At 45.7% G+C, this 283352-nt stretch overlaps 12 protein-coding genes and 1 pseudogene across 44 annotated transcripts; 4 read left to right on the top strand and 9 right to left on the bottom strand.

The window, feature by feature from the left end:
• Window positions 1–20514: 20514 nt before the first annotated feature.
• CD209 (CD209 molecule) lies at window positions 20515–35127 on the bottom strand. 5 transcript variants are annotated; one of them, XM_072600892.1, is made up of 10 exons: window positions 34971–35110; window positions 34604–34684; window positions 33555–33641; window positions 32341–32430; window positions 32041–32130; window positions 31645–31707; window positions 31346–31497; window positions 27466–27575; window positions 25157–25329; window positions 24694–24867 (listed from the first exon to the last, which is right to left on the bottom strand). In XM_072600892.1, exons 1-9 carry the CDS (start codon window positions 35014–35016, stop codon window positions 25188–25190), a joined length of 861 nt encoding a protein of 286 aa, XP_072456993.1. In that variant the 5' UTR covers window positions 35017–35110; the 3' UTR covers window positions 24694–24867; window positions 25157–25187. The 5 variants fall into 5 exon arrangements, with proteins under 5 accessions (XP_072456995.1, XP_072456993.1, XP_072456997.1 ...); XM_072600896.1 differs by lacking the exon at window positions 25157–25329 and having other exon boundaries at window positions 34971–35113; XM_072600891.1 differs by having other exon boundaries at window positions 24694–25329.
• Window positions 35128–82802: 47675 nt separating this feature from the next.
• On the top strand, window positions 82803–95494 carry FCER2 (Fc epsilon receptor II). 2 transcript variants are annotated; one of them, XM_072600887.1, is made up of 11 exons: window positions 82803–82911; window positions 86053–86169; window positions 86384–86440; window positions 86955–87017; window positions 88054–88116; window positions 88828–88890; window positions 89057–89146; window positions 89587–89691; window positions 90737–90888; window positions 91258–91364; window positions 91497–91782. In XM_072600887.1, exons 1-11 carry the CDS (start codon window positions 82839–82841, stop codon window positions 91636–91638), a joined length of 1032 nt encoding a protein of 343 aa, XP_072456988.1. In that variant the 5' UTR covers window positions 82803–82838; the 3' UTR covers window positions 91639–91782. The 2 variants fall into 2 exon arrangements, with proteins under 2 accessions (XP_072456988.1, XP_072456989.1); XM_072600888.1 differs by lacking the exon at window positions 89587–89691 and having other exon boundaries at window positions 91497–95494.
• A 1013-nt stretch (window positions 95495–96507) lies between these two features.
• TRAPPC5 (trafficking protein particle complex subunit 5) lies at window positions 96508–100455 on the bottom strand. 2 transcript variants are annotated; one of them, XM_072600889.1, is made up of 2 exons: window positions 100319–100455; window positions 96508–98065 (listed from the first exon to the last, which is right to left on the bottom strand). In XM_072600889.1, exon 2 carries the CDS (start codon window positions 98042–98044, stop codon window positions 97478–97480), a length of 567 nt encoding a protein of 188 aa, XP_072456990.1. In that variant the 5' UTR covers window positions 98045–98065; window positions 100319–100455; the 3' UTR covers window positions 96508–97477. The 2 variants fall into 2 exon arrangements, with proteins under 2 accessions (XP_072456990.1, XP_072456991.1); XM_072600890.1 differs by lacking the exon at window positions 100319–100455 and adding an exon at window positions 100050–100185.
• A 2665-nt stretch (window positions 100456–103120) lies between these two features.
• Window positions 103121–103732, top strand: LOC140498096 (vesicle-associated membrane protein 4 pseudogene; annotated as a pseudogene).
• A 15022-nt stretch (window positions 103733–118754) lies between these two features.
• MCEMP1 (mast cell expressed membrane protein 1) lies at window positions 118755–126179 on the bottom strand. Of its 2 annotated transcripts, XM_072600885.1 has the most exons (7): window positions 126088–126179; window positions 125034–125141; window positions 121725–121856; window positions 121201–121251; window positions 120555–120668; window positions 120212–120286; window positions 118755–120104 (listed from the first exon to the last, which is right to left on the bottom strand). In XM_072600885.1, the coding sequence occupies exons 1-7, from the start codon at window positions 126164–126166 to the stop codon at window positions 120076–120078; spliced, it is 588 nt and encodes a 195-aa protein (XP_072456986.1). In that variant the 5' UTR covers window positions 126167–126179; the 3' UTR covers window positions 118755–120075. The 2 variants fall into 2 exon arrangements, with proteins under 2 accessions (XP_072456986.1, XP_072456987.1); XM_072600886.1 differs by lacking the exon at window positions 120555–120668.
• Window positions 126180–141243: 15064 nt separating this feature from the next.
• RETN (resistin) lies at window positions 141244–143066 on the bottom strand. 3 transcript variants are annotated; one of them, XM_072600883.1, is made up of 4 exons: window positions 142836–143066; window positions 142140–142280; window positions 141711–141788; window positions 141244–141483 (listed from the first exon to the last, which is right to left on the bottom strand). In XM_072600883.1, exons 1-4 carry the CDS (start codon window positions 142864–142866, stop codon window positions 141350–141352), a joined length of 384 nt encoding a protein of 127 aa, XP_072456984.1. In that variant the 5' UTR covers window positions 142867–143066; the 3' UTR covers window positions 141244–141349. The 3 variants fall into 3 exon arrangements, with proteins under 3 accessions (XP_072456984.1, XP_072456983.1, XP_072456982.1); XM_072600882.1 differs by having other exon boundaries at window positions 142629–143014; XM_072600881.1 differs by lacking the exon at window positions 142836–143066 and adding an exon at window positions 142474–142588.
• Window positions 143067–153960: 10894 nt separating this feature from the next.
• STXBP2 (syntaxin binding protein 2) lies at window positions 153961–162534 on the bottom strand. Of its 2 annotated transcripts, none has more exons than XM_072600873.1 (19): window positions 162267–162534; window positions 160799–160848; window positions 160180–160261; window positions 159841–159917; window positions 159667–159745; window positions 159453–159556; window positions 159127–159275; window positions 158181–158265; window positions 157956–158086; window positions 157735–157842; window positions 157338–157395; window positions 156774–156839; window positions 156132–156212; window positions 155715–155853; window positions 155482–155591; window positions 155015–155110; window positions 154633–154718; window positions 154347–154507; window positions 153961–154124 (listed from the first exon to the last, which is right to left on the bottom strand). In XM_072600873.1, the coding sequence occupies exons 1-19, from the start codon at window positions 162301–162303 to the stop codon at window positions 154039–154041; spliced, it is 1785 nt and encodes a 594-aa protein (XP_072456974.1). In that variant the 5' UTR covers window positions 162304–162534; the 3' UTR covers window positions 153961–154038. The 2 variants fall into 2 exon arrangements, with proteins under 2 accessions (XP_072456974.1, XP_072456975.1); XM_072600874.1 differs by having other exon boundaries at window positions 160119–160261; window positions 162267–162359.
• Window positions 162535–163301: 767 nt separating this feature from the next.
• On the top strand, window positions 163302–167983 carry PCP2 (Purkinje cell protein 2). Of its 4 annotated transcripts, none has more exons than XM_072600876.1 (4): window positions 163302–164788; window positions 166560–166674; window positions 167005–167153; window positions 167790–167983. In XM_072600876.1, the coding sequence occupies exons 1-4, from the start codon at window positions 164567–164569 to the stop codon at window positions 167907–167909; spliced, it is 606 nt and encodes a 201-aa protein (XP_072456977.1). In that variant the 5' UTR covers window positions 163302–164566; the 3' UTR covers window positions 167910–167983. The 4 variants fall into 4 exon arrangements, with proteins under 4 accessions (XP_072456977.1, XP_072456980.1, XP_072456979.1 ...); XM_072600879.1 differs by having other exon boundaries at window positions 164744–164851; XM_072600878.1 differs by lacking the exon at window positions 163302–164788 and adding an exon at window positions 165167–165321.
• PET100 (PET100 cytochrome c oxidase chaperone) lies at window positions 167981–176232 on the bottom strand. Its single transcript, XM_072600880.1, has 4 exons — window positions 175973–176232; window positions 169274–169360; window positions 168769–168801; window positions 167981–168334 (listed from the first exon to the last, which is right to left on the bottom strand). The coding sequence occupies exons 1-4, from the start codon at window positions 176081–176083 to the stop codon at window positions 168257–168259; spliced, it is 309 nt and encodes a 102-aa protein (XP_072456981.1). The 5' UTR covers window positions 176084–176232; the 3' UTR covers window positions 167981–168256.
• A 55-nt stretch (window positions 176233–176287) lies between these two features.
• Window positions 176288–186656, top strand: XAB2 (XPA binding protein 2). Its single transcript, XM_072600867.1, has 19 exons — window positions 176288–176389; window positions 178753–178901; window positions 179044–179167; window positions 179267–179464; window positions 179655–179789; window positions 180215–180379; window positions 181512–181656; window positions 181778–181929; window positions 182148–182267; window positions 182366–182497; window positions 182621–182752; window positions 183396–183509; window positions 184395–184557; window positions 184705–184895; window positions 185642–185764; window positions 185863–186034; window positions 186130–186259; window positions 186361–186470; window positions 186560–186656. The coding sequence occupies exons 1-19, from the start codon at window positions 176315–176317 to the stop codon at window positions 186619–186621; spliced, it is 2592 nt and encodes an 863-aa protein (XP_072456968.1). The 5' UTR covers window positions 176288–176314; the 3' UTR covers window positions 186622–186656.
• Window positions 186657–188133: 1477 nt separating this feature from the next.
• Window positions 188134–207836, bottom strand: CAMSAP3 (calmodulin regulated spectrin associated protein family member 3). Of its 4 annotated transcripts, XM_072600862.1 has the most exons (19): window positions 207582–207836; window positions 199702–199955; window positions 199463–199585; window positions 199195–199281; window positions 198959–198991; window positions 198265–198312; window positions 197826–197964; window positions 197010–197149; window positions 196343–196436; window positions 195886–195940; window positions 195593–195666; window positions 195402–195471; window positions 193191–194757; window positions 192973–193112; window positions 191132–191388; window positions 190937–191036; window positions 189739–189851; window positions 189242–189360; window positions 188134–189075 (listed from the first exon to the last, which is right to left on the bottom strand). In XM_072600862.1, exons 1-19 carry the CDS (start codon window positions 207727–207729, stop codon window positions 188773–188775), a joined length of 3864 nt encoding a protein of 1287 aa, XP_072456963.1. In that variant the 5' UTR covers window positions 207730–207836; the 3' UTR covers window positions 188134–188772. The 4 variants fall into 4 exon arrangements, with proteins under 4 accessions (XP_072456963.1, XP_072456965.1, XP_072456964.1 ...); XM_072600864.1 differs by lacking the exon at window positions 198265–198312; XM_072600863.1 differs by lacking the exon at window positions 198959–198991.
• A 12724-nt stretch (window positions 207837–220560) lies between these two features.
• Window positions 220561–259101, bottom strand: PNPLA6 (patatin like domain 6, lysophospholipase). 13 transcript variants are annotated; one of them, XM_072600858.1, is made up of 37 exons: window positions 258932–259101; window positions 253397–253666; window positions 253186–253254; window positions 252352–252439; window positions 252063–252145; window positions 251822–251919; window positions 251581–251721; window positions 251339–251498; window positions 251041–251121; window positions 250829–250957; window positions 250620–250700; window positions 250355–250517; window positions 249930–250016; window positions 249735–249844; window positions 249377–249544; window positions 249210–249287; window positions 241228–241433; window positions 240986–241117; window positions 240520–240643; window positions 240167–240280; window positions 239850–239925; window positions 228667–228807; window positions 228463–228526; window positions 228202–228370; window positions 227937–228119; window positions 227692–227810; window positions 227441–227597; window positions 227004–227120; window positions 224167–224236; window positions 223048–223164; window positions 222837–222953; window positions 221939–222087; window positions 221700–221852; window positions 221449–221568; window positions 221260–221356; window positions 221039–221148; window positions 220561–220874 (listed from the first exon to the last, which is right to left on the bottom strand). In XM_072600858.1, exons 2-37 carry the CDS (start codon window positions 253571–253573, stop codon window positions 220803–220805), a joined length of 4320 nt encoding a protein of 1439 aa, XP_072456959.1. In that variant the 5' UTR covers window positions 253574–253666; window positions 258932–259101; the 3' UTR covers window positions 220561–220802. The 13 variants fall into 13 exon arrangements, 12 of the variants coding, with proteins under 12 accessions (XP_072456959.1, XP_072456955.1, XP_072456958.1 ...); XM_072600854.1 differs by having other exon boundaries at window positions 253397–253493; window positions 258932–259021; XM_072600857.1 differs by having other exon boundaries at window positions 249377–249532; window positions 253397–253493; window positions 258932–259021.
• Window positions 259102–259264: 163 nt separating this feature from the next.
• MCOLN1 (mucolipin TRP cation channel 1) lies at window positions 259265–278903 on the bottom strand. 5 transcript variants are annotated; one of them, XM_072600871.1, is made up of 15 exons: window positions 278775–278903; window positions 277331–277460; window positions 266123–266322; window positions 265587–265754; window positions 265300–265465; window positions 264383–264494; window positions 263921–264017; window positions 262109–262208; window positions 261841–261947; window positions 261499–261648; window positions 260623–260724; window positions 260150–260272; window positions 259841–260047; window positions 259630–259766; window positions 259265–259555 (listed from the first exon to the last, which is right to left on the bottom strand). In XM_072600871.1, exons 2-15 carry the CDS (start codon window positions 277422–277424, stop codon window positions 259519–259521), a joined length of 1800 nt encoding a protein of 599 aa, XP_072456972.1. In that variant the 5' UTR covers window positions 277425–277460; window positions 278775–278903; the 3' UTR covers window positions 259265–259518. The 5 variants fall into 5 exon arrangements, with proteins under 5 accessions (XP_072456972.1, XP_072456973.1, XP_072456971.1 ...); XM_072600872.1 differs by lacking the exons at window positions 277331–277460; window positions 278775–278903 and adding an exon at window positions 273340–273557; XM_072600870.1 differs by lacking the exons at window positions 277331–277460; window positions 278775–278903 and adding an exon at window positions 273340–273497 and having other exon boundaries at window positions 259390–259766.
• Between the last annotated feature and the right edge of the window lie 4449 nt (window positions 278904–283352).

The following is a 283352-nucleotide window of genomic DNA, read 5'->3' as shown; positions in this document are numbered from 1 at the left end:
TTTGGGCATAGTTCCAAATTGCTCTCTAGAATGATTGGATCAGTTAACAACTCCACCAACAATGTATTACAGTGCTTTAGTCTTGTCTCTGTGCCAAGGTCTTGTCCCAGTGCTTTCAGCTCAGACTTCAGTTGTCACCTGAAGCAACAGTAAATAGTGACCAGCAACAGCCACATGCCCACTCCTTCTCCCCTCCACAATTCTTCCTTTCTGTTCCCAGAATCTGAATCAAATGGCTAACCTGAGATCTTTCTCAAGGGCAAAGGAAGGAAAAAGCCAAGGGGAAGAACTTACCTGCACATCCATATTTAAAGCCCCAACACAAACCCCCCAATCTCTCATGCACTTTTCCTTCTGTCCCAACTATATTCAGGCAGTCCCTCTTCCAATGCCTCATTAACTCAGTTTCCCCTTTTGAAACACTTGAGGTCCCTCAGGCTTTCACAGAGATGAAATACATCTCAGATACCTGCTATATGCCATCAAGGAAAGTCATTAATTTATCAGCTGCTTTGCTTTTCATAGAGTTAGCTCTTTACCAGATGAATGAATAGTTAAAAGCTCTCATCACCATACTTCATATGTCAATGTCAGGTTCATGATCTATTTCCCTGAGCTCCTCTAATTCCTCCCTCTGTCCAGACAATCTATAGTATACAACTCAGACCCCATAATATCACCTTTGGTTTTCCCTCTTGATCTTTTCATCAAGCTTCCCCATCTAGTTCCCATTTCAGATCACTGGATGCCCTCATATACTTGTGTGTGTATGCACATACTTATTTTTTTAAAAAATATACAATTCTGTTTCTTTTGAATGGCATGCCCTTTTAGGACCATATTTCAGTAACAAGTTCCCACCAAGTCTCAGAGATTTCTATGAGATCAAGTTGTCTCCTTGCATAAAGATCTCTAATTCATCTAGTTTATCACCCATGTCCTTGGTGCATTTCTATACAGAACACCTGAAGCTATGGGCTTTATTGTGGGCTCTCCTCAGACAGGCAACTGGTACTTATTAAGCATTTACTGTATACCAGGCACTGTGCCAGATCTGGGGTTTCAAAGAAAGACAAAAACAACCCCTTCTCTCAAGGAGTTGACTTGATCGGATTTACAAGACTTCAGGCAAAATAATTCCTAGTATTTCCCTGATCACTTGGCTATATGACCCTGTGAGATGGTCCAATGGAAAAACTATTGGGCTTGAAATTCAAATCCTGGTTCCCTCACTTACTAGCTGAAAGACCTTAGGCAAGTCACCTAACTCACAGAATATCAGATTTTGCATGAATCATGGAGGTCATTCAATCCAACCCAAAATCTCTTCTATAAAATTCCCTATAAATCACCCAAACTCTGTTTGAAAACTTCCACTCACAGGAAAAATGAAAATGAAGATGAAGATATTAATATTTGCACTATCTATTTCTCAGGATTGTTATGAAGAAGGTGCTTTGTAAACCTTGAAACTCCATGGAAATGTTCAGTGTCAGAGTGGGTGGGGTACAGACCAGCTGTACAGCCCATAATGGAGAGGAAGTGAGAAAGGAAGAAAGAGGGAAGTTGGCGTGTGGTTGCCCACAAAACATCCTACAAGTTAGTCCTAGGGGAGGCAGGACCACAGGTTTGTAACAGAGTTCAGGGCTGTACAAGATTCAAGTCTTATCTGGAAGGGACTTCTCAAAAAAGTCATAAGTGACCCTTCTTTTCTTAAGCTTAAGCCTAAAAAGATGATGGAAAGAAGGAATTAAATATAATTCAGAACACTTTTATTTAAGGATGTAAAGAAGACACTATGCTGGGGGTACAAAGATGAAACCCAAACTTTAATTATCCTCAAGGAGTTGGTGGATATTCTAGAAGAGGCAGATTCAGCATGTACTCAGATAATAAGATGGGAGTGTATTTAGGTGATTTGGGGACTAATTGAAGACTTTGTGGTTCTGCCAAGGTTATGCTCATCCACACTAGGCTCATTTCCCTACTTTCAGCAAACAGAAAAGCTGGCTATCACTTAACTAATTAAGGAGTACAGATTATATTTTGGACACCAAGTGGTGCTACCATAATTCTACAATTCCATTGGCTTCATTAAGGAGTATTTGGTGTCCATGGATTGGCTGTCCCAATGGCTGCACTATCTCCACTCATCACCAGAGAGTGCTTGTCTACAAACTTTTAGACTACTTCTCTAAAGTTTTTTAGGTTGGGTGGGGTGGAGGATTAGGGCATTGCTGGTAGACCTCATCCAATTTTGATCTGGAGGAATGAAAATAGAATACCATTATGAAATGTTAAAATGATGGAAGCTTTGCTTTGCCTCATCTTGACCTCTTGTCCAGGAGATTATCTTCAATTTAACCAACTCAATATTTCATATCATTTCACAGTCAATTCACACTGTATCCACACACATTTTTATTGTACAATGAAGATGAATAAGGTCCTTGTTAAGAGATATTCCACAAAGTGCTTAATCAAATCATCAGTCACCTCTACCTATCCTGCCAGTCCTTCCAATCATTTTCTGAAGTTTGATTCCTTCTCCCAATCCCCATCCCTTTTCTATAGGTGGTTAAAGGGTTGAGGCAAGATTCTTGGATTTTTCAGAGGTTGGGGATTTCAATCAACCCTGCAGACAAATGTTGTGGGAAGGGAGAATTAATCCTCCCTCATTCTCACCAGTTGATATCCCACTGAGAGCTTCATCCAGGTCTCCCAGAATCTGTCTAGACTCTGTCTCAGATCTTCCTCTGTCCCACTGAAGGCTTTATCAGTGGTGCCTAGACAGATCAGTGGGAGGACAGGGATCACTCACTTTGTGTAGGAATCGTAGCCCACAGAACATACACCTCTAACTAGAGGGTCCTTACAAGTAGAGATTATTTCCTTTTTTTGTATCCCAGTACCTTGTCACAGTGTCTTACATATAATAAATATTTGTTGATTGATTTCTCTTCCTGTACCCTAAAAGCCATGGAAGAAAATCTTTTCAAGGGCAAAGAAAATGGGGTAAATATAAGAAAATGAGTAAATATTTAAAAAATGAGTAAATTTAAGCCCCTACACATTCCCTATTTTTCCTAGGGTCTCACTGATCTCTAAACCCCAGTCATGGCATGAGGAATGCTCCATCCTCCCCACCCACACCCACCTCCACACACACACACCTGAATGCTGTGCAAATATTGGATTAAGCCTCCCAAAGAAGAGATGAGAAAATGTAGCTCCCTTCTTTTTCTGTAGAGATGAGAGACTATGAGTATGAACAACACATATACTATCAGACTGGGTTCATACGTTGGTTAGTTTTCCTGAACTATTTTTTTCTTTTGTTTTAAAAAATTCCTTGTTCTAAGAGGAGGCACTTTAATGGAGGAAGGATGTTTTGGACATGAAGGCAATGAAAAAAGATTAATTAAAATTTGAAAAAAATTGTTCCGAAGCAAAAGAAAGATATAGGCAAAAATCTCCCAGGATATCTGAGAAAAGAGTGTTAATGGGAAATCAAGGAAGGCTTCGTAGAGGAGACAATGGTATCTGAGATGAATCTGGAAAGAAAATTAGGCAGAAAGGAGAAGGGAATGCATGGGGAGCAGTTTGCACAAATGAAGAGAGATAGGCGATAGGATGCTGAGATAGAAGGTGTGGACAGCCCCATTGAGAGCTCTCTTAATTTTACCAAGTTAAAAGATCAGGCTTTGGTTCTGCCTTTAAAGAGAGATGTAGCTAGAATTTTTTTAATTTAATTTTTTTTTACAGTTAACAAGTATTTATTTTCTCTTTGTCCTGCCTCTTCCCCAATTTGGGGGAAAAATTCTAGTAACAAATATGCATAGTCAAGCAAAGCAAATCCCCACATTGGCCATGTAGATCTCGCTCCATATCATGGGTCCCTCACATTTCTGCTAGAGGATAGGTAGTAGAATAACTAAAATGAAATTGTTTTACATGATTGCATGTGTATAACATAACTGATTGCTTACCATCTCAAGGAGGGGGGAGGCAATAGAAGGAGGGATAGAATTTAGAACTTAAAAACTTAAAAAAAATAATGTTTAAAATTGTTTTTTACATGTAATTGGAGGATAATAAAATATTTATTTTTAATTATTTTATTTGTTTTCAGTTTTCTACAATCACTTCCATGTATCTTAGATTTTTCCCCTTCTTTCCCCCTCCTTTCTCCCTCCCTCCCCACTCTCTCTCCAAGAGGGAGTGCAATCTTATATAGGTTCTACACGTGTGTTTGTCCTTCGTTGCCAAAGAAGACCATGCCAGCAGAGAAATGATGACATGACTTGTACTTGACTTTGTGTTGAGTGAGGGAGGGCTGTGCAGGTCACCAGCCTCACTTCTCCAGAGCCATCTGAATCCAGTGACCAGATATTCATCAGGATGACTGGAGATGACCCAGGATGAGGCAATTGGGTTTAAGTGACTTGCCCAAGGTCACACAGCTAGTGAGTGTCAAGTGTCTGAGGTGAGATTTGAACTCAGGTCCTCCTGACTCCTGCACTGGTGCTCTATCCACTGCACCACCTAACTGCCGCAGGTTCTACACATACACTCCTATTAAATACATTTTCACCTTAGTCATGGTGCATAGAAGAGTTAAAATGAATGGGCGAAACTCTAAAACAAAACAAAACATAACACAACACAAGAGAAAATGATCTGCTTCATTCTGCAATCCAGTTCCATAGCTCTTTCTCTGGATGTAGAAGGTGTTTTGCCTCAAGAGTCCATTGGGAATTTTTTTTTTTTCATTTTTAACACAGTTCATATCACATAACACAATTCCAACTTTTGGTCAGGTGACATTTCTTTTAAAGCATTTACAATATAGACCACAAACATATTTTTTTAATGTTAACCAACTGAGACACAAATAATAACTGTGTATGCTAACTTCATAAGCCCTTGACCTAATTGTCTCCACACTATTACTAAGAATTAAAGGACCCTAACTTATTGTTATTGGTCTAAAGTCCTAAGCCTAATAGCTTAATTTTACACTTGACCTCGGATGTTCCCCTACCATCAATCTATAATTTAATAGATCTGGTATTAAGCTTACTAACCTTACAAACCTGACTATAGAAAATTGTTACTAAGAATAGGGACATTGCATGGAAACAATATCTCCCCATCTTCATGTCAGTTCCAGGCAGGAGTAGATTGTCAACTTGCGTTCAGTGAGGTTTAGAGACTGCCAGGTGTCAGTGGAGAAATTCAGTCAGGAGAATCCTACCTCAGCCCAGGCTGAACAGCTGCTCTCCCACCGTTCCCATGAGATCACCTTTTTCAGTTCATACCAGCATCTCACAGGTTTACTGGCATCATGGATTGGAGGCTTAGACCGCCTCTGTTGCTATCCATACCTGGAGTTAGACTCAGAAGAACAGTCACTTAATAGTCCCATAGCATTTTAAAATAGCAAGTTCCAATAGCCAGCTTTCAGATATGACTATAATTTCATATTGGCTAAGGAACATCTTTTGAGGCAAGTCGTAAGTGGCTTACATGCCTTTCTATACCTGTTCTAGTTCCTGCTTAAATAACAATAGTAAAATCAAATTTACCATTAAAACCTTAACTTTTCTATCAATGTCAAATTTTACCCAAAGTTACCTGCCTCTAGGAGATTTAGACTAAAATTCACTTTCCCTAACTAAAGATATTTCTGATTTATACTCAGTAATTAATTCAGTCAATTGTTTTAATACTAATTGCTTTTACATCACATTGTAACATGTCCAATTTTTCTCCCCATCTCTCCTCTCCCCCACCTCCTAATAACCTTGCATTCTGATTACCCCTTCCCTCAATGAGCCCTCCCTTCTATCACACCCCACCCTTCCCTTATCCCCATCTTCTCTCTTTTCTTGTAGGGCAAGATAAATTTCTATACCCCCCACCTGTGTTTCTTATTTCCTGGTTATATGCAATAATAATTCTCAACATTTGTTTCTAATACTTTGAATTCCACCTTCTTTCCCTCCCTCCTTCCCTACCCATCGCCACTGAGAAGGCAAGCAATTCAATGCAGCCTAAATATATGTTGTTTTGCAAAAGATTTCCATAATAATCATGTTGTATAATACTAACTATATTACCCTCTATCCTACTCTATCTCCCCCTATTTTTTTATTCCCTCATTTGACTTTGTCCCTTCCCAAAAGTGTTTATTTCTAGTTACTCCCTTCTCCCATTTGCCCTCTCTTCTATCATTCCCCTCATCCCACTTGTCACCTCCTTCCCTACTTTCCTATAGTATAAGATAAATTTTCATACCAAATTTAGTGAGCATGTTATTCCCTTCGTACACCATATGTGGAGAGAGTAGTTTCACTTTTCCCCTCTCCCCTTCTCCCTTTTCTCCTCCATTGAACAAGATTTTTCTTTGTCTCTTTTATGAGTTATAGCCTGCCCCATTCCATTTCTCCCTTTCTCCTCCCAGTATTTTCATCCCTCATCCTTCAATTTTTATTTTATGTATTTTTTTTGTGGATATCATCTCTTCTGATTCAACACAGCCTGTACTCTTTGTCTATGTGTGTGTGTGTGTGTGCATGTGTGTGTGTGTATGTACAATCCCTCCACCTACCCAAATACTGAGAAAAGTCTCAAGAGTTATAAATATTTTTTTTCCGTGTAGGAATATAAACAGTTCAGCTTTAGAAAGTCTTTTATGATTTCTCTTTCCTGTTTACCTTTTGAAGCTTCTCTTGATTCTTGTGTTTGAAAGTCAAATTTTCTATACAGTTCTGGTCTTTTCAACATGAATGCTTGAAAGTCTTCTATATCATTGAATGACTATTTATTCCCTTGAAGTATTATACTCAGTTGTGCTGGGTAGGTGATTCTTGGTTTTAATCCCAGTTTCTTTGACTTCTGGAATGTCCTATTCCAAGCCCTTCGATCCCTTAATGTAGAAGCTGCCAGATCCTGTATTATCCTGATTGCATTTCCACAGTCCTCAAATTGTTTCTTTCTACCTGCTTGTAGCATTTTCTCCTTGACCTTGGAACTCTGAAATTTGGCCATAATATTCCTAAGACTTTCTCTTTTCAGGTCTCTTTCAGGAGGTGATCAGTGGATTCTTTCAACATTTATTTTGCCCTCTGGTTCTAGAATATCAGGACAGTTTTCCTCAATAATTTCATGGAAGATAATGTCTAGGCTCTTTTTTTGATTATGGCTTTCAGGTAGTCCCATAATTTTTAAATTGTCTCTCCTGCATCTATTTTCCTGGTCAGTTGTTTTTCCAATGAGATGTTTCATATTATCTTCTATTTTTTCAAACTTTTGGTTTTGTTTTTTAACTGCTTGGTTTATCTCATAGTCATTTATTTCCCTGAACTCAATTCTCTCTTTCAGAGAACTATTTTGTTCAGTGAGCTTTTAAACTTTCTCCTCCATTTGGCTAATTCTGCTTTTTAATGCCTCCTTCTCCTCATTGCCCTTTTGGATCTCTTTTTCCGATTGAGTTAGCCTCTTTTTAAAGGTGTTATTTTCCTCAGCATTTTTTTGGTTCTCCTTCAGCAAGCTGCTAACTCGCTTTTCAAGCTCTTCTATTGCCTGAGCTCAGTTTAAGTTCATTTTGGAGGCCCTGGAGGCAGGGGTCTTAACTTCCTGTGACAGTGAGCCTTGTTCTTCCTCATCTGAAAGGATGGGAGGAGACACCTATTCACCAAGAAAGTAACCTTCTATTGTCTTATTTTTTTCCCTTTTTTGAGCATTTTGCCAGCCAGTTACTTGACTTCTGAATCCTTTGTCAAGAGATTAGACTCAGTTGCTCAGTTCCCCTGGGCTTTGGGTGGGTGTGGGCAGTCACTCAGGTCTGGGGTTTAGATCACCTACTCCCTACCACCAGAAGCTTTAAGTTGAGCTGTCTGAACAATGGATCCAGGTTGCTTCCTGGCCTCCTAGCTGCCTACAGTCTGCTGCCTCGGCCTCTACCATCACCTGGGGCTATTGCTGGAGAAACCCCATTCCCTCTCACCCAGCTGGGAAAACCCTCCCCCATTGACCTTTGGAGCTTTCTTTGTTGCTTGTGGGTTGAGGTATCTGGGACCTTCCCTGCTAGGAACTCTGCCAGGAGGTCTGTTCAGGTCTTGTTCCTCCCAGGGCCACATGGCCAGGGCTGTACTCTGCTCTGCTCAGCGTCCCGTGAGACAGACCTTTCCTGTTGGCCTTCTGGGTTACCTTTGGCTGGAAATCTCTTTTGCTCTGTTGTTCTGTGGTTTCTGCTGCTCTAGACTTTGTTGAGAGTCATTTTTACAGGTAGTTTGTGGGCTGTGGGGGAAGTTCTAGAGTATATGCATCTTTCTACTCTGCCATATTGGATCTGCCCCCTGGGAATTTTTTAGATCCTTGCATTGCTGTGAAAGACTAAGTCTACCAGAAAAATTCCTCACACGCTGTGGTTGTTGCTGTGTAAAAAGTTCTCCTGGTTTTGCTCCTTTCACTCAGCATCAGTTCATATAAATCCTTTCAGACCTCTCTGAAGTTTTCCTGTTCACCATTTCTTATAGCACAATAGTATTCCATTACATTCATATACCACAACTCCTCAATTGATGGGCATTCCCTTGATTTCCAGTTTTTGGCCACCACAAAGAGAGTTGTTATAAATATTTTTGTACATATGGGACCATTTCTTATTTTTATGATCTCTTTGGGATACAGCCCTAGAAGTGATATTGCTGGGTTAAAAGGTGTGCACATTTTTGTAACCCTTTGGTCATAGTTCCAAATTGCTCTTCAGAATGGTTGAATCAGGGGGCAAAAAAATACCTGTAAAGAAAGACTCTAAACAAATTCTAGAGCAACAAAAGCCACAGAATGACAGTGGAGGATATTTCCAGCCCAGGGTGACTTGGAAGGCTGACAGGAAAGGTCTGTTGCACAGGACGTAGAGCAGAGCCCAGCCCAGCCTTGGCTGTGTGGTGCCAGGAGAAGCAGGACCTGAGCAGACCAGGACAAAATCCCCACCACCAACAGCAGTAGTTCACAGATCCCTTAACCCACAGGCACCAAAGGTCAGTGAGAGGGCTTTTTCAACCAGAGCAAGAAGGGAGCAGGGTCCTCCCCTAGCTCCAACCCCAGGTGATGAAGGCGGCTACAGTGGTAGCCAGGGTCCAGTGTTGGAGTGGCTCAACATAAAGTCCCTGGGGCAACTGAGCAAATGATCTGAACCTCAGCCCTGAGTGGCTGCCCCACCCCTGCCTAAAGCCCCTGGAGGAATTGAGCAGTTGATCTGAATCTCAACCAGGATCCAGGCCAGGGAGTAAACACCTCTCCCTTGATTGTGCCACCTTGGAGGAACTGAGATCTTACAGGTTCCCAGAACATACCCTACTCTTGACAAAGAACCAAAAGTCAAGTAAGTGGTTGGGAAAATGCCCAAAAAAGGGGAAAAAATAAGACTATAGAAGGTCACTTTCTTGGTGAACAGGTATTCTCTCCCATTCTTTTGGATGAGGAAGAACAATGTTTATCATCAGGGGAAGACATAAAAGTCAAGGCTTCTGTATCCAAAACCTCCAAATTAAATATGCGATGGTCCCAGGCCATGGAAGAACTCAAAAAGGACTTTGAAAATCAAGTAAGAGAGGTGGAGGAAAAATTGGGAAGAGCAATGAGGGTGATACAAGAAAATCATGAAAAATGAGTCAACAGCTTGCTAAAGGAGACCCAAAAAAATGCTGAAGAAAATAACACCTTTAAAAATAGACTAACTTAATTGGCAAAAGAAGTCCAAAAAGCCAATGAGGAAAAGAATGCTTTAAAAAGCAGAATTAGCCAAATGGAAAAGGAGGTTCAAAAGTTCACTGAAGAAAATAGTTCTTTAAAAATTAGAATGGAACAGATTTTATGACTATTGACTTTATCAGAATGGTTGGATCAGCTCACAGTTCCACCAACACTGAATTAGTGTTCCAATTCTCCCACATCTTTTCCAACATTTATCATCTTCCTGTTTTGTCATGTTAGCCAATTTGATAGGTGTGATGTGGTATCTTAGAGTTGTTTTGATTTGCATCTCTCTAATCAATAGTGATTTAGAACATTTTTTCATATAACTATAGATAGGTTTAATTTCTTTCTCTGAAAACTGCCTGTTCATATCCTTTGACCATTTATCAATTGGGAAATAATTTGTATTCTTGTAAATTTGACTCGGTTCTCTATACATTTTAGAAATGAGACCTTTTTCACAATGAGGCCTTTTTTTAAAAAAAGATAGGTAGCATGCTTCAACATTGGTTCTCTGAAATTGTGGTTGGTCATCATGTTGATCAGAGTTCTTAAATCTTTCAAAGTTGTTTGTCTTCACAATGCTGTTTTAGTATAAATTGTTCTGCTGGTTCTGTTCATTTCCCTCTGAATCAGTTTATATAAGTTTTCCCAGGTTTCTCTGAAGCCATCTCTTTTGAAATTTCTTGCAGTATATTACATTACATTACATTATATTATTATATTACATTACATTATATTATTATATTATATTACATTATATTATTACATTACATTACATATATTATTACATATCATTACATATCATTTGTTCAGTCATTCCCCAATTGAGGAGCATCCCTCATTTGCTATTCCTTTGCCAATTAAAAAAAGCTGCTATAATTTCTTTACCTTTGATCTCTTTGAAGTATAGTCCTAACATTAGAACAGCTGGAATCAGGGGCATTCACTGTATTATTGGGGCAAAGAATGCTACAAAGTATTTACCAAGTTCACTTCTGAACGCAGTATGGTCAATGGACAGTCACTCCCTTGTAAGTAAGATCCAGGGATCTTGATTTTAGGGTCAATCTAATACTAGGCTGTGTCCCAATTGCTTCCCGGGGCTTCTCCAAGGGATGTACTGGAAGACTAGGCCTGATTATCTGCAGACTATGGCATGGTCTCCAGTTCTTTTTATTATCATTATTATTATTATATTTTATTTTGGACTCCAGCTCTTGGACTTCTAGTGGATCCCTTAACCTTTAGAGACTATTCTATTCCATTTCCAATACTGCTTCTCCTAAGGCAGGAAAACAGAAATTGGATCAACATGAAGCCATATGTTCACTGACCATATGTTGACCCAGAGAGTAAACTATTAGCACTCTCTCTCTCTCTCTCTCTCAGAAAAGAGGGAGAGATCCTCACTTTGGCTGGTTGGTATGTTTGAATGCAAACCCAGTTCTGGCTCATCAGTCTTTCAAAAACCCATTTCTACACTGGATGATTAGCTAATCTGAAACAGTCATAGAATGCCTATGCATTCTCTGAATTAGAGATCAGGGTTCCTCCATTCTACATCATCAAGTACTTCTAGAGGCAGACTCAGACTCCCCAAAGATATATGTTCCCAGGGCTAATCTCTCACTGGTCAGCCCCTGTTACAATATTTTAAAAATTGATTAGTCTTTCATTTTCTAGGCCAGTAGTTTCTAATCTTTTTTGCTCTGTAAATCCCTTTCAATAACAAAAAATGTGTTATGAATTCCTACAATAATTTAATATGCTATTAGTGATGTATTTTGATTTATTCATTAAATGCTTACAATAATTACAATAATCACTTTTGCTAGAAAAAACTACAAATTAAAATTTATATTTTATGTTTATAAAATATTAAATTTTGCTTTACCCACAGTTATGAAAATTAAACATAAAATTAATTATAAAATTGGCAGCTAAGTGGCACAGTGTATAGAACACTGGACCTGGAGTCAGGAAGATCTGATGTCAAATAAAGCCTCGGACACTTATTAGCTGTGTGACCTCGGGCAAGTCACTTAACCCTGTTTCCAGGGTTTCAGTTCCCTCATCTATAAAATGAGCTGGAGAAGGAAATGGTAAACCACTCCAGTATCTTTGCCAAAAAAACCCCAGATGGGGTCACAAAGAGTTGGATATGACTGAAATGATTGAACAACAATAATAAAAATATTATAAAATAATTACAAATATTTTATATGGGACATACTATAGGAATTAAAAGAAGTAATCTAGGAAGACCTCATATACAAATCATTATCTGGAAGACTTCATATTGAATTCTTTATTTTATATATTTTGTTGACTATAATAACATTTTAATTAAATAAGTTAAAAACTTAGAAAATGTTCAGCATCACCTAATAGTTCTATACATACCTAATTTTGATGTTGAATTTATTTTTAACAAAAGCTTACCATATATAACTCAACAAAGAAACAGTTTTAAATCAGATTCCCCGCTGAATTTGTTTCTGTATTTTGATTTAAAACAAGAAAAATTAAAATGCTTGTTCATATAAATATGTGATAAAAGATGGTAGAATTTTATAAACTCTCTTGCTGAGAGATAAAAGTTCATTTTTCATTGTTAGCCAATTAACCAGTGAAAAAGAATGGCTAATTATGATGTAAATCATTTACTTTTCTAATGACTAATGTCAAGTGCTGTATTAAATGATAAATGTACTTAAAGTTCAATTGCATATATTGTTTCATTTTTTAACAATGTTTATATATAGCCTAATCTTTGTAAGAAAAGGATCTCTTCAGATATGATTCATTATCTTTCTCCCTAAACCATCCACACTTTCTACCTTCCCTATTACTGCAGAGGGCAGCACCATCCTCCTAGTCCCCAGGGGCCCCAACCTAAGAGGTATCCTGTATTCCTCACTATCTCTCACCCTCTAAGATGTTGCCAAGGTTTGTCAATTTCACCTTTTCAACGTCTCTCAGAAATGCCCTCTTCTTTCTTCTGATACTGCCTCCCACTCCTGGTGTAGGCTCTCGTCACCTGACACCTGGACTATTGGCTCCTGTTGGAGGAAGCCTGTATGCCTCAAGTCTTTCCCCACTCCAATGCATTCTCCATTCAGCCATCAAAGAGATTTACCTAAAGCACAGGTCCAACCACGTCACTGAGTTCAACCAAGACTGTCCAACTCAACAAACTCCAGTGACTTCCTATCATCTCCAGGATCAAATCTAAAATACTCTGTTTGGCATTCAGAGCTTTTCATAACTTAATCCCCTCCTACCTTTCCAATCTTCTCACATCTTACCCTCTGCCACACACTCTTTTATCCAATGACCCTAGCCTCCTTGCTGTTCCACAAACAAAATACTCCATCTGTGAGCTCTGGGTATTGTCTTTGGCAATCTCCTCTGCCTGGAATGCTCTCCCTCCTTATCTCCACCTACCAACCTCCCTGGCTTCCTTTAAGTCCCAACTAAAATCCCATCTTCCACAAGAAACCTTTCCCTAATTCAACTGCCTTCCCTGTTTTCATTATCTCCTATTTATCCTGTATGAAGCTTGTTTGGGCAGCTAGGTGGTACAATGGATAGAGGACCAGATCTGGAAATCAGGAAGACTCATCTTCCTGAATTCAAATCCAGCCTCAGACACTTACTAGCTATGTGACCCTGTACAAGTCACTTAACCCTGTTTGCCTCAGTTTCCTCATCTATAAAGTGAGCTAAAGAAGGAAATCTCAAACCACTCCGGTATCTTGGCCAAGAAAACCCCAAATGGGATCACAGAGAATTGAACAGGACTGAAACGACTGAATTACACCAAAAGCCAAATAACTGGTTTGTATATATTTGTTAGTTTGTGGTCTCCCCCAACAGACTGTAAACTCCTTGAGGACAGGGACTGTCTTCTGCTTTTTTTTGTATCTCAGCACTTTAGCATAGTGCCTAGAACAAAGTAGACACTTAATAAATGTCTGTTGACTGACTCTCTCCTCTTCTACCATTAGCACACCAGCTATACTTTCACAAAAATCTCTAAAGAATGACTAACTAGTATTACCAGTGCATTTGAAAATCAGCCAGATAAAAGAATAGTAATATAAGCAAAAGATCATGTTTTCTTAATTTTTTATCATTTATTTTTAACATTCTTTTCAGATTTTGAGTTCCAAATTCTCTCCCTTCCTCTCATCCCTCCTCTACCCACTGAGAAGGCACACAATGTGTCAATTACATATGTGAAATCATGTAAAATATATTTTCATATGAGCCATGTCGCAAAAAGACAAAAAAATAAGAAAGTGAGAAAACCATACTTCAATCTGCACTCAGAGTTCACTAGTTCTCTTTCTAGAGGTGAATACTATTTTTTAATAATGACTCTTTCGGAATTGTCTTGAATCATTGTATTGATCAGAGGAGCCAAGTCTTTCACAGCTGATTATCATTACAACATTGCTGTTACTATGCACAGTGATTTTCTGCTTCTGCTCACTTCTCTTTGCATCAGTTCATACAAGTCTTTCCAGACTTGAGAAATACAAATTAAAACAACTCTGAGATATGACATCACACCTATCAGAATTGACAAATGCTGAAGGGGATGAAGGTAAATAGGTAGTAGAGTTGTGAACTGGTCTAATCATTCTGCAGAACAATTTGGCACTATACCCAAAGCACTATAAAACTGTCCTGTGGGACTCAAGACAAAAACATGCTATTCACATCCAGAGAAAGAATTGTTGGAGTCGGAATGAAGATCAAAGCTTACTATTTTCACTTTCTTGTGTATTTGTTCTTTTAGTCAATTTCTTCTTTCACAACCTGATATGGAAATATGTTTTACATGATTGCACATATATAACCTATCTAAAATTTCTTACCATCTTAAGGAGGAGGGAGGTGAGGGAAGGAGGGAGAAAATTTAGAACCTCAAAAAATTTTTAAATGCATGTTAAAATGTCTTTAGGTGTAATTTGAAAAAATACTATTAAAATAATTTGCATTTCTCTAATTAATAATGATTTAACCCATTTTTTCATATGACTATAGATAGTTTTGATATCTTCTTCTGAAAACTACCTGTTCATAACTTTTGAACACTTATCATTTGGGGGATGGTTCTTGATTTTGTAAGTTTGACTCAGTGCCTATATATTGAAGAAATGAGCCTTTTATTAGAGAAATTTATCCTTAAATTTTTTAATGTTAATGGTTGCTGTGAATTTCCCTCTAGCCTATTTTATTCTTTTTATACTTCTTTCTTTTTTTACCCTGTCCCTAAGTCTATTTTGCTTTTGACTACTGCCTCCCTTGATCCACCTCCTTTTTATCATTTTCCCCATCGTGTTGATTTCTATATCTAGCTGAGTGTGTATATATATATCCTTCTTTCTTTGAACCAATTCCGATGAGCATAAGGTTCAAACATTGCCCACCTCCTTTTTTCCCTTCCACAATAAAAGTTCTTTCTTCTACATTTCTTTTACGTAAGAAAAATTTTCCCCTTTCTACCTCTCCCTTCCTTCTTTTCCCTGCACATCCTTCTTCTTCACCAAGGGATGACAGGTTCATGACAATGCAATTGCCACTGACAGGAAAGTGCCATGCCAACATCATCAGTGTATGTGCTCCCACCCTGACGAACTTTGATGGGGTCAAAGAAAAATTTTATGAAGACTTGGAGACCTTCATCATCAATGTGCCTAGAGAGGGCTAGCTTCTAATTCTGGGTAACTTTAATGACAGAGTAAGCACAGACTATCAGAAATGGCAGGGAGTCCTTGGGAGGAATGGATTAAGAAACAGAAACAATCATTTACTACTAAAGACTTGGGCATCTCATGATGTTCTCATTACCAACACTGTCTTCTGTTTACTGGAATTCAATAAAACTTCATAGATGAATCCTCAGAGCAAATATTGGCATTTAATAGAATATGTCATTGTAAGAAGAGACAAACAGAATGTAAAAGTGATGAAGGGGATATGTAGTCCAGAGTGCTGGACCGATCATAGACTTATTATCTCCAAGCTAATCCTTCACATTCAACAAAAGCAGCAGCTTCATAGCAAGATGATTATCAGAAGAATTAATGTCAACAAAGTGCTTCTTTTAACAGTTCATTGCTAACTTGGAGGGAAAGCTGCATGGTTGGCAACAGTGGACCAGAAAAGGAGAGGATAATTTTCAGAGATTTGATGTAGACCACCACATTTACTTGCCTGGGTCAGAATACTCACAAACATCAAGACTGGTACATCAAGGTCAGCTACCACAACTGTTGGTAAATTATTTAACTTGAAAAGGCTACAAGCCAAGATTAAAGTGGAAGGAGGAAGAAAGAAAAAAAAGAGAAAATTCTATCTGTATTCAGACTCTATAGTTCTTTCTCTGGATGTGGATAGCATTTTCCATCATGAGTCTTTTAGAATTGTCTTAGATCATTCTATTGCTGAGAAGAGCTAAGTCTATCAAAGTTGGTCATTGCACAGTATTGCTGTTACTGTGTACAATATTCTCCTGGCTTTGCTCACTTCACTCAGCATCAGTTCATATAAGTGTTTCCAGGTTTTTCTGAAGTCCACCTGCTCATCATTTCTTATAGTACAATAGCATTCTATTACATTCACATACCACAATTTGTTCAGTCATTTCCCAATTGATGGGCATCCCCTCAATTTCCATTCTTTGCCACCACAAAAAGAGTTGCTATAAATATTTCTGTACATGTGGATCCCTTTTCCCTTTTTAATGATTTCTTTGGGATACAGACTTAATAGTGGTATTGCTGGATCAAAGGGTATGCACAGTTTTATAGCCCTTTGGGCATAGTTCCAAATTGCTCTCCAGAATGGTTGGATCAGTTCACAACTCCACCAACAATTCACATTCATTTTAAACTGAGTTAAGTGAATTGCTCAGGTTCACACAACCAGTAAGTGTCTAAAGCCAGATTAGAACTCAAGGAGATGAGTCTTCTTGACTCTAGACCTGGTTTTCTATCCACTGCACCACCTATCTATGTAGACTCCTTCTAACTGCTCTATTAATAATAAAGTTCTTAGGAATTACATGTATCTTCTTTCAAAATAGGAATGTAAATATTTGGCTTTATTGAGTCTCTTATGATTACTCTTTCATGTTTACCTTTTTATGCTCCTCTTGAGACTTATGTTTGAATGTCAAATTTTCCATTCAGTTCTGGTTTTTTCATCAGAAATGCTTGAAAGTCCTCTATTTATTAAATATCCATTCTTCCCCTCCCCCCTAAAGGTTTAAACTCAGTTTTGCTGGATACATTATTGGTTATAATCCTAGTTCCTTAGCCTTCTGAAATATCATAAATCAAGTCCTCACTCCTTTAACACAGAAGGCACTAAATTGTGTGTGATCCTGAATGTAGCCCCACAGTATTTGAAATGTTTCATTCAGGCTCCTTGAAGTATTTTCTCCTTATCCTAGGAGCTCTAGAATTTGGTCATAGTACTCCTGGCAGTTTTCATTTTTGGATCTCTTTCAGGAGGTAATTGGTGGATTCTTTCAGTTCCTATTTTTCCATCTTGATCTAAGATACTGGGGAAGTTTTCCTTGATAATTTCTTGAAATATGATGTCTAAGCTCATATACATACATACATGCATACATACATACATACATACATATATAGATAGATAAATAGATAGATAGATGGCTTTTAGGTAGTGTAATAATTCTTAAATTAGCTCCCCTAGACCTTTCCAGGACAGTTATTTTTCCAATGCAATATTTCACATTTTTTTCTACTTTTTTTTCATTCTTTTGACTTTGTTTTGCTGTTTCTTGCTGTCTCTTGGAGTCATTAGCTTCTAGTTGCCCAATTCTAATTTTTAAGGAATTCTCTTTTTCAGTGAGCTTTTGTACTTCTTTTTCAATTTAGCCAACTTTTAAGTTTAGCCTGCTTTTTAAGGTGCTTTTTTCTTTAGTGAATTGCTTATGTCTCTTTTACCATTAGACCAATTCTATTTTTAAGGTTTTTTTTTATTTTGTCCCTCTTTTGATGAGCTATTAATTCTCTTTTCATCATTTGTGTTACTCTCACTTTTTTCCAACTTTTCCTCTATCATTTATATTACTTTCTTTAACTCTTCCAGGAATTCTTGTTGGGCTTGGATACAATTGGCATTTTTCTTTGAGGCTTTGCTTGTAGTTGTTTCCACACTGTTGTCTTCTGAGTTTGTATCTTGATTTCTGTTACAATAGTAGCTTTTACGGTCAAATTTTTTTGTTGTCATCTGATCTCTTTTTTTGGTCTATTTCTTCAGTTTGAACATTATATTGACATTAGTTTCTGCTCCCCTGGGGTGAGCTTCAGGCTTTTTCATGCTTCTGTTTTTAGAGCTAGTTCTAGGGATCTGTGAATTTCTGGTGCTTCCAAGGTAGTATGAACCAGGATGCTACTTTCCTGGTCTGCATTCTGTTCCCCTGAAGCCACAAGTGCTAGCACTCCTCTTGGCCCTGGAACTGTGACCAGCTTCCCTGATCTTCTGTAGCTACAAGTCTAGTGCTCTTCTCTGCCTTGGAACTGGGATCAGGGCCCCTACTTGTGATCAACCACCAGTGCTCCTCTCCACCCTAGAAGAGCAATCCAGAAATGCATATGAGCAATAGAGTTGTCAATTGGCATCAGCAGCACCCAGTGCCATCAAAGAGTTACCTGTAATCTGTTTCTGACCAATTGTCTGACTCCCTTACATCTCTTGGCTGAGAGATTTTGAAGCTTCCATTGTTGTCATAGCCATCTCCAAGACCCATGCATGGCTAGTGCTGCTGCCACCCTCTGTGCTGACTCCCATGATTCCCATCCTATTGCTACAAACTCTCCTGTCAACCTCCTAAGTTGTGTTAGGCTGACCTTTTGTTGGTTCTGCCACTCCAAAATTCAATTTGAGGAGTTATTTGTAAAGTTCTTTGGAAGCGAATGTTGGGAGAATTCAGCTGGGTGACTGCCTCTAATCCACCATCTTGACTCCCCAAAGGACAATTTTTAAATCAGAAAACAGCCTTTCTCCAATCATACAGTGCCTCTCTTATTTCCCATGAACTTTCAAACATATTTGAAATATATTTGAGATACTTGAGAGTGGCTCAGCAATCCCAGCTGCCAGTTTTTTCAGGACCCAAGGATGCAGTTCATCTTGGCCAGTTGACTTGAACTCATCAAGGGCAACCAGTTGCCTTCTTACTATCTTCTCATTTATCTAGGATATCAACTCTCAATTTGCCCCTTTTTCTACTATCCCAGAAAAAAATATATATATATTTGTAATATACTTGGCTTCTCCTTTGTCTTCCTTAATCAGTTACCATCCATGTCTTACCCCCTAAGAATAGGTGTAACCCATAGCTCTGTCCTGAGTCATCTTCTCTGTGCATACCTTCTGTTTTGGTGATCTTATCATCTTCCATAGGATCAACTATAATTTCTATGTCGAAGACATATAGACGTATATACATATATATGTGTATATATACATATATAATATGTGTATATTCATAGATATATATTGACACATATACATGAGTGTATAAACAGGCACATGGTATACAATTATATGTGTATATACATATACACACACAAATATGTAGACACAAATGGATGTAAAAACACATTATGTATATATCTCCAACCCTCATCTGTATCCAGAACTCTAGTCCTGCTGGACATCACTTGGATTCCTATCAGTGTCTCAAACTCAACTTGCCCAAAATCTTCTCCCCAGATTCACCTCTCTTCCTTTCTCATTGCTGAAAAGGGCACTGCCATTCTTCCACTTAGCCGGGTTCTCAGCTTCTGTATCATCCTGGACTCTTCATTCTCTTTGAAGCCCCATGTCAAAGCATTTGCCAATTTTTGTTGACTTTATCTTCACAACAATTCTAAAAACTGCTCCTTTCGATCCAATCACAATGTGTCCTAGTTCATGCCCTCATCACCACTTGCCTCCACTATTACAAAAGTCTTCCTGTTTCCAGTCTCTTACTTCTCCAATCTATCCTCCCACAGAGCTACCACTGATATTCCTAAAGCACAGGTCTAAATGTGTCATTCCTCCACCCAAGAAACTTTTGTGGCTCCCATTTGCTTCTAGGATAAAATACTGATTCCTTTGTCACTGAAAACTCTTCACAATCTTGCTACTTTTCTAGTGGGATACTTTTTACCTTCTTGTATGCACTTTTCAGTTTAGCTAAAGTAGACTGTTTTCTGTTCCCCATGGATGACATTTCATCACTGATCTTTGTGCCTTTGCACAGACTGTCCCTCATACCAGTATTGTGTTTGTCCTTCGTTGCCAAAGACCATGCCATCAAACAAATGATGACATGACTTGCACTTGACTTTGTTTTGAGTGAGGGAGGGCTGTGCAGGTCACCAGCCTCACTTCTCCTCCAGAGCCATCTGAATCCAGGGACCAGATATTCATCAGGCTGTATATGGAGCCTTTTCTCAACTCACATTCATTCTAACAAATTGAGTTCTCAGAGGTTGGCTACGTCTCCCTCTCAGGGTTCATATGCTTGAATGAGTGGGGATGGTTTTCTAAACCCATTAACTCAAATTCTCATTCTGGTGTGCCCCCTGCAATATCAAGATCAGTAATTAGTGTCCCAATATTATTTAACCCGTTAACTGGTTAGCTTTTAGAAAGAAATATTTTACTGTAAAGCTATAGCAAAAAGGATAGTACAAATACATCACTGAGCTAGGGACATATTCTGTAGCCTCTGCCCCCTCAGGCCCTGGGGAGAAGGGGCTCAAGTGGTTTTTACAAAGCATTCACTCCACTTCCAAATTTGGCAAAACCAGTAGATGCAGTCGTTCCCTTGCATGCTGGACATAGCTTGTCCATAACTATAACGTTGTGACGGTGGGTCAAGCAGGGAGTTCGAGGACTCAAAAGGACACTGGACTAGGATGTAAGCAACTCTGGTATGGACTCGGAATTCTGATGGCTCACAAGATTGTTGTCCTTTCTGAAACCCCTTCATCTAAGAGAAGAAAAGAACAGATACAACAGAGATGAAAGTGGCGTAAGGGCTGCCCCAACCAAAGGCTTACAGAATTTCTTCCTATTTACTCAAACTACCAAATTGTATAAGAGGCAATCTGACCATGTGGCATCTTTGCACGTATACTCAATTCTAGCTCAGCAGCCAACCAAAAAGCTTTTCTTTATCACACAGAAGTGGACAGAACAGAATCATTGAGTACCCATGCTTACTCTGGAGGGAAGAACCCGACCCATCCGTTCTGCCTCATATACTTCCACAAGCCAGTCCAACAGATATCTCTAAGAGTCCTGTGAACACACTCGTAGGACTGTGCTTTCATTGTCCAGAGCCTCATGACACCTGCTAGCAATTAACCAACTGATTGTCAGGTAATCAATTAACCCTAATGAACTTTTACAAAGTCATATTTTCTGTGAAGATGTAGCAAAAACAGAAGTTGCAAACTTGGGACCATACTCTCCTCTAGCTCCCTTTTCTCACCCACACCTCTTAAAATCCTTTGCTTCTTTCTAAGTTCAGTTCAAATGCCTCCTCCTTCAGGAAGCCCACTTTAATCCACACTTGCTAGTGTCTTCTCCCACAGAATTTCTTTATTTGCACATTTTATTACTTCTCTGTATGCATGTTATTCCTTCAATAGAATGTAAGCTCCTTTAGGGCAGGGACTATTTTGTATCTGTATCCTCAAAGCCTAACCTGGGGTCTAGCACATAGGAGTTGCTTAACAAATAATGGCTTGCATGTATATAGCACTTTGTTTAATGTTTAAAAAATGCTACACATGTATTTGTCTCATTTGATCCTCCCAATGACCCTGTGAAACAGGTTCTGTTGCTCCTATTTTACAGATGATATATCTGAGACTGAGAGGTGAAGCCTCACAACTAATGTGTTTGAGATGAATCTGTACTCAGGTCATCCTGATTTCAAGTCCAGCAATCTTACCTACCATACCACCTCGCTGCTGCCCTTACCAATGTTTATTGAATTGAACTCTACCATTCCTCAGGTCATAACTCAACAAAACTTTACAGAGCGCAGCCTGAGCCCCAGCATAGGCCAGTACAGGCACAATTCAGCATTCAGTACATAAATCTGAGTACTTCAATGAGAAGTGTCTCCTTAATACTGGTCTACCTCCATCTGGAGTCTCCTTGCTGTTCTATTTTTACTTCTGCTCCTGTGAGTGCCCTAGGTGCCCCCAAGTATGTGATCTCCCATAGTCACAGATCAGCTGGGTAATTTCTCACTCCATTTAACCGTCTAGAGTTCATCTCCCACTCTCCCCCTTCTCAGACCTTTAATTGGAACATCCAGTTCTCAGGGTGACTTTATCATGAGGCTCCTCTTGTAAGGCCTACCTTCTCCTCCAAGTCACTCCCTGCAATCAATTGATGGTCATATGATGGATCTTCAGTGCAGCCACTTCCTTAACTAGTGTGTTTTACAACACCTCTATGCCTTAATAAATCCTTTTTGGAAGTTACAGTCGTCCAATATAAAGGTTTACTATATAGCCACTCCAGTGGGCTGGGCTGGTCCTCAGAAGACATAGTCCTTTGTTGATGGAGTCCATATGAGATTTTGTGACTACAGAGCCCAGCGTCCTGGCCTAATGGAAAATCTTGAGGGACCCAACCCCAAATGAGCTAAGTGTGGACTCATCCATATGGGGACTCATCTAGGAGTGCTGCCATATTTGGAAATGAACATGGTGGAATGAATGCTATGTAGAGACCATGCTAACTCTGAGCTGGCTCTTCCTAGACGATGAGGTGATCTACAGGAGAGGGTGGTCCCAAATTTGTAACTTCTGTTCTTGCTATATCTTCACAGCAAATATTATTTTATAAAGTTCATTGATGTTAATTGACTAATCGGTAATTAATTGGTTAATTACTAGCAGCTAATACGTTAGCACAGGGACTCTATTCAATACCATTAGAGAAAACCACAGCACTTTTTCTTAGAGGTACCTCCTAGAACCCTGAGGGGGAGATGGGACCAGTCTTTCTCTGGAAGAGTAAGGCTAGAGTATTACTACATGTAGAGCCTCACTGGGAGAAAATTAGGTCCTTCACATTTGTGAGAATTCCACTGGAGAGATTCTTCACCTGGGATGTTGTTAATTACTAGATATGCTCGTTTTCAGGATCCATCCGAGAAAAAGAGTCACATGTTTTTAATCTTTTTTTTAAGCTGTCACTCTACAAGTCATTTTTTTCTTTTTGGTGTGTTTCCTTTAAAAGTCAGTTCTTTTTGAGATAATTTTTGTAAACTTTCGTATTTGTTGATTCATTTCATGCTTAATGACTGATATCAATTTGCCGTATTACTGAATCCTGGATAAGTATTCATATTTACACTAATACATGACTTTGTGCCACTAAAATGCTGGTGCCTCGTTGATAAATTCTTTTGCATTTAAACAGACTGTTAGCCTTCCTGTGACGTTCTTATGATCAAGGCCATAGTGTAAGGTTTAGCCACTAGCCTAGAAAATCCTGAGGGATCAGCTCTTAGTGGTTAATCCTTCTTCTTGTGAATCTCATCCTTGTTCAAGGCTTGTTTGACCTTATTTTCCATTGTCTCAAATTGCACCTGTCTTCTCATTGAATGGGTTTGGAAATCTAGTAGGAGTGTCCTTGTAATGTCAAGGATCCATTAGGAGAAATTTGGGGTGCCCTTTGGAATAGAGACCCAGAGGAAATTTGCCTGGGCCTCAAAAGGACTGCCTATAGCACAGGGACTCACTGAGAAATTTTGGCATTCCCCACTTAGAAATTCTTGTCCAGATCCCAGTAAAGTGACTTTATTCACTGAGGCAATCATGGAAGAATTTTTGCCCCCCAAATAGTCCGGTTTTTCACCTAAGAGTGAAAGGTAAGGGGGTGACTTCCAGTCAGTTTCAGGTTTTTAATCTCTGTGGAGTTTCATGTTGTGGTAGAATCAATATCCTAACCATCCTTCCATGAAGTTTGGGCTAGTTTTTCCTTAAAAAGCTATTGAGACCTTCTACCAGACTTGGTTGGTTCAGGGTTCCAATGGCTTAGACTATTGACATCACTTCCTTATCATCCAAGTACAAAGTGGCTACAAGATCACATGGAAGCTTGGCTGGTGGATTTGGATGGGCCAGGGAGCTTCACTCAGCTGAATTAACTCAAGGAATCCTCAATGCCTGTACATTAGATTGTGAACTATTCAAAGGCTCCTTGTTAATCCCCAAGATTTAGCAGTGTCTGATACATAATAGAAGCTTAATAAATATTTATTGACTGATCAGCTGATGGATTATTAAATGTCTTTTCTTGCTATGGCTAAGTAAATCTCTTTTTGTTAACTGTTGAATGACCTGTAAGGAGCACCTTTTGTTCCATTATTGAACCTAAACTACCAAGAGACTGACTCAGCCCAGAATGTATGTGCTCTGGGATTGCTATAGGGACGAAGTACTCCTTCTGAGATGGGAAGTTTGTTTTTCTTTATATTTTCCTTTCCTTTATTATCTTTGGGTTAGGGAAGGCTGTTGAGAATACCATGGTGGCCCTTGCTGAGTACCACGTATTAAGCTTTTGGCTCTACCATTCCTTCTAACTCCATTAGAGAAGGCCAAGACCTTGTGAGGTTCAAAAGATTAGAAAGGAGAACCACCAGGAAAATGTTTTCCTTACAACCAAACTGCAAAGGTAGATAATGCAAGTATTATTATCTCCATTTTACACATGAGGAAACTGAGGCCCATAGAGATGAAGTTAGTTGCCCAGTATCATACATCTACTATCAGATCCTGGATTCAAACATAGGCTCCTGACTCCAAATCCAATGCTCTTCCCATTCTATGTCATCCCCATCACAATGAATCAATCAACAAGTATTTATTAGGCACCAATCATGTGCCAGACATTGTACATGCAGGAAATCTTTACAAAAAATATGCATAAGATGGGGAAGGAGTTGTTTATTAGAGTGAAACAGAACCTCCAGGCAGGAATGGATGGTCATCCCCACACAGACAGATGCCCAGAGTTCAGAACCTAAGGGAGCAAACATGCAAGAGATGTCAATGTGGGAATCAGCTAGATAAAGGTGACAGCCAAAGCCATGGAGATTAGTATAGGAGATAGTAGAAGGGAAAAGTTTATTTGGGGATTCTCAGGGAACTTTGGCCAGGATTCACAAAAGGATAAGGGCCAGGATTCACAAAAGAATAAACTGAGATACAAGAGTGGGGAAAGGCAGAATAGCTTGAGTTCAGATCCAGGAGTCCTGGCCCCCAACCCCACCTACTCTTCTTTCCTATCCAGATGCAGTAACCACCATTACCAACTCCCATGCCACCAATCCCTGTAGCTCCTCAGAGGTTGGCACAAGGGGAAGCTTCCTTCTCACAGATCCAATAGTTCTCCTTGCTGCAGGGTGCATCATTCCACCCTTGAGAGATCATCTCACAGCAATCCTCATCACCAGCATTGTTGGGTTCTCCTTCATTCCAAAAGCTGTGAACATTAGCTTTTTAGGGAATAGTCCTCCCCTTTCCCACACTGGAACAGATACTCAGCCCTAGTGGTTGGTCCCTTGTCCCCAGCTCCACCATTCTTTCTGCCTAGACAAAAACTGGTCTGTGTCTCAGATGAAGCACCAAGCCCCTCCACTCATTCCTTCTGATTCTCCCTACCACCACAACACACACACACACACACACACACACATTCACTCATACACAATCTACACACACACTTATAATCTTGGAAGAAGACCATCTAAATCTGGGGAGAAGTCCCTCTACTCCCCCTCCCACTCTTGCTTTCTGCCACCCCTGCCTCTGTCTCAAATAGGCCTTCTCTGGGAAGTCCCAGAAGTTTAGTGTGTCTGGACCCCAAAGATCCCCAAACTTCCCAGGCATATAGAGGTCTGAACAGCAGAGAAGAGTTGAAGAAATACTTATTTGGATTCATAGATAGGTTTGAGGAAGAAGGAGAGGACAGCTTCTTTCAAGGTTTCAGGGCATCCCCAGACTAAAGGTCCTCAAGGATCCAATGTGAGTTCCCCACTACCTCCCAAAGGGGCAACTGGGTTTTCCCATATGACAAAGTTCTGAGTTTTAGAGTTTCCAAGGCATTGTTCCCTTCTGAAGGGTCAGGAAGTCAGTAGAATCCTATGATCATAAATCCAGAGTTGTAAGGCAGAGCTCATCTAATCCAAATATCCTCTTTTACAGATGTAACCCTGATTTTAGACTTATGCACTTTGCATAAGACTCTTCTAATTGGAGGAGAGAATGATGACATGACCCTGCATAACTGAAAAAGGCAGAAATGATGCTAAGGCTTTAGAGAGTCAAGACCTTTTTCTATACTGTTTGGAGAGACACATGTGATTCCAGACTGTCTTTAGGATCAACTTCAAGGAGCGAAAAAATACTTTGAAAGTGGTCAATATGCAGGGGATGCCAGCACATCAATATATCCCTTATTTGCAGCCTGATACCCTAGAGATTTCAAGAATTTCCCTTTGACTAAGATTGGAGCCTTTTGCTTGGTTGAGTGAGATCTCAGCTTACTCCTATCCAAGAGCTTCTTTGCTCTTGCATATTTTCTGGTGTAGTTAAATCTGTAGAACCCGGATTTCTTTTTGTTATCTACTTAGATAAATGGGAATACTCACTATTCGCTATTTGTGTAACTAGCATTTGGTGGGAAAGAGTCAACCCAATGGGTGTAAGCTTGGGGCACCTTCCCCTTTTAAGGGATAGTGACCAAGGAAGCTAGTGGCTTTGTGGCTTATGAATCTAAAAAAAAAACCATGTTGGGCATCTAAACCAGCAATATTGGGGATGGAGGTGCCAAAGAGATAAAACTCTAGTCTGGTACCTCCTTTCAGAGAACAAAGAAGCCATCCTCATGGCGCTTTCTCCTGTATCTCTCCAGGCTGGAATCTAAATCTCCCTTAAAGAGTGGTGGGCAAGATTCCAGGATTATCTATCAGTGCCTTCCCATGAGCCACATTTAGACAATTCACGTGAACATATTCATCTTGACCAGGCAACACGCACATTACACAGAAAAGCAAGTTGAGGTTGAGAGAAATAAAATGACTTGCCCAGGGTCTACACAAAGTCTAAGGTAGTAAGTCAATGTTAGTGTTAGTCAATGTTCTTCTCAACGAACAGTGAGGGATCAAGATTCTAAACAAGTTTGGGAGGAGAGCACTGATCTTGGAGAGAGATGCTGATGGATATGGGAGGAGGAAATACTGCTGAGGGAAGATACTGGCTGGGGAAAACACTGATTCTGGGGGCTGAGCACTGACCGGGGGGGTAAGGAAAGATGTTGACTGCAGTGGGGACTGACTGAGGAGGGAATGATTGCGGTAGAGAAAAGAAGATGGTGGAGACACTGAGTGAAAAGGGTTTGATTGGAAGGAGAACCATGACCCTCACAGTCAAAGAGAAAGGAGCGGGGGGACTTGGTTGTGACTTCCCTTGATTCCCAAAACAATGAAACTGGGGGCCATTGGCTTCTGGTGCCTGAACTCAGTTCTGATGCTGCAGTTTGGGGCATCAGCTGGAAAGGGATGGTGTTGTCCTGTTGTGCCCTCCCTCCTGGGTCTCTGGACTGCTGTCAGTGACTTACGCCTGTGTCAGAGTCGTTCCATCCACCCAGTGCCAGGTTCCTTCTTTCTTCTTGTCACTGAGTCCCACCCACCACCGCTGGTTGGAGCTGGTTTTCTGCTTCAGGTATTTCTGGGAAGCAGAGAGTGCAGTGGATGTTGGAAGTCTTATCCCTCACTCCCAGGCTTGGGCCACTATTAAAGCATTTCCTTCATTACTTTGCCCCTATACTGAAAGGATTCTTCTCTCCTGAGAGACCCAGCCTTCTAACCACTCAGTCTAATATCTGAGGGCACTCACTGAAAGAAAATTCTTCCTTGTGCCAAACTATTGGAGAGACAGCACCATCAGCAAAAACAGTTAGCGTTTATACAGTGCTTTCAGGTTTGTAAAGTACTTCCCATGTTACCTCATTTATACAAGCAATGTAGGTAATCCTACAAGGCAGATCCTATCAGTATCCTCATTTTATAAAGAACCAATTTGAGAGAGTTTAAATGACTTTGCCAGCACCACAGAGCTCAGGATGTGTCTGAGAGGGCTCTGAAGCCATTGCTCCTTCCAGGTGCACTACCTGCCTCTCTGAGTTACAGCACCTGGCTTCAGATCTTAGCTCTTCTAGCTACTGCACCTGTGATCTTGGGGAACTCTTTTCTCTTCTCTGGCCCTGGGTATCCTCAAATGTAAAATGAGAAGACTGGCCTAGCTCATCTCTAAGCTGTTTTTCAGCTCTGATCTCTGCAGACTACAACCATTTACTTTCTCCTGAGGAGACAGTCTAATTTCTGGCACCCATGTGTGACTTCCTGTTGGTGCCATGAGGCTACGTCCCACACATGTGTTCTGTGACTCTGATTCTCAGGCTCCTTGGAGCTCACCTACCACACATCATGAGCTAACCAAAATAAGTGTGTCTAGGGTGAGCATGATAATGACTTGTGCTGTGTACAGATACTGTACACCTGCAGTACAGGTCCTGAATGTGACTTTACAGCTTCTTCTCATGGCTGGGGTGGGGGGCAGTATAGATCATGGAGGTGGCATCAGGAAGAGGAGAGAGTCAGGGAGAGAGCCTTTCACACCCCACGAGTGCTTTGTCAGTCTCTTTTTGTCTGTGTGGTTTCTGTTTCCATTTGGGGTTTTGGTTTTTAAATAAAACAAAGATTTATGTATTTGTGAAAGTGACAAAAAAAACTGGAGTGGTTTTCAATTTCCTTCTCTAGAAAGGATAACCTAAGGGCCATAGCTTCAGAGTTAAAAGGGTCCTTGGAGGCCAAGGCCAACCCCTTGTGATTGTCCAAAGTCACCAGGGTAGCAAGTGGCCCAGCCAGAATTCAAACCCAGCTGCCTTGATTTCAAATCCAGCACTGCCCACCAAACACCCCAGGTTCCTTCTTTTGTCTGGTTCCCACGATTTCTCTTTTACTCCAAACCAATCACAGAATCCCAGTTGGAAAGGATCTTGGAGACCATCCCATTTCACCTAACCCTAAATAATTGCTCTGAAATATCAGGACTAATGTTCATGTAATCATGGACAGAGCATCAGAAGGGTCATTTGTGACGTCTTGTCCAACCTCCTCATTTTATAGATGAGAAAACTCCTTCACCAGCAAGGTGAAAACATCCAGAGTCACAGAGGTGGTAAACAGCCTTTTCTCAAAGATGTCCAATGAGGGAGAACCCACCACCTCTCAAGGCAGTCCATTCTACTTTTCAGTAACTCATTCTTAGGGAGTTTTTCCATGGTATCAAACCTAAATTTATGTCTTCGAAGTTCCACCTGTTGCTTCTAGCTTTGGCCTTTGGGATCAGGTACAAGGCTGACAGACCTGTCTTTCATTTGCCAGACTTTCTAGTATTTGAAGACAGCAGCCATGTCCTTCCCTAGCTAAACAGCCCTAGTTCCTATAGAGATCATTTGAAGGAGAATCTCCTCCTTGGCCTGTCATCCAACAGCATTCTCAGCCAAAGCTCATCACCTCTTTATTCCCTAGTCTCAATCTCGATGCCCCATTCCTGCCTCCCCACCCACAACACTCATTCCTTTTCCCCTCCTGGCCCTCTGCAACTTCCAAACTTGGTGCACAACACCCTTTCCCGGCAGCTTTCTCTACTTAACTGTACCTGGCTACTCATTCCTTTGGCCTAGGTGCCTCTAGCCCTCTCTAGACTCATTAAGGTTCATTTCTAAACATCCTTTATCCACTTAGCCCCTGTCTCCTAAAATGAACTCTGAGCTCCCCAGGGGCCAGCATCCTAGCTTTTACTCCCTTGTTGGCAACAGGGCTTTGAAGAATGGATGTGAGCCCCTTCCTAATCTCTTGAATATAAACTTTTAGGTTATTTTTTAGGAGAGAAGGACAGAATTTCCTGAAGAATCCTAGGGGATGACTAGACCAAAGTCATCCATTTTATAGCATCACCCTCCCACCATGATCTTACACACAAGGAAACTGAGATCTAAAGGGCATAAAGACCTTGTCCAAACAGGTGAATAGCAGAGGAAGGAAAGACTTGAACCCAGGTCCTCTGATTTCAAATACAGTCCCTTTTCTTCTATACTCCTTCCACTTGGAGGAGAGAATTGTCAAGGTTTAGCTACAAGTGATTGGGCATAATCTAAGGGTCACAGTCAGAAGGGGGAAAGGGAGACAAAGGGAAAATAATAAGAAAAAAATCTGAGGAAACTTTCCAGCTAATTGCCCAGTCCAACCCTCTACAATCTCTACAATCCCATACACTTACCTTGTCAATATTCTTTGCCCTCAACACTCCACTGGTCATGTCTGTGCCTTCATACTGTGTCTCCATGCCTGAACAGCCCTCCTGTCTTGCCTCCATCCCATTGGGGTGCTGAGTGTTCTTCAAAACTCGGCTCAAGCACCATCTACTACAGGAAGCCTGACCCAGGGCCCCATCTAGTAGGGCCCTCCTTCCTCAAATCAGCCTGCATCTATTTGGTGTACCTGTTCTAGCTGGTTAGTATTTAAGCTTCTTGAGGGCAGGAAATTGTTTCTCTTTTCCCTTATCACCAGTGCTTAACACAATGCCTGGCTCAAACCAGGGCTTTAAAAAGCATTGTTGAGTGTTGATTGAGATTGAATGTTCTGCTCAGTGATTTGAGAAATGGAGACTGAAAAGTGTGAGGAGGAAAGGAAGGGACAGAATGGAGGCCTCACTTCTATTGGGTCTAAAAGCTCTGAGGGATGGGAGTAGCAAAGAGACTCAGGTTCATAGGATTCAGAACCAGCATTGATCTTAGTGCTCATCTCACCCCTGCCTGTCGTTTTGTAGCTGTAGGCAATGAAGCCCAGAGCAGTTGGGGGCTCACTCCAAGTCACACAGCACACAGAGCAAAGATTCTGGAACCAGGTGGTCCTCTGACCCCAAATCCAAATCTCATTTCAGTCTACCAACCAGTACATTCACATGGGGGATCTGAGAGCTGGGAGGGACCCTAGAGGTCAGCTAGTCCTTCACTCCTCATGGAAGATACAACATCCCTGACATGGGGTCTCCTAGGCCCTCTGGATGCTCCCAGGAGCTCACTGTTTTCATGAAACAGCTGCTTTCATGGTTACATAGGTCAGATTGTGAACAAGTTTTATCTTGTAGCTGGCCAAAAATGATTTCCCTCAACTTAATTTCCATCCCTATTTCATCTGGTCTTGCTCTGTTTTCTGGAGTTTTGTGAAAGAAACAAGATCTAACCCCTTTTATGTTTATATATGACATAAATCTAGAGTAAAAAAGGCATTTTAGAGCCAATCCAATCCAACCCCCTCAACTTACAGGTGAGAAAACAGATGAGGCCCAAGGAAGGAACATGATTTAGCTAAGGTCACATAGATAGGAGGGATCTTGGGCTCTGGGAATTTGGACCTGGAAAAACAACTCACCTGCTCCTCAGAAGAGTTGATGATAACCAGGTTGGAATCCTCTGCCTCACACATCTCTTTGGCTACTTCCCATGACTTTCGGTTCACAGAAAAGTGGTAACAGCTGTCTTTATAGAACTTCCAGTCACAGGGACATGGACGGCAAAGGCTGCCTATGGGTAATGAGTAGGACTAGGCAAGGGGCCCAGGGTCCTGGCTCCCTCTTCTGACCACTGAACTCAGACCTTTTAGATATCCACCAGTATTATCCCTGCTCTCTTTAGTTCCCCAATCTTCCCCAGGAGCCCGTATGTCCTTACTCAGGGTTTTATTCAGTTGCTCCATGAGCTGTGAGACTTCAAGTTGCCCTTTGCCCTTCAGGTCTAGGGAGAGAGAAATAGAGAAGTCAGGAGGATGAACACCTTTGAACTCTGAAGAGCCTAGATATCCTGCCCCTCTGAACTGAATCTTGCTCCTTGGAGTCTCCCCTTCCTTGGAGTTGTCCTGCTGCCCCTCTGTCCTCTGGATCCCCAGAGACTCAGAGTTGTGAGGCATTTCAAGGGCCATGTGGTCCAAGTCACACCTCAAGAATCCCTTCCCTAGAGAACCCCGGTATCTTTCCTGTGCCCTTCCCTGCAGCAAATCTGTGAGCCTTCCACTTGGTGAGACTCTCTTCCTACTGACCCCAGGTATATTCCCCCAATTCTTGGCCTCACCTCCATCATCTTTCAGCTGGGCAGAAAGCTGGTTCAGTTTCTTCAGGATTGCTTCATACTCCAAGTTATACTGACTTTGATTCTGGGAGACTGGAAGGCAAAGCAATGAGTCTGGGTCAATAGGAGTGGTACCCATCCAATGGAGATCTAGGGAGCTGAGGAGGTAAGGAGGAAGAGAACCCCAGTATTTTTCCTGTGCCCCTCCCTGTGGCAAATCTCTGAGCCCTCCACCTGATGATATACTTTTCCCACTAGCCCCAGGTATCTTACTCCCATTTCTCACCTCCTCCATGGCCTCACCTCTATCATTTGTCAGCTGGGCAGGGAGCTGGTTCAGTTTCTTCCGGATTTCTTCATGATCCAAGTTATACTGACGTTGATTCTGGAAGACTGGAAGGCAAAGAAATGAGTCTGGGGCCATAGGAGTGGTCCCCATCCAGTGGAGGTCTGGGGAGTCAGGAAGGGAGGGAGGAAGAGATCCCAATTTTAAATAAGCTTCCCTTTCTGTGGAACCAATGGCAGGATGGGCACCTCACCCATAATCTCTTTGATGTTGCCCTCTCTACAGTATAGTAACCCAGGACATAGGGCTCAGACCTAGCCCCCCAACTCAGTCTGACTTCAGGGACCCAGTCCTCCTTCCACTCTTGCACAGTAGTCCCAGATACCCAGCAGCCCAGCTCCCTAAATTAGTACAGTCCATAAAACTACCTTCAAGATCATGTAATCCAACTGCCTCATTTTAAAAATAGGGAAACTGATGAACAAGAAGACTTCAGAGAGGCCTGGAAGGACTTCTATGACCTGATGCTGAGTGAAAGGAGCAGAACCAGGAGAACTTTGTGCACAGCAACAACCACAGTGTGCGAGAGTTTTTTCTGGTAGACTTGGAATTTCGTAATAACGCAAGAACTTATTAAAAAAAAATCCTAATGGTGGTTTTCTAAGGCAAAATGCCTTCCACACTCAGAGAAAGAAATATGGAAGTCATTCGCAAAATGTAGCAGATCATGTTTGAGTGTGTTTGTGTGGTTTTGTGTATCATGTTTTGATTTGTTATTTGATTTCTTCCATTTATTTTAGTTTGACTACATAGCATGACTATAGTGAAAACGTACTCAATAGGAAAGTATATGTAGAACCTATACAGAATTGTATGCTGTCATGGGGAGGGAGGGGGGTAACAAGGGGTAGGTGTGGGGGGGGATAAAATCTTGATTTTATGGCAGTGATTGTAAAACATTAAAAAAAATAATAAAATTAAATTTAAAAAAATTTAAAAAAATAAAAATAGGGAAACTGAGAACCAGAGAATGGAAGAGACTAGCTCCAGGTCACACAGCTAGTACATAGCAGTAGCGAGGCTAGAACTCAGATTCTCTTATTCCAGTTACAATGCTCTTCACATTATATTAAACTATCTCCCTCTTCCCCATCTCTTGATTCCCATGACAGACCAGAGATAGAACCTCTCCTTTCCCCAGCCCATTCTTAGCCCTGGGCCTGGGCCTTACCTTTGGACAAGATAACAATGCTGAGGATGAAGGAAAGGGCAAAGAAGACTGTCTTCATCAGGAAGCCCAGGCGACTCAGCCAGGGAGCTGCAAGGATGGAGTGTTGGGGGAAGCCCAGGCCTCCTGGCCCCCAGACCCAACTCCCTTTAGGAAGCCTTCCCTAAGCTTATCCATCATGTTACCCAGATCCAGAATAGGGCTCATCACATTTTGGAACTAGAAAGAACTTTCGAGATCCAGTAGCTCAGAAGCAGCTAGATGTTCCAGCAGATAGAGTACCTAACCTCCATTCAAATCTAGCCACAGACACTTATTAGTTAGCTATGGAACCCTGAGCAAGTCACTTTACCTCCCCTGGATTCCATTTCCTCATCTGTAAAATGGGGATAATATTAACACCTACCTCCCTAGGTTGTTGTGAGAATCAAACCAGGCAACGTACGTAAGGCTCCACACACATTACAATACTATGGTGGGGCTAGTCATAATTACGATCATTATTACCTTGGACATCCCCCTCATCTCTAGCCTGTCTCCCAGGACACTTCCACTCACCAGGAGCTGGCCCCCTCCCCCACCAGTGTATATACATGTGTATATGTACCTGCACATGTATCCATATGTGTGTTCATATACACATGTGTATATGTATTAATATAGGTACATCTATGTGCACGTACACATGGGCACATGTAGTACATATGTACATATATACATATGTATATATTATATAATACATATACACACACATATATACATAGTTGTATGTATTGTTGTGAATAGATAGATAGACAGACAGACAGACAGATAGATAGATATGAAGGTGGCATTTGAGCTAAGCTTTGAAGGACATTAGAAATTGAAAAAGGGGAATGCATTTGAGCTGAACTGAATTGAATTACTTTCCTGTGGAGGAACCCTGGGAGTCCAGCTTGTAGCCCCCTACCATCTATGCCCCTCTCCGAGGCCTAGAAAGTCCTGCTCTTAGTCCTGCCCCAGGCTGCTGTGCCCCAGCAGGCCTCTCTTCCCTCCTCACTGTCCCTATATACCTGGAAAGCTCCTCAGGCTCTGACTTCTTTGGCTTCCGAGGTTAAAGTGGTTCCATCCAGAGGGCATCAGCATATCCTCATCTAAATAAAATGATCAGACACCATTCCCTCCACCCCCTCTCAATATGAGAGGTACTGAAGGTAGGCAGTGGGCCGATGAGTCCCTGGTCCCCCTGGTCCAGGGACAGTCTTGATCACTCAAGTCTCTAACTTTCATGCCACATCTGGACTCCCCCTTGCCTATCATGAGGAGAACCCTGGTACTCTGGACTGGAACCTGAAAATCCTCCCCACCACCCCATCCACCTCCTCTGGGGCCCTGGCTCCTAGGTCACCCACTAGCACCCTTGGCCTTATGTCTACCTACCCAATCCTGCCAGCTCAGGGGACTTCGGATCCTCAGTGTCACACATCTCTGTTGTCCCTTCCAAAGGTTCCTTCTGTTCTGCTTAGGGATCACATCCTCTTTTCTACAACTAAGCAGCTTTTCTTCCTTTCTCGAAAATATCCTCCCAGACTCCCACCCTCCAGCTGAACGAAATATGAAAGGGAAGGAAAATGAACTTGCCCTGCTCCCCCATTGGCTAAAACAGAATGGGGGGGGATATAAAGGAATGGGATAAAAGACAAAGTGGAGGGCAGCCCAGAGAGGAATGGGCCAGGATAGTAATGAGATACAGAAGAACCACAGAAGTATACGTGTGTGTGTGTGTGTGTGTGTTTGCTTAAACATCTCTCACATTACAATGTAAGCTCTTGGGGACAGAGAATGCTCTTTTGTCTTTCTTTCAGTAGCATAGCGCCTAGCACATGGCAAAGGCATAAGACAGTCAATCCCCAAATATTTTGGGGGGAGGAAAGGGTAACATTTCTAGAAGATGGTGCAAAGGTAAAAAATGTGAATGCTTATACACTGAACCTGTGGAAAATAAAGGGTTAGGTTCCTGCAACCAACAAAAACTGGAATCTTTCACTAAAGATTGTTGAAAACATATTTTTCTACATACAATTCTTTATAATAGAATGTTCATTTTGATAATAGGCACTTTTCCTAACGCAGTAGCCATGAAATAACTCATATAATGCAGTACACAAAATAAAACTGGTAACATGCAAAACATTTGTGTCACTAGTGACTTCTTAGAATTCTGTGACCTTTTGTGCTACCATCTCAATACTTTAAAAAACCATGTTGATTTCAGACAATATTCACTTTTTGTAACACATGAAATCTATAGTACCATAAATACTATAGAACAAACACAATTCTTAAAATTAAAACATTTTTAACCTTAATATTACCTTTTGCTGCGTCAGATGGCAGTATGAGGGCATTATACTACAGATTAAATTGTCATTTTGAAAAGTTTGATTTGACATTAAAGTCATCTCATTTATACTGGAAAAACTTGCCTTGCCTATGTAATAGCATGAATAATAAATAATAATAGCTAAAATTGCAAATTGTTAGCATTAAAGATTCTTGGTTTATCTCAATGGTTAGGTTAAGTTGTAGCTCATTTGTAAACAAGATTTTTATATGGTAGTGATATTTTGATACTTATCAAAATCAATCAATATGCATTTGTTAAAAGGTGTAGTCAAGATGGTAGAGTAGCAGAAAGAAATACAATGGTCTCCTTCCTCTCCATAACTCTTCCAAACCGATCTAGAAAACATAACAGACTAAATTTTAATTAAGAAATTCAAGAAATAAATCGTAGTAAATATTTTTCCAGTCCAGGTCAGCAGAGACAGACAAAAAGGTCTGCAGACAGTGGAGATAGAGACTGGACAGTATGAAGAGTATTCCAGTGGAGAGATAGGTTGTGCACCAGAACAAGGGGTCCCAAGTATAGCACAGGGGGTCTGAAGTTGAATAAGGTGCAGGAATAAGCGCCAACTAGTGGCTCTGTCCAGGGCATACCAACTGTTCAGGCCCTAAGGGCAACACTCCAGGGTGAGGAGCAGTCAGGGACCATATGCTATGTACCAAGCAAGCACAAAGTTCAGAAACAAGTAGCTGCCATGTTGCTTGAATCCTAGGAGCTGAGCAAGTCTCAGCTAAAGCTTTAAACCCAATCTAAAGCTTACAGAGGAATAGCCAGAGCAGGAATCTCAGACCAGAGGTAAGTCCACTATTCTGATACTTGAAACAGAAGTTTTCCAGCTGGTTGATAGTGGCAGAGTCCAACACAATCTACTGAAACTACAAATGAACAAGTTCCACAAGTCTGTTCTTCAGACCCAAACCTAGGTTAGGAACTTGCAGAGCTCAGGCCAGGAAGGCAGGAATTAGATCCAAAAAGGAGCTTAGATTTCACATTTCAAGAAATTACTACATTACAACATGAGAGGGTACATAGAAAGGAGGGGGAAACAGGGGGATAGGAAAGAGCGAGTGATGCACCAAGGTCAAGTCAAGGACTAGTAATGAGAGGAAGGTGACCTCTCTAGTCTCAGGAAAAGATGGGCAATGGGTGAGAAGAAGGTAGGATACACTAAAAAGAGGGAGAAAAGAAGGAGGTCTTACTTTGGAGCTGGAAGGGAGCTTCATGAATAAATATTCCCATGGGTGAAGGGAAATGGTTGATGAAAGTGTGCAAACTTAGTCTAAGGGACTCGTTTTAACCTTGCTTGACTTTTGTATACAAGTGTGGTCAGTCTGCAAAGGATAGCAATCTGGAAATACCCTTGTACATGCATGTTTAGACACTGGGAAAAAGCTGAAGAGGCATAAAAACCTATCTGTTTATCAGATGTGTTCTGATCAGCACTTTCTTGTCCTTACATGGAAGTCATTTACTCTTATCTATAAAAACTGAAAATCCGCACCAGCTGTGCTCTGACTGCTTGCTGCCTTGGTATGCGAATAAAATACCTTTGCTTTTTTTTTTTTCTTCTGAGTCTGACTTACTGATCAGGGCAAGGCATGAACCAAGATTTTTAACTTTTGGCAACCATGAAGGGAGGCTTCACCTGAATAACTGTCTCTGAAAGAGCCCATTGTCCAGTTCCACAGAACTCTGACTCATAACTCTACATGGAAGGATATTGATGAGTTATTAGATGCCCTTCTCGCAAAGGATGAGAAGGCAAAAATCCTGTCCTGTTCTGTAAAGTAGAGGATGAACCTTACAGGACCACATGGCCCTGAACAGCTCCCAGTTGGAACTATAATAATGAAGGGGACTGGGAGAAATTCAGTGATGCAGAAATGACCCTCTATGATGCTCTAGAGCAGGCATCACAACAAAAAATAGATTGAGAAAAAATCCATAATACTATACAAAATGTAGATGAATATTTTCATGCTTTCTATATTCATTTATGTGCTGCCACCCAGAAATTTGCTCAGTTGGATCCAGAAAAATGTACGTGATCTAAAAGCAATTGCTCAGCTTAGGTTAATAAGTAGGCAGTAGACATTTGCAATTACTTTCTTAAATTTTGCCCCAGCTGGCGTGGAAAAGCTGTCAGCGAACTCAGGAGAATTGTGACATATGTATTTGAAGGGTGGAAGGAAAAGGGACTTAGGAGGAGAAAAAAAGATAAAGGAAGTGAAGATTTTGGCAGCCATTATGAAGGGGGTGAAGACGCTCTTGAGACCCCTCCCCAACACTTGCAGGGGGTTTCTTGGAGGAGGCTGCCCCAGGGTTATTGTCAATGTTCCACTCTATTCACACAAATGCTTGTCAAAGTCCTATGCAGTGCACAGCCCCAAGAGTCTGCGTTGATTCAATATGTTGATAGACTTTATGTCTAATCTTGAATTTTTTAAGGTGGCCCCCTTAGGATACCACTACCTGTGGCATCTACCACACTATCTGTGTGCTGGTAAGGCCTATCATTGGCTCCTCTCAAATGAGACTGGCCAATTAGGCCTAGGAAAAGTTATCCCTACCCTCCCGGTGATTTTCCATCTTCAGAGCTCCAGTCCTTCTTGAAATAAGAGGGCTACCCACTCTGCTACCTTGCCCCCTTTGGTTAGCAATGTGAAAGGCTTCTGGGCCGTCAGGCTCCCCATGTATGAAATGGATGCAGCCTTTCCCTCCTTCCCTAATTCCAACTGAAGTTGTTTCTTGCACATCTTTGTAAGTAAAAATATAGATGCCATTGAGGAGATCATCACTGAGGTGCTTGCCTCATGACTGCTGCCTTGCAAAAGAGACTTGCCCTTGGTTTCTTACTTGCCAAAAGGTAGGAGTCTGTACTTTTATAGGTCGGATATACTGCAGGTGGGTCCTGGACTCAGCAGGCACAGTGTACATACACATGTCCTCCATTAACCAGGCCTGACAGGAGTTCCAAAAGACAGTAAGAGCCCCACAGACCCCTGAGTCTGCATGGGAGTGACTAACAACATGGTGACCCAGTTTTTTACAGCTGAAGTATTTGTTTGTGGGTTTTTTAATTGGTCTTCCTTGTAGGGACCATTTGCTGCATGTGTTTGCAATGTCTCTCTGGTGTGAGAAACTACTCCCAAGACCTACCCCCACATTAAAACCAGCTGGAATTAAGTTATTACAGTTGAGGTTAGAGGAATAACATAGATCCAATTATGTTGCTGCACCATAGGGGCAGCAAGGTGGTCCAGTGGATAGAGTCTTGGACCTGGAGTCAGGAAGACTCATCTTCCTGAATTCAAATCTGGCCTAAGACATTTATTAGCTGGGTAACCCTGGGCAAATCACTTAACCCTGTTTGCCTCAGTTTCCTCAGCTATAAAATGAGCTGGAGAAGGCAATGCAAACTATTCTACTATCTCTGCCAAGAAAAGCCCAAATGGGGTCAAGAAGAGTCAGACATGACCTAAATGACACAACCGTGGGTATGGTTAACATCAAAGGGGAAATTGTACAAAGTTAGCCTAACTTGATTGATCTTCGGATCCATGTGCAACCAGACTGCAGCGAATGGTGGTCTAGAGATAGCCTTGGGCATGCACATTGAGACTTTGGGGAAAAGCTGAGGTGGCACAAAACTTCTGTCCTCATCATATGTGTACTAATCATCACTTTCTTCTCCTTATATTTTCTCATCCATATGAGAAAATTACTCCTATCTATAAAGACTGCACGGGATTTGAAAATCAGGACCAGCCGCAACCCAACATCTTGATACTCTGGTGTGCTAATAAAAGACTTTTGCCTTTCTCCCTCTGAGTTTGCCTCGTTGATCAGAGTGAGGTCCAGACCAAGATTTCTTTTAACAAAGGGAGATGCAGACCTTATACTAATTTAGACCTGAGGGATGTGGTGCTTGAAAAGTCTACTTGTCCTGGGGGAATTGAGGGAGGAAGGAAGGTAGTTGAAGCCCGTGGGGACAACTGAGACCTGAAGGAATGAGAGAGCATGGACACAGGGAGGAGATTTCCAGGCAAGCATAGATAAAAAGGTCCACAAGAAAGGGTATAAATAGTAGTGGCCTGCATAATCAGGGATATGATGGGGAGGGGCCCAACCATAGATCATTGTACTCTCAGACACTTGCAATAATTGGCATTGTTCTGGGAGTGAGGTACAGTGGAAAAGGGGAATCCATGGAATAAGCTCTACAAGGCAGCGGCAGAAAGTGCCTAGAAGGGAGAGCTTAGAATGTAGACCATGAAAGATTTGATTGCATGAAAAATCCAAAGGAAAGAAAGAGACCAGATAATGAATCTTGAGTAAACAGAAAGAAACGATGTATAATGAAGAAGGTGAAAGAAATCTTTTTTTTTGGAAAGGGGTGCAAAAAATGAAATTTTAAAAACCTAGTGAATAGGATTAGCTAAAGAAGAGAAGAGAAGGGGTAATCTACTTGACTAACTGAAAGGAAACAAGAATGAGAAGAAATAGATAATCAGATAAAAGCTGAGGAGATAAGGGAACTGATCAAACCCTAAGGGGAAAGGGAAAACAAACAAGAAAAGAAGGTTGGAAGTGAGGGGAGGAGAGCCAGTGGGAGTAAAAGTACCACAAAGGAAGTAACTGAAGAAAAAAAAATACTGTATTTACAGTAGAATTGGGAGAATTGTAACTTAAAAAAAATTTAAAGATAGATGGAAGAAAATACAAACCCAACTCCTAACTTTATTTTTATAATAATTACACTTTACTTTAACATTTATTTTTAAAAATTTTGAGTTTCAAATTATCTCCCTCCCTCCAACCCCTCTCTTACCCACTGAGAAGGCAAGCAATATATCAGTTATACATGTGAAGTCATGCAAAACATATTTCCACATTAGACATGTTGCCAAAAAAGCGAGAAAAATAAAGTTAACTATAAGAATGTATTCTCTAATTTACACTTAGAACTCATCAGTACTTTCTCTGGAGATGGGTAGCATTTTTTCATCCTGAGTCCTTCAAAACTGTCTGTGATCACTGTACTGATTATAGTAGCTAAGTCTTTCACAATTGATCATCTTACAATATTACTGTTTCTGTGTACAGTGTTCCCCTGGTTCTGCTCACTTCACTTTGCATCAGTTCATACAAGTCTTCCCAGGTTTTTGTGAAACCATTTTCCATTCCATCATAATCATATGCCACAACTTGTTCGGTTGTCTACTGCCCTCAGAGCATCCTGTCTCTTTGAATCAAGTCTGAGATTTCAAGGAACAGAGATACAGACACACATTCCCTGCAATCTAACTACCGGGGTTGTTGATAAAATATGAACCCCCTTGTCAAACACTTATTCATACCAAAAGATAGAATGAGACACATTTCTGGGCTTGTCTGACACTAATGAGTCTAAGTCTTCATCTCCGACTAGAAAGTGAAACCAAAATGAAAATAGATCACTACTGGTTACAATATTGACTTAGAAAACCAGAAGTTATCACTGTCTATGTTGTATTGTATCTTTCTTTCTTTTCTTTATTTCTTTATTATATTTCTTTGTTTTCTTTATTTTTTATTCTTTATTTCCTAATTACAGTACATTAATCTGGTTCTACCACAGAGGTTTTGCAGGCCATGACAAAGAGTTTGACACCTCTGATTTAAACTCGAACCTCTCTGACTTAGGTTAAATCTACCTTTTAAACTAAATTTCTCTCCTACTGCTTAGACCCTATCCGACTAGGATCTGATTGTGTCAGGGTCAGAAAATTTCTTTCAGCTATTAGGCTACCTCTGATTATTAGCCTGGGACTTCACAAATCAGCCCAGGAATTCCACTTAACAAAAATGGAAAAGAACTGGTTGAAACTGTGATGAGGAGATTCCTTCCATCTCCCACCATGCTCCTGATCACTGTTATGGGGAACACACAACCGCAGCAAACAGATCACCATTCACTGTATATTTTCTAACAATTAGACAGTGGGAAGGCAGCAGTATACAAAGGAAATAACACTGAATTTGAAGTCAAAGGACTTGGGTTCAAGACTTAGCTCTGTCTCTTAATACCTGAATCACTCTGAACAACAAGACAAGCATTTATTAAGCACCAGCTGTGTGCTGGGCCCTGTGATAAGTGTTTTGACAAATATTATCTCATTGAACATCATAATAACTCTGGGAAGTAAGTGCTATTATTTTCCCTATTTTATAGTTGAGGAAACTGAGGCAGGCAGACAAGTCACTTAACTTTTCTAAGTCTTGGTTTCCTCATCTGTAAATTAAAGTAGCTGGGATTCAATGACTTCCAATGTATTTTTTAAGCTCTTAAGTCTAAGGTTCTATGATGTTAAGTCAAAGGACTAGAGTCCAAATTGGAGCTCTGCTACTAACTGCCTGGATCAGCTGGTAACCTGAGCCAGGAAGAGGCAATCACTTGGTCATTTCAAGAGGTCAAAGTCTCCCCATCCCTCTCTCTTCCTCTCTTTTAAATGTATATCTTGGGAATCCACCAGTTTTCCCTTGGACTTTCCAAAGGAGAAACGTCCTTTTTCCCTCCCTAGCAGCAACTACGGCGACTACATACTCTCAATTTTGAAATGGATGCTTCAATTAACCCAGACCACCTAATGAGCTTGGGAGGTCTGAAGCTCCAGATTCTGGGTGCTGGCTCGAATCTGCTGGTGCTTTGTTACACTACATCACTGCTTGGAAAAGGAGGTGACCACCAACAGCATCCTTCTGGAACGTCAAAGTCCAAGCTATCACCTGGACTGGTCCGAAAACCTGGACCCAGCTTTGCTGCTCCGTCAGAAAAATGGCATCTGCTCCACATTCCTACAAGGCTCCCAGGAGGCTTTACTTCCCCAAAGAAATGAGGAGAAGAGATGGGGAATGTGTACTTGTGTAGCTGTTCATGGGTTCCCATGAGGCCTCTGAGATGTTGTTAAGTATTTATCAATGAGTATTTGGGAGTCTTTCATGTCTTCAACATTTCTTTTGGAGTGAAAGAAGCAACTGCCCTTTATTTGATATGCACAACTTTGTATACCGAATAACTCTTCTAGAAGAGATACTCTTTATCTAAAGAAAGGTAGTAGATAGAGCAGAGTGGATAATGGATAGTGTACTGGACTTGGAGACAGAAAGACCTGAGTTCAAATCCTGCCTCAGACATTTACTAACTATGTGACCTAAGCAAGTCATTTTACCCCTTCCTGCTTCAGTTTACCCAAATGTAAAATTAGGATAATAACAGCACTTACTTCCCAGGGTAATTGTGAGAATCAAGTGAAATTATGTTTGTAAAGTGCTTAACACAGCACTGGGCATAGAGTACGTGCTTAATAAATGGTCATTTCCCTTCCATCTTTTGGGGAAGATCCTACACATAAGTGATATCCAAATTTTTTTATGAGGTTTTCCTGGAATGACTCCATGTAAGGGGCAAAATGAGCCAGAGAAATCCTGCTTAGTCAGTATCCCCCGGAACTGTTCTTGATTTACTGGTTCCAGAATCGTGGTTTCTTTCTGGAAAGAGCATACGCACACACACACACATACACACATACACCATCTGTGACACATTCAACTCATTCAGCAAACAAATGTTTCAGCCCTAATACTCAGGGTCTTGTGGAGTACAGTCATGAGAAAAGATCATCCCTTGTCCTCAGAGCAGCCTGTTTCTTCAAATCAAGTAGGAGATTTCCAGGAACAGAGATGCAGCCACACATACCGTCCAAACTAACTACTCAGTTTGTCGATAGAATATGAACCCCTCCCCCCCCCTTGTCAAACATTCATGCCTATCAAAAGATAGAATGAGACACATTTCTGGGCTTCCCTGACACTAATGAGTCTAAATCTTCATCTCCAACTAGAAAGTGAAACTGCACAGCTAATGCTCAAAGGAAATCAGCTCTATTCAGATACATGATGATTCTAAATGGCCCCCATATGTTAGGGACTAGTTTTGTGATTTTAAACTGGAGTGACAAAGAGCCCCGGAGTTTTTTATAAGTGAGCTTATCTAGGGTAAGCAGACATCAAGCAGAAATCATGTGTCAGATAAGGATAAATCCAGGGCATGATAGAATTCCTTAGGTATCAGGGACTGCATTTATGGACTCATTAGTTGTTCCAAGGAAGCAGCAAGGCATAGTGAAGAAAAGATAAGAAACAGTACACGCCATGCAAAACAAATCACTGTCACCCACATCTTTCTCAGACTCTGATAAAGACAGCCTAGGACCCTGAAAGAATTAATATTATATTATATAGTATGTATACATATATGCGTATATACATATTATATGGTTATTAATAACTGAGCATTAATTATGACCCACACCTTTTTTTCTATACTTTCTGTAAAAAGTCCAAATCCTGTTAAGGTCTCTGAAGGGCATGACTAATTGATGAGTTGATCCTAGCCCTCAAAGAACATGCTCATCGATTTGTAGTAGGACCCTATCCAACTAGGTGACCTCATTTCCATTTAGAGTGAAAACAGAACTCAGTCTGGGCTAGTCCTTACCCTAAGGAAAGGAACTCTCATCCTTGGTCCCCTCCTTTAGAGTTCAGGGTGGCCTAGTTCATGAAAGAGAAAACTAACCAGAAAGATCTGGGTGGAGATGGCTTCCCCTCACCCATACCACTTGGGTGTTGCTGAGTCTCGTGATCTAGCCACATTCTTAGAAGGAGAAGCTGAAGGCTTTTAATCCATCTCATTAAATGTCTAGCAATCAAGACTGATTTTCTCCTGTCAAGGAAATTCCTTTTCATAAATATTTAAGGCATCTAGGAGTCTCCTTTGGCATCTTTGGTTACCTAGTAAAAGCACTGATCATCAATTTATTGATTACTGGCTAGTCTTCTCTTGGAGTTTTCATTCATCTCAATCCTGAGATCAGGAGACAAGGGAATAGCACTGCCTTCCAAGACCACTAGCACTATTTAAAGTCTGATCCTCGAACTGATCATCAAGGGGAGTGACCCCTATGAAAACTGAACTGCCTCCCCATCCTCACCACCATAAATACTAACTGGCAATAAATTTCTATCAGTGGGCAGATGAAGGAAATAGCACTATTCCCAAGGCAACTTGCCCTGCTTCTAGCCTAACCCCAAGAACCATTCTCTAGGGAAGCTTTATGGGGCTAATAGACCCCACCAATTGCCACCCATGGGGCAAGCAAGTCCATCCACAGAGCACAAGGCACCCTAAGGAGAAACATGAGGCAGCCTGTGCCAGACAAGTCACACTACCGCCACTACATTGACCACCATCTCCTCTCAGACTCTGAAGGTGAAAGCCCAGGACTCTGAGTTCAAGAATACATCAGACTACTGGCCCTGCTTCCATCCCAGTCCCCAAAACCATCATCCAGAGAATTAGTCATTATGGACACTTGATCTAGTTACTACTTCTACTGGTGGTGTCTCCTCACTGGCCACATTAGACCTAGAAAAGAAAGTTCTTAGCATCAAAGTTCTTGGCATCATCAAGTGGACTAACTTCAGAAATTGCTATGGTGATTCCAGATGACCAGTGACCAGTTAAAAAATTTGCTTTGTTTAACTGTATATGCGTTGTAAAAGTTTTATTTTTCTTTTCCCCAGGGGAAAGAGAAGGTGGGAGGAAGGAAATAAATGCTTGTTTATTGAAGAAAAAAAGGAACATATAGTTTCATCAGTATAAATGATAATAAAAAAATGTATTGTGATCTGCTTTGCCACTGAACCCCAAGGACAATGGACTTTTCCATTAGCTCTGCAGGTAAGTATTCATATATTTACTTGTTGTCTCTTCCATTAGAGGGTAAGCTTCTTGAAAGCAGGGGCTGTCTTAAATTTCTAAAAATTTATTCCAACTCATTTTTTATGCCTCTCCCTCTCCCTCTCCCCCCTCCCTTTTCCTCCTCTCCCTCTCTCTTTTCTCTTTCTTTGTCTTAACATTGTCTATTAAAATGAAGGAGATGGCAAGGGATAACTAATATAAGGCAGGACATGAATGAGATGTAAAAGTGGGATGAGGGGAGGAAGATTAAATGAGGGGAGGTCCAGAATAGGGAGAGATGACTTCCAACTGAGAATGGAGTGATCAAGAAAAAGGATTCCTAGAGGAGGTAGCACTGGAGCTGGACCTTTGAGCTAGTGAAAATGGAGACAGGGATAGGGTATGAAAACTCCCGTGCTCATTGAAGGAGTGACTGGAACTTGAGTCTGCATGTTGGGGAGTCATGGTTCAGGCCAGGGACTTTCAGAGTGTGAATTCACCTTCATAGCTGCCTGCCCTACCCTGTTTCAGGGATCTTCAGGACCCCACCCAGTTTTCTGATTTGAATCTAGTTACCAAATATACTCTATGCCCTCATGGTACCATGAATTAAATGGTAGCTTTCAGAGAAAAGGCTTTCAGAGATTCTCTACTCAGAGAATCTTACAATCGCGGAATTACTGAGCTGGAAGAAATCTCAGAAATCATCTCATCCAGGTCCAGTCCCAACCCTGACATTAAGTTTCACAAAATGCTTTATAAATGTCATCTCATTTGATCCTTGTGACAACTCTGGGTGGTAGGTACTATTATTATCCCCATTTTGCAAATGAGGAAACAGACTGAGAGAGGTTAAGTGACTTGCCCAAGGTCACAGAGCTAGGAAGTATCTAAAACAGAATTTGAATTCAAGTCTTCCTGACTCCAAGTGTTCTATCCATAGCACCACCTAAGCCCACTATGATTTATGTGGGCATAGGACCCATGTCTTCAGACTTCCAATCTGGGTCTGTTTCCACTGCACCACAGTACCTTAGGGATTCTCCAAAGAAAATGACAGAAAAATCTCTAACAAAGCCCTTCTGCCTTCATTTCCCTATAAAGATGCTGGGAAGATGATTACATCAATGAGTATTTTTCCAGTGATAGAAGATATGATAAAAGGGCAAGATGTCATAGAGGAAAGTATCACTAAGATGGGGGTAAGGTATCCATGGCGAGGACAACAGAAAAGTGGGACTAAATTGAGGGGAGTGAAGAAAGGAGTCCTAGAATAATTAGAAATAAGTGACGGATTGCTCAATCAGCAGGAAACCCAAAAGTTTCACCTTGGACTGAGTTTCCAGAGTCAAAGAAGGGAGGAAGTAGGGACAGAGTCTGGTGGAGGAGGCAAGAGTTCTTTGGATGAGCTGAGCATTGATGAACCCAAGAGGATGAATCTCTCTTCCATATGACCGTCCTTTGAGTAGATGGAGACAACTATCATGGTCTTCCAAAGTCTTCTTTTCTCCAGGCTAACCATCCCCATCTCCTTTAACCGATTCTTATTCCAGTCTCCTTAACAGACTGGTCACAATCTTCTACACATGCTCCATCTTGTCAATATCCTTCCTAAGTCTGACCCTGAAATTGGATAAGATGCTTTAGATGTGATCTGACCCAGGCAGAGAAATCTGGAACTATCACAAACCTTGCTATGGACTCTAGGTTTCTATTCATGTGGATCACCCAGAACACTCCTTTCCTCTCACATGTTGGATCCCCAGAAGATCTACTTCAGAGTTATAGTACTCTGTGGGTCTGCATCCACGTGGAAGCACAGCTCATGAGCATCCTCCCAATGTGTTTTCTTTTACTGGTCAGCAAGAGGGAATAGCTAGTTGGAAGCAAAAGCATTTAATAAAAGGGCAGAGTAAGAAAAGGAGTAGTGGAAAGTTATTATCTATAATGGAAATTCTCTCTATAAACCTGGAACGCACTCCCTCACAAATACACCCACCATCAGTAGAAAAGTAGACATACGTAACAATCACAGATGGGAGCACACTTAAGGAACACATATGGCCAGAAAACACAAATGAAGAAGCAACTCATATCTTCGATACTACAGAGTATCTTTATTTTTAATAGCATTTATTCCAATTATATGTAAAGACAGATTTTAGCATTCATTTTTACAAGACTTTGAGTTCCAAATTTTTCTTCCTCCCTTTCTTCCCCTCTTCCTAAAATGGTGAGCAATTCAATATAGATTGTATATGTGCAATCATGTAAAATATAATTCCATATTAGTCACAGTTGTGAACCAGTATCTTTAAATGGGTCATTAAGCTCTTTCTCGATCTGATCCCTGCTGAGCCTCCACCTAGGTCATCACCTCAAGTCTCACTGCTTCCTACTGACCATCACATCTCTAATGATTCCCGTCTCCCTCATTTTATTGGGTTCTCTGCTGGACATCCCACTGGTTTCATGGTTGCTGCTAGATATCACCCTTGATATAAGCCTCTGGGCTTCATCTCTTTAGGGCAATCTATTGGCCATCTCAGCTACAATTTGCATGGATGTAGGGACAAAAAAATCTTTTCACAGAAAGGACAAGCTAACAGATCTTTAGTTATAGCTAAAGGTTGTGAACCCCCTCACCCAAGCTTAAAGAAGTTAGGCAGAGTGCTCCCTGGCTAAAATTAAGTATTTTTCAATCAAACCCTGTGCTTCAGGCTAGACAGTTCTTTTTAACAGACAACCCTCTGATTTAAGATTAGCTATTTCCAAGAGTCTCTCTGAGTTGAAATGAATTTGAGCCAAAACAAAAGGCTAAAAAAGGTCATTTTTTAACACAGTCAGAATTCTTGACTTTATTATATATGTGTAATACATTTCATATGCATATAACTCATACATATAGATATATCCATACCTACATGAATATCTTCAGCTTTGATGCTATATTTTGGCCAATAAAAAGCCTTGCTATCTCCCTAGCCAATGTAGATCTGTAAAATATTTGTTAGTCTGCCTTCCTGTAATTGTACCAGGTTCCAGGATGTTGTCCTAGGTTTGTATCCCAGGCCTGGGACAATCTAAACCTGGGATCATTAACATTCACAACACATAAACAAAGCCTTAGACATCCATCTTTACAAGTTCCCTTAGCTTTTTGTTTGTTTGTTTTTTGGCTGCCCCATTTCATTTGCAAATCTGATACATACTCTGGGTTTGCAAGCACTGAAGTCCCAAGGTCCTCTTCCTATTGAATTGTCTTTCATCTGACCAGATGTCTCCAGGCTCATGTGATATTGGGCACTACTTCCTCAAAGAGTATGGAAGTCATCATTCTCCCATGGGCAACATATTTCCCTTTTATATCCTAACGTGAGACCTTCTGCAGTATAGATTCTCCTTAGCACTGACAAGATATTCATCTTTACAACTTCAAAGGCCATTTATCCTAGACTTCAAATGCATGTGACTCATTCCTATCTCCTATTCTGCTCAATACACAGGATACTCTCCATGAAGGCTTGACAATGATGACAATTATAGGTTAAAACTGAAAGAGATCTTAGAGATTATTTAGTTCAACCTCTCATTTCATAAATGAGAAAGCTAATGCCCAATATTAAGTAATTTGCTCAAGGTGCTTTTTAGCAGAATTATAAGTCATATTAGCAGAGTTGGACTTTGAACCTAGGTCTTTTAAATTCAAATCCAGAATATTTTCCATTCCACTTTACAATTGATGATGCCAATAGTGACTTTGACAGTACAACATGTATTACCAAGGAAATGCTCCTAAGACTTCACTTTCTGTGATACTTGGGGTTCAGAAAGCATCTCTCATTGAGAGAAATTTCTTATATTCCATTCCCTGGGAGGCTTTATGACAGTCCACAGAGTGATGGTGTCAACAGGCAAGGACTGAGAGCTTAGGGTCTTCTGGGTGACAGAAAGTTTAGGAGAGCAAAGTTTCCAGGTTCATCAATCAAGATAAGGACAGGCAAGTTGGAGGCTATGGGAAAAAATGAGGAGACAAAATATGAGAATGACAATATTGCCATGGTGTTCCCAAGCCCAAGAATCTGAGCAGAAGCCTGACAACCCCAACCAAAGCCAAGACAAGATATTTAAGTCTTACCTGGGAGAGGAATCCTTAGATTACCATGAGGTAGATTGCACTGAACTCTAAGCTTTTATTTTATGGCTGTGAGCTTGAAGACAACTATGCCCCACCCTATCATACTAAGAAGATTTGTGAAAACTGAATGAGGGGAGTGGGGAGATTGGATTGGAATCTTAGAACATGTAAAGATTTGCACATGTGCATACAGGGAGCTGAGAATGTTCTATTGTTCCATTATTTCACCTTGTTATTTACTTTGTTACTGTCATAATGAAATGACTCATGGGTTCTTCCTGGTGTGCACTAGGATGAGGACTCAAGTCGTAATCTGCATAATTATGATTATGCAAATTATTTCATACTGTAACTGGGAAATCTAGGCATTCTATAATGAATGGGACCCAAGCTACCACAGTGATTTTTATGGAGGAGATAATGATGATAATGGTGGTGCTAGTGATGATCTTGGGTGTAAGGGAGCTTAAAAGTCAACCCCTTAGGAGTTGATGCCTCACTTTAAAGATCAGGAAGCTGAGACTCAGGAAGATTAAGTTATTTGTTTAAGGACAAAGAAGTAGTCAGTAACAGAGCCAGAGTATAAACCCAGTTCATCTCTTTCCAAATCCAGTGTTCTCAACATTATACCATAGCCTAACTTCAGACAATTCATTAGGGTTGTAATGGTTATAACAATGATGATTATGGTGGCTCACAATCTCTCTGTATTCCATGATTCCTTGTCTTCACCCCTGTTGACTCCAAGATTAATGTTGATAACCTTTCTGACTCTGGTTTCCCAGTTCCTCAAGTGAGCTCTTTAACCCCCATGACCTCTGGCTCCACTCTGTCTCCCTTATCAAAAAAAGAGGACATACACTAGATCTCTCCATTAACTAAAGTATCCACTTCCAAGGTCCTGAACTCTGAAATTCCCCTTTCCAATCACAAACTCCTATTCTTCTACCGCTCTTGTTGCTTTACTTCTGTCAGACCTCTCCAACAACTTCACATCTCTCATTCCCTCCCTGCTCCTTTAGTCAATAACTCTCTTCTAGCTTCATTGCTGCCCCTCCCTTCCCTTTTTGTCCTCTTGTTCTTGTTCTGCTAATCTTTAACCTTCGGTCACCTCCACCATCTTCTTTCTCTGCCTCTATTCTCTGCTGCTGGCCATTCCTTCCCCCACTTTAGTAATTCTGAACTCCCCAGAAGACATCATTCAAATCTGGTTCCTTCTCATCCACTGACTGATTCCCATTCCCCTCAACCCACCCCTCTCCAATATCTCACCACAAAGCTATCCATATTGTGCCTTCTGGAATGCCTGTTCCATAAGCAACACAATTGCTTGCACTTTATATCTTTTTCTTTCCCATTCCTTCAATCTTCTGATTCTCACTGAGACCTGGCTTACTCCTGACAACACAGTTTCCCTGGCCTCCCTTTCCAGTGCTAGCTATTTTTTTATTCATTCTCTTCAACTAAATGGTTGGAGGGAGATTTGGAATAGTCCTTGCTCCCCACTGTCACTTCCAGACTCTCCTTCTACCTCCATTACTAAGTATCCTCCATTCCTTTGTGGTTTTCTGTCTACTACCCACTCAAAATTCTGGTACTTAATTGTCTACTCACCTCCAGGACACTCCCCTTCTTTCCTCAATGAGTTAAATGCCTTTACCAAGAAATTACAAAACAAAACCAAAGAATGATAAAATAGAAGATAATGTGAAATATCTCATTGGAAAAACAACTGACCTGGAAAATAGATCCAGGAGAGACAATTTAAAAATTATGGGGCTACTTGAAAGCCATGATCAAAAAAAGAACCTACACATCATCTTTCATGAAATTATCAAGAAAAACTGCCCTGATATTCCAGAACCAGAGTTTTACTGTCCTCCTCAACTCCTACCCTCATACTGGAAGACACCAATCTAATCTCCTTAGTTCCTCAACCTTCTATTTCCCATGACCTACTGTTCCAGCTCACCTCACACACAAAGATGGTCATATCCTTGATCTTGTCATCACCCACAAATGCACCACTTCTACATTCATGAAGTTTGAAATTTCTACATCTGTTGGCAATCTATTTCCATTCTATCTCCCCCTCAAAGTTCCACACCATATTCATCATTTATATCATGACCTCCAATCCTTCTACATTGCAGTTATTTTCCAGGTCATCACCCTTATACTAGCTACACTTTCCTCCCTCTCCATCTTGACCCTTTGATAAACTAGTAAAACTCTACTCTGTCCTCTTCTTCCAAATCCTTTACTCCTTTATACCATCAAAATTGCCCTGCCAATTCTCAATCTTGGATCATTCCCACCATCTGCTGCCTTTCACTCCTATACATGCACTGCTTAAAAAAAAAAAGATGGAAAAAATCATGAAACCATGCTGATGAGGTTCACTATGAATATATGTTGTATAAGGTCAACTGTACCTTCCCTGCTGAAAGACAATCCTTTTATACCTCCCTAATGAACTCACTATTCTACTCAACACAGTGGCTCTTCCAGACCTTTTCATGTCTGTTCAAATTTTCTATGGTTCCCCTACACCTAGCCCTTTCAGCTGAGAATTTTGCTTATTATTTCACTAAAAAAAAACTGAGGTCATTCACCATGAACTCTTTCTTCTACTCATCTCACATCACTCCAGATACCTTCTGCCAATATCTCCTCCTTCACTCCTGTCTCATATAACCAAGTGACTCTCCTTGACTAGGCCAACTCCTCTATATACACAAATGATCCTATGCCATCCAATAGTGTCCAGCAATTTGTCCTATTATCCCACCCTCTCATTTATCTTCAATCTTTCCCTGTTTACTGGCAACTTCCCTACTGCTTACATACATGTCTTTGTCACTCTCATCCTCAGTTGATCCATCCAACCCCAATAACCATCTTCCCATATCTTTCCTGTCTTTTGTGGCTAAAATCCTTGAAAAAACTGTCTACAATAAGTGCCTCTACATCCTTTCCTCTCACTTATTTTTTTAATGTTTATTTATTTATTTTTAGTTTTCAACATTCATTTCCACAAAATTTTGAGTTTCAAATTTTCTCCTCATCATTCCCCTCCCCCATTCCATAACACCCTGCATTCTGATTACCCCTTCCCTCAATATGCCCTCCCTTCTATCAAACCCTTCCCTTATCCCTATCTTCTCTCTTTTCTTAAAGAGCAAGATAGATTTCTATACCCCATTACCTGTATTTCTTATTTCCCAGTTGTATGCAAAACAATTCTCAACATTCACTTCTAATACTTTGAATTCCAACTTCTCTTCCTTCCTCCCTCCCCACACATCCCCACTGAGAAGGCAAACAATTCAATATAGGTTATATATGTGTAGTTTTGCAAAAGACTTCCATAATAGTCATGTTGTGTAAGACTAACTATATTTTCCTCCATCCTATCCTGTCGCCCTTTTATTCTATTCTCTCTTTTGACCTTGTCCCTCCTCAAAAGTGTTTACTTCTAATTACTCCCTCCTCCCATTTTTCCTCCCTTCTATCATCCCCTCACCCCACTTGTCCCCTTCTCCCCTACTTTCCTGTAGTGTAAGATAGATTTCCATACCAAATTTAGTGAGCATGTTATTCCCTCCTTAAGCCATATGTGAAGAGAGTAAACTTCACTTTTCTCCTCTCATCTCCTCCCTTTTCTCCTCCATTGAAAAAGATTTTTCTTACCTCTTTTATGAGGGATAATTTGTCCCATTCCATTTCTCCCTTTCTCCTTCCATTATATTCCTCTCTCAGCCCTTAATTTTATTTTTTTAGATATCATTCCTTCTTACTCAACTCAACCTGTGCTGTGTGTGTGTGTGTGTGTGTGTGTGTGTGTGTGTGTATGATCCCTCCAACTACCCAAATACTGAGAAAAGTATCAAGAGTTACAAATATTATCTTTCCATGTAGGAATGTAGACAGTTCAACTTTAGTAAGTCCCTTATGATTTCTCTTTCCTTTTTCATGCTTCTCGTGATTCTTGTGTTTGAAAGTCAAATTTTCTATTCAGTTCTGGTCTTTTCATCAAGAATGCTTGAAAGTCCTCTATATCATTGAATGACCATTTTTTCCCTTGAAGTATTATACTCCGTTTTGCTGGGTAGATGATTCTTGGTTTTAATACCAGTTCCTTTGACTTAATCATATTCTAAGCCTTTCAATCCCTTAATGTAGAAGCTGCCAGATCCTGTGTTATCTTGATTGTATTTTCACAATGCTCGAATTGTTTCATTCTAACTGCTTGTAATATTTTCTCCTCGACCTGGGAACTCTGGAATTTGGCTACAATATTCCTAGGAGTTTCTCTTTTTGGGTGTCTTTCAGGAGGTGATCAGTGAATTCTTTCAATATTTATTTTGCCCTCTGGTTCTGGAATATCAGGGCAGTTTTTCTTGATAATTTCATGAAAGATGATGTGTAGGTTCTTTTTTTGATCATGGCTTTCAAGTAGTCCCATAATTTTTAAATTGTCTCTCCTGGATCTATTTTCCAGGTCAGTTGTTTTTCCAATGAGATATTTCACATTATCTTCTATTTTATCATTCTTTGGTTTTGTTTTGTAATTTCTTGGTAAAGTAATTAGCTTCCATCTACTCCATTCTCATTTTTAAAGAACTATTTTCTTCAGTAGTTTTTGAACCTCCTTTTCCATTTGGCTAATTCTGCCTTTTAAAGCATTTTTCTCCTCATTGGCTTTTTGGACCTCTTTTTCCAATTGAGTTAGCCTATTTTTAAAGGTGTTATTTTCTTCAGCATTTTTGGGGTCTCTTTTAGCAAACTGTTGACTCACTTTTCAAGCTCTTCTATGGCCTGAGCCCATGTCATATTTATTTTGGAGGTACTAGATGCAGAAACCTTGACTTCCTCTGACAGTATGCATTGTTCTTCCTCATCTGAAAGGATGGAAGAAAATACCTGTTCACCAGGTTCTTATTTTTTTCCCCTTTTTGGGCATTTTCCCAGCCAGTTACTTGACTTTTGAGTCCTTTGTCAAGGGGAGGAGGGGGTAATACTCTGGGGACCTGTCAGTTCTCAGTTCCTCCAAGGCAGCACAATCAAGGGAGAGGAGTTCACTCCTCTTCTGGCCTGCACACTGGTCTGAGAGCAACCAAAAACTTTTCTGCCCAGAATCTGTGAGTAGCAGAATTCCCTCTCCATAACCACCTCCAGCTCCGCCACATCAGCCTAGCACTCCTCCTCACCCCAGGACCATGCTCAGGGCTGAGAATCAGATCAGCTGCTCAATTCCCCCAGGGGCTTTACACTGAGTGCTCCTCAAATGAACACTGCAGCTGTTGCCTCCACTGCTGCCACCACCACCACTGCCACTGCCACTGTTGCAGCCTAGGGCTAGGGCTAAGGCTGCTCCCTTCTTGCTCAGTTGGAAAAGCCCTCTCACTGAACTTTGAAGATTTATTTGCTGCTTGTGGGTTGAGGGGGCTGAGAACTTCTTCTACTACTGGGAATTCTGTTCTGAGGCCTGTTCCAGTCCTGTTCCTCCAGGTACCATGCAACCAAGGCTGGGCTGCACTCTGCTCCACGCTCTGTGTGATACACCTTTCCTATCTCCAATCTTTCAGGTTATCTTTGACTGGAAATCTCTTTCACTCTGTCATTCTGTGGCTTTTGTTGCTCTAGAATTTGTTGAGAGTCATTTTCTACAGGTATTTTATGGGCTATGGGGGAAGAGCTAGAGTATGTGTGTCTTTTTACTCTGCCATCTTGGCTCCACCCCCAATAATTCCCTCTCACTCCCTTCTTAACCCTACAGCTGGTTTCTGATCTCATATCACAGAACTGAGAGTGCTCTCTCCAAAGTTCCTAGTGACCTCTTAATGGCCAAAGTCAATGGCCTTTTCTCAATCTTCATCCTTCTTGACCTCTCTTCAGCCTTTGATACTGTTGGCCAATATTTTCTCCTTGATATTCTCTTCTCTTAAGTTTTCATGACATTAAACTATTCTGGCTCTCCTCTTATTCTCCTCCTACCTATCTAACCACTCCTCAGTATCCTTAGTAGATCTCAATGCTGGTCATACCTGCTAACCATGAGTGTCCCATAAGATTCTGTTCTGGGCCCTCTTCTCTTGTCCCTCTGTACTACTTGGTGATCTTATCAGTTCCTATGAATTCAATGATCACCTGTATGCTGATGATTCTCAAATCTACTTATCCAGTCTTCCACACTCATTTCCAACTGCTTCATATCACAGAACTGAAAGTGCTCTCTCCAAAATTGCCAAGGATCTCTTAATTGCCAAATTTCATGGTCTTTTCTCAATTCTCATATCTTCTTGGCCTCTCTGTAATCCTTGACATTGTCAATCAACCTTATCTCCTTGATATTCTCAAACTGGACATCCTCAACTAGACATCTAAAACTGGATGTCTCATAGATATCTTAAATTCAATAGGTTCAAAACTAAATCCATTCTATTTCCCTATAAATCCTCCCCTTTTCTCAATTGTTCTATTACTGTAGAGAGTACCACCATCCTCTCAGTTACCCAGGCTCCAGGTCATCATCAGTTCCTCACTCTCACTCCCCATAATCAATCTGTTGCCAAGGTCTGTCGATTTTACCTTTATGACACCTCTTATATATGCCCTTTTCTCTCCTCTAATGTGTTACTGATCTCATGCAGGCCCTCATCAATTCGTGGCTGGACTATTACAATAGCCTGCTCTTTGTTCTCCTAGCCTCAAGTTTTCCACCACTCCAGCCCATCCTCCATTCAGCTGTCAAATTAATCTTCCTAAAAGCTCAAGATTTACCATTTCACCCTTCTATTAAATAAATTCCAATGATTCCCTATCACCTTTAATATCCAATATAAAGTCTACCATTTGGCATTCAAAGCTCTTCATAACCTGACACCCCTCCTACCTATCCAGTCTTCCTACAATGCATCTCTCTACCCCCATATACCCTTCTATCCAGTGACACTGGTCCCTGGTTGCTCCTCAAACAGGATCCTCTCTTTCCTAACTGGACATTTTCACTGGCTGTCTCTCATGTCTGGAATGCCTCCTCATCTCTGCCTCTGGGATTTTCTGGCTCCTTTCAAATCCCTGTTAAATCCTACTTTCTCCAGGAAACCTCTTAATTCTGATCCCTCTTAATTCTCATGCCTACTTTGTATTGATTATTTCCAATTCATCCTGTATGTAAAGCTTGTTTGTACCTCTCCCCCATTAAACTCCTTAAGAGCAGAGGCTACCTTTTTTTGTTATCTCTAACACTTAGCATAGTGCCTGGAATGTACTAGTCTCTTCATAAATGATCAATGGACTACCTACTGCCTACAAATATGCCCACATCTAATCTAATCTAAAAAGAATGCTTCCCTTTATCCTGCCATCCTTCATGCAATTATCCTATATTTTGTCTGAGAGGCAACTAGGTGGCACAGTGGATAGAGTACTGGACCCAGAGTTAGGAAGACCTGACTTCAAATTCAGTCTCAAACACTTACTAGTTGTGTGACCTTGGGCAAGTCATTTAGTGACTGTCTGCCTCAGTTTCCTCAATGGTAAAATGAGGGTAATAAAATCACCTACCTCACAAGTTGTTGTGAAGATGAAATATGTGTAAAGCCTTTACTTAACTCAGTGCTTGGCACATAGTATGCACTTAATAAATGCTTATTCTCTTCACCACTAAACCTCTAGAAAGAGTTGTCTATAGCCACTTCCTTCACTTCCTCATCCCCAGTCTCTCCTTGCAATCCAGATTCTTCACCCAACACCGAGTGAAACTTCTCTCTCTGTGGTCTTTAGTGACCCTTTAATTGCTCAGTCCAATGACCTCTTCTTGTTCTCATCCTTCTTGATGTTTCTGTAAATAATGTTTCTGACTCTTTTGACCACTCCTTCTTCCTTCTTTCTCTCCTTGACTTTTGCGACACTGCTTTCTTGGTATTCCTCCTAATTCTCTGATGGTTCTTCCTCGATCTGTAGTTCTGCTTCCTCCTACCACTTCCTAAATATGAGTAGTCCCCAAGGCTCTGTTCTCAGCCTTTTTTCTCCTCTTCTCTCTTTCTTAACTACCACCTCTATTGCCTAATGATTCTCAAAACTGTTATCAATAGTCCTGAGCGCTCGCCTGAACTCCAGATCTTCATCTCCTCATGGCTACAAGACATCCCCACCAGCACATCCAACACTCAACTCCCCATCTTTCCCACTAAATTCATTTCTCCTCCTAACGTTCTTGTTATTTCTATTGATCTAAGTCACTCAGGCTTAAAACCTTGGATCCATCTTTGACTTTTCCCTCTCCCTCATCCCACACATCCAATCAATTACCCAGTCTTAGGGATTCTGTTTTTTAAAACCATTCCCCTTCTCTTCAAACACAGAACCAACACTATAATCTAGGTCCTCATCACTTCTAATCTGGACTTCTGTCTCTCATCTCTCCAAGTCATTTTTCACATGGGTGCCAAAACAGTTACCCAAGACACAAAGCCTAGTCATGTCCTATCATTCCCCTACTCAAAGACCCCTAGCATCTCTCTATTGTCTAGCACATAAAATAGAAACTTCATCTGGCATACAAACTCCCCCACAATCACTCACAAACTAACATCTCCACCTTTATTTCATATGTACCATTTAGGTAATTAGGGTCCAGTGAGCAGAGATCAGCACGCTCAGCTGATGAAATCTCCCCTATGGAAGAGTTAGGGGAGCCTACTTTCAGAGAAGCATGATTATATGTTATGGGAATACCTTGGAGTAGGAAATGTTACGGAAATACTGGAGAAGGAAATGGCAAACACTCCAGTATCTTTGCCAAGAAAACCCCAGATGGAGTCTCAAAGAGTTGGACATGACTGAAATGACCAAACACAAAACCAAAACAAAACTAGAGTTAAAATATTTATTACTGTGGGTTAAGACTTAATGCTACATAGTGTTGGTGGTCTTCTGTGACGGGTTCCAGGCAGCTAGGTGGCACAGTGAATAGAGCACAGGGATTGGGGTCATGAAGACCTGAGTTCAAATCCTGCCTTTGCCATTTACTAGCTATATGATCCTGGGCAAGTCACTTGATTTCTGTATGCTTCAATTTCTTCAACTGTAAATTGGGATAATAACAGTACCTACCTCCCAACATTGTTGTGAGGATCAATAAGATAATATTTGCAAGAGCATTGCCTGACACATACTAGATGTTTAACAAATGTTTGTCCCATTCCTACCAGCCTGTTACCTCCTGCCATTTTGGTTGGTTGCATAGTAGAAACTGGAAAGCCTTCAAAAGGACCTAGTCATCCAGACTAATCTTGATCTGACTTCTTCCTGCCTGGCTATATCCCAATGAGAGAACAGAGACAATGCTCTAAAGGAAGAGATCTCAAGCTCTTCCCATCATAGGCCAACATGTGGCTCATTCTTTCCTCTTTCAGATGAAAATGAAAATGATATGACCCTGTGAGTTTTTGAAAAATAAAGGAGAGTATACCATCAAGAGGTCCTGGAGCAAAGTCCAGGTCAGATTTGGAACCAGCCATTCTCCAATCAAGTCAGGAGCAATCTTTAGGACTATGCCCTGTAGCACCTAAGAGGAGGACTCACAGCACCAATGCCACATTTGGACACAAACTTAGTGGGACCAACACTATGTTGCACTAAGTCTGAACTCACAGTAATGTATATTTTAACTCTGGTTTTGTTTGGGTTTCGTTTTTGGTCATTTCAGTCATGTCCAACTCTTTGTGACTCCATCTGGGGTTTTCTTGGCAAAGATACTGGAGTGTTGGCCATTTCCTTCTCCAGTTCACTTTACAGATGAGGAGACTGCAGCAAACAGGGTGAAGTGACCTGCATCAGGGTCAGATTTGAAATCAGGAAGATGAGTCTTCCTGACTTCAGGCTCAGCACTCTATCCATTGTACCACCTAGCTGCCCTGGGGTTGAAATTATATAAGGGGGAGTGGTAAATGTTTGTTTTTCTATTCTTGTTATTTATTCAAAGTAAACATCCCTTTGTAAAAATTGGTGTTTGTAAATAATTGGTGTTAATAAGTACTTAGGGCAGTAACTGGAACATAGAAGATGTTTAATAAACGATTATTTCCTTCCTTCTGCCTTTCCTTCCTTCCTTTCCTATCAACTTCATACATCCTCATAGAACCATACTCCTGAAACACATGACCTCTTTGTCTGGGATAAAATACAAACTCTTCTCTTTAGTATTTTAAACCATTCTTGGTTAGGCCACCCCCTAATTTTCCAGGCTTTTTGCATTTACTGTGGAAGCTTTTGGAGCAAGGGGAGTCCCATGATCAGACTGGGCTTTAGGACTATGAATTTGGTAACTATGCAGAGGTTGAGTCAGAGAGGGGAGGGACTTGATGTAAGGATCCCACTCCAGGGTCTACTGTAATAGGAAAGGCAAGATTTCATAAGAAGATGGACTGGGATAATTGCAGTGTAAATGAAGAGAAGGGGGCAGATAAAAGGAGAGTCATGCTAGAACCAGTCAGAATAGGCTCACAAGACCCAATTATTCAATTTTTCATGTAAATATTTGTACCTCAGTAAATCAGCCAACACCAGAAATCAAACCTTGGTATATTGTTTTGTTAATTGTCTAGGTTTTTTTAATTGATAGAAAAAGTGTTATTAACATAGTTAAAACTTAAAGGTGTGTGATATGTTTGTTTTTTTCAGAGGATCAGTTGTTAAACATTTACCAGAACATTGTTGGATACAAGAAGTATTGAGGATGTGGAAATGACAAAACTTGACAAATGACTGGTTATTGGTATGAGAGAGAATGGAGGATTGCCAGGTTTCAAACCTGATTAACTGGAAGGATGGCAGTGTCCTCAGTGGAAGTAGGGAAATTAGGAAGAAGATTGGGTCTGAGGAACAGATTCATCCTGAGTATTCAATAGATACTTGGCAGAATGGGAATGCAGAGAGACTGGGGTTGAATTTATAGATCTGGGAAATTCATCTGCATAGAGATGATAATTCAACTTATAGGAGCTAATAAGATCACTGAGAGAGGCTACAGATAAGAAAGAAAAGAGAGCCCAGAACAGGTCCTTGGGATCTACTCATATTTAGAGAATAAGATATGGCTAGTAAAGGCAACTGAGAATGACCAGATAAGCAGAAGAACAATAAGGCAGGATTGAACTGTTAACAGAAGATCCATGGGCCTAAAAAGAAAGTCCAATCACAGATTACAAACACATTTATAGTCTGAAAAGAAGAACTTGCGAGGGAGCAGAGAGAGTCAGAGCCAGAGAGAGAGAGTTCTTAGCTGTCAAAGAGGAGTGGAAAAAGTGTGAGATAATATAGTTGCTACAGGCTTTTGAGCAGGGAGCAGGGAGTTAAGGAAGAAAACATCTGTTGACACAATAAGCCAGGCAACTGGAGGTTTAGAAAGCCCTGAGCAAGGTCTCCAGGCTGCAACTGCTGTTAAAGGTTGCCCTTGAGCTGGTCAAGGCTGGTTCTGAAGTTTCTGGTACCTCCAGGCATCTCCAGATTCAGCTAGAGTTCACTTGCAAAGGACCACTGGTATGTCAAGTGTCTCTGAGCCTCAGAAATCCTTCTAATTGACTGGTTGTTGTGTAACTCCATTGTCCTGCTCCCCTGTGAAGAAGAGAAGTTCTAATAGAGTATAATCTTTACAGAGCACATATTAACAGACCAACGAAGAGACCATCGCTAAGTCTGGAGGAGGCAGTTTCAGTTAAAAGATGAGGCTGGAAGCAAATTGCTAAGAGTTGAGAAGTGAGCAAGAGACAAGAAGCTGAAATGACAAACGTATATTTTTTCCCCTAGAAGTTTGGCTATAAAAAGAAGGAAAGATATAGGATAAGAGCAAGTGAAAGCCATTGCTTATTTTTATTATAATACATATTTGTAGGCAGCAAGGAAGGTACTCATAGGTAGGCAGATGTCTGCAGAAAGAGCCCAGTGGATCAAACTATCCATCAGAGACACTATACCCTGAAAAGAACCCAGAAGCAAAGAAAACCATCTGCCCAGTCTACCAGTAACAGCCCAGCAGCCTGTCACTATCCAGTGGAAGCTGCCCAGGGATGGAGATGTCTACCTTGCTCCATCAAGAATACCAGAACTGCTCTCACTGACCAGCAGGAGAGCAGCCTGTCTAACCCAGTCCAGCAGCAGCCAAGCTCTTTGAGGACCTAGCACACCACTGAGAGACCTACTTGACCCAGCCCCCCAGTGAATTGGCCCATCTTACATATGATGCGATACACTTTTGAAGAGTCAGTCAGATGAATGGCAAAGTGAGTCATCCATGACCAACCCATGCTCTGCAGCAAACAATACAAGAACCCTCCAGAGAGAAAAAGGACATCAATCTCTGAATTTCAGAGTTATGAGTTGCTCCCTACACATATGCCTCGTTACCACTGTACTTTAAGTTCATATGCATTCTCCTTCCCACAGACTCTCTGTGTAGTCATGGGAAAGTGTACCCCTGATGCTGGGGAATATGCTTTCTAACTACATCTCTTGGTATTCCATTGGAGTAAATGCTTATCTGATGGTACTGGCTGATTTTTAAGGAGGACATTGGTGGGGGCTCATGAACTAGTTTTAAGAGGATAGCTACCCACAGAGAAACTCCTAAAACTCTGAAAATAGTATTAACTGTCCATCTTGGGACCCAACAAACCAGTGAGTTGGGCAAGTGACCTGGAGAGGTATGTTACATATAAACAAACATACATACACAACACACATGCTACTGATATCATTCATACATCATTGGAAATTAAAAATACAATTGGCTATAGTAATACAACAAACATACCATCCACATTTCATCAAAAAGCTATAGAGAGATCTGTCACATGATTTCAAAAAGCTCACCTGATACTGAAGACACCACTCATAGTTAGCTTCATTCCTGTGAAGATTTCTCTGAACTCTAGTCTACCTGTTTCTAAAGATCCATTGGATTCAAGGTCAGGTATCACACAAGTCCATGACCACTGGCTGAATGGCCAGTTATGAAAATAACTGGACACCATGACCACACCTTTTCGAGCCCTGTGCTTTATCCATTTGTCGACACTATTGATGTCAAGTAATCTTTACTGGTGAAAAACTGATAAATTATCTGCAGGAACTCCCAATAAGTCCCAATCAAACAAAATGAGAGAAAGATGCTTGGATCAGATTCCCCTACTGATCAAATTAACTATTTAAATGTTACATGAAGAGCAAAACCTGAGTCTGTGTTGTGCTGAATATATTATTACAAAGCCAGTTTCAGGTTAACTGTTCCCTTAAAGGGTATCTTATGGTGATGTGAGATGCTGCAGCAGTGGAGCAGCCCACACTGACTTACATACTGCCCTCCTGCCTTTAGTCACAGAACATCACCTTATTAATTAACCAACAGAATGCAACATATAAGCTGCCCACAAGATGGCACTATATTAAAACATCACTCTTGATGGTCTCTGAAGCATGTGCAGCAAAACCCCTAAGGCAAACTGGAGCAAACCACCAAGATGCACACATGTAAATAGCTGGACTAGAAAGAAAACTGCAGAAAATGAGTTCTGAATTCTAGCAGGATGGGATAGGGGAGAAAGGGATGGTAAATATTACTCCAAAATAAACAAAAAATCTTTGCATCAAATACGTTGAGTAGGGTGTGATTAAGTGAATGAATGGATGATAAAGAATTTATTAAGCATCAATTATTATGTGCCAGATACTCTGCTAAGTGCTAGAAATACAAAAGGACTCAAGAAAACCATGGATTTGGAAGGGGTGGGCATCCACCGCGTAATTAGGCAATAAAATGGAAAAACCTGGTTCCAGGTGAGATCAGGTGAAAGCTCGCCTATGTGGAAAAAAAAATCTGCACTCTGTGTTTTAGGCACTAGCCTTCCAGAAACTATTTTATCACTTTATATTATATTTATATATCTGCATAGAAAGGTTTAAAGATAGATAGAATTTCCCTCATGCCTGTCAGAATCTAACACAAGCCATTCTGAAGTTGAAGTTTATAATGTTCTTAAACAATAGCCAAGATTAAGTCACACACCCCCCCCAACTGGGGGAGGGGGGCGTTGAGGAGGAAGCAAGGTTGCTTCCACGCCTATCAGAGCCCAGAGCTCGAACAAATAGACAAGACCAAAAGCCATTCCCCAATAGAGTTGGTCAAGCCATATGAACAAATAGGTCTCAAAAAGAGTATTGCAAACTATTGACATCCATAAGAAACAATGCTCCAAATCACTAATCATAATATACATACACATCAAAACAAGATTGAGGTTTCCTCTTAGATCCAATGAATTGGCAAAGATGACAAAAGATGGGAACAGTAGATATTAGAAGGGTTGTAGAAAAAAAAGGTAACTAATGTATTTGTGATGGAGTCGTGAATTAATACAACCATTCTAGAAAGCAATTTAAAATGAAGAAATGAATAGAGTGAAGCTTGGGAAAAACTGACATAAACTAAGCAAAGGAAGTAAACAGAACCAAGAAACAAGACACATGACTACAACAAGGTAAACAGAAAAAAACAATTACTCCAAAACAACTGAAAATGAATGTTTCAAAATTTTAAAGAATGTATTTGACTCCCCAAAAAAGGTAGGAGGAAACAGTTCCCCATCCTGATCCTTTGCCCAGGTGAGATCATGGATGATGCAGCATACAATGCCCATTTTTCCCACTTCTTTTTATTTTTTATTTCTTTTAAATTCTTTGAGTTATAAGGAATGACTTTCTGGGAGGGAGAGAAGAGGAAGAGAAATCTGGACAATGTAAAATAAAAAGATGCAAAAAATTATTTTAAGATAAGTAAAAAACTTCAAGCTATTAACAATTATATGAAAGACTGCCCATATAATTAATAATATGAGAAATATGAATCCAGCTAACTGTAGCATTTCAGCTCACACTCTATATTTGACAAAGATGACAAAAATGGCATACTCAGTGTTGGAAGAGTTTTGGAAAGAAAGGCAGACAATACATTGTTGATGGAGCTATGAACTGGTCCGGCCATCTGGAGAAGCATTTTGGAATTATGCTAAGAAAGTGATTACAATGTCCTTTGATCCAGAGATCTCATTGCCAGGAATATGCTTCTAGGAGGCCAATGATAAAAAGAAATGCCCCTTATATGCCAAAATATTTATATTAGCACTTTTTTGTAGTAGCAACAAACTTGTTGTTTGTCCTTCGTTCTCAAAGAGGACCATGACATTAGAACCTAGAAACAAAGTGGATGCCCCATGACTGGAGGATGGTGTAACAAACAGTGGTACATGAACGGAATGCAATATTCATGTTTCATAAGGAATGGAGAATATGAAGAATACAGAGCAGCAAGAGAAGATTTGTACAAACTGTTGTAAAGTGAAATAAGCAGGTCCAGGAAAACAATATACACAATGATGACAACAACAACGTAAATGAAAAGAACAGTAAAAGATATGAAATTGAATGCTATGAAATTATGACCAAGCTTGGCCTCACCAAAAAAAAGATATGAGAATATACCTCCTATCCCATTTTGGAAAGGTAGGGGTAGAGAGAGTCAGTGAATATGGAACATTGCATATAATGTCCATTTATTAGGCAATAAAATGGAAACCTGGTTATGGCTGATGGCTTTGGTTGGTTTTGCTAAATTTTTCCCCCCTTTTTTATTCTTTGGTATAAGAGATAGCTTTCTGGGAGACAGAGACAGAAGGGATATATCATGAAATAACACTGATATAAGAGCAAAAGATACAAGAACATCTGTGAAATGGGTAGATAGATACACAGGTAGATGGATGGATGGATGGATGGATACACAGATAGGTGGATAGATGGATAGATAGATAGACAGAGAGAGGGATAGATAGACAGACAGATGATAGATAGATAGATAGATAGATAGATAGATAGATAGATAGATAGATAGATAGATAGATAGACAGACAGGTAGACAAGTAGACAGATGGATAGATACACAGACAGATAGATGATAGATAGGCCCTTCCTTATGCCTGAAATTACTAGTGCCTTCTCTCCCTAATGATGCTATATTTAACTATCTTATATGTATTCTCTTTTATAGGTGGTCCAGGATACAGAGAGCTAGACTTGGAGTTAGGAAGACCTGAGTTCAAATATAGCCTTAGAAGCTTAATAGTTGTGTGACTCTGGGCAAGTTACTTAACTTCTCTCTGCCTCAGTTTCTTCATCTGAAAAATGGGGATAAATAGTAGTTCTTACTTCCCTGGGTTGTTGTGAGGATCAAATGAGATATTTGTAAATTGATTTGCAAATGCTAAAATACAATACCAATATTAGTTACTTTTATATTTATTCTGCATATTCTTATATATGTTGTTATCTCTTCCATTTGAATGTAAATTCCTTGAGAGTAGAAATGGTTTCATTTCTTTGCATTTGTATTTCCAGTGCATGTCACACTGTCTGACACACAGTAGGTGCTTAATAAATGTTTGTTGATTGCTCGATTGATTGTGAGGCAGCACAATGTGTTGAATAGGACCCTGGAATTGGAGACAAGACAATCTGGGATCTCTCCTCTGACACTCATTCCAGGGGGGAGTCAGTAGTCTTCTCTGAGCACCAGTTTCCATATTTGTAAAATGGAAATGGTAGCAGTACCGACCTGGTGAGGATCAAGTGAGATTGGGTACACAAAGCTTGCAGGAATTTGAAAGAACTATATAAATGTTGGTTTTTATAACCAGTGTCAGACTCAGGACACCTCTGAATACGTCAGGCAGGATTAGGGGTTTTTTTCCCCATAGCTGGAGGTATGCAGTGTTGGAATCTCAAGACTTTCTGGAGAATAGCCAAGGCTCCTGAAAGTTTACCAGGATGGCAGGGCCTTAGCTTGTGAGGAGCTTGGTAGTACTGTCTCCTTGGGAGGAAAGGATTGAATGAATGAAAAATTACTTGTTAAGTGCTTACTGCTAAACACTAGAGGTACAAATATAAAAATCAAGACAGTCTCTACCCTCAAGAAACTTACATTCTAATAATGTCCTTGCAAATAGATATGTTTATTTTGCATCTATCTATCCATCCATCTATTTACCTATCTGTGTATCTATCTACCTATCATCTACCTGTCTATCTATCTGTGTATCTATCTATCTACCTGTGTATCTATCTATCTATCCATCTATCTACCTATCTGTATATCTATCTATCTATCCATTGGTCTATCTATCTATCTATCTATCTATCCCTCTCTCTGTCTATCTATCCATCTATCTACCTATCTGTGTATCCATACATACATACATACATCTATCCATCTATCTACCTATCTGTGTATCTATCTACCCATTTCACAGATGTTCTTGTATCTTTGATAGGAAGTTATTAGAGTTTATTGACGTGACTGTCAGTTAAGCACTTAAGGAACTTTACTGTATGAGGGATGGATTGGAGAGGTGAGGGACCTGAAGAAGGAAAACCAATTAGGAAACCATTGCAATAATGACATGGGCCTAAACTTGGATGGGTGGCTGGGTGATTAGAGAGAATGGATCAAATACAGTGGATATCTTGATGACAGAAATAGTAACTGATTGGTTATGTGAGATGAGTGAGACTGATGAATCAAAAATAATGCCAAGGATATATACCTGGGAGACCAGAAGAATGGTGGTCCCTCTGGCAGAAATAGAAAGTTGAAAGAAGAGGGTTTGAGGGAAGGATAACAGGTTTCTGTTTTGGACATATAGAATTTGAGATACCTCCAGGACATCCCAGTTTGAAATATCCAATAAGCTGTTGATAATGTAGAACAGAAGCTCAGTGAAGAAACTGGGGCTGGATACATACGTCTGTGAGTTGTCTGTATAGAGGTGATAATTAAACCCAAAGGAGCTGATAAGCTCACCAAAAGGAAAATGAGAAAATGGCCCAGAACAGAGCCTTGAGAAATAGAAATAGCCACTGGGGGCTGAAGAGAGTAGGCAAGATATCAATGATGAATCCAAAAAAGTCAGATAGGTAAGAGGAGAGCCAGGAAAGAGGGATGGCACAGAAACTCAGAGAGGAAAGAGTATCCAAGAGAAGAGGGTGACCAGCAGGTGTTAAGCGCATCAGAGAGATGGAAAAGGATGAAGACCTAGTACAGGGGATCAGATTTAGCAATGGGGAGATCACTGGTAACTTTGAGAGCAACATTTCAGTTGAAGCATAAGACTGGAAAACAGACTTCAGAGAGCTCTGGAGGGAGTGAGAGACAGTCATTTGTATGAGCTTCTAGCACAGTGCCTGGCACCTAGCAGGTGCTCAATAAATTTGTGTTGATTGGAAGCAGTGGATGTAGCCAGCTTTTCCTAAGATTTTACCTGAAAAAAGGAGGGATATAGGATGCTAGTTTGAGGGGATTGTAGGGTCTAGTGAAGGTTTTTGGTTTCTAAGATGGGGGAAGGTCAAGCATGTTTTTGAAGACAGGAGGAAATGAACCAGTAGATAGAAGAATTCAAAGATTAGAAATGGGGGTATGACTGAGAGGGCAGTCTGCTAGAGAAGACAGGATGCTGGGATCAATCACACGTATAGAGAGGCTGGCAACTGCAAGTCATGTCATCATTTCTCTGATGTCATGGTCCTCCTCAAAAGTGAAGGACAAACACAACAACCTTGACAAGGACTCATTATCAGACAATGGGGAAAATGAGAATACAGTAACAGAGAATGTCAAGGGATTTTTACATGAAAAGGAAGCTCCCAGAAAATGAGCTCAGTTTTCTCAAAAAAAGTAAGAGTCAAGATCCTTAGCTAAGAGGGTGGAGAGAAGAAAAAGTGTGAAGGTCAGAGAAGGTTTGGAATTGCTTCTATGGGGCCCGATATAGGAACCCAATTAGGAAGAAATAAAAGGATGGTCTTGCTGCAGTGAGGGCCCATATCAGATTCGCTAAAAAAATATATTGATAATATACCCATTCTGCACAGTTGTGTGATTTCCTCCACCTCTATTCAGTAGCATGCAAGTAGGAAATGAGGAGTTAGATTGTGGAAGTAACTCCAGGGCTGTGGTTTGAGAAGTGATGATAGGACTAGGGAGTCCTGTCCTAGATTTGGGATGAAAGGTCAGTGTGAAATTGAAATGGTTAGCTACAGGATCAAGATTAGGAAGGAAGTGAAGTTTGAGCAGGGATAATGACTAGAGATAGTCTTGAGGGAAGAAGAGATAAAAGGTCTCAATGAAAGAAAAGAACAAGTTTAGGAGGGGCGAGGCATTGAGAGAGATGCAGTGATAGGAGGTTTTATGGTAGAGAGGAACATCAAATTTTCAATCAAGGAAGTGAAACATCTGTGGGATCTAAGATGACACCATGGAGCCATCACTGTGCATGACTGAGGTGGAGAGGAAGGAGTAAGTCATGAAATTTCAGGAAATGGAGGAGGTTGGGAAGTTAGGGTGAGAGAGACAGAAAAAGAGAGAGACAGAGACAGAGACAGAGACACAGAGAGAGAGGCAGAAAGAGAGAGAGAGAGAGAGAGACAGACAGACAGAGAGAGAGAGAGAGAGAGAGAGAGAGAGAGAAGGTATGTCGAGAGAGGATTAATATGTTATGTTACAGCCCCTGGTATTAGGGCAGGAGTTGGGTAGGACAGGAAGACTAAGCCAGGCACTGCTCTACCTTCCCCAAGTGAACACAGAAAAAGTCAGACAGGAAGAGGTATCTGGGGCACGGTCAGGGAACATAAAGCAGAGGCTTCCTCCTGGAAAGACCAGGGGTCCCGCTGAGGGGCTGGGCATCCAGCCAGGCTAATACCTCCTCAGTCTCATCATGGTTCAAGATCTGTGCACAGTGAATCTGGGAGCTGGGACTTTGTGGTTTTGGTGGGTCATATTTGGTGGTCCTCATCTGGACCCTTGGAGGCACTGGATGGGAAAGGTCTGAGATGGCCATAGAACTGCCACTGAGACAGGGAGAGGAGAAAGGCTGCTGCAGGTTTAGGATTAAGCTGGATTAATTCCTTCCCAAGAGGAGAACGTTATGGGGGTCCCAGAAAAGGGAGAGTCTTATGCTTTACTTGGAGTCCACAACCTGGGACTTCTTCCCAGATCTGGGGAAGATGAGGAAAGTAGGGATGGTGAGTATATGGCAAACATATCCCTGCTTCCCTTGAATCCTGCCCGTTCTGGAAATTCTGGGGAATCACAGAAGGGAATTACCAGGATCTCCCAAGCCAAAACTCAGGACTCTCTAGATTAGTCCAGCTGGTGATCCATTGCCCTCTGGGAAAATTCCATGAAAGTCTGAGCCATAGTCACAGGGTTCCTATGGAGATGAGGCAGAAAGCTAGCTAACATGACTTCTCAGGTAAGATCTGACCACACCTCCAGTCTCATCCAGTCCTAGTTTCAGAATAAGGCTGCCTTAGTCACTGCCTTTTCCACTCACCACCTGCCTTCCTGGCTGGGCCCTGCTGAACCTTACCCCCATGTCCCCTCAGCCTTAAGTCACTGCCACCCCCAGGCCCTACTTTGCACTTAGTGTCCAGACCCAAAGGCTACAGGAAACTCAAATTGCAGAACTAGCTCCCTTACACCTCCTGACCATCCCTGTTTCCTGTTTATCTGCTAAAACAGAGGAGGGTAGACTCTGCCTTCTCCCTAGCCCTGAACTCTCATTCCTTCCCTGCCTGCTATGCCTCCCAAATTCGATCCTAAGTAAGTCAGGGGACTTAAGATCCAGTCCTGGCTGCCTCTATGACTTGTGACCTTCAGCAGGACTCTTCCCCTTATTGACTTAGTTTCTCCATCTGTAAAAATGACAGGTTTGAACATAGCAATCTAAAGTCTCCTCCAGCTCTGACCTTTTCTGTTCTATTGAAAATCCTTTGCCATATACTCAACATCACTTATGGTTTTTGTCTTCTATTATATTTCTTTGCAAACATGTCATTTTCGCCCTCTTAGACTAGAAGCCTCTGGATGGCAAGGATTGTGTTGTTTTTCACCTTTATATACATGGGGCAATACACATTTAGTGAATGTTGGTTGAATTGAATTGAAAAACAGCTACACTTCTAGTATTTACACCTATGAGAAGGTACTGCAAGAGGCCTTACTAACTACAAGCTCTGGCACCCCAGGACAAGATCCATAAAATACACCTTCCCCCTCCCCAAGGTGTCAATGAAAAAGACATCTTCAAATCCTTATTCTTTCTTTTTGTTATAGTTCAGTCATTTTCAGTCATGTCTGACTCTTCATGACCCCATTTAGACTTTTCTTGGCAAAGGTACTGCAGTGGTTTGCATTTACTTCTTCAATTCATTTTACAGATGAGGAAACTGAGGCAAACAGGGTTAAGGGACTTGCCAAGGATCACACAGCTAGTCAGTGTCTAAGGCCAGATTTGAACTCATGAAGATGTCTCCAAGACCAGCGATCTATCCACTATGCCACCCAGCTTCCCATTATTTTTGCTAAGTAAGAACTAATGAAAGTCGTTTCTATCTCCTGTCATCCTATAAGTGCACTGACCTCTAAAATGTAGTGCCCCCCACATAGGCAAAACCCTGGTCACCTCACCTCAATGATAGTTCTTGCATAGGGGCCATTTTCCCATTCTCCCCATTTCACAGATGAGGAAACTGACGTGCAACTTGAGTAAGGGACACACAGTAAGTCAATGGTACAATTAGGACCCAGACCTAGGTCTCCAATCTCCTAGCACAGAGTTTTTTTTTCTAGTCTAGCACCAGCCTCCTGAGGTTTACCATGTTGTAAGTGACCAATGGAAATGATTGGAGCTATCAGAGACTTCATAAATTGAATCCAATTCCCTCATTTTATAGATGGGGAAAATGAAGTCCAGAGAGGTTCACTGACTTGACCAAAGTTACACAAGAAGTCAGGGGCAGAGTGAGAAATGGAACCCAGGTCTTCTGTGCCCAAATCCAGATGGAATAGAAGCTTCTTCAGACAGGAACTGCTTCATTTTTGTGTTTGTATCCCAGCACCTGGCACATAGTAGGTGCTTCATAAATTCTTATTGATCTTTCATTACAAAAGCCTCCTAACTGATCTCCTTCAGGTCTCTCCACACTACAATCCACCCTACATGCTGCTGCCAAAGTGACTTTCCTTAAAGACTGACCCGGTCATGTGACTTCCCTATTCAATCAATTTCAGTGGTTTCCTGTTGCCACTAAGATAAAATAGAAAGTCTTCTGTTTAGATGTTAAAATCCTATGCAACTTGTCCCCAGCCTTCTTGCTAGCCTCAACGGACATTGCTCCCCTGTCTACCCTCAGCAATCCAGCCAAACTCTCTCTCTCTTGCTCACACGCCAGACATTCCATTTCTTGACTCCATGATATTGTATTGATCATTCCCTCTGCTCAGAGTGGGCCAACTCCTTATCTCTGTGGTCAGTCCCTCCCTTCTTTTAAGATATGACTCAAGCCACATCTTCTGCACAAAGCTACTCTCCCATGTTATCTTGGATTCATCTCCTTTGTATGTATTTGTATTTATTAATTTTATGTTTATGCTGCATATATGTGTGTATGGCTACATACATATATTTTAATATGTACTTGTGTTCCCGTTTAAAATATAAGCTCACTGAGAGTAGTGATGGGTTTGTTATTTTGTTGATTGATCTCCACTACAACAGACTACAGATAAGAAAATTTAATGATATGGGGGAAGGGAGACAGTAAAAGAGATGAAGAGAGGGGGAAAAAGCAGACAAGAGGGGAAGAAACTGACACACAAGAGGAAATGAGGAAGGAGAGAAAGGGAGAGGGAGAGGTGCAGATGGATCAACACTGAGAAAGAATGGTTTTTATGGAGTAATATCCCCATTTTATGGTCTGTCTAAGAGGTTCAATGAGGATCTGAAAGCTATGTTTCATTTTGGTAGCTCCAGGCACAAATAAGGAGGCCACCACTAATTCCTGGACCCAAAAGGCAACATGAGGAAGCAGGATTATCTGCAGTGGGGCTTCCTTCTCCCCCATGGGATTCTCTCTTAGACACTACCCAGTTGACAGGAATGGAATCATGAAGACACAGAATCATGAGACCTTAAGGGTTCTTAAACTTTTGGAGGTAGGGGGGTCCAGAACCCCTTTGGCAGTCAGTCTCATGAAGCCTATGGACCCCCTTCTCAGAATAAGACTGTTAAGAGCATAAAACAAAACACATAGGATTATAAAGGAAACCAATTATATGGAAATATGATTATCAAAATACTAAAGCATACACACAAGTTCACAGACCCCAAGTAAACTCCCAATATCTTCATTTTAGGGCAAGGAACTGAAGGATGGGATTGTAAAGGTCCTAAGTATCAGAATTTCAGGCCAAGGTCCTTTGACTTAAGACCTTCCCACCATCCCACACTGTCCTGCCTTAACAGGGCAAGAGATAGCCATTATTCTTCTAGTGCCTTAAGACTTACTAAGTACCTTTCTCAAAACAATCCTGTGAGGTGAACAGGATGAATGTTGTGTTGTTATTGAGTCACTGTGTCCAACTTTTTATGACCCTATTTGGGGTTTTCTTGGCAAAGATAGTGCAGTATTTTACCATTTCCTTCTCCAGCTCATTTTACAGTTGAGGAAACTGAGACAAACCGGGTTAAGTAACTTGCCTACATAACTACTAAGTTTTTGAGACCAAATCTGAACTCAGATTTAAGTTCAATTTGAATTCCAGGGCCAGAACTCTATCCTCTGAACCATTTAGCTGCCCCCATGAGGTTAAGCAGGCAGCAAAGACAGTAACCCCAACCCCTGGGCTTGGGGTGTCTCTATGTCTTTTCCCACCCACTCATTTACATTAAATAAAAATAAAGAGAAGGTCTGAAATTTGGGGAACTCTGAACCCCAAAAGCTTTTTAGTAGCTACTGGGCAAATAATCACTATCTGGATTATAGTTTAGCTTTCAGAAATTAAAATTGGGGAGGTTTATTAAATGCTTATCATAAATGAAGCACTCAAGAACCTGGACCAGGAAGAGCAGTCCATTGAAAATTTTTTAAAAAGGTCTAAATCTATGGGCATTTGTTAACAGAGAGGACCCTGCTTTTCATTCTAAAGAGTTTGGTACCCAAACCCCAGAACTTCTTGCTGGAAAGGTGAACAGCCCCAAGAATCATGAATGAGGAAGACTCATACCAAGTCAAGGCTTTTGCTGGTTCCCAGGCAAGGATTTCTGCTTTTTCTAAAAAAGCCAGAAAATGTCTATAGGCTTTTGGCTATAAAAGTATCACAGCACCCACCCTTCCCTGAGGAAGAGACAACCAAAGATTTCAACTGAGCTAGAAGCTGGAGGTGGTTGAGACTATAATGGAGAATCTTCTAGCAAAGACATCTCTGGAGGAGACTGAGACCAGACCATTGCAGCAGGTCCAGCAGAAGAAGGGCAATGCCGTGTAGAAGACAAAGCCATCAAATAAAGACAACTGCAACTTTAGAGGCATGAGTTATTTATTCCTCCATGCATATACTTACCTATGTGTCTCTTCACACCCATTCCCTACATATCCACTCTTCTGATGGACTTTTATGGAGGAGAGAGACACTTTAAGGGGGAAAGTGATTTGTTGCTACTTAAGGAGATAGCATGATAAGATGATGCTATCTCATTAAATGTCTGTTTTCAAACCAGCTGTATTAACAGGATATTAAAGATAAAAACACAGGTGGAGGGTTATGAGAGATGGTTTTAGGGGTTGCAGACAAAATATCTAAAAAGTGGAGTAGCTATCCCCTGGAGGACCAGCCCAGTGAGTAAAGAGGATTCCTCCAGGTACTACATGTAAAATGGGGATAAAAATATCTGGAGTAACCACTTCAAAAGGCCCATCTTCACCATTCCCCTCTTCTGTCCCATGTGGACACAGAACTCATTTATTTTCATGCATATTTTCATGTTCATACGCATTAAATTCTTGAATAAGAAGTGATGTCCCTATGCCCTAGAATGAGAATGAAGAGAGGACTGTGGAGAAAACAGAAGATCCGTCTCCTGGACTCTGTCTGAGCCTCAAGTGTCAGAGACATCTGGGCCCTACATAGAAGAGGGGAACCAGGCAAAAAGGAGCCCAGGAATAGATTCTAATGTTCCAAGAAAGGGATGGAGTGGGAGTGACTTCTCCTTTCTTCAGATCACTCTGAGGGGCAAAGTATTTCACAAGACGATTAGCAAGGGGGAGGGGAAAGAAAGGGAAAGGCTTTCAGACTTTAGATGAGTCTTAGGGCAGCCACCTAAGTAGTGGTAGTTCTAAGGAATTCCTCTTCCTCTTTCACCAGAGGAAATTGGGAATGTTGTTCATCCTTTGCTCTCAAAGAGGACCATGACATCAGGAAGGTGATTCCATGGCATGCAAGTGAGTTGGATTTCAGCGAGGGAGAGCTGGGCAGAGTTACTGGCCTCATTTTCTCCTCTGGAGTCATCTGGGTTCAGTGGCAAGATACAGATCAGGACAACTGGAGATGGCCCTGGATGCTGTGGGAAATCTTGGCCTTTTTAAACTAAGGTCTTTTCCAGGTCTCAGTTTGACTAAGGCAACACCCATTCAGTAATTATGGCTAGCTAAGAAATGAGGCAGAGAAAGACCCCTTTTACCTAGTCAAAAAAAAGAAAAAAAAATCAATCTGGGAGGGGAAGACCCTCAGAGTTTTTGGCCAAAACAGAAACATTTGCTATTTACATTCACTCTAAGACAATCAGGGCCCAAGTTAACCAACTGGGGCAATTGGGATTGGGAGAAGAGGGAAGGGATTTCCCGTTTCTGAACCTCCTGGCCTTGCCAAAGTTACCCCTACCCCCACCCCTTGGGCTGCTGGCTCAGACCCTAAGGTTGCTTAAGCTTCAGTTACTAATCCTTGAACTTGGAGAGAAAAGAAGCAGCATGGGAGAATGCAAGGGAGCCTAAAGTATCAAGGCCAAGGAAAGGATTTAGAGATGAGGCAACCTAAGAAGAGGCCCATAGATACACTTTCTAGTAACTTTTAGGATTCAGGGAAGTGATATTGAGAAGGAATGGGGCAGCTAGGTGGTGCAGTGGATAGAGCACCAGTGCAGGAGGACCTGAGTTCAAATCTCACCTCAGACACTTGACACTCACTAGCTGTACGACCTTGGGCAAGTCATTTAACCCCAATTGCCTTATCCTGGATCTTCTCCAGTCATCCTGATGAATGTCTGGTCACTGGATTCAGATGGCTCCGGAGGAGAAGTGAGGCTGGTGACCTGCACAGCCCTCCCTCACTCAAAACAAAGTCAAGTGCAAGTCATGGCACCATTTCTCTGATGGCATGGTCTTCTTTGGCAACGAAGGACGAACACACACATTGAGAAGGGAGGGAGATGTTCATTCAGTGCTTCCATAGCAGCAGGATGGATTTAGATGACTGGATGGAACTCGCCCTCCCAATCCCATACTGGCACTATCAGGAGAAAAGGGACTTAGAGTCTAAAAGACCTGAGTTTGAGCCACCTCCGACAAGGCAAGGAAAAATGGAGGATGGGGTTGTAGCTGTGTGACTTTGGGCAACTCACTTAACCTCTCTGTCTCAGTTTTTCCATTTGTAAAATAGTACCAGGCAGCCAAGTAGCACGGGGCAAAAAGTACCAGGTCTGAAGTCAGGAAGATTCATCTTTCCTGAGTTAGAATCTGGCCTTACACACTTACTAGCTCTGCAACCCTAAGCAAGTTACTTAATCTTTGCCTCAGTTTCTTAATCTGTAAAATGGAAATAAACAATAGCACCCACTTCCCTAGGTTGTCCTGGGGATCAAATAAGATCACAACTGTAAAGCTCTTTATCACAGTGCCTGGCACATAGTAAGTGCCATATCAATGTTAGTTATTCTTATTGTTAGCATTCACCCCAAGCCGCCTTCCGATATTCTTTTTGGACCTCCCTCTTTTCCCCATTATAACTTACCAAAAAACCCCAACCACTCCTTTCCTGCTCTGCCTCTGAAACCATCTTCTATCTACTCTGCATCTTATATGTTCATAGATATTTACATATTGAATCCCTTCCCTCTCACTCCTCTCCCCACCCCACCTTAGAGAGTCAGCTCCTTGAGGACAGGCCTTCTTTTTTCTCTGTGTCTCCAGCCCTTGGGACACAGTAAGTGTTTACTAAATGGTTTTAACAGATTGAACTCATTCTGAGCTATGTCATTTCTGACATTATGTATGACATTCTTGTATTCCCTTATAAAATGAACAGTTACCTGCCCTGGCTTCTATCTTACATATGTCTTTTTAAAAATCCAAGTTCCTCAAGCATCTGCATTATTCTTGAGTGAACTCTTTTGTCCTCCTCATTCAAACTGTTTGTCCCAGGAGAACACTGTACGCAGTAAGAGTAACACTGTGCAAGGAATAACTTTGATGGACTCAGCTCTTCTCAGCAATGCAAGGATCCGAGGCAGCTCCGAAAGACTCATGAAGGAAAACGGCATCCACATCCAGAGAGAGAACTTTGGAGTCTGAACGCAGAGAGAAGCAGACCATTTGTTCTTTCTCGTGGGTTTTCCCTTTTGTTCTGATTCTTCTTTCCAACATGACTAATGTAGAAATAAGTTTAATATGATTGTACATGTATAGCTTATGTATGACATCCTGGGGAGTGGGGAGCAGAGCAAAGGGAGGAAATTTAGAACTCAAAAATCTTATAGAAGTGTATGTTGAAAACTAAAAATAAATAAATTTTAAAAAACAAAAACAAAAAAGAGAAATGTTCCTCATTCTTTATGTTTTTAGAATTTCATTCTTGAGAGTTTTCAATCCCTTCTAGTCTCCAGATTCCTTAATAGACTCTTAGGCCATGGGATTCTACCTATCTTTTCTCTGATTTCTTTGAAACATGTTTTCTTCCTAAGTTTCCTCTTCTTCTCCTCCTCCTTCTTCTTATCCTTCTCCTTTTTCTTCTTCTCCTTCTTCTTCTCCTTCTCCTTCTTCTCCTTCTCCCCTTTCTCCTTCTCCTTCTTCTTCTTCTCCTCCTCCTTCTTCTCCTTCTCCTCCTCCTTCTTCTCCTTCTCCTTTTCCTTCTCCTTCTTCTTCTCCTCCTCCTTCTTCTCATTCTTCTTCTTCTCCTCCTCTTCCTTTTTCTTCTTTATTAAACACAAATTCTAAGATGGAGTGGTTACTTCCTTTCAAGGTTCCCATCATTTCCACCCCAGCAGTCAATTATGTGCTTCTTGGTGAGCAGGGCCAGAATAGATGTTACCCTCTATTTTTGAAGGATTGAATTTTCATTAAGGTAAGTCCGAAAATCATTAACCCTCTCCTTTTGGGGGAGAGATACAGACAGACAGAGACAAGCACACAGAGAGAGGAGAGAGGAGAGAGAGAGAGAATAGAGAGGGAACAGAGAGAGAGAATGAGTTCCAGCTATGTTCAGAGAACTCATGTTCCCCACTATGATCGTCTCAGGCCTCTGTGCTAGGTTTCTGATTTATTCCCTGAATGCCTTAGTTAGCCTTTCCTTCCAGTCAGTCTGTGGTATCCTGTGTCTGCTTCCCTTGATCTTTACTCAAGTGCTCTTCACCATGCTTTATTGTTTCCTGAATTGCATCACATGAATATATCTTCTGAACATAAAATGTTAGAGACAGAGCTAGGGACCATACAAATGCCCTGATTTTCAAAAAGGGGAAGAGAACAGTCTTAAAACTATAGGTCATTGAGCATGACTTTGATTCTTTGGAAAATCTAAGAAGAAATAATTAAAGAGATAATTGGAGAACATCTAGAAAGTAGAAATTACAAAGAACCAGCCTGGCCTCACCAAAAACAGGTCTTCAAGCAGAGGCTGGAGGACCTCTGTGAGGCCCTTTGGACACTAGTTGGAGTAGATGGCTGCTGAGGTCCTTTCCAATTCTCAAAGTCTATGATTTTTTTAGGAAAAAAACCAAGAACATTCCATTCTCAGGACAGTCAACCATATATCAGAAAGCAGAACCAGATCTCTACATCTGGCTATGGTTTCCTGTTTTTCTGCTGAAAGAATGGGAACCTCTTGGAGAAGTCAAGGTAACCCTGTGAAAACAGTACTTCCAGTTCTAGAACTGAAAGCTGATGACTCCTGGGGTCAAAATCTAGTCCTGAGTCCTCCCCAGGAACAACCTTCCCTCACTAAGGGAGAAAAGGAAAAGCTGTGCCCTGACTCCACTACAAAACCCTGGGGTTGTCAGGGCCCTAATCTGAGTGTGGACCATTTGGAACAGAAAATCCTGGGTTCCACTCTAGCATTCTAGTCTATTGTGAAGTTGACCCATCAAGAATAAGGAACCAAAAGAAAACCCAGCTTCTTTTCCAGGACTCAAGCTACCCAATGTTACCTATACCCATGGCCAGTTTTTTCTTTACAACTGGGACAAAGGAAAAAACCAAGATTATTAACTTATACAATAAATCTTACAATAATTTTAACCTTTAAAAATCTTCTTATATGTGATACATCTTCCTTCTGCTGCAATCACTTGTTTTACATGATCTGGCATTGATTTCACAAGATTCTGGTCCCTATTATTTCTTAATTTGACATCACGAAGCCATACTTTGATCCCACAGAATATTCAAAGCACACATTTAACGAACAGTTCACTTTCCACATCTAGCCTTGATTAGGGCAGATAGGTATTCCCTTTCTCCACTTTTATTGCTATTTTTTAATTAATCTATCCCTCACATTACCCCCTGCCTTGAGGAAATAAAAACAAACAAAAAATTAAGTCCTCTATCTATAGCTGCATAGTGCAGCATAACAAATTCCCATATTGCCTGTGTTTAAAAAACTGTCTCTCTCTGTATTTTACGTTCATCACCTGTCTGTCGAAAGGTGAGTGGCACATGTATCGTTTCCAGTATCTTGGACTCATGGTTTTTCATTGATCAGATCAGAGTTCTAAAATCTTTCAAAGTACTTTTCCTATAAAACATTTATCATTATAAAAATCATTCTCCTGGTTCTGTTCACTTTGCTCTGTATCACTTCAGAGGTCATTTATTATGGCAAAATAGCATTCCATCCTAGTCATGTTCCACATTTTATTCAGCCACTCCCTCGGAGGAGAACAGCCAATTTTTCCCTACCAAGAAAAAAGCTGATTTATTTTTGTTCATATCAATTCTTTGCCCTCCTTATAGTGGTTACATGTGGTTACATAGTGGTTACAACATGTGCCTTTGACTCAGCTTTCCCATCATTTCCCCCTTCCACCCTCCCCTCCTCAACCCATCAGTGCAACTCAGCAAAACAACAGCAGGAGAGGTGTCAGACTCTCCCTTTCCTTTTAAACCAAAATCCCTAACAACTTCCCCTCTCCAGCAATAACCAGGAAATTTGGACTATGCCCAGGTAAACAGCATCCTGTCAGGGAGCTTGGGGATCAAGGAGAAGGTGGGATGGATACCAACCCCCACTATCCAATTCTATTTGGGGTCCCCTCCTTCTACTCAAATACCCATGCTCTTGCTTGGCCAACTGGGGAAAACTGGAGAGACCTGGGAGACACCATAGGAGCCCCAGAATGGATGAATCTACCCCAAATATTATTGGATGGAGAGAAGATCAGGTCCCAGAAAGCTCAATACTAACCTTTAATCTGACCCTAAACACTGACACCAAACATTATTCTCTCACTCTAAACTTAAAGCTAACCTTCAATGTCAACCTAAACTCTAAACCCTGACCTGGTCTTACACATAGTAGGTACTTTATAGATGATAAACTATTTTTGTTAAGGACATCCTTAACATCCTTAACCTATTTGGTCACCCAGGTTCAAAATCTTGGGAGTCATACTTCACTTTTCCTTCTCTCTCACTTACCATTGCCAAATCCTCCCAGTTCGGTCTCCACAATATATCTTATCATGTGCCCCTTTCCTCTTTACCCACACAGCCCCCACCCTAGAAGGCCCTCATTAGTTCTCACTGAGACAACTTCAATAGCCTCCCCACTGTTTCTCATCATTCCCTCTCCCATAGATACTCCACACAGCTGCCAAACTGTTCTTTTTATACTACAGATCTGACCATGTTATTCCCGTATTCAAGAATCTTTAGGAGCTCCCTTTAGTCTTTAGAATTACAGCTAGGTGCAATTGTAAAATTCCTGGAGTCAGAAAAACAAGTTCAAATTCCGCCTTAGACATTAGCTATGTCACCCTGGGCAAGTCACTTCAATTGTCTACCTCAAGTTTCCTCATTTGTAAAATGGAAATAAAAATGGCCCCTACCTCCCAGGGCTTCTATGAAGAGCAAATAAGGTAACCTAGGTAAAGCACTTTGAACTCCAAATAAATGTTCTCAATCATTATTATTTAGAATAAAACACAAAGTCATCAGCCTGACATTTAAAGTTCTCCACAATCTGACTCCAGCCTGCTTTTCCCATCTCATTTCATTTTATTCCTCTCCTATGCCCTCTCTTCTGGTCAGGCTCACTTGATAGCTTTGCACAAGATTCCATCCCTAATTCTGTGCCTTGGCACAAGTGGTTCCTCATGCCTAGAATGCTGCCACTCTGGACCCCTGTCTCATCTTCAAGTCCCCAGTTTCTTCAGGTGCCACCTCCTCCAACATGAGGCTTTTCCCAATTCTCTCTCCTCCCCCAATTGTGGATGCTCTCTCCCTCTTGTGAAATGACTTTTTGTATGTTTGTTGTGCTTACTGAATCTATGTACCTATTGGATTGCCTTAGAAAAATAGCAGCTCTCTGAGGGCTGGGTCATTTCCCTTTCTGTTCTTTGCCTCCTCATGCTTAGCATATTGCCTGACACCTAGTAGGTGCTTAAGAAATGTCAGTTAATCGTCAACAAGCATTTAATAAGCCCCTACTGTGTGCCAAGTAGCTAAATGCTGGGAATTCGAAAAAAGGCAAAAAATAGTTCCTGCTTCCCAAAAGCTCACAGTCTAATGCAAATGACACCATGCAAATGACTACGTACAAACAATATATAAGCATGGCAAATCGAAGATAATCAGCTGGAGGAAGGGACTAGAATTAGAAGAGATAAGGAAAGGCTTCTTCTAGCTGAGACTTGAAGGAAGCTGGAGAAACTGGGAGGCAGAGATTAAGAGAGGGAGAGAGAGGTCCAGGCATGAGGCCCAGCATGTGGAACTCCCTGGAGTCAGGAGATGGAGTGCCTAGTGCTAAGACAGCAAGGAGACCTTTGTCATTGCATCACCGAGTATATGGAAAAGGAAAGAATAAGAATTCTGTAAAGTTAAGAAAGGGGGGGGTTATGAAAAGCCAGACTTTATGTTTGATCCTGGACAACACACACAGCCAGAGGAGTCAATTGAATTTGGGTAGAGGGGAAGAGGGTGGCACATGCTCAGACTTGGTGCTTTTAGGAGGCCTTTATCACAGTTGTTTTGCTGGAATGAACTAAATTGTTGACTTCTGACCTTTACTCAAACCCTCCCTCTAACTTAACCCTTCTACTCTGAACCAAAGACTTGACCTTTACTCACGATGGAACGATTGCCAAAGCAGGCTCTTTGGCAGATGCTAGAGGACTCCTATCAGGAAAGAAAGCTAAGCAAGATCACTACCACCTCTGCAAGACCCTCACACTGACTGGTGTCTCTAGTACCCTTGATCCAACAGCAACAGACACAGAAGAAGAACTGAGAAGGATCAGCTTGGGAGGAGGAGGAGGAGGAGAGGACCCATGTGCATTTTTTATGCTTGGCCCAAATTCGTTTAGGACTCACTCTCCCATGCCTGAGCATGATGGAGGGCAGAGGAGCAGGGAGATCGCTCAGAGCACACTGAGCTTTCTCCTCTTTCCTAATCCTGGGGATTTCTAGGAAAGTTTAAATGCAAGAAAAAGAGGAGGAGAAGGAAGAAGAAAGCCTTATGGTGGCTTTCCGGGCAAAGGCCCCGCCCTCCCTCTTTTTAGTCATTCTTCCCCACTACAAAACCAGGCTGTAGCCTCTAGACCTCTGATGGAGCCAGAGGCCAAGTGGAACGGCAGCACAGAGCAAGTGGAATTCAGCAGGATGTCCCCAAGAAGCCAGGGTGAGGGCATATGTATGGAGTGGGGCAGGGATGGGGTAGGAGACAGGGGGTGCTGGGAGTATTGGAGATGACTAAAAGCTGGCTGTGCTGTACCTCCTGCCTTCCTCTCTCCCTCCAGTGAACTCCAGGCTCTTGGCATTCAGTGGGCTTTCTAGGGTCTGATGGCTGCCAGAGGATGAGGTGACTGAGCCCCATAAGATGGCATCCTTCCAAGGCTCATGTTCCCTGACCAGGCTATCTGGGCCTAGGTCAGACCTTCCCCAGGCACCCCATCTTCTGATTCTTGGGTAGATCAAAGGATCATAGATTTATAGTTGGAAAAGTCCCTAGAGGTCATAGATTCCAACCTCCTTCACTTTACAGATGAGGAAACTGAGGCACAGGGAAGTTAAGTGATTTGCCCAAGGTCATAGAGCTAGAATCTGAGGCAAAATTCAAAACCAGGTCTTTCTGACTGTTTATCTCTCTGTTATAATGCTAGTGATTAGAGAGGGTGCAGGAGAAGAGAGGAGAGGATAAAGAATCCCATCTCTTCTCTGGACCTCAGTTTACTCATACATAAAATGAAAGGTTCTTACAAGGATAATCTCTAAGATTCTAGTCCCTAGGATCCTATGACAAAATCAAAGACACTCTAGACATAGGGAGTTAAGGGGAGAGAGGAGAATTTAGGATGTGTTAATGGAGAGAGAGGGAAGTATGCTCTTAGAGAACAGGGTTTGGAATATGGAAAGACAGGGAAATGAGGTCACAGGATCACAGATTCAGGGCTGAAAGGAACCTCAGAGGTCATCTAGTCCAACCAATTCATTTTATAAATGAGTAATTTGAGACTCATAGAGGCTGTCTTAGTAGTAAACATCTAAATAGTTCGTTGAGATTTGCCAAGCACTTTATAAATATTATCTCATTTGATCCTCACAACAACCTTGTGAGACAGGTGCTGTTATTATCCTCCTTTTACAGATTAAAAACCTGAAGTAGACAAAGGTAAAGTGACTAGCCCAGGATCACACCTATGAAAGATGGAAGGGTAGGATTTGAACTCAGAACTTCCTCTTAGTCTGTCATTCTATCCACTAAGTCACCTAACTAATGCAAGGTCACACAGGTAATAAGTAGCAGCATAGACACCACAGATAGGCACATGGGATAATGGAGAGACAATATTAAGGGACTTTAAAGACAAGAATATGAAAGGAAGCAGAACATGAGAATGCAGCTGAGCATGTATATCTCAGAGTATGAGAATGGTGCATGCTTGTAATCCTTGCTACCAAGGAGGGTGAGGATAGTGAATAGCTTGAACTTAGGAGTTCTGAGCTACAGGGTCTAGACCAGGGGTGGAGAACCTGCAGCCTTGAGGCCATATGCAGTCCTCTAGGTCCTCATGTGCAACCCTTTGACTGAATCCAAACTTCACAGAACAAATCCCTTAATAAAAGGATTTGTTCTATAAAACTTGGACTCATCAAAAGGCTGCACCCAGGGACCTAGAAAGTCACATGTGGCCTCAAAGCCACAGGTTCCCCATCCCTGGCTCTAGACTAAGTCCTGTACCAGTGATAAGCCCCCGGTAGCAAGAGACCACCAGGCTGCCCAAGGAGGGTGAAACAGGCTAAAATTGGAAAAAGAGTAGGTCAAAGCTCCTGTGTCAATCAGTAATGGGGTTAGAATCATGAGTGGCCACTGCACTTCCAGTCTGAGTGAAGTCAGGAGAGCCAGTTTCCCTACCCACTAAGAAAAACCCTACACACACATACACATACACATCTATGTCTGTATATCTATAGATATCCATATATATGTGTACATACATGCTCACACACACATACTCCTATCTATAAGAATGGGGAAATAGATACAAATGATTAAATAGACAGATGTGGAAATGGTATAGATATAGATAATACAGAAATAAACAGATAAGAATGGGGAGATTCAGGTATGGGAGATAGAGGCAAGGATGGATCCAGGAGTTGGAGAACAGAGGACTAGACATTCTTCTATGGAATAGGTGACCCCTTCCCTGGAGGTCTCCAAGCAGAAGTAGTAGAGGACCTAACACCTAGTTACTAGTGTCTAGTATATAATAGCAGAAATCCTTATCTGAGTGTGTGTTGCACTAGACGGCCTCTGTGATCCCTTCCAATTCTAACATTCTGTGGTTGCATGATTCTAAAGGTAGTAGTGGGTTCAAGGAGGGAAACAGTTAATGAAAATAGAATCAGAATCGCAGGCAATGGGGAAGAAGTGGGGAGAGGAGAATCATCAGGGGGTTTAGGGAACTAGGGCTGAACCAGACTCAGGGAAGTTGGAAGGACCAAAGATTGGGGCTCCAGTGATGGGGACAGAAAAGGGCATGAAGGTATGTGGCTGCTCCAGTCCTTTACCCCAAACCCCTGAGTTTCTTCCTGCCCTGAGCCAATAATTAAGGGAACGGTCTAACAATGGGCATCTCTGCCACTCAAGGGCATGGAACCACATGGCCAAGCTGACAGGGTCATACAATAGAGTCTGGTATTTGATGTCAGAGGTTGTTGTGCAGTCATATCCGACTCTGTAACCATGTGGACCACAGCATGCCAGACCTTTCTATCCACTGTCTCTCAAAGTCTGTCCAAGCTCATGTTCATTGTTTCCATGACACTATCTAGCCATCTCATTCTCTGACATCCCCTTTTCCTTTTGCCTTCAGTCTTTCTCACCACCAGCATGTTTTCCAGTGGAGTCAGAGTATTTGAGTTCAAATCTTACCCTGAGAGACATTTAACACTTACGTTACCTTGAACAAATCACTTTCTTCATCTGTAAACCATATTTGTATTTTTGTTTCTATATCCTCAAGGTCTAGCATAGTTCTTGAGACAAGGTAGGAGCTTAGCAAATGCTGGCTGAACTGAATTCTATCCTGAAGGAATCCTTCTATTGGGCCCCCCCCCTGGCCAACTGACCTCACTCAGGATCCCATCACCTGCCTAAGGAACCCTGAGTCTTAGACTCGAGGAAAGAGGCTAAAGTCAGGCCTTCCATGGCCAAGATAAAGGCCCAATGCCAGACTAAGACAAGAGAAGAACAGAGCCTTACTTCCCCAAACCCATCCTTCACCTCTTCCTCCTTTCTTCTTCCCCTGGTTCCCAGGATTCACCAAGCTGCCTGGCCAGAAGACCTGCGAGAAGAGCGTACTTCTCTTTACCTTTGTGCTGCTGATCTCTGTGGTCCTATGGGGAACACTCTTATTCTTGTTCCTAACTCGGTGTAAGAATCTCCCCACCCTATACTTCCATTCAGGACCCTCTGGCCCCTGCTTCTTACTCCAGGACCCATTCTTCAAACCATTAACCTGAAAACCCAATGAAAAGGGCTCAAAGGCTGTGGGGGTGAAGGTGGGATGGGGGTGAGGAAGAAAGTTTGGCCAGGGAAAGGGGCATGTACAAAAGGTGAGCACTCATATTGCCTTGATTTCCTCTAGTCAAAAAAATAGCTCAGGACGTGGAGAAGCTTCAGGAGTCCTGTGTGTATCACAACGGTATGTATATCACCCAATGAGACCTTAAGATGTTGTATTCCCCTCCTAAGACCCAAAGATCCCAATTGCCTCTCAGCTTCACCCCATAATTATTTTTTATTTTCCAATTCCACCGCCCCCTCCCACATCTCCCAGAATCACAGAGTACACAACCAATACAGTTTGCAGATGAGGAACCTTGGGTCTCTGGAAAGGAACGTGACTCATCCAAGGTCACAAGGGAACTAGGGCTGAACCAGACTGGTCTAGAACTCAAGTCTCTAGACTCTTCAGCTCTGCCTGCTTTTCACATTCCTCTTCCCTAGGCTTGTAGAACCCAAAATGACTCTGTGCCCTTCTAAGGAATGACCTATTAATCCTGAAATAATCCCTGATCCATAAAAATCACACCCCCACCCCCAGACCACAAAATGGCTTCTTAGATAGATGGTCTCTTAGAATGTCACGCCACTTCTTATCTTCTGGAATGACTCTTCTGGCCCAAGCCCTGACTTTTTCCTCTCTCTTCTTTCAGACTCTGGGATTGTGACTATCATCAGGAGGCTACAGGTGGATCAATGGGACCTCAAAAATGATGGTAAATCTCAGACTAGGTGTTATCTAGGGTCATGCTGGAGGAATGGGTCTCAGTCAGTTTGTGGGACAACAGGAGAGCCAGGTCCATGTCAACATGAAGGCCAGGATTGGGGGAGGAGGTGGTGTAGAGAAACTGTGTGACCTTGAGGAAGTCCCATCCCCTCTCTGAACCCATAGGACAAAGACAGGTCATTTTGCCTTACCGGTCCCTGGGACATATCATGGGATATGGGTTGACACATGGGATATGACTTCACCAATCTCCTTACCATACCACCAAGACCTGTGAGGAGAGTCCTGACTCCCTCCTTTTCTTCAAAAAAAAAAAACAAAAACAAAAACCTGGAGATTTAGTGGAGTATGGATCAACAGTGTGATATGACAGCCAAAACAATGAACATGTTCTTAAGCTGCATTGAGAGAGCTCTAGTGTCCAGGGTTGGTGGTGGTGGTAGTGGTAAACGCAATGTTCCATTGAGTTATCCTGGTCAGACCTCATCAGTATCATGTTCCAATACAGGTATCACCACTTAGGAAAGACACTGATTGTCTTTCTGGAAACTGTCTCAGAGAGCAGCAAAGATAGTGAAGGACCTTGTTTCATGCCCATGAGGTTTAGTTGAAGCAAGTAGGGATGTCTAATGTGGTAAAGAGAAAAGGAAAATGAAGGGCTGTCTTCAAGCATCTGCAGAGTTGTCAAAAAGAGAGAGAAGAGACTTATTCTGCTTGACCCCAGAAGACAGAACCAGTAATGGAAGCTAGAAATTATAGGGGCAAATTTACACTTGATATAAGGAAAAGTCTCTTAACAAATATGGTTGTCCCAAATTGAAATGGACTACCCTTAGAAGCCCTTCAGACGTCTACCATCAGAAATGGGATGATCATTTATTGGAAATAGAGTTGGCAGAGTAAAGAGATGGACTATAAGATCCCTTCCAAATCTCTGGCCCTGGGTGGAAACTAGGACTACAAACCCTCTGTTCTGGAGGCAGCATCCATCCCCAAATCAACTTTGTTCTCACTTTCCTTTGAAGTCCCTCAGCTCTCCAAGGCTGTGAACAAACTCCAGGAAGACCAAACAACCCTGAAATCTAAAGGTGAGAAAGTTCCATGATGGCAGGATGGCTTTTTGCTGAGGACAAAGTATGAGGAATCTTTGCCTTCCTTGCTAGCAAAGACAAACACCTGAACTTTCCCCAAGACTCCTGGATCATGACTTTATGCCTTTGGGCCCCAAAGCCTGGCACCAGCCTCTGAGCTGGTTCAGTCTCTCAATGGGGTGGGGCAAAGGCGTAGAATAGCAGAGGCCCAGAGGCATCAGCCCTGGAAAAGGAAGGAACCGTGAATCAATCCAGAGAAATGAGTTTAGGAGTTCACCTGTGGTGGCCTCTAGGCTCCAGAGAGGATCATAGGACAAGGAACTGAGGACAGGGAAACTCCAAGACTTTCTGCCCAGAAGGGAAAGTTTGCCCCCACAAACCAACCCTGTTCTTCAAAAGTCAGTTTCCCAGAACCCTGAAGGAACCTCCAGCTAAACAGATAGCCTTAAGATCTCAGGGCTTAGAGACATGCGGGATGTCAAATAGGCAAATGGATAATATAGTGGCTGGGGGAATACAGATGAGGAACAACAGAGATGGGAACTAAGGACCCTAAGGAACATAAGGCATATGGGAGGGAGCCCTGGGAGAGGGAGACTATGAGGGGAAGTTGTCCTGAGGGATATGAGGGACAGAGGTCCTAAGAGGATGATGGTTTACTCCTTTGCCTAAGATGAACTGTTCTCCCCTCTTCCCTCCCCACCCCAGCCTCTCAGATATCTCAACAAGTGGACAGACTTCAAGAAGACGGAACAACCTTCAGGTCCCAGGGTGAGCAGATGGGGATAGAGGAGGAGGCTTATGGGAACACAGAACCAAGCCCTGAAGGAAGGGGACAGAAAAGGGTGAAGGAGGAGTGGAGAGATGAACTTGGTCCCAGAAAGACATCAATACTAAAATCTCCTCTCCCACCCCCAATGTGCCCAAATTTCCACAGTGCTGAATGAGAAAAACACTGCTACTCAAGCTTTGGAAAAACTGCAAGAAGAGATTGAGAAGCTTTGGACCGAATTCCAAAGGGCAAATGGTGAGGGTGGGATCTTCCCTTCCAAGCTTCCCCAACTCGGTTCCCTTTTACTCCTCCACGTAGCCCTTTCCTCAAAACTGAATAATCTGACCCAACAGACTCCCCAGACCCTGGGAAGTGGGGTCAAAACTTCATCTCCACCTTTCAGCCTTTCTGGATTCATCAATAGAGTTTCTGTGTTACCATCTCTATCTTCCTTTCTCATTTCTCAGCCTGCTCTCCTCCCCACTCATACAGCCCAGTCTCAGACCCCAAGGGTAGAGCCTTCCACTGTTTCCAATCCAAATTCCCTCTCAGGACAGGGATCACTTCTACAGCTTCCCCAACAAGGGTTGTCTAGCCACTGTCCAAACCAAGTCCTCCACACTTAATACTTAGTAACGACGGTGGTAGTTGGTGGTGGTGATGGTGATAATGATGGTGATGGCTCCTCTGTCTAGGATGGACAGTTCTCCCCTCTTCCCCTTCCCCACACTCCACTGCTTCTCAGCCCTCCCAAGGACTGGACAGGCTTGAAGAAGACCACACAGCCATGCCAACCCAGGGTGAGAAACTGAGAACACAGATTGATGATGTTGGTAGAATTCATGGTCATGATGATTCCGGTGACGATGTTTATGGTGGTGATGTTCATAGGGACAACAGATCATGGTACGGTAGAGAAGCGCTAGTGAGGCTGTTGATTGTGATGGTGATGGTGATGGTGACATTGACGATGGTAAAGAGACTGAAAGGATGGTGGTGGTGCTGTTACTGAAAACAGCGGTGAAGATGATGAAGCTAATGGCTGTGATGTTGGTGATGATGGAACTGGTGGTGGTGAGGATGGTGACACCTTTGGTGATGCTGACAATGAGAGTGGTGGTGATAATGGCAGTTATAATGATGATGGCATCAGCGAGGTTAATAGTGGTTTTAGATAACAGTGCATAGTAGTGGTGGTGATTGTTAGTGATGGTGGAAATGGAAAAGGGAACAAGCATTTACTTGCACACATACTATGTGCCAGGCACTCTCCTAAGCCCTTTATAAATTTTATCTCATCTGATTCTCATAACAATCCTGGGAGGTAGGTCCTATCATCCCCATTTCACAGTTGAGGCAGAGTGACTTGCCCAAGGTCACACAGCTAGTAAAGCGTCTGAGGCTGGATTTGAACTCAAGTCTTTCTGACTCTAGATCCAGCTCTCTATCCACTGCACCACCTAGCCACCTGGTGGAAGTGGTGGGAGTGATGGTAATAAAGACAATGATGATGGTGGCAGTGAGAGAAGTTGGCAATGACAGTGATGGTGGTGGTGATATTAATAGTGACTATTGTAATGGTGGAGATGATGATGGTAATAATGGTGATGGTGAGCGTGATAATGACAGTGGAGGTGAGGATGTTAATAGCTATCCACAGAAGTGATGGGAGTGATATGATGATGGTGATGACCTCCAACATCCTTTCCAATGATAAGATTCTGTGCTTCTTTCCTTATCTTAGGCTCCATTTGCTTATAAGAAAAAACCTGAAGGTGGCCATGAGGGGTGGCTGGAAGCTTCTTTATTCCTGACCCCTTTGTTTGACTCTTTCTCTTGTTATAGGCTCTGTCTGCAAAAATTGCCCAAAAGACTGGCAACTGTTCCAGAAAAAATGCTATTTTTTTGGGAATGAGCCCAAGACATGGCCCCAGGCCAAGTTTGCCTGCATCAACCTTCAAGGCCGGCTCGTCAGCATCAAAAACAAAGAGGAGCAGGTAGGACATCTCAGGGTCTGAGATCCAAGGGGGTTTCAGATGAACTCAGTTGAAAAAGGGAAGCTGAGTGACCAGAGTAGGCTCCAGGCAAGGTCCCTAGGTAGAGCCCTCTTAGAATGTAGAGGGTTTTAATAGGGATTAAGGGCCCAGCCCTGGGAAGCTCTAGGGATGCTTTCCTCCCTTTTCAGAGGGGTAGACTGATGGGGCTAGGATGAAATAGCTCTACTTAGGGGAAAGATAGAGGGGCTCTGTAAAAATGATGTCTGATGCGCCATGAGGTGATGGGTCCTAAGGTAGGCAAGCCTGGGGACCCAGACATCCTGGCCCTTACCTTTGGGGGCTGTAATCAATTGTTTGACCTTTCTTCAGGCCTTCCTAACCCAGAAGGCCAACAAGAAGGGCTCCTGGATTGGCCTCCGAGACCTGGACATGGAAGGAGAATTCATATGGATGGATGGGAGTCCCCTGAACTACAGGTGAGTTGGAGGAAGATCCGAGGAAGTGGGATGGAGCGAAAGCTCCCAGCCAGGGCTGTAGAGCAATCACAGTCTCTGTCTCTGTCTCTCTTCCTCCATCCCTCTCTCTTTCTGGAAATTATCTGCTTTCAGCAACTGGAGCCCAGGGGAGCCCAACAACCAGGGTCAGGGGGAGGACTGTGTGGCAATGCGCGCCAACAACGGCCGTTGGAATGATGCCTTCTGCCGGGGGCAACAGGAGGGCTGGATCTGTGAGAAGCTGGCCACATGCTGACCACTGACCGTGGCCCAAGACCTATGACCCGAGGCTGGCACCCAGTTTTATCCCTGGCATGGCAGGGTCAAAAGGTTTCTTATTTCTCATCGAGAAGGAACAGGAAGGAATTTCCCTCCTAAGCCCAGACCAGAAACCTTATGTCCCTGATCCTGCACCCTGTCCCAGCTTCTGGCCTTCCTATTCCCTTGGCTCCCTGCCCTACTCCAGGCCTTCCTATCCCTAGACTATGACTCAAACCTCAAACCCCCAGGCTCTAGTCCCTTCCCTGACCTGGGAAGGAATAACAACCTTCCTCCAGCACCCACTTTCCCTGAGGTTGAAGGAAAGGCCAGACTTCCATTTCCAACCTTCCCTAAACTCTCAGTCTTCCCTCCCAAGCTGTCCAGATGCTCACATCCTTACCTACTTCCTCACCGACCAAAGACTCTTGGATAGCTTCCAAGGTATGCTGGGGAAGGCCAACTGTGTCCTGACTCTTCCCATTCTCCCACTCTGCCCCAGTGGGTCAAAGAATGAGGTCAACTTTACACTGTTCTCTCAAGAGAGGAATTGTGTTCAAAGGCCAGGTCAACAGCAGCCCACCTGGGAGGCTGGAGGCTTTTTTTCTGTTCTTTTGCAACCAGAAGCCTCTTGAGTTTCCCTCACCATCTCTGGTCCTGCACATGACCCAGGCTCTGACCTAAGTTCAAAAGCAGCACCCCATTTATAGATGGGAACACTAAGGCTTCAGCCCAGTCCATGGCACACTAAAAGTCTAGGACTGCACACCCACCCGAGCCACAGCCAAATCTAGCTCTCTGATAGTGATGTTCCAAGTTCTCCACCTGTTCCCAACCCCAGTCCCACCAGACCTCATTCCCCAAGTCTCACTTTTGCTCTCCGTCCCTCAGCTCCACTCCTAGACACACAAGAGGCTGAAGTTTTTGGGAGGGGTATCATGAAATCCTGGTCCCCGGTGTCTCCAGAAAGCTTGAAAGAACAAATGTATATAGATAGAAAAGGCAATTATCTCCCTCCCATAGGATTTGGAGATGGATGAGCCCCTAAAGATCAATTAGTTCAATCTCCTCATCTTACATTTGGGGAAAACATGGCCCAGAGATAAGTGATCCACTCAGGATCAGTAGGCATAACTAAATGGCAGAGCTGAGATTGGAGCCCAGTTCTTCTGACTCCAGATCCAAGACTTTCTCCCCAAAGCCTGTACAGATCCCCTTTCCATCAGTCTGGCCCAGGTCCTGTCAGTCCATGTCCTTCCTCCCCCAACAATGCCTGAGGTTCAGAAGCTCACAAACCCTTCAGCTTGCTAGCCAGGACAGCCTGCCAGTGTCCACCGGAGCCTTGCTGGACAAGTTTCTCTTCTTCTCTAACCCTGTTTCCTCTTGTATAAAAATGAAGTTGGCCAGAAGGCTTTTAAAGGCCCCTTCGGGTTCTAAATCCTATTATGCAGCACTTTCTATGGGATCTTCTTGTTGTGAAAGTGGAGTCTGAGTCTAGACTAACTCATTAACAAACCACCACCCTTGTGCCTCCCTCATTACTTAAAGAATTAGTGACAGCTTCTCTGGGAATTCTTCCAGAACTGATCATAGAAGAGCTGCTTTGTCATTGCCCTGGCCCCCCACTCCCCACCCCAGCCAGCTCTTGAACTCCCATGACTACTTTCCCAAGCTTGTTTTCACCCAAATGAAGTGCTGACCCTTTCTCCTGACACTCTCTCCTCCCAGTCACAGAATGTAGCACATTCCCAGTACAAACTATGGTCTTATTTCTGCATCTATTGACCACAAAAGCCTCCTGTTGTTTTATCCTGAGTTCTCCTCAGCTCATTGATTCAACAAACGTTCATCCAGGACATCCAGTGTTTCTCTAATGAGAAACTCAGGTCTGGGATTTCATTAACAGGGCTTGGCTCCCTCGCTCCCCATGCCCCCAGCTGCCCAGAGATATTCAGAGAATAAGGGCTGTCAGAAAGGACCACAATCTGACTGAACTACTCACTGGGGAGCTTTCCAAGCTACCTATGTTCATGCTGATGCAGGGAGGCCTCCCCCACAGGCACATAAGGGCCAAATCCTTAGCTTGGAAGTTCTATTCACTCTCCTATTTCCCATTCAGTCTTTAAGGTGGCTCACTGGCATAAGGCATAAGGAGGTGCAAGAGTCCTTGGACTCTATCAGCAAGGGGTACTCCCCTAGGCTGAGGGAGAACTAACCATGAGTAACTTGCTTGGGGCAAACAAAAGCCTTGGGCCAAACAAAAGCCTTGGGCCATTCAAACATGCCCATGGAAATAAAGGCAGTAACTAGTGTCAGAGTCACAGAAACTAACACTAGAAGGGGCTTAGACATCAGCAAATCCAAACTCTTCATTTTGTAAAGAGGGAAAATAAGGCCTCCGAAGGCCCCAGGCCACAAAGTAGGTGACAGAGTCAAGATTTGACAGCCCAGGTCTAACCAATATATTGCCAACTGACTTGCTTTCTCTCTCTGGGGTTGTTTCGCATGTGAGAGTTGGACTAGATGGTCTCAGAGGAAAAGGTCCTAAATATATAAAAGTATTTAATCACAGGGGTAATTTTTATGGCAGCAAAATTCTGGAAAAAGTAGGTGCCCATCAACTAAGATACGGTTGAACAAACCTATGGTATGTGAATGCAGCTGAATATTTTTGTGCTGTAAGAGATGAAAATGAAGAATTTGGAGAAATCTGAGAAGACTTGTATGAGATGATGCAGTAAGAAGGGAGAACCAAGAAAATAAAACTGTAAATAACTAAGTAAAGGAAAAATAATCAAAGGCATCAGAACTCGGTATCTCAGGGATCTGTCCTTGCCTCAATCACCCTCTTCTTTCTCAGTACCCACTATTCTATTATCTACATGCACATGGCTCCCAAATCTAACTATTAAATTCTCACCTATCTCCTGTGCTCCAATCCTAACCAAAGACTCGCAGGGTATCCCCCAATCTTAATGACCCATCACAATCTCAAACTCAGTAGATCCTACACCAAATTCATCTTTCCCCTTAAGCCCACCCACACCTTCTTCTAATTCCCCTCCTTCTGTCCAGGGACACCACCAAAATTCCAAGCATACAAACTCACAAATGGAAATCCTTCTCCATTCTCTACGCTCCCTCACACCTCACATTTAATCGATTACCAAGTCTTGTTGATCCTACTTAAGTACCATTCTTTACATTCGATCCCTTCCCCCGACTCAAAGCCACCACCCTAACTCAGACCTTTGCCATCTCTCTCCTAAACCACTCCAATCACCTCCATATTGGTGCCCCTGCTTCAAGTCTATTGTTGCTCTAATACATCTTCCAAAGGGCAGCAAACAGAATAAACCCTAAAGCACAGATCTGACCATGTCACTGCCTGCTCAGAAAGCCTCAGTGGCTGCCTACTGCTTCTAGTGTCCCATACAGACCCTTCACAATCTACCTCCAGCCTCTTTTCAGACTGAGTTCTCATTACACCCTCTCATGAACTAGACTCCTGTAAAGCAGCCTTTTCCTTACCTTTTCAAAGGTGGCATACAACACATTCTCCACATATCCATCTCTTACAATCACCAGATCCCTTCAAGGTTTTGCTCCTGTAAGAGGTTTTCCCAGATTCGCTCAGTTATTTGGGTCCCCCTGCCCCCAAAAAAAATTGTCTTGTACTTTTGTATTTATTTTGTATTTAATTATCTGTACACGTGTTGTTCCCACCACTCCATACCTCCCCCCACCCCAAGCTCACTGTAAGCTCCTTGAGGGCAAAAGTTATTCCTTGTTTGTCTGCACCAAGCTTATCACAGTGCCTGGCACAACGGTTTTTAATAAAGGTTTAATAAATACTTATTGGACTGAACTGAATTGAATTGAATCACCTTGACAAACCAGGAAATATAGACTCCAAAGGACTAATAATGAAACATCTCTCCTTCCTCTGGCAGAGAGACGGGGGAGTATAGGTAGAAAATGAGACATAAATTTGTCAGACACAGTCCATGTGTTGACTTGTTTTGATAAATTACATTTCTTTGTTACAAGGACAACTTTTATTGTGGGGTGGAGAGGGTTCCTTGGGAAACTACAGTTTTGGAGTTTTTTTAAATGGAGGTGTCATTTCAAGTCCCTTCCAGTTCCGAGTGACACCTAGAGTCTTTCATCCAGGCCTGTCCTTTTCACTAAATACACAATTAGTCTGGGAAATTAAGCATAAACAGAATGATAATAAGCCATAGGATTTAAAGTTGGACAGGATCTCAGAGATCATCTAGTTCAATCCCTTCATTTTACTGAATAAAAGGAGGGCCAAAGAGGGAAAAGGATTTGTTCAAAGTCACAAAGATAGAAAAGCGCAGAGCAACGATTTAAACTTAGCTCCTCCAACTCATGAGCTCAGCAGACTGCTTCCTGACTACAATATAGATAGCAGAAGCCTCTATGTCCTCTGTCTACTTCTGCAGTCGATGAACTTCCAGCCTAAATGGCTCTCCCCAAATAGTGCTAAACTCGACATCATCCAAAAAAGGTTTTGTAAAATGAAGATGGCAGGGCCTGCCCTCAACTTCTTGGCCAAGTTCACATCCCTAACCATCTACTCACCAAGGCAAACTCAACTACAGCACCCAGAGCTGTGGAGATAACAAGCACAAGAGATGGTTAAGCCCCTTTTCCCACCCACATGGCTCATGACCACTAGGAATGTGGGCTGGAACTCCAACCCTGAGCTCTCAGGCTCAAAGCTCAGGAAAAAGTATCCAAAAATACAGAAAAGGGCAGGAAGAAGAGAAGACAGGAGCCCTGGTAGGCACAGGAAGCTCTGCTCTGGGTGAGGTGACCAAAGAAAGAAAAGGACAACAGATTTATCTCTAGGAACACTTAGCTTTAATGTATATCACACTGTTCTAGCAGCAATTCACTGTCCTCAGAGAAAAATATCCAAAAGATATTATGAGGACTGAACTATCATCCAAGACTCAGATGGACAAGGGGGAAAGGAACTGAGAAAAGGCAGAGGAATCCTGGGGTGAGACAGGGATTAAGCATCTGACTATACTCCTTCCCTAGAACTAAAAAGACCAGGTTTGGGGCTGATCAAGGGAACTATCCCCTACTCAAACAGGAGTAGGAACCACTAGAACAGCTCAATTTCTGGTCCCTAGCCAGTGTGTCATGGGATAGAACTGTGTGGGACCCTCCTTCCCCCAACCCCGCACCCCAGGAAGCAGATATAAAGTCATGGGGTCCTCTAAATAGATACTCCCTAGAGGGTCTGGGCAAGAGGACTGCAAAATTTCTTCAAGGAAAACTGCCTGTCTTCCCTGGCTAGACTTACTGCCTGATTCTTCTTCAACTGACAATATACAAAAGCCCCTACACTGAGCTACCCAAGAAAGCAGGCAGAGAAGAGTCACAGATTAAGAAAACCCAGGTAACAAAAACTGGACCCTCCCCTCTTTCCATCCCCACTCATCCCTATACCATCCAGAAGATGATATATGAAAAATAAAAATAAAAATAAAAAAATAAAAACAGGCCAAACCCAGACTGTGGAGGTTAGCCTGATCAAACCTAGAAGAATCTGAGCCTTGTATCCCTGAGCATGCCAGGGAATATGCTCCCTGATACCAAAAACTACACACAGACAATGTCTGGTGACTGAATGCAGAGAGTCAAGAGCCAGGGAAAATGATGAGGATTCACATCATGGTAGGTTGGGGGCAGGGGCAGAGGGTAGGTGTAGGGGAGAAGACTGCTCATCTGCCAATGGGAACAGTCCAGGGGTACGAAGGACCATCATTCAAAAATGCATTCCCTAGCCTGTCCTCTGTTCAGCGGCCATCCAGGGCTCGGTCCCGGGCAATGACAGCCTCGTCGAACTTGATCATAAGTGTGGTACCCTTGTGCCAGTGGGCGGTGACCTTGGCAGGGAAGCCACTGTGGGTGAGTACAGCTTCAACCACACCTGCTGTGAAGCTGGCACAGTTGAGTGTGCTGTTCTCCTTGGGCACGGAGATGTAGGTGTTGATCAGTGGTTCACGCTCGATGATGTAGTAGGTCTTGTCATCGTCATTGGCTTGTTCCAGCTTGTCTGCCTCCTTGCCAAAGAGTGCCCGCCACACTGCACCCTTGACAAAGAGCAATGCGCCCAGTACCCGAGTCTCGCGTCGGCCGCCCTTCTCCCGAGTGGCCAGGCCATCCAGCACTCGGGCGCCTACCTGCTGACCCAGTTCTGCCAGCCGTGCCTGCAGCTCTGCCACGGAGTACACACGATTCTGGCAATACTGAACCAGCTCCGAGAATAGCAGGGAGAAGGCACTCAGGCTCACCTCTGTCTTGGGCCTCACTAGTGATCGCTCCAGGATGGCCGACTTTCCCCTTGTGAATCGTGCATCCATGGCCTCTGGGCAGTGGACAACCTTGGGGGAAGAAGCAATAGTATAAGATCTAAATCAGCCTCTCTGAGACTTCCACCCCATTTTCCTCATTGTCCTCTAGGGCCAAAAAGACCAAACTTAATCCCTTTCTCATATGACACAAATTCACAAAAGATCAGTTCAACTGAGCAACATTACCAAAGTGCCTCCACCAATTCAGACTGCTGCCCCAGCCAGCCTTGGACTTAGTAGTAAGGCACACAAAGAGGAGATGACTTACCCAGAATCACACAGCTAGTGCTGAAGGTCAGATCTGAACAAAGCTGTCTCCTTGGATTTATTCCAGCTCTCCACCCACCATCTCATGCTATCTCTTTATATGCTCAAAGTCAGGCATTCCACCAAACCCGTCTTCTGTTTTCCAGGTCAAATATACCTAGCTCCTTCCTCTACTTTCCCCACTGCCATGGTCACTTCCTCTGGACATGCTCGCACTTGTTACAAGTATCTGTAATTGTATCAGTGTGAGGTACTTAAGAATGCTAGGAATATGATCAAATAGTGTCACCTTAGCTTTGGTAAACCTGCCAATATCTTTTCTAAAAAGTGATCCCAAAATATTGGGAACCACAAAAAATTGAGTACTACCAATATTGACCAATTAGAGCAGGAATATATCCTCTTTTGTCTTTGTTTCTCCAGCCTCTAGCATACAGCAGGTGTTTAAAAAATGCTTATTGCGTGGATCTGAATTGAACTGAATTCTGGACACTAGACCTCTCAATGAACTCACTTCTAGTTGTCAAATCAGACCATTGCCTCACAGAGAGCTTTCAGTTCACTTAAATTCCCATACAAACCAGTATCTAACCACATAAGTCTTTCTGGGTCTCAGTTTCATTCTCTGTAAAATGAAGATAGTAATGTGTACACTACCTGTAGGTGATACAGATGAAACGTCAGGAAGATTTCAAATCCTGCCTCAAACACTTACTACTCATGTGAACCAAGAGTTAAAAACTTAACTCTCTTTGTTTCAATTTCCTCACCTGTAAAATAGGGAAAATAACAGCACCTACTTCCCAGGGTGGTTGTAAGAATCAACTGAGATACCATTTATAATGGGCTTTGTAAAATTCCATCAATGCTAGCTATTACGTTATTACCTACTTCCCAAGATTATTGTAAAGAAAGAGCTTTATAAGCTGCAGTTATGTGAACTGACCATCATCGCATGGAGATGTCTCTGAGCTCTCAAAAGCTATGCCAATAAAACATGCAAGCTCTGGCAAGTGCTCCCTGGCTGAACAGGCTTGTACGGTGGGGCTAGGGATGGATGGATTGTCACCTAGCTAAACACGAAGGCTCTGAGACAACGAGAATGACTCTTCTTCCAGCCTCATGGCTGCTCAAGATCCTCTCCCCAAAGACCTGATCTCTGGGACCAGTCAGACCAGTTCAAGGTCAATCACAAATCCTTGAAGGCCCAATAAACAAGGATAGGAAGCATGTAAGGTTTGCACAGGGCTTTACAAAATAGTTATCTCCTCACAACCTGCGCAGGAGGGAGGGGGGCGCTACACCTATCCTCAGTTTACAGATGAGGAAACTGAGTCACAAACCCTTTAAGTGACTTGCTCAGTCTCACAGCAAGCAAATGTCAGAGGCAGGATGGGAACTCTCGGGAGGTTGATGGGGAGGACTGGGGCTTTTATTGGCTGAAAGTCATTGATTTTCAGGGTCTGGGGTCTGAGAGCCTTTGTAAGCCCCCCCCCCCCCCAAGGCCAAGGCTCCCCAGTCCGGGCCTAGATCTCCCATACATCCCCAGTCGTGGAATTCCCTGGGAATGACCCTTCCAACCCCTCTCCCCCATGGAGGTCCCAGACTCAAATCTCAACCCCGCCACTTCCTTCCTGTGGGACCTTGGGTAAGTCCCTTAACCTTCCTGGGCCTCGGTTTCTTCATCTGTAAAAGAAGGGGAGGTGGGCTCTGGGAGGTCGCTTCCGGCTCTAAATCGAACGCTGACCTCTCTAGGGCCGCTGGGCCCAGCGATGGCCTCTAGACGCCGGACAGGCCCCCACCCGCAGTCCCAGCCCCGGGCCCGGGAGGCGGCCGCTCGGAGATCGCCGCGTTAGGCGGAGGCCCAGAGACGGGCAGCGGCCGGCCCGGGCAGCACAGCACAGGCCGGGCGCGGGCCCCGAGGCCTCGGTCTTCCGAGACTCCGGCTCCCGGGCCGGGGAAACCCCGCGCGTTTTCTTCACATGGGGACGAGGCCCGGGGGCCGAGGAGACTCACCAGGCCCTTCGAAGCCGCGGCCGAAGGCAGAGCCTCTTTACGGCGGCCGTAAAAGACCAGGGCGGGCGCAGGCGCAGACAGAGCTGTCAGCTCGAGCCGAGACCCGCCCAGATCCGAGGGAGGGGGCGGGTCTCGGCAGGAATAACCCAGACTAGAGAGCGCAGGCGCAGAAAGGAGGCGGGAGCTGCCCTGACTAGAGAGCGCAGGCGCAGAAAGGAGGAGGGAGCTGCTCTGACTAGAGAGCGCAGGCGCAGAAAGGAGGAGGGCGCTGCCCTGACCGGAGAGCGCAGGCGTGAGGGGGCGGGGCGGGTGCCGGCGACGTTCTCTTCCTAATCTAGTTCTCCTACGAGGAGCCCCCTGCGCAGTGGTCTAGGAAACTGAGGCGCAAAAAACGCGGAAGAACCGCGATTGTAAAGCTGCCTGCTGGGCCTCAGTTTCCCCCTCTGAAAAAATCTTAATCATAAAACTTACGTTACCTACGTCCCGGGGTTGTTGTGAAGAAAGCGCTTCATAAAAATGCATGTCGTCTTTGAAGTACGAACTGATTATTGTGGTCATACCTAAAGATCAGAGGCCATCTAGTCCTACACACACACAACACACACAACACACATTCACACAACACACAAAAACATACACACAAACTTACAACACGCAACACACTCACCACACACAATACACAACACACATACACACTCACAACACACACATACAATACACACACAAAACACATTCACACAACACACAAAAAAACACAACACACACTCACAACACACACACATACAATACACACACAAAACACATTCACACAACACACAAAAAAACACACAACACACACTCACAACACACATACAATACACACACAAAACACATTCACACAACACACAAAAAAACACACAACACACACTCACAACACACACACATACAATACACAACACACAAAAAAAACATACACAACGCACATACACACTCACAACACACACTCACAACATACACACATACAATACACACACAAAACACATTCACACAACACACAAAAAAACACACACAACACACACTCACAACACACACAACACACATTCACACAACACACAAAAACATACACACAAACTTACAACACGCAACACACTCACCACACACAATACACAACACACATACACACTCACAACACACAACACACACAAAAAACATACACAACGCACATACACACTCACAACACACACTCACAACATACACACATACAATACACACACAAAACACATTCACACAACACACAAAAAACATACACAACACACACAAACTTACAACACACAACACACTCACCACACACAATACACAACACACATACACACACACAACACACACTCACAACATACACACATACAATACACACACAAAACACATTCACACAACACACAAAAAAACACACAACACACACTCACAACACACACTCACAACATACACACACAAAACACACAACACATACACACTCACAACACACACTCACGCAACACACAAAACACACAACACACTCACAACACATACACAAAACACATTCACACAACACACACAAAAACATACACAACACACAACACATACACAAAACACATTCACACAACACACACACTACACAACACACACAAAACATTCACACAACACACACAAAAACATACACAACACACATACACACAACACACAACACACACAAAACACATTCACACACACTACACAACACACACAACACACACTCACACACTCACATACCACACACACACTCACACATTTTACAAATGAAGAAACTGAGACCCAGGGAAGTTTAATAATATGGAAGGTAAAACAAGAAGCAGCGACAGAATTTGACACACATTTAAGTGTGTATTACGTATATGCATACATGTCAACTACTATTATTAGTAACTTCCATAATAACCTGTGTGTGTATCCATCCCCTAGTTAGTAGTATGTAAACTCCTTGGGAGCAGGGACGATCATTTTTATCTTTATAACCCCAGCACCCAGCACAACACCTGGTAAACAGGCCGAGTTTAATAAATGTTTGTCCAGCTGACAAGATGACTTTTTTGGACAGATTTGTGCTTTCATTGGTGGGTGGAGTGAACTCTCCTTGAGAAAACTCCTTCTGCTCATGAAAATCAGCACCTGTTCTATAGCTGATTAGTACTTTTTAAATCCCTACTGTATACCAGGAAGAATGTGTCAGAGGCAGAGCATTCCCTGTCTTGAGCCCAGCTGTTTACATCCCATGTCTACTATTATCATCATTGTATGCCTTTTTTATTGGATCAGAGAGAAAGTCTTCAGACAAGCTACCAATGTACTAGTATTCTTTTCTATTTAATATTCTATAAACTATTGCAGAGAGGGATAAAGTGATTATTTTTTTGTAGCTTAATAAAAGTATTAGAATATAATTTCATTGTCTGTAAGTTCACCAAAAGCATCCTCAGCTCAACTCCACTTGCACATGGGATGATAGGAGATCATCTGGTTCAACCCTCACCTTCATTTTACAAGTGAGGAAACTGAGATCCAAAGAAATTATTTTGTTCCCACAGGATTCTGAACTCCTCTACAAGGTTTCTGTATTTTCAAAGGTTTTCATCCTAAGTAGTTTGAAGATGATGAATATTTGGTATGGTGACATGTATTAAGAATGTTGCTCCCTCCGCCCAGCCTGGCCTGGCTCCCAGGGGCGACCAGGAGCCTCCCAGCGGACACCCAGGTGGTGGATATCTGCCTCTTAAAGGTGGGAAAAGGAAAACAACTTTTTGAGTAATAAAGATGCCTCCTAAATTCAAGCGATGATGATGATGATGATGATGTCACTGGTTCTGTGAAAAGTGAAAGGAGAAACCTTTTGGAAGAAGATTCAGATGAAGAAGAGGATTTTTTCCTAAGGGGCTCATCTGGACCAAAATTTGGACCTTGGAATGACAAAATTAGGCATGTACAAAATCAGGTGGATGAAGTAATTGATGTCATGCAAGAGAATATTACAAAAGTGATTGAAAGAGGAGAGAGACTGGATGAGCTGCAAGACAAATCAGAAAGCTTATCAGATAATGCAACAGCTTTTAGCAACAGATCTAAACAGCTTCGAAGACAAATGTGGTGGCGTGGATGCAAAATGAAGACCATCGTGGCTCTGGTTGCTCTCATCCTCTTGCTGGTGATTATCATTCCTATTGTCCTGAAATACCGGACTTGATTTGATGACCAGAGATCTTCAGTAAAACAGATCTGGGACAATTTAAAAAAAAGACGATTGCTGCATAATTTAATGAAATATGTATATGACTTTCAAAAGTGTTTTTTCTCAAGAAGTGAAAAGGCAAGTGTCCAGTTCAAATTGGAACATTGACAAGTTCCTGATTAACTTCCTCCCCTTCACAAAAAAATGCTCTCATTAATTTATTTTAAAACAGAAACATCTACTTTGCCATGTTATAGGAACCTAATTTGAAACTAGATACTTGCCAATACATCATTTGTATATAGAGTTAAACATTGACGATGATATTTATAATTCAACACAATTTCCTACTGTAAACTAGAGAGGTGGAGATTTATTGCATCAAGTTCAGGGATAGGGTGAGAGGTAAGAGATGAAACATTATATAATAGGGGATGGAAACCATTTAGTTAATGATTACGAAGTGTATAATTTTTCTCATGTAAAAAATTAGATTTTGGAAATGGTTTCCATATATTTATGGAGAAACTAATGTTTTCAATACTGCTACTTTCAGCTGTGACTAAAGACATTCCAGTAAACCTATTTTGTTTGTATGTAGAATTTGTGACAACTTTTTGTTTTTACTTTGGGGCTATGGTAGTGTATTCTGATCAATTTTAAAGCACAGTCTGGCACAATTAAGGCAGGAAATGAGATTGAAGGAAAGGAGAGCATCCGTGGAGTGTTTGGGAATAATGACTCCTACATGTGGGCACATTGTAATAAAAAAGTTTTCATTTCACTCCAGTAATAATTGGAGAGAAATTAAGAGATGATGAGTAAAGGAAATCCATAGATGCTCAATTTGTTCCAGTATTTACCCTCAACAAACCCTCCTTGCAGAGCTGCTAACAAGTAACAAAACTCAGTTGCTATGACTTTGACTGCCATTGCCTACTCACCATCTCTCCTTTGAGAGATGTGCTAATGTGCCATGAGATGGCCAAAAAGTAAGCAGCAAGACCTAGGAGAAGCTCTTGGGAGCCTGAGTAATCCACAGATGGATCATCTGTATCTGAAAAGTTACATGCTGGCTAACATTCAAAGTTGGACATTTTTCTTGACCTATTTTCACTTAATAAATAATGAAAGACAAAAAAAAAAAAGAATGTTGCTCACAAGTTTTTCTAAATCACTCCATTTGCTGTTTAAGATGAGTTGCCTTTGGAAAATTGTAAAAACTCGTTTTAATGACCCTAAACTTCTCATGGAAACAAAGGCCAACATCCTACCATGTTACAGTATGGTGGAGAGATATGAAATACAACAGTCTCGGAAGTATAAAAAATTGTGATATGGAGGACAATGGAGAGTGTACAGTGTATGTGAGCAGGCTGAAACATATAACCAATGAAAGACTTCAAAGAAGAATGAAAATAAAAGACATATCATCAGGAAAATTTAGGGTATAAAGAGAAGATGGACTGGTCACATGCCAAGAGGAAAGATGACAAGTAAAGAGCTAGACAGAGTGTTCCATGTCACCCTTGGGTATCAAGAGGAGCAAGTTGGATGGACCCCCAGTGGAAAACTCATGAGAGAAAATGGGCAAGAAGTGCACAGGATAGTCAACCCTTGGATGGGTTCCAATCCGCATCATCAAAGGGAACTTTCATATTGGTGAGATCATGGGTCCATTTCAGCAAGTCAGTATTGTTAGCCTTATCAACATTATTATTTGTTGATACAAAGGTAGCTAGGTGATGTAGTAGATAGAATAATGGACCTGGAGTAGGGAAGATCTTACTTGGTGTGTGACCTTGAGCAAGTCACTTAATCATCATCTGCCTCAGTTTCCTCATCAGCAAAATGGAGATAACAATAGAATCTACCTCACAGGGTTTTTGTGAGACTCACCTGAGATTGCCGATCCTTAAAGCACCACACAAATGTTATTAATAACAGTAATAAATGGCATAGTCTCAAGGCAGTCTTTTTTGCGAGCCTTGAAGCAATCAAAATCAAAAGAAGAAAGAAGTCTTTAGGGATGTATCTACCTGACTGCTTAAAGAGGGGTCAGCCAGCTCAGATCAGAAATGAATCAAATTAGAGATTCCATGTCAAACAGCAGCGATTGTCTGCTGCACTTCTAACCTAGTCTCAAAAAGAAAAAAAACACTTCCTCTAACTTTTTAGAAGCAAATTTGTTGTGTGTGTGTGTGTGTGTATATATGTAATATATATACACATGTATGTATATATAAATATAAAAAATCCCCAGAAATAAGTTTTCTAAATTTTCATTATTTCAAAAACAGCTGAAGTAGGTTTTATCTTGTCTTGGTACATTATAAAGACTTTGAACTTATCATTTATTATTATCTAAATATTTATAGACATAGAAATAACAAGCAAATCATCAGATATATAATTTATTATTATCTGAAAATTAATGTTTAAGTTTTAAAATTATAAAAACTATGCAACTATGAATTTATCATCGTGGCAAAAGTTAATAGGATCCTTAAGCTGTCTGCAATCATAAAGTCACTTTAAAAATGCAAGATCTATGACAAATTTAATCTCCTCTTTCTTTTTCTAATTTTTTTTGAAAAGAAAGTTTTTTTATATAACAGAAGCCCATCATATTGATCAAAACAAGATCTTGATAATGAATTTAGGGGATTTCCATGTTGATGTATGTGTTGGCTGGAAACTTACTTTGCTGTTTCTAGGAACTCTGATTTCAATGGATGACTACTCCCTTCATCAACAAAAATTCTACCCTTACAAGAATACTTTATTGATCCCCTTAATGTTAGTGCCTTCCTTCCATTGACTGTCTCCAATTTTTCCTGTCTTCATCTTGTTAATAAATAGTTGCTATCTTCTCCAATAGATTCTGGACGCCTTGAAAGCAAAGACTATCTTTTTGCCTTTTTAGGGGGGAGAGGAGGCATACTTAGTGCATAGTACCTGAATTCCAATCTGATCTTAAACACTTACTAGTTGTGTGACCCTGGGCAAGTCATTTAACCTTGTTTGCCTCATTTGGAGTTGGAGAAGGACATGACAAACCATTCTTGTATCTTTGCTAAGAAAACCCCAAAGGGGGTCACAAAGAGTCAGACACGACTGAAATGACTCAACAAGAAAAGTACTTGGGATAATGCCTAACACATAGTAAGTCCTTAATAAATGGTTATTGACTTGTCGACTTGACACAGATTACAACCACAGTAGACAATCTTCATAAGTTTCTGTGTGTCCCCCAAATTTATCACTTGATGGCTAGTGATAAACCACTTTAAACCTATCTACACTAGTTTTTTGATAAGAGGCATACAGGTATCCATACTTTTAAGTCTTTCTAGCTTGATAAAAAGTCTGCCTTCAAGAACCAAAGGTCACCTCTATGCCAACACTGCAAACTAAGACTTCAGTGAATGATTAAGGTATATAAGAATATCTATGTGCTTATTTGTATACATGTATGTAACATAAAACTTTAAACATAGAAAAAGAAATACATTCCTGTCTGTGATTTCATGTTTCCTTGAATCTACTATGACCTTGAATGAGATTTTAGGACAGATCTGGAAAAGTTCAGTGGGATCTGAGAACTTACAAACTGTCTCATCACGATGGCCCCTGAAGGAAGCTATCTCAAAGCAGGAAATGAACAAAAACAACATTTTTGGCATCTCTGTAGTACAGGAATGCTAATATTGCCTCCAACAATTATGTCAAAAAGGCACATCTTAAAGATTAGAATGAGTCACATGTACTCTAGAGAGATTTTAGGATCAACAATCTTGGATCCTTTTGTTTGGTGCAGTATTAACATTTGTTAAGTATTTGCCTTAAGGTTTGACCATATGTAATGTTAATGGACATCACAATTTAAATTTAAATAACGGTCTTCTTTTATCTGACAGTTTTAGGACTTCTGAGTCATGTGATCAATAAAATGGGGAACTAGATTTTTTTTTAATACTCATGACCTCTCAAACTTTTTTCAAAACAAATATTACATGCCAAAGATAGAGCAATTTCAGCTGTCTCCATGACACCAGGGCACCCTCCCCAAATTAAAAACACCACGAGTTAATACATAATTTGAGGTCACTCACCTTCCCAACCGCCTGCCATCTACTGTCAGCAAAGCTGTACTAGCCAAGCTAATCCACACACTTGCAACAACACACTACCTCACACTTCAGTTTCTCCTTCCTATTTCCATTGACATGGAGATCCAAGTTCCAAATTGCAGAAATTTGCTGAAGCCTTGGCAGCATTCTATGCTGGAAAAGATCTCCTCAGGAGGGCAGAGAAACAGAGGGAAAGGAGTAGGACACATATCTGGGCTTGAAATAGAAGTCAACCCCACAGCCCTATCACCCTACCACCTCCACCACCACCAGAGCTTTGAATTTCTAAACTCCAAAGGACAGAAATCACCTTAACTTTCAATAGCACCAGCATCACAGTGCTCTGAAATGGCAAGCTGGAGAACAGAGAAATAATGGAAGTGGAATACCATAATATTGGAGAAGAGGGTGTCTTTATAGCTTTCCACTAAATATGAAGGGAAAAGCCCAGCATCCAACTGGGGCCAGTTCTGTTTCAGCAAAAGTTACTTGGGGCAGAGACTTAGGCTGGCAAACAATGAATTATCCAGTCTGGGAGGAAGCTGAGACATTTTGAAATCCAGCCCCTGAGGAAACTGCTAATCAGAGGGGAGGGAGTCAGAAAGGGATCAATAGGAGGGAATTTAAATTACCAAAGATCTCAAGAGGAAAAAAATCTCAAAGATATTGAACATAAGCAGATTAATCAACAGGGAAAATGGCAGAAGGAAATATCTTCTCCAGATCTAGTCAATGAACTCAGGCATCTATAAATAAATACTGTAAAATAAAGGAAAATAACAACAATTGATGAGATGGAGGACTCTGTGAAATTTAAGGGAACATGGTACCATAACATACTGTTCCTGAGTGTTTTAAAAGATAAATGAGAATCATGAGAATAGAATTTATGAACTGTACAACAGAGATAGTTAGTAAAACAGAAAACCTTGAATATGATGTGGTAAGTCTCATCTAAGGAGAGAAAAATTGATTGGAAATACAAATGCATAGATGTAAAGGACAATCTAGAAGAAAAAAAGCAAAAATTAATAACATTAAGATAATATGGTTCTCTATTCAAGCAAAACATTGATCTTGAAGACAAATGAGAAGAGTCAACCTAAGAATTATAACTCTCCAAGAAGAACATAAGTAAATAGAAAAACCTAAACATTATAAACCAAGAAATAATATAAGAAAATGGTCCAGAACGTCTGAAAACAGAAAATTAAATACTAACTGAAAGAATGCATACATCACCTCCAGAAAAAAAAAAAAACCAAGGCTGCAAACTCCCAAGACATACAGTAGTTAAATTTAACAATTCAATTCAGAAAGAACAAATTCTGCAAACAACCAAGAAAAAGACTTAAATGCACAGGAAAAAAATTTGAACAATACAAAACTATTCTGCACCCACCAGAAAATGTAGGAGAGAATAGAATAGTGTGTTAAGAACAAGATACAGTCCAAGGCGACCTACCCTGCAAATCTGAGCTTCATCTTAAATGAAAAAAGATGGATATTCAGTAATAAAAAGGCATTTGAAATATTCTTAGAAAGAAAACCAGAACTGAAGAAATTATTTGCTTCTTAATCACCCCAGACAACAAGAAGAAAGGCAGGAAGAGGGAATAAATAAATCAGCCATGGACAGCAACAAAAACAGGGTGACAGCAGAGAGAACAAGAGACTTCATTCTAAATTTACACAAGGAGACAGAGATGAAGGCAGAAATAAGGTGGAGGTAATGATGGAGAGGCAAGCCTAGGACACTGTGGACAGAATTTTCCAACACTTCACCTACAGGTTAGTCAATGGGGTTATTTTGGGGGGGGTTTGTGGGATTACTTTACAAAATAGGAGAATTTGTGGAAATGGAAAGGGAAGGGGTATAATAAAGGGGAATGTGTAATATGCCCTGGTCAAATTAAGGGCTAGCAATGAGAAGAGGGTAATCCTTGTGGTCTCCCAAGAAGAGAAGAGCCTACAGGGGAGTGAGTGAGGAAGAGGGAGAAAGGATTGAAATGGGGAGTAAAAAGAGGGAGAGAGACCTTATTTTGATGTTGGGAGGGGGTTGCACTGATGAATCTCTCATAAATGAAGAAAGATGTTATGTAAAGGGAGAGAAGTCCTAGAAGTTGTCTGCCAGGTTTTGGTGCTTGAAAAGACCGCTCAAGTTCTATAAGGCAGCGGCAGAAACGGAATAGAGGGGAGAACCCCGAATGGATACCTCAGAAGTATTGACTCCATGAGGAATTTAGAGAATCAAGAAATACTAGATGAGTATATAGCGATCACAAACAAGAGAATAAGGATGTAGACTAGACAGAAAGAGAAAGAGAAAGAAGAGAAAGAGAGAAATTCTCTCTGGAAACAAGTGCAAAAAAAGTGACATTTTAAAAACTGATGCAAATTATTTAAAGGGGAGGAGAGGAGAAGTGAACCTACTTAACCCACTAAAGAATAAGAAAAATTGGGAAAGAATTAAATAACCAGGTAAAACAGGAGAGAAAAGGGAACTAATAAGCAAAATTTCAAAGGAAAAGGGCAAAAGATGGAAGAAGGGGTTCAGGGATGAGGGAAAGAGAGTCCCTGGGAATAAGTCCACTTAAAAAATATATAAAGTAAGCAAAGAGACATAGTACTGTGTTTACAGAGGAAGAGGGGAAAAATCATAACTTTAAAAAACTCCCAATTAGAGATAAATGGAGGAAAATATAAACCTAACCTGTAACTTTAAATATGAATGGATTAAACAATTCAGTAAAATGAAAAAGTGACAGATTGGATAAAAATATAAAACCTTCCAATATGTTGCTTTCAAAAACACATTAAAAAACAAAGACGTACAAAATAAAATTGAGGGAATGGGAAAATTTTTACTATGCATTAAGTGAATTCAAAAATGCAGGAATTGCCATCAGATTATCTAACAAAGCAAAAGCAAATATTCAAAAAATAAAAAAGGAGAAACAAGGAAACTATGCAGAAAGGAATCATAGACAAGCAAATATCAATAATAAATTTATGTGCTCCAAGTGCCTTCACATCCAAATTCATAAAGGAAATATTAACTGAGATACACAAAGACATAGACAGTAACACAGTAGTGGCAGGACACTTCAATGTCTCTCACTCAGTTTTGGAGAAAGCAAAAAAAAACCAAAACCAAAAAAGATGACAATATGAAACTGAACAAATTATTAGAGAAACTAGAGCTAAAAAACTTGTGTTATCTTTTAAAGGAGACTGCAAAAGAATACGTGTATTTCTCAGTACCACATGGAACTTTTACAAAAATTGATGATATTTTAGGTCAATGAGATATTGCAAACGAGGGTAAAATGGCAGAAATAGTAAATACAATCCTTTATAGACCAAAACACAATAAAAAAGTCATTGGTTCAAGGACAACAAATAAAAACACAGACCCAAATGTATTCTTAACAATGAAGTCCTAAATAATGAGTAGATCAAAGAACAAATCACAAAAACAATTAATAAGCATGTGAAAGAAAATAATTATGATAAAAACAACATGCTAAAATTTCTAGAATACAGCTGAAGTAGTTCTCAGGAGTAAAATGATATCCCTACAAACATGCATTAACAAAACAAAAAGAAAATTAATATGCATTTTTGAAATTAGAAAGCCAACAAATAAACAAACCCAAAATAAACATAAAAGAGAAGATACTAAAAATTAGAGGGTAAATTGGAAAACAAAAAAAATTTGGAAATTACAAATTATTATTTATACATATAATTTTGCATATATATAAATAATAAATTATAAGCATGCTTTCAAAAGACTAATAAAATAAGTCTAAAGCTAATTTGATTAAGAAGAAAGCAGAAAATAAAATCAATAAAACTGCAAGTGAGCAAAGTGCAGTTACAACAAAACCAGAAGAAATAAGCCAGAAGTAGAATTTAAAACTGATATTTACAAATTCCAATCTAGAATAAGTTTGAGTAGAAACAAGTGTTTATACAGCGTTCTGATGTCTCACATTCTCAAAACTAATTTTTTCACATTTTTTCACTATTCCCAATAAATCCAAGTATTTAACACAATGGATAACATTATAAAATAAGTCATGTTTTTCCTGTTTTTTTTTTTCCTTTTTAAAGATGGCATATTTCCTCCTCTCAAGAAGCTTACATTCTATTGGAATACATGATATGTATGCCTACAAGTAAAGTACAGATTTAAGTTTGATGAGGTCATAGAAGAGATTTAGGCAAAATACTAGGGAAATTTGAGAAGAAAGAAAAAAACAATTTTAATTGTAGCATCAGGAAGTCTTCATGGAGGAGATGACCCCTGAGTCAAGAAAGGAATTTGAGAATACTGAGAGACAAAAGAGAGAAAGGAGTGCATTTCAAGCATGGGGAGGACAACCTATGAGGCAAGAGATACAGTACCAAGTTGGGGAGGCATTAGTACTCTAGTCTGACAGGTATGTCAAGCATGTCACAGAAATTAATGAAAGGTAAAACTGGAAGGATAGGTCATAGCCAGTTTGTAGAGGGCTTTCAGTGCCAGCCTAAAGATTTTGTTTCTTATCTTAGAGCTGATAGGGAGCCACAGAAGGTTTTTTGAGCCCGGGAGAAACATGACCAGCCTTATTCCATAGTAAGACTAAAAATGTTATAGGAAAGATGAAGGAGAAAGACGAGAGATAGGGAAACTAGTCCAACTGAGAAGGTATAAAGACCTATACTAAAATAATGACAAAGTGAGTAGTAAGAAGGGAATGGATTTGAGAAATGCTGAAGAGATAAATCTTCAGGACATGGCAGCTAATTGGATGAAGGAGTGAAGGAGAAGAAAGATTCAAGGATGATTCCAACACTGTCTCTTATTCTTCTTGTCTAGATAGTGTTGAACTAGAGGGAGGTAGTGCCCTCTAATTCACTGGCACTGTATTCTAGTTATGTACTTATGTGCATAAAGACGACATTTGAAGCCATGGGAGTGAATGCTGCTGCTGAGAGTTTAGAGAAGGAAATGAAAACCAAAAATAACTCACAATATCAACAAAGAAATACGTGAGGACTTTTCTAAGGCATGTCCCCCTTATATAACTGCCCCCTGGAATTACTTTGTGTGACCCCTCAGGTTTCTTCTTTGTATCATGAGGCTACCCTGCAGCCCATGTGAAGTCTACAGAAAGACACTAGCGAGGAAATGTGCTGTCTATGTGGCCACCAGATGGCACTCTACTTGAGCCACCATCACAATAGTTTGTCAGAATCACAAGGAGATGTAGAATTCTCATCCTAAAATGCTGCATTATCTCCACTGGCCACTAGAGGACTCATACTACAGATACCTAAATTTCTCCCCTTTCACTATAGAGCTCCCACTTGAAGTATTTACTATAATATGATCACAAGGCTTATTGAACATAGTAAAAACTAAAGGAAATTTAGATACACAGTCCTATCTCTGATCATCATCTAAACTTCTTCCTTCATCCTTTGTGAGAGTTAGTTTGGGAAATTCTGGGACAGCTTGCAACCAGCGATCATGGAAAGAAACAAGGGAAGAGATGTGTGTGTTGTACCCCATCTCTGAATTACATACTATAACTGGAGAAAACAAGGAAGGAACAATGAGAGAGATTTGCCTTCTCCTCCAACTCATCCATTCTAAAGGATTTACAACAGCTGGCAGTCCAGAGCCTTCAGAGTTTCCCTTATATTCCCCTCTCTGTCCCTGTTTCAGGATTACCATCTTTTCTATACTGGTCTCTAGAAATCTCTATCATTGAAAACTAGATTTTTTTTTCCTGCCTTCAAGGAGCTTACAATCTAATGGGGAAAAATAGCACGAAAAGAAGCCGAAAAGGGGAAGAGATGTCCACATTGGGGTAGGAGTGGGGGAGGTGGAGTAGTGTTGAAGTTCAGAAAGTCAGAAGCAAAGCTAGGAGTGAAATGAAGGTTGGCCAGCTTGGACCACTGCACAAAGTGGATGCCTAGGATGAACTCACCAGTAGGAGAAAGGAACCTTCATGGTGAAGGGATATTCCTGGGTGAAAAGTCCACAAAGGTAGATGAATACTCCACAGTACTGAGGGAAGTTCCAAAGTGAGATTGCAACTGAGACAAGCTGGTGTATTTTGGAAAGTCAGAAGCGAAGGTAGGAGAGGAATGAAAACTGGCCAACCAGCACACACACCCTGAAATGAAGGTCCTACTCTTTGGAATAAGGTAAATAATCAGGTAAATAGTTTATAGGCACAATAATCAAGGTGAATCTCTTGGGGAGTGGGGAGTTGTTTCCATCTGCATGGTTCTTTTTTTTTTGGTATATATTTATATCTCTTGTTTTTACAAGACCTTCATTTCTTAGTATATCTTCTCCTACTCCCTCAGTAAGCCATCTCTTGTAATAAAAAAAGAGGAGGAAAAAAGTTCAGCAAAACTAACCAATACATTAACCAAGTCTTATAGTATATACAATACTCTACATCCATAGTCTCCCCTACCCTTCTCCACCCTCACCCCATCTCTGCAAAGAAAAGGAGTTCAATTCTCTTAACTCTTCTCCAGGCCCAAGCTTGGTTTCTACAATTCTATAGCATTCACCTTGGAAGATTTTGTACTTTCCATTTGCATAGGTGTTGCAGTCTTCGTGTATACTGTTTTCCTGTTTCTGCTTTTTTCACTCTGCATCAGTCTTCACATTCTTCTCTGAATTCATCATATTTTTAATTTCTTACAATGCAATAATATCCTGCTACATTCACGTACCACAGTTTGTTCAGCCAGTCCCCAATTGATCTACTTTGTGTAAATTTCTTTGGTACAAACACAAATGCTACGGTAAATATTTCTTATTATTCTAACAACTCACTAGTCCAGGGAAGCAGGTTCACTTTCTGCCACTAATAGCACCCCAGTTCTGGGCTTATGTGGACCAGGTATAGACTTAAGGGATCCCGGCTCTAGAGGGAGAAGTCAAACTTATTTTTTCACTCTGGCTCATTTTGCATCTACCTCAGAGTACAATTCGATAAGGAACCTCTTAAGTGAAACTTAAGTTTTGTTCATGTATGGACTCTCCCCAAAAAGGATTGAGTTCCTTCTAGAAAAGTACTCAATGTACAAAATTGACCAGAAAGAGTACACCTATGTATTTCCACCAGTACAAAAGACTCATTTGCATGAATTGAGAAATACTTTGATACAGTAATCCATAACTTGTATTATAGTCTTAGACAAGGTTGAAGTTCCATTTGTTTTTCAAATCTTGAAATATTGAAACATTTTGGGGGACTTTTGAGCAGGTATTTAACTTCACCTCAGCAACCAAATTGTCATGGAAGTCATCATCTAGGTAACTTCGTGCTGGTCTAGGTCCTAGACCCAGGAGATCCCAAACTCTCAAATACAAATTTGCTACCAAGGCTAGGAAAACCTTTTTCAGGTTTGGGATGCTCAGGGAGGGAAAGCAGAAGAGACAAAGTACAGTCTCAGGTTTGTCTAAACCAGCCTGTGTACAGGGCAGGTGTCATTGTTACCAGAGAAAACAGGGAGGGGAATAAAAAAAAATCTCAGCCTCCCATGGGAAGTACAAAGGAAAGATGTCAATATCCCAACTCATATTTCAAAAGAAAGAAGAGGATGAGAGAAGTTGTCTTTCCCTTTAATGCCTTGATGCTTAGCAGACAATTCTCTTTTACAAGAGGGAAGGGCAGGACATCGGGACCAACCAGACCCCTCTGGTCTTTAGCAATGACCTTGAGCAAGGATCCTAAGATATGGGATCAAGGTGCATGCTCAGTTCCAGGGTACATGTCCTAGTCCAGCAGATGGAGAAAGAGGTTGAGGGAAATTCCCTAATTATACTAATTTTTACTACCTTGGGTTATATACCTGGCAGTGGTATCAGTAGGTATGAACACTTTAGTCACCTTCTTAACTTAATTCCACATTGCTTTCCAGAATATTAGATAATTTCACTCTCCCATTCCCACTTTCCCATAACCTTTCCCTTTTCTGAGTTCTACCCACGTTGTATTGGTGTATCCAAATTTCTGCTTCCTCCAAGACTGACTGTTCCCAGCTTTTATATCTTTGTCCATATCATGGGTGAGAGGTGAAACTTCAGAGTTGTCTTTAATTTGAGTTTCTCTCATTCACAATTTGGACTTGTCTTTTGTATGGTTGTTAAAAGTTTGAAATTCTTTTAAGAACTCTTTATTCTTGACCACTTCTCTATTGGGGAATGAAAATGTTACACCACATGGTCTCTGAGGTTCTCTATTACTACTGCTCCTAATAATAATAATAATACTATCAGCCAAAGTTCACATTTCAAGAAAGAAATAAAATTTATAAAGCACTTTTTTTTACAACAGTCCAGGTAGCATAAATTTTAGTATCAAAATTTTACAGAGAAGGGAACTGAGACCCAGGTCTAGATAGCTCTATATCTATGATCCTTTGACAAGATCATAGTACCTCAGTTTCCTCATCTGTAAAATAAGGAGGACTATACTGGAAAACCTCCTTAACAGTAAATAATTATAATTATAACTCAAGTTCACATTTCAAAAATGAAATGCAATGTGTAAAGTGTTTTCTTCCCAACAGTCCTAGGAAATAGGTAATATAAATTTTGCTATCAAGATCATGGAGAAATTAATTAAAGCCTCACCCATTTTTTAAATAAGAAAAGTGCCTTAGTGTATACTGCAGCCACCAAGGTCTCAATAAAGAGCACCACATGCTGCAGATCATCTTAAAAAAAAGATTTTACAGAGAAGGAAACTGAGGCCCAGAAAGAGGAGAGAGTAGTCAACAGGGGTTAAATGCAACAAACAAGCAGGAAAGATGAGGTCTGAGGAAAGACCGTCAGATTCAGTTGTTATGAGATTGTTGGTAACATTTGGAGAGAGCAGTTTCAGATGAGTGATGGATGAGGTCAGAAGCCAATTTGCAAAGGTTTGGAGAGTGAGTTAAGAGGAGAATAAATGGAAGCAATGAATGTATAGACAATTCTTTGAAGGACTTTGGCCAAGAGAGGGAGGAGGGATCTAGGGTGAGAGCTTGAGAGGATGGCAGAGTGTGGTGAAACTTGTTGTTTCACTTGGACATGTTTAAGGAGCAAACAGTACATAGGAAGAGGTTGAAATTGGGGGAGGGGGAGAGAGAATAGGGAGAAAGGGGAAATGGGAGATGGATTGAGAAAGCCAGCCAGAGAGCGAGAGGAAGAGGAGAGCGTGTGCCCAAAAGAGGGGGTGGTAGAATTTCCCCCCAAGCCATACAGCAGTCGCCATGGTGGTGAAATTAGCAGCCCCGCCTTCTCTGCCAGTGCAAGCCTTGCCAGAAATGCCAAAGGGGGAAAGTGGAAAGAAAACTGAAGGCACTCACTCTTTAAGAACTTTCATGGCCCTATGCCATAATGGAAGACCATGAGGTGTGTGGGGCAGGGAGCAGAAACTGAGAGCTGGCAAGCCCAGAAGTGGAGTGTGGACCTGATCACACCAAAACTGAGATCCAGTGGTCTGGTGAGGTCAAGGAAAACTTGAATTTGTTGTCATCTTTTCCCCTTCCTATTGCTTCAGAGCATTTGCTGAGGAAATCTCTTCTTGGTTTGGAACTTACCCAGTCCATTAATGATAAAAAAAATGTTATTCACCTCCAGAGAAATAACTGATGGCATCTGAATGCAGATTGAAGCACACTTTTTCTTTTCTTTACTTTTCTTAGTTTGGTTGGGTTTTCTTTTTAGCTCTGTGTTTTTTTTTCACATGACTAACGTGGAAATATGTTTTACATGACTGCACAGGTATATCCTATATCAAGTTGCTTGTCTTTTCGATGACAGGGCGGCAAAAAGGGAGAAAAATGGGAACTCAAGTTTTTAAAAGAATGTTAAAAATTGTGTTTACTTGTAATTGGGGGCAAAAATAAAATATAAATCATAAAAAGGAAAATTTCCCAATCTTTTTCATTTTTGCTATTTTATCAGACTGACTGGACAGAAGGGAGGCAGAAACAGGAACCAACCCAAACTTCACAATACCACATACTGCAATTTACAAGTCTTGGTTTTACTATTGTTTTGAGTTTTTATGATGCCTTATTATATTACTAGATCACATGGCTGTTAGTAATGAACTGTCAAATTGTATACACTGTCTCACACACACACACACACACACACACACATATCTAGATATAAGGGCCAGCTATGTAGCACCATGTATAGAGCACCCTACCTGGAGTCCAAAAGTCCAGGTGAGTTCACAAGCTGCCTAAGATTCTTACTAACTGTGACACTCCTGGTAAGTCATTTAGCCTCTGTCTGACTCAGTTTCCCCATCTGTAAAATGGGGATAATAGTAACACTTACCTCCCAGGGCTGTCTCAAGGGTGAAATGAGATAATTTTCATAAAGTGCTTCCCAAATCTCAAAGTACCATGTAAATGCCGAGTGTTATTGTTACATATATTGGTTAGTTTTGCTGAGCTGCATTTTCAGCCACTTTCCTTTTTATTCTGTTACAAAGGATAGTTTGGGGGGAGGGGAGGAAAGAGGGATGTATTCAGAAAGGGAGATGTAAAAACAACTTTAAAAACATCAATAAAATTCCTTTTTTTTTTTAAAGAAAAAACAGTGAATTGCCGGATTTTATGAATGGAGTGGGGTATGGAAATGAATACTTGATGAGAACAATTTTGTATTTATGATAACTATGGGCCATATTCCAGAACATAGGAGCTAGATTTCTGTTGGACCTAGGGACCAACCAGACAATAACTGGCACTGAAGAAAACACAAGCAATGAGAGGGGGCGTAGTCTAGAGATAGGTAGCCACAGTGCCATCTGATGGCCAAACTGTGTACTACATACCATTATCCACAATTTAAGTATGTAGTACTGGGCAGTTTGCTGTTTTCTGAAATAGTAGAGGGGAACTAGGGTGTTCCCACCAATCTCTCCTCATAAGCTGTAAGGGCACAATCTTAGGGTGTTTTTTTCTCCTCCCCTTCCTGAACCTCTTCTAAATTTAGGCACACACACACGTATACACCCCACTCATTCAATACAAATAAGTAAAATAGAGAACATTTACATGCCCCAAAATTTGCAATATCCTTTATGTATGTTATCGCATTTGATCTTCACAGCCATCCTGGGAAGCAGGTGTCAACTTTTTACACATAAGTAAACTGAGACTAAGGGGGTTAAATAATTTGCCCTCCATCACAGGGCTGGAAAGGGTCCGAAGCAGAATTCAAGCTTGGGTCTTCGTAACTCTGAGTCCAATACTTTATACACCACTGTAAACTATCTTTCAATGGATGAATGAACAACTTGCCCATAGTCACACAACTAGATAGATAGAGGGCTCTAAAGATCGCTACAGGAATGTAACAAATATAGGGACAGATAGGTGGTATAGTAAATAGAGAGCTGAGTCTAGAGTCAAAAATCCAGCCTCAGACACTTCATACCCATGTCACCTTGGGCAAGTCACTTAAATGCTGTCTGACTCAATTTCATCAGCTGTAAAATACAGATGATATTAACAGGTCCTCCCTGCCCTTGCCACAGGACCAGGCCCTCTTCTCTTCTTGAAGAGGAGGAGGAGGAGGAGAGCTCCATAGTTCCTTACTGGTTATATGTTACAGGTTCCCCATTGTTCTCTGAGCCATCTAGTCATTTAGTAAATAGCCTAGAAACTGTAATGTGTGTGTGTTGTTCATTTGCATTTATAGAGGGAGTTTCTGTACTGAGGAATTCCTCCACCAATGAAATCAAAGGTCCAGACCAAAAAGAAAATATTATATAGTAATGATTTTACATTTTAAAATGTAAGATGTATATAGACATCTAAGCCAAGTTTGGATGATGGCGAGATATTATCGGGAAGTGATAAAAACAAAACATAGAAATAAAAAATATTTTAAAGAAAATTTTAAAATCTGAATCAAACCCATCGGAATCAAGGGCCCCGCTGAGCTACCAGGAAACCCCTGGGTATCGGTATTCATCCATCTCTCTTTTCTTCCTCCAGGGCCTACCTGAGAGACAAGTGCTTTAGTATAAAGGAGACTTCTGGGACCAACCAGCATGACCTTACACCTGGAGGTGGCCTCTGCCCTGCTCTCCTACACACTCATCCCTTCTTGTAAATATTCATACACTGAAAGACACACATGGACATACCCAATATAGTTATACACACTGAGGCACACTTGGTATAAACATGTAAACATGAACCTGGGAAAGCACACACTAACGGGAGAGGGAATGATGTCCAGAGTCTGACTTTTCTCTTTTTCTTTGAGAATCTTAAATCATGTTACATACTGTTCAAAAGCACCCAAACACACCCAGATCACATGAGAGAAACTGAGACCAGAGAGATCTGGCCTCCAGATGAAAGACTGATCTTCTTTAGCCGGTTGACGCAGTGGAACTTGGTCCTGGGAGGGAGGAAGACATAAGATCAGGCTCTACATTACATGCCCTTGGGAGTCATCTCTTACACTTCCTTCCCCCACCCTGCATAAGGGATTTCTGCCCACTTAACCTGCTTTTTGAGCCATCTCCAGTTTTTTCACTTGAGTATTCAAAGCATTCAGCATCAGGGTGTTGCTTAACAGCTCTGCAAAAGAGAAGATGGAGAGAAGACCCTAGAGCCAGATATAAAACCCTTCACCCTCTCTTCCCAAAGCTTTCTATTCCAGAGATATACCTCTCCCAGAGATATCTCCGCCAGAGCCCCATTACTCAATCAAGACCCTCCTTTTCCCCCTAACCTCTGGGGACCCTTATCTCTCCCCTCATCAGAAATGGGCAGTTCCACGCCATCTACTCCATTCCCCACCTTCATTCACCCTCACCCAGCACTGGGTGCTGAAGGATAGGAATACCTGCTTTAATTTGTTTCACCTTCTTATCACAAGCATCACTGACTGTCTTTATTCTAATAATCTTTGTCTCCAGTTCCTGCGTATTATCCTGTTCCTTCTGGAGGATACCAGAGACTAAGAGATCCAAAAAGAGACATTCATTCATTCATTCTTTCATTCAACAAATATTTAAATCCCTCCAAAGTAGTAGGCACTGTGCTAGTCAATGAGGATATAAAGACCAAAGCAGACAGTCTCTACCCTCAGGGGACTCACATTCTTGTTGGGAGAAGACAACACAGACACAGATAAATAAATGCGAAATACATAAATATCGAATGAGAAACTGAGCTCAAAATATTTTGCAAATCATGTTTCATATAAATGTTAGCATTATTATGGGAAATAAGTAAAACAAAAAGAGAGGAAAAATATAGAGGAAAGAGAGACAGAGACACAGAGGAGGAGAGACAGAGAGAGAGAACATTTTTTAGAACAAGGAAGTCCCAGAGGGAAAAGAGAGAGGTGATGCACTAACCTTTGCCCCCTCTTTCCCAAATGCCCAGGGATTAATTCTGCCCTGTGCTCAGGGCTGACTTTTCCCCACAGTTCTCCTGTGCCTCTCCTAGACTCACAACTTCCCCCCACCTCAGTTCCTCCACCTTACCATTCCACAGCTCGCTGTTCATACTCATCAGCTTCTCGGAAAAATCAGAGCCTGGAGAGAAAAAATAAAGGAGAGGGTAAGCCTGGGATTCAGCCTGGAGTTGATCAGGGGAAGAGGTGAAGGAATAAGGGGAGTGGGGTAAGGAAATAGAGATAGAGAAATGGGGATAGAAACATCAAAGCATGGGGACAGAGAGAGAGAAATGGAAAAAAAAAAGTGGGAAAGAATTAGAAAGAGGGTGAGAAAGAGACAGAAAGAAGAAAAGTCAGAAAGAAAAGACAGGAGAAGAATTGGAGTGGGTGAAGGACTGGAAGGGCAATGGTTAGGGCCTGGGAGAAGGTATGAGGTAGGATCAGGTAAGTGTAGTATGGGGTCTGGATAGGATAATGGAGGGGTCTGGACTGGAGGAAATGACAGAACAGAGAGGATGCCAGGCCCAGGTATGGGCATGTGGAGCCATGCCCCTCTCTTCTCCACTTTCCCCTTTACCACCCCTCCCTCACACACACACCCCTCACACTCACCTTTTACCACCACCAGAGACAACAGGACAATGCACAGCAGGAAACACAGAGCCAGGAGGAGGTAAAGACACACAATAGATTTGTGCACCAAGGAGAGTCCTGAGGAATTGCTTGGAGCTGAAGCAGCAGGGGCTGAGGATGAGAGAGACCCAGTTGAGTGACCTCTGGAAGGAACCACTTTTGCCAACAAGTGAGCAACAAGTCAAGAGAGAGTATTCCAACCTAATCCCTGAGCAGGAACTGCTTGGAAAGCAGTTCTTTCTCATCCCTAGACCTGGGCCCCTCCCCACCCCTCTTCATCATTCATAACTGAAGGAGGACCTTGTGAAATTCTGAGGAGAAAAGGTTTGGGACTTGTCATCATTGTCTTCCCCAGAATCACCTAAACCTCACAAGCTGGAGCCAAGAACCCACTGGATGTTGTGAGGAAAGCAGATTCAAGGTTTTACAAAGAAGCCAGCAGGAAATATACACCATACTTTTTTTAAAACATTAGTAAGTTTTATTTTTAATTTATGAAATAAAACAAGGGTTTCTATAATATAGTACAATAAAAAAGATGACTGCACATGAAGCTGCAAATCCACTATGTACAACTTGATACTCTTTTCAAATATACAACAAAATTATCATGGAAATTTATTTTTTTTCTTCTCCCTCCCCCTGCCCTAGAGATGGCTACCGTTGTATACAAAAAGGTACATTATATGTGTGCATGTATATGTATGCATGTGTATATTATGTATATATGCATGTATATATACACGTATACACATTTTTACATGTTATGTGTATACGTGTATATATATAAAATTATTCTACACTTATTTTATTTATCAGTATACCATACTTGAGAGGGACTTCCTTAAGATGATCTTAAGAAGTTATGAGATATCTATCCCTTGCTAAGTAAGCTCCTTGAGGTCAGGAACTTTTCTTTTTTCATATTTGTATCACCAGTGCTTAACAGAGTCCTGGCACATAGTAGGTGTTTAATAAAGGGGTATTGACTATTGTTTATTGACTAAATATGCCCTCTAACTTTGATCCCACTTTCCCTTTAACTCTGTATGTATGTACTTGTGGAAAAGTCTGTCACAGCCTTTGAGGGAAAGATTTGTACCAACTATTTGTATCAAACTATGTTTGATATACATAGTAAAATAGCCCTTTCTAAAAGCCAAGGTGGTAAACACACTGGTAGAAACTGGCAAACTATAGCACTAGAAAAATACATTCCTGTCCCTCAGCGCAAACCCTAAGAACCCTGAGGGGATATAAAAAGATGAAGCTAGTGAGTAGAAATAGGGTTGGAGGCGATGCCTCAGGCATTATGTTAATATTCGTTGAATGAATGAATGAGTCTCATAATGGTTTCCTCCATTATGATGGATGAACTACTCTCCAACAAATTTGGTTTACTTAGTTTGCCTGACCAGACCATTCACACTATCTATTTGCCTTTTGTCACACTAGTCCCTGAATCCAAAATGGCCTGCCCCTCTCTCTTCATCTATGGGATTCTTACCAGTTCTCTAACCTGTAAACATCCTCAACTCAGGAGTAGCCTCCTTCTGGAAACCTCCTCAAACACAGCTGAAAAGCATCTCTCCCTTCTCAGTTTCCCCTCTGCTCTTTTTCTGGACCTCTCCATCAGTTCCAGAGGTGCTAGTGCTCCTGAACACCCCATGTACTACCGATGTTGTAAATCCCCAAACTGAGAATCAATTATTTGGTCCATGTTGGCTGAATCCAAGAATGAAGAAATTAGTCTGGCACTAATACCTTCTGTGTATTCTGTGCTTTAACTAAAATGGACAGCTCTTTGCTCCCTTGAACACAGCCCCTCTCCCCACTCTGGCTTCCACTTTTCTGCCTTTGTTCCCACTAGCCATAGTCACCCTCGCCCTCTCGAATTCCTAGCCAGCCTTTAGACTCCAACTCCAACGCCCCTTCTAGAAAGCCTTCCTTGACTTCTCCCTTCCTTTGCACTGATTTCACTTCCCTACCAACTGTATTTACTTGTTTTTTGTGCCTTCTTCTATTAGGTTGTAAGCTCCTTGAAAAGAATACATGTATTTTTGGACCCCTCCATATCCTGCACAGGGTCTTTTACATAATGGGTAACTGTATGTCCAAAGCATTACCTATCTTTCCCTCTAAACCCTGCTCTCCTCCTAGTGTCCCTATTTCTGTTGGACACTACCCTTCTTCTAGTCTTCTAGGTTTGAAAGCTCAGCCATGCTCAACCCTTCCATCTCCCTGCCTCATAGGATCACCAAATCATAGAGTGCAACATCTCATTTTACAGATGAGGAAACTGAGGCTGAAAAGGCTAGGTAATTTGCCCAAAGTCGGAGCTAACAAGTGTCTGAGGCAGGATTTGAACCCAAATCTTCCTAGGGCTTATCTCTTCTAGCTTCACATCTCCCACATTCCTCCTCTGTGCTCAACCATCTACCACTTCAGTTTAGAGTTTTATCACCTCTCCTGGGCTATAGCAATAGCCTTCTAGTTGCTTTCCCTGACTCACATCTTTCCCTACTCTATTCCAACCCCCACACAACTGCCCCAAGGAGTTTTTCTTGAAGTACAGATCTGATCATGTTACACCCCCTCCCCACCCGCTCAAGAACCTCCAAGGGCTCCCTATTACCTCCAAGACCAAATCTAAACTCCTCTGTCTAAACTCCCTTTACAGTCTGGCTCTAGCCTACCCAGGTTTATCCTGTTTTTGCATTCTACATTCCAGCTAAACTTGCTGTTTGTCCAGGACATGTCCTCTCCAGTCTTCATGCCAGAAATACACTCCCCTCCACACTTCTGCCTCTCAGAATTCCTAGCTTTCTTTTGAAACTCAGCTCAAATGCCACCTCCTCCTACAACAGGTCTTTCTGGATTCCTACCCCTCATCCCAGCTCCTAGTGCCCTTGCCTTGCTCTCAGAAATTATTTCTGTATTATTTTCATTCTTTAAATATGTATCTATTAAGCAACTACTTACTATGTGCTAAGACCTGAGCTTGGTCCTGGGGATACAAAACAAAACACTAACCTCAAGGACCTTACATTCTACTGGGGAAACATGTACACATACACAGAAATACAAAACATATAGGAAGTCTGTGTCTATGTTCTCCCGCCTCCACCAATAAAATATAATCTCCCTGAGGGCAGGGCTGTTCTGTTTTTGCCTACAGTCCTAAGTAGTATTGTCCCTCCCATGGTGAGCCATGTCCTTAGCTGAGCCTGAGCTTGAGACCAGCAGAGTTGTAGCAGAGTGAGACAAGGAGCAAGGAACTTTCCTTACCCCACTGGATGGACATCGATTGTTGTTCCACAGAACCATTCTGTTTCCTTGCAATCACAGAGATGTTCTCATAGTCAGGGTCATCCTCCTCTCTAAATCTTTGGGCACCTGGAGGGACCAGACAAAGGCTTCAGAGGTCCAAAGAGCCAAGGCATCGTGTTCCTCAGCACCAGATCCCTCTTGTCATCTACTTGAAGAACCTGAGCATCCCACCAAGATTCAGAAGCTTCACTAACGAAGCCTGTTGCCCAAGACAAAAGGAATGTGGACTCGTGATATAGAACAACATACATTTTTCAGACACAACCAACAAATGAATTTGATTTGCTTGACTGTGTATATTTGTTACCAGGACTTGGTTTTCTTTTTTTAAGCTGGAGATGGGGAATTGGAGGCAAGGGGGTGGGAACCAGTGACAGAGTCATCAGAAAGAAAAAGGAAAAGTGGTTCATTGAAGCATTTTTTAAATGCAAGGGAGAGAACAGAAGGAAGGCCAGAAGAAAACCCAGACAAGCAGAACGGCTTTGAAAGTTACATGTTGACTTCATTAATTACTTAAAAGGAAAAGCAAAAAGTACAAAGTGGGAATTTGGGGTTTATGAACAATGCTCTTTTCTATGTTCTGCTTTGTATACGGAAATGTTCGTTTTATTTGGTGTTTCTGAAGTTCAGAATGCAAATATTTTTTAAAGGAACATGGACATCATGAGTTCCAGAACCCTCCTCTCTCTCTCCCCATCGAGCTTCAAATCTCTCCTACCTAAAATGCCTTCTCTCTGGCATCCTGGGTCCCATCTTACTCCCCGATTCTGGAAGAAATGAACCAGGGGCTTAGATTAGAGCAGACTAAAGGGAAGATCTCTGGGTACCTGCATGTAACCAACAGAGGTATCTGAAGAAGGCAGAGACAGGCAGATGCACCCTCAAGCATGCAAGGGCCCAGCCTCCTGGCCTTAGGTTTCCCCCTTCTCTATCCCTTCAGAGTCACAACTCCAAGGAGACTTCTCCTGTCCTTACCACCACCACCGCCCCTACTTTCGCTTACTGGTATTACCTGCTGGGGCCTCTTTCTTCTTGGTTCTCTTCTTGGGGGCCGACCCTTGATTTACATAAATATCAACTGTCCCTTCCATGGTCCTGGCATCAACTGATCTTTCCTCCTTTGCCCTACTCACTCTCTCACTTCTCCCCACCCACACAGTCACAGGAGATGGTGTCAGAGGATGGATGGAGCAATCGTTCAGGATGTCTTCTGGGGAGGAGGAGAAGAAAGAAGAAAATCTTAGACTCTCAGGGCTAAGAAGAAGCCTCTGAGGCTTCTTTATCTGAATGGGAGACCTTCTACAAGATCCCTGATAAATGACTCTGCAGACTGTCATGAGCAGGTTGGGGAACTCACTTCTTTTCGAAGCACTTTGGGATGATTTTAAGAACTAGAAAGTTATTCATCTGCCTCTCTACAACTTTCCCTCATTGTTCCTGGTTCTGCCCCTGGAGCCAGCAGAATAAATCCTACAGACCCAAGAGATCATATAATATAGAGGTAGAAGGTACCTTCGAAACTGTCTGAGAGTCCAATTCTCTCATTTCACAGATGAGAAAGCTGAGTCCCACAGAAAGAAAGAAACTAATTTAAGGTCCTACAAACAAATACTTGAAGGCAACTATCATGTTCCCCTAAGTCTTTTCTTCTCCTCACTATACATCCTCAATCCCTTCAATCAATCCACAGATAGCACGATCTCTAGGCTCATCACCACCTCAGTCACTTTCCTCCAGATATACTCTAGTTTGTCAAAGTCCTCCCTAAAATGTGGCTTTCAAAACTGAGCTTAATCAGTCAGTCAATAAACATTTATTAAACACCTGTTATCTGCCAGACACTGTGCTAAGTGTCGAAAATACAAAAAAAGGGAAAAGACAGTTCCTGCCCTTGGGGAGCTTACAGTGCAGTAGGGAAGACAATATGCAACACATATATACAAGATAAATAGAGATAATCTACAGAGGGAAGGGAATGGGATGAAGGGGGATCAGGAAAGGTTCCCAAAGAAAGTAGTGTTTGATCTAGGACTTGGAGGAAGCCAAGGAAACCAAGAGACAGAAATGAGCAGGGAGAGTGTTCCAGGCAAGGGAGACTGGCCTATGCAAATTCCCAAAGTCCAGGAACACAAATGTGATCCAGAAGAAGAAGGTACAGTGGGACCACCACTTTCTTCATTCTTAATGCTCTCATACAATAACTCAGGCTAAGATCGAACTTGTTTTTTTCTACACCATATCATGATTTTGATTCTTACCATATTTTCAGTTCACTAAAACCTAAAGATCTTTTTCATTACAGAAACTACTGTTCAGCCACACATCTCCCATCCTCTATTTGTGCAATTGATTTTTTGAACCCTAAGGCAGACCTTTACATTGCTTCCTATTGAAGTTTATCTTCTTAAATTTGACCTAATCTGCCAGTCTTTTGGATCCTGCCTCTATGAATGCAGCCAAGAGCTAATCAGTGATCCTATTGGCCATTGAAAGTCAGTGATTATGGCAGAGAAGACTCCCTTTTCCCTTTTGATCTTGAGTGCAAACATAAGTACTTGCTAACCTTCATTTATGGAAAGAGGCTTTTTACGGGTCTTTCCCTTTGAGAACAAAGGTATATGGTATATGACTGTAATGAAATATTATTATGCCATAAGACATAAGGAAAGGGATAAATTTATAGAAACCTGAAAAGACTTGTATGAAATGATGAGAAATGAAATAAGCAGAACCATTGCCCAACACCCTTAAAAGACAAAACCTTGAGACTGAACACCTGGTGATGTCATTAACCCTCTTAAACTCCTGAAATGAACCATAGAAGGACTAGAAATCAAGAAGACTTTGAGAGACCAAGCCACAGCAGTTGAACATTTTTTTTTAATCCAAAGGGCAAAAAAAGTAGAGTTGTTAGAATGAAAAGTTTTATTTCAAAGTAAAATTTTACTTGCTTATAATTATTTATATTTAAAATATATTTACACAGATTAAAGAAACTATAGTAAAATTATTTTTGAAATTTCCCATCAATTGCCCGTTCCTTCTAGCACTAATAAACTCCCACCCAGTCATACCCTACTTATCTAAGTGATCATGACCTCCTGTCATAATACAAACCCTATTCTCCACCCCTTACTATCCACTCCTTTATTCCCATCCATCTCAACCTGACTGTCCTTCCAATATCACACTCTAAAGCTACCACCCCTTCCATTGTGCTCTCTGGAATATTCAGAGCATTGGTAACAAATTTGCTTCCTTCTTAAATCTTTTCCTTTTCCTTTCCTACTCCTTTCATCTTCTGGTTCTCACTGAGACCAGGCTCCCTCTTGATGACACAATCTCTGTAGCCACTGTTTCCATCACTGGCTGCATTGCAAGAATTAAAATATTTCTTGCTCCCCATTGCCACCTCCAGGCTCTCCTCCTACCTCTATCTCTTAATAACTTCTCCTTCTTTAAGGTTTACTCAATCCAGGTCTACCACCCAATCAAAATTCTGCTGGCTGTTGTCTACCCACCTTCAAGACATCTCATCCTTCTTTCCTCAGTGAATTCAATGCCTGCCTCACAGTCTTTCTCTCCTTCCCAACCTCTGCCCTCACACAGTCTTGCCCCACAGTTTAAGAAGCACTGAAGGGATTGATAGTGGGAAAAGTTTAAGAAGCCCTGTACTAGGGCTAGGGAACTTCAACCCCTATCAATACTTCCTCAAACAGTTTTATATCCCAGTTCCACACCTCACTTAGTTCCTTTGACCTCCTTCTCCACTCCATCTCAGCTACACAAAGATAGCCTTGATAGCCTTGATTTTGCCATCACCCATAAATACACCATTTCCATGTTTATGAACTTGAAAATTCCCATTATCTGATCACAATTTGTTGTCATTCCATCCATCTCTCTATCTTAGAACCCCAAACCATGTTCCTCTCCCTCATCATGACCTCCAATCTCTTGGCCCCTTAGTTCTTTCTAAGGCCTTTACCCCTACATTAGCTATACTCTCTTTCCTTCCCTGTCTTGACCCCTTGTAGAACCAGTTCAGCTCGACTCTGTCTTCTCTCAAGTCCCTTGCTCCCTTATCCTATTGAAGATTTGAGAAGCCTCAACCCTGGATTATTCCCATGCTCTATTGCCTTCACTCCTACTTATGTGCTACTCAATGAAACTGGAGAAAATCACTAAGCAACACTGACTGGATCTACTACAAATGTCCAATTATTGTCATTGTTCAGCCTTTTTTCAGTCATGTTCAACTGTTCATGACCCCATTTGGGTTTTTCTTGGCAGAGATACTGGAGTAGTTTGCCATTCCTTCTCCAGCTCATTTTACAGATGAGGAAATCGAGTCAAATAAAATTAAGTGACTTGCTCAGGGTCACATAGCTAGTAAGGGTCTGAGACCAGATTTGAATTAGGGAAACTGAGTCTTCCTGACCCAGCTGTCTATCCACTGTACCACCTAATTACCCCACAAATATATGTTACATAATCTCAGTTAAGACATAACCTCAGCTGGGCCCTCAATGCAGCAATCCTTTTACGCTTTCCTAATTGACTCATTATCCTACTCACCATAGTGGCTTTTACAGACTTTTTCATCATGCCTTAAGTTTCTCGTGATTCTCCTCCCCCAAACCTCTCAGCTGAGGGTTGCTTCATATTTCACTGAAAAAAATTGAGGTCATTTGCCAAGAGCTCCCTCTTCTCTCTCCTCCTCATTTCATATCACCCAGATGCCTTCTCTCACTATCTCCTCCTTCACCCTTATCTCACATAATGAAGTGGTCTTTTTCCTTGCCAAGGCCAATCCCTTTATATACACAAGTAATCCTATTCTATCTGAAGTCCAACTATTTGCCCCATAGACCATTCCCACTCTTTCACTTACCTTAAACCTCTCCCTCTCTACTGGATACTTCTCTCCCGGGCACAGATTTTCCCATGTCTCCTCCATCTTCAAAATACCCTTGTTTGATCCTTCCCATAACTTGTTGCTAACCTCTTGAAAAAGGCCCTCTATAATCAATGCAACCACTGCCTTTCCACTCACTCTCTTCTTAACTCTCTACAGTCTTCTGACCTTATCATTCTCCTCTCTCTCAAATTACTAATAATCTCTTAGTTTCTAAATCAACTGAACAGTCTTCAATCTTCATCCTTCTTGACCTCTCTGTAAACTTTAACACTATCAATCACTCTCTTCTTCTTAATATTCTCTTCTCTCTAGGTTTTTGGGACACTACCCTCTCCTGATTCTCCTCCTACCTATCTGACTGCTCCTTCTCAGTCTCCTTTACTGGATCTTCATCCAGATTTTGCCCATTAATGGTGGATGTCCCATAGGGCTCTGTCCTAGATCATCTTCTCTTCTCCTTCCATACTGCTGGTGCTCTCATCAGTTCCCATAGATTCAATTAGCATCTCTATGCCAATAATTCTCATATCTACTTTTCCAGCCCTGACCTCTTTGATGACTTCCATACTTTCATCTTCACCTTTTGATTGTACATTTAGAACTAGCTGTGTCCTGTAGACATCTTAAACTCAACAATGTCCTAAACTTAACTATCTCTTGCCCCAAACACCCTCCCATCCCTAACTTCCTTTCAAAGGGCACCACTATGCTCCCAGATACCTTGACTTACAAACCAGGTATCATCTTTGACTCCTCATTCTCATTCCCTTTCCCATATCTGTTGCCAAGATCTATTGATATTACCATCCTAATATCTTTCAAATACTCCCCTCTTCTCTCCTCTGACACTGTTGCCTTAGATCTTTATCATGTAACACCTGAATTATTCTAATAGCTTGTGGTTGGTCTCCTTGCCTCAAGTCTCTCCCAACCCCAACTCATTCTCCATTCAACTGCCAAAGTGATCTCTCTAAAGTACAGGGCTGACAATTTGATTTCACTATTCAATAAACTCTGGTGTCTTCCTATCACATCCAGGATCAAATATAAAATCCTCTGTTTGACTTTTGAAACTTTTACAAACTGACCTCTTCCTCCCTTTCCAGCTTTCTTATACTTTGACACTGACCTCCTTGCTTCCTCACACAAGACAGTCCATCTTGAAGCTCCTAGCATCCCCCATACCTGAAGTGCTCTCCCTCCTCATTTCTGCCTTCTGACTTCCTTGGATTGCTTCAAGTCCAAGCTAAAATCCTACCTTCTACAAGAAGTCTTTCCCAATCCACCTCAATACTAATGCCTTCCCTTTGTTGATCATCTCCAATTGATCGTGGTCATATCTTGTTTGTACATATATATGTATATGTTATCTTCTACATTAGACTGTGAGTTCCTTGAGAGCAGGGGCTGGTATTTTAATTTGAGGAGTTTGAGTTTTTTGCCTTTCTTTGTATCCCAAGCACTTAGCACAATTCCTGGTACATAGTAGGTGCTTAATAACTGTTTGAGCAGCTAGGTGGCACAGTGCATAAAGGGATGAGCTTGGAAGCAGAAAAATTCATCTTCGTGAGTTCAAATCTGACCTCAGACACTTACTAGCTGTGTGACCCTGGGCAAGTCACTTAACCTTGTTTACCTCAGTTACCTCATCTGTAAGATGAGCTGGAGAAGGAAATGGCAAACCACTCCAGTATCTTTGCCAAGAAAACCCCAAAATGGGGTCAAGAGAATCAGATACTCTGAACAACAACAATAACTGTTTACAGAACCAAGAGAACAATTTATACAATGACAACAATTACATAAAGGAAAACAAATGTGAAAAGCTAAGAAATCTGGTCAATGAAATGACCAATCATGATTCTAGAATACTGAGAGTGAAACATGTCTCTTACCTCTTGGCAGAAAGTGATTCACAAAATGCATTTCAATCAATCACACAGCAAGTATTTAGTAAGTGCTGACTATGTGCAATGTCCTGTGCTGAGTGCCAGGCATTGTGCTAAGTACTAGAGATGCAGAAAGGGGGCAAAAACACAATCCCTGACATCAAGGAGCTTACATTCTACATCATATCAAAGTGAACATCAGAAATAAGGTTGCTTTCCCCAAATCCACTAGCTATTAACATTATAGGAATGGATTATCTGGGACTGTTCACAGAGAATCCTGAGAGAAAGAAAGAACAAGCAGGGTCAATCAGTGAAGAGTTTGGCATTCTGTCCTCCATTTCCTCCAGTGAAAGGAGCTTCCCTGCAAAGACTGGTGGTATGGCTGCCGCTGCCGCTGCTACCATTAATCGCGAAGTTCATGCTGAGCTCACTGGGACTCTGGGTAGAAAAGAAAGCAACTTTTCTTCCTTTATCCAGGGGAGTTTTCTTCTGCGATTAGCGGAATCCCTTATTGCCTGCGAATACCCACAGACTGTTGCCTGACCCACTGCTCCTCTATTCATTCCCTTTGTTCCCCTTGTTAAGTGAAGAAACTTGTATCTACTAATCCTCATTGTGTGGTCAACATTGTCTGTGGGAATAGCTAACTGGAGGGAGGGAGAGTGTAGAAGGGGAAAAAGGCGGAGGACATATCCAACACCACGTCTGAGGAAGAGAGTAGAAAGTGTAAAGTACTAATGTCCAACCTGGGTGTAACTCACAAACCCAATGGGATCACTCTCCGATCATATTCCTGAGCCAGTATAAGGTGATAACTGTAAACAGAGAAAGAGATTTCTAATCCAAAATGAGCCATAATCTCCTTAGAATAGAGATATTTGTGGTCTGTCCATAAAGAAGAGGGGAAAATTCAATGAGCATTTGATAAGAACCTGGATTCCCCTCTCCTCTACTTCCCTATTCCATTCAGTAGCAGTTCGCCAATAAGTAATTATCTCTGTCAAATGAATCTCTCGTACTCAGTCCTTGTACGTGTTATCATCATTCTATATTACAATCTCCTATGGAATTGTTAGCATATTTACCAAGGAGACCAGTGCACATGCAACTTACCCATAGGAACCAAGAGAATAATTTAGCAGATAGTAACAACAACATTGGAAAAACAAACAATTTTGGAAGACTTAAGAACATTGATCAATAATAATAGCCAGTATTCATATAGCCTTAAAGATTTGCAAGGCCCTCTACAAATATTATCTCATTCAATCCTCACAAAAACCCTGGAAGATAGATGCTATTATTATCCCCATTTTATAGGTGAGGAAACTGAGGCAGGCAAAAGTTAAGTGACTTACCAAGGGTCACACAGCTGGTAAGTTTCTAAGGTGGGATTTGAATTCATGTCTTCCTGACTGCAGGTCCAGCCCTCTATCCTTTGCACCACCTAGCCGACCCACTCTATTTCCACAGGACTAATGAAGAAGTGTGTTAACCCACTTCCTAACAGAGAAGTGATGGACTCAGTGCAGAATGAGATGTGCCCTCTTTTAGACATAGTCAATGTAAGAATTCTCTTTTCCCTGACAGTACGTATTTCTATTTATTGCAAGGGTCTTTTTTTCTTTTTCTTTTTTTCCAGTGTGGGAAGTTGGCAGGGTAAGAAGGAAAGAAAATAGATTTTTGTTCATTAAAAAAATTAAATTAAAATTCCACTTACTTAGTGGAAACTAGGGGCAAGCTTAACCTTCTTGCATGAAGGAAGCAAGACCCTTATTCTTGTTAAATAACTAAATGAATACGTAGAAAACAGGTAGAGGGTAACGTCACAGGGGAAAGCTCTAACAAGAGGGGGGATCCTGTGGCCTCGAAGCCACATGTGGCCTTCTAGATCCTTGAGTGTGACCTTTTGACTGAGTCCAAGTTTTACAGAACAAATCCTGTTATTAAGGGAATTTGTTCTGTGATGTTTGGATTCAGTCAAAGGGTCACACCTGAGGGCCTAGAGGGGATGCAATCAAAGCAGTACTTAGGGGAAAATCTATATCTAGAGACCACAGGTTCTTCACCTCTCCCTAGCAACTGGGCAGGCTGGAAAAGGCCTTTTACAGAGAAGGATCTTGAGCAGAACTTGAAGGAAGTTAGTACATGGCCCATGGGTGAATTTGTTTTGCTCGACTATACCTATTTGTTACAGGAAAGGGTATTTATTTGGAGTGTGTGACAGAGTTGTAAAAGAACAGCAGGTGATTAGTGATCCTGATGTCAAAAAAAGAAAAGAAAAAAGTATCAATGACACATAAAAACATACTAAAAAAAGGCAGGATGAACTTTGTAAGGAGACATAGACAAGCAAAGCAATGTGTTATTGTTATTATTGGGTTAAGTCTAATATATTCATTAAAACCGAAGAGAGATTCATGGTTTCATATACAACCCTTTTTTTGTGCTTTATGTACAGAAATATCCATATTTGTTGATGATGAAAAGAAAAAAATTAAACAGCAACAAAATATATTTAAATAATATTTGGAGTAAAGAGAGTAAATTCTTTGGACCTATGTCAAGAAGGGATAAGATTGACCTTACAAGGGAAAGATAAGCCAAGAGAATTGTCATGGAGGTGTCTGTGATACCCTACCACTCCTCATAGCTAGTCTTAGAGAAAGAGAGTTCCATGTCATACTTTCAAGAGAGAAGAAAGAAAAAACAAGGATCTATCCATCCCTTTAAAATCTACCGAGGGGCAACTCTTCCTGACTCAATGGCCAATAAAGGAGTTGCTTCACCATTCCAAAACCCCAGGGTCCTTTAGTGCTAAACCAAAACATATATCACCCACCAGAATTGTTTTCAGTTGCATATCCAATTTGTTGATCACCTCCTTCTCTCTTTTATTGATGTGGTTAGAGATATAGATTTTCCCCTAAGTACTGCTTTGGCTGCATCTCATAAATTTTGATATGTCATCTCATTGCTGTCATTATTTTTAATGAAATTATTGATTGTTTCTGTGGTTTGTTCTTTGACCCACTCACTCTTGAGGATTAGATTATTTAGTTTCTAATTAATTTCTATTCTATGCTTCAAAGGCCTTTTATTCATGTGATTTTTATTGCACTATGGTCAATATTGTACTAGAAATGCTGACTGTAGCAATATAAATGAGAAAAAGAAATGGAAGGAATAAGAATAGGCAAAAGGAACAAAAATACCATTTCTTTGCAGATGATATGATGGTATAGTTAGAGAATCCTAGAAAGTCAACTAAAAAAGCAAATGAAACAGTTAACAAGTTTAGCAAAGTTGTAGCACATGAAAGAAACCCATGTAAATCATCGATATTTCCATAAGTGCTAATAAAAAAGGAAAATGACAATTAACTGGAGAGGACGTAAGAAAATAGATACATTGATCTGTTGGTATTGGTAAGAGCAGTGAACCAATCCAACAATTTTGAAGACCAGTTTGGAACTATATCTAAAGATCTGTAAAATTGTGCATGCCCTTTGACTCGGAAATACTACTACTAGATCTACACACCGAAAAGATTTTTTAGAGAGGAAAGGAATTCATATGTTCAAAAATATTTATAGCAGCTCTTTTGGTGGTAGCAGAGAATTAGAAACTGAGTGGATGCCCATTAATTGGGGAATACTTGAACAACTTATGATTGTGATGGGATACTTGTGTACTGTAAGAAACAGTGCAGGGAAGGGTTTCAGAAAATCCTGGGAAGTCTTACATGATCTGACCCAGAGCAGAACCAGGAGAACAATGTACACAGTAGCAGCTATATTTTAATGATAATCAACTGTGAAAGACTTAGCAACTGTGATCAATACAATGACACATGACAATTCGAAAGCACTCAAGATGAAATATACCTTCCACCTCCAGAAAGAGATCTGATGGACTCTGAGTGCAGATTGAAACATACTTTTCTCTTTCTATAATTTTCTTTTGGGTTTAGTGTACCAGTGCCATGCCAGGAAATTGAATTGCTTCCATTTGAATTGTCTTAGGAAGACTCTGAAGATCACCTGGCAAGTGACACCAGACACTGAGGTCCTTTCTCAAATTAAACTGTCCAGCATTCAAACTCTGTCTTAGAAAGCACAACTCTGATAGACTGGTCATATCATTTGAATGCAAAATGTATACTTTCCAAAAGACTATTTTATGGACAACTCACATAGGACAAGCCTTCACATGGTGGTCAGAAGAAGCAATATAAGGCATTCTCAAGCTCTCTGTTAAGAAGTTTGGGATTGTGTCACATGGGAGACACTGGCACTGGAACACTCAGCATGGTGTGCCCACATCAGAGAAGGTGCTGTGCTTTAGGAGCAAAGCAGAATTGAAGTAGCTCAAAAGAAACATGATCTGCTCAAATTTAGAGAATCCACCCCAAATGCTCCCATGAGTTATTTGTGCCCACACACTTCCCCCAAAATACATATCTGTCTCTATCTTTCTGTACCCCTACCCCAATGTCATAAGATCATAGATCTGGAAGGGACTTCAGAGGTCCCCTAGGCCAACCTCTTAATTTTAGAAGAAGAACAAACCCACAGCCCATAAAATACCTGTAAAGAAGAACTCCCAACAAAATCTGGAGCAGCAGAAGCCACAGAACAACAGAGCAGAGGAGATTTCTGTTCCAGAGAGACCTGAAAAACTGACCCAAAAGGTCCATCAAGCACCAGACCCGGAGCAGAGCCCAGCCCTGCCTTGGCTGAGCAGCACCGAGAGGAGCAGATCTGAGCAACCTTCAGAAACAGAATCTCCAGCGGCCGTGCAGTTCCCTCCACCCACAGGTGCCAAAGGTCAGTGAGAGAGTCTTTTTGGCTGGCAGAGAGGGGAGCAGGGTGTCTCCATAACTCAGGCCCCCTCGGGAGGCAGCAGCGGAGGTGGCAGCAAACAAGGGCTCCCAAAGCAGGCAGGAGCTCTGATCCATTGTTGAAGGTCTCTGCATAAACCCCCTGAGGAAACTGAGCCCTGTGAGGTGGCCCTGCCCCCACCCCAGCACATGAACTTAATCTCACACTAATAGCAGCCCTGCCCCCCGCCCAAAGCCCTGAGGCTAGGAAGCAGCATTTGAATCTCAGCCCCCAAACACTAGCTGGGCGGATCTGGAAGCCAGGTGGCTGTGGAGAGGAAACTCAGAGGTCAAGGAACTGGTGGGAAAATGCCCAGAAAAGGGAAAAAAAGTAAGACTACAGAAGGTTACTTTCTTGGTGAACAGATATCTCCTCCCATCCTTTCTGATGAGGAAGAACAATGCTTACCATCAGGGAAAGACATAGAAGTCAAGACTTCTGTATCCCAAACATCTAAAATAAATATTCGATGGGCTCAAGGCCATGGAAGAACTCAAAAAGGATTTTGAAAATCAAGTTAGAGAGGTGGAGGAAAAACTGGGAAGAGAAATGAGAGAGATGTAAGAAAAGCATGAAAAGCAGGTCAACACCTTGCTAAAGGAGACCCAAAAAAATGCTGAAGAAAATAACACCTTGAAAAATAGGCTAACTCAACTGGCAAAAGAGGTTCAAAAAGCCAATGAGGAGAAGAATGCTTTCAAAAGCAGAATTAGCTAAATGGAAAAGGAGGTTCAAAAGCTCACTGAAGAAAATAGTTCTTTCAAAATTAGAATGGAACAGATGGAGGCTAATGACTTTATGAGAAACCAAGAAATCACAAAACAAAACCAAAAGAATGAAAAAATGGAAGATAATGTGAAATATCTCATTGGAAAAACAACTGACCTGGAAAATAGATCCAGGAGAGACAATTTAAAAATTATGGGACTACCTGAAAGCCATGATCAAAAAAAGAGCCTAGACATCATCTTTCATGAAATTATCAAGGAAAACTGCCCTGATATTCTAGAGCCAGAGGGCAAAAAAGTATTCAAGGAATCCACCAATCACTGCCTGAAAGAGATCCAAAAAGAGAAACTCCTAGGAACACTGTGGCCAAATTCCGGAGTTCCCTGGTCAAGGAGAAAATATTGCAAGCAGCTAGAAAGAAACAATTCAAGTACTGTGGAAATACGATCAGGATAACACAAGATCTAGCAGCTTCTACATTAAGGGATAGAAGGGCATGGAATAGGATATTCCAGAAGTCAAAGGAACTAGGACTAAAACCAAGAATCACCTACCCAGCAAAACTGAGTATAATATTCAGGGGGAAAAATGGTCTTTCAATGAAATCGAGGATTTTCAAACATTCTTGATGAAAAGACCAGAGATGAAAAGAAAATTTGACTTTCAAACACTAGAATAAAGAGAAGCATGAAAAGGGAAATAGCAAAGAGAAGTCATAAGGGACTTACTAAAGTTGAACTGTATACATTCCTAAATGGAAAGACAATATTTGTAACTCTTGAAACTTTTCAGTATCTGGGTAGTTGGTGGGATTACACATATACACACACACACACACAGAGACAGAGAGCACAGAGTGAATTGAATAGGATGGGATCATATCTTAAAAAATGAAATTAAGAGGTGAGAGAGAAATATATTGGGAGGAGAAAGGGAGAAATGGAATGGGGCAAATTATCTCTCATAAAAGAGGCAAGCAAAAGGCTTTTTAGTGGAGGGAAAAAGAGGGGAGGTGAGAGAAAAATATGCAGTTTACTCATCACATTCAACTAAAGGAAGGAATAAAATGCACACTCATTTTGGTATGAAAACCTATCTTACAATACAGGAAAGTGGGGGAGAAGGGGATAAGCAGGGTGGGGGGGATGATGGAAGGGAGGGTATGGGGAGGAGGGAGCAATTTGAGGTCAACATTCTTGGGGAAGGACAGGATCAAAAGAGAGAATAGAAGCAATGGGGAGCAGGATAGGATAGAGGGAAATATAGTTAGTCTTACACAACACAACTATTATGGAAGTCATTTGCAAAACTACACAGATATGGTCTATATTGAATTGCTTGCCTTCCCAAAGGGAATGGGTGAGGAGGGAGGGATGAAGAAAATTTGCAACTCAAAGTTTTAGGAACAACTGTCGAGAATTGTTCTTGCTACTAGGAAATAAGAAATACAGGTAAAGGGGTATAGAAAGTTGTCTGGCCCTACAGGACAAAAGAAAAGATGGGGACAAGGAAAGGGAGGGGTGATAGAAGAGAGGGCAGATTGGTGATAGGGGCAATTAGAATGCTTGGTGTTTTGGGGTGGGGGCAGGGGACAAATGGGGAGAAAATGTGGAACCCAAAATTTTGTGAAAATGAATGTTAGAAGTTAAATAAATAAATTTAAAAAGAAAAAAAATTTTTTAGAAGAAGAATCTGAGGTCAGGCTGGGCAGTGACTTTTGCCAAAGGTCATACACATAGAATGTAGGAAAGGTCAATATTTGAACCTCTGACTCCAGACCCAGTGCTCTTTCCATTGTATCATGCTGCTTCCCTCTGTTTTCATTCCCTCTTTCTTCCAAGATACTGTCCTTTCGCTTGCCTCTACCTAGTCTGTTCTTAATTCATATGTCCTGGATCCTTCTGTCCCTGGTCTCAATAGACTCAACTCTTCTGTCTTCTGGGACCCTGCACTTCTATTTCCCACTGATTCACTCCTGCCCCAGGATCCCCGTGACCTGGGTCCCTCTGCCCTCAGTCCATATTCTAGGACTTTATACTTATGCACCCCACATCCACCAGCAGCCCTGTCCTTGGTTTCTCTCTTCCTTACCCCATGTATGTACAATGTCTATTCTACCATAATGGGGTATTCAACAGTTTAAGTGAGGGAAATTTGAGAAGCTGATGACTGCTGGGTCTTTATTGGGCTTATTGGCCATGAAGGGAGAAGTCATGCAAGGGGATGAAGCCAAAGCTGCAAGGGAAGGAGGTTGCACCCAATCTCTAGTATCCATCCTCCCTCTCCATCCTATCTCCCTCTCAATAGCAGCACCAGGGACAGCATACAATGTGGAGGGCAGTCTGGGAAAGTGCATAGTTCTGAGTATAGAACTGTAGAAGCAGGTTTCCAATTTCTGTGCACATAACAATGAATATCTATGTACACATGTGCACATATAGAGTTAGACTAGTATATAGTGCATGTGTGTGTGTGTATGTGTGTGTGTGTGTACATCTTATAGGCAACTTAGTACCCTCCCTCTCTCATCTCTTTGACCCTCAGTCATCTGTATGGGTGACAGCAGAGAGATCAAGCCAGGGAAAGTACGACTGCCATCCACAGGCATGGAAAATCCACTCAGGGCATAGACCCCTACCTAGGGCACAGATATTTCAGTCCCCAAAATCCATCAATGGTTCTCTTCGGGAAATGGGAGAAGAGGACAGAGAAATTTTGACCAAGACGAGAGGTGAACAGGGCCCTAATTATTTAGGTACTAAAGATGCCGGAGGTCAGGCTGAGCCTTGTGGGCATTCCCAGGAGAGGAGAGAACTTTTGTTGAGATTAGGGAGAGACTAATAACACTGAGACCATTCAGAACTATGACACTATGGCTCCTTGATACTGGGACTTTTGAACACCAAGCCTAGGAGTTTCCCTGGGACCCTGGGGAACTTCCTGGGGATAGGAGGCTTCATGTTCAGGAGCCAGGGACAAACCTAAGGAGCCCAGGTGGGGCAGGGCAGTGTAGGAGAAGCCAGGGAGCTGAGGGAGAGAAGAGAAAGCAGCATAGTCAAGATTAAATTGTCACATGGGCTAAGCAGCTGGGGCTGGGACTGGTCCCACCAAAAGTTCTTCCTTTCCTTCATTGTCTGCTCCATCCTATGCTCTCCCACAAGGCCTAGAGGCCCATTTCCCAGCTTTCCTGTGCACAGGACCCAGGAGTCCAGCCCCAAGTCTGGTACCTTAAAGTTGACCAACTTACACATGAACTGTCCAGCTGGACAGTAAATAAAGTGAACATAGAGTGCAGAAAAATCACTTTGGTCATGACCAAGTACCCTGGTGGGTGGGGGCCAAAGGGATTAGAAGTCTTCCAGATAACCCTAAGCTGGGCTCAGCCTCCATATATTCCTCTTCATGAGTTCATAGAGAGCTCCCCATTCCCACCCTCTCTGGGATCCATTACCCCAACTACAGACTCCTTCCTGTGGAATTGGGGAGCCAGGAAATGGGGATTTCCTGGAGTGCTCCCAGACAAACAGCTACCTGCCGAGGTCCTTTCCCAAAGACCCAGGTATCTAGGCTCAGATTCTGCCTCCCAGTCCCTTAATATTCCAGCATGTCAACTGCTCCTCATTAGCAGTACCTGAAAGTCTGAAACCTCTCTCGTTGGGGCCAATGGAGAAGCATCTTGGTATAGAAGGAGAGTAGCTGGACAGGTCCCATCCAGTCCCTAGACAAGCACTCAAGACACTCTGTTCACATGCCACATTTATTTAACCTCTAGCTTTGACTCCTGGGAGCAGACCAGACTCAGTAAAGATTTAGTGAGCAGAAGGCAAGGGAAAACTCTGTCTTGGCTCATCATTGGCCCCTAAACTGGCAGCAGCGGGCAGTAGTCCAGTCCATTCCAGCACATTGACAGTGACAAGTGGTGGGCTCACGGACATCCCAGGAGCCACATGCTGAGCCACATGAACAGCCTGTGACAATGGACCCTGAGGAGAAGAGAGACTGAGGCTTAGACACTGGGGCCATGAATGGAGAAGGAAGAGAAAAAGCCTGGGGTTTGGACTCTGGAGCCTGGGGTGGGGTGGGGGGGGCGCACAATTAAGGCTTTGACACCATGGTCCTGGAAGAGTAGGAGGCTAGGACTGGACACTAAGGTACTATGGATAGGGAACCCCAGAGGCCTGAAAAAGGGGAGGTTGGTTACAGGACTTACCTGAGGGGCAGGAGGCTAGAGCACCCCGAGAGGTAACACTGGAACAGGTCATTCGAAGTTTTTGAAGGGCAGCCAGAACTGAACCATTACAAAGAAGAGAAAGACTGTAAGATTCCTGTCCAGCCTTCTCCTGGCCCAGGATGCTTCACCTCTGGTGCCAGCCACGGAGCTCCCAGACCTTCCCATGTCTCTATTGCTGGGTCCCCTCCTCTCCCTATTGGAATCTACTCCACTAGGCTCTGGGACTAGTAGTCAAAGAAAGATCGGGCAGGGGGATCCTGGCGGGGCAGGCAGTGTTAGGGTCTAGTTCAGGTTAGTTTGGGATTGGATTTGGGTTAAAGGGATGGGGTTGGATCAGAAAATGGGTCAGGTGTAGGTTTAGGATAAGGGTCAAGGTTGGAGTCTCTCCATGTCCAGGGGCTGTGGTACCATAGGAGCTGGCCTGCTCCTCCATCTTCTTGTTTAAGAGCTCATCTAGAGAACAGTGATCCTGCCCTAGGACCAGGTGGCCAGGAAGGATGAGGAAGATGAGGAAGAGGCAGGTGGCGGCAGTCTGCATCCCACTGGCTCCTGGGGAGAAGGAAAATTCAGAATCAGCTGTCCCAATGAAAACAAACTTACTTGGCCACTGAGCAAAGCCCTCACTGGATGTGGGATGGGGCTGGAACATCTGGGTCCTTTCTAAGTCAATATAACAGTTTCCAGAGATGGGGCCCCTGGAACTTTGAGGGAAGGGAGAGCAGGAAGTGGGGACATCTCTCACCTTTGAGCAGAGTTGAGAGGAAGGTGTTGATGATAATCTGCCAGACTCTGGGATGACAGCCCCTCTAGATCCCCAGTGTATCCTCCTCTCTCTCCTCTTCCCCACCCCCAACCCCTCCCCACCTTCCCTCATCTCCCAGAAGAAGAAGTACTTACTGTGGTTTCCGGACTTGGGCAAGGGAGGCTTCCAATTTTGGCTCTAGGACCTTGGTTTCCTAATACCCCAGACCCCAAGGCTGGGGGAAGGGCAGAGCTTGATGGGATCGTGGAGTGTCTCCCTGGGGTAGGGAGTGATTTGGGAGCACAGGAGGGAACCCAATGCCCTAAGACCTCTCCTCCAAATGACATAGCCTGAAATCCTACCATTAAGGAATCTTCCGGGCAAATAAGCCATCCTGTCACAGAAGCCCACTTTCTTCCCCTTTCTTCCCCTTGTGGGAAGACTGAAGATCCATGGGCTGTTTCTTCCCTTCAATCCATGTGGGCAGTCTCTGCTACTGCCTGATACAAAGCACCTGCTACAGGGATGGAGGCTGAGACAGGACTGGGAAGGGAGGAAGGAAGTTTGGGAACAATCAGGGGCCTGAGGCAGGCAGGTGAGTTTGATCCACCCCACTTTCAGGATGAACGGACTCTACATCTTTGGTACTCAGTCCTCTGCCCCCCACCCCACCACAGCCAACTGCCCACCCACTCACACATCCCTCACAGAGCAGGCTGCTGCTCACAGCCTTTCTGCTCTCTTCACACTATTTCACTCCAGACGACCAATCAAGAGGCTGATTTGCAAACTTTAAAGCGCTATCTATATACAATAGCTGCTGTTATTATCATATTCCCAACTAGGTGTTAGAGTCACTAAGACCTGAGTTCAAATCCAAACTCCAGCACTTACTAGCTGTGTGACCCTGGGCAAGTCACTTCACCCGGATTGCCTTGTAAAATGAGCTGAAGAAGGAAATGACAAATGTCTCTGCTATTTTTGCCAAGAAAATCCCATGCACAGCATTGGTCCATGGGGTCACAAAGAGTCAGGCACTGTCCTACAAACACAGGATCATAGAGTGGCTGGAAGGGGCCTCAGAGACCCTCCAATCCAACCCCTTCATTTTACAGAAGAAGAAACTTAGACCAAGAGGCAGGATTTGAACTCCAAAGTCAACACTCTTTCCACAGAACTGCCCTGCCTTCAAGAAGCTTCCTTTCAATGGATATGAGTTGGGGGGGGGGGCAACAAGTTCCCCACACCAGTAAAGGGCAGCTATAGGGATTGGGACTGGACCTTTGGTTTCATTGACACAGGGACCTCCCAGATGAGGCAACTTCCCCCACCAAAGCAGGTCAGCACCTTCCTTGCAATTCAGAATCTTGAGTAATTCTCAGACTTGTCTTCAGGACTCCTTTACATGCTGAAAAATTATTGAACACCATCTGCCCCTACCAAGAGCTTTGGTTAATGAGGGTTAGATCTAGCAATATTTATAGTAATAGAAGTTAAAATGTCGGTGTTATTAGTATGACCAAGAAGGAAAATGAGAGCTAAGTCAGGTTGTTTATTACTCCCAGGCACAAAAGTGTGTGGCTACCTCAAGCTACAATTCCACTGGGAAACAATAGTGCCCCCTGACTTGATTATGCCATGGAATGTGTACCCCAATTGAGACCTCCAACCTCCTGGGTCTCTGCCCTTAGATCTGATGGTTGTTGCTGGGCAGATTCACAGGAAAATCTTTTCTTTTGTTTGCTCATTTCAGTCATGTCTGACTCTTTGTGACCCCTTTGGGGGTTTTCTTTGGAATGATACTGGAGTGATTTGCCATTTGCTTCTCCAGGTCCTTTTACAGATGAGGAAACTGAGGCAAATGGGGTTAAGTGACTTGGTCAGAGTCACACAGCTAGTCAGTGTCTGAGGTCAGAATCTCGATGATGCCATGCCTGGTGCTCTAGGCATTATGGCACTAGCTGCTCCAGGGAAAACTTAGAGGCAGTTGATGGATGAGTAGTCTGATCTGCCACTCTCCCCTAACAACTGCAAGGACACTGTGATTGGTAACTGTTGTTAATCATATATACCTGGATTAGATGAAGTTTGCTAACCTGGCATTCCTAACCCTAAATGTAGCTAACCAAGTCAGTTATTGGGTACATAAGAACTTCCCAATATAATCAGAGGTCAATCAGTAATTAAACATGGAATCACTTCTATTAATTAGGGCCTAGCAGTCAGCCATTTCTCAAAATTATTAAAATAGTTTTGACCTCATGGACCCCCTGAAAGAGTCTAGGGAACCCTTGGGAGTCCTCAGACCATGCTTGGAGAACCACTGTCTTAGAGAGAGTTGCCTAGAGCTCTGAGAGGTCAATGACACAACTAGGGTCACACAGCCAGTTTATAGAACAAGAGAGACTTGAATCCAGATCTTTCGGGCTCAAGGGCTTGTTCTCTATCCAATATCACACTGTCTCTCAAATAAAGGATTTATACAAACAAGGGATACATACAAACTGTAAACACAAGACATCTAGGTAGAGTAGGCCAAGTCAAGAAGACCTGAATTCATCTTTTACCTCAGACATGAACTAGCTGCACCATCCTGGGCAAATCAGTTCACTTTTCTGGGCCTCAGTTTCTCCATATGTAATCTCTAAGATCCCTTCAAACACTCAGTCTAGAGCCCGATGGTTTGGGGCTTTGTAATGGTCAATCTCCGTGTCTCAAGTCTCTCCCAGTCTAGTTCATCTTGTACTCAACTGTCCAAAGAGAACTAAAACGCAGGGAGGTCTGACCAAGTCTCCTCTCCCTTCCATCCATCCCAGCCCCCCACCCTGCCCCAAACCTCCATTCAAATAAACTCGAGTAGCTCCCCCTATTATCTTCAGGATCAAATAACATTGTCTGGGCATTTTAAAGTCCTTTATAGCCTGGTCCCTTCCTGCCTTTTCTGTCTCCTCACACCTTACTCCCTTCTATGTATGTACTCTGAGCTCCAGTGAGCCTGACCCTCCTCTCCATTTCCCTGTCCATCTCCCAGCTCTGCATTTTTACCATCTCTATGACTGGAATTCTATCCTTTCTCTCCTCAGCCTTCTGGTTTCCTTGACTTCTTTCAAGACCCTTCTAATGTCCTTCCTCTGAAATTATCTCCGGTCTCCATGGCGTGCACAGCTAACCCTCCCATATCACGGGGGTTAGGGGGAGGGTGCCCCCCAAATCTGGAAAATCTGTGTAAAAAGTTTCGGTCCTCCATTCATACCAGAGAAGAAGTCTGATTTTTTTTCTTTTTCTTCTATGAGGTGTTTACAGTACCATATTGTAAAACTTGGGCTGATATTATACAGTACTGTACACATATTTGATGCATTTCTGAGTTTCTAAACTTTTCCTGTGTCATCTGCTGGCTTTTGCGTGTTGTCTGCAGCTTCTGCAAAACTCCAAAAGAATTCCTGTTTAATTTCTTATGCCAATGCTCGATATAAGCAAACTGCAATGGGGAAAGTCATGATGTAGGAGGGATAACTGTGGATAGTTTGTACAGTTGTTTGCCTATTATCTCCTCTCCCCTCCCCCACTTTAGAATGTAAACCCCTTGAGGGCAGGGACTGTCTTTTGCCTTGTATCCTTGGTGGTTATCACAGTGCCTGGCACATAGTAAGTCCTCAACAAATGCTTGTTAATTGAATGATTGGTTGATTTGGATGCACTAACAGCTGGGGAAAGCAGGAAAGGTCCCTTCAAGAAGGTGGTACCTGAGCTAAACCTTAAAGGGTGCCAGGGGTTCCAAGATGTGGAGGCAAGGAGGGAGGGCATTCCAGGCAAGGGGTACACAGCCTGTGCAAAGGGATGGAGTCAGGAGATGGAATGTCATAAATGGGCTACAACCAATAGGACAGTTTGAATGGACTAGAGGGTGCACAAGGAGGAATAATGTGTAACCCTCCTGGAAAAAGAAGCTGGAGTCAAATTATGGAGAGTTTTGAATGCCAAACAAAGGAGCCTGTGCTTTATCCTGAAGGAGGTGGGGCAGTAGTTATGCTTCTACAGCACAGTCATGTTAGGAGCATCACTTTGACAGCTGTGTGCAGGATGGACTGGGGAAGGAAGAAACTGGAGGCAAGGAGACCCTTTGGGAGGCCACTTAAACAATCCAGGATGAAATGATGAGGACCTGGCTTTAGGTGAGGACTGTGTGAGGTAGAGGAAGGGGCAAGCCCAAGAGATGGAAATCTACAGATTGGCTAGAGAGGGGGAGAGAGCATGGGCCATTCCACTCTGATAGTTCCCATTTTTAAATTTTCTTATTTATTTTTAGTTTTCCACATTCACTTCCACAAAATTTTGAGTTCCAAATTTTCTCCCCATCTCTCCCCTTTGCCCACCCCAAGACATCATTGATTTCGATTACCCCTTCCCCCAATTCATCCTCCCTTCCACCAAACCCCTCCCTTCTCTCATCCCCTTCACCTCTATTTTCTTGTAGGGCAAGATAGATTTCTGTACCCCATTGCCTGTATGTCTTATTTCCAAGATGCATGTAAAAACAACGTTTAACACATTTCCCATTTTGTCCCATTGCTGAAATGACCTTCCTCGCATCCCTCTTCAACATCTTTCCCGTCCTTGAAGGTCCATTTCAGGCCCTGCATGCTCCAGGCTGGGGGCTGGTCACCTCCTCCTCTTTGTATTCCTCTTTTGTCATTGCTGTGTTCCACTTATTATCATGAAAGCTGCCTCACTGGGATCCTACCACGCTCAAAAGGCTTTGAGCATAGTCCCATGGGTGGACTGTGAGCCTCTTGTCTGAGGTTCAGCCTGTCTTCATAGCTTGGCCTCAGGGAGGGGATTTGGGTTTTGTTTTTATTTTTGTTACTTGTTTGGTTTGGTTTCTGGTCATTATACCTCCCAAATACCAGCTACCAAACCTTGGTTACCTGCTTTTCAGGCAGGTAACCCACCCTGATAAATCCTCAGATCCTTGTTACAGGTGGTGTAGTAGAGAGCTGAGTTCAAAATGGGCCTCAGGCGCTTACTAGCTGTGTGACCCTCTGCCTCAGTTTCCTTGACCATAAAATAGAGATAACAATAGCACCTACCTGGCAGGGTTGTAGTGAAGAACAAATGAGATAATATTTATAAAAAGCACTTAACACCCTGTCTAGGATAGAGTGCTTAATAAATGCTTGTTCCATTTCCCTTCCTTCGAAATGTTAAGAATTAAAATTTCTGTTTCAAAAGAGCTTTCTTCCAAACGACCTCATGAAGAAGGTAACAAGTTGTATTGGGTTCCAGGCCCTGCTCTTCCTAGTCTTCACCAAGGAATCCACAAGCTAGCAGAAGCTTTGCCCACTGTCCTCCGTTGCTAGCACCCACCCTCTGAGATTACCTCCAATTTGCTCTGCATGGGTCGTGTTACAGTTGTTTTGTATGTCGTCTTCCCCATCAGACTGCGGGCTCTTTAAGGGTAGGGACTGTTTATTTTTAATTTATTTCCTTGTATCCGCACTGCTTAGCCCAATGCCTAGCACATAGTAGGGGCTTAATCAATGTTTGTTGACTGATCCTCTCCCTACCTGACCACTCCTCTGGTTTCTTTGCTACTTCATCATCTATCTCCACCTTGTAAGTATGGTTGCCTCCTAAAACTGTGCCTGTAGTCTTTTCTTTCCTATCTTGTGAACTAAGGGTTTTGATCTCTGTAGTGCAGTGGGCAAAGCACCAGTGCAGGAGTCAGGAGGACCTGAGTTCAAAATCTCACTTCAGACACTTGACACTCACTAGCTGTGTGACCTTGGGCAAGTCACTCAACCCCAATTGCCTCATCCTGGGTCATCTCCAGTCATCCTGATGAATATCTGGTCACTGGATTCAGATGGCTCGGGAGGAGAAGTGAGGCTGGTGACCTGCACAGCCCTCCCTCACTCAAAACAAAGTCAAGTGCAAGTCATGTCATTATTTCTCTGATGGCAAGGACGAACACACACAAGTAAATGTATGGAGGAAATCTGTAGCCCCTCTGTCTGATAGGAGGGGTGCTTAGAAGAAAGAGGGATGCTGCACTTGCAGGTGGTTTAGGAATTCCACACCCCACACCCCTCACCTTGGCCCAGATTCCTCCACCCTCAAGCTAGAGTTTCAAAATGTAAATGCCTTATTTGTTTATATCACAGAACTATCACAACTTTGGTTACTATCTCCCCCACCCATTACTCCAATAAAATCTTGAATGCAGATCCAAGTGGATGATTTTCACTTTTTTTCTTTCTTGTGTTTTTTCCTTTTTGTTCTGATCCTTCTTTCACAACATGGCTAATGTGGAAATACGTTTAATATGATTCTACATGTATAACTTAGATCAGACTGAATGCTGTCTTGGGGAGGGGGTGGAGAGGAAGGGGGAGAAATTTAGAACTCAAAATCTTATAAAAGTGAATGTTGAAAACTAAAAATAAATAAATTTAATTTTAAAAATTTAAAATTAAAAAAGAAAGTAAAAAAAACCAATTAGCATTTATATAAAGCTTCAAGGTTTGCAAAGTATGTATGTCAGCCCATTTGATCTTCACAACAATCCTGTGAAGTAGATGATGATGATTCCCATTTTACAGATGAGGAAACTGAAGCACAAAGAGGTTAAGTGAGACTTCCCCAGGATCAAACAATTGTTAAATATCTGCGGCAGGATTTGAATTTGGTCTTTATGTGTCTTCTCTATCCATTGCTCCACCTAGGAGTCTAAAGATACTTCCATGTACTATGGAAAAATGTGCTTTCTTAACGAGGTGTGTAGGTTACAGTCCCTTGGGTATCTCATGAACAAGCTCAATTATCTCTACACAGCTGTCTCCCAGGCCCATAGAATCAGTTCTAAAATCTACACTGACAAGTCCAATATCCCTGAATGATGCTTGTTGGGACTCTCCACACCTACTGGGGTTCTCCAACTCAGCATGTGTGAAATTGATGTCACCATCTTTCCCCTTAAACTGGCTCCTCTCTTCAACTTCCCCATTTCTTCTGAGGGCATCACCCTGCCTCCAATCACCCGGCTTCACCACCACCTAGACTCCCTTCTCCTGGTTCTCATCATCCCCTTCCCTTCACTCACAAAGCCACAGCTTCGGATCAGGCTCTCATCCCCATCTCCCCTGGACAATTGTATTAGCCTCATAAGAGATCTTCTGCCTCCTGTCTTTCCCCTGCTCCAAGTGATCCCTTCTCCCAATTGCCAGAGCAATCTTCTTTAGGCACACACCTATAGCAGTGTCATTCCCAAGCTGGAAACTTGGAAAGGCTTAAAAAAAAAATGAGGTTAGGGACTATGGATGTCAAATACTCTGTAAGTAGTAGGACTTAGTTGGTGTGTTGGTTAGCTTTTCTGAAGTACTTTTTTTCTTGTTTATCAGGTAGGTGACACGGAGGATAGAGCTCTGGGCCTGGAATCTGGAAGAACTGAGTTCAAATCCAGCCTCAGACTGGATTACAGCCAGCTGTAAGACCCTGGATAAGTCACTTAACTTGCCTGCCTCTGCTTCCTCAACAGTAAAATGGAGATAATAATAGCATATAACTGTGTACGAGGATCAAACGAGATGATCGTTACACAGCACGCTGCATCCAGAGATGGCAGGATCATCCTGGTTGGTAGGGCCTCTGAACCCAATCACCCAAACTCTACCCCAGGACTACTCCCCCACTTACCTAAGCTTTAACCCATTACAGGGTACCCAAGACAGCATTAACTGCTGCCTTTGCCTCATGATGACTTTCTTCACCACTGGCTTTTTCCCAGTGGTCTCTCCTACTTCCTTCTTGATGAGCCATAACTACCATTTCCTTAAGCCTAGGGCAAGCTTTATAAAACATGGCAGTAACTCTCTCCCTCTCCCTAAATAACACCCTTAAGTCAGCCTTTTAAGACAGACTCAATTGGGGGAAGGGTTTGGTGACCCCAGGAAGGTAAGAGCACTCTGTCTCAAAGCGGAAGGGAGGTGGTCACTGAGGGTGCAATAGCTGGAAAGAGGAAGTATGCACCATCTGGTAGCTTCCAATTTTAACTAATAAGGTTTTGTTGCTGGTCAGCTTTGTTGTTGTATACAACTCAGATTTCTTGGCAAAGATACTGGAGTGCTCTGCCATTTCTTTCTCCAGCCCACTTTACAGAGGAGGAAACTGAGGCAAACAGGATTAAGTTACTTGCCTGGGGTCACAAAGCTAGTAAGTGACTGGGGTCTGATTTGGATGAGTCTTCCTGACTGCAGGCCTGACACTGTAGCCACTGGGCCTCCTAGCTACCCAATAAACTTTGCCAACTAGCAACTAAACTCACCTGTTTGCAGCTGGAGTGTATGTTCAGTCAGCACCTTTGAAGTCTTTGCATTCTGGGGCAAACCCCTTTAGTTATAATTTTACCCTCTACCCCAGCTCTATTCTCTGGCCAAAATCTTCTAGTTTGTCTATCCCTGCCTTCATCACCAGTCTTCACTCCCTGAAAGCTGGTTTCCATTCCCACCTCTCTCCCAACAAGCAATAAAGTCCTCATGACCAAATCCAGGGCCCTGTTCTCCGTTCTTATCCTCCCTGAAATGGCTTACTCGGCTTTCCTACCTCTCTGACTGTTCCTTCTCTGCCTACTTCACTGAAATATGGAATCATATCAACGTTGATAGACTTAGCTCTTCTCAGCAACACAAGCATCTAAGACAATTCCAAAAGACTCGTGATGGGAAATGTCGTCCACATCCAGGGAAAGAATGGTGGAGTCCAACTGCAGACGGAAGCAAACTACTTTCACTTTTGTTTCTTTCTTTCTCCTGGTTTTCCCTTTTGTTCTGATTATTCTTTCATGACATGACTAATGTGGAAATCTGTAATACGACTGTATATGTATAGCCTATATCAGACTGTTTACTGTCTTGGGGGGGAGGGGAGAGAGGGACGGGGAGAGAAAAAAATTTGGAACTCAAAATCCTACAAAAGTGAATGTTGAAAACTATCTTTACATGTCATTGGAAAAAACAAAATTCTATTACATGGAAAGAATTTTTCAAAAAACAGAAGAAATATAATGGCCCCTATTCACAGGCATTCTTCCACTTCCAGGACCAGCCCCTTCCCATGCCTGCCTCACCTGCTCCCCCTGAAGGCCCCCAGCCACTGTAGGCTGGTAAGTCTGTCCTATCACTACAAGGGCCTCTGAAGCAAGTGGAGCCTGGAAGACAGGAAAGGTATGGGACGGTCCAATGGGGAAACAGCACTGGGAGCCCCAAAGGAGGGCCCCTCCAATCTTAGTCACCCAGTACCTGCCCATTGGACCTCGGCCTCAGCCCAGAGATCAGCACGAATGTTTCCCCACCTGGCCCTGCCCAGGATCCTTCTCTATCAGCCAGACTTGTGAAGCTGGGACCCATGAGGGTGGAGGCAAGGGGCTGCCCCCCATCCCCAAGAGGAACAGGAGAGCCCAGAAGCCCAGCCCTTACTGGAACACCAATACTGACCAGTCCTGCCCCTGATGGGACTAAGTGCTCAGGAAGCCCAGAGTCCAGCCTCAACTCCCCAACTCGATGGGCTGGTCCCGTTCAGAGCTCAGGAGCCAAGGGGCAGGGCCCTTTCTGCCGGGGGCCAGGACTCAGAGGCCCTGTTCCCTACGTGCTGGAGCCAGGGCTGGGTCAGGGAGGGAGAGGTAGCACCTGTGGAGATGTTAGCCCCCATTCTCACCTCACAGGGCCCTGGAGCTTGGGGCTGAAGTTCAGAAAGAAAAGGTGGGGAGTCTATTTTTCTGCTCCTGAGACACCAGAATGACACTATTTTTAAAAAAAGAAATACAGAACTATAGATTTACACTGGGAAAGAGCTACCTTAGAGATCATCCTGTTACATGAGAAAATGTGAGGGGCCAACATATCACGTATGAGGGACCAACAGGGAAGCAACGTGTTGGGCCAGAAAGTCAGAATCAGGAGGCCAGGCTTGGACTACAAAGCTGGTGCTCTCTGCAGCCCACTACACCCAGGCCTCATCTTCTTCCTTACTTGGCTTTGATGAGGTTGCTTGCCTATGGGGTCTGCTCTGTCTATTTCATCCAGTCCTAGCCCTCTGCCCCTCCCCCAACTCCAGACCCACAAGTCTCACTAGTACCTCAAATTTAACATGTCCAAAATGGTGCTCATATCTGCCCCCTTACATGAAGTCCATCCTCATGACTACTGTCCCTATTGCCACTGATGATGCCACCATCTTATCACCCAGGCTCAAAAGACTGCCATCTTCTGACTTGTTCCTCTCCCACATCCAATTGCTTCCATTCTGCCTTCACACATCCTCTTTTCTCAGTCCCACTCTCATGGCCCTCCCCATGATCTTTCACCTGTGTGGGTCTCCCCCACCAGCTTGGCCCTTCTCCCCTTAGAGTAACAAAGTAACCCTGTCACCCATAGCTCTATAGATCTAGGTTGGACAGAGCCTTAAAAGGCATCTGGCTCACCCCCCCTCATTGGATAGATAAGGAGACCTCATCCAAGACCAGGCAGTGAACTGACCCAGTTCCTTGAGGGCAGGGGACATCTTGTTCTTAAACTTCATAACCACAGCACGTTAGCAAAGACTAAGCTTTATAAATATCTGGGAGGTCATGACATACCCACTGTCTAAGACACACTGATCCCGGCCCCCAGTAGAAGGAGGGGACCAAGGTGTTGTGAACTGGGGCAGAAGGGAAGGGAAAGCATGGAAGCACATGGGCATCGGGGAATGACCTTTTAGGGTGGGACATCTTAACCTTTTCTATGTCCCAGACCCCTCTGACAATCAGTCCGGTAAAGCTCATGGACCCCTCCCTTCTCAACACCATGTTTTTAAACGTATAAAACAAATACATAGGATTACAAAGGAACCAATTATATTGAAATAAAGATGTAATTTTTTCCCACTGAAGTTCACAGAGCCCCTGAAAATCTATTCACAGACCCCAGGTTAAAAGCCCCTAATCTAGGGGAAAATTCCTCACTTTATTTATAATGAGCCCACAGAGGCCCAAAAGATGGACACCATACTAGCATTCACCCAGATGCTTGTTACCACCCACTCACACTGTCTTCCATGTCTTTCCCTTCCAATCAGACCTTCCTACCACAGCCAGAACCATCTCCTCTATGCACATGATTAGAAAAGGAAATGGGCAAATCTGGTAAAGAGACGGATAACAGAGGCACATCTGAGCTCAGGGCTGGTACCCACAGAATGTAAGGAGAACTCGAGGAAGGCTACCAGCCTGTCAGACAGATGGTGCCTTGAATGGGAGATGGGACAAGAGCTGCACAAAGAAGGTGCCAATGGGCTGGGATCCTAGAGGGAGTGCCTGTGTCAGTGAGGTCACAGAGCCATCAGAGGACACATCTGGTCCCCTCACTCCTCTGCACCAATGGTGAAGGCTCACTGAGGTCAGGGCCTGCTATGAGGATCTGGACGCAGGAAGAAGATGACCCAGAGAGGGGGTGAGGTGAGATTGGGGGTTGATGGGATTTTATTGCCTATTGGGTGCAAGGGAGGAGAATGCATTACGCTGCTCCGGACTCAAGGCATGGGGATGTCCTCTAGCTTCTGGTCTAGACTCTTGAGGTCATTCAGGAACTGGGTGGGAGTGAGGATGTGGGAAGAACCTGACGGGTACAGAAAGATCAGGTGGAGCTTCCTATGCCTTCTAGACTCAGGCAGCAGATGTCCTAATTCATCTCCTTCAGGGATCCAGGTTCTAACGCCCCTCCCCTGCCCCGTAACTGTGTTGCCCAGGCTATAGCCCCCACATCCCTCAGGGATCCAGCATCCTGCCCCCATCTCTAACTCTTCCAGGGCTTCAGGCACCTGAACTAGCCCCAACTCACCAATGAGCACCTCCCACTTTCCTTCAGTGGCCCGGGTCACCTCATAGGCTGCCCGCATCTCAGACATAGCCACGCCTCCCAGAATGTAAACCAAAAGTCTGGGCCCAGCCCGGGAAGACTCCACTGAAGTTTTGTTCTTGTGCCAGTGACCAAAGCGGGCGCTGAGTAGGACAGGAAGGGACTGAATCAGGGGAGGATCAAGACATCTCCCTCCCCCTACCCCCAGAGGGTTCACAAGGACCCTGCCTTGGCTATTGGCAAATGACAGTTCTCCCCCAGACCTCACCTGACAGCAGCCTGGGAGCTGGAGGCAGGGGCAGGGTCAGACACAAAGGGCCATAGTTTCCGGTCCAGTTTGTCCTCCACAGCATCCTGGGGAGGGAGCACACACAGGCTCAGAGTGTCCTTCATCATCCCTCCTCCTCCAGGGAGGCTCCTCTTGTTATCCCCTCCCAGGGATCATGGATCAGATGCCAGGATAAAGCCCATAATGAGGGATTTGCCATTAAGCCTAGCTGTGGGCTTAAGGGGCCAGAGGAGGTGGATGGGAGAGGGATGGGAGCATGGGGGGCAGGGAGGCTGGGAAAGGGCAGAGAAATAGGGAAGCAGGAGGCTGGGGGAGGCTGAGAGGTGACTAATGATCACAGGATTAGCACCCTCCCTCTCACCTCCATCACGTCCTTGATGACAGGTGTCCAGCGGGACAGCTGGTAGGTCGGCTCCAACCTCTCCTTTCGATCTCCTCGGTTAGGGGCCCCGGAGCCCTGGGGCAGGGGATGGAGGGGAGGGGGTCATGGACAGGGTTGGGAGGGGAGGTGGGGGAGAGCACCTTCCCAGGCAGCAAAGCAGGCCAGGCTAGAAAGAAAACAGACAGAAAGAAAGACAGAGAAAGACAAGAGGCTGAGCCCAGAGACAGAACAGAGGAGAAGGAAGATGTAGAAGAGGCTGGGGCCTCAAGAGGAAGAGACAGTCAAGGGATTGGGAAGCCCCTCACCACCATGTCTATGTCTATTGACCCTGCTCCCAGGTTGGCTTCCAGCGTGAGAGTTGGCACACTCTCCCCTTCTCCCACTAAGGACAAGCTCCGTGCCAGGGGTCAGCAATGGCTTCGGCCCTCTCTCTCTTGGCCCCATACCGTAGCAATGGTGACCGTGGCCCCGAGCTGTTCCAGATTTCGGATGAGGTTGCTATGTGCCTGCACGTTGGCATGTTGGATGAGCTTGGCCAGATTCTCCTCAGTTACTCCTGGGGATGGGCACAGCACCCACACATGTATATGGGTCCATGTTTAGATACACGACATGTCCCTGGCTACTCCAAGAAGAGGGGATCGGACATTGAGGCCCCACTCCCCACCCACACTCATACCATTCCGAAGTAAGATGTAGAGTAGGAGGATCCGGATCTTGTCATATGGAGGGACCGCAGTGTCCAACAGTACAGGGACAATCAGCTTCATGGCATCTTTAATCTTCTCCCCTTCTGCATCTGTACCCAAAGCCAGGTCCTGGGAAGCCAGGGCCAGAGGCAAGGGTTCAGCCATCACCCTGGGGCCCACATGATCCCTGGGCATCCCCTGAGCCCCTGCCCCTGCACTAAACCTGGCACCCTTGGAGCCCTGAGTCCCTGTATCAGGTCCTAAGGCTTAGGGGATTTGTCCTGACAAGTTTGGATTCAACCAAAGGGCCGCACTTGAGGACCTAGAGGGCCACATGTGGCCTCAAGGCTGCAGGTTCCCCACCCATTGAGCTAAGCCCTGCACCCCAAGCGCTGAGGCCCCTCCACCTGCTCGATGCTACAGAGCCTCTCCACGGTGCCCTTGAAGTGCTTCATGCAGTCATCAGCCAAGTTCAGGTGTGTGGAGTACTGAGAATCAGAAAGCAAGAATCCTGGAGGGCACTGAAAACTCCCCAACAGCCCAGCCCCTTCTCCCCTCTCCACAAACCCCAAAGTGTCATGTTCCTCCAATGAAATGCCCACCTCCCATCTCCCATGCCTGGCACATTCTCCCTTCTTACCGCTGACTACCTTCATCCCCCCAGCTTCCTTCAAGACTCAGTTCAAACTCCACCTTTGGAGAAAGTTGTGCCAAGCTTCCCTCTCAGACTACTTTCCATCTCCTCTGTATGTGTCTGGTCTGTATGGAGTTGTTCACAGACTGTCTCCCCTAATAGATTCTGAGTTCCTTGAGAACAAAGACTACGTTTTGACTTTCATCATATCCCTAGCACTTAGCATACAGTAAGAACTAAAGAAATGCTTGCTGAATGACCAGGTGGCAGAGAAGACGCCAGTAGGAGTCTGGCCTGGGCCACAGGGAACAAGCTGGGAAGAAAGTGGGACACCTGGCCCCTTTGCCCAATCCCTCTGCCAGTTCAGGAATGTCCCCAAGGCACACCTGCCCAGTGGGCTCCGGGCTCCCCTCACCTTGTTCAGTTCCTTCTGATACTGGGGCATCTTCTTCAGGATGTGGGAGAGGTCTTTTATGTTGGCCTTGAGAGGAAGAAGAGGGATGAGAACAGTAAGGCTCAGGCCCTCCAACCTGTCCCTATCCCCCTTAGATGTTGAACGTCACCCCAGTATCCCAGACCTAGTCACCCAACCCAGCCCCAGCCCTGTCCCAAAACACTCTAAGGCTCAGCCCACCCAAAGTGGTCCCATCCCCAACCCTCAGAGCCTCTCTGAGGTCTATACTCCCTCCACCCAATCCTGGCTCCCCAAAACCAAAGGCCTTGCCCACTCAAACTCACCCCAACCACCATCACTCATAGCCCCTTCTATACCCACAAATCTTCACAACCCAGCATCTCCCCACCTGTCCCCCAATAGAGTTGATCCCTCACCAGGCTGGATCCTCCCCTAATGCTGCCAACAACACCCTAGGCATTCAGCTCGCCAGCACGTCCCAAACCCTATCCTTCCCACAAGTCTGTTCTCTTTCCACTTCCACTCAAGCTGGCCAGGCCCCAGATAGACAGGAGTCCTGCTCACCTTATCTGTGGTCAGCCTCTTGCTCTCACAGAAGGTCTTCAGCAGCTCTGTGACCCTCCTGAAGGTGCCAAGGAGGACAGTGAGAACAAGTACGACAAGGGTCGGACTGGTTATCTTGGGCAGATGGGGATTGGCAACGGTGAGTGCAAAGATCATAGGTTCATGGATTAAAAGCTGGAAGAGCCCTAAAGAGTCACCTAGGCTAAAAAATGCTGAAACCAAGGGCCAGAGAATTTGCCCAAGGTCATACATGTAATAAACCTCAGAGCCAGGGTGTGAATGCAAGTACTTGACCTCAAATCCAGTGATCTTTTCACTGTCCCATGCTACCTTCCAAAGAGAAAGTAGGTCAGCCTGGATTTGAACCCAGGCCCTCTCATACCTTAAAGGGACCTACCTGGACACATCTGCAATGTGCATGTGCCTCAGTTCCACCCACAATTCATCATCCTCATCCAGCAGCACAGACTTCTCCCGGGTCTCACTCAGACCTGTTGTCTCATACCTGGAAGGACAGGTCATGATCGGCTGCTGAACACATAATGTTCTGGGGGACAGGTCTGCTCCTCCCCCCGCATTCCTCCGCAGAGGTTGCTGCTGCCACCCCCACATTCACACCTATAGGTGTCCTGCTGGATGTCTAGAAGGTCATAGGCCATGGCCTGGAAAGTGAGTTCATGCAGCAAAGGGGACACAGGGTCTGAACCCCGGTCCACAATCAGTAGCTGAGACCGCATCTTCTCAGGGCCCTGGCAACAGAGACGGTGGGAGAAAAGAGGTGAACCCAAGAAAAGTCCCACCCACCTCCCCCACCCCGGTGCCTCTGCTCAGGTTGGCTCTCACCTCCCCCAGGCTGGGATTGTCTGCTTTGAAGGCATTGAGCTTGGCAAGGACGGCATGAGCAAGCTGGGCAGTGTCCTGAGACCCCCTGTGAAAAGGTCAGGGGTAGTGGAATAATGTGGTGCCATAAGAAATAACCACATGGATAGTTTCCAAAGAAACAGGGAAGAAATCTATGAACTGATAGAGGGAAAGGTACAGAACAATTTAAACAATGACAGGAACATTATTTAGAAACACAAGTTTGAAAGACTGGAGAACTCTGGCTGACGTAACAACAAACCACGAGTCCTGAGGCCTGAAGATAAAACACATCACTTACTTCCTGCCGGAGAGGAAAGGGACTTAAGACGCAGAAAGACACACACATTTTTAGACACAGTCAATGTGGGAGCTTGCTTTGCTGGACTTACATATTTAGTAGGAGGGTTTTCTATTTTTCAATCATTCAATTGAGGTGAAAGATAATAAATAAATGCTTATAAAAATAAATATACTAAAAAAAAGAAAATGTAGGAGACACAAGTAGGGGAGATGGAGGAGAGGGAAAAGGGATCCAGGCTGAGGAACTGGATGCGCCAAAACTGTTTCATCACTATGGAGCTGGGTCAAGAAAGGATTCCTGATCCAAAGCCTGTTTGTTTGGTATGTTTGGTCTGATTGGGGAAGATGGGGGCAAGGGATCAGAGGCAGGACCAGGGACCGGGGGCAGAAGGGAAAGGACTCCATTGTGGCACAATGGTATAGGACAGAAGATGATGGCAGGAGAGCGGGGAGTAAGGCAGGAAATGAAGTAAAAAGCTGAAGGGAGGAACTGGGGGACAAGAGGTGTGAGAAGGAAGTCTGGGGGATTCAAGGGGGATTGGGAGAGGCTTTCCCCCCCAGGGTTGGGGGAAGAATGACAGGATCTGGGATTAGGAAAGAGAGGAAGGAGGATGAGAAGTTGCACCTTCGGTAGCGAATAGCAGGGTACTCGTGCAGGGTGGCACAGAGTGTAGCAATCTGTTGGGCCAAGCTCTCCAGCTGCTGAATCCTTGCATTGGCCCGGAAAGGGCAGTACAGGTTATAAGTACTATGGGCTGCATCCAAGGAAAACACCTAGGAGGTGGAGGGGTAAAGGTGTAGAGCCTGGAGGACATCTCTGACTGCCAGGTAACCCTGACCTTCATTCCCCATGGCATCCTTCCAGCTTCTTCCCACTTGTCTTCTGGCCCTGTACTTCCCCACTCCATCCTGTAGACCCCTTATCACCATCTTCCCAGGGCCCAGGCCCACCTGGGACTCATAAGGAAGGAAAGCCAAGTGAATCTCCTTCAGCGTCTTCACAGCCTTGGCCAGCCTTGATCGACCCAGTTCAAGGAAAAGGGGCTCAGGACAGGCTAGGTGGCGGAGGAAACAGGACAAGGGGAGTCAGAGCAGGGATCCTGGTCCAGCACCTAGACTCGTTCTCCTGTCTCCTCCCCCCAAAGCCTGTATCTCTATCACTCACTGTCTGTGAAGAAGATGTGGGCAGCTTTGTAGGTAAAGGTGGGGGTTCCCCGGAAGTCATTGATCAGAGCCTGGACAGACTGGGAGAAATGGAAGAGTCACTCCCTCTGGCCCCAAACCCAGAGGCAGGCGAGAAAGCACCCAGCTGAGGACTTTCCAGCTCAGTGTCCTTTACCTTCTCACATGGGCTCAAGAGGTAAATGGCTTCCAAGCTGGGGATGGGTTCCCTGCGCTTGTTAATGTCCTCCACAACTGGGCATCCATCCATGGCACCACACCAAGCGACGTAACAGGAGATGTAACAACACAACATGGAACATCATGGGGAGGCCTCCAGAGACAAGAGGTCAATTCCCCATCACCTCCCCCCATCCCCCAGCAGAAGCAAGAGAGGAAGGGAGAGCCAAAGCCCTAATCCACTGGTGATCTAGAGGAAAGTCACTCCCTGGTTACCTGGGAGAGACTTTCCAATGATTTGTGAGCCGTGCCTAGAAGCTGGGGGCCTCATACTCACTGGTGATGCCCTCAGCTAGAATGTCTGACATCTTACAGCAGGAAGACAGGATTCGCATGCTGGGCCGGTCCATGACAAGGACCTATGGCACAAGAGTTTTAACTAGGGTAGTGCCATCAGAAGGGCACATCCCTCCAGCTCTACCCCAATGACTGCCACCCCTATTTCTCAGGGTCCTCTGCCCTCTGTGTCCCACCCAGAAGGGGTGGCAGGGGAAAGGGGACCAGAGAAGGGAAGGTGGCAAGGTCAGCAAAAGTTAGGGAAACACTGCACAAGTCACCCCTTTTGCCAGGCTTACCACTGTGAGGGCTACCCCCAACTGAATTTGCCAAAAGTCCCAAGGTTTCCAATTATGACTGCTTCGGCAACCATGAAACCACTAACTTCCCACAGACTAACCCCAGTTCCAGAACACCAGCCCCCCAACTACCAGAGCCTTTGCCCTTCTGCTCTCCCAACTCAAGAGGCACAGAGACCACTCCATTCTCCCCTTTGGCTCCCTGTAAGCCCCCTCTGAAGATCCTGTCCAAGAAGTCATGTCTAGATGATCTAGAGTAAGAGCTGTGTGACCTTAAAGGCCCTCCAGGGAATCCAGATCTCCTGGTTCCCAGGATCCTACCTTCCACTCTCCATTCTTCTTCACGCTTCTTATAACCCCACTCAGGATCTCTGAAAGGGGAGAGGAAGGAAAGAAAGACTGGCTCAGGGGGCCGCTCTATTTCACAGAGACCTGGGCTAAGCAAATTTCTGGATATCAGTGTCTGACCATCCTAAGCCTTCTTCTCCCTATGCCTTGCCTTAGGCAAAGTGAACTCGGCTTCCAGCCAGAAGCCTGAGTCCACTCAGGGCTGAGCAAGGGGTAGGATTGAGTCTATCCACATTACAATCTTCCACCCCAGTTCACCAGACCCATGTGGAAAAAAGTAGCAAGGTCATTAGACCTACATTTTAATTTCAGCTGTGCCCCTAAATTCAAATTGTGACTCTGGGCACGACACTAGGCTTCAGTTTCCCTATCTGTGCAAAAGAGTCAAAGACTGGATTGGATGATCTGTAAGCCCCACCAAGGGATGGTCACTTTGCTGGGAAGAGGAAGAGGCCAGATCAAGGGCCAGACCAGGGTCAAAGAGGGCTCTAGGAGGGAGGCCTAGCCCCTTATCACCACCACCTTATCACTACTAAAGGAAACAGCAGAAACCAAAACAGCTCAGCCAAGGTTGGGAAAACAAGGGACAAAACTGCCCCTTCCCCCTCCAGCTGACCAGGGGTGGGGCCCAGTTTCTGCTTCCAGATACCACTCCCTCCAGTGAAGATCCCAAAGCGCGCGCGCGCGCACACACACACGCACACACACACACACACACGCACACACACACGCACACACACACGCACACACACACACACACACACACACACATACATACATATATATATATGTATGTATGTACATATATATAAAATGATGTTAAATAAGAGACGGGGGGTTAGGTGCAGGGGGACCACCAAGGCATCTAGACCTCCGGTTCTAGCCTCTTCAGGGATTCAATTGTCTAGACTTCTAATACCCTGAAATCCCCTCTAGAAATACAGGAACCCAGAGGTCCAGAATCCCCGCAGTGACCCAAACACCCACTCAAATGTCTACTACCTTGCCCTACCCAAAGAATCCAGGTATCCGACTCTTAGCCCCCACTCTGGGGGGGGGGACCCTTGCTATAACCTCTCATTCCCCTCATTCATTAAATAAGCATTTTTTAAGTGCCTATTATGTACATGCCTCCCATCCCCCTCCCAGGCGACCCAGCACCCCCCTCCCGGGGTCTAAGGTGGCTTTTCTGATGCCCCCTCCCCTAAGGACTCCAGAGCACAAACTCCGAGCCCCGCCCCCTCAGGGACCCAGGCATCCCAAGCTCCTAGCCCCCCTCCCTCCGGAGGGCGCCATGGGTACAGGCGCCCAACCACCTCCTCTCTTCCAGGGAACCAGGTGTCCAGGCTCCCGGCCACCTTCCCTCCCTTCCTCCCTCCCTAAGGACCCAGGTGTGCAGGCTCCCAGCCCCACTCCCCACGGGATAAGGGATAGTACTCACTCTCCCCCACCACCGCCTTCAGCCCCGAGGGCGCCATCTTCCCCCTGGGGCCCCCGCTTCCGGGTCTGCCCAAGGCGGGGCGGGGCCTCTGGTAGCGTCACGGCAGGCGGCCACGCCCCTTCCCACCTGGCCACGCCCCCCACCTGACCCGGCTCCCAGGCTCCCCGCTGTAAGTCAGTTTCTTCACCGGAGTGAATCTTGGGCCAAGGGAGGAGGGTGGAAAGCTGGGCTGGGGCTCCGTGGCCCCGGTGCCCTCGCGGCCCTTGCAGCGAACGCTCCCGAGAAGAGTTTTCCCGTCGGGAATATGGGGATAATAATAGCGCCTGTCTATTGTTGCGAGACACTCGTAAAGCACTTTGCAGCCTTAAAGGACTACGGTAGTGTCAGCAATGGCCAGTGTTACGTTAATTACATAATAAGACATTCGAGTACCCAGAGCCTCACACGGATACAAACAGTCACAAATTCACCTAATAATATGTCATTTATATAGGGCGCGAAAGTTTGCAGCCGCTATTATTACTACTGGCTCAGAAAAGATCAGAGACACCCATGGGTCACCTAACACAGCTGGTGAGGTGTGTTCTTCCTTCTTTCCTCCTTCCTTTCCCTTCTTCTTTCCTGGCCGATTTCATTAGCATGGGGAGATCTGCCACTTGGAAACTTTGCGAGTGCTACTTAAAAGCTGGCTATTATTACAGTCAGAGAGTTGCCTGGTGTAACGAGCGGCTAAGGGTCACACAGCCGGTACTCGGCTGAGGCACAACTAGGGTCCATCCCTTGCCGACTGCCACCAGCTCTCTCTCCACTCTGCCAGTACAATTACTGTGCCCTTCCGCCCCCATACAAACACGCATACAAACTCCGTATTGCCAGTGCTCAAACAGCCCCAAACCTCCTATTGGTTTAAAGACAGTGAGTGACTAGCCCAGGGTCGTACAGCAGGTGTGTGCGGAGGGTGGAAAGCACACCTAGCTGACTCCAGCTCCAATACTATAACCATTATACAGCACTGTCTCCTTTAAAAAATTTTTTTTTTCACTTAACAAACTCATTTCTTCTCCCTCCACCACCACTTTTCCACTGGGGAAAAACAAAACAAAACAAAGCCCTTGTAACAAATACACAAAACAAATTCCTGCGCTTGCCAAGTCCAAAAGAAATTCTCATTCTGCCTCCCTGAGTGGATCATCTCTCCTTTAGGAAGTAGCTAGCATGCTTCATCAGTTCTCTGCCTCTTGAGCCCAGAATGGCTCAAGGACAGACACAGTGGCACAGTTCTACATTCACTAGTGAATGCTTACATAGGCAAAAGATACATGTATTATGCACACAGATAAGCCCCTTGCCACTCTCTGAGGCTGTTTCCTCCTCCATAAAATGAGGGGGTTGAACTAGATACTCAGTTCCCTCCTAGTTTTGACCTTCCTAGCTCTCTCCTAGCTTATGACACACATACAGAAACAGTCACACATTCTAATTTCCTTACAGTGGGGGCCCCAGAACCTCCTCTATCCTGAGAAGGGATCAGTGTGGTCAGAACTCCAGGCACCTGCCATGGTATCACCAGAATGAAGAGAGATAAAGGAATTCGTCACCTGGGAAGAGTGTGTGTGTATTTGGGGTGGGGAGAATCTTACGATTATGGATCATGCTTCTCCATCCCCAGGAAACTGTGCCAAAAAATAATGCAGACAATGAAGGGGTCAAGACATACTGCTCTCCCATAACATGACCTCCAATACTCTAAGACAACATTCATGAACCACTTTTGCTATGGAGGGATCTGATGCAGGACCTCCCTCCCCACCCCCACTCCAGTTCTGAATGAGAGAATTCAGAGAATGAGATTTTGAAGACTTCAGTTTGAGGAACTGGAAAAGCTTGGGGGACTGGAAGAATTTGGGGAGATGAGGGTTCCTGCTCCCCCAGCCAGATCTGGCCCTGGATGGAGAGTGTCGCTGTGGTAACCACCCCAAAGCCAGACCCTGAAGGCTATGCAGAGTTGGTAATAAGGCCCTTGTGGGTATATAAGGAGGTAAAGACTCCTCCAGGGAGGAGAATGATCCCATTCCCTACAGAAACATAACCAAGGAGACTGACTAAGCCAACCAACACCAGTCTGACCAGACAGGCCCATCCACTTCTTGGGACAGGTGGACAGAAGAGAAAGGAGACAGTGTTTGGGGTAGTGTGTGGGGAGCCACGAAGCAAGGGAGGATGCCTTGACTCTCAAAGGTCCTAACATAACAAAAAACACTCTTTGTGAAAGGGTTCTGATCCCTAGCTATTCAGAAAGGATGCATTCCCAGGCACCAGTTAGGAAAGCTGGGGCTGGGGAGGCCTCTGGTGAAGTGAGGAGCAGTTATGAACGTCGACCACGAGATCGTGGGCTCCGTGGGCTCCACCTTCTCAGTGCTCTCTCCCGATTGGCCTCTCCCTATGGAGCCCTGCCCCCCAGTTTTCTGAGAGACCCTACCTTGAACCTTCAGTATGCCTGCTCCCAGACCCAGCTGGCACAGGTGAGAGCTGTTGGGACAGGGGGAAGGGTACGGATCCTATGACTCTGGGTGTGCATGGCACAGGTGAGTTTGGGAGGAGGGCTACAGGTCAAGAATGTAGAAATCATGTATTGTGATGGAGGGAGGGCCAGAACCCTGGGAGTGAGATGAAGTTGGGGGAGAGGGAGGAGGCCTGAGTACCCCACCCCCACCCAGCACCCAGTGTAGTTCCACAAAAACAATTATCTGGATGATCTTTATGGGGCTTAGTCTGGGTGGGAGCAGATGGAGTGGGGGGGACTCCCAGATGGAATCTAGGATTTGGGGCTTGGTGGAGGATCGTGGGTGTTCCCTCACCCTTTAAAAGTCCTACTCCAGATGCCAAGAGCAACAGTGGGAGCTGGAATCACACATCTGTGGTGGGTCTGGGGGCAGAAGAGGGAACACAATACAGAGAGCAAGGGGTCTAATAGGGTATCACCTAGGGATCCAGTCTGATGGCTGAGTTGGAGGGGAAAGAGGAAAAAGAAGCAGATTCAAGTCCTCTCAGTGAGGTAAGGGTCTGGTCAGGAGGGTCTGGGGGATTCGTAACCTAGGAGTCGAAGACACCAGAGCAGCAATCTAATTCTCCCACCCCACCTGGGTGCTCCCTTGTGATCTCCCAAGTCCTGTCAGGTCTCAGATCTCCCGATTGTACCAACACTCTAATTAGCCAGTATCTCATTAACAAGGCCAGTGTCTCCAAAGGCTTAGAGCCAAAAAGGAGGCCAATGACCCAGTTTCCAGTTAGAGGGGGAGGGAAGAGGATACAAAGAGATACCTGGATGCAAGGCCCTAGTTAAGGTGAAAGGGCCACAGAGTCATGGGGGGAGGGAGGTGCAGAAGCAATCCAGGAGCTAGGGGAGGGAGTAGAGTTTGACTTTCACAAGGGAGTAACTTGTTCCCAAATACCTCCTTCAGCCTCTGATCTAGGCCACTGAAGTTAGCACTAAACAGATGCCTCTCCCCAGAGCCAGCTGCAGCCACATGGCTGTAGCCAGAACTATCCTGATTTGGGGGTCCCTAGGGGCAGAGGTAGGAGTGGGGACAGTGCAGGATGGCAGGCCATTTATATCACACACACCAGATTCCCATGCCAGAGAGCAGGCAGTGCGGCTTCAGAGCATGGTAAGACGGGCAGGGAGGCAGAGGGTCACCTACCATCACTAGGGTAGCAGAGGAAAAAAAGCATTTTCTTTCTCGTTTATGGAGGTGAAGGCAAAAAGGTTATCCCTGCCCTCCCTCACAGACCTGGAAGAGAATTAGAAACAGACTTGGGAAAGGAATGGAGAGCAAGGGCCCAGAACGTGGAATAGAGAAAGGGGCTGGGGGCCAAGGCAAGGAGGTGGCCTGAGACCCTCATCATTTCGGATGGAGGGCAGCAGGGAAAGTAAGAAAAGCTGGGGAGGGGAGAGAAAGAGAAGCAACAGAGACTCTTCTGGTCTAATGTGGGGGGGAGGGGTATAAGAAGTCTCAGCTCCATTTCCCCATTTGAGCCCAGTAATGTCAGAAGTCAAGAGGTTTGGCAGGTGATGGAATAAAAATAGCCTGGAAGAATCAGGGAGACCTAGGGTCACATCCTGACTCACACTACTGGGACTTTGGATATCATGGATCCTCTCTGTGCCTGAGTTTCCTCACCTGAAAACTGAGGGGGTTGAGCCCAGTGACCACTAAGATCCCTAGTGGAGAGAAGGCCCTCAGGATTGGAGGATGCCGGTGCCAGGGCTAACCCCAGTCCTCATTGCCTCAGGCAGGGACTCCAGAGGAGGATGGATTCTTCAACCTGCTAACCCACGTCCAGGGTGCTCGGATGGAGGAGCAGCGCTGCCCCCTGCAGACTGAACCAGGCCAGGGGCCTCCCAACAGTGAGTATCCAGAAGGGTGGATGTCTGTATCACATGAACTTGGATGAGGGCAAATGTATCTGTGTTCATTCCTAGGAGTGTGCATTTGTGTAACTGTGGGTCCAGGGGGCCCTCTTCTAATTAGAATAAGGTTCTTGTGTGTCTTCCCAAGGCTCCAGGTTTGTTTCCTGCAGGACTGGGGTGCTCTAAGCACCTCAGTAGGCTTTTGGTCTTCATCGGCCTTCCCAGACTCCCTGACAGCTGGAGCTCTCACAGCTGGTCCGCTCTTGCAGAGCGCTCAAACATGACTCCAAAGTCTCTATACTGCCCCATTTTGTCCTCTTCCCCCAGAGAGCAGCCGCAGCCCTAGCCCTAGCCCCATTGCTCCTCCAGAGATGGATAACCTGATGGACATGGTGGCCCACACCCAGGGACATCGTATGGATGACCAGCGTGTCAGCATCAACTACCTGCCTGGCTTCCAGTCCGTGGCCCCTAAGGTACAGGGCCACCCCATGAGGGAGACTGGGAGGGGAAAGCTGGTTAGCAGATTGCCCGGGTTCTAAACATACTCAGCAGTTCAGCCCCTGAACTCTGGGAAGAAAGAATGGGAAAGGTCTTGGTTTGGTTTGGGGAGAAGGCTCCACTTCCTCTCCTCCACCTCTTGTTCATCCCTGGTCTCCCCACTCTTAACCCTGGGCATCCCAGTCCCACAGAAGGGGAAGTGAGACTCTCTGGGAACAGAAACCAGCCATCCTGGCCATTTCCCTTGACCCCCATTCATTAGCCTCCACTTCGGTCCCCACACCCTGAGGCCATCAATTAACTTCCTTCACGCCAAGATAACCTTGATGGCTCTTCTGGGGGCTCTGAGGTTCAGAAGACCCAGAGGGGTAAGGAAGAGGCTTCACTGCCTTTCTCAATCATGCACCCTTTACTGAGGCTAGACCTGAAGGGAAGTGGCCCTGGGAGGCAGAAGAATGGCAGAGCAGAGAATATGTAACTGTGGGCAAGCCCTCCCCTCTCTGCAGGAGTCAAGAAGGGGGCTAGACTCTTTATGGCCCCTGCCAGATCAGCCATGTCTCTGCTTCTCAGAAGGGCACCTCTTACACTGTGCCTTCTCCTTGTCCCTACAGGATGGGGTGGAGCAAGGAGCTGGCAATCGCAGCCACCACCCCCTATTGGTTCCTCAAGACCCCTCTGCTCTCAGCTTCCGAAGGAACAGCAGCCCCCATCCCCAAACCACTGGCCCCTGAAGGCTAGGGCCTGACTTGGCTTCCACATCCCATCAGTCCCACATCATCAAATAAAAGGCTTTCACATAAACTGAGCAGGAGTCATACTGAGTTGTTATTGTCATTAGATTCAAGAATTGGGATGGAAGATAAAAGGCTTTCTCTCAACTCTCTTTGGAGATCTCGAGGCCTTAAGCTTTTCCAGGTCTATGGGGGAGACAGGGACTGAGAAGGGGATATGTGGCCTCCAGAGTTCCTCATCAGAGAGGAGGGAGGGAAGGAGGCCCGCTACAAGAGTCCCACCTCCCAACCCTATACCCCTGCTGTGCAGAGTCAGGCTTTTGGGAGAGAGACAGATAAATCCCAGGTCACTGCTGCGCAGTCCGGAGTAGCCTCTCCTCACGCTGCTTCCGCATTCGCTCCTTGAAGTCTTCCAGCTCTCGACGCTAACATGGGTTGGGCAATTTCAGAAGAGAATGCATAGTTATAGCCCAGGCCCTGGACCATAATCCCTAGAACCCAGCCCCACTCCACTGTGGAATATTTTTGGGGGGGAAAAGGGGAAGGGAAGAGTGAGGCAGACATGAGAGAAGACTAGAACCCCCAGCCAATCCCCTCCAACCTCCGTGGGCCTCAACCAGGCTAGGTGCTCCTTCCTAGGCTATGGCCTCTTCCATTTAGAACCTGTCTCTCACCTATTCCTTCCTGAGGGTATTCCAGCTGTTTCTGAGCCCACAGTAGGAGGCTGAGCCCAGGAGTTCTTACCTAAAACTAGGCTTTCACCAACCCTGAGTGAGGGCAGAGACAGACCTAGACAGACTGCCATCTCAACCTAACCATTCCTCCCTCCACGTATGATGGGGGAGAGTCAAGGCTTCACCTGGTCTTCTCGCTCCGGAGGGAAGATCTCCCGCTGCAGAAAGAGAAGAAATTGCTGGAGAAGTGGGAGAGGACCAGGACCAAACATAGCATACCCCACCCCTACCCTGGCAGGGCCAGGAGAGAAAGGAAAAACAGTGTCCTTCTAGGCAAAGGGCCCTCTCAGGATCCCCGACCCTCCCAAGGGGAGCTCTGGGTCACACAGGATATCTTGCCTCCTCACTGCTTCTTAGATAAACATGGTGGAGGGTGTGATTGGCACTGAATATCACAGCTGGAAGGGACCTCAGCCCTCTCATTGTAGAAATGGCCAGAGTGGGAAGGCTATACAGTAAAAACAGCAGAGCTAGCAAGAAAAGTCAAGCTCCTGACTCCCAGTCCAAGGGGACCTCAATGCCCCACTAAGTACAACCACCATGTGGGGAGACACAGCAAGCCTGGCGTTTGACGTCACAGAACGTGGAGAGTGGGGTATGTTCTCCCACAGTGAGACCCCCCTGGTATACCTTGCGCTGGACAACGTATTCCTCAAAATATTCAGCCTGGTTGGAGACCCAGAACATGGCCACTGGGAAGGTAAGGTACAGCATCATCTAAAAAGAGACAGAGAATGGAGGGCACGTCTCCTCACTGCTTCAAAGTCACCTACACAAGTCTGTCATTTGAACAAGAATGAAATTTTAAAATAAAAATAATGATAGTGATAACAGTAATTAGCCACAGAGGGGGAGCCTGAGGAGCCCTGGACTTGCCCCCATAGAACACCAACTAGGAACCACACAGCCAGCTTAGACGTCACTTCTCAGGGTTAATGAACAACTGCACAGAAAACAATTCTCATTTTGGAGAATTTCAGATTGAAACATGGACTTTCCTATTTTGGAAATTAAAATCTTAAGTTACCATTTTTCACTTTAGAAATCCGCTTGTACAACTGAAATTTATCTTTAGCCTTTTAAAGCCATGTTGCACTATGCTTGTGAAGTTTCTTGTTCTTGTTGATTTTTAAAAATACATCTTCAGGCACAAATATATTTTGAGAAATAAAAAGCACTTTGGAATACACCTATGCTGAGTTCCTCCAAGTCTCTACCATCTCTCTCTGTAGCCTTTCCTGAATCTGACAGAGCTCTTTCCCTCTCTAATTATCTGTGTATAGGCTGTATTCACACACACACACACGCAAGAACGCACGCACACACCAGAAAGTAAACTTTCCTGAAGGGAGGGACATTGTTTTTGCCTTTCCACTCCCAGGAAATTAAAATAGTGCGGGGAAAAAGCAAAAATAAAAATGTTGGGTTTTTCCCAAATTCACCAAACCCCCAGAACTCTATCCAGGACCCTCAGGTTACAAAGCCTTGGCTGCTCCAGAGATTACAGGGACCCAGCATGAGAGAGGCCATCTGGTCCAACCTTCTTTATTTTATAGATGGAAAAACTGAGGCCCAGAGGGGCCGGGACAGCTCTACATCCTCTGGGTTCTCCTGCCTCTTTGACAACTTTCTTCTCTTTCTTCACTTTATAAAACCTCTTCATGTGGTTTCACCCAAGGATCTGTCCTGGGCTTTCTTTTTTCCTTTAGCAATCTCATTCACTTCCAAGACTTCAACTACTTCCACTACGCAGATAACCCGGAAATCTGCAACTCTAGCTCTGACCTTCCCTCTGAGCTCCAGACTCACCTTTCCACCTTAAGGACCTTTCCCCCTGCGTGTCCAGCCGGCACACCAAACTCAACATGTCCAAAATTTGGCTTACTATCTTCCCTCCCCGCCTTTTTTTTTTTGGACTTCGCTATTTCTCAAGGGCACTAGCCACTCCTGGCTATTTGCTGAGTTTCTCAAGTCCATAACCTGGCGGCTCTCTCTGACCCTCCCTCTTACTTACCTCAAATATACAATCAGATCCCAAGTCCTGTTGATTCCATCTATGCCAGAAAATTGGAATCTTCCCCCTCCCTTTCTGGCCCCTGCCCAGGCCCACCTAAACAACTACAATAACCAAACAGCTCTTATCACTCTTATTCTCCCCAGAAAGACCTCTGTACCACTGCCAGAACAATCTTCCTTAATAAGCTCATACTTCTACAGTATTTTAAAATCTACCAAGAGCAGCAAGGTGGTGCAGTGGATAGAGCACCAGGCCTGGAGTCAGGAAGCTCAGAGTTCAAATCCAGTCTCAGACACTTACTAGTTTGTGTGACCCTGAGCAAGTCACTTAACCCTGTTTGCCTCAGTTTCCTCATCTGTAAAATGAGCAGGAGAAGGAAAGGGCAAACACTCTAACATCTCTGCCAAGAAAACCCCAAGTGGGGTCACAAAGAGTTGGACACTGCAACAACCGAACAACAACAAATCAAGTCGTCATTCACAATAACCCTATGAAGTAAATGGTGCAAATTAACTGAATTTTACAAAGGAGGAAATTAAGGTTATGTGACTTCCTACCAGCTGGGTCATCGTAGCCAAGTCACAAAGCCTGTCAGCACCTCAATTTCCTCAAAACAAATACAATAATAATCAAACCCCTCACCTCACAGGGCAGGTGTCCCAACAGCAGTTTGCAAACACTAACGTGAAATTTGTCAATTGTTTTTGCCCAAGGTCAGAAAGATGGTAAGTGACAAAGTTAGGATCTGGGCTTTGGTACTTTTTAACTGTGAGTTTTCCTTTTCCACCTAATCAAGAAGCCTTGATGGTATTTACACCTGCTACGTGCTAGCACCGTGCTCAGTACTGGGAATAAAAAGGAAGTGAAAAATCGCCTGCCCTCGTGAAACTTACATTCTAAAGTCATGTAAGGTGTACAAAGAGATATATACAAGAAACATAGAGGATGGATACAAAGTAACCTCAATCCAAAATAAATTTCTTTGTGGGTTACATTTAACTATTCACCTCTCTCATCCAGTTACCAGTTCCTATTGACAGTTACATTGAGGCAGCTAGCTGATGCAGAGAAAGCAGTGCCAGACCGGCATTCAGGAAGACTTGAGTTCAAATCCAGCCTCAAACACTTCCTGGCAGTGTGATCCTGAGCAAGTCATGTAATCTCTTTTAGCCTCAGTTTCCTCAACTGTAACATGGGTATAATAGCAGCACCTACTTGTCAGGACTGTTGTGAGGACACAATGAGATAATAATTGAAAAGTGCCTTGCACATAGTAGGTCCTATATTACTGTCAGTTACTGTTGTTCTTATTATCCCTTTCTCTCTGCTCACATTTCCACCACCCTAGGAAGTCCTTCATTACTTTCTATTGAACTATTGCAACAGCCTCCTAATTGGCCTCCTTGCCTCCAATCTCCTCTCCTACAGTCCATACAGCTTCATATTCATAAAGCATAGGACACTGACCCAGAGAAGTCATTTGCCCTTCAAGGCCATACAGTTAGTAACTGAGGCTAGATTTGAATCCATGTCTGCCTATCTCTTAATCCATTATTCTACATTGTTTCAGAATCAGCAGGGAACCACTGAACCTCCCCAAGCTGGGGAAGCGTGAGTGGCTCCCTATTGCTTCTGGGATAAAATGCCAACTCTTCTGTTTGGCATTTAAAGCCCCCTCCAATCTGGCTCTCACTTCTCCCTTCAAATTTCCATATTATAACATTTTACATTATTCCCCTCACCCATTTTACCCTCCTGCCACACTGGCCAACTTGATGCTCCCCACGAATGAAATTCTGTCTCCTCTTTCCACATCTCCCATACCTAGCAGGCTCCGTGTCATCTCCTCTGTACCCTGGCACCCCCATCTTCCTTCAGTGGGGCTCAAGCACCACCACCTCCAGGAGAACTTTCCTGCTTCCTCCAATTGTTAATGCTGCCCATTGTTATTTTGTATATATTCTGTATTTCCTTATCTATCCTTCTCCCACACCCACCCCCTGCTGTAAAATCCTTGAAGGCAGGCACTGAATTGTTTTTGTCTTTGTATCCTAGCACCTGGTGGCATGTACTCAGTAAGTACTCAGTAAATGCTTCTAGAATTGAATTGAATTCCTGATTTCCTTCTTTCCTGGCCTCTAAGCTATCCTTCACAACACTGTTGGAATAATCTTCCTTCCACACAGATCTGCTCGTGTCATTTGACTCAAAGATTTTCAGTGACTCCTTACAGGCTACCAAGTAAAGTTCAAACTACTTTGCTTGACAAGAAAGACCCTCTCCTATCTTGGGTCATTCTGCCTTTACAAACTTCTCTCATTTACTCCCTTCCAGGCAAACTGGACAATTCAAAATCAAGAATCCTGGAACTAGCAGGGACCTCAGAACAAATTCAGTTCAGCTCACACCTTAACAAGATTCCCCTCTATAACACCCCCCAACAAGTTCAAAGCTTCATCAAAGAAGAGAAGAAAACCTGTCAATTATGAGCCACTCAGCTTGACTTCAGTTCTTGGGGAAATTCTAAAATACCACAGTGGATGGCTAGGAACCATCCAGACAAGGAAGCAGTGACTGAAAAGAGCCAGTTCAGCTTCAAGGACAGGTCATGCCAGGCGAATTTTCTTTTCTTTTCTGAAAGTGATTAATAGCTTAAATTGTAGATAGAGTTTACTTGGATCTTCACAAAGCATTTGGTAAAGTATCTTATTCCATTCTTGAGGAAAACATGGACTAGACTACGATACAATTTGTTGTTGATCAGTCACGGCCAACTCCTCATGGCCCCATTTGGAATTTTCTTGGCAAAGATACCGGAGTGGTTTGCCATTTCCTTCTCCAGCTCATTTAACAGATGAAGAAACTGAGGCAAACTGGGGTGAAGTCACTTGTCCAGGGTCACACAGCTACTGGATGTTTGAGGCCAGATTTGAACTCAGTTCAAGGAGTCTTCCTCACTGTAGGCCCAGCACTTTATCCACTGTGCCATCTAGCTGCCCTATAATACAATTAGGTAGATTTAAAACTAGATGAAAGATCAGACTCAAAAGACGAGTCATTAGGAGTTCAATGTCAATAAACAGAAGGTCTCCAGTGAAGTGGCCTGAGTGGCCCAAGGTGGGTTATTTAGCATTTTTAACCAAATACTTAGACAAAGGAATAGATAGCATGCTCATCAAGTCTGTAGATAACACAGAACTGGGAACTAGATAAGAACAGTTAACATACTATATGGCAAGATCAGGATCCAAAAAAGATCTTGACATGCAGGAACAATGAGTTAAGGCTAATAAAATGAAATTCAATATGGACAAATGTAAAGTCTTAGACTTGAGTTAAAAAAAAATTAACTTCACAATGGAAGTTTGAGAAAAAAACTGGATGTTTTTAGAGAACTCAATAAATCAGCAGTGAGATGTGGCCATCCAAAAAAAACTAATTCCATTTTGGGAAGATGTTAAGAGAGTTAAAAAAGATAAGGCAAGAGACAGTGTGGAACAGTGGCCAGACAGTGTTGGAGCAAGCAAGAGCTGGGTCAAGTTCAGGCTTTAAAAAATGCTGGCTTCCAAAAGACTCCGATGGAAAATGCCATCCACATCCACAGAAAGAAAGAGGGAGTCTGAATGCAGATCTTTTTTTGTTTAGTTTACGTTCGTTTTTTTCTTTCTCATGGTTCCTCTATTTCAGTCTAATTCAGAAGAAGAGATACAAGGACACTCTCAAGGTCTCTCTTGAAAACTTTGGATTTGACCGTGCAACATAGGAGACACTGGAACAGGACCACTCAGCATGGCATGCCCACATCAGAAAGGGTGCTGTGCTGTATGTATGAGCAAAGCAGAATTGAGACAGCACTAAGTAAACGTAAGATGCATAAATTTGGAGTATCCACCCCAAATATTCACATGGACTATTTGTGCCCAACCTGCAGTACAGCACTCTAAGCTCGTGTTGGTCTGATCAGCCACAGTCAGACACACTGAAATTTCACTTTATCATATCATTTTGGCCCTCTTCAAGAACGCAGGACAACAACCAACCAACCAATATTTTTATACAACATGACTAATGTGAAAATATGTTTAATAAGAATGTATATGTAAAGTCTATATGGGATTGCATGCCAGCTTGGGGAGGAGAAGAGAAAATTTAAAAATAAATCAATTTATAAAACACACACGGGCACACACACGATGGCTGAATGACTCTGGGCAAATCACTTAATCTGTCTATGCAAGGCCACTCTCTGTGATTACAGGTTAAAGAGAAGATGCTGACCAGTACTGTTAGGAGTTCCTCCTGGGAGCTTCCTATACCTATGAAATCACAGCTCTAGTACAATCTCTATCCCATAGTTTCCAAAATAAGGACGTGACAGGACCACTGTCTCCTAGTGCAGTCCTTAGAGTGGACTTAGGGTACAAATCCCACCTCAAACACTTACTATGCCCTGGACCAGTCGCTTAACCTAAGCCTCGGTGTCCTCATCTGTAAAAAGGGTAATAACTACCTGCATCCCAGGGTTGTTGTGACGATTAAATGAGATGCTATTTGTAAAGCACTCAGCACATATCAGGCGCTTAATAGATGCTTGCTCCCTTCCTTGCAAGGACAAAAAGAGATATTTGTAATGTACTTTGCAAAACGTTAAAGCACTACGTAAATACATCATCATCACCATCATCATCATCATCATCATCATCCTCATCCTCATCATCATCATCATCATCACCATCATCATCATCATCCTCATCCTCCTCCTCCTCATCATCATCATCCTCATCCTCATCACCATCATCATCATCATCATCACCATCATCATCATCATCTTCATCATCCTCGTCATCGATCAGATCTCATCTAGAGTCGTCTGCCTGGTTCTAGGCACCATAGCTTAAGATCACGGAGTGACAGAGGAGGGTGACCTCAAGGTGAAGCTTCCTGAGTTCCTATCACTTGAAGACTGGGTGAAGGAAGTGGGAGTGTTTAGCCAGAAGAAGAGAAAGCTGGGGAAGGGCAGGAGTAGACTTGGGAGAGGAGAGGGCTGCTGGGTTCAAGTATTTGAAGGGTTGTCACGTGCAAAGCCCTATAAAGAGCCTCGGAAGGGTCGTGAAATGACGTCTTTAGGCTGCACTTGAGGTAACGCTGCCTAACCAGGAGATGAGGGGGCAGTCAGGTAATGTGGGTGTGGAGGGAATGTCAACAGCGGATTCTTGTTCAGCCCCTAGGTTCCATCCCCAAAGACCCCTATCTGCCCTCCACCCGGGCCCCGAGAAGCACTGTCCCACACGCTCCCGTGCCCCAGCACTGACCCGAAAAACCTCCAGCTTCACCCCCATCTTGTTAGGTCCGACGGCTGCTTCCGCCAGTCTCTGAAGCCACATCCGCCCAAAACTAGACGCCGCAGCAAGACGTACGTTCATTGGCTAGAGCTCGAGCTTGGACGCTGGAGTCCATTGGCTGGAGCGGCTCAAAGCGGAAGTGAAGCGTGAAGAGGGTGTCCCGCCTCTTCCCCTAGTCTTAAACAGGCGGAAGTTGTTCTGAGGGAGAGCACGGAAGTGAGCTGCATCCGGCCAATGAGAAACAGTACCAGGACGGATGGAGGCGGGACCACAGCGTAAGGGCTGGTGAGTGCAGCGGAAGAAGACGCAGGGATGCCCGAGATCGGGGACGCAGATGCAGCCGAGGCAAAGCTGAAGGCTCGGCCCGAGAGGCCCGACCTCTTCTTCGTGAGTACGAGCGGGAGGAGCGCACAGACGCAGTGGGCTCCACGGGACAGCGGGCGGACTCCGAAACCTGCGATAGGGAGACGCCGGCCCGATGGAGGCAAGGAGTGCGCAGACGCGACTCCGAGCTCCTGGAAGACTGCGCAGGCGCAAGAGAGAGCCCCCGCTAACCTGGGAGTGGGCGAAGTGGAGGCTGCGCTGGTTGGGATCAGCCAGGCTCCTCCTCTCCTTGTGCTATTCGTCAGAGACTAAGTGGGCGGGGCGGCCGAGGGCGTGGTGCAGACCCAGAGTGAGCCGTAGGGAGCCATTGCAGGTTCTTGAGCGGAGCAGAGAAAAGAATCATGCCCTCAAAGACCCTCTCCGTGATACTCTTTATTTCTTACCAGATGCTGAGATTTGCTCCGAATCTTGCATCTGCGACTTCCCAGTAGAGCTCAGACTCCTTTGCTTGGCATGCCAGGCTTGCCACAATCTAGCCCCTTTCCAAACGTATTATTCTCCTCTTGAAGAATGAGGCTGCCGATAGGAGTAGGAGCCATGCTCTTCTGCCTGTGTGCCCCAGGTTCCTGGGATGCTGTGTCCCTTTCTTCACCTCTGAATTTCTGGCTTCCTTTTAAAGCCGGGTGCTTGCGCCCCCTCCTCCAGGCAGCCTTCCTGAATCTCCTCTCCCTGAGCCAATGACACCCCGTCAGACCTCATCCAGCCTTGTACCCCTTCTGCTGCACCTACTCACTAACATTATCTATTGTAGTTTTCTAGCTTAATGCCTTTCTTTTAAACTGTAAGCTGCACAAGGACTGGGGCAAAGTTATATCCTGCTTACTATGTGAAAAACTTGTAAAGAAAGAGGTTTTTCCCCCTGCTTGGATGCAGGAGGTAGAATTAAGAGCAGTGGATGGAAATTTAAAAGAAGTGGATCTAGGTTTGATGTTAGAAAAAAGCATACTTAGAGTTAGAGGTGTCTCATCATTGAACATCTTCAAGCTGAGGCAGCAGGATCACTTTTGGGGATAGAGCTCTGAGAGTGAAGTCAGAAAGACCTGAGTTCAAATCCAACCTCAGACACTTCTAATTGTGTGACTTTGGGCAAGTTACTTAAATGCTATTTGCCTCACTTTCTTCATCTGTAAAATGGGGGTGATAATGGCACCTACTTCCTAATTGTTGTGGGGATCAAAAGGGATGATAATTATAAAGTTCTTGGCACATAGTAAGTGCTTTGTGAATGTTACCTATTATTGTGATCATTAAGCACAGTACTTGGCTCAGAGTAAGTGCTGTATGAATGTTACCTATTATTGTCATCCTTATTATCTAGAGCACTTAGCACAGTGCCTGGCCCATAGGAAGTGCTCTATAAATGTTAGCTATTATCATAAGTGTGTGGACTGGATGTTCTTTGAAGTCCCTCCAGCTCTTAAGATTCTGTGAGTACTTGAACCTGGTGTCAGAGCCCTATGAAGTCCTCTGCTGTAGTAGGTATTTAATAAAGATGGGGTGAATTGGATTACATCAGAGCTGGCACTGGCATGCAAGCCCTTGACAAGTCTGATGGAATGGTGGGAGGTGGAGAGATGGGAGCCAAGGAGAAGGCTATTGCTATGATGAGTGAGGATAGAGAGAAAAGAGAGGATGTTGGGAGTGTTTCTAAGGGACACTGAGCCATATGCAGAGACTAGGTAATATGGGGGAATAAGCTGTTGCAGGATTTAGAATTGAAAGATTGCTTTATCATACAGATCCTAGAACAAGGCATGCGTATAGAAGTATCTGTCCAGTGAAAGACACAAACTGTCTCAGACTTGGAAGGGACTTCAGTGACTTTCTAATCCAACCTGTACTGGAACAAGAATTCCTTCTCCATTAAGCTTAATCACCTAGCCATTGGATAAGGGCTTCAGATAAGGAGAAACCCAGTACCTCCAGTGGTAGCTCATTCTGCTTTGAGATAGTCCCACTTATTGGAAGGTTTTTCCCGTCATCAAACCTAAATATGCCACTTTTTCCAATGACCTGCAAGCTGGGTACTTGCTTAGAGAGGAAACAAGAATTTAGTGAGTAAACCAAGTGGGTGCTTGAAGTGGGGCTTTCAAACAGGAAGACACACATCATCTGATCCCCTGAGGCCCAGAAACTTGAACTGGTTTGCCTAGGGTCACATAAGAAATATAAAAGCTGGGATTTTACCTGGAGTCTCCTGACTCATTCCACTGTGGCACAGTTGTCTCAGTGAGAGAGAGACCAGCCTTCTGGGGGTGGGAATCAGGGTGAGGAGGTGGAGATTTAGGGGATTCAGAGTGCTAGGTTTGGGAAGGAGAAGGCCTGGCTTATTTGAGGAACTCTGATCTGACCTCTTGTCTCCCTAGGAAGAAGAGGATTTGCAGTATGAGGAGGAAATCCTTCGCAACCCTTTCTCTGTCAAGTGTTGGTTTCGGTACATTGAGTTCAAACAGAGTGCATCACAGGCTGTGCTCAATCTGCTGTATGAGCGAGCCCTCAAGGAGCTGCCTGGGAGGTGAGGGTCCCTCCCACTTTCCAACCTCCCCTCCCTCTCCTTTCCCCATGGGGCAACACAGTACAGGAAAGTGGAGCATGAGCAAAGAAAAGGAAAAGGCTGGGACAGTGTACACAAGCATATTTCCTCTCCTGTCACCCAGTTACAAGCTATGGTACCACTACCTGAAAGCCCGCCGGGCCCAGGTGAAGCGCCGCTGCGTGACTGACCCTGCCTATGAGGATGTCAACAACTGCCACGAGCGGGCCTTGGTCTTCATGCACAAGGTAAGCCTTTGGTGACGAGGGCCAGGGGGCAAAAGGAATCTCAGGCCAGGGCTGGAGATGTGGGAGCATGAGGGGACCTCTGCCTTCTCCTTGCTACAGATGCCACGGCTGTGGTTGGATTACTGCCAGTTCTTGATGGAGCAGGGCCGCATTACTCGGACCCGGCGTACCTTTGACCGTGCCCTGAGGGCTCTGCCCATCACTCAGCACTCTCGCATCTGGCCCCTCTATCTTCGCTTTGTACGTTCCCACCCTTTGCCTGAGACTGCAGTGCGTGTGTACCGCCGCTTCCTCAAGGTGAGCTGTGCAGAGGGTCCAAGGGAGTGGGCAGCAGATCATGCAACTGTAAGATTTCCTGCCCCTTGCCACCCAACCCCCAAACCAGGTTCCATGGGATGAAATGGGCACTGGAAAGGGAAAGGGCAAGGGCATTTTGAGGCTGGGGGGTGGGGAGCACTGACCACTGTCTTTGTTGGGGGTTTCCCAGCTGAGCCCCGAGAGTGCAGAGGAGTACATTGAGTACCTGCGCTCCATCGACAGGCTGGATGAGGCAGCTCAGCGCCTGGCAACCGTGGTCAATGATGAAAGATTTGTCTCCAAGGAAGGAAAGTCCAACTACCAGGTCAGACTCTGGTCCTCCCCAGCCTCAGCCCCCCTTCAGACCTCCTAGGACACCCTGATGACCCAAACCTCACCCTCCCCACACATCTTACACGGCCACACTGTCACATGTGATCGTGGGATTGCCAGGATCCAGAGCCAGTCATCTGGTTCAACACCTCACTTTGCAGATGGGGAAACTGAGGCCCAGAGAAGAGAAGAGGCTGTCTGTGATCACCTAGGTAATAAGTAGCAGAGCCAGGCTTCGAATCCAGGTTCTCCTGTGATTCCAGATCTGGTGGTCTTGTCATTACACCCTACTGCACAGTCACATACACTGACATCACCTCATGGTCACATGCACACAAACCCCTCCCAAGTTCCAAGCAGGGGCCAGTGGAGCTGCAGGAGCCATGAAGCTGAGCCCCTCCCCATCTTTTTCTCCAGCTGTGGCATGAACTGTGTGACCTGATCTCCCAAAATCCTGACAAAGTGCAGTCCTTAAATGTGGGCGCCATCATCCGAGGGGGCCTCACCCGCTTCACTGACCAACTCGGCAAGCTCTGGTGCTCACTGGCTGACTACTACATCCGGAGTGGACATTTTGAAAAGGTACCAGGATTGGGCTTGGGCTGGGACCCATAAGGGGGCGTACACATGCCTTACCAGACCAAGAGCTCACGGGCTTTGCCAGAACCACCCTCCTGAAGCAGAAGTCTGACCGCGTCACTTCTCCTGAGGAACCTTTGATAATAAGAATAATAGCTACCATTAGTTAAGCGCTTACTGTGTGCCAGGCACTATACTAAGCACTCAATATTATCTCATTGATTTTCACATCAACCCTGGCAGGTAGGTGCTATTATCCCCATTTTACAGACAAGGAAACATAGGTAAATAGCTTAAATGATTTGACTAGGGTTACTCAACTAGGAAGTATCTGAGGCGGAATTTGACCTGAGGTCTTCCTGAGGCCAGGCCTAGAGGTCTGTGCACTGTAGCGCCCCTAGCATTCATGGCTCCCTGTTATCCCCAAGATAAACTACGAACTCCAACTTGGCATTTAAAGCCTTCATAGCCCACTCTAGGCCTACCCTCTCTGGCATATCTCATTCCCAGTTCTTTGTTCAGCCAGACTGGCCAATGTGCTATTGCCCACCCTTGACATCCCATTTTCTGTTTCTTGCCTTACCCAGAACTCTCTGTACCCCCCTGCCTGGTGCTCCCCCTTCCTACCTGTTTACTCTCAGGGCTCCTGGACCACCTTTCAGTGGAAGGCCTTCCTGGCCCCATCCTACACCTGCACTGGTCATGTAGGCTCTTGTCTGCTTCTATGCTGCATTTCCCTCCTCCAGTAAAATGCTAGCTAGCTCTTTGAGGGCAGGAATTGGTTTCCATTTTGCCTTTAAGTCTTTTATGCCTTGTGCACAGTAGGTAGTTAATAAATGCTGATTGGATTGAATTGCATTTTGACATTTAATTTTTCCAATTATTACTTTTATTTAACTTTCAAGTTTTATGTAGCATGTCCTTTACAAAAGCCCTGGAAGGTGTAGAGGGCAAACATCATCCCTACTGTGCAGATGTACAAGATGACTTCCGCAGGGTCACAAATGTGTCAGTGTTAGAACCAAGGCTCTTTACTGCCCACACCCTGACCCAAAACTGGGCACTGCCCAAGATGGGCAGAGGATGCCCAGGGCCAGGTGGGGGGCAGTGCTCCTAATGGTTCTCTGCATCTCAGGCCCGCGATGTGTACGAGGAGGCGATCCAGACGGTAATGACCGTACGAGACTTCACCCAGGTCTTTGACAGCTATGCCCAGTTTGAGGAGAGCATGATTGCGGCCAAGATGGAGACAACTTCAGAGCTAGGGAGAGAGGAAGAAGGTGAGGCAGGCGCGGGTAACCACACCTCAGAGGGGCCAGGCCGTGTGGTCTGGAGTGGAGGTACCTCAGAAGGTCTTTTCATTTTCCCATGTGTCCATAACTGTTGCTGCTTCTGCCTCAGATGACGTGGACCTGGAGCTCCGTTTGGCACGCTTTGAGCAGCTCATCAGCCGCCGGCCCCTCCTCCTCAATAGTGTTCTGCTACGCCAGAACCCCCACCACGTGCATGAGTGGCACAAGCGAGTGGCTTTGCATCAAGGTCGACCCAGAGAGGTGTGAGACAAACCCTTCCACCTGCCCACCCCACCCCCAAGCCTTCCCAACCCAGAGCCTCTCCCTTTCCTCTCCCCTTCCTGTCCCCCACAAAAACACAGCCCTTCCCCCTAAAGGGTCATTCCAAACCCAGAGTCTCTCCCCTGCCAGTCCCTCCTCATCCCACACAAGCTTGCCTCCCCAGGCATGCTACAAGATCTCCCTTCTGCCTCTTCCAGGTCATCAACACATACACAGAGGCCGTGCAGACTGTGGATCCTTTCAAGGCCACAGGCAAACCCCACACTCTCTGGGTCGCCTTTGCCAAGTTCTATGAGGATAATGGACAGCTGGATGATGTGAGCCAGGAGAGGAAGGAGGGGAAAGGCTGGGGAGGCCATGGGGTGAGGCCTAGGTCCAGTCTGAAGCCTCTGGGTGACTCTTCTTGCCCACTTAGGCCCGCACCATCCTGGAGAAGGCAACCAAAGTGAACTTCAAACAGGTTGAGGATTTGGCCAGCGTGTGGTGTGAATACGGTGAGATGGAGCTGAGACATGACAACTATGACCAGGCCCTGCGGCTTTTGCGGGTGTGTGGGGGCCTTCATGAAGGCTTGGGGACAGGGAGGGCAGGATCTCTCACATTGTAGGGGCTGCCAAAGGGGTGCAAGAGGCAGATGGTGACGCCAATTTTGTATTCTTGTCCCCTGCAGAAGGCGACTGCCTTGCCTGCCCGCCGGGCCGAGTACTTTGATGGATCTGAGCCTGTGCAGAATCGGGTCTACAAGTCCTTGAAGGTGTGGTCTATGCTGGCTGACCTTGAGGAAAGTCTGGGCACCTTCCAGGTGAGTGCTCCCCTGCCCCTGGTTTCTCCCCAGCCGGGCCCCCCAGGGAGTGTCAGAAAACCTCATTTGCACCCTTCGGGGGCCCTTGTCCCCCAAAAGGTGGAACCAGGATCAACAAGAAAGGCTCAGAGCTGCAGAACAGCTGTCCCAAAGCAGCAGTTCTCCTTCAATGGTGGAACTGGAGGAGCATGTCAGGGACATGAGGGTCACAGAATGAGAGACCTTAGAACAAACGCTTCCAGCCCCAGTATTCAGAAGCTATGTAATGTTCTGTGTTGTGGTCATCTCAGTTAGCGCCTTAGCCCCCTGCCCTTCTCCACCTAGACTGCGCTCAGCAAGGGCACGGATGGTGTCATCCTGCAGCCTGGTCTCTCTCCCAGTTCAAGCACAGGGCTGTCAACCAGTGGACTCTTAGACTGTTAGATCATTGCTCAAGCACCTACTGTGTACTGGGCCCCAGGGGAGGTGAAATTAATCCTGGCCAGTCCCTGCCCTTTGGGAGATGAGGCACCCACAGGGAGTACTGTACCCCCAAATAGGAAATGCAGAGGAGGGGACCATACAGCAGGTTGGAGCTGAGTGAGGAGAAATGGTACCCCCCATCCCATGTACCCCTTAACTGCAATCTCATCCCTGTCTGCAGTCCACCAAGGCTGTGTACGAGCGGATTCTGGACCTGCGCATTGCCACCCCCCAGATTGTCATCAATTACGCCATGTTCCTGGAGGAGCATAGCTACTTTGAGGAGAGCTTCAAGGTGGGCCTGGGTCCCTCAGAAAGTTCGCAGGGTGGGTGTGGGTAGCTCCCATTTCTAGGCCAGTTTGTGAAGGGCTTTCCTCACAGGAAAGACGCCAGGGAGGAGGAGGAGGACCTGGGAGTTGGGAAGGAACCTCCTGGTCATGCCACAGTCACTTTAGTTCAAGAAGCAACTTGTTCAGTGCTGCTGATGGAACGGACACAGTTCTAGGCTCTGGAGACACCCCAATGAAGGAAGTGGAGGAAAGAATTTGGGATGTGTCACCAGCCTGGAGAGTCCCTCAGGGAACATGATAGCAATCTGCATGTGAGGGCTGTCATGTGGAAAACAGATTAGACATGTTCTCTTTGGTCCCAGAGGCAGAATGAGGAGCAGTGGGGTGAGCTACAAAGAGACAGATTTAGGTCTGACAGAAAGACAAATTCCTTAGCAATTAGAGCTGTGTAAAGTGGACTTCCTCAGAGATCTTCCTCCCCACAGGTCTTCGAGGAGAGGCAAGGTGTTCTTTAGTCAGATGTGACAGAAGGGACATCCTTATTCAGGTGTGGGTTAGACTAGATGGACTCCTGAGATTGCAGGAGAAGGAGAGAGAAGGATTACGGTGCCCATTTTACAGATGAGAAAGCTGAGGCATAGTGAACACAGAATTTGGTATCACCAGAACCCAGGTTTGAATGCAGGCCCTTAGCTAACCCTGAGTGCTTTGGTGACCCAGGGCAAGCTTTTCCTCCCTGAACCTCTTTCTTCAGTGCCTGGCAGGGTAGAGTGAGCAAAGAACAAGAAAAGCTGGAAATGACCCTTGCCCAGGGTGCTCAGTCCACTGGCTTCTGTCCTGTGTGCCATCATGTTCTGGGGGCAAGCTCCATGTCTCCCCTTCCCTTCTAGGCCTATGAGCGGGGCATCTCACTGTTTAAGTGGCCCAATGTGTCAGACATCTGGAGCACATACCTGACCAAGTTTATCGCCCGTTATGGAGGCCGCAAGCTGGAGCGGGCCCGGGACTTGTTCGAGCAAGCGCTGGATGGCTGCCCCCCCAAATATGCCAAAAGTGAGAGAGGCCTTCGGGACTGGGGGAGGGGCTCCATGTGAGGGGAGTCCAGTGTAGATTTGTGGGAAGAGGGGGATTCAGGGTGGGGGTGGCATGAGTGCTTTCTGAGCAACTCTGAACCTTGACAGTCTCATTCCCCACCCCCAGCTCTCTACCTGCTATATGCCCGGCTAGAGGAAGAGTGGGGGCTGGCTCGCCATGCCATGGCTGTGTATGAGCGTGCCACCCGTGCCGTGGAGCCTTCCCAGCAACATGAAATGTTCAACATCTACATCAAACGTGCTGCTGAGATCTACGGTGTCACCCACACCCGCAGCATCTACCAGAAAGCCATCGAGGTGCCAGATCGGGCAGGGGGGTTAGGGCATGGACCCTGGGACAGCAAAGTCTGAGAGTGGAGGAGCCGCAGAAAGAAAGCTTAGGCTGTGCTTTGTCCACTGTCCTTGGTGTCCTTCCCTGGGGCCTTTCCCTCGGGTCCCTCCATCCTCTCTCTGCTTGCTTACTTTCCCCATCTACAGAATGAGAGGCTTGCACTGCATCATCTCTCTGAACCCATCAGGTCCAAATCCTAGGATTCTATGAGGCTGCTTTTTCCCTGGGCTCGCCCTGCAGACTGATTAGTCTTGTCTGCAGGCACCGGTCCTGCCCAGTCCCCAGGCCCAGCAGCCACACATTGACCCAGGCCATCCATTCTAACCACAGGCTTTAGGGGATGTGCACACCTCCGAGACGTGGGGGTGGAATGATGAAATCAATCAAAGCAGTGGGACCCAGACTGGTCAGTGGCATGCTAACTGGGCCTTGTCTAGTCTATGCTCAAGTCAGCCCCCAGTTCAGAGTTGGGCTCAGGCTGTACAAGGCATCCTGTAGCTGGCATCCTTGGCAGGAAGAAACAAAGTTCTTTCCATGTGCCATTTGGGGAGGAGGTCCAAGGCCTGGGGGGCTCATGGGAGGACATGAGAGTGACTGAGGGATGCAGTGTTCAGTGTAATCTGCCTTGCAAGGGAAGCTTTGGGGCACAGGGTGGAGTTGGAACACATATCTCAATAGCCCCTTCAGCCTCCATCTCTTCTCTGGATTTCAGGTGCTGTCGGATGAGCATGCGCGAGAAATGTGTCTTCGTTTTGCAGACATGGAATGTAAACTGGGGGAGATTGACCGGGCCCGGGCCATCTATAGTTTCTGCTCCCAGATCTGTGATCCTCGGGTATGGGTCCCAAGGCTCAACTGAGGATGGGGACAGGACAAGAATCCTGGGGTGTAAAGAGATCTCCCTAACCATCTCCCCTTTGCTTATTCCCCCAGACGACAGGAACATTCTGGCAGACGTGGAAGGACTTTGAGATCCGCCATGGGAACGAAGACACCATTCGGGAGATGCTTCGGATCCGGCGAAGTGTCCAGGCCACGTATAATACCCAAGTCAACTTCATGGCCTCCCAGATGCTTAAGGTATACAGCAACGCCACAGGCACCGGTGAGTCCAGCCTGCAGACTATGACTGCTGATCCCCATCAGTCCGTACTGAGCTCCTTCCCGGGAACTGACTACCCTCTCTCCCCTCGGCCCTAGTGTCTGACCTCGCCCCTGGACAGAGTGGCATGGATGACATGAAGCTGCTGGAGCATCGAGCCGAGCAGCTGGCAGCAGAGGCAGAGCGGGACCAGCCCTCCCGCTCACAGGGCAAGATCCTCTTTGTCAGGTGGGCACCTGGAGTCTGGGAGGGTGAGCTGGGGCCAGCCCTCAGGAATGTCAGCCTTAGGGTGGGGCAAGGAGCTAATGGCCAGCTTCCCCTTTCCCCAGGAGCGACGCCTCCCGCACTGAGCTGGCTGAACTGGCCCAGCAGGCCAACCCTGAGGAGATTGAGATAGGGGAGGAGGAGGAGGAGGAGGAGGAAGAGCTACAGCCCAATGGTGAGTGGTGGAGGGATGGAGGCTGGCCAGCACACAGAGCCCTGCTCCTGAGAATAACCGAGTCTCACCTTCCCCCTTTCCTTCCCTAGAGGTGCCACTGGAGCAGCAGAGTGTGCCAGCCACTGTCTTCGGGAGCCTGAAAGAAGACTGATCCCAATCACCCGCAATAAATTCTTTATGTTTGTACTTCTGGCAGCTGCCCTGTTTGATGCAAACATATGGGAACACACCCAGTTCTTGCTTTCTGGGGAGGGGTCCTTATGACGCAGCCACCTGCCTAGCCAGGGCATGCTGGGAGTTACCAGCCATGTGGCAGCGCCTGCTGGTCCAGGGCCAGGCCTACCTCCTGCCAGCTGGGATTGGCGTACATAGCAAAACATTGGCCAAAGTACACGGCCCAACCCCCCACCTTGTAGAGCCGGTTTCTGGCCCTGGGGAACAGGAAGCAAGCGGACCAGTCCCCCCCACCCCCCAACATTCCCCGTGGGCCAGTGCTTGAGCACACTATGTACTTGAGCCCATCTGCTCCACAAAAAAATGGGGCCTCCTTTGTACCCTAGACCAGGAGTTTCAGCTGCCCCAGGGGTCAGCCCAAGCTGACTGCATGCCAAGCCAGGTTTCGTTCTCTGGTCTGGACTGTTGGAATGATCTCACCTGTCTGACTTGTCCCTTTGCAGTCCTTCCTCTGTAATAAGCACCCCCAGTTCTGATCATCTCTCCTAGGTTTTCCATGGCCTACAAGATCAAGTTCTAACCCAGGCTGGCATCCCAGGCCCTTTGGACTGCAGCCTATGTCCAGTCACTTTCCCTTTCCTCATTCCTCATGACAGTTTATTCCCTCCTTGACTTAAAAGATTTCCCTATTCTGCAGTGATCTCCAGAAAGCACTTCTTGGATAGCCAAACCCTCCTCCTTAGAGGTCCTCACACTCTATCACTTATCAATGGGTAATTGCTGTCTTACTATGCAAACACTCAGCTAGAGGGAAGAGGGGTGGGCAGGAAGTGTCCCAGCTTAGACCAACTCAAGGGCAGAGAGACAGCTAACACATTAGCTGACAGGACCTAAAAATAACTTAATAGCCTACAGTGGACTGGATCTAATTAGATAAAAATTGAGTAAGTCCTCTGGGTTCAAAAAATCAATGGCAAAAACAGGACAGGGGAGGTGTGGCTTGATGGGAGTTGGTAGGAAGATCTGGGAGCTTTAGGGGACTGCAAGATCAGTAAGAGTTGGGACCCGAGACAAAAAGAGCCAATGAAGAGGCTGTGTTAAAAGAGGGTGGTGTCCAGAACCCGCGAGATGGCTGGCCCACTGCCCCCAGGAACATAGCTGTGAGCATCCCTGGGTAAATGTGGAGAAGATTCAGAGGTGAATGTTGGCCAGAGACCATGACATGAGAAACCCTCAGAGGAAATGATGACCACTGACTTGGGAGGGGCTGTCCCTCACTTTGGCCTCAGAAGAGCTGGGAGGAGCAAGGAAAGGAAATCCTAGCTCAATGTAAGGAAGGACTAGGAATAAGCTGCTGTAGAAATACTGGAGGTTCCCCATAACTGGAGGAATTCTGGTTCCAATGCTCTCTGAATCTGGAAGTCCTAAGCCTGCCTCCCTTCCTCAGCTTCCAACCACCCCCTCCTAGAGGAGGAAGGGGTCAAGAAGATCTCTTTAAATTATTTTATTCAAGATGGGGAGAACAGACAGGGGCAGGGAGTGGTTGAGCTGAGCCCTGAGTCCCTGAAGCTCCCAGCTTCCCCCTCCCCACAGCAGGACACGACACAAAAATGAAGGGACTCCTTCCAGGCTTCCAGGGAGGCATGGGGAATAAGGAAATCCACCCCCAAAACCCCCTCCAAAAAAAGAAGTCAAATGCAGGTCCAGTCCCCTTTGGAATCCAACTCTGGCTCAGGCCAGAATTTATAAAGTGGCTTTCCAAAGGATTGGAGATTGGGAGCCCCACCACACTGGGGACTAAAATCTGTCCAGGCAAGAGGTGGCTGGGTGGAGTGGGGGATAGGGAACAAAGAGACATTGCCTCCAAGAGGCACTGGGCTAGAAGAAACATGCAGATGGGAGAGGACTCAGGAGGGGGCAAGAGTTGAGATCCCCGTCCTGCCCTCAGACTCCTGACCAGGGAAGAAAGAAGAGCCCAGGTTGGGATAGGGTGATACAAAGCACCCTCTCTCACCCCAGGAGAGGGCCTCCACCATCCCTCTAGAGAGCCACCTTGGGGACAGAAGGTCCCTGGCTGGCTCTGGGGTAGAGTCCAGGCCTTAAGAGTGCTAGCCAGGAAATGTCTGGGCTATTTAGGGGTGCTGGGCTTCTTTGGGGTACTGGGCTTCTTGGTCTGCCAAAAGTGGCCCTGGATGGTTATGGCGTCCACACTCATGGACATGGTCTTGGCGGGGATCTGCGTGAAGCGTTTCCGGTCTGAGTTGTACTTGTAGATCCCCTCAACCATGGACTTAGTGATGGTTCGGGGTCCGTAGCCAGCCAAGCGTGACATTTCTTCTGTCTCCCCAGAGAAAGTATACAGTGCCCGAAACTGGCAGCTTGAGTCTCGGAAGAGGATCAGGAAGTGGTTGGCTTTACTCTTCTCAATTTCCTGGGATGGGGAGAGAGGGATGGGAGGAATTAGGGATACTGGAGCCCGATAAGAGAATTTGAACCTTGGGAAGAGGAATGGATTGAGCGAGAAGAGGGGAGTGGAATTTAGAGCAGACTGGATGGAGATTTCTATAGGCATACCAGGGGCCCAGCCCTGGCCTCACCTCCAGGATGCGGTTCTTGTGAGATTCATTGACCTTGCCAGCAAGGCAACAGTGGGCCAATGCATTGTGGATGATGTACTTGTTGGACTTGGCGCTGGGCTCCTTGTACAGCTTGGGGCCTGGGGCATGAGGGGGAGAAGGAAGTTATAATCAGAAAAAGTGCATGAGTGATTCAATCTCACCTTTGTAACATACTAGCAAAACAGACCTATGACCTAACATACTGTAACATACATGACCTACAGACCTAAGTACTCTAACGACTTGACAGTACCTTACCCTCATTCTACATGTGAATAAACTGAGGTCAGAGAAGTGTGAATCAGGATTGAAACCCAGGTCTCCTGAGTCTGGGGGGTCCAATGATTCTTCCCATTACACCCTGTGCTAGATGTAGAGCCAGAGGTTCCTAACCTGCCCCTGTGCATCCCCCAGTCTTGCCACCATCCTCTCTCCATTCATTCCCTTTTCCAACTAGTGCCCAGTCAAGCCCTTACCTGTGTATTCTGGGACGGAGGCCGGTGAGGAGGCAGTACTCCCATTTTCCCAGTCCCGATCTCGGTTACCCAAAAGGCGACTGGGGGACATCAAGCCTGATGGAGAAGGGGCCCTGAAGAGAAAGGAATGTCACTTCGATGGGGAAGGAAGTCTTCCAGATGCCTCTTACTCCTGGGGAGCCTAATCTCCTTGATTCACAGAATCTCAGACTTGGAAGGACTGCTAGAGGTTACCTTGTCCAACTGACCACTTGATGGATAAACCCTATCTATCAAATTCTCAACGAGTGTTCTTTCAGCCTCTGCTCAAAAACCTCTTCGAATGGAAGTCTTTTAAAATAGTTGGGAAGTTCTTACTTATGTTAAGCCTAAATCTGTCTCTCAACAACTTCTACCCTTTGCTTGCAGCTCTGCCCTCTGATGTCTCTACAGTTACTTAAGGACCATAATCCTTTCCCCACTAAGTTTTCTTTTCTCTAGGCTAAACACCCCTAGCTTCTCCAAATGATCCTTGAAAGGTACAGTCATCAATTCAACCTAAAAGTTGCCTACTTCGTGCTAGACAACAGGGATGCCAAGAGTATGTGCACATCTCCCCACTTGTGTGCCATCAACATAGTAATCACTACCCTTTGCAGAAATTCAACAGTTGTAAATAGTGTTAACTGTACCATTATCCTGCCTAGCGTTTCCATTCTGTCCTCAAGAATAATATCAAATATTTTGCCAAAATCCAAGTACAATATAGAGATCACATTTTTCTGATCTATCATTCTGGTCAAAGAAAATGGGGGACATAGGATGGCGGGGGGAGAGACATTAGTATGTCTTGTTCTTGATGAATCCATGCTGATTCCTAGTGATCACTGCTTCTGTTTCTAAATGCTCATAAAATATCCCTTTAATAACCCATTCTAGAATTTTTGCCCTAATTGTAATGGTACATAGGTCTTGTACAGAGAATAACTGGTTTAAAAACAAAACCCCAGCATGAGTTTAGCTTGCCCAAGGTTGAACTCTATCATCCATAAGAATGGTATCCTTGAGGAAGCTCTAAGCTAACCCAACCAGTGAGCAGAACACCTGCCCGCTGAGATACAGTCACACTTCAAACACAGACACCAACAACCGGACAAACTGATACACAGCCGCAGATTAGGTAGCTTTGGGGGGTGGGGGTGGAAGAGTGTAAATTTACCTGGATGTGGACCTTTTTACCCCAAGGTTGTTGGAAGAATCATTGGCCACAGTGGAAAGGGACAGGGTGGACTGGGAGTAAACTTTGCTAAGTCGGGACCCTGGTAGGGAGAAATAGGAAATATGATCCTCAGTCTTATTTTCTCCCCTTGGCAACCCCCACCACCATCACCGGTTCCTCCATGCTCCCCCTTACCCAAGAGACCTCGGGGACTACGGCCTAGAGCCGAATCATCACAGCAGCCAGATCGAGGTCGAGGGGGCCGACGGGCACCCCCTCTTCCAGGCCCTCCCCCTGCCCCTCGAGGTCGGAGTACTTTGTCCAGGTCATCCATCAACTTTAGCTGTGCCCGCCTCTCATATTCTTGTCTTGTAAAGTCCCCTCTTCGGGCTGGGCCCTCCTCTTCAAGGCTGGCCCCAACCCCAACTCGGGCCTTCTCCTCCTGGGCCAACCTGAAGGAAAACATGGAGGCCCAGAGCAGGAAATGAGAGGTGAGCAGAAAGAAGAGACTTGTCTTTGGTGAGCTTTGGAAGTGGCCAGCATGAGTGTCAAACTAAATGATTCTAATTTGGGAAGGATAACCCAGGAAATCTGTACCATTTGTGTCCCCTTTGAGGAACAGTGGGTTGAAAATTAGCTAGGGTAGTGGGCAAAGCACCCCTAAGCCCACCAGACCACTAAGGGGCTTCCAAGATTGGGTAAAAGGGGGCTATGAACATGTGGAATAGACCATTGAGCTTGTCCATTCCCTAACTGATTTGATAAGGTCTAGGGATGATTAAAGGACCATAAAATCAAAGCTGAAAAGAATCTTACAGGTCAGTCCCATAGCAGGAAAGAACTCAGGGCCCATTTATCTAGCTTATAATAACAGCTAATAGGAGCAACTAACTATACGCCAAGCACTTTACAAATATCTCATTTGATCCTCACAGCCACCCTGGAAAGGAGGTGCTATAATCATCCCCATTTTAGAGGTAAGGAAACTGAGGCAGACAAAGGTCAAGTGACTTGTCCAGGGTCACACAGTCATCAAGTTATCTGAGGCTCGTTTTGAACTCAGGTCTTTCTGACTCTAGGACCAGCAATGAGCCACTTAGCTGTTCCCATGAACAAGGATATCTCAACAACATATCCTAAAAGCAGTCATCTCGACTCTGCTTAGAGACTCAGAGCAAGACAGAGGAATCCAGTCACACTTTTGAATAGCATCCCTTGTTAGGAAGTTTTACCTATGCCCTCAGCCATATGAGGAAACGAAGGTTCAGAATAGTAAAGTGATTCACCCAAGCTCCCACAGACCTGCTTTAATTACCTGGATGTGGACCTTTTCACCCCAAGGTTGTTGGAAGAATCACTGGTCACAGTTTAAAGGGACAGGGTGGACTGCTAAGTTTACTTATTAATTACTTATTAAGTGTCAGAGCCAGGATTTGAATCCAGGTCCTGAGACTCCAAATCCAGAGCTCTTACACCTCATTGAGAGATGAGGGTTCCCAGTTGGGCTCCTTGCCCCCAAGGGAGCATTAGAATTAAGAGAAGCCAAATGAGGCATTGGAACCTGAACTACACAGAATAGCTTAGAAAGTTTAGAATCACCTCACCTGAGACTGGGCAGATTTCTTTAGTGTATAAATCTAGCCCCTGCTCCTGGATGTTATTCCTGAAACTGTATACTGAATTTTTTTTTTCTTTTGAATAAGCCCTGGAAAATGGACTTTTGGGGTCCAGAAGATGGGAAGACAGATTCTAAAAATAAGTAACAAGAGATGGGAAAGGGCAGAAAAACAGATAAGGAACATGAGGGACCAATGACAGCAGACTTCTGAGCCCAAGGACCCAGTCAAGCTCAGAGAGAATCCAGGAGGCAAAATGAGGCCTCAAGTAGGGGCTCAGGAATCAGAGAAATGAGAACAAGGGAAAGAGGAAAGCCCTGGGGCCAGTGGCAAACCCTAGAAGGTGACGAGGTTCCCAGGGCAAGATCCTTTCCAGAGCTGGGGCCAGGAGAACGACACGTGACGCTCGTCAAGGCTCACCGAGCAGCTTCCTCCTTCTTTTGCTCCTTCTCCACCTCCAGCCACTGTTTCCGCCTCCGTGCCTCCTCTGCCCGCCGCTGCTGCCGCTCTAGCAGGCTAGCCCGCTTCTGTGCCATCTCGTCTTCTGGTTTTTCTTCATCCTACAGAAAACATCCATCCGTCTTCCCAGCTGCTCTTACCCTGGTCCAAGCACTATACCCTGATCCCCTCCATCTCACCTTATAGAAGAAACCCAGGCCGGTCCGTGGCTCTCCATTCACAGCCTCTTCCAGAGAGTCTTCCCCTCCAGGGGGGCTCCCATCCCCATCACTGTCCAGGCTCCCCAGTGGGATCTCGATGAGCCCTGGTCGGCCAGATGGGGTGGCAGCCCCTCCTAGGGGCTCAGCAGGTACCTCTCCTGGCTTGGGGCCAGGCTCAGGCTCTGGCTTTGAAGGACCAGAGCCTGGATCAGGCTGATCCTCATCAAAGAGGATAGAGGAACGGGTCTGAACAGGTACCTGGGATGGTGAAAATTTGCGCAGGTGGGGAAGAGTGTCCACATCGTGCGGTGGAGTCAGTACCCGAGTCAAGGGCGCCAGCCGGAGCTCTGCAGGCCGGGCGTGTTTGGGGCTACGGGGAGCAGGGGTTGAAGCAGGGACAGAAGCTCGGCGTGGAGGTGGTTGGGGCGATCGAGGGGGTACGGCGCGACGAGCAGGGGCTGGGGAGGGAGCCCGGGGCCCGGCAGGACCAGGAATGATCCAGGCAGCAGCAGGTGGACCAGGCCCAGGGTGCTCAGGCTCCCGCAGGAGCCGCTGCTGCTGGTCCGTGAGCCGCTGCATGTCCCGCTGCAAAGAGCTCAGGGCTGCACTCAGCTTACTGACTGCCCGGTTATAGTCCCCAAGGCCTTCCTCTGAAAGCCGGCCAGACCCCACCTCTGGGGAAAAGGTCACCATCTTGGGCCTTTCGGAAGGCTCTCCACGGCCCTCACCGGCAGGTCTCTCACCAGGCCCTGAGCCTGGGGCACCTTCAGCTTCTTGTGCACTAGAGCCATTGTCCCCATTGACACCATCTCCGTCACTCTCAGCGCCAGCCTCACGCCTCTGCACCTGCAGGAAGGCACTCTTGCCCAGCCGCTGCCGGTGCTTAGCAAAGATGGCCTCAATGCGCCGTTTTTGAGCCTCAATAGCTCGGCGTTTTTCCTCCAGCCTTGCCCCCAGCTCACTCATCTCTGAGCTCAGGGCCTCTGGAGGAGCCTCAGGAGGGGCCCCTACCCCAGCCTCCTCCCCACCCCGGCCTTCTGGCTTCACCAGCTGCTTCTTCCTCTCTGCAAAGCTTGTCATGCGCACTTCAGATTGGTTAGGTGTGGCTGGGGGCCCCTCAGGTGGGACTGATTTAGAGGCCTCTCCAGGTGGGTAAGGTGAAGCCAAGGGTGGTTTTGAGGCTTTGGGGGCCCCCTCTGGATGGGAGTAGTAAGCAGGAGGTTTTGAGGTCTCAGATGGGTAGGATGAAGACAGGGTAGGTTTTGAGGGTCCCTCAGGGGAATGGAGATAGAAGCCGCCATCAGCGGCGCCATCCGGGAGCAGGCGGGGCTCAGCACTATGGATGATCTGCAGGGCTTCTTCTATGGTGGGGAGGTCCCCAGGCTCCGGGACTGGCTCTGGGGGAGGCTGCGACGCTGAAACCCTTGGGGGACCCAGGCTATCAGAACTGGCAGAGCGTAACAGTACTGGGTCACCCATGACCACGTCCACGTCGCTGTCCAGGCCAAAGGGAGTGCTGAAGGATACAGCCTGGGACAGGGGGCGGCTGGGGGGGCCAGATGGGGGCTAAGACTCCAGCCTTGAACCCCTGGCCCACCCCACGGCCCCCCAGTCACTCCCTCTCCAATGACTGGCTCTGACCCTTGGCCAGGGGACCTCCCCCAACCCTGCTCTTGGAGGTTCTCAGGACTCAGCAGTAGGCCTGAAGCCTATACCTATCCTTTGAGTGCTGGGTCCAGAGCTTCCAGATAGAGCTACTGAGGCACCAGAAACTGACCAAGAGATGGACATTAAATACTATTGGACCCTCAAGAAAGTCTGCCCAGCTAGGGGCAGAGGCAGCTAAAGAATGCACAAACATGGGACAAAACGTCTTTGCCACAGCCAGTAGACTTCCCAAAAGGCCCATTATTCATTAAGACCAAATGGTTATCATCACAGTCTGGTCAATGCACAGATTTGTAGGAAATCAGTCACTACAGAGGGACCTTATGGGGCTGAGGGAGGTGGTGGTCCACTGACAACCAACAGATGGAGAAGGAAAATTGGGGTCCTAGGGAGAAAAGGACCACGGGGCTAAAGAACTAGGCACCTGATCTCTGCTCCTCCATAGCTTCTCCCCTTGGACCCTAAGCTGCCAACTCCACCCCCAACCCCACCCTAGGCCTCTTGACTGGGACTCCTCCTCACCTGAGCTGCCGGTTCCATACCTTCCCCAAAGCCTCTATGTGAGTCATGGAGGGTGATGACTGCAAGGAACCTGTGAGGAATCAGAGGTCAGCTCCAGCTCCTTTGTTAGGACTGACAGACAACTGATGAGGGGCAGGGGAACAGAAAGCAGGTTGACCCTCTCCTCGCACACTCACTTAGCTCTTTCTCACCTGATGAGCTACGAAGAGGGGACTGTGGCCCCCCTGGAGACAGAAGTGGGTGCCGGAAATTGAAAACAGGGGAGCTGCAGGTGGGAAGGAACACAATCAACCCATGAACTGTATCCCAGCTCCCCCACCCCCCAAAACCCAGAGCAACAGTACACTGGGCTCCGTCCCAAGCCTCCAAGGGGAATCCACTAACTGAGGGGGAAGGGAACAGAACAGAGGGAAGGACAAGTAGGAGGAAACAGATGGACCTTAGGAGCCACCAATGGGAAGGAGGTGTGGGGAGGGTGCTGTACCTGGCTCCATTGCCACTCGGTGGGGTAGAGGCTTCACTGACCCCAGGAGAGGAACCTGAGGCAAAGATGAAGAGAGGACAACCAGTGCCAGCCTAAGCCCTGGCCTCCATCTACAGAGTGCTCCCACACAGTTCACCCTCCCTATTCAGATGCCTCAGTTCCCTGGCCTCACCACCACCAACAGCAGCCAGCACTTATGTAGTACTTAACAGGTTGGCAAAGTAGTTCATTTTATCCTCCCATCAACCGGTACTGTTATTATCCCCATTTTACATAGAGGGGAACTGGGGCAAAGTGATTATTGCCCAGGGGACATATAGCTAAGGGGTACCTGGGACAGGATTCAAACTCAGGTCTTCCTGACTCCTGGTCCAGTGCTGTAGCCACTGTGCCACCCAGCAACATCACAATAGCTTGAGGTGCTCCCCTCCCTCCCCAGTCCCCACTCCAGCCTCACCTCGACCATCTGGCAGCTCCTTAGGCCTCACGAAGTCCGGCTTCAGCACCTCAAAGCAAAGAAACAGCTCGGCCAGCAGCACAGCCACATTAGTCTGGGGACCAAGAGACATCAAAGTCAAGAACTGGAAGGGGCAACCAAAAACCCCTCCACAGCAAGCCCAGCAAGTGGCCAATCAGCCTTGATGTGAGAAACTCCTGTGACCAGGAGCTCACTACCTCCTTAATGATGGCTCTCATTCTTACACAGGGTCCTTCTGAGTCTCAATGCACCCCTCTATAATTTCCTCTTTCCTCCTAGTTCTGCCTTCAGGGGCCAGACATCACAAGACCAAGTCCATTTCAAGACTTTTGATACCAAAGACAGCTCTCATGTCCCGTTCTCTCCCCTCCCTGCACCCCCCCCCCACCCCCCAACATCTAATCTCTAGGATAAATATCTCCAAGTTCCATCAGCTTCATATGGCATGATCTCCAGGCCCTTTAAACCCCAGTGACCTGTTCAGGATGTTCTTGGGGTGGGGATAGGCAGGGAGAGACAGGCTGAGGGGGGAGGGGTCATGATGTTGCTGTTGTCCCTCTGTGGATCCCCTGGGGACCCAGGAATCCTTATCCCTCTTCCCCTGGCCCCAGTTTAGCCATTCAGGGATCCTGGACACCAGGGTCACCTTGAGGAGGGGGGGCACATAGAGCAAGTCCTCCAGAGCCAAGGGGCAGCCCCCTGGTAAGCGAGCAGCACAGAAGTCCTGGACCAGTTGCAGGTTGTATAGACTGTCTGCCACAGACATGGTGTCCTTCAGGCATACATCTGCAGGAAGAGAGGAAGAAGCACCTGGTTGGCAGGGTACTTGGGGGATGGGGCCCAGAGGGAGAGCTCCTGACAAAGTGCCTTCTCTTCAGCTGGCATCATTCCATTCTCTGTCTCTGTTTCTCTCTCTTTATAGAGATATGTGTGTGTATGCACACATACACACACACACACACACACACACACACACACACACACACACATTGTCTCCCCAATAAAATGCAAGCTCCTTGAGGTCAGGACTGTTCATTTTTCCCTTTTATCTATGGGCACTATGCCTGGCACACAGGAGGCACTTGCTTTGTTCAGTTGTTTCAGTCATGCCCGATTCTTGGTCACCCCATGTGGGTTTTCTTGACAAAGATACTGGATTGGTTTGCCATTTCCTTCTCCAGTTCATTTTACAGATGACAGAACTGAAGCAAACAGGGTTAAGTGACTTGCCCAAGGTCACACAGATGGTGTCTAAAGCCAGATTTGAACTCAGATCTTCCTGACTCCAGGCCCAGCACTCTATCCACTCCATCACCTAGCTGCCCCAAGGAGGTGCTTAATAAATCCTCGTTGATTGATTGAGTTCTGAGGTTGGCCAGGGGACAGAGATGCCTGGGTCTGGAGAATCCACCTGAGCCCCCTCCCCACCCTCAGTCCAAGGCACGGAGCCCCACCCACTTACCCTCAAGCCTCAGCAGCTGGGGGCAATAGCAGTGAATAATGGAAGCTAAGGCGGCTCCGCTGGCCAGGTCCTGGAGACCTGACACTACCGGGAAACAGGGTGCCCTGCGGGCCACGGCCCGGTCCTTTCGGTACCGGATCTGTGGGACAGAAGGAAAAGGTCAGAGGTCAGTGGTCACGGATCAACCAGAGTTGGAGAGCATGCAGCCGGTGCAGGAAGGCCAGGTGCGTGAGTCCTTGAGGCTATGGGGGAGAGGGCGCAACATGCAGCAGAAAGGGGGACTGAAGGACCCCGAGAGCGAGGAGGAGCGAGCGCTGAGCAGGAGGGGCCCTCAAGCTCTGGACAGCTGGTGGAAGCTGGCCCAGCCTGGCCTGGTGGGGACAAGAGCAGTGATAGGGGGAGCAAAAAGCAGGAAGGACAGAGGTTGGAGATACGTTACCACAGGGGGTTTGCTCCCTGACTCCTTCAAACAGAAGGCAACGGCGTGCTGAGGGGGCGGAGAGGAGGGGGCGTCAGCGCGGGGGCCACAGCGGGACACAGGCTCCAGGCCAGGGAAGGAGGGGGCCCTGTCTCATCCTGTCTGTTGAGGGCTCCCCCACCCCCAAACCAGCCCCACACCCTGGGACATCCTCGAGGGCTCATTAGCAAATCACTATGGTCATTCCTAGGAGGAGAGCCCCATTCCTTAATCTGCCTTAATCTAGGGTTTCTGGCCTCTCCCCTTCTTCTCTGGGGTTCCCTCATCCCCCGTCTCAGACCTTAGAAACAAGTAAGAGGCTTGTCGTCTGGTCAGCCCTGAGCCATTTGCAAGGTCTGGGCCTCAGTGAGACCTGCTGACCCCCCCAGCTCTGGCACCTTGGGGTGGAGATGGAGGGAGCCCAGGAGAAGCAGGCAGGGCAGCAAGATCATGCAGCAGGACACCTCCCCCAGGGGGCCCTCAGGGCTGCAGAGGCCAATGTGAACAGAGGACCTGAGATACCCTGACTTTTTTCTTGGGGACTGAGTTTCCAGTTCTCCCTACCCTGACCCCCACTCCATGTACCCCTTCCACCTTCCCCAGGGCCGCAGATCCTCTGTTCACAGGTCAGGGTGCAGGGGCAGAATGGAGCTGGGGGCCAGGCGCACCCACTTACGGGAACGAGCTTCCAGTACCAGCGGGTGGGACACTGAGGCGCAGAGAGGGGCAGAGAGGAGGAGAATGCGGCAGTGCGGGGACAGAGACAGAGAGATACAGAGAAAGTCACACCCCAGCCCTGCCTTGCCCCATCCCTAGCCCCAAAGAGGAGGCGGAGGGGCAGCCTGGCCCCAGGATGTCGGGGTACAGGTTCCCCAGGCCCCACCCACTCCCACCCCACCTGCCAGGCCTCACCGAGGGCTGGGCAGCAGTGTCTGCGGGGGGCACTGGGGTCCTCTGAGCTGCCTCCCGTTCTGTCATCTCCTGCAGTCGCCGCATAGTCTGGGAGGGGCAAAAAAAGGGCAGTAAGCTAAGAAGGGGCCTGGGAGAAAGTCTACACTTTGGTCCTGGGAGGATCAACAAGCGACTCTCAGACCTCAGTTCTGGCTGGGGTCACCCTGCAGGCTCTCCAAGGCAATCCAGTAATTCCCCTGCTCCCATTCCCACAGTCTCCTCTGCCTACCGAGTCCACCCAGAGAAGGAGCTTGTGTTCCCAGCTGCCTGGGGCTGCAGGGACAGGCAGGGATGCAGTCCACTCTGAGGCAAAGGCTGTCATGAGGGCATCGATCACAGCCAAGTGGGCACCCTGTAGAAAAAAGAAACCCATGGGGCGTTGGGAAGAAGCCGCTGCTGCTCCCTCCCAGCAGCTCACAGGAGATGGCAGGGGACAAATTGAATGACAAGGAGAACACAGGGCCTCACCATCAGGATGGGCTGATGTCGCAGGTCAGCCTCCCGCACGGGCCGATCAGGCAGCGTCGGGGTCAGACCCCGTCGGGCTAACATAGTTAAGAGGGCAGCAGGGCCAGGTGGGGCCTCCAGCCGGGGCAGTGCAAGCCGCCAGGCCCGGCAGTACAGCTCTGCCGAGAGAAGCAGCCGCGTCACAGGAGGCTTCACATGCTCTTGGGCATACTGGTCTGTGTAGAAAGGCTCCCACAGCTCTGGAGGCACATGTTCTGCAGGAAGAGACACAATCAGTGGCCATGGCCATGACCCAAAACCTCCTCTCCTATCCCATGCACAAGAGGCTCCTCAGTCCTGAGAGCAGCACAGTCAATCTTAGAAGACTTCCTGGAGGAGGAATCCAGAGAGAATTCCCAAGGAGAGGACCAGAGGGACGAGGGCTGCAGGTTGAGCCTAGGTGTGGTAGGAGAAGATGTGGCAGGGAGCAAAGACAGGTTTCCCCAGCCTTTGAGATCTCACTCCTTTGGCATCTGGGCCAAACCCAAGCCAGGGCACTGAAGCTGCTCTGTGCAAGGAAGGGGGAAGTAGATTGTGGCCCTGCACTGAGCCCAAAGAGCCAGGGAGAACCAAAGGTAGGGAGTTTGCTTAAGAGGTTATTGCAATAATTAATGACCCTGGCAGAGGTGGATGAGGTCTAGACTCAAGAGGAGACTGGGGCGAGAGGGAGGGGATAGCAAAAGCCTTGAATTGACGTGTGTGGAGGGGGTGTGTGTGAGTGTATGTATATGTATGTGTGTGTGTGTGTGTGAGTGTATATGTGTTAGAGTATGTGTGTTGGTGGGTGTGGGTATGTGGGTGTGGGTGTGTGTGTGCATGAGTGTGTGTGTGTGTGTGTGTGTGCGTGTGTCTTAGAGAGTGTGCGTGTGTCTTAGAGAGTGTGTGTGTGTGTGAGTGTGTGTGTGTGTTAGAGAGTGTGTGTGCGTGTGTGTATATATGTAAAAACTACACAGTTCTACTATATCACCTTAGGGAAACCACTTGCCCTCGCAGGCCTCATTTCCCTCCCTCAAAGGGCTGTTGTAAGAATCAGATGACATCCTGGCCCCTGACTGCTGCTTACAGAGTCTGGATTTGAACTCAGATCTCACCCATTGGGAGGGGTAATCGCCTCACTGCTGTCTGCCTCAGTTTCCTCATCTGAAAAATTAACACCAGCACCTACCTCCCAGGATGGTTGTGACATGCCCGCTATGGCTACCACTAACATTTTTGTTATTCCTGGCAAAAGACAAAACCCAAACTCTTCAAAGCCTCATTTTGACAACCTGGAATCATCTTACCCTAACAGGTTCAGCTGCTTCATTTATTCTTGCAGCCCAGTCACTATGGAAAGGAACCCCAGCTTCAACATTTGCTCATTCATACAACATGGATAGTGAGTGGGGGGAGGGTTGGATTTGGAATGGGGAACACTTGAGTCCAAAACCAGACTGACACCAGCTGTGTGAACCAGGATGCTCTTCTGTAAAAAACAGGGGTGGAAATAACCTTCCTCATAGTTAGGCTGTGTGAACTCAAACATGACCCCTTGCCCTTACTTCACCTCTGTCTGCCTCAGTTTCCCCATCTATGAAATGAGGGAAATACTACTCCAGCCACAAAAGGCAGTTGTGAAGGATATGCTTTGGAAAGCCCTGAAAAATGTGGATTATTATTCATACAACAAACACTGACTGTATGTATGCAGGACACCTTATCCACAGCTGAGAAAGACATGTAGTTTGGATGGTTCCAGCCCTGATGTAGCTCCAAGGACTGGAGTGGGGAGGGGAGTTGAGGCAGGAAGACCCCAGCAGGCATCAGGCAATGGGGGCCTGTACCAGACTGGTAGCAACGTTGGAAGAGATGCCAAGAGGTCAAAGGGACATAATTTGGCAACAGATTGGAATCCATACAGAATATGGGGCTGAGACCAAGAAGATGGCGATTGCCTCTGACAGTAATAAGGACTTTTAGAAGAGGGAGGGGCAAAGTTTGGGGAGAAGAGATAATTAATTCATATTCAGTTTTGGACATGCTGAATTTAAGATGTCTACCAAAGACCCAGTTCAACCATGTCACCCCCATGCTCGATGAGCTCCAGTGGCCCCCTAAATGACCTCCAGGATCCAATATAAAACCCCTAGTTGGCTATTAAAGCCCTTAATAACCTGACCCACTCCTACCTTTCCAGTTTTCTCACACCTCATACCACATGCCTCCTCCCCCACCCCTGGCCACGTACTCTTTGATCAGTGACTCGGACTTCCTCACTCTACCTCTAACAAGATGTTCTCCCAGATCTGGACATTTTCTCTGGCTGTCCCCCATGCATTGGATTTACTCCCTCTTTATCTCCACCTCCTGGCTTCCTTCAAAGTGCCAGCTAAAATCCCACCTTCAGCAAGAAACCTTTCCCAACCCCATCCCCTTAAGCCTAGCACCTTCCCTCTGAGATTATCAACAACCGGTCCTGTCAATCTGTCTGTCTGTCCACAGCTGTTTGCATACTGTCTCCCCCATCAGACAGTGACACCCTGAGGGACCGTATTCTGCCCTTCTTTAGTGCCCTGCTCAGAGTAGGTGCTTAATAAATGTCTATTGACTTGATTTACTCTATATTCCAGATGAACAGGACTGGATGACCCTCTCCCCTGAATATATCCCGGTGCCTTCCTGCTTAATACTAGCTAACGTAAACAACAGTCATTAAGGTTCATAAGGCACTTTCCATATATTATCTTACTTGATCCTCGCAATGGGAGGTAGGTGACATTATATTCCCCATGTTACAGATGAGGAAATTAAAGCCAAACAAAGTGAAATGGTTTGTCTAGGGTCACACAGCTAGTAAATATCTGAGGCATGATTTGAACTTAGGTATTCCTGTCTCAACCTCAATATCCTTGTCAAGGACTCTGCCTTACCCTGCCCTGCTCATCTCCACCTGTTGAAATCCTACTGATCCTTCAAGGCCCAGCTCAAATGTAGCTGTCCCAGGTTCCTCCCAAGTCAGGGGGCCTCCCTCCTCTGACCTCAATTAAATTCAGTAAGCATTTATTATCTACTATGGAAGATCAAATGAAAAAACAGGCACTGCCCATGAGGAGCTTAGGTCCTATCAAAGGGTAAAACACACACACACACACACACACACACACACACACACATACACACATTCTACTTTCTTGTTGTCTAAAGTTGAACTTATTCTCTTTCGCCCTAAGCCCTTCTCCCATCCAGGGCACCCCCATGCTCCCAGACCCCCAGGCTCCTAATCTTGGTGTCATCCATGACTCCTCACTCTGCCTCGCCCTCCCTGGCCAATCAATGGATTTCACCTTCATAACGCCTCATATACACTCCCACCACCCTGCTACTGGCCGTGATCACCTCCAGCCTGAACTACTGCAATAGACTGTTGCTTGGTCTACCTACCTCAAGCCTCTCTCCATTCTAGTCATTCTTCACTGGGATGTTAAACTGGTTTCTCTAAAGCGCAAACTGATCACATCACCCCAACCTAACCCACCCAATAAAGTCCAGTGACTCCCTATTATCTCTGGGATACATTCTTCACCACCTCGGCCCTTCCTAACGTTCCAGTTTTCTTATATTTTACTCCCCTCCATGGACCCTCAGATCTTGCAACCTTGACCCCTCTCCGTCCCTCATGGGCAACAGCTCCATATTCCAACTCTTCTCCTTTTCACTGACAGTACTCTCCTCACTTCTGATGCCTAGCCTCTCCAGCTTGTGGTAGAACAGATTAAATCCCACCTTTTGCAAGATGCTTTTCCTACACCAGCCAGTGCCTTCCCCCCGCCAACCCTGATACTTTCAGTCTACTCTGTAGATACCTTGTATATACACAGTTATTTGCATGTTGTCTCCACCATGAGACTGGAAGCTCATTGAGGGAAGGCACTGTTTTTACTTTCTTTGTGTCTCCAGAGCTTAGTATAGCACAGTGCCTAACACATAGTAGGTACTTTTAAAATGCTTGTTGACTTGAGGAACTGATTGTATTCAGCCACAAATTAGACATTTGCAAGTGTCTCTTAACACCTGTAATAATGCCTCGCTTTTATATATAGCACTTTAAGGTTTGCAAGATGCTTTATAAATATTATCTCATTTGAGCTTCAACAACAACCCCAGGAGGAAGGTGGTAGGTGTTATTATCACCCCCATTTTACAGATGAGGAAATTGAGATGCTGGTTAAATGATTTGCCCAGGTTCACACAGTAACTGAGGGTCTGAGGCTGGATTTAAACTCTGTGAGAGCAGGAATTGGCTTTCACTGGCACATCCCTGGTGTCTGGCTGTATGCTGAGCACACAGTAGGTGCTTAATAAGCATTTGTTGATGGAGCTGAGTTAACAGAGCATTTTCATGTACACAAAAGAGTGATTCAAATTCAATTCAAACTTCTGAAAAGCCTATACTCAGCGCCAGGCTCTGTGCTTGGTGCTAGAAATGCAAAAGGCTTTGTGTTCTGGTCCTTAGCCTCAAGGAGTCTACATTCTACTCAGGACAATAAACTGCTGAAGAAGAGGAGTGCACTGGAAAAAAACACTGGATCTTATACATCAAGGTCTGACCCAGCCTCTCTGAGTTCCAGCCTCCTCTCCTATCAAACGGGGAAAAAAATGCCTGTTGTTTCTGTCTTCCAAGCTTGTTTTGAGGCACAAATGTGAAAGGGTTTTGAAAACGTCTAAGGTATGCCTTTTAGGATAAGGGTAAGGCAGCTAGTAGAGCCATATACCAGGCCAGGAGTCAGGAAGGCATCTTCCTGAGTTCAAATCCAGCCTCAGATACTTACTAGCTGTGTGACCCTAGGCAAGGCACTTCACTCTGCCTCAGTTCCTTCATCTGTCAAGTGAGATGAAGAAGGAAATGGCAAACCACTCCAGTATCTTTGCAAGAAAACCCCAAATGGCATCACACAAAATCAGACATGACTGAACTGATGGAACAACGCAGAGACAAAGCAAGGAAATTCAGAGAGAGTGCGCTAGGAAAATTAGAGGAGAAAGACAACCTTTTGAGCTGGGCTAGGGTAGTAGTTTGAGAAAAGGGTGACACTTAAGCTAGGTTGTGTAGGACTTCCAGAGGCAGAGATAAAGATGGAGTGTATTCCAGGCATTCCAGAAAGAAAAAAGAGGGAGAGATGAGATTGAGAAACTGCTAGCAACCATCCAATTTGGCAGAGATCCAGAAAACAAAGGGGTAGAGTAGGAAATACAGCCAGAAAGACTGACTGAAGCCAGATTGTGGAGAGCCTTGAATGCCAGGCAAGGAAATGCATCTTTTATTCTGAAGGCTATAAGAAGCCTCTGAGGATTTTTGGAGCAGAGGATGACATGAGAAGCTTTGGGCTTATAGGAAAAGTACTTTGGTGATTGTATGGAGCAAGGATCGCAGAAGGGAGAGGCTAGAGGCACAAAGACCAGGAAGACTTTGACAATATCTCCCCCTGTCATTGCTAATAGTAAGGGCACCCACCCAGGAGCATGTTTGGGTAACTAAGTAGAGAGGTAGGGGAAAAAGAAAAGTCAAAAATAATCCTAAGGTTTGGAACATGGATGACTAGGTAAATGTCATTGCCACCATCAGAAACGATGAAGTCAAGATGATACAGCTCACTTTCGGCTATGCTGAGATTGAGATCTTTCAACAATACAACCAAGCAGGAATGGCCTGGAAGCAATTGGAGATTAGGGTTGGGATCTCAGAAGAGGGAGGACAGGTGGAGGTGGAGATCTGCACTTGCAGAGAAGTGGTGAATGAAGCTAAGGACAGATAGATGGGTGATGCTTATATGTCTGGGGGAGAAGTGAGAGGAAAGAGACTGGTTGGAGAGAAGCCTCTGGGAATCCACACATTATCTCATTCAATCTTCACAACAATTCTATAAGCTAAGGACCAGAGATATAATTAACAACACACACACCCCACCCCCACCCCCCTGGTGCCTTTTACAGAGGAGGAAACCAAGGTTCAGAAAAGCTGAGTGACTTGACCATGGTCACATAGTGTTAGAGGGAGGGTTGAAACTCAACGTTTCTCCCTTCTCAGCAGCCCCCAGGGTTTAGTCAGCATAGCATGGACTTCGGTCAGGCTGTCTCTGTTTCCAAGGATCAACAGAACCCAAGTTTCCTTGCCTGCCCATCTCTGGCCCCTGCCCACAAGTCTCTCTAGATAGAGCAAACTTACAAACACCAAATGCATTCTGTGCTTTCTTTCATTTGATCTGGAGAACAATGTGAACTAGAATCCAGGTCTCGACTCCCACCCCACTGTAGCTACTCCACAACCAAGGAGAACTCCCACAGAAGCACAGACTGTTAGAGAGGAAAGGGAACCCAGATATCCTAGGGACTAACCCCATCATTTTTACAAGACAGACTGAGGTACAGAGAGAGATGGGGACCAGACCAAGGTCACACAGCAAATTAGTGACACGGGCTGGACGAGCCTCCAGGTCCCCTGTCATTTCCTGGCTGTTTCCATTCCATGTTAGTTGTGTCCTCAGATTAGAAACTCTCTTCACTCCTTTGAGCAGAACGAAACTGGCTAGAGGTCAGATAACCAGGAAAGAGCCTAACCTAGGAGCTGAGACTCTGGGGTCTCTGTAAGGTGCTGCCTCTTCCTTTGAGAAGAGCCTGGGCAGGCAAGGGGCAAAGGGATTTATGGGTAAACAGAAGCTGTTGAGGGCGAAAGATGAGAGAAGACACAAGGGCTGAGATTCCCTCCCATCCATCCGGGCTGTGTCTATCCCTCTCCCAAACACCCACAGAACAGGTTGGTCTGGGCTGGGGCAGCTCCTTGGGGAAGGAATATCCCTTGGCTTTGATGGGAAGGATGATGCCTGCCCTGAACCCGGGCTCTCTCCCATCCGTGGAGCTCTTAAAGGCCTAGGTTTAATTAACCCTGGTCACCTCCCCTCCCAGGCGGCCATGAGGAGGTGAAGATATTGGGCTCCCAGCTCCACCCTCGGAGGGGAGGGTATTCCCAGGGGCAGCGGAGGCCGGGGAGGAGTTAAGGCTTCAGCTAAGGAAACCAGGCCTGCCTTCGGGGAGTCTGGGGGCAGCTGAGCGAATGAGTAAGGGTCTAGGTCCCATGTGGGTCAGCAGGTTGAGACGGAAGGCTAGGCCCCTGGCGAATTAAGGGAGCCCATAGGGTGCCAAGTCCAGCTAGGCCACCTGGTTGGGGACATTCCCACACTAGGGGCCAGTAAGCCCCACATCAGATTTAAATAAACGGGGGACAAGACGGCACAGACCCAGAAGGCAACAAGCCCAGAATCTTGGCCTCACTCTCCCAAGGCTAGGGCCTGGGTACAACGGCTGAGGGAAGGGTGGGGTTGGCTGGGGTGGCGTGGGAAGGGGTACTCGGACCCCGAGATGCCAAGTGGAGTGGCCGGATTCTAAGACATATGGGCCCTGGGGAAGGAGGCAGGGGCTCGAACACCTGGATCCCGGGAGGGTGGACGGCCGGTTGCTTCCACCCCAACCCCTCCCGGGCCCCAGCGCTAGCCGCAGGCGGGGGAGGCAAAGTCCAAGCTGATAGAGAGGGAGCAGGGGGAGGGGACGCGGCCGGCCGGGGACAGGGAAGGGAGAGGAGGAGGGCGAGGAGGCGGAGGAGGAGGCCCCGAGCCCCCGGGAACCCGGGGGTCCCCTGCCCCTCCCCCCGAGCCGAGGCGGCGGCCGGAGCGCACAAAGCGGGCGGCGGCCGGGAGCCGGCGGCGGCCCGCATCCCCCTCCCCAGCCGGCCATTGTTCCCCGGGGGCCCCGGCCTTGCCCCGCCCCCCGCACCTGCCGCGCCCCGGCCCCGGCCCCGGCCCCCGCGCTACCTGCGCCCCCGAAGGCGGCCCGCAGCACCCAGGCCAGGCTGGCGGCCGTCTTGGCCCGCGGGAAGTCGTACTGATCCAGGGGCTTGATCTCGGGCACCAGGAAGGTTTTCCGCAGCGGCCCGGGGCCGGCGGGCGCCGCCTCCACCATGACGGCGCCGGGGATGCGCTGTGGGCTCCGGCCCGGCCACGCCGGCCCGGCCTCGGCTCCCCTCGGCTGGGCTAGCACCGGGCCGAGCCGCCGCTGCCAGCACCGCCGCAGCTGCCGGGCTCCGGGCTCCAGGTGCAGCGGCGGCCCCCCCAGCCCTCCCCCTCTCCGCTCCGCCCCGGGGGCCGGGCCTCAGGTACGCCCCGCCCCCCGTCCGCGCCCTCTCCCGGACCCAGGCGGCCGAGCCCGGGGGAGACCCAGGCCACCGGGATGTAGGTGCCGAGCTCAGGGAGCGGTGCGGGGCGCAGAGGCTCCCCGGAATGCCCCAGTCGGTGTCTGATGGGGGGGCGTGTCCAGGGGGGAATCCTCTGGGTCTCCCCTTGTCTTGGGGTGCAGCGTAGCGGCGGCGGGGAGAGGGGGTGTGGATGAGGGCTGGTTCTTTCTGGTTCCGGACACCCCCGGAGGCACCGCCTTGCTGCCCCCACCCCCAGCCCGCGGCGGTTAAGCCTCAGACAGACTGACAGACAGGCCTCCATTGTGCAGCTCCTGGGCGCACCTGAACTCCGCACACAAAGAAGGCCTGTCTGTCCGCTGGGTCTGCGCCCGGCCGCCTGTTAGTGGGTGGGTGCACGGCAGGCAGGCAGGTGGGGATGGAAATTGGGGTGTGTTGGGGCTTGCGTTGTTCCAGAGTGTGGATGTGTCTGTGCGGGGAGGCGGGTGTGGACACCGATGAGACCCGGGCGTGGGTTTGTATGTGTGTACATGAAAAGGGTGTATGCCTGGCTCTGAGTGAATTTGGGAGGGAGACGTGTGCATGGAAGGGGTGTGTCTGTGTGTAGGGAGAGGGACCTGTGTTGTATCTCTGTGCATGGGAGATGTGTTTGTGTGTAGATGGGGTGTGTGATCCAAGTAGGTCTGTGACGAAAGTCCGGAGGCCTGGCTTCTAGTCTGGATCTGATTCTAAAACATGCTCAGTGACCTTGGACAAGTGCATTTCTCCTGCCACTGCTGAAGATTCTTCATCTGTAAAATAAGGAGTTTGGATTCCTTGGTCCCTGGTCCTTGATGGACCATTTCCAAGGCTCTGATTCTGTGTCAGGCAAATCCATGTTAAAGTGGACTGTGGGGAGTTAAATGGAATTAAGTCTGCCAGGTCTCTACCTGTCTGTGTATATACTGGAGCCAGGAGGTTGGCATGTAGCTGCCAATAGTCACACCTATGGGCTCATTTTTCACGTGATGACCAACAATGATTCCCATGACCTTTTCAGCAACAAAGGACAAACTGGTGCCTAGGCATCACTGCATGTATGAACATAGCATCTCATCAGACCACAAATCTGTACCTCCATATGTGTGTGGCGCGTGTAAATATCTTCATGGACACAAATTCAGATGCTCTGACTGGGAGCCCAGTGGAGACAGCTCTGGGGGGTGAAGTGAAAAAGCCTGCTTTAAGAAAGGACTTCTGGAATTGGGGAGTCCCAGGACCTACAAATGGTGCTGTGTCTTAAGGAGTTTTCCCTAGAGACAGTCTGTTATGATAATGTTGGTGGAGTCCAGAAGACCTGGGTTTAAATCCCTAGAGGCGGTGGGGGAGGGGGGGAAAGCACTGAAGGGGTCAAGAGTGGCAAAAGTTTAAGAAGCCCTGATTATTGTGGAAAATGTTGGACTTGCAGTCCAGAAGACCTGGGTTCAAATTTCAGCTCACTTGTTTACTTTGTACTGTGGACAAGTTATTTAATCTCTCCTGACCTCTGGTTCCTTATCTACAAAATGAAGAGGATGGACCAGGTGACCTCTAAGGTCCCTTCCAACTTCAGATCTATGATTCTGTGAACAACAGAAAATCAACATGGCATCTTCTCCCTTAGGCGAGTCCTGCCCCTCTGCCTCCCAGCCACCCCTTGTGGGTTCTCTTCCTACTCCATGCTGACGTTAATGGCTGCAGTCTAGCAGTTGGATCTTGTGGACAAAGCTGTGGGAACGGGATTGAGTGCAGGTAGAGGGGTGTGAAAGAGAAAAGGATCTAAGTGTTTACCCCCCACCCTGGAACTGCTCCCTTCCCAGGACCCAAGCACTCAGCCCTCCAACCCCCATACTAGCCTGACTGGTACACCCAGCCCAGAGCTAGCTGCATGGCAGGGCAGCTGGGTGCCTCCTGCTGGGGTTCCACCCATGATGCCCAGTTAATTGAAGCCCCAGCCCTTCCCCGGGGGCTTGTTCCCTGGGACAGGGCAGGCCCCACAGGCCTGGGCAGCTCCCCCAGACAGCCCGGCTCCCCCAGCTCCTCTGGATTGTGGGGAGAGGAGACCCAGGTATCAAAGCCCTCATTGACCTTCTTGTAGATCTTGCTTTTCTTCCTCAGGACCCAGGCCCCCAAATCTTCAGTCTTCCTGAACTTATCTCCTTGGCCAGAGTTCCTTTGGCCCCTTCCCCTTCTTGTACATCATTCTTCCCTAAATAAGATCCAGGTGCATGGCACCCTAGAATCTGGGGTTGGCAATGAAGAATTTCCAGGTCTAATTAAATGGGCGTTGGTTAACCAGCCCCAGTCATTAAAGACTGAGATCTAACTATCAACATCTGGGAAGGCCCCTGGGGTCTCAGGGGAGCAGAATCATGGGGAACAGTGGAAAGATCGTTGGACTAAGAGGCAAAAAATCTGAGTTTGATTCTACTTCTGCCACCAACTACCCACTGTAATTATGGGCAACTCTGCTCTGAGCCTCAGTTTTTTTTAATCTGTGAAATGGGGACAATAAACACATCTACTACCTACCCCAGAGGAATCAAATGAAGTAATGTCTGTGAAAATGCTTTGTAATAATAAAGTATTATACATATTCTTAACAATACAGATTCTCAGACAATGGGGGAAGGGTGAATTTGTAGTTCAGGCATGGGCTTCTCTCCCTCAACACTGTTCAGAAGGGAGAGTTTAAGAGGAAGTCCTCCATCTCCCATCAGTACCACTCCCAAGAAGAATTTTAAAGGGGGGGCTCTACCTTCATCCCCACACTCCATTTCCCAAGGGGATTTGGAGGGGAAAGCTTCCATTTCCCCCTCACAACATCATTCCCAAGGGGGATTTGGAGAGGGGCCCTCCACCTTCCTCCAAAGCCCTTCCCACCATTCTGGACCATAGCCCAGTTAAGCGGATTAGTTTGTCCTCAGGATTCCAGTCTGGCCTTAGAAATTACTGCTCTGATCCATGCTCCCAGAATTCCCCTGGCCCCTAATGGGTTCTGTCCCTCCCACTGAGGCTGTAGCTTTCTCTGACCCATCCAAAAAAGACTCCCTCTCAGACATGGAATAGGCAGGGGGTCCTATGGCCCAGGAGAGGGGAGGAGGGCTGGCTGGCTGTTCAGCAAGTCTTTTACTCAACTAATAAACTCCATTAGGTATTCTCACAATGGTCATTCCAAAGCTTCTTTCCTCAAATCTCCAACCCACCCTCTTTGCCCCATCAGGAAACTGAACTGCCTATAATACAAAGAAGGTCCCAATCATCTCTCCCAATTTCCCTTTCCCACACAATGAAGTCTTCCTGTGTTTTCACCATCCCTTTCTCCTTCCTCCCTGTCCCTTTTTATAGCCAGAACTAACTCTCACCTGCGCCCTATGCCCATGATCCCAACTACTCCAGCATCCTCAAGGACCTTTCTCTCTAGCATCTTTAGTTTCTCCCTCTCCTCTGGTTCCTCCTCAGCCTATGAACATACCCAGTCTCCCTTAGCGAGGGGTGGGGGGGAGTCTTCCTTGATCCCTATATTCCAGCTGGATTAGCCTCTGGGGGCGTATTTTGTGTACTATTGGATGCCTTTCATGATTTCCCCCTTCCCCCCATTTCCAAGTATATACTCATCTGTTTACTTGAAAAATGTGATCTCCTTGAGGGCAGGGACTGCTTTTTGAGGTTTTTGTCATTTAATGCTTGCCCAACTGGCTTGAATTTTCAAATTGCTGGAAAGTACAGAAATACGTGCTTCTGAAACCCTCAGAAATCTGGGTTCTCTTCCTATCAAAATGTTCCCTCCAAATTTTTAAAATCCAAATCTTTCCTGTCCTCATCTCCCCCCTCTTTTCTGAGATACTACACTATCCTGATTCTTCTTTTCTCCCTCAAATGTGGGAATCCCCCAATGGTCACTACTCTGGTCCTAGAATCATACACTTGGAGGTGGGACTTGTAATGGCCCTCTAGGTCAGTTTTTCTTTTAATTCAGGAATCCCCTCCACAATATCCAGCCACTGCTTGAACAGCTACAGTAAAATGAGAGCTTATTGCCTATAAGGAGAGCTTAGCCCTAGCTCACCGTTAGATTATTTGAAAGTTTTTATATTGGTGTCTGCCTCATATAGAATTCATGTCTGATAGTCCTGGTGCTGGTCTCTGCACCCAAATCTGAGACCTCTGAATATCTGAAGCTACTGATCCTACTTTGCCCCTACATCTACATTGCTGTCATTTCTAAGTGGTCCACACATGATACAGCTTTGAGTCCCCTCACTTCCCTCTTTTGGTCCCTCTCCAACTTGTCACATCCTTCCTGAAATGTAGCAGCAAAATCTAGACAGAGTCCTTCTTATGTGGTCTGTCCCATAATCACATAGAAAATTAAGGCTTCCTCTGTTCGGGACTCAGCAACCTAAATTGAATTTGACCTTTCTGGATGTCTTTTCATCAGCTCATACCAACTGTGCTTGCAGCCCACTGATAGCCCCACGTCCTTTTGACATGAACTATTTTCTCTCTTTTCCCCCCCTCCCAACTTGTGTGATTTCATCCTGTTATAGTCTTATCATTCCAACCTGTCTATAATGATAAGAGCCCACATCATATAAAGCCTTTTAAGGTCAGCAAAGGGCTTTCCTCATGGATCTGTGACCTCATCAACATTGATATTCTCTCACTTGATGCAGATTGAAATACATCTATTCCTCCAATCTTATGGGAATCTCATGCACTTCCTCTCATAAATCTGACAGAAGGCATCTGCCAAAATGCAAAAGATCTTCCTTAAATTCTCCTGACACCTCAGGAGTACCAGTGTAGCATGGGGGCTATCCGCTGTCCCTCAGTCTTGTAATTCCTCTTTTAAAGATGAGAGATGTCTTTCTAGTGGTTCCTCCCATTGGTTCTAATTCTTCTTTACAACATGACTAATATGAAAATGTGTTTAATATGAATGTATATGTACAGCCTATATTAGATTGTATGCCTTCTTGGGGAGAGAAGCAGGGAAATTTTAGAACAAAATCTTATGGAAGTGAATGTTGAAAACTAAAAATTAAATAAGATGAGAGACTGAGGCTTGGGGGTGTTAAGATATCTCTAGATCCTGAATCTGATGTCTAAAATAATAGCTGTCTCTCCTAGCTTTGCATCATCTGAAAATCTGAAGACGTCCCGGACAGAGCACTGGATTCAGAATCACAATTCATGAATTTAATTCCTGGCTTTGTCCTTTATTATGGCAGCCGATGTGACCTTGGGTAAGTCACAACTTTTCTGGACTTCAGGTACTCATCTGTAAAGTAAAATGAAGGAACTGGATGAGGTTGTCTCTAAGGTTCACTACAGCTCAAAATCTATGATCACATGACAGGAGGGACATTAGTAGCCACCTATGCCTTTGAACAAGCCAACTTACTAGCCTTTCTTCCCCTTCTTACCTTTTTTTTCCCCTAATATCTAAACTTGAATCCTAGATCCACGGAGAGTCTCAAACAATTACAATGCTTAAAGTGGTGAGAAACTTATAGCACCTGAGATCAATGTTTAAGGACATTCAGTTTTGTTCATTTCTATTTGCTTAGTGTCCAGATAATGTTATAAAGCACAGGATTGTAGGTCAGAAATGGCTGGTGTAGTAGTACCTCTTTCTCCTGTCTGGCTGCTTTTCCCTATTTCACTGATCCTGAAATTGACTTGGAGGGAACATTCTACCTGCTTTGACAGTTGCTAAAGAGAGAGCTTGTGTCCAGGGAAAGCACCAAATCCCGAGTGCTGAATTACCAGGGAAGCTACTTCATAGGCAGTTCACCTAACTGTCCTCAGCAAATCCATAATGGAAAGTGTTAGATTTGAAATCAGAGCACCTAAGTTTGGATCTTGTCTCTACCAAATATTATCTGTATGACTGAGCAAGACAGTTAAGCTCTTAGCGCTTGTTTCCTCACCTGTAAAGTGAAAGGGGTGGATTCAAGACACAGCTTAAGAAGTGCTAAAAGGGTTTTGAGTGGAAAAAGTTTAAGAAACCCTGGATTAGATGACCTCAGAGCTTTAAATCTGTGATCCTAAACTGAACAACAGGGACCATCAGAGATCTCTTTCTATGAGGGTTAACGCTAATTCACTAATCAATACTCCTTAGGACCAGTTCAACCCATTGGTACTCTCATTAACTGTGCACATCCAGCCTATATACTATTTACTCACAAGGATACTATGAAACAGCCAAATGCCTTTTGAAAATCTAGATACATTGTGTCTACTTCATTCTCCAGTTCTACCAATCTAGTACCTATCACAAAAGGAAATTAGATCAGTTGTATGACATGTTCCGAATGAATTTGCACTCCTAACGATCACTGCTTGCTTTCCCAAGATTACTGAGTACCTGTTCTGTGGCAAGGTCTACGATTTACAGAACCCATCTTCTTTCCTTCTCCTGGAATCCTGGATATGAAATGGAGACCCATCTCTAATCTTCTGGTGCTTCTCCCATTCACAATGCCAATTTCACTGGCCACAGCTCAGCAATCATATCTGCAGATCTGGGGATTTTAAAGCAGCTAAGAGCTCTTTTACAATTTACAAAGGCATTCTCAAGGTCTCTCTTAAGAACTTTGGAACTGATTATGTGACATGGAAGACGCTGGCACAGGACTGCTCAGCATGGGGTGCCCACACCAGAGGAGGTGCTGTGCTCTATGAGCAAAGCAGAATTTAAACAACTCAAAGGAAACTCAGGATGCACAAATTTAGAGAATCTACCCCAAATGTTCACACGAACTATTTGTGCCCGACCTGTGGTAGAACATTCTGATCTTCTATTGGTCTTATCAGCCACTGTCAGACCCACTGAAACTTGACTCTAGCATCGTGAAGTTATTTTGGTCTTATTGAAGAATGAAAGACAACCCACCAACCAACCCTTATGTTGGACTTTAATTTGTTGTGACTGTTTGTTTTACCCTTCCCAGTCTGAGGTATCCTGAGGAATCCTTAGCTTCCTTCCAGGCTTAGTTCAAATGTCAGCTCCTACCAAGCCTTCTCCGCTTCTAATCATTAGTGCTCAGTCCCTACCCAAATTATCCTCATCTATTTACAGGTTGTAAACCTCAGGGGGAATGTAAGCTCCTTGAAGGTAGGGATTGTTTTTCATTGTTTTTGTATCACAGCATCATAGATTTAGAGCTGGAAGGGACCCTAGAGACTGTCCAACCTCTTCATTTTACAAATGAATAAACCGAGGTACAGAAGTGACCTGCCCAGAATCCCATGGATAATAATGCACATAAAGGCATATAAATGCTTGCAGCATACGGGACAGGGCGTGGAACTCCGAATTAGGAAGGGAACACCTAGTTTAAACCTTTCCTTAGACATTTACTAGCTAGTCACTTCACATCTGTTTGGCACATTCCCTAGGACTCATTTGAGGCAGCTGATGGCACAATGTAGAGCACCAGAGTTGGAATCAGAAAAGTCCTGAGTTAAAAGTCAACCTCAGAAACTTACTAGTGTCACCCTGGGCAAGTCACTTCAATGTTTGCCTCAGTTTCCTCAGCTGTAAAATGGGGATGTTAATAGCACCTAACTCCCAGGGGTATTGTGAGGATCAAGAGAGGTATCTGTATTTAGCACAGTGCCCAGTACATAGTAGGTGTTTAATAAAAACTTATTTCCTCCCTTCATCTACTGAGTCATACATGTTGTGTAAGCTGGAGGAGTTCCCCACACTAAAGAAATCAGTTTCCCCCCTAGTCCTTCAGTTGGGTTGAGCTGAAATGGTTAGTTGTCCTCTCGCACTTCTTAACATTACACCATTCCCTCCAAGAAGCAGCCTTTATTTCCACAATAATTGCTCAGCAGTAAGTCTCCACTCATTTAAGGCTTTAGCCTTCAGGAAGGTATTTGTACAGAACTGCTCCGTGCTTCGGTGTTCCGTCATGGTTACCAGTGCTCGCTCCTATCCCCTGTACATGCCCATCTAAACCTAATGAGCACTCCCTGAAGATCATCCTCTTTTCTTCATAGAATTATTGACATAATTCTGTCAACAGAATTTCATTCTTGGAGAACATCCCATCCCTCCTCTTCTGTGTATACTCCAAAAGTGACATCACCTGTTTTCCTGAACCTCACCTGCATTCTTTCCGCTGCATTTCTCCTGGCAGGTTTGTAGATTTCCACACGAATGTTGGTCCTGATATACCATGCTACTCTAGGGTACCCTCAATTAGATGTTTCTTTTGAATAAGGAATACTCTTCCACTATGCTCCAGACTCATGAGTCCATCTCACCAAGAGTTGGTGATACTGATGAGATCAGATTTATAGTCTTGGTTAAACCTTGTTTCCATTAAAGTTCTCCCTCTTGTGCCTGGTCAAGGAGAGGGAATGCTGACTTCTAAAGGCTGTGGCCATGGACCATAAGCTTTCTGTAGGTCCTACAACAATTCTGAAGAATTTATGATGAAAAATGCTATCTATCTCCAAAGAAAGAACTGATGCAGATTGAAGCAAACTTATTTAACTTTATTTTTTTGGTCTGTGTTCTTTTGCAATATGGATATGTTTGGCATGATTGTACATGTATAAATATACACACGGGGATATACATATATACTATATAGATTATATATAATATTTAAGTATCTATATCTATAGTTATCTATCTTTATTTCTATCTAAATAATGGCCTCTTTTCACCATGGCAACCCATGAAATGGTTTTCCAAGGTATGGTGAGATGTGAGAGGTTGGTGACAGTGGAGAGTGTTCATACTGACTAAATCATCATCTTTTGATATCTGGAATCTTCATGGTCCTTAGGGTATAGGCGTCTAAGCCCTTGTTCTCAACTCCTTTGAGTTATTTCCTCATGAGGCACCTTGACGCCTCCAATTCCTATCTGGTGTCCTTCATAGGAATCCAGTTTACACTTTTGCCTGAATATTGGCAAGTCTCAGATAAATACATTCTTGGTTAAGAAGAGCCCATCATTCTGGTATCCTAAGCCATGATCCAGAAAAACTAATCTCATTTGCCACCGTACATACACATGCAGACACACATATATACATATTCATTTTTATATATGTGTACACAAATATCATTTGTCTCCATAGATATGAAGATAGATATCTTCAACTCTTCAATTCTTGTGTCTTTCTTTTCCTTCCAAAGTCCCAACCTTCACCTTGTAGAAAAGAAATTCTACAAGTGTTCCTTCAAATGCTTTGATTTCTTGTCTGGGACTTGAAAGTCCCTAAAGATACATTCCAGACAAAGATCTAAGAGTCCTCTGGAGGGGAGGAACTGAGGTTGGGGGGGTGGGGGATGGAATTAGCCCGGAGGAGACTCAGGGAGAGGCCTGTAGAAGCGCCGATATGTGAAAGGCAGATAAGAGTTGTTCCAGAGGGTACAACTAGAACACCAAGTAGAAGGCATGGGGGAAGGGAAAGCTCCCTAAGGTTACCTTAAGAGGTAGCAGGCTGCTCCTCAGAGGTCTTCAAAGTATGACCATTTGTGGGGATTCTATAAAGAGAATTCTTTTCCAGGGAGGGCTTGGTCTCTATGGCCCCTTCCCACTCTAATTTGCTGTAATTCTGAGGGGGGAACTTTGGTCAAGGGGCTAGGAACTGGGGCCCCTGGGCTTTGAGGGGCGAGGGCTGGTGGGCAAGGGAGGGAGGACACCTCCTTCTAGGTCCTAGCAGGTAGAATCTGGGCGTAGGAGACTAGCCAGTTAAACCCTGGGGGCTGCTAGATTGTCCCACATTTCCTCCAACCTTGGGTTTCCTGTGGCTTCTACCCAGCTCCCTTTTCTACTGTCTCTCCAGTCTTTCCTCATTCTCTTAATTCCTAAGCATTTTTCCTGGGTGCTTCCCTCAGGCATCTTTATTTCTCTCCCAACACTTTCCCCCTTGATTTCATCCATTCCCATGGCTTCAACTATCACCTCTACCCAGATGCCAGACAAATCTGCACCACTAGCTCTACCTCTCTCTGAGCTCTAGACACCGGATGTTCCTGGTACCCCACACGCAACAGTTCAAAACCAACTTTATCTTCCCTGGTAAACGTGGTGGCTTCCCTTTTTGTCCACTGCACATTCTTTTAGCTACCCAAGCCCGAAACTTCAGAGTTTGACCCCTCTGATTTCACCTCCCACAGCCCAGCATTTGCCAAATCCCACTGATTCTATCTCTGCAGTATCTTTTCCATCCTTCCCCTCCATTCCCACGGCCCCCACCCTAATTCAGGCCCTCCTCACCTCTCCCCTGGACTATTACAATAGACTCTTACCTGGTGTCCCTGACTCGAGTCTCTCCCTGCTCAGACTCATCCTTCATACTGATGCCACAGTAACCTGCCTAATAATGCACAGGCCTAATCACATCCCACTTGTAATAACAGTAAGAGCTCCCATTTCCATGGCGCTTTGTGGTTTACAAAGGGCTTTCCCAATAACAATGCTGTGAAGCTGAGAATGAATCATTTTCTCCCCTTGTTTTACAGGTGAGGAGACAGTGACAAGGAGCTCGAGTGATTTGCCCAGGGTGACACACTTATTCAAAGCCAGTTCTCTGGTTTGGTTTTTTGTTTTTTCCAGTCTTCTCTAATACCACACAGTCTCTTGAAAAAGACTGACCTTTGGGAGCACTGCAGGTGATCCAGGTATTTTTTAAACAAACCCAGGTGCATGAGTATGGCAAGCAAGGAACTCCCTCTACCAAGGTGCAATAGGCAAGTATTTATTGAACACCTACTATGAGCCAGGTACAGTGCTAAAAGATCTCTCTGAAGGTCAGCACCTAGTCTACAACTTAAGTCTTAGCTCCCTGGGACTCTGAGGACAAGTAACCTGCTCAGGATAGCAGAGCCATCCTATGTCAGAGGCCCAACGACTCCAGCCACTGGGCCAAACTGCCTCTTTTTAAGCGATAGGAACAGTCCTATTGACTGCTTGATTCTCCTTGGGTCTGTGTTGCTCAGAGGGAGGGGAATGAGGGAGATAGACAGTGATCGGATTGGAGAGGAATGTGGGCAGAAAGCCCCAGAGCCAGGAGCTTCTGTTAGGAGGCTTCCTGATTGGCTGAGAGTAGCTCCAGGGCTGTACAATGGATGTTGCAGTACAGGTGGGTGAATCCCCAATCTGGGGGTGACAAACACCATTCTCTGGAGAGCTGCTAGAGGCTTAGAGAGAACCACAGGCCATACTAGACTTGGGGAACTTGAGCTAGATACAAAAGATAGGAAAGTTTCGGCACCACCCTGGCTGGAACTAGGTCATTTTCCATTATGAACATTCCTAATCACCTTATCCCAGTGCATTATTTCTGAATTTGTATATTTCCCTTGTAAATAAATCTTCAAAAAAATAACCAAGTCCTCATGGTGTACAATGTGTACAGACAGGGTAGGTAATAAGAGGAAAGGAGCAGAGGTTAGAGCAGGACACCCTGTTCTAGGGGTGGCAGCATGGGAAAGGGTAAGGTTAACCAGAGAAGTAGAGATCTCTGAGCCCAGTTGGGACCAGGAAGGTCAGAACAGAAGCTCAGTGGCAGGTGAATGAATGAATGAATGAATGAATGAATGAATGAAAGCAATGAAAAGAGAAAGCTCTGAGGCCAGATGAAGAGATCCCCTGGTTAAGTTCAGGGAAGGAACTAGAATCTCTAGCACAGAGGTGGGGAACCTGTGGCACTGAGCCACATGTGGCCTTCTAGGTCCTCGAGTGCAGCCTTTTGACTGAGTCCAAGTTTTACAGAACAAATCCTTTTATTCAAGGGATTTGTTCTGTGAAGTTTGGATTCAGTCAAAGGGCTGCACTTGAGGACCTAGAGGGCCACAAGCAGCCTCAAGGTCACAAGTTCCCCACTCCTGCCCTGGGAGGTTGATGCGGTTCAGTGAGGCCCAAGGCCCAGTGCTGGGCCCTGCTTGAGAACAGAACTTTTTCCCTGACTAAAACCCCAACCTCACAGCCTGGCTCATCCACCTTCCCATCCTCACCTCACATGCTCCCACGCCATGAAGTTCCACAGCTTAGATCCCTGCACAGCGTCCTCACTTTCCCAAACCAGCCCTGTGGCTTTTGTCATGCCACTACCCAATGCTTCTGCCTACCAAAGACTTTTCCCTCTCTTTATGCGCTCCTCCAAACCCCTTCTTGACTCTGGGGCCTGCACTACCTGACTGTCACTCTCTAACTGTCACACACTTCTGAATGTGTATATACAGAGCATCTACTTACCCTCACAAGTAAACCCAGAAAGAGTACTCATGATCTGGATTATGAGGCATCGAGGGTAAGAAAGGAAAGAGAGGCCCTTAGCCCAGCCTGGCTGGGCTGGGGTCTGCAGGTTTTCTTCCCTGGGTGTGTTCCATCTGGCAGGCTCCTCCAGACAGGCTGTGAGCCCACAACTCTGAACCCCTGCCTAGGGGAGACTACATGAAACCACTGGATGTGGACTGGCTCAATGGTGGAGAAGCATGGCCCCCTGGTGGCCAGTCGAGCAAACAACCGCCCAATGCCTGCCTGAAAGAGGATTCAGGGACTCCACAGTCCTTGGAGCCAATAGGCAGCAAGCAAGCACAGAGGAAGCTATGAGCATTTATTTGGGGTGGGAGGGAGGATAGGGGTCAATTCAGTGCAGGCCCTCCCCCCCCCCCAGGACAGCTCAGTCCAGTGCTAGGTCCAGTGCAGGTGCTGAGGAGTGGGCGGGCAGGGCTGGTACTTGGGGCCCTTCCCCACCCTGGGCCACACCCTTCCCTCGGCTGGGGCCCGATGGGTCCTAGGGTCACTCCCAAGATAGAAGGATGGGACCCCCTCCAGAGAAGACTCAGGCCTCCGCAGTAGAACCAGGGGGGTCCTGGGGGCGGACTCTCCTGTGCCTCAGACTCTTCTCTTCATCCTGTAATAGCAACAGCCTTCTGTGGGCCAGCCCATAACAGGAGTGGGACAGGGCAAAGGGGAGGCAGTCAGAGGATGCTTGGGGGTAAGAGACTCAGAAGTTTGAACAGAGCTGGGAGAGCTCAAGGGGAAACCTAGGAGGAAACACTAGCTATTTCTACTCACAGTCTCAAAGGTGCTGCTGGGGGTCCCCCCTCCAGGGGAGCCCCCTTCATCTCGGGCTCCATCAGGGCCACCATCTTCTTCATACTCTGTCAGACAATCTGATTCCTCTCCTAGGATTCAGGGCGAGAGAAAGTCATAGGCTGACTGGGCCTCCTCTGGCTCCCCACAACCAGCCTTTCCCCCATCCCAGGGCCCCAGGTCATAGCTTCCCCTTCCCTCACCATCAGCATAGCTGTCAGACACATAACTTTTGGTCGGCTCAATTCGGGACACGATCTCTGCTAGATCAGTAAAGCCTGCACTGGGACAGGTCAGCACCTGAGGAATCACCATGGGAGTCAATGTGTAAGTGGGGGTGGAGGACAGGGATGCACGGGCAGAGGATGTGGTGAGGGGGGTCAGTGACTCACATCAGTGGTGCGTCGACTCTCATTAAGGTCAGCAGAACGCCTGTCCCTCAACATCTTCTCAATGATGTCCCCACGGCTCCAGCCCCCAAACACCACCTTTCCATGCTGATAACCCACATCCTGCAGGGCCAAAGGAAGGCTGGGAGCAGGGGTTCAACCTGAGACCTCTCCCCCCAAAGCCACACCCCCAAACTTGACCCCATTCCTGCCCACCATTCTATCCTCACTCCCCCCACCCCTCCCACACTCACATAGATCTGGTCAAACTTGCCGAAGTCCATGGTTTTGAAGCAGTCTATAGGTGGGCGCAGATACTCACAGTAGGAACTTGACTTCACTATCTCCAGCTGCCTCACACATGACACGTAGGCCAGGCGGGATTGGATCTCTGCCATATCCGGCACCTACAAAGGAATAGGGCCTGGCTTAACCCAGCTGGGCCCAGCCTGGATCCTCTGCCCCAGGCTCTGAGTTGGGAGGCCTCACTCACCTTGACCTTCTCAGCCCAGGGGTTGAGACGTTTCCAGAGAAGCCACCAACCCGACAGACTGTCCCCATAGTTGCTCAGGTCAGTTTCATCCTGACTACCTACGTCAATGGCTATCACTGTCTTCGCCCCCATGTTCCGGGCAATATCAGCTGTAGGGCAGAGAGGGGGGTCAGCTAGTATAATAGAGGGCTGAGGGAGGCCAAAGGGGCTATCACAGGTGTGTGTATGGGCTTTGGGGTGTGAACACTCAGCACTTCCTTTTGGGGGGTGTGCCCAGGAAATGGAGTTCCTCTGCCAGACTGCTTCTGAACCCTAGGTCAGGCCCACTGTCCCCAGGAGGGACTGCATGAGGCTGGAGCCACCAGACAGGCAGGGAAGGAGCCCCTTCCCTCCCACCCCGCCCCTAAAAGAGGGAAGAGAGGCCAAGAGGGAAAGGATTCAGGGAAGAAAAGGCACAGGAGGCAGCCTTCTGCCACACCTTTCAGTTTTCCAGAATGTTTTCCTTCCCTTTGCCTTCTGTGTGTGATGTATGTGGAGCCACAGGTGACCCACATGAACCCCATGTACCCAGGTCCCCAGGACTTATAGGGGGTAAGCTGATGTACCTGTGCTTGAGGGAGAGCAGGGGAGGGCATAAGGGAAGGAGACCTGTTCGGTGACGAGAGGGCTCATGCTTAGAGGCCCAGAAGGGAAATGAAGGGTCCCTAGTTCTGGTCCGGGATCGGTGGAGCTGCAAGACTGAAGCTAGTTGGATGAGTGTCTGAATCCTCTCTGTGTCTGCAGGCTCCAGACTCCCGTGGGCTGCTCCTGTGCACTTCTGTGCCCACATAGGTGCACAGCCATGCTCATCTGTGTCTGCATGCAATGCCCCATGCCCACCCCCAGCCCAGCCACTTGCCTGGCAGGTTGTTGATGTAGCCGCCGTCCATGAGCAGGTGGCCATCCTTCGGGTCACAAAGTGGGGGCAGGTAGCCCGAGAGCGTCATGCTCGCCCGGACATACCGCCACAGAGACCCTGCCCAGGGAGGGGGGACACCACGTAAGGCCCCCCACCCCAGGGCCCCCCCTCACCTGAGGGGGGGCCAAGAGCAGCGCCCCCCGGTGCTGACCTGGGACATTGTTAACATAGCACCCATCCACCAGGTGGTGCCCATCCGAGGGGTCACACAGGGGGGGCAGGTACGGGCTGTAGGAAGAGCTGGCCCGGACGTACCGCCACACGCTGCCTGCGGGGGACAGAGTGGGAGGGGAGTGTGAGAGGACAGGGGGACAGGTGTAGAGGGATGGGGAAGCAACAGAGTGGGGCAAGATGTGAGGGAGAAAGAGGGACTAGGAAAGACATGGAGGTGGGAGAGATATGGAAGGCACTGGACCTAGGCACATGCTGCCTTCAGAGAAGGGACAAACCGTGAGAGACAGAGCAGAAAGGCATGGGCTGCAGAAAGCATGGGGCTACATGTACCCACACACTAGCTTTCAAGGAGACAGGGAGAGATGGGAACATGAAAGGGAGTAGAATGACGAGGGGCCAGGGGAATAAGTGGGCAGTGGGGGGCAGACAGGCATGGGTGCCACCAGACAAATGGAAAAGATGAGGGGAAGAAGGGGAAGATAAGAACAGAGAGGATGAGAGATGGCAAGAGGAATACCATGATGGAGGGATGGGGAGAGGGAAAGAGAAGGAAGACTAGAAGACGACAGCAAGGTGCAGTTTCAACCTGGGGACAATGGGGACCTTTGGTGGGGCCCCCAAATCTGCTCCCAGCTCAGGTCCTGGGAGTCCAAATCGTCCAGAGGGTCCCTGGTGGGTTAGCAGGTTAGAGGTTAGAGGTCATTGGGCCCTGGTCAGCACCCCAAGGCAGACAGGCAGCTCAGCTGTTAACAATGTCCCAGATGGCTCAGCTCCGGCTTCCCCTGCACCCAGGCCCCCAGAAACCATGACCCTTCAAAGCTGAAAACTACCAACACTCACCCTAGTCCCCTCCCTGAGAATCCACTCCAAAGAAAAGCACAGTCCAGCCTTCCTACACAAGAGCCCTCAAGTGATTTCAATGAGGGGGAACTTGCATAGGGACAGTGCCAACATTACCATCAAAGGGTTAGTAAGTGAGTGTTCTGAGCAGGACCAGATCCCAACACCCTCCCCACACCCCTCTTCCTTGGTGGCCAGGTCCCCTGAAGGCGACTGAAGACATGGACCCTAGAAGAAAGGATCTCGCGGGGCCTACCGTCCTTGTGCACACGCATGGCTGAGGCGGTAATATCTGTGGTCACATTGAAGTAAGGCAGCCACAGATCCTGGGGGAAAAGAGACAATGATGAGTGGACAAAGATGGTGGACAAGGGCACAGGGAAGGCAATGGGAGGACAGTGATCAAGGAAGGCTGAAGGGAATGTGGCGAAAGCCTCACTTTTCTCTTGGTAGGAATTATATCAAAAGATTTTAAGAAGCATTATAATAGCTAACCATAACACATTCATGTTTAAAAATATTTAACACACATTATCTCATATTTGATGCTCAGACCAATCGTATCTTTAGAAGGTGCCTCTTCCTCTCCCTCCCTGTGCCCCCAGGAACAGCACCCCAACGGAGAAGGTCCCTGGCTTACAAACACACCAAGAATAAAAGTCTTTATATGCTTCTTGTCTCCCCCCCTTAGAAAATAAGCTCCCTGTGGGTAGGGATTGGTTTGTTCTCTGTACTTGTATCCCTAGGGCCTGACACATAGCAGGTGCTTAATAAATGCTTATGGATGGATGGATGCATGTGGAGAAGCTCTCAGTCTCCCAGGGGTCCTTAAACTCTTTGGCCATCAGTTTGGGGAAGCCTGAGGACCTCTTCTCAGAATCATGTTTTCAAATGCATAAAATAAAATGCACAGAATTACAAAAGAAACCAACTATATTAAAATACAGTTATAAAAATATTTTTTTTAAAAACATGTTCACAGACCCCAGGTTAAAAATCCCTGATCATTAGATCAGGGGTTGCATTGTTGGTAGAACTGTGAACTGATCCAACCATTCTGGAGACCAATTTGGACCTATGCTCAAAGGGCTAGAAAATTGCATGCCCTTTGAGCTGGCAGTAGCACTACTAGGTCTGTATCCCGATGAAACCAAAGAAAAGGACCCACATGTACAAAAATATTTCTAGCAGCTCTTCTCATGGAGGCAAAGACTTGGAAACTGAAGGGATGCCCATCAACCGGGGACTGGCTGATCACGCTGTGGAACATGATTGTGATGGAATATACTATTGTGCTATAAGAAATGAGGAGTAGGACGGCTTCAGAAAAACTTGGGAAGATTTCTATGAACTGATGCAGAGTGAAGTGAGCAGAACCAGGAGAACACTGCACACAGCAGCCAACGTAACGATGGCCAATTGTGAAAGACTTTTATATCTGGTCAAGACAAGGATCCAAGACAATTCCAAAGGACCCATGATGAAAAAGCTCTCCACCATCAGAGAGAACTGACGAACTCTCAGGATGGAATGAAGCACTTTTTTATTTTTCTTGGTGCGTGCGCATGTATGTGTAACATGGCTAATATGGAAATGTTTTACATGACTTCACATGTATAACTGATATCTTGCTTAACTTCTCAATGGGGAAGGGAGGGGCAGGAGGAAGGGAGAGAACATGGAACTCAAAATTTTAGAAAATGAATGTTAAGAAAAATTGTACACGTATTTGGGAAATATTTAATGAAATTAAAATATGTTTAAGAAAAAATAAAGAACCACCCCGGTCTAAGCTGAATGGTCATGACCGTGGGAGGGATTGTCACCTCTGAAGTTTGAGAGGTGTTAGGGAGTGGGCAACGTGGGAGAGATCCAAGAGCCCCAAGACAAGGGACAGCAGATACTAAGAAGGAACTGGGGGAAGGGGAGGGGAGATAGAGGAGCCCTCCAATTTCAGAACAGAAAGGATACCCCTTCTCCTCTGGTTAGAAGCAAGCACTGGGGTGAATGTTCAAGGGGAAAAAAGCTAAAATGGCAGCTGGGCAACGGGAACTGATTTGATCTGACAGGTAGGACAGCTATATGGTACTTACGGAGGAAAACCAAGTGAAAGCTCCCACCATGAGCAAGATGTTGGCATGGAACAAGAACGTAAAGATGAGGATGCTCAAAGGGTGGAAGAGAGTGGAGAAAACAGACCAAGAATCAAAGAAGGGACAGGGGCAGGGGCAGCAATGTCCAGGTTGAGACAAGAAGGTCTGAAGTCAGAGGACTACTCTTTGGAGCCCAATGAGAAAACATCTTCCATTCTCATGAAGGCTCACGTCCTCACTGCCCTCCAGGTAACCCAGCCTCAACTGGAGGGGATGTTCTGCTCCTCTGGGAATCAGGTGGGAGGCTCAAAAAGTCTGCAGAAACCACAGCCTAATTATGGCATAACCTTACGCCCACACCCAAAGCCCCAGGGCACAAGGTTTGGGTAAGGCTGGTACATCCAGATAAGAAGTTAATGGCTATAGTCCACAAAGTCAGAGGAGCAGTGGTCCCATGAAAGCCAGACCAGACAGAAGGAGGGCAGGAGAGGAGGGTGAAGAGAATAGGAGCTGAGTCAGTTGGGGGAGGGGGGCAGGGAGAAAAGGGAGAGCAGCCTACAGAAGAAGTGACTCCTCCCATGAGGTGAAAACTGCTCCCATAACAATCACCTGGAGTGCTATGCCAGGCTCACAGTGCCTAGACCCCTGCTCTTCTGGGGCTGTAAATTCTGTCAAATTGGGGCCATGTCTGCTGAGGCCAGGAAATGAGTAGGGGCCATTTACCTGTTTCCCCCAACAGGGAAATGGAAAAACAGGGAGTGGTGCCTCCTGCAAGGCCCTTGTGGCAGTGGTAAAATGGGATGGGTGAACAGGTCAGTCTCTGGACTCAAACTACAAAGCCAAATGCCTGAGGGTTTGACCAAAGGAAGGAGGTGAGACCGAGAGCAGGTTAAAGATGTCAGAGCTTGGTAGCGGGGAGAGAGTAGAAGAAAGGTGTCTGAGGATCAGGATGTGGAAATTATGAGGGATAGAGGGGATCCCATAAGGAGAAGGGCAGCACCTCAATCTGCCTGTCCTGGAAAACCCGGTGGATGCTTCGGTTGAAGGCAGAGCCTGAGAACATGGAGGTAACAGGGTACGTGAGGTCCAGCACCGGCTCAAACACTGATGTCATACTCTGTGGGAGACATGGAGAGAAGGCCAGGGAGCTTGATGCCAGGGGCTAAGGAGCCAGGGAGCTGCTAAGATTCACAGGGGGATGCCAAGGGGGTCTGTGGAGCTTATAGGGGGTGACCAAAGGGGCCTGAGGGATTCACAGGGAGTCATTGAGGTTTACTGGGGGGAACCAAGGAACCTCAGGCACTCTCAAGGGGTTACCAAGGGAGCCCAACTGGTTCACAGGGGCCACTGAAGTTTGTAACAGGCATGAGGGGTTCCAAGAGGGATCTCAGGGTACAGGGCGGGGGGGGGGGGGCATGGGGAAAGTCCTGGGCATACCTTGGCCCATTCTCGAGCACGCTGCTTAGTACGACTCGCACTGCGTTCTTCTGCATACAGGGCCCCAATGAAAGAGCCAATGGATGTGCCACCCACCATGTCCACAGGCACACCAGCCTCCTCCAGAGCCTTCAGCACCCCAATATGGGAGCAGCCCCTGGGGGCCAAGGATCAATGATCAGCCCCCAATCAAAAGCTGGCCCTTCTCTAGCCCCTCCCCCTCTCCCCCTATGTTTGGAGCTGTAATTTACCTGGCCCCACCTCCTCCAAGGACGAGGGCAATGGTGTTTCCCGTTAGCACCCGTGCCAAGCGGGAGAAGTCACTGTGGCGGTCAGCACGGCGAGAGAAGACCTTCTCATAGAGTTCTCTCTGGGGAGGTAAGGTGAGAATGTACACTTGGCAGAGGTGGCGGGGGTCAGCATCATGATCCTCTGTTTCCTCTGCTTCCCTGCCCTCCCCAAGTCCTCCCTCCTTCACCCCCAGCCCCAGTGGTACCAGTTTGGCAGGGCTGCGACGGGAAAAGAGCCGGCGTGGGCAGCGCAGGTGCAAGTGGCCTGAGCACCAGCTACGCATATTGAGCCACTCAACTGTGCGGGTGGGACCCGGACCCTCCTCCCGGTGCAGCAGAACCAGCTGCTTTAGGGCTCGCACGGCCGTGCTCTCCAGCCTCTGCTCCAGCTGCACAGGAAGCAGACCAGGTCAGAACAGGGCCAGGAGGCCAACAATGGGACAAGAGGGGGTGAAGGTCAGGGGTCAAGACCTGGCCAAGAGTAGGCTCCTGGTCCCCCAGGCCCACAATGAGGATGCAGTCAGCCTGGCGCAGGCAGCGCACAGTCCAGGGAGTGAGGGAGCCATCTGTCTGGTACAGCACAATGCGGTGTGTGTCCTCTTGCTGGGCCAGCCAACCGGACAGCCGGAATTCCTGAATGCTGCAAGAGGCTTGAAGGAATGAGTACCCATGCCAGCGAAGGACTCCAGCCCCTCATACCTCGCAGCCCCCTCTGCCTCCCAAGCCTCTCACCTATCCAGGGCTGAAGCCCCAAGCCGTGCCCGGATGATGTCACTGTTGAGGAGCAGAGTCGGGCCTGGAGGAAACAAGGGAGGATATCTTATGGGGCATCCTCTGTAACTCCCCCCTCCCCCCTGCCCTGCTCCTTTCCACAGGGTGATAGGCCTAGGGAGCCCTCCCCACTGCTGACCAAGATACTCCTTCTTCCATACTGACCAATGGCTCTCAGAGCATGCTGCAGCTCCAGGGTGAAGGCTACCATGGGCACCTCTGCACAGACAGGCAGGACAGCCACTGTAGCCAGGTTACTGGCTGGGTTAGTAAGTTCTGAAGGAGGTGGCACACCAAGTCCTGAACCTAGGGAGAGACCAGGATCCAACCTGACCAATTCATATCCTCTACCATCCAATCCCTTCAGCCCTCTGCCCCATCCCCAGAGCACCCCCAACCCTACAACCCTCTGCTTGTCCCTGGTGTCTTCCCTATCCCCATCCTTCCAACCATCTGCCCTCTCTGCCTCCAGACTCTGCCCTATCTCAAGACTCCTCCCCAGACTCCTCCCCTTTAACCCGGAAGAGGTGGTGAATGCAATGTAGGAAGCAAATAGGCCAGCTTCTTGGCATCCGAGGAAAAAAAAGGGGGCTAAAATAGGCATGCAATCAGTACCCAAAAGTCTGCCAGTGACCCAAGGCAGAGGACTTGGTACACCATCATGGTGAGACTACATGCCACTGCGCTAGCTGGAGACCAAGTGGGCCTGAAGACAAGAGGCACATGCAAAAACCCAAGCTGTTCTATACGGGATGGGTCTCAGGCTCTGGAGGCAGGACAGGTGCCTCTGTGATACCAGCAGGAAGGCTGAAAGCACCTCCAAAGCCAAAGAGAAAATAAAACAACAACAATACAATTCAAGACGAAAGCATCAAGCCAAGGTAAACTGGAAGAAAGGACAGACAGCAAGGCGCTCTGGCTGGAAATGTAGATAGCAGCAGAGCACACTGTGTGGAGGGGTGAGAAAGGGGTCCCCTACTTCTACTGCCAGTCTGACAGACTCAAAAGAGGACAAAGGTGGAGGGCCAGGGCAGCCCCAGAGAGGGTCAAGAAGAAGCCCCAAAGAGGAAACTAAAGGTTAGAGAAAGATCAGAGATTTAGTGTTAGCAGGGACCTTGGCAGCCATGTGCTACAAACCCCTCATTTCACAGATGAAGGAACAGGCTCAGAAGGTACTTTGCCCAAGATCACACAGCTAATAAAGTGGCAGAGTTGAGATTGGACCCCATGTCCCCGAACTCCAAATTCACTTTTTTCTCCAACACTGCACACATCCAGAGATGTCCTGGGAAAAGGAGAACTCTCTCTGTGGCTCCTTCTCTGTTAGGAGTGGAGCCTTGCTCCTCCTGCTGTCTGGAACACAAACTGCTAAAGCAGTCCTGGGAGATACCCAGCCCAAATCCCTAGAAATGCCCAAACCACCCAGGTGGAGCGAATGACCAGCAAGAAATGAGGGTGCAGGGATTAGGTGCCTGAGGTGTCCTGAAGAAGACTGGCAAAAACTGCAGTAGTCTGTACCCCCAAGCCCAGTAGAGACAAGAACTGAGACCAGCAGCATTTGGGGGCAGAGAGTCAGGGAGCCAGCTGCACCAGACGTCCTGGGACTGCTGAAGAGATTAGAGAGAGTAATCACCCTTCCTCTCCTTCCCTTCTCAGGGCTTGTGTTCTCTCATTTGAAAAATGAGGGGGCTAGATCAGGTCTTCACTAAAGATTCTCTGGCCCATTGACTACTCTTCACGACAAGGGTTTTCCAGCATAGCAGAAAGGGAACATGGGCATTCACTAGCAGAATCTGCTGGAACGCACAATCAAAAAAGACAGTAAAATTCATGTTCATGGGATCCTGAGGCTCCCCCAAGACAGGAAATCAAGACGACAGCTTGGTGTGGCCAAGTCCCATGAAGCTTTGTTAGAAGGGCAGGGCAGCAATACTGCTGCCTCCTTCACTGCTAAGCCCTTGGGAACATGCAAAGATGGTCAAGGCCAATCAAGAGCCAACTACACGGCAGTGTGATGTAATGCTAGACTTGGAGTTGGCAAGACTAGGGTTCAAATCCTGCCTGAGACTAGCTATGTGAAGGGGACATTTACTGGCAAAATGAGCATCCTCACTGTAGTGAGAAGGATCAACTGAAGTGACTCATGGAGCACTTTTAAGGTGTACATAGTGCTTCCCATCCAAATCAGTTAAATAAATGATGAGACAGGAAAGCCACAATCGTGCTGACTTGGGCTAGAAGTTGCCCCTGAATCATCCATATGGTTCTACTAGAATCACATTATCAGAAGAGATCAAGAATAAAGAAGAGATCTTTCTGGGTCTGTTTCAGTCACCTGTAAAAGGGAGATGAGCATAAATTAAGAACCTACCATGCTAGAAGGGCTTCAGTTATAGTCCTGGCAACAGACCACATCTACTCTGTGAAAGCCAAGCTACGGTCAAAGCATGGAAATGCTCAGCACCAGGGAGTTGTCCACCAGACAATGATTCTAACCCTAACACTAAATGCCCAGGCAACCCAGAAAACAGAGAAAACTATAAAATGATCCTCCAGTTTGGGTTGCCCCCATGGCTCTACGGTGATGCTAACAGAGGGGCACAAAGTGTGGAGAACCAGTTTTTAGGCTGTCAATCAGCATTAACTTAATTGTTCATGCCCCAAATATAAGATGTTTGCTCAGTGAGTCAACATGCTACTGGAGGAACTGAATGGTGTCAATATTGACTTTAGGCATAAACCAAAACCAGAACATAGGCAGAAAGTGCAAACGCAAGAGGGGTTCACGAGTTCTCTTAAGGGAGAAATAAAGAAACTGGTGGGGGGCGCGGTTTTGTCACAGGCCCAAAAGGAACATGAAAGAAATCTTACTGAAGGGGCCATGGTGTGATCCCACTTTGGGCAGTGCTCAGGATGAGCACACCACAAAGATAAGAGCAGCTTGCTCAAGGAGGACATGGGCGGAGCAGCTCCCTCCACCTCAGGGAAGTCCTTCTAAACTGATGAAATACATCTCTGTCCTCTTGAGGGGTTGGGAGGGGGAAAGAGGTAACTGTGGGTGTGGAATTTACTGTCAGATGTGGTTGTTTGGTCAGCAAGCATTGCTTAACTTTTCTCTTTGGTACAAAGAAGGGTTCAGTGGGGAAGAAAGAGCACCTAAGAAAATTATTGTAATGTTAAAAAAAATAAATTTCCAATGTCATACACTTTTTCATTGGGGGTAGGAAGAGTCCTCCAAATTAAATCAGCATGAAAGCATGGACCCAGAGCTGGAAGAGACCTCATCTCCATCTGCCCCCTCATTTTTCAGATGAAGCTCAGTGGCATAGTAAAAACAAGTGACTTCAGTGCAAAAGTAGGTGCAGGGAAAGATGATGAAAAAAATGCTGAAAAAGGTAATGATCCAGCTTCTGCATAAAGCCGTCCAAAGAGGGAAGCCTACCACCTCCAGAGATAACCCATTCAACTTTTCTACAGCTCCAGAGTTGGCAAGTTTTTCCTGACATCAATCCTAAATCTGGCTCTTTGCAACTCTGCAATCAGCTGCTCCTGGCTCTGCAGGATGGGGCCAAGCATAGTGAGTATAGTCCCTCCTGCAGATGGCCAGCTACCTTTCAAATGCCTGAACCTAGCTTTCATGTCCCTCCACTGTCATCTTTCTTTCCCCCAAGATTTTTCTACTGTTTCAATATCTTCTGCAAACTCCCAGAAAATTCTCAAGTGGATCAGCCGCCAAACCGGCTAAGTAAAATCTGAGCTCTCAACTGACTGCGCATGCTGCCGCACGCTTTGTAGTTTTTCGTTTATTAAAAGATGGAGAGAGCTCCACAGATCAGTGCCGGGGACGCCAAATGCTTTCGACCTGAGTCTTGTTGCCATCACTTACTTATATGAACTGATGCAGAGTGAATCGAGAAGAGCCAGGAGAGAAGGCGTAGTAACAATGTACCATAAAGATAAAAAACAACTCTGAAAGACGCAAGAACTCCACTTTCTTCAGAGGAAGGATGATGAAGCATGTTACCTCATTTCCAAGGCTTTCCTCCACAAAGCTGTCAAATGGATCTTCTTAAAGTCTGACCATGTCACACTCCTCAATAAACTCCAGGGGCTCCCTATAATCTCCAACATCAGATATCAAACCCTGTTTGGCATTTGAAGCCCTTCATGACCTGGCCCCTTTCTACCTTTGCAGCCCTCTCACACCTTCCCCTGCTCCTCCCCTACTCAATGACCCAGCGACATGGGCCTTCTGGCTGGTCCTTGCACAAGAGTCTCCATTTCCCAACTCCGGGCATTTTCACCAGCTGTCTCCCTCCTCACTTCTTGTCTCCTGGGTTCCCTGACTCGTACAGGAAACCTGTTCTAACTCCTCTAATCCCCCCACTGATATGTCCAATTTATCTTGCACAGATTCTGTTTGTACACAGCTCTCTGCATGTTGTAGATTGTGAGCTCCTTTAGAGCAAGGCTGACCTTCTGCCCTCCTTTGTATCTCCAGAGTTTAGCCCAGTGCCTGGCACAGAGTAGGTGATTAATAAATGTTCACTGTGGGGATCTAATAATGTGACTAGAGCATCGTGTCTGTAGTCTACACACTGATGAAAGTAATCAGCTCTACTTCTGCGGATCACCAGCCCAATGTTCTCCACCATGTTTCTCCTCTCTGGGTCCTCCTGGATGTCATTACCTAGATCATGTTTCTGTTGTTTTCAATGCTACTCAGCCTTCCCTCTTGCTTTCCCCATATGTCCACTCACTAAAATACTATCCCTCATTCAAGATCTTTATCAAAAGCTCTCTCCTCCCCAAAGTCTTCTTTGATCACCCCAGCCTATCTTCAGAAGTCCTTCTACTCCTTTTTTAAAAAATACAGCATTGAGCATATTCTGCCAGTAATTTCAATCATTTGTGCACATATCCTTGACTTGATTATTAGCCCCTTGAAGGAAGGACCATGTCTCATCTTCTTCCTTCATAACTCCTATAGCATGGCCCTGCACATTATAAGTGCAAAGCTTAGGTTTATTTTAACCTACTTGTAAATGTATTTCAGGGGAAAACCAGTAACCTGTGAAGGTGATTCAGGGAGTTCCAGTTTCCCCAGGTAGAAAAAGGGAAGACAACAAAGAGACACTCCCTAATAGGTAAGCGATTATAGGATATGTCCTTCAAGAAAAAAATGCACACTATTAATGGTCATTGGAAGACTGCTCCATATCACTAATAACAAACCACCCAGAAACAAGACCTCAGGTGACTTGCTTCTTTTGGGGCTCATGTGCTCCCGTATCACTCCACTGGCAGAGAAGCCATTCAGGGCTAGGAAGGAACAGTTGTGTCTAACTGCAAATACAGAGTCAGAGTCCAGGCTGTGCTGATTGTGCTCCCAGGAGGTAGGCCAGGCTACTAAGGTCCTTAAGGGATAATCTGGGAGACCGAGAGAAGATAAGCGGGGGTTCCAGAGTAGGAAGGGAGAAGCAATGCTCCCTTTGGATTGATACCATTCCAAAGAAGTAAATCCCAAAGATCAAGAGAGCAAGAAGGAACCTTAACAGACTATCCAGGCTGGGATCTTCATTTTATAAAGGGGGAAACTGAGTGCCAGAAAAGGAGAAGGGCCTTACTCAAGATCACACAGACAGGGGAAGGAAGCAGAACTCAAACCCAGTCCTCCTTAGCTCAGTGTGCCTTACAGGGACAGGCATGGGGCTTCCTGGGGGTTCTAGACATACTACAGGCTTCCACACACAAGTCAGCACTTTGGCCTCACCCTTAAAGAGACCTAAGATCCAAAATCTAGAGTTGGAAGGAACCTCAGAGGCAACTGAGTTCAATCCCTCCCCTCATCTTACAGATGAAGAAACTGAGGCTCACCTAGGAAGTAACAGAAAAACTGGACTGGAACCTAGATCCTCTGGCTCTCACGCCAGTGCTTCTTTACCACCACCCCACCCCTCCACTGCTGCCTTCACTGACCTCAGAATAAAAAGGATAAAAGAACCAGGTTTCCAAGTGCCTGTGGCTGTTTGGCCAACTCAGATCCAGTAGATCAGGGAACCCTATTCAGAGTGCCCCTGAAATCCTGCAGTGAGAGCCTAGCCCTGTCATGTCCAGGCAGGGTCCATCCACAAAAGGCTTGGTGCCTATGAATGTGAGCCCTGCACTGGTTACTGTGGCCAGCTCAGATTTTAGGAAGGGGAGAAGCAGGGAGGAGAGGGGAAGAGGAGGCCCTCAGCACAGTACAAGATGACACTCTTCATGTCACAAGACCAGAGGTCCTCTAGTGTAGTCCCCCTCATTTTAGAGGAAGTAACTGAGGCCCAGAGAAGGGAGATGATTTGCCAGGATCACCTAGCAAGGAAGACTCTGAAGAAATATTCAGGATCAGATTTTCCTGAGCCTAGGACTCTATCCACTACACAACCTGGCTGTTTAGGACATTCTGCCTAAGCTCTCTCAGCCAAATAGGGAGGCTGTTAAAAATACAGAACTATATGCACCAAATGGTATAGCACCTAAATTTCTGAAAAAGTTAAATGAATTTTAGGAAGAAACAGGCAATAAAACTATACTAGTGGGGGACTTCAACTTTCCCCTCTCAGAACTAGATAAATTTAATCAAAAAATAAACAGGAAAGGAGATGAATAAAATTTTGGAAAAGTTAGACATGAGAGATCTTTTGAGAAAATTGAATGGGAATAGAAAGGAACAGTACATAGCACCTACACAAAAACTGACCACGTGTTAGGACATTAAAAACCTCACAACCAATGGAGAAAAGCAGAAATATTAAATGCATCCTTTTCAGATCATAATGCAATAAAAATTATATTCAATAATGGGCAATGGAAAGGTAGATTAAAAATTAATTAGAAACAGTAATCTAGTCCTAAAAAAAGTCATAAAAAATTATAGAAACAATCAGGTATTTCATTTAAAAAAATGGTAACAATGAGACAACCTACCAAAATTTATGAGATGTAGTCAAAGAGGTACTTAGGGGGAAATTTATATCTATAATTGCTTATATCAATAAAATAGAAAAAAAAACAAATTAACTGCATGTGCAACTAAAAAAACTAGAAAAAGAACAAATTAAAAATCTCCAATTAAACATCAAATTGGAAATCCTGAAAATCAGAGGAGAGATTAATAAAACTGAAAGTAAGAAAACTATTAAACTAATAAGTAAAACTAGAAGCTGGTTTTATGAGGGAAAAAAATAATAACATAGAAACACCACTAGTTAATTTGATTTTAAAAAGTAAGAAGAAAAACAAATTACTATTATCAAAAATGGAAGAGGTCAATTTACCACTAATGAAGAAGAAATTAAGATAACTATTAGGAGCTATTTTGTCCAATTATATGACAATAAATTTGACAATCTAAAATAAAATGGATGAACATCTATAAAAATATAAATTACCCAGATAACAGAAGAAATATAATACTTAAATAAACCAGGCTTAGAAAAAGAAATTGAACAAGCCATCAACGAACTGGAAAAAAAAAATTCTCAGGGCCAGATGGATTCATAAGTGAACTCTACCAAACATTTAAAGAACAGTTAATGCCAATACTATTTAAACTACTTAGAAAAATAGACAAAGAAGGAGTCCTACCAAATTCCTTTCATAACACAAATAACATGCTGATGCCTAAACCAGGAAAAGCCAAAATAGAAAAAGAAAATTATAGACCAATTTCCCTAATGAATATCGAGGCAAATATTTGAAATACAATACTAGCAAGATCACAGCAATAAATCACAAGGATCATACACTATAACCAGGTAGGATCTATACCAGGAATGCAGGGCTGGCTCAATGTTAGGAAAAACTATCATAATTGCCATATCAATAACAAAGCCAACAGAAATCATATGATTACCTTAACAGTTGTAGAAAAAGCCTTTGACAAAATACAGCACCCATTCCTATGAAACCATTAGAGTGCATTTTATGGAGCTTACCATAAAATATAAGCAATGTGTATCTAAAACCACCTACAAGCATTATCTGTAATGGGGACAAGTTAGAAGCCTTCCCAGTACAATCAGGGGTGAAGCAAGGATACCCATCATCACCTCTATTATTCAAAATTGTACTAGAAATGTTAGCCATAGGAATAAGAAAAAGAAATTGAAGGAATTAGGATAAATAAGAAGGAAACAAAACTATTCCTCTTTGCAGACGATGTGCTAGAGAATCCTAGAGAATCAACTAAAAAACTAATTGAAATAATTAACGACTATAGCAAAGTTATAGGATACAAAATAAACCCACACAAATCATCAGCATTTCTACATATCACCAACAAAGTCCAGCAGCAAGAGATAGAAAGAGAAATTCCATTTAAAATAACTGTAGGCAATACAAAATATTTGGGAGTCTATCTGTGAAGACAAATCCAGAAACTATATGAACACAATTACAAAATACTTTTCACACAAATAAAATCAAATCTAAACAACTGGAAAAATATTAATTGTTCATGAGTAGGCCAAATCAATATAATAAACATGACAATTCTACCTAAATGAATCTATTTATTCAGTGCCATACCAGTCAACTACCAATAAATTACAGAGCTAGAGAAAATAACAAAATTCATCTGGAAGAACAAAAGGTCAAGGATATCAAGATATTCAATGAAAAAAAATGTGAGGAGGGGGTGAAGCCATACAAGAGCTAAAATTTTATTATAAAGCAGTAATTATCAAAACAATCTGGTACTGGCTAAGAAAGAGAGTGGTAGATCAATGGAGTAGATTAGGTACAAATTACATTACAGTAAATGACCACAGTAATCTAGTATATGATAAACCCAAAGATCCAAACTTTTGGAACAAAAACACATTATGCGACAAAAACTGCTGGGAAAACTAGAAAACATCATGACAGAAAACTAGGTATAGACCAATATCTCACACCGTATACCAAAATAAGGTCAAAATGAGTACCTAATTTACACACAAAGGGTGATACCATAAGCAAATTAGGAACACATGGAAGAGTCTATTTGTCAGATCTATGGGTAAAGGAAGAATCTGAAACATAGACCTCATTACAAAATATAACATTAAAAAGTTTTGCACAAATAAAACCAATGCAACCAAAATTAAAAGGAAAGCAGAAAACTGCGGGCGGGGGAGATTTGCAACAAGTATCTCTGATAAAGGCCTCGTTTCTCAAATCTACAAAGAACTGAATCTAATTTATAAAAATGCTAGTCATTTCCCAATTGATAAATGATCAAGGGATATGAATAGGCAATTTTCAGATGAAGAAATCAAAACTATCTATAGTCAGATGAAAAAATGCTCTAAATCACCACTGACAGAGAAATGCAAATTAAAACTCTGAAGTACCATCTCACACCTATCAGATAGGCTAATATGACAAAAAAAGTAAAATGCTGCATGTTGGAGGGGATATGGGAAAACTGGGACACTAGTGCACTGCTGGTGGAGTTGTGAACTGATCCAACCACACTGGAGAACAATCTGGAACTTTGCCAAAAGGGCTATAAAACTATGCATACCCTTTGATCCAGTACTATCACTGCTAGGGCTATATCCCAAAGAGTTCAAAGAAAAAGGGAAAGGACCTACATGTACAAAAATATTTATAGCAGTTCTTTTTGTGATGGCTCAGAACTGGAAATCAGAGAAATGCTTATCAATTAGGGAATGGCTAAACAAGCCCATAGCATATGACTGTGATGGGATATTATCGTGCTATAAGAAATGCCAAGCACGATGATTTCAGAAAAACCTGGGAAGACTTACATGAACTAATTCAAAGTGAATTGATCAGAACCAGGAGAATGGGATTAACCTAGTAACAGCAATGTTGTACAATTTAGAACTAAGAATGACTTAGCTATTCTCTGCAATTCAACGATCCAAGACAATCCCAAAGCACTAGTGATGAAGCATACTTTCTGCCTCCAGAGAAAGAACTGATATTGTCTGAAAACAGACTAAAGTTAGCTATTTTTCATTTTCTTTCTTTCCTTTTTTAAAAATTTAAGTCTTCCTGTACAAAATGACTAATACGGGAATGTTTTACCTGATTCCACATGTATAACCTACATCTGATTGCTTACTGTCTCAGGAAGAGGAAAGGGGAGGGAAGAAAGGAAAGATAATTTGGAACTCAAAACTTTAAAAACAAAAGCTAAAAAATTGTTTTAATGTGTAATTAGGGAAAAAAAATAAAATATATTTAATTTTTTTTAAATACAGAAATAACCACCTTGGGTGGGGAAGATGTGTGCCTTCTTCACAGACCTGAGCCTGGGCTTTCCTGGGGGACTCTATTGCTTGCTATTCAGTTGTTTCAATTCTGTCTGACTCTCTGACTCCATTTGGGGTTTTCTTGACAAAGATACTGGAGTGGTTTGCCATTTTCTCTTCCAGCTCATTTTGCAGATGAGGAAACTGAGGCCAACAGAATTAAGTGACTTGCCCAGGGTCGCACAGCCAGATTTGAACTCATGAAGATGAGTCTTCCTGACTCCTAGCCCCAGTGCTCTATCTACTGCACCACCCAGCTGTCCAACTCTATTACTTCCTTCTAATAATTAGAGCTATTATACACTCTCAAAGGCTGTCTCTGGCAGTCAGTTTCCCCCTTAGTGGAAGTCTTCAAAGTGAGGTGAGATGACCATTTCTAGCCAGTGTTGTAACAGATGTCTGTGGTTAGGGATGGGCTAAACTGAATGGCATCCGAGATTCTACAATTCTGTGATTTTTAGGTCTCTGAAACCCCCAAAGGCTACTGAGAGTACCTAAGGAGATCCTCAATCTCCCTGGGAGGCCAGGGGCAAAAGGAAACATAGAAAAGGATGAGAGAGAGCCCCTTTAGAAAGAGGAAGGCTGGGGAACTTTGAAGAGTGGCAGGGCAGGCAGACATAGCCACTGAGATGGGAAAGAGGATGTTGCTGGGGCTGTGCTCCTTGACAATTTAAAAGGCATCAGAGTGGTCTTGTGGAATTGTGTGTCTGGTCCCTCCTGCCCCTACCCCATGCTAAAAAACTGCAACCAGTGGCTGCTCCAGGGAAGGAACAAAGAGAATGGAAGGGAGGAGCAGGGAGATGACATCTCCGCAGCAATGAAGGCAAGTGAAGCAAACAGGCCAGGCCTGGGACCAAGCGAAGTGAGGGAAGGGGGCCCAGGGCTGTCTGACCCAGGACTGCAGAGAGGATCAGCAGCACATGGGCTGGGTAGAGGCCAAGGAGGGTTCCTAGGACGTGCACAAGCTGAACCTCATACCGTAGCCCAATCCTACTCCTCCACACCCAGCCTGCCCCAGGGTACCCAGGCTTCACCCCTTACCTGGGAAAGGTCCTTGCAGCTGCTGCAGATTACCCAAGATCTTCTGGCTCAGCAGGTGGATCAGCCGGGTCACAACCTGTAAGTGTTGTGCACCAGAAGTCATATTAGGCAAAAGAATCCCCAAGCCCACATCCTCTCTAACCTTGAGCAACTCACTATAGGATGCCACATACCTGTGAGGAGCCTGGAGCCCAGATCATCTGAGAAGCCCAATTCTCCACCTCATAACTAACACCCCAAAGGCCCCATCCTCCACCCTGAGGGATCCCTGGAATCCCCATTCCCTACTCCCAGGGCCCTCCCCAGAGACCCCATACCTGTGGGTACCTCCTCTTAATATGGCTCAGGGTCCCCTCAGGCAACTTGGCAAGCTCCGTGTCCCGAACTGCATGCACTGTGGTGGCCCGGGGCTGCCGGGTCAGTGCCTCCACCTAAGTCCAACAGGACAGGGGAGTAAGCAGTCAGCTCCCCAGTGGGCACAAGACTGGAGGGTGCATGGGCAGATCACTATAGGCAGGGCCTAAGCATTAGCAAGAGGTTAGGGAACTAGAAGAGGTAAGCTAAGCTGGGAAGTTAAAGCTGGAGGAAGCTCAGGGACAAGATGGGGATTAGGGATAAGAAAATCCAGAGCCAGGATTAGGCAGGGCTGGGTCTGGGACAGATAGCTCACCACCCCGATAAGATCCCCACGGCCATATTCCCCGACCAATTCCTTCTTGCCACTGCCCCGCTGGATAACAGAGCGCAGGCGCCCATTGAGTACAATGTAGGTACAGTCTGAGCGGTCACCCTGTCTGGAGGATAGGGACATGGGGCGGGGGAGAGGGGGAGGAGGAAGATTAGAAAGTGGCTGATTCTCCCCCAGAGAACTTCAATAATATAACCAGGGTGGGGCTGGGAGAACATAGGCCCCAGGGATTCATGAAGGGGGAGGGAGAGAGGGACACACCAAGAACCATCAATCACAGGGACCTTTGGGAAACGTTGGGCTAATAGCCTGAAACTAGGAACTGGGAGATCCAAGTTGAAGGATTCCAGGGTTTGGGGCCTCTAATTAGAGGGAATGTGGATGGGGAAGTGGGTCACAGGGCAAGAGGAAATCTAGGTTTAAGTGTGCAGGGTTTCAGTCCCATTACCTATATAGAGCGCGTCCAGCCTCCACAGATGTCCAGTCAATTGCAAAGTCCATCTGGCGTACAAATGGTGACATGCGGGCAGCCACAGTGTGGGCAGCACTCAGGACCACACTTGGCTGCTCTCGCATGATCCTGGGATGGGAAGAGGAAACAGGGCAACATGGAGACCTTGCTGGTCCCTCCTCAACTCTCCCTGAAGACTCCCCCATTCCTGCTTGGCCAGCCTGGGTGTCCATACGCACTCATAGAATCCCGACTTGGAAATACGCAGGAAAGTGCAGTCCCGCTGCGCCCGCAGGGTGAAGATGAGCGGCTCCCCTGTCAGCACGGCCAGCTGACCCACCAGCTCTCCAGGCTGGGCTACAAACAGACACACGTCCTCTGCCTTGTCAATCATGCGCTGGTACACGTGCAAACAGCCCCAGAGCACAAAGTGTAGGCTCACATCCTAGGGGTAGGGCCAGAAGAGAGGGGAACAAGGAGTGAAAGGTCGGAAAGCCGCCTGCCTTTGGCAGGGTTGGGGGCAGGGGGCAGCTTCAACAGGACTCTGAAAGGCCCTCAGGCTAAAATGGCCACTGACATTTGGGAATGAGGGTGCAGCTTCGTGGCCATGACCACAGAGAAGGGAGAGGCAGCTGGATGTAAATCTGAAGTCAGGGGGCCCAGGGTCAAAACGCAGTTCTACTAGAACAAATTTCTTCACCTCTCTAGGCCTCAGTGTTCTCATTTGTAAAATGAGAGGATTAGAATGGATGATACCTTAAGTTCCTTCCAATTCTAAAAATCTGCTCTTAAGACCTAGCTGTGTCCATCAAATCTCCCTCAAAACAAAACATCGGCTGCTAGGAAAAGATGGGAATAAGGAAGATATCAGGTCTACAACAGAAAGAAAGGTCCATCTTTTTGGACTGGGGACAAGACCAGGTGAAAAGCTAGAAGTAAACCAGATCTCCTGGTGAGACACAAGATGGCAGCCCTCTTGGTGGGGCTACTTGAAGCTGGCTCTAGGTCACCTTCCTGCTGACAAAGCAAGAAGAATTAGTCCTAAGAACCGGAAAATGAGTGAGAATAAATTTTTAAAAAGAACCAGGACACAGAAATGAACTATGCTTGCACCAGAAAGAAAAACCAGAAAGCATATAGCATAGGTTTTGCTTAGGTTAGGAATATTAATAATATTAAATAATAGTACCTAGTACTTACATGTTCAAAAACACTCTACATATATAACTTCATCTGAACCTCACAACAACAATGTAAAGTAAGTATGACTATGTCCCTTTTAGAGATGGGGAAACTGAGGCTAAGGGAGTCACACAACTAGTAAGTGTCTGTAGCAGGATTCAAATTGTGATTTTCCTGACTCAGAGGTCAGTATTCTACCCCCCCACACACACACTTAGCCACTGGCAGAAGTACAGGGAGAGGTGATGGAGAGTCTCCTTCAAAGTCAATGAAGGCAGCCTAAAACCAATAAGGCTGGAGAACACTAGTGTCCCTTAGGGGGACAGTGAAAAGAGTGTTTCTGAAGCTAAAGGACCTGGGTTCAAATCCTACTTCGACCACCTGCTGCCTATGTGACCTCAGGTGAGTTCTTCAGCCTCTCCAGGCCCCAGTTTCAACACCTGTAAAATGAAGGGGATGAGCTAGCAAACCTCTCAAGTCCCTCCCTAGTCTTCGACTGAATGATCCTAAGGTGAAGACAGATGCCTAGTAAATGCCAACACAGCTGAAAGCAGTGGGGAGACCTGGGTCCAAGCAACTAGGGGCTGCTGGCTAAGGGTCAGAGGCAGGGATTGATAGGAGCTGGCCATCACTGGGGCTAGAGCCAAGAAGGGCTGACAAGAGGCCAAGGGGAGGTCAGGATGGGGCCCAAGCTGCTAGAGACCAGATTCAAAGAGCACTAACAGGGAAAGCAGAATTCCATGTTTGGCCACTTGATGACATTTCCTCTGCTGGTTATACTTGTTCCCATGGCTTATGTTGAGGACTGCTGAAGCCCCAACAAGACTCCTGTGAGGTCTTCAGCACCATGGAAGGGACAGTGGGCTCCTCCTACCAATTCTTCCCGGTAGGAGAGAACAAACAGATGCCCACCTGCCTGAACACTGAGAGGGCCAACCAAGAAGCCTGCCAGGACCCAAGGCAGTTTATTCCACTACAGGACAGCTCTAATTATTGGGAAACTTATTCTCATGTGAAAGGCGGAATGATGTAATGGAAAGAACTCAAGACAATGAGTCAGGAAAGACCCAGGTTTGAATCCCGCCTCTTGCACTGGCAGTGTGACATGGGCAACTCAATTACCTCCTTTAAACTGATCTCCTCATCTACAAAATGGGCATAATTCTACCTGTAGTACTTACCGCACAGAGGTGTGAGGAGTAAATAAGATAACATACAGATATCTGTTTTCCTGTAACATTTCCCTACTTCTGAGTGATACAGACAAATTCCATTCTTCTCCTACATGGAAATCCTTCAGATTTGAGAAGACAGCTATAGTCTTCAAATCCAATACAGTCTTTTCATCCCTAGGCCAAGAATCTGAATCCCCCTCCCACCAATCTCACTGCCCAGCTTCCCAACACCTTTCCTAAATGTAGTTCCTAGAATGTAATTCAATGCTCCAACTAGGATCCAAGCAGGGCAGAGCTTGATGACACTATCCCCACCCTTGTTTTACCCCAGACTCCTGCAGAAATGCAGCCTAAAATCACATTAGCTTTTTAGCTGTCACATAACTGGTGACTAATGACCCACTAAAAGTCTTAGGTTAAGAATGAAACAAAAGTTCTACATATTTTTCACATGAAGGGACTCATCAAGTCTCTCTTGTCCTATATTTAGACAATTAGGCAAAACAGGCCTTTTTTGACCAAACGCAAAGATTTTATATTAATCCCTATTCAAAAGGAGAAGGGGATGGCAGAGGGTGAGATGGATAGTGCCATGGAGGGAACAGACATGAGTGTGGACAGACTTGGAGAGACAGCTAAGGACAGAAGGGCCTGGCATGCTGTCTGTTGTCCGTGGAGTCACAGAGTCAGACGTGATCAAACAACAAATTCCATTTCACATGATCAAAGTCTGGTTTGAAATTTGGTCTGTCTTTTTAGTTGTCAAGCTCTCAATCCTGTCATCTAATAAGCTAATAAGCTACATTTATGGAGATCTTTCCAGTTTTTAAAGCACTTTACATGCCCTTTATCTCATAAAGCTTGTAACAACCTGTGACATGGGCATTCTAGGTAACATTGCCTTCTTTCTATACATAAAGAGGCTGAGAAGGTTGTAATTCTCCCAGGGCCACAGAGACAGTATCAGAAGCAGGATCTGAACTCAAGTCTTCCTGTCTCCAATCTAGCATTTTATTCGCTATACCAGGGGTGGGGAACCTGCAGCCTCGAGGCCACATGTGGTCCTCTGGATCCTTGGGTGTGGTCTTTGGACCGAGTTCAACTTTTACAGAAGAAATCTTTTTATTAAAGTGATTTGTTCTGTGAAGTTTGGATTCAAAGGGCTGCACTTGAGGACCTTGATGGCCACATGTGGCCCCTAGACCTCAAGTTCTTCACCCTTGCACTATACCTATATCCCTACCAACTTTCAATCTGTCAAATCTGTTAAGCATGCCAGCTAAACCTTCGTCTGAGTCACCAATAAAAATGTCCCAAGGGCGTAGGAGAGAGTCCTGTGGCCACCACTAAGGACTTCCCTCCAAACTGGAACTGATCTATTAATTAACATTTTTGGTCCAGTAATTCAACAACCTTTGAACATTCTCCCTAATCATAGCTACTCATTTAGTGCACAAGAATATCATGGGAAACATTATAAAACCTTCTGCTGTAACACAAATATGTGAATGATATCAACAATCCTCTGCTCTACCAGTTTAGTAACCCTGCCCAAAAAGGGAAATGAGGTTAGTGTGGCATAACTGGCTCTAGATGAACCCATGGTGACTCTCAGAAATTGTTATTTCCTTTTCTAAGTGATCACAACTCACCAGTTTAATTACCTATCTTAGAATTATTCCTGGAGATCAAAGCTCATTGCCCAGTAGTTTCTGGAACCCACCGTTTTCCCTCCACGACACACCTAATAGGAGGAACTGCCCAAGTCAACTCATCCTGATAAAGTAAGTACACATTCACTTGGCTAAAGCCACACAATCACTCTACAATCACCATCTACAAAACAGACTCAGTCACGTAGAGACCAGGACAGCAGAAAGACTCAAGTGCTGCCCAACTGTGGCACATTCTCAGCCACTACTGTCCCCATGAGAGACATTGAGACTGAGCCTAGAAGAACAGCAGAAGCTTCTCTAGCCTTGGTGATCTTACCCAACCTCAGAGCTCAGCCCAAGAAGTTATGGAAGAACAATTTCACAGATGGAATGTTCAGAGAGAACTTCCTGAATTGAGAAATTCCCTGTTTTCAGCATCCAGAATCCCTCTCTCAGTTCAGGTGCAGTGGCTAGAGCACCAGCTTTGGAGTCAGGAGGACCTCAATTCAAACCCAGCCTCAGATACTTACTAGTTGTGTGACCCTGGGCAAGTCACTTAACCCTGACTGTCTACAAAAAAACTTCACTTTGCTCCCACTGTACAGTGGGCATGCAAGGCATCTCTTAGCTCTGTCTTGCACTGTGATGACTCATATACAACACATTAAGATTTCCAAAAAATTTTCTTCATAACAACCATGTGAATTAGGCAGAGAGAGAGGAAGAAAGAGAGGGAGAGAGAGACAGGGAGAGGGAGAGAGACAGAGACAGAGACAGAGAGAGAGAGACAGAGACAGAGACAGAGAGAGAGAGACAGAGAGAGACAGAGACAAAGACAGAGACAGAGACAGAGACAGAGACAGACAGAGAGAGAGAGAGAGAGAGAGAGAGAGAGAGAGAGAGAGAGAGAGAGAGAGAGAGAGAGAGAATCCTTTCAGTTCAAACACTGGCATCAGGAACACGTCACTAAGATGGAGCTAGCAAAACTGCTTGTTGTGACTGTATAGCCTTTGTCCTGGCAGTACCACTGCCCAATCTAGATTCCAAGGAGATAAAAGAAATGGGAAAAGGACCCATATATGCCAAGATATTTATAGAACCTCTTTTTTTCAATGGTAAAGAACTGGAAACTGAGATTGTGCCCATCAACAAGGAAATGGCTGAACAAACTGATACATGAACATGATAGAATACTATCATGGTATAAGAAATGACGAAGAGGATGGTTTCAGACACACCTGGGAAGACCTGAATGAACTGATGAAGGGTGAAGGGAGCAGAAGCTGAAAAACAATTTTTATAGTAACAAATTTTATAGTAACAACTTGAGGCCAAACAACTCTGATCAATGCACTGACTGGTTGTGTTTCCAGAGGACTCTTGATGAAATACATTACTCACTTCCTCACAGAGCAGATGTACTCAAGGTGCAGAACAAGACAAGCATTTCTGGACACAGCCAATGGGGAATCTGTGCTTATTGGTGACATGGGTTTGTTTTTTTTTCTTTCTTTTTCAATAGCAAGGGAGAGAAAGTGGATTTTTCTCAACTGCATAAAAGACCACTGAGGCAGTGGTCTGAGGGCAGGCTCATAAGATCCTTGTCTGCCTGGCGAGATTTGAATTTCTTCCTGTTTCTACGGCCAAGGATTGACATGTGGGCATAAAGTTGATGTTTCCAAAACTCAGTCATCTCTTGGGCTTTAGTCTCCCCTTAACCATGATTTTCTGTGCTTTCTAGTTAGATCATTTTCCTTTATAGGGAAGACTAAAGTAAAATAGCTAACAAAGGTTATATCCATTCTGCATTCACTCCCATTGCTTCAGCCAGCCTCAGCAAAAAGCTTCTCTCTTTCCTGTCTTTTTCCTGCCCTTGAAGCATATAACCAAGCCCCCCCACCCCTGGGGGGTGCTGAAATACTGAAAACTTGAGTTCATTCAGCCTGACACTCTTTATACAATCCCCCTTTCACGGCCTATTTAGCCTTGGTTATGTACTCTCATCTGCTTCATTTTAAAATCAGCCTCAGCAGGGAGCTCTCAGAAGAAATACACTGCTCCCTTGAGATACTCATCTCTCCCTTTTCTTTTTCAACAGGATAATTCATGATTAGGTCATCAGAATTTCCTTCTTGAGAGTCTCCCATCCCTTGAGGGTAGACTTTGCTTTTAGTACTTCAGACCATGGGATGAGACCTATCTTTACTGACTCCTCTGAAATCCATTTGTCTAGATTTCAGGGGACATGGGAGACTATGTCCCACCCAACCTCCCACCCCATCTAATATGAACTCTAAAATGGTGGGGTCCCTGCTTCCTAAGTTCCAATCACTTCGCCAACCCTCCCCACTGTGGGTCAAGATGAAATTGAGGACAATACCTCCCATCACCACTTCCTCTGAATGCAGCAGCAAGACAATTTAAGAATCAATCAGCAGTTTTGCTTTTAGGAGAAAGGGACTGTTCAGGTGTTCATATGGTCAATGCCCCTGACAGTCACTCTTCTTTGTAGCTGCTCCATCAGTTTTTTGGCCCGTACTGATGTCCTCATGCTGAGTGCATCAAGCCCTCAAAACACTGTGCCTGCCTTCAGAGGCCTGCTATCACTCAGAAGAAAGAGCTCAGCCTAACTCTCCTCACCAGAAAGCCCAGATGGGTAAAGAGAGAATGCCCACTGTTAAGACTGTGAGGTACAGTGGATGGATGACCCATAGAGAGGGCCCAATGGTGGCTAGATCTCGGACAGCTGTGGAACCGGGCCCACCAGAGAACTGGGTAGAAATTGGTTAGGGTTTTAAAAGGCTTCAAGCTTCTCTCTGAAATAAAGCCCTGCCTTTTAACATCAGCATTCTTCTTCCAATGATGCCTGACAGCTGAGTCATGAAAAGAATACCAATGACAGAAGAATGAAAGTCATGGGTCACCCAAAGGACAAAGAGAACAATGGGCCTGCTGAGCACAAACAGGGTGCAGAATATTATCAAAGAACCATGCAGGAGGAGTCATGCAAAGGATACTATCAGAAAGATTCTGGCTAAAGAGCTGGCAGGTTGGTCGCAGCTTCAAAGACGGATCTGTTCATATCCCCTTGCTTCCCTGGGATCCACGGGAGAGCAAAGGATCTAGGTAAGGTATCCTAACCCGCGTTTTTAAAAATATTTTAAATATTTAAATTTAAATATTTTAAATATTTTTTTAAATTATTTTTTAAATATTTAAATTTTTAAAGTATATTTAAATATATTTCAACACATTTGGTTTCCCTCATAATCCTATGTACCTGATTTTCTGTATTTATGAACATCATTCTGAGACTGCTGATACGCAAAAAACAGATCAAGAAGCCCTGATCCAGAAGGGAGGACGCTAAAGGGATCCTCTCCCCGCTCCTACGTTCCCATGGATGACTCAGCTGTCCAAGACAAAGGGGTGCCCACAGAGGGTGGGCTGTCCTCACCACTGAAGGCACACTCACACTGACAGGCTGCCTGAGCCAACTAGCAAAGGTGGCAAAGCGGGAAGACCTCAGGCACAACCCTCCCTTTTTGTGTTGTTTGCTTATTTTGCTTTTCTGTGGTCTCCCAGTAAGAATTAACAATGACTTTTCAGAACCTAAGGGTAGTTTTCCTGATGATGAAGAAGGTGAGCTGCTGGATCCTAAGTGGTCAGCAGAGTGGTGACTGTCCAGTGCCTGAGCCAGTACCCAGGCCAGCGCCAGTGCCTGGGCCAGTGCCAAGATCAGCAGCAACACTAGAGCCAGAGTCAGAGCCAGCACCCGGGCCAGCGCCAGTGCCTGGGCCAGTGCCAGGGCCAGCAGCAACACTAGAGCCAGTGTCAGAGCCAGTGCCTGGGCCGGTGCCAGGGCCAGCAGCAACACTAGAGCCAGTGTCAGAGCCAGTGCCCGGGCCAGTGCCAGGACCAGCAGCAACACTAGAGCCAGAGCCAGGGCACAAGGGAAGGGAATAGGGACCATGGGAGATGATGAGTGGGAACCACTGTGAACAGGGTCTCATGGCTGAAGTGAGGATGTGCCATCTTGACTGTTATCTTCCTAAAGTCATCTGGAAAAACCAGAGGCCTCCCTGTCTCCCTGAGGAAGGGAGCCAAGCCCAGGTACCTGGGCCTAAGGAGCTGAAGAACACTACAGAAATCACCAAGGGATAGTCCTGTCATGGGAGGAGGGATGGTGCTGGCAAGGCTAGGGCTCACCTGGTCACCCTGTCGGGCAATGACTGTGCCAGCCTTTGCATGGTGCAGCAACACTCGGCTGTTCAGCAGCGTGGGGTCCTGGGAACAATGAAGGACAGAAGGATTCTCAGGAGGGCCCCATAGCCTTCCTTCAAACCTCCCCACTTCTTTCCCCTGTCCCTGCCTACCTCAATCTTCATCAGCTTAGCCAGCTCCCGTTTGGCTGCCTCAATGATGCTACTGGTCTGGCGGCCTTGATAGGGCCCAAAGGGGCAGTCACCTCCAGCTGACTCATCCTCACAGAAGCTGTACTCACAGGCCCCCGCCGGCTGTTCCCGAGGCTCCTGAGACATCGACTGGGTGGAACCAGGAAGTCAGGGAGCCCCCAGCTCACACTTCCCTCCCCCCAACAACATTCCACAAATGCAGTCTCACAAACATAGTTGTGTGCCCAGAGAAGCCCGCTAAGGCTTCACTGCCTAGCCCAAAATTTAAAGTCTCAGGTGGGCTTGGAGGGTTGGAGCAACGATGAAGGTAGTGCCTCACCCGGGGCATGCTGGGTAGTGGGCTCCCTGAGCTCTCCTCCTGAAGGGACACAGATATCCGACCCCGCTCATAAGCCATGTCAAAGTCCGAACGCGGACCCCGCTGCAGCCCTGTAAAGGGATGAAAAAAGGGAGGCCTTGGGGTCAGTCCCCGATCCCTCCCTGCCCAGCTTTTCCCCTTTTCCTTGACCCTTACCAGAGATGTCTACAGGCATGGAGATGCACCTACTCAGCAGGGGGGCAGGAGGGGGCTCCAGAGAGGCTGGGGGCTTCACAGGATCCCCTGTAGAGGGGAGGAGGAGTGGTCAGCCCTCATGGCCCCTCATCTGCAACTCCACCCTCTCTGTACCAAGGTCTGGGGTGCTGAGGAAGTAAAGGCCAGAACAGGTGGAGTGTTCTGGAAGGACCAGGCAGGGTGAGGGCATCACAACTAATTCCTTCCAGCTTGGGACACAGGCTGGGGTTGACCCCTAGCCATTACTGGGGAAGAGCAGAGGGGTAGGAGGGAAACTGTAAATCCAATCAGAAAGGCCATGGTGGGAACAGAAGGCTCTCAGCCTAGTACACAAGATATACTGAGTGCCCATCAGGAATTCAGGCGAGGAGTATTTGGAAAGGAACCTGGGGGACCAGGAAGAGGGGCTCCAGTAGGGTCCAGGGGCCGGGCAGGAGGATCCCGGGGTTCTTCAGCAGTAGAGGCACCAATGACACGTTTGGGACCTCTAACAGGGCTAGTTCGAGTTGGGAGGCCAGGGCTCGGGAACAGGCGCAGAGGCTGCATTTCCTGGACAGAACAGGTGAGGATATGAGGAAATGCTTTTTTCAGAAACAGCCCCTGCCCAAGTTCAGCCCACCCACCACTGCCCCCATCCCCCTCAACACTCACATGACTGAAGAGCTCATTGGTCAGGCCCAGATAGTTGTGAAGAGCCAAGAAAGTCACTCGCTGCAGACGGACCATGATAATCTGCAGGTAAGTGACAGAACCAGGGTCAGGGCTCTTAGAGAGGATTGAGAAGGTGGCAATAAAGGTCCCAAAAGTAGGGAGGGAGTGGCTTTCAGGCTCTAGGTGGCTTTGGGGAGGGGGAAACTGACCTGCACAACTCTCACAAGGCTCTCAGGGTACTTTGCAAAGACAGCAGAGAAGGCTTCAACCGGCAGCCGCAACACGGTACAGTCACGGGCAGCCCGGGCCGATACCGTCCTGTATGGACGCTGGTGACCCTGAGGGGGAAAGGCAATGGAGTCAGGGACATAGGTACCCCCTCCAGCTTAGCTTCCTTATCCTTGGAGCCCCCAAAACTCACCGTGATGACATCGAGGATGCTCAAGAGGCTGTTGACGCTGTCCCCAGGGAAGACCTCCTTCACCACACACTCCTTCCCATCCTGGAAAATGGTAGCTGTTAGCCTACAAATGCCAACCCTTGACCCCTGACCCACTGAGCCTGATAGCAGGTGCCTGATTTCTGGGCACCACTTCTCTGACCCTCTAAGCACTGATAGCCACTATCCCACCACTACTGCCCTTGTCTCTTGGTCATCTCCCCAACTCTGGCCTGATGCTGCACAGTCCCCAGCCAGCCCTCTGACCAGCTATGCTCACAGGGCCTGGGAGACAGAGCTCCAGCTGCCCATCCTGGACCACGTAGATGCTGGCATCCGGTTGGCCAGGCCGGAACACATAGTCACCCTGGCTCAGCCTCTGGAATACCATGTGGCGACAGAGCTCCAGAAACAGTGGCTTCTCAAAGTGGCCGAGCACCCTGTGGAGGGGAGGGGGCGTCAGAACAGATCCCACATCTAAGTGCAGACCCACCTCCCCACCCACCCCTGCACCTCACTCACCGAACGTTCTTAAGCATGTAGAGCACCTCAGAGGGCAGGTGAGAATTGGCCACATCAAACTCTGTGAGGTCGGCCTCCAACACAGCTGGAGGAGGTTCTTTTCGCTGTAGGGTTGGTGTCTCTTTTTGTATTCGAAGGATCCTGGGGGTGTGGGCATTATGTGTTGAGCAGTGATAGACCAAACAGCCCCCTGACCCGGCCCCAGGAGTCCTGGGCTCAAGGGGACTGGGGCAGTCCTTACTTCTTGGCAATGTTCAACATCTTGAGTTTCTTCTTCATTCGGGGCCGTGAGGCTGTGGAGATTGTGGTGTCCACCAGGGACGAGGTGGACTGGGAAACCTGAAGCAGGGAAGGGGGCCATCAGCAGGCCCCAAGAGTCTGTGGGCCCTCCCACCAGGCCAGGCCAGCAGGAAGGAAGAGAAAACAAAGAAGGAGGGTGGGAAAGAGACAAGAGGGCAGCAGGCGGACTGAAGGGCTCAGACCTTGCGCATGATCTTGCGTCCGTAGAAAAGGACCTTGTCCCTCTTGCGGAATCGATACTTGGGAGTCTCCTGAGCTTGAATCTCTGGCAAGTACAAGCACAGACCCAGTGACCCCACATTCCCTCTATGAGGTCCATGGGCCATCCAAAAGGCTCAGTCCAAGGCTTCTCAGAACTCCAGCCCACTTCCCACACAGATGCCCTCTGCTCCTTTCCCCCTGGAGATGCCAACAGAGGGCCCCACCCCCCTGCTCCTGCTGCCCCAAGAGAACCCTGGGAGGCAGTCTCACTCTTTGTGCGAAGCCTCCGGACCAGCACGAGGATGAGGGTGGCCATAAGCAACACGGCAGCACCCACACCAATCATCATTCCCATCACCTGCAATGAGAAACACCACCTGTAAGTCACACTGCAAGATTCCAGGGGAGGAATGAAACAGTGCATCTTAGAGACCTTTGCCCAACAGGAACCCTCCCCCTTTTCTCCCCTACCTCCACACTTTTATCCACACAACAGCCTTCACCTTGAAAAATTTCTCTCTGGTACTTATGCAACCCTTTCCCTTCCCCATCATTCTCCCCCCCTCCCCCCCTGCCCTGCCACCTCAGAGCCTTCCCTGATCAGCCCAGCCCACAGGATCTTCAACACTGAACAATTCAGCACCTATCATCCCCTTATGGCATTAGTGAGGTTTCCCCTACTCTCACGGGGCTGTTCCCTACCAGACTGAGCTCATTGAGAGCTGGGGCCATTCCTGCTCTCTCTGGATCCCCCCGTAAAATAACTGAACCTGTGGTACCCAGAGGTTTCCATCTCAACTGTGGCGTAGTTGGCTAAGGGCCACCCCAAGGAGGCTCTGTGAAACCTGACTGGCTGCCCACTAACGTTAATGACTCTATTTCCCTTCTGTAGAAGAAGGGGATGGAGGAGATGGTCTCTAAGGACCCTTCTTGCGCTGCACTTCCATTCATTTGATTCCAGGCCCCTGCACCAAAGTTCAAGCAGCCAGGACTTCAAATCCTCTCCAGCAAAGCCAGACTGCAGGAAGCTAGACATGCTGGAAGTTGCAGTTCCCACTGGGGCCAGCTAGGAGCTATACAACTTGGCAGAGCTGCCAGACTCACCAGGCTGGTCTGCAGGGGGTCCTCCACCAGCAGCTTGATATTGGGTAGCATGTCTGTCAGCACAGCATCCTGGAGGGCAGAGCAGGGACAGATCCTGGGGAGGGTGGCCTGAGCCTTTTCCCATGCCCAGGAGCCACCTCACAACCAGGATGGGAATGGTAAACACCTGGCCCTCGTTCCCCCAAACCCCTAAGTCCACAAAGCCACCTACCTGGGGTGGGGTCTGGGGCAGCTCAGACTCACTCTGGCCCATGTCTGCGGCTGACTCTGGGGCTGCCTCTGAGGCCTGGTTGTGGCCCTGTGGGGCCCTGGGAGTCCAGGGGACAGGACAGGTAAGACTCTGGAAGCTGGGGCTGGCCCCCCATGGCTTCTCAAACCTCTGACACATAGCTGGAGGAGTGGTCCCAGGGTGTGTGGACGGGGAGGGTGAGGACAAAGACCAAGCAAAGTAAGAAGCAGGTGGGGCTGCCCAATATGAGCCCTAGAAACCAGAGGCAACACACCAGCACATGTGTGGATCTGTCTCAGCTGCAATTCAAGGTACCCCACACTTCTTCCCTCCCTCCACTGGTCCTAGCAGTTGAGGGCCTGCTCTGAGATCCTAAATTACCCTAAGACATTTCACTCTCCTAGAACACAGGGCAATGGAGGCAAAGGGAACCCTGGTACTCAAACTCCCAACTCTGCTCCTTCTAGATATCCATAGCTCTCAGGGGCCCAAGAGGAACAGAGGGACAGAGGATGAGATTGCTACAGAGCTGAGGTAAGAAGTCACTTCCAATCCACCCCAGGTCAGTCATGGAAAATACCCAGAACCCAGGGCTTCACAGAAATGTGAGGGAAAATTCCACTATGGCCAGCACCCCAACTAGCCTCTTCTGCTCCACCCAAAAGCAGACTAACACTCCAGAAGAGTTGCCACATGAGCCTCTTTCCGTATTTTATATAGTTTATACTCTATCCCAATCCTGACCAAAGTCACAAAAAAAACCAGCACACACTGTTCCCCCCCCATCCCCCAGGAAAGAGGAGACCACAGGTGAAGAACTATCTGGCTTCTCCCTTAGCTTGTACCCATCTCCCAACCCTCGTAGGGCTCTGCCCCTTTCCCCATTGTCAGGAAGACAACCCAAGCAAATTTCTGGGGGACACTGAAATATTACTGACAGACACTAGGATACAAATAGGGGTCACTGGTGGATCCTGGGATAGACTATTATAGGGAAACCCTGGGGCCTTATTGTGGTTACTGAGCACCATGGAGATGCTTCTGAAGCCAGAATGTGCTTACTGGAGGTCATCATAGCTAGCATTTCTACGGCACTTTATGGTTTGAAAGGGACTTTATGTGTGTTAACTGATTTGAATGATCTTCACAACTCTGTGAAGGAGGTGCTATTATTGTCCCCATTTTACGGATGAGGAAACTGAGGTGAAGGGAGGTAAGCAACTTGTCCAGGGTCACACAGTTAGGGCGTGTCTGAGGCAGGACTCAAGTTCAGGTCTTCCTGAACCACAGTCCACATTCTCTCCACTGTGCTACCTGGCTAATCACTTATTCAAAAGAAGAACTAAAAAACAAATTAAAAGTGGTGTTGAAATAGCAGTTTATTTTAAGAAGATGAGCTCAGTGTGAGGAAATTCAGGAGACAGGGAAACAGGGTAAAGAATAGTTGGGTGAGGATCAAAGGAGAGACAAGAAAGCAGTATTGTCATGGGCCCCACTGCCCAGGAACTCAGGAAACACATCACACATGTGCCCCAGAGATGAGGTAACGGGGGGAGCTTTGCCAAAGGAGCAGAGCAGCTGACAAATCCTTCACTTGCCCTAATGATAATTTCATTCTTCAAAAAAATAAAGGAAATGCTCTAAAGGACCTGACTGACCTAACGAGATGAACCAGTTGCAAAAGAGCCGAACCTGTTCCAGCTTGCAATTTATGACTGAGAAGGAACAAGGGGATAAGTCGAATAAATGTGGCCTAGACTTGGGGAAAGTGGCTTTCCAAGAGGTCAGCGAAGAACTAGCCTCAAACGCTACAAGGGAAATTGACCTGAAAGAAATGGGGGAGCCCCTAGGAATGACATTTCCAGTATGCAAACAGGAATGATTCCTGTCTAAAGGACACTGAGGCAAATGGACATGGAACTAACTCATCGACCCAAATGCTTCAGCAGAGATCTGGCAGAAGGCTTGTTAATGCTGGGCAGCAGGGAGCGACAATGGACCTTACGAGCACAGAGACGAACTCTTCTTCTTGGCATGGTCATAAGATGGGAGCATTTTGTTCAGCTGAGGTACGATGCTTTAGGAAGGATCATAGATAAGCTAGACTGGGTTAAGAGGATGGTGACCAGAATGGTGACGAGATCAGACAGCACATCATCTAAGGTTAAAGCAATGATGGGTGTTCAGTCCAGAAAGAGAAATCTTGGGGGACAAGATGGCTGTCCTTACTATTGAAAGGGCTGTTGTGGAAGGAAGGTGGAAATGGGAAGAAATGAACAGGAGGCAGGTTTGGGGCTTCAAATAAAGCCTAGAATAAATGAATGAATGAGGACCAGGGGCACTGTTCCTGGACACTTTCTCCCCACTTTGTTTTTTTCCCAGACCCCTCTCCTGCTTCTCCTGATAGAATCACAGAATCTCAGGGTTGGAAGAGACCTGCAACTAGAGGTCAGACTAGAAGTCATCAACCTGTACCTGGACACAAATCTCTTCCACAACATTGTCTTGCCTTTCTGACTATCCCTTCTCTGGATCATTAATTCCTGTTCCAAACCTCCTAAATGTAGTTGCCTCAAAAAGCACTAGCCAAGTTTTTCTTCATGCTTTGTGTAATTTGTTAGTGATCTCATCCACATCCATGGGTTCAATTTGACCATCTCCAACCAGACATATCCCAGACCTATGCACCTTATCCTGACCATTTGTCTGAGCTCCAGTCCTACATGAGCCGGACTTGCTGGACATTCCCACCTGGGTGTTTTTTATAAATTTCAAATTCGCCATGTCCCAAATAGAACATGTCATCTCCATCCACCCCAACTTCCAAACTCCCCTAATTCACTACCATCTCTCAAAGTCACCCAGGTTCACAATTGGAATCATCTTAGATTCTTAACAGTTGTCACGTTTTGTTGATTCTACTTCCACACCCTTCTCACACTCATACCTTCTCTGCTCACACAGCCACCAAACTGTCATCCCCTCTCTTTGGGGGTTGGGGAAGAAGGGGACCAAAAATGGCTATTAGAGAGCTGATATCCAAGAGAGCTATGGAAAAGTAAAAGCACAACCAGCTATCCTTAAGGACTTCGAGGAACCCAGCCCAGATGAATGAACTCTGTCTCCTTGGGTAATGAATAGGCATGACATGTACTTTCGGACCATTGTCAGAGCCTTCAAAAGACACTGGAGGGACAGGTCAATGCCCAGGCATCAAGAAAGACATGGGTTCAAAGACTCCCTCTCACGCAAACAGACTGTCACTTAACCCCTAAGTGTCCCACAAAAATCTCTACAATTATAAATTGCAAAGCAGGCCAGCCCATACTGACAGAAGGAATTTCCTCACCAGAAATTCCCTATGTCAATTAAATCACAGGTCCAATTTGGAGGAAAAAATAATGTGGAAGATAAGATGCCACAGAACTGGCAAAGGGTGAATGTCTCAACTTAAGTAGAGAGACAGAGAGAAGAAGGTTTCCCAAATGTAAGCCTGTGAGCTTCCCTGTGATCTGTGGGAAAATTCTAGAATATATTATTAGAAGATGAACATCTAGAAAAGAAAGTGGTGATCACAAAGAGCCAGCATGCCTCATCAAGAACAGTTCAAGTCAGACAAACTTCATTTCCATTTCTGACAGTGTTACTAGACTGGTAGGTTAGGGGAATGCTACAGATACAGTTTACCTAAATGTCGATGGAGCATTTCATAAAGATTCTCATGCTGTTCTTATGGAAAAAAAAAAAAAGACAGGTGTGAGATAAACGAAGCACAATTAAGTAGATGACGAACTCGCTGAAAGGCCTTAACTGAAGAATTAATGGTTCAGTGTCATCTTGGCAGAAGGTCTCCAAGCAGAGTGGATCAATCATTCCGTTTTTGGTGCTATGCCAAAGTCTTCATTTTCAGCTTCATTAATGACTTGTATAAAAACGTTGTTGGCATGCCTACAAAATTTTAACAATAATCCGAAGCAGGAAGGAATAAAGGAGGGAGAGCTAACACAACAGATAAGAATCAGGGTGCAACAAGCCACCTCAGAAAGCAGGGGACTCTCACTTGGGAAGTGTTCAAGCAAAGGTTTCATGACTTGACTGCAATAAGGAAATATAAGGCAATAAGGAAATGACTCTTTTTCAGTTATCAGATTAGAAAGACGCTTGGTCTATTCCTACTCTGAAACAGTTCTATTCTGTGATTCAGGAAACTCATAATTAAACATATATTAAACATTTTCTTTGCAAAAAAAAATAAAAATTAGGATAAAAAAAACTCTCGATGAGCTAGAAGGCAGAGGGCAAAGATGATATGACACTTAACAGGAACCAACGTAAAGTCTCGGACCCAAGCTCAAAAGATTCCGCTTGGCAAACACAAAGTGAGAGCAGCATGGCCCCACGGCAGCTTGCGGGGGAAAGATGGGGGGACCTTAGCGGCTTGTGAGCCCATGTGAATTAAGAGCTGGGCAAAGCAGCAAGAAACTCATGTGACCTGTGGCTGGAGGAGAGGCCTCCCGGCTGGTCCACGCTGCCCGTGTACGGCCAGGGTATGGTCAAGCAAAGTACTTCAGGAAGTTCTAAGGCCAATTTCAGGTCCCTGGTAAGGCAGGGAGCATCTGGAGGGGGGCACAGGAGGGAGCCTGGCTGAGGTCCACAGCCCAGCCCAAGTAATGCCCCTCAGGCGCCGATCTGAGCACGGCACTGCCCCGAACTCCAACTCCCGGGCCTCCGCCTGGCTCTTACAGCCCTTCACCACCTGGGCCCCAGTCTCTGAGCTTCAGTCTGGTCCTCACAAGGGGCTCTCGACCTTCCTGCCTCCTCGCCTTTGCCCCGGCCGTGTCTCACGCCTGGGACAGCCTCGGTCCGTCACCTCCTTTTCAGACTCCCTCCAGCACCGGCGCCTGAAGGCAGCCCCCTCCGCCCCGGCTTCTCCACCACCTGCGTTTATTCCGTCTACGCTCGGCTCTTATGTGGTCCCTGTAGCCTCACTGCCCGGGGAAGAGATGCCTGGGCAGGCCCTCCAGGCAAGGAAGGGAGAAGAGCCTGGTCCCAAGGGGGCCCGGGGCGCCGCCTCCCCGGCACGGTCCGGGGCCGGGCGGCAGGCTCCCCGGGGAGGTCGGGTCCTCCTCCCCGGTTCGTTCCGGGGCCTCCAGCGCCCCACCTTCCCGGGGAGGCCCGGCCCCGCCTCCCCATAGCCGGGGCGCCTCCAGCCGCGGACAGGCTCTCCTGCCCCCGCGAATAGGCCTGGGCGCCCCAGGACCGAGGCCCCCTCCCGGGGAGGGGGCGCCCCGCTTGTTTGTTGGTCTTGGTATCCAAGCGTCGGGCACACAATGAGCGCCCCATAAATGCTTCTGTTTAACTAAACTGACTCAGGGGACCGGCGAACAGGAGGAACTGGGGAGGGACGGAAAGGAGGGGACCAGAAGGGACGAGGGAGACAAAACTCCAGGTATCACCCCAGTCCTCCCGCTGTCACGTACGCCGCCCCGGGATCACGAGGCGGGGGCCCGGACTCACCAGGGCCCGCAGCCGGCTCAGCTCCGCGGCGTCCCCGCCGCCAGCCCCTCCACCACCGCAGCGGCAGCAGCTGCGCGGCCCCTTTAAATTACGGCTCCCGGCGCGCCGTGATGACCTCACGCTTCGCCCCGCCCCTCCTCGGCCACCATACTCCGCGGCTTGCTCGGGGAATCGTCATGTTACAAATGGCCGCCAAGAGGCGAGTTCCGAGGTGTTCCCAGCGCCGACACGGGCCTGTCCGCACCCCTCCGAGCCCGAGGCCGCCGCCTCCCCCACCCTCGACTCGTCTCGGCCCCGCCGTGACGCAGACTCAGAAACGAGACACGGCGGGCGTTCGGTGTCCATCCTTTATTGTTCCCCCGCGCTGCCCACTCCGCCCACTAAAGGTCCGGCCCCGGCCCGCCCCGCCGAGGGACTGCCAGGCGAGAAGGGCCGGGCCCGGAGGTTCAGGTCCCGCGGCGGCGGCGGGGTTCCCGCGGCTCCACGAGTCACTTCCTAAAAGCAAACCCTAAAATCATAAATAAGGAGCCGGAAGCGTCCAGTCCACTCCCACCAGGGGCTAAAAACTCGCGTGTCTTTTCCGCGGGTCAGTTCACGAGCAGGGAGTTTTCCTGCAAGGGTTCCCTGCAAAGCAGAAAGGCAGAGGTGGGAAGTGGGCAGGAGAGCCCGCGCGCGCCCCGCCCCCACGATCCGGGTACCTGGAGCAGCAGCAGCACAGGAGGCTGCAGGCGGTGCCGCTGCCGCGCCGGAACTTGCCGGACGTGGGGCTGTCCTGGCACTTGGCGATGTAGGCCTGCAGCTGGCTGCCCTGGGCCTCGCCCTCCGACTGGTGCTGCTGCAGTGGGGAAGCGGCCGTCAGGGGCGGGCACGCCCACGCGAGCGCCTCCCGTGGGGGCCCCGAGCGCCTACCTTGATGGTCTCGTAGGAGCCGGTGATGAGGGCGATGAAGAGGCTGAGGACCATGTAAATGAAGAGGCTGATGAAGGAGTAGAGGTAGAGCTGGGAGAAGAGCCAGACCAGGCCGCTGTGCGCCTGCATGGCCGCGAAAGTCACGAACATGTCATCCCCGTTGATGAGGGAGAAGAGGCACTCGGACACCATGGACAGGGAGCGGAACTGGAAGGGACCAGAGGCCCATCAGGGCCAGAGGGCCCTCCCTCGGCCATTCTCCCTGGCCCTCATTCCCCTGCCGACAGCCACCACAGATACCCCAAGCACCTTCACATGGTAGGGCCCCAGAACTATCCAGCCACAGAAACAGTAGCCTAGGTAGATGACAGCCACGCAGCAGCAGAAGCGCATGACGCTGGGCAAGGCCACGCGGAGGGTGGCAATGAGGATCTGGAGGGGACACGACAGTGGCCATCAAGGATACCACAAAGACTGGCTGGCCCCAGGCCCTCTGTGTTCAAGATAGGGAGGAGGCCTGCTAAAAGGCCGGCTTATGGTCACAGCCCTCCCACTGACTGGGGGAGGCAGGAGGGCAGGAGCCAGGCTTCTCATATGGAGACGAAGTAAGGGGGTAGTAGAGCCTGGGCTCACGCTGTATTTCTGGCCTCAGCACCTCTATGTTCAAGAGGTGGAAGAAGCCTGATACAAGCCTGGCTCGTGGTCACGTAGCCTTCCCAAGGGGTGTGAGGGGAGAGGGGCTGGGCAGGAGCCAAGGGGAGGGCAGCAGGGGCTGGGCTCACATTGTACTTCTGAAAGAAGGTAAGATATCGGATGACGCCAACCCAGACAAGCAGAGTGGAGGTGCCTAGAAGGATACTGCAGACATCGTAGCTGGCCAAGTTCTGGGGGCACAGGGAACTCCATCAGCTCTAGGGGGGGACACGGCCCCTACCTGATGCAGGCGTCTCCTCAACTCTTCCCTTGCACTCTGGCCCCCATCCTGTGCTGTGTGAATGGGTGCATGCATGTGTGCACTTACTTGTGGACTTGAAGACAAGAGAGCAGAGTCAGATGGGAAAGTGGGCAGTGCCCATGGGTGAGGGAGAGCAGAAGAGTAAACAGAGAGATGGTCAAGACTTCTAAGGGAGTTGCTACCTCAGGCCCCAGAGGATGTGCACGGAGGCACAGTGGAGAGAAGATGGAGGGACAGGGCAGGGGGGCAGGGCAGGGGATGGCGGCTCACACAGCAAGCAACCGAGAGGAGAGACTCACAAGCATGGAAACCCAAAGGGACAAGTGTAGTCCAGGAAAAGGAAACAGACCTTGGGGTCTATAGCAGCCTTACCTTGAGATGGCTCCAGAGAGAACCTGGGCCTCACAAAGGGAAAAGAGGGGCCCTTTGCTGTAAACCATGATTTGCTTGCAGGCTTGTCGAGGCCCTGCTCTAAGGACAGTGCAGAGCAGGAACAGCCCCCTCCCCCCCAGCAGTGGCACAGCCCAGTGTTTAATCTCCCCCATCCAGCCCTCAGTGCCCTTCTAGATCTAAGTCTCCCCTCCTCCCTACATGATCTTCTTCTAAATCCTAAGGACATTCCCTCTCCCTCTTCTCTCCCCTACCCCCAGCAAGGGGACCTGCCTGACTTCTTGGGCCTGGGAGGCTGTCTCCCCCAGCCCACCTTGGCCTCAATGCCAATCTTCATGATAGTGCCAGATATGGTGAGTATGTCACTGGCCACAAGAAGGATGTACCAGCCATTGACAAATTCCAGCCGCTCCCACAGGCTCAAGGTGTGACCCTGGCGGCGACACAGGAAACGGGCAAATTCCTGGGAAACAGGGAGATACCCTTCAAAATGCCACTCAAGGCACCTGGATTCCCTTCCCTCTCCCCAGCTATCCTCTCTTTGGGGGACATTTCCAAGACTATGAGTGGTAGGAACTTGAATGATGGGAGGGTGGCCCCAAGGCCAAGCAACAGAAAGGAGAAGAAAGAATGGGTGTATAATCCTAAATCTCACAGTTTGCAGCAGGAAACCACGCAGCAGGGAACGGGCACAGAGCAGGAAGGACAGGGCACAGGTCAGAATCACGACCACGTCAAAGAAGAGGCGAAACCGGTTGTCTCCTGGAGAAAAGACCATGGATTGTCGGAGGCAAGAAAGTGGTGACAGGGAGACCAGAGCAAGAAGGGAGAGGGAGAAAGGCAGAGAGGAAAAGGGGTCCAAATGGTGGAGGAAGCTTGGCACACAAAACTGCAGGGAGAAGAGCTGAGGGTATCTGTCTTACCGCGCCCAAAGACGCTGGGGTGTTTACACTCTTGAATGTGGGCACTGGTCTCTAAGCGGACAGGGACTCGCCCACTGTGGGCTTTGTTGTCAAATGTAATCTGGAGATAAAACAGAATTATCATGGTGACAATAAACATGAGGAATGCAGAAAAATAGGGAAAGACTTGCTTAAACTAATTCAGAATGAAGTAAGCAGATCTGGAACAAAATAGTCATCATAATAACAGCTAACATTTTGAATAGTACTTTTTCCAATTACATGTAAAGAAAGTTTCCAACATTCACCTTTATAAGATTTTGAATTCCAAACTTTTCCCCCTCTCCCCAAGACAGCAATCTGACATAGATTACACATGTACAATCATATTAAAACATTTCCACATTAGTCATGTTGTGAAAGAAAAATCAGAACAAAAGTGAAAAACCAAGAGAAAGAAGAGATACCAAAACATGAAAGCAGCGTGCTTTGATCCACATTCAGACGCCAAAGCTCTTTCTCTGTATCCAGTGACAGCTAGCACTAATGGAGGGCTTACTATGTGCCAGGTCCTGTTCTAGCTGCTTTACAATTATCTCACTGAGTCCTCACAACAACCCTGGGAGGTTAAGTGCTATTATTACCCCCTTTCTACAAAACTGAGGAAACTGAGGCAAACAAAAGCTAGTTAAGTGATTTGCCCAGAGTCACACAGCTAGTGAGGATCTGAGCCCACATCTGAACTCAGGTCACCTGACCCCAGGCCTAGTGCCCTCCTGGCTGCCTATACACTGATGACAAACATATAAATGAAAAGGAAAATAAAACTGACCCATCCTGGCCCTAGAAGACAGGGAAGTGCCCCACCTTCATCTTCACCACAGAGGTAGAAAGGGGAGGGTCTTCATCACCACCCCCCACTCCCGTCCCAGGGTCCACTCCCAGTGACTTCTCAGAAGCTGTTTCCTACAGACTGAATGACAATGACTTTCCTTCCCCAGGTCTACCTGCCTCAACACAACAGCAACTGCTCTCTCACCAAAGTGCCACCCTCACCACAAACTTGTGAGGCAGTGAGTGAAAGATGACCCCATCTGAAAGAGGAAGAAACAGGCTCCAAAGGGTGGGACAGCCTGCTGGGGGAACAGCCTCCTGCTCTCTCTGATCCTGCACCTCAGGAGGAGGTCACAGCCCTCCCTGCTCACAAGTCTACAGAGGCTCTGCACAAACCAGACTCCTCTCAATCTCTAAGACTCTCCAGGGAGAGCCTGGAGGTGGGTCTCCTCTCCCCTCCTGCCTGAGATCCTTGTCGGCAGTCACAGAACTCTAGAGCACACCTGGGAGGGCTCTCACAGATCATTCATTCCAACCCTTTAATTTTACAAAGAGAACAATGAGGGAGGCTTAGAGAAAGTAAGGGACTTGCCCAGGGTCACACAGCTATGAAGGAGCAGAGACTGCATTTGAACTCAGGTCTTCTACAAACTCCAAATCCAGTCTTTTCTCCACTATAATCTGCTGCCTCCAAGTTCCAGAACCATTTTTAAACCAGGCTGAGCACTTCACTCTCCCTGAAGCTCACCAGGCTCCAGCTATCTCTCCCTACCTGTAATTCTCATGCCAATCTCTTCCAGAAAACCTACCTGACCCACTCTGACCTACCCATCACTCAGGCTCCATGGACAGTTCATCTGTACCTCACAATTCAGCAAGTGACCCTGCAGCCTCCTACCCTTCCCCAGTTTAAGGGCAAAAACACAAGGTTGGAGCATAGGATGAAGATGCCCAAAGAAGGCGCTGCCCCCCCTCATGCCATCTAGCCTCAAAGCTCACCAAGATGGTAAAGGTATAACAGTCTGGGATTTCATTGTTGATAATGGTCTGCAAGTTGATGGTCTTGAGCTGGAAACGGATCGTGACGTTGATCAGCCTGAAAGGTAAAGGGGAGATGAGGACAAGGGAGAACAGAAGCTTGAACTCTTCTCCCTCTTGGCCGAAAAGCACCTACTGCCTCTTGGGAAAGTTTTTCGGGGGGGGGGGGGGGCCTGGGCAGCTCTGGTGACTCTGCCACTGCTGCTTCCTGACCCATTTTGAGGAAGTCTATCTGCAGCTGGAGTCAGCAGAAGCTGTCTCAGCTGCTTCCCTTCCCCTGGAGTCCCTTGTTGGAAGGGGGAGGGGGTAGCAGATGAAGACAACTAGGAGGTTCTTACTATAAACCCACATAAAGAAGCAGCAGGAGCTACAGTTGTGGGGGGGGAAAGGGGAATGCAGAGAGGGGATCAGGGAGTCAAATACTTGTGAAACTTGAGTGAGAAGTTCTTGTAGCTACTGCCTCCGGATGGGGACAGAAGGAATTCCTGGTCTGGGGGCAGAGGGAACCGCTCTTCAGGGTCCACCCCAATGCAATCTGGGAAGGAAGGATAAGAATCAGTGAGGCCCTCTGTGCCCCTCTCAGAGAACACCATCCAAGTGAGAGGGCAGGCAGTTTCTCCACAGAAGGCTCTATGACTCGGACTTCTAGCCTCCAGGGCTCCAAAGCCCAGCACTGACTAGCCATTCAGGCTGAGGGTGCTGAGGGCCCCAGGGCCACTGGTTCTGGGAATCACAGGAACTGTAATGTAATGTAATTCAGAATACTGAATTTGAACTTGAGTTCAAGTTCCGGCTCTTAATAACTGCCGACTTAATAACTGGGCAACCTTGGGAAGTAACTCATTCAATCTCTCTGAGTCTCTTTCTCCCTCTCTATAAAATGGGGAGACTCATACTTGTAATCCCTCCAGGACTGTCCTGAGCAGAGTGCTTTGTATGTCTCACAGTACTTCAGAAATGGGAGCTATCAGAATTACAGTGGAGGAAAGGACTCCCAACACTGAAGAGACCAAGGAATAGAGAAAATTTTTGTTACAAGACTCGAGAGACCCCGGGAGCCCTGAGACATCTGTCACTGCGGGTTCTTTTACCTCCACTTGTCTCCTGTAATGGGGAGCAGGAGAAACACTTCCAGGGTCAGAGGCCTTAAGGAAAGGAGGGGAAAATCCAGGAGAGTAAAAAACAGGTGAAAGAAGAGGGTGGGCAGACCCTGGGGCCCTTGGAGGGGACAGGACCGGAATGCTGCTGGTGTGGAAGGCCCCGGGGCACTCCTGAAAGGTCCCTGTTCAGTCTCAGCCATTCTTTACTCCAGCCCTCATCTCCAGGTCCCCCATACTAACCAGTGACCACCATTGGATCGATGTTGAAGGTGTCATTGGCAGGGTCGATGTGCCCATGGCGATAATACTGTTGGCACAAAGCTAGGGCCGAGCCGTTTGCCCCAGGGCCGCCCCCACCAGGCACATAGGCATATCTGCCCAGGGACTGCTCAGGGATCTGCAAGTACTGGTAGGTGGCAGAGAAGTGGGCAGAGGAAGGAGGGAAAGGAGTCATTAGCCCTCCACCCTGAGCTCCGTCCCTACCCCTACAATCCCCAATTTCTATCAGCATCTCCATATACTCATACCTGATCCACAGCAAAGATGATGGACTGGTTAAGGTCAGCCTGAGTGTAGACAGCATAGCTATCATCAGCCCCATCTGTATAATCCTTGAGGAAGAGGTGTTTGAAGGCCACTGTGTTCTCCTCTCGAAACATCACCACAATCTGGTTACTGAGCCCAAACAGGATGAGCTGCCAAGGAGAGGGCAGAAAGGGCATGTGAGGGACGACAGGAAGACTGAGAGACCCCCAGCTGTTGGGGCTCTGACTTCCCATCCCTAAGTCTCAAAGCACAACTTCTGTCCCAAGGACAACTACATCTCCTTTTAGTCCTGGGTGAAAAGGCAGTGGGGAGGTAAGGGAAGAAGAGAAAGAAGGCTCCTCACTCGCAGGAGAGGACAAGGTTAAGATTGGGCACCTGAGATCTGAAAATGAGTATTTCACTAGCTAAGAGCCTGGGGCAGAAGTACAGCCTTCCCTTTCTCTTCCCAATGCTTTCAGTGCTGCCAGCCCCAGCCCCTACACCCAGCCCCGTCACCCTTATGCAGCCCCAGGGGCACCTGGATGGTGACGATGAGGATCTTGGCAACCTGCAGCATCAGCTTGAACGGCTTTCGGCCCTTGGCCCGGAACTTGTCACAGGGGCTCATAAAGAAATACTTGAGACGCCGGCGCAGATCCTCCTCCTCGCTGACAGGCAGGGATTCTCCCTGGGACCCATAGCTAGGACTAGAGCTGGGACTAAGCAGTGGTGCTCTCTCTAGGGTTGGAGGGAAAGGGCCCTTAGAAACTATGGCTATACATCCCTCAGCTGATAAATGACCAAAAGGCACTTTTTAAGGGAAGAAATCAATGTCAATGTCAACAGCTTTATGAAAAAATGCTATAAATCACTAATTAGAAAAATGCTAATTTTTACCACTCCCAACTTCCACATCATACCCATTCAGCCTGGCAAAGTTAACAACAAAGAAAAATGGCAAATGCTGGAGGGACTCTGGGAAAATAGTGCATCAGTCCAGCCAGTCTGGAAAGCAGTTTGGAATAATACCCGAAAGTTGCTAAACGTAAGAATATTCTGCAACCAGTAAAGTCAGTATCAGGTCTATACCCCAAAAACATCAAACAAAGAAGACCTATGTGTACAAAAATATTTCTATTAGTAGTGGCAGAGAACTGGAAACTGAAGGAGTCCCTCTGAACTGAGGAATAGCTAAACAGTTATGGTACCGGAATGTGATGGAATACGAATTATGCTCTAAGAAACGATGATGGAGACCCTGTCAGGAAAACCAGAGAGAACCTGTATGCAAGGAAGTAAGTGGAGCTAAGAGATCAAGAGCAGGCCATATCTGATAAGCAAGAGGAACAAGTCTCACTTCCATTGTGCTTTAAGATTTAGAAATCAGGCTTCCTCAGAATTGAGTTAGAAAATGCAAACATTAACTGCCCCCATTTCATAAATAAAGAAACTGAGACTTCAAAAGGTTAAGTGACTGGCTGTTGATCCCACAACAAGCAACTCCATTAATTCCAGAGTTTTTATCTCTGAAGTCATGTCATGCTATGTCTCCAGTCTGGGGCTCAGGGAGCAAACCTGGTTACAGGCAGACAAGGCTTCAGCTAGTAGGAATCCCCAGGGAGGAGAGGGTCATTGCTGGGAATCAATGTCCCTTCTAAAAACTTTCCCCTTTCAGCTACTGGGCATTCTCAATAATAAATTACTCAAAAAGGTCATTTCCACTCATTGCCTCTACTCCCTCACCACTCACATAGTCAACCAACATTTATTAAAGACCTATTCTGTGCCAGACAATGTGCTAAGCGCTAGAAAGGTGAGGAAAGGCAGGAGACCATTCTTGCTCTCGGAAGCTTTTGTAATCTGTCTTTTGACCCTACCACTTAAATGAAACTCTTCCCCCAAAAGTGGCCAATAATCCACCTGGGTAAATATGCTGGTCTTCCCTCCAGCTCTCATTCCCTCAAGCTTTCCTTGGTTTCTGACTCCCCATCACCTTCCTGCCCAGGGCAGCTTCAGATGTTTCCTCACTGCTCTTTCCACTTCCAGGCTCTGCCCTCTCCCAATGCTCTGGACAGATTCTTCACACATAACCCTGAACCCATAACTCTCCTGCTAAAGGACCTTCAGGGCCTCCCTACTGCAAGCCAAGATGCCAATTCCTTAGTTTAGCACTGACCAACCTGCCTTTTTGTTGGAGACTACATGGAGAGTCAGAAATAACTGAGACTTGACTTAACAACAGCTTATAACTGGGGGAATCCAGAAGGAGGCATTGGAAATGAGCTTGGAGGGGAACCAAGGAGTCTAAGAGTCTGAGGTCAGAGCAGAGTGCAGGTCAGACCTGCTGGGTGGCATGTTCAAAGGCAAGAAGACAGAAGCTAGATGGTCAAGCAGTAAGCAGCCTGGTCTGGCTGGATCACAGGGCTCAGGAAGGGAAGTAATGTTCAATGAGACCAGAAAGGGAGCCTGAGTCAAAATATAAGGGCTTGAAATGCCAAGGGAGGAGTAAGTATTTTATTTCATTTCAGTAGCTCTGCAAAGGCCCAGAGGTGAGAGGCAGACTTGAGTGCGGAGGCTCAGCTGGCCCCTACAGTGCAATGAGAAGGTTAAAGCAACAGGCCAGAAGAGGTGATGAGGGGTTGATCTAGAGGTCACCTTGTAAGAGAGGATAAGTGGAGAGATTCAATATATAAAATCAACAAGATGACACCTGATAATTGGGGGGGGAAGTCTTCATGCTAAGGGTCTCTGCCAAAGGTCTCATTTTCAAGACATGTAAGGAACTGTTTCAAATGTATAAGTCATTCACCAAATGATAAAGAATAGCAAGATGGCACAGTGGATAGAGCACTGGAACCTGGAAGATCTGAGTTCAAATCCAGCCACAGACACTTTCTAGCTATGTGATCCTGAGCAAGTCACTTAACCGCTTGCCTCAGTCTCCCCATTTGTAAAATCAGGAAAATAACACCCTCCTCAAAGGATTGTTGAAAAGATCCAATAAGATATATAAAGAACTTTGCAATCCTTAAAGTGATACATAGCTGTGGCCTGTTATGATTATCACCCAAAGGGTACGAATAAGCAATTCTTGACGGAAAAAGAAAAAAAATGCTCCAAACGACTAAATAATTAAAGAAATGCAAGTTAAGGCAGCTCTGAGGTTTTAGCTCATGCCCATTAGATTGGTAAAGTCGATAAAAAGGGAAAAATGACAAATGTTAGAGAGGCTTCAGAAAAAAGAGTTAGTAAAACACCATTGTGAAGGACTTGATCCAAGCTCGGGCCAGCTGCTCAGGAGAGCAATCTGGAACTATGTCCAAAAAGCTATCAAAATAGGCACACCCTTGGACAAGATGACACCATTACCAGCTTACTTCTACATAATTCACACACACACCCCCCCCAGATTAAAAAAGGAAAGCACCCTATATGTCCAAAAATATTTATAGTAGCTCTTTAGTAGTGACAAAGAACCAGAAACCAAGGAGATATCCATCAACAAAAGAATGGCTGAACAAGTTATGGTATTATGTAATAGACTATGCTGTAAAAAATATGAAAGAGGCCATTTCCAAGAAATCTGGAAGACTGAGGCAGAGTGAAGTGAGCAGAACTGGGATTAATTTATACTGTAACACTGTGTAACTGAACAATTTTGAGAGATCTGATAACTCTGATGAATGAAATGACAAGCTATGACTCCAAAGGACTGATGAAGAATGCTACCTACCTTTCACAGACAAGTTTCAAACTAATGCAAAATGAGACCCACATTTTTGGACATGCGCAACAGGGGAAGCTTCTTCGCTTGACTATGCATATTTGTTAGAAGGGCTTCAGTGTTGTTCTGAGGTTCCCATTCATCCCAGTGGCAGATGGGGAAGGGGGGAAAATGCTTGATGATTTAAAAAAATTAATTAGGAAAAAGACTTCAAAACTGTTTAGATATCGGGGATGAGAAAAAGGAAAAAGTGGAGGATGATTCCAAGGTTTCAGACCTTGTTGACTGAAACAATGGCAGTGCCCCTAACAGAAACACAGAAAGCTGGAGGAAGGATGAATTTGGGGAAAGGTTAATGAATTCCATTTTGGATATGCTGAGTTCTGAGATGCCTACAGGATAACCAACCGCAGATGTCGTGAGAGGTCAGGCCTAGCTGTACGGATCTGGAAGTCAACTACATATAGATAATAAATGAACCCAAGATTTCCAGAAGAGAAAATATCAAGATAGAAAAGAAAGAGACCCAGGAGAGAGCCTCGGAGGGCACCCACATACTGCTGCTCTTGTCTCAAAGTTGAGAAGATTTGTGAAAATAAACCCTGCTCCCCTCTTTCCAGGGGTGGGGTGCTGTACATGGCACATTACACAAGGAAAACAAGGCAGAAGTGCTGTGTTGTTATGTTGCTTTTTGCCGTTCTTTTCTATTCTTTATTTCAAGGGATGCTTCAATGGAAATCAGAGGAGGGATGGGTCTATTCAGAATTCAGATGATGCGAAAACAAAGGACACCTCTTTAAAGGGTAAACGGAGTAACGAGACAGATATGAGATTCAGGAGAGCAGAGTCTCAAATAACTAGGGAGAATATTGAGAAAGAGGAAAGGGCCAAGAGCACGAAAGGCGAAATGCTACAGCAGGTCAATTCAATGCTGAGAACAGACCCTTGGATTTAGCAACTGAGACATCACACTTAAGATCAGAGGTGAGAATCCAGACTGGAATGGGTTGAGGAGTAGGAAGAAATAAAATAAAGGCAAGAAGTATAGTGGGTTTTTTTTAAAGATTCTGGCTGTGAAAGGGATGTGCAATAGGACAACAGCTTGAGAGAATATGATGGAGCCAACTGAAAAGTTTTTAAAGGTGGGAAGACCTAGGCATGTTTGTAGACAGAAGGGAAGAAGCCAATAGATGGTGAGACAGAGGGAAAGTGACTGAAGAGCCCAGCAGGCACTGGGATAAAGGTTCATGAAAACAAGTACTATAGAAGGCTTGACCTTAGCAAGAAGAAGAAATACTTCATCAGAGTCTAAAGCAAAGCAGGACAATGGGGGATGACAGATGGCCAATCAGTCAAGTGAAAGCCAAGGTCCTCTCTGCCTAGGGGAAAGGAGGGAGTAGTGGAGAGGGTTTGAAGAAAGAACAGCACTTTGGGGCTTTTCAAATTTATTTCACATTCTTCCCTCTCCCAAATGACATTGCAGTTAAACCTGCCATGTAGATGCTCCTAGCCTCAGCATTCATCACAGGCCTCTGGGCTTTTTGCAGGGCTGTTTCATCATGACTGGACTGCACTCCAATTCTACCTAAGCCCTTTAGAACTCATCACTTAAAAGGATTTGAAAGGTGGCACCTCTGAAAAGAAGTCTTCCCTAATTTCCTCAGTTGTTAGTAACCTCTCCCGTACATGACTGTTGATTTGCCTTGACCATATTCTCTTCCCTTGCAATACTGCTTTCTCCTCACTCTCCTCCTCCCTGTTTGAGCAATCCTCAGTCCTCTGGGTGGATTCACCATCCTTCTCCCACACTCTAAGTATGGGATGTCTCCCAAGGTGTTTTGTCTAGAACCCTCTACTTCCTCTCCACTTTCTGGCTAGGTGATCTCATCTGTTCTCATGAATTCAATTATCACCTCTCCAGAAACAACTCCCAAATCTGGAGATCCAGTGCTGCATCTTCAACTGACTGCTGAATATCTCAGCCTGGATTTCCTCCTGGCAATTCCAATTCAGCGTGTCTAAAGCTGAAATTCCATTTCCTCCTAAACTTGCCCCTGATCTCAACTTCCCTATTTCTGTAGATGACACCACTATTCTTTGAGTCCCTCAGCTTCAAAACTTTGAAGTCATGGCTGAAAGGAAAAGTTTTCCTTTCCTCCTCCCACATTCAATCAGTTGCAAAATCCTGAAATTCTTCCTCCAACACTGCCCTCACTTGTCCCCTCCTCTCTATTCACCCATCATCATTAGTCCAGAATACCATTTAATCTAGGCTGTTTCTTTTAAATTCCTCTCCTTTCTTCCAGTCTCTCCACTTTCCAATTCATCACTCTCAGTTGCTAGAATAATATTCTTAAAGCACAAACTGGACCATGTCATTCCTGTGCTCCAAAGGAATCTTCAGCAGTTCCCTCTGGGACAGGAGTTCTTAACCTGGGGTCCACTGATCCCAATGTTATCTGTCAGGAAATCCGCAAATGTGGATGGGTAAGAAATTACAACCTTATTTTTTTACTCATCTCAAACTGAATTTTAGCATTTCCTTCAATAATTTAAAAACTCTCTTCTGGAAAGGTCTCCATAGGCTTCACCAGACTGACAAAGGGTCTAAAACACAAGATACATCATTATGAACCTGTGCTCTGGGATTTAAGGCCCTCTTCAGTCTAGTTCCAACCTCCCTGCAAAGTCGGATTTCATAGTATTCTCCTTAAAGACACCACACTCTAGACTAATCAGACAACATGCCTTCTCCCACACACAGATATTGGCAAAGATCCTACCCCACCCCAGAGAGCAAATCATCATCTCAGTTTATCAAGATCCTTATCTTCTCTTTTGAAGATCAGCTCAGGTGTTACCTACTCCTTAAAGTTTTTCTTGATCCATTTGGCTGGAAGTGTTCATTTCCTCTTCATATTTTCCTACAATACTTTGCCAGGATCTCTTTTTGACCCCACCATTCTTGATACTGCATTATATATTCTTCTCTGTCCCTGCAAGAACATTCTTCCCCAGGAGAATGTAAATCCACTTAAGGGGAGGACAGTAACTTATCATGAAAGTGATGGGTAGAGAGCTTTAACTTGGGAGTCAGAAAGCCCTGGCTTCTGAAGCATACTGGCTGTGTCCGAGTCTTAACTTTTCTGGGCTTTAGTTTCCTCAACCGCAAAACAGGGATAATACTATTTATAGTACATTCCTCCAAGGGTATTTATGAGGATGATAGGAGGTAATACACAAAGTGTCCTAACGGCACGAAGACCTTTGGGGGCACATGGTACGTAAAAAGTTTTGCAAACTTAAATGTGCTTTGTAAATGTTAGTGACTACTAATCATTATGACTGAGTCTTAAACAAGTCCAACAAGCATATTATTAGACTTCTACCACATGCAAGGCACCTGTACCAGACACTGAAGAAGGAGGAGGGAATACGCAAGACGTAAACACAGACATTCCTCTCTTGGACGGGCAGTGGAGTCTGAGGGCCAGAGTTCAAGTCAGACCGCGGACCCTTACGAGCTGGGATCTAGAGCAACTTCTCAGGGCTTCCTTTCCCTTTCCAGACTTCTTCCTCTTAAACGCAGGGGCACGGGCCTGCTTAGGGGTGAATCACGCCCCTCCCGAATCCGGGCATTTTCCCCGGCTGGGCCCCAAGGCTGGCATTCTCCCTCCCCCTCCTCATCTCTACGTCCTGCATTCCCTGCTTGCTTCAGGTCTCGGCCAGAAGCCCTTCCCTCCGGGACGCCCCTGTCTCTGCCTCCTTCGTGCCTTCCCCCTAGGGGCTCCTGGAAGGCAGGGCCTGTCTCTGGCCTTTCTTGCCATGCCCGGTGCCTGGCACACGGCAGGCGCCCGATTAGCGCTCGCTGACTTGACCTGTGAAGACCCTCCAAGACTCCGGTCTACCAGGACCCTACGATCTCCTCTGGGCCGACTCGGACTCGTAACCCAGGCCGGCTGAATGAGCGGGGAAAGCCCGGGGGCTCCAGGGAAGCCTGACATCCTCGGCCCGGCCCCTGTGCCCCTTACCTGAGCCGCTCCGGCCCGCGGGGTCCGCCATGCCGGGCCTGCCCGGGCCGGGCGGGAACCGCGCAGCGGCGAGAGGACGACTCCCGGCTTCGGACCCAGTCTCAGGCGCCGCTTCAAACCCGCCGCGTCAGCTGACCCAAGCCACGCCTCCGGCACGTGACACGGAAACCCGTGCGAACCAGCCGGGCGACGCGCCCCGCCCTTTCCGCCTACGGGACGGAAGCGGTGATGGGAAGTCTGGCACGTGACGCACGCAGACCGCGCCCTCGTGACCGAGAGGCGGGGCTGCCCCGCGCCCTTGTCCCCGAGGCTGGCGAGATGGAGGTCGTTCCGCTTCGGCTTTCTCCGCGCGTGTGCGCGTGTGCGTCCCTACGTGCACGCCTCTCGATCTGGGGCCCTCCACGTGTCTGCACAGGGGAGCGCGTGTGCTTCTAGCCCCAGGCCCACGTGTGTCCCTGCATCCCCGCGGAGAGGGTCAGGATTTGCCTCCATCCGTTTTTCGCGTGGGCTGCCGTGTCATGTGTGCAGGATCGTGTCCAGTTTGCATGGTCACGACCTTACAGACGTGTGCCATGAGTTTGCGTGTCATGTACAATTTGTGTTGATCAGCACATCACTGTATATAACCAGTGGTTTGTGTGCATAGGTTGTGTGCATATGGGGCCTGAAGGCTCTTGGGGTCAAACACCTCCCCCCCCCCCCACATCCTTCCTTTTAAGAACCCTGATCCTGAGAGTATGGGGCCTCCTTTAACCTGTAACCCAACCTTGGAACCCCTGGACTCCACCCAGTGAACTGTGGGAGATTAAGAGGGAAGGGAGATTAAGTGGTGCAGGGTAGGGAAGGGGCTGATGCTCTAAGACTACCAGCAGCACCCATCCATATATGCATCCACACACACCCACACACGCACACCCACACCACCAACAGGACCCAATCTTCCCTGAAAAGAATCTCCTAAAGTGGAAAGGGGGATTTTCACTGTTGCATCTCCAAGGCACCTTCTCTGCTATGGCTGCTTCAAAGGAACCAAACTAGTCAGTTCCAGCCTCCAGTGCTGATGCCCCAATCTTAGATGGCGGTGACTTTCCCACCCCAAAAGACAGAAACAAAAAGAACAGAGATAAAGTGTGGGAGCGGAGGTGGGGAAGAGGCAGACACAGAGATGGAGAGAGGGACAGAGACAGACCCAGGAAAAAAAGGAAAAGGCAGAGAAAAGTAAGAAGCCAAAACCAGGCAGAGAAAGACAAAAGCATAGACAGCGCATCTGGACACAGCCACAACAAAGACCCACAAGACATTAGTGGGAGGATTTTACTAACACCATGAGCCTCGGACAGTACATGCCTCGACCCCATTGCCAGATTGCCCTCCCACCCCAGACCCAAACTTCCCCAACTACAGCCCTCAGGCTCCCTGTCCCACCCCCCACCCACCCTTTCCCAATCCTGCCCTCACCCCTCAGGCCCTAGCACTGCCTCTTCCCCTTGTCCCCAGCTGGGCCCCAAAGCAAGGGAACTTCAGTCATCTCCATCATCTCCATCGCTACTGCCATTGCCATCGCCATCACCACCATCAGCTTCATAGGTGGCATCATCATCGAATTCATCACCATAGTCACCACCTCCAAGGGTGGCATCATCACCCATTTCATCAACATAGTTAGCACCTCCAAAACCGGCATCATCACCCATTTCATCAACATAGTTAGCACCTCCAAAACCAGCATCATCACCCATTTCATCACCATAGTCAACACCTCCAAAAGTGGCATCGTCATCAAATTCATCGCCATAGTCAACCCCTCCAAAAGTGGCATCGTCATCAAATTCATCGCCATAGTCAACACCTCCAAAAGTGGCATCGTCATCAAATTCATCACCATAGTCACCACCTCTAAAGGTGGCTTCTTCATTGAATTCATCACCATAGTCATCTTCATTGTCCTCATCACCAGTAGGAGGCTGGGTGGAAGGTGCCCCTGCAGAGGTCTCATGGGCTCCCTCTTTGTCAACCTCTTGGATGCCCTTGTGGATGTCATCCTGAACTCGCTCATAAGCTTCATCTCGATCACCCTCATAGACACTGTCCTGAGCATCTTTGTTCATATCCTCTGGGATGCCATCACAGGCATCATTCTGGGCACTCTTGTAGACATCATCTCGGACACCTTGGAAGACATTATCCTGGGCATTTTCATGCACGCTCTCCTGCATTTCCTCGTACGTATCATCATGGACCACCTCATAGACTTCATTTTGGACACTCTCATAGATGTTTCCCTGAGTACTCGCCTGGATGTCCTTGTAGATATTCTCCTGAAGGGTTTCATAGACAGCTGCCTGTCTGCCCTCATAGACATGATTCTGCATCCCCTCATAAATGCCTCCTTGGACACCATCATAGATGCCACTCTGGGCACCCTCATGGACTCGTCGATGCTTGGTGAGGCTGGAGGCCTGGCCAAAGCCTTTGCCACAGATTCGGCAGCGGTAGGGACGCTCACCAGAGTGCACATGGAGGTGCTGCAAGAGGGCAGAACTCTGGCCAAAGGCCTTGGAGCAATGAGGGCAGGCATAAGGCCGCTCGCCGGTGTGTGTGCGCAGATGGTGCTGCAAGTTGGAGCTCTGGCCAAAGGCCTTAGAGCAATGTGGGCAGCGATAGGGGCGCTCAGCTGTGTGGGTGCGTTGGTGCTGTAAGAGGGCTGAGCTCTGCCCAAAAGCCTTGCCACACTGGGGACAGGAATAGGGCCTCTCACCTGTATGTGTACGCAGGTGTTTGAGTAGGCCAGAACCCTGCCCAAAACCCTTGCCACAGACTGGACACTTGTGCGGGCGGGCACCACCATGGGTGCGTAGGTGCTGGGCTAGCAGGGAGCCATGACTGAAAGCCTTGCCACATCGTGGACACAAGTGTGGTTTTTCACCACTGTGGCTGCTTCGGTGCTTCAGCAGTGTGGAGCGCCAGCCAAAAGCCTTGCCACAAGCACTACATTGGTAGGGGCGAGCACCAGTGTGTGTGCCACGGTGCTGGGCCAGCGTAGCTCCATGGCTGAAAGACTTGCCACAGTCAGGGCATCGATATGGCTTCTCCCCGCTGTGTGTACGACGGTGCTGGCTCAGCCCTGAGCTTCGACGGAAGGAACGCCCACAGTCCGGGCAATGGAAGGGCCGAGGTGGGCTGGGGGGCCGGGTGGCACTGCCATCACCAACAGTGTTGCCAGAAAGGCCTGAGCCTGCTGCCCCAGGAACTGGGTTTGCCAAACCTGGGGTGCCTTCAAGCCCAGGGAGGAGGCCCCCAGTGCTGAAGTTGCGGTCCTGCCCTGGGACACCAGACTGAGTAGAGGTAGGGGCACCATCTGGGTCAGGGATGCCTTTGGGGGAATAGGTAAAACCTTTGAGGCCCTCAGGACCAGGGCTAGTGCTGGCGCTGGCAGGTGAAGGAGCACCCTCTGGAGTGGGGAAGCGGCCCTCTGGGGTGGGGGTCCTGTCTGGGCCAGGGAAGGGGCCTTCAGGGCTGGGAGTATTGTCCAGAGAGCCCTCTGGACTAGGGGCTCTATCTGGGACTGGACTCTCCACCACATCTGTGGGAATAAGAGAAAGGGTAATCAGGAGCACGGGAATTTTGGGAGAATGTTTCTCACTCACAGTGGAGAATTTTCCCCTGGGAGCTGGAATCCTGGATTGCCTGCCTCCCTCCCCCAGTGGCCTGAACTCCTGGATCACAGGGTTTCAAGTTAGAAAGCTTCTTAGAGATGAACCAGCCCAATCCCCTCATTTTAAAAATGAGGAAACTGAGGCCTGGAAAGGGACTTGCCCAAGGTCACTCTATCAAAAATGGAATTTAAACCCAACTCTTCTGGCTCCACATCCAAGGCTCTGGCTGCCACCTCACTAGATGCCCGGCCCCAGCCCGTCCCCAGCCCGTTCCCTGCCTCCCTCCTCCAGGGAGTAGGACTGGTAGCCTCCTGGCGGGCCCTCCCACCCCTCACCTGCAAAGGGGCTTAAGACGCAGCTCTCTTCTTTGTCGCTGTCCAGGGTCTCCCTGGGGGCCCGGCCCCGCGGCTTCACCGCCCCTCTCTCCATCCGGGCGCGCACCCCACCCGCCTGAAGGACGCGGCTCTGGCCAAGAAAGGAAAGCCGGGCTCAGGGGGAAAGGAGGCTCGGCAAACACCCACCCAGGTCCCCGAGGCCGTCCGGGGAGACCGAGTGCCCGCTCCCTGAGCGGAGGCGGCGCGGGTTGGAGGACAGGCCCCGAGTGAGCCTGGCCTATGGCTGCGAGCGCCCGGCTCCCCTCGCAGGGCCTCAGTTTCCCCCCCACGGAAGGGGCTGGCCTCAAGGCCCGGAGATCGGGGAGACCAACTGGGCCTGTCCGTAGGGCGTTCATCCCAACCCCCCAAGGGAAGCCCCAGGCCGGAGTGGGAAGACTGGGGGGGGCCCAACCCGCTGCCCCCCGCCCCCGCCCGTCCGCGGCCGGATTTCGGCAGAGGAAGCGAAGGGCTCGGGGCCTGGCAGCCTGGCTCCTGCCCCTCCCGGCCCCTCCCCCACATCCCGGGGCTGAGACTCACCGCGGCCCCGCTCCCGGGGCTCCGGCCTCGGCCGCCCGCCCGCCCCGCCAGCCGCCCCGAGTCCGAGCCCGAGCTGAGCCGAGCCGAGCGGGAGCTGCTGGGACTTGTAGTCCGCCCGGCCCGCCGCTCCGCTCGGCCGTCCGTCCGTCCGCGGGCCTGGGGGCGGGGCCGGCTCCGGCAGGGTCACCCCGACCGACAGCCCGTCCGAGCGAGCGCGGGCGGCGCCGGCGCTCCAGACTCCGCGGCCCCTGCCCCTCCTCCTCCTCTCCTAGTCCGCCTCCCCCCGCGCTGGCCCCTGGCCCCCGCCCCGCCCCGCGCAGTCCCCTCCCCGCCCCCGCGCCGTCCCCTCCCTCCCTGACCCCTCCCCGCCCCCCCCCCGCGCTGCCCCCCGGCGCCAGCCCCCTCCTCGCCCCGCGCCGTGCCCTCCCCACGTGGTCGTCCCCCCAGCCCCTAGCCCCGGCCCCCTCCTCGAGCCGCTCGGCCCCCTCCCTCCCCGATCCTCCCCCTCCAAGCCGGCCCGGGGCCCCTTCCTCGCACCCACCCCCACCTCCCGGCGCCGGCCCCCAGTCCCCCGCCTCCTTCCGACGCCGCCCACCGGTCCTGGGGCCCCCTGTGGGGGAGGGACAGCTCCCCAGCTCTGGCGAATGTGGGAAAAGGAGCCGTTTCCTGGAGTGGTTCGACTTCTTTGTCCTGCCCGACCTCGCTCAGGCCAGGAGCCGCCTCCGCCCCCCCCCACCCCGACCCCACCGGGCTCCCGCCCGGACCTCCCCTAAGGGCAAAGGAGAGACGCCCCCTCCCCCAACCGCGCTCGAGCTGTTCCTCCCCCCCACCGAGCCTCGGCCCCCTGCCCCCAGCGGTCAGTGCCTACAGCGGCCGAGGCCAACGCGATCCGTTCCTGGAGCGCTCAGACGCCACCTCGGCCAGGGCGCCTCTGGGCTGTTTCAGGGCCAGACATTTCCTCTGGGCCGGCCTAGAAAGCCCTTCCTTCCTGCAGGTGTCGGGCTCCGCGGGGTCAGAGGGGGGCACACGCCGGCCCAGAGCCCGAGCTCGGCCACCGGTCCGGGGGAGCCCCAGGCCCAGCCCCCCAACCAGGCACTGTTTTCTCCAGACCTCCCCAGCCCGCTCTGACCCAGGAGAGGCCCCCGCGGAAGCGGATCATCTCTTCTTGTTCCTCAATTCCCCCGCCAGCGGAACTCACTCCTCCCGCTTCTCCTTCTCCAGTAGCCTCCCAGACGCCTCGGCTGCCCCCCTGATTTCTCTTTCCTCCCCCCCTCCCTTGGCTCCGGTGCACAGTGGCTTGTCTCTCCGGGCAGGTGCCAGGCAGCCCATGCCATCTGCAGGGGCCAGCAGCCTGGGAGGGGAGGCAGAGGGCTCAGGAATCTGCAGTCGGAGGACCTGGGTTCAAATTCTAGCTTTTTACAACTTCTGTAGTAGGTAGGTGATGGCAAAGAGCCTATGACACTGTCTCCATGCACAAAACTCAGAAGACACATTCAGCCCCTGCCGCTGACCCTACACCAAGCTCCAGGCACGGTGGTTCTCCCCTGCCTGACTTTGATACATTGTGTCCTGTGCTGTGCGCTGTGATGACTGTCCCCGTAGATGCCCCTTGCCTCTGATCCTGCCTTCTCCTGGACTTAACAGTTGTGTGGAACTCAAGGTCTAGCTAAGCAGAGTTAAACACAGGGCTCCTTCTTAGCTCCCATGTCCACGGGCCTTCCCTAGCACTACCCTGAGAGGACATGCATAAGTCATCTTGGATGAGCGGATGTATATTGGGGACACCCAAGATCCTTTGGAGAACCTATGAAATACCTAAAAATACAAATTGACCCCGAAACCTATCTTGCCCCTTTCTGTTTTCTCAATGACTGTGGCAGTGTCCTGGAATGGGATGCTGAATCAATGGCTTTTAAACCTTCAGTTCAATCATGTCTGACTCTTCATGACCCCATTTGGGGTTTTCTTGGCAAAGACACTGGGGAAGTCTGTCACTTCTTTCTCCAACTCATTTTACAAATGAGGAAACTGAGGCAATCAGGGTGAAGTGACTTGCCCAGGGTCACACAGCTACGAAGTGTCTGAGGCCAGATTTGAACTCAGGAAAATGTCTTCCTGACTCCAGGTTCTGAACTCTATATAGCTACCTTTTAGACATTCTAGAAACATGAAATTCGCTATTAATGTTCTGAATGTGAGCAAGGACCAGCGAACTGATATACTACCATTGAGAAAACTAACCAGAAAACACACACACTGCCAAATTTATATAGGACTTTAAGATTTAGAAATTATTTTATGTATGTGTTAATGAAATAGGAACAAGACATTGGTTAAATGTCTACTATGTGCCAAGCACTGTGCTAAGTACTTTTCACAAATATGACTTCATTTGATCTTCACAACTTTTTAAGGTAGATACTATTATTATCCCCATTTTACAATTGAGGAAACCGAGGCAGACAGAGGTTCAATGACCTGTCCAGGGTCCCACAGCTAGTAAATATCTAAGGCTAGATTCATATTCAGGTCTTCCTGACTCCAAACCCCAAATTCAAACACTCAGGGACAATAATAAGCAAAATTTCATGGGAAATTGATTCATCTTGCTTTAGGGGGGAGGGAGTGATTCACGTTAAGTAAAACAAAACAAAGGGACCACAATAGATAAATAGTAGCAGCTTATGAAAGTCTGTTGCAGAGGATGAAAAAGTAGAGGAATTCTGTGGAGAACTTGAGATCTTTCAAAACCAAGCTAGCATGAAGATCAACCCAGGAGAGGGATGGTGAAAAATATTTTGGATAATATGATTGGCAAATAAGAAATAAAGAGATGAAAGCCCTGTACATTACTCAGAAGCCTTATACCATATGCTTCAAGAAGAGTAGAAAGGGCCTTTTTTTTTTAATGTTCTACAATCACTACCATAAAACTTAGATTTTTACCCCCTCACACCTACCCCCCACAACTCCCCTCCCTCCCCAAGACAGCATACAATTCTATATCGGATCTATATATATTCTCCTTTTGAATACGTAGAAAGGGTCTTTTTGTTGCTGAGTTGTGTCATACTCTTCCTGAACCCATTTAGGGTTTCTTGGCGGAGATACTGGACTGGTTTGCCATTTCCTTCTCCAGCTCATTTTACAGATAAGGAAACTGAGGCACCCAGAATCAAGTGACTTGCCCAGGATCATCCAGCTAGTAAATGTCTGAGGCCAGATTTGAACTCAGGAAGAAGAGTCTTCCTCACTCTAGGCTTAGTACTCTATCCACTGTACCAAGAAAAGTCTTAGTTATGGAGAATACTGTTCAGTATAGTACAACAAAAGAAAGGAAGGAAGGAAGGAAGGAAGGAAAGAAGGAAGAAACTGGCAATCCTAACCTACTAATGAGGTAGTTATTTCTGAATCAGGCTGTCTGTCTACATTAACTGACCATTGGTAGCTGGGGTGATTGTGGGCAAGTCCTTTAACCTACCTGGGCCTCAGTTTCCTCACCTGTAAAGTCAAAGAGATGAACTAGATGACCTTTATCTTCCAGATTAGAGATTAGAGAAAGGTCAAAATGAAGAAAGTATAAAGTTGAAAAGGCACCATGTACATTATAGCAACTTCAAACTGAACTATAAATATAAGCTCTTGACTGAAAAATGGGTGATATCAAAGATATTGATTTTTATTGTGAACATGTAAAAGTTTAACCAATTTAAAAGATTAACCAGTGTAAATCAATCACCACAACAAGGAGGCCAAGGACCCTAGAAACTAGAGTACAAGCTAATTAGCAAAACATTATAGGGGAGTAGGGGATGACAGAAGATTATGAGTACTATTGTCTCATGAAACAGGGAAAAGTAGTAGAAGGGAAAACAAATCTGTACTACTGCACCCTTTGGTCCAGCAATACCACTGCTATGGTAATGTATTTTTTACATTAGTGTAGAAAGACAAATATATTTCTTTTTAAAAACATTTTATTTAAAGTTTTGAGTTCCAAATTCTGTCCTTCCTTCCCTTCTCCTCCTCCCAAGATGATAAGCAACCAGACATAGATTACACATGTACAAGTACACAAAACATTTCCATATTGGTCATTTTGTACAAAAAGACTTGAATAAAAGAAAAAAAATGAAAAAGTGCAAAATGGCATGCTTCAGGCTATATTCAATCAATATCAGGTCTTTCTCTGGAGGCATATGGTATGCTTCATCATTAGTCCTTTGGGATTGTTTTGGATCACTGTATTGCTGAGAATAACAGTCTTTCACAGCTCTTCAGCATACAATATTGCTGTTTTTCTGTACACCATTCTCCTGGTTCAGTTCACTTCACTGTGCATCAGGTCATGCTGTCTTTCCAGGTTTTTTTTTTCCCGAAATCATCCTGCATGTTATTTCTTATAGCACAATAATTGCCCATTACAATCATATACCACAGCTTGTTTAGCCATTCCCCAGTTGATGGGCATCCCTTTGCTTTCCAATTCTTAACTACCACGAAAAGAGCTACTATAAATATTTTTGTACAAATAGATGTTTTTCCTTTTTATGAATGTCTTTGGAATATAAATCTAGCAGTGGTATTGCTGGACCAAAGGGTGCGCACAGTTTTATAGCCCTTTTGGCATGGTTCCAAATGGTTGGATCTCCAGAATGGTTGGATCATTTCACAACTCCACAACAATGCATTAATGTCCCAGCTTTTCCTACATCCCTTCCAACATTCAACATTTTCCTTTTTTGTCATATTAGTCAATCTGATAGGTGTGAGGTGGTACCTCAAAGTTGCGTTAATTTGTATTTCTCTGATCAATACAGAGAGCGTTTTTTCATATAATTATAGATAGCTTTGATTTCTTTGTCTGAAAACTACCTGTTCATATCCTTTGACCATTTATCAATTGAGGAATGACTTGTATTTTTACAAAATTGACACAGTTCTTTATATATCTGAGAAATTAGGCCTTTATGAGAGAAACTTGTTGCAAACATTTCCCCCCAATTTTCTGCTTCTCTTGTAATTTTGATTGCATTGGTTTTGTTTGTGCAAAATCTTTTAAATTTTATATAATCAAAATTAGCTATTTTACATTTTGTAATGCTCTCTATATCTTCTTTGATCCTAAATTCTTCCGTTATCAATAAATCTGATAAACTATTTCCTGCTCTTTTAATTTGCTTATGATATCCCCCTTTAAGTATAAATTAAGTACCCATTTTTACTTTATCTAAGTACATGGTATATACCTAGTTTCTGCCATACTATTTTCCAATTTTTCCAGCAGTTTTTGTCAAATACTGAGGTTTTGTTCCAAAAGCCTGGATCTTTGCACTTATCATATATTATTTTACTGTGGTCATTTACTATAAGGTAATTTGTACCTAATCTATCCCTCTGATCCACTGCTCTATTTCTTAGCCAAAACCAATTGTTTTGATAATTA

Source organism: Notamacropus eugenii, chromosome 4 (genome assembly GCF_028372415.1).
Source record: "Notamacropus eugenii isolate mMacEug1 chromosome 4, mMacEug1.pri_v2, whole genome shotgun sequence".
NCBI lineage: Eukaryota > Metazoa > Chordata > Mammalia > Diprotodontia > Macropodidae > Notamacropus > Notamacropus eugenii.
This window is presented reverse-complemented; position numbering and strand designations above follow the sequence as displayed.

Bases quoted from the DNA above. Each gene is read 5' to 3' on its own strand.
- CD209 (XM_072600891.1), bottom strand. From the start codon at position 35,016: ATGTGTGACACTGAGGATCCGAAGTCCCCTGAGCTGGCAGGATTGG. The intron at 31,498-31,644 runs GTAAGGACATAC...CATTACCCATAG, and splicing joins GCAACTGAATAAAACCCTGA to GCAGCCTTTGCCGTCCATGT. The intron at 25,330-27,465 runs GTAAGTCACTGA...TAATGTTCACAG, and splicing joins GGAACGACTCTGACACAGGC to CTTTTGGAATGAAGGAGAAC.
- FCER2 (XM_072600887.1), top strand. From the start codon at position 82,839: ATGGAGCCAGAGGCCAAGTGGAACGGCAGCACAGAGCAAGTGGAATTC. The intron at 86,170-86,383 runs GTAAGAATCTCC...GATTTCCTCTAG, and splicing joins ATTCTTGTTCCTAACTCGGT to TCAAAAAAATAGCTCAGGAC. The intron at 88,117-88,827 runs GTGAGAAAGTTC...TCCCCACCCCAG, and splicing joins AACAACCCTGAAATCTAAAG to CCTCTCAGATATCTCAACAA.
- TRAPPC5 (XM_072600889.1), bottom strand. From the start codon at position 98,044: ATGGATGCACGATTCACAAGGGGAAAGTCGGCCATCCTGGAGCGATCA.
- MCEMP1 (XM_072600885.1), bottom strand. From the start codon at position 126,166: ATGGAAGGGACAGTTGATATTTATGTAAATCAAGGGTCGGCCCCCAAG. The intron at 125,142-126,087 runs GTAATACCAGTA...TGGTCCCTCCAG, and splicing joins GAAGAAAGAGGCCCCAGCAG to GTGCCCAAAGATTTAGAGAG. The intron at 120,669-121,200 runs GTAAGGTGGAGG...TGGATCTCTTAG, and splicing joins GAACAGCGAGCTGTGGAATG to TCTCTGGTATCCTCCAGAAG.
- RETN (XM_072600883.1), bottom strand. From the start codon at position 142,866: ATGGCTTATTTGCCCGGAAGATTCCTTAATG. The intron at 141,789-142,139 runs GTACCACAGCCC...GTAATGGTTCAG, and splicing joins GGAGCAGGCCAGCTCCTATG to TTCTGGCTGCCCTTCAAAAA. The intron at 141,484-141,710 runs GTAAGTCCTGTA...TCTTCTCCTCAG, and splicing joins TCTAGCCTCCTGCCCCTCAG to GGTCCATTGTCACAGGCTGT.
- STXBP2 (XM_072600873.1), bottom strand. From the start codon at position 162,303: ATGGCGCCCTCGGGGCTGAAGGCGGTGGTGGGGGAGA. The intron at 159,557-159,666 runs GTGAGTGATAGA...TCCGCCACCTAG, and splicing joins CCACATCTTCTTCACAGACA to CCTGTCCTGAGCCCCTTTTC. The intron at 158,266-159,126 runs GTGCAACTTCTC...ACCTTTTCACAG, and splicing joins CCTGCTATTCGCTACCGAAG to GGGGTCTCAGGACACTGCCC.
- PCP2 (XM_072600876.1), top strand. From the start codon at position 164,567: ATGCATTCCCAGGCACCAGTTAGGAAAGCTGGGGCTGGGGAGGCCTCT. The intron at 164,789-166,559 runs GTGAGAGCTGTT...TCATTGCCTCAG, and splicing joins CCCAGACCCAGCTGGCACAG to GCAGGGACTCCAGAGGAGGA. The intron at 167,154-167,789 runs GTACAGGGCCAC...TTGTCCCTACAG, and splicing joins TCCAGTCCGTGGCCCCTAAG to GATGGGGTGGAGCAAGGAGC.
- PET100 (XM_072600880.1), bottom strand. From the start codon at position 176,083: ATGAACGTACGTCTTGCTGCGGCGTCTAGTTTTGGGCGGATGTGGCTT. The intron at 168,802-169,273 runs GTATACCAGGGG...CTCTTTCTGCAG, and splicing joins AATACGTTGTCCAGCGCAAG to CGGGAGATCTTCCCTCCGGA. The intron at 168,335-168,768 runs GTGAAGCCTTGA...AACCCATGTTAG, and splicing joins CTCCGGAGCGAGAAGACCAG to CGTCGAGAGCTGGAAGACTT.
- XAB2 (XM_072600867.1), top strand. From the start codon at position 176,315: ATGCCCGAGATCGGGGACGCAGATGCAGCCGAGGCAAAGCTGAAGGCT. The intron at 182,268-182,365 runs GTGAGCCAGGAG...TTGCCCACTTAG, and splicing joins ATAATGGACAGCTGGATGAT to GCCCGCACCATCCTGGAGAA. The intron at 186,035-186,129 runs GTGAGTCCAGCC...CCTCGGCCCTAG, and splicing joins CAGCAACGCCACAGGCACCG to TGTCTGACCTCGCCCCTGGA.
- CAMSAP3 (XM_072600862.1), bottom strand. From the start codon at position 207,729: ATGGTGGAGGCGGCGCCCGCCGGCCCCGGGCCGCTGCGGAAAACCTTC. The intron at 199,956-207,581 runs GTAGCGCGGGGG...CTCTTCCTGCAG, and splicing joins GGCCGCCTTCGGGGGCGCAG to AACATGTGCCTCCAGAGCTG. The intron at 195,941-196,342 runs GTGAGGCTGGAG...TCTTTGCCTCAG, and splicing joins GGAGCTGCCAGATGGTCGAG to GTTCCTCTCCTGGGGTCAGT.
- PNPLA6 (XM_072600858.1), bottom strand. From the start codon at position 253,573: ATGTGTCAGAGGTTTGAGAAGCCATGGGGGGCCAGCCCCAGCTTCCAG. The intron at 228,371-228,462 runs GTGAGAGGCTTG...AGCCTCTTGCAG, and splicing joins GGGGCTTCAGCCCTGGATAG to CATTCAGGAATTCCGGCTGT. The intron at 221,357-221,448 runs GTGAGTCACTGA...GTGATTCCTCAG, and splicing joins AGAGTCGACGCACCACTGAT to GTGCTGACCTGTCCCAGTGC.
- MCOLN1 (XM_072600868.1), bottom strand. From the start codon at position 277,424: ATGGAGAGAGGGGCGGTGAAGCCGCGGGGCCGGGCCCCCAGGGAGACC. The intron at 276,923-277,330 runs GTGAGGGGTGGG...TTATTCCCACAG, and splicing joins CGTCTTAAGCCCCTTTGCAG to ATGTGGTGGAGAGTCCAGTC.